The sequence below is a fragment of the Hirundo rustica genome, chromosome 9 (assembly GCF_015227805.2).
Source record: "Hirundo rustica isolate bHirRus1 chromosome 9, bHirRus1.pri.v3, whole genome shotgun sequence".
Taxonomy (NCBI): domain Eukaryota; kingdom Metazoa; phylum Chordata; class Aves; order Passeriformes; family Hirundinidae; genus Hirundo; species Hirundo rustica.
The window spans coordinates 26,166,494-26,454,851 of NC_053458.1; the positions used below are offsets into that span (position 1 = coordinate 26,166,494).

At 39.9% G+C, this 288,358-nt stretch overlaps 1 protein-coding gene and 1 long non-coding RNA gene across 4 annotated transcripts; one reads left to right on the forward strand and one right to left on the reverse strand.

Moving 5' to 3' along the window:
- Positions 1-31,104: 31,104 nt before the first annotated feature.
- Positions 31,105-234,030, reverse strand: BRINP3 (BMP/retinoic acid inducible neural specific 3). Of its 3 annotated transcripts, none has more exons than XM_040072906.2 (8): positions 233,538-234,030; positions 215,901-216,186; positions 120,312-120,502; positions 110,974-111,164; positions 93,226-93,331; positions 89,743-89,979; positions 66,342-66,564; positions 31,105-32,571 (listed from the first exon to the last, which is right to left on the reverse strand). In XM_040072906.2, the coding sequence occupies exons 2-8, from the start codon at positions 216,134-216,136 to the stop codon at positions 31,455-31,457; spliced, it is 2,301 nt and encodes a 766-aa protein (XP_039928840.1). In that variant the 5' UTR covers positions 216,137-216,186; positions 233,538-234,030; the 3' UTR covers positions 31,105-31,454. The 3 variants fall into 3 exon arrangements, with proteins under 3 accessions (XP_039928840.1, XP_058277719.1, XP_039928841.1); XM_058421736.1 differs by lacking the exon at positions 233,538-234,030 and adding an exon at positions 233,222-233,266; XM_040072907.2 differs by lacking the exon at positions 233,538-234,030 and adding an exon at positions 230,133-230,265.
- Positions 234,031-240,910: 6,880 nt separating this feature from the next.
- On the forward strand, positions 240,911-265,938 carry LOC131378601 (uncharacterized). Its single transcript, XR_009208128.1, has 3 exons — positions 240,911-242,951; positions 264,356-264,489; positions 264,882-265,938. It is a non-coding gene; the product is annotated as an uncharacterized LOC131378601 (long non-coding RNA).
- The last annotated feature ends 22,420 nt before the right edge of the window (positions 265,939-288,358 follow it).

Sequence of the window (288,358 nt, forward strand, 5' to 3'; positions counted from 1 at the left end):
AGTAAAAAGTATTAAACTTCATTTTAAGTGCCTAAAGATATAATCAGCTGAAAACTTTGTGTTCTGGATTTAGAATTCACAGGCCACAGAGAGATGTGCAAGCATGAAAGTTTCAATAATCTGAATGTGTTATTTTTTTTACATTTCCGTGTTCAAGCATCACACAGTATTTGTTTCCCTAGAAGAAAACCCATCCTTTCCAAATTTAGTGTGTTTGTTACTTTTTCGAATGTAGCATGTTGGCACAAACCCAAATGTCCCGTTACACATCACACGCAGGAGTGATGGACAGCAGCAGAGGCCCATTAAAATAAGCAACTTATATTGACATAAGTGGATTTAATTAGTAATATGCTTAAAAGTGGTGCCAAGTCACTCAAAAAATAATTCCCATTTTTATGAGATCTGTGCCTTCTGCTTCATCCTTTCTTTTCAAATAGAGGATTCCTAGGAATTCTAAGGATCTAACCTTCATCAGACAACTCATTTCCAGGAGAGATCTTGACAAAATACATTTGCAGAACAAGCACGGTTGAAAATGTTTTCTAATTACTGTAGTTTCTGTTCAATTTTTGTGTGACTTTCTTAGATAAGTTTTTCCTTAGTTGTACATTTTCTTTCAGTGCTTCTCTGGTGTGTTCTTTGCTTTCTGCTGCTGCTGCTGAGGACCAATATTTTCTTCAGCACAGTTACTGATCCTTCTTTTTGTTTTAATATTCTTTCTTGAGAATAAATAAGCTTAGCAGGATTTCAGGGCCCTCAGCAAATCCAGCTCTTCAGATACCAGGATGACTTTTCTGCCTACACATCTCTGAACAACAATATTTCTGCATTTTCCTTGCTCATACGAATCACCAAAGAGTTTTAAGCAGTGTATTTTTTTTTTCACTGCTTTTGAGAGAGGGATAGAATTGAATCTGCCAAGATTTTAAGAAGTTTTTAAAGGGCCCTACCAGTTTACAGTTGGAAATAAGTTGTTTTATTACTGTTGTCATTTTTTATAACATTTTTGATCTTATTCTTTTGGGCATTTTTCATGTGTAGAAGTAAAAATGCCATCTATGTGCACATTATTCTTTGTAGTGTCCACCATTTTTAAAAATTCCAGTATTTAAGGAGATGGGAAAAGCAGAACTAGTGCTTCTCTAGCCCCCTAGGAAAAATGCATTTGTTTTATTCCACAGTTTTATTCCAAGCTTGTCAATTTTGTTTACAGTAATAATGTCCTCATTAAGAAAAGGAAATAATTTTTCTATTCCTTTTCCAATTTCAGAACCTATGGAAGAGGGAATAGATCATCATCATTTGTCAAATGGCATATCAGACAATACAAGATGTTAAGGATGCACCTTTCACAGCAAAAGATTGACACATAAGATTAAAAAAGTATCCTCATCTGCCATGGTTAAGATTGCTGAACCTTTCTTAATATGAATCTGAACATTTTCCTTTATGTCATTAGTTCCATCCTGGATTATAGGTTCTGTGTGAATAACTACCACAGAAAAGAGCCCCATAAAATGCATTGTTTAAATGTGTTTCTTTAATTTGTTAAAATTACTCTTGAATATCATGTTGCTTATAATTTAAAAACACAAAAAAGACAGGGTCATGACCAGCTTTGTCTTGAATAAAAGCTGTTGAGTATCTTGCAAACTCTTATAGTCTTCCTTTTCCTCATGTGTGAAATTAGAGGAGGCAGATGGGATAAAGGAGTTCCCAGTGTCACTGTAAAGAAAAAGAAGTGGAGGGTTAGTGAAGACATCCAAAATCTATCCATCTTTCCTTCCTTCCTTCCTTCCTTCCTTCCTTCCTTCCTTCCTTCCTTCCTTCCTTCCTTCCTTCCTTCCTTCCTTCCATCCATCCATCCATCCATCCACCCACCCACCCACCCACAGTAGGGACAGAAGAAATTTTATTGTTTCTACTTCATCCACAGAGAAATTAAAAGCTTGATTTACATGAGTTATGAATATGATTATGGAAGAGATGAGAAATGAAACGTAGATGTATTCCTGGTTTTATTTGTGGGGTGGTATTTTCCCTTTTCCTGTCAAAGGAAAATCCTATCTTATTTTCAGATTCATATTCCCTTCCTGCTTCTTATTGTGTAATCCTAGAATATTGGTGATTTAAAACCTCCACACTGAGTTGAATGACATGGCTCTGGTTCAGCAGCCTCTTCTAGAAGCTTGTTTCTAGAGGTATAGAATAAATCATAAATAACTAAACCCCACTAAGTACATAACTGAGAGCCTAAAGAAAGTAGAAAATTGCTGTCCAAAGAGTTTCTGTAAAGCTCCAAATATTCCCACTGGGACAAATCTTCAGGATCTAAGAAACCCCAGGGGTTATTATTTACAGAGCTCTGGAATGCTTCTGCTGACGATGTGTTCAGCATTCATTTGAAAAGCAAGCCAAACTACATCATAAATTTTTCAAGAAAACAATGGAAACAATGGGATTTATGATCATTGACTCTTGCTGAAGGCTGGTCCTGTAGATCTGTGTTTGTCATTTCGATTGCACAAAGTCATTTTTCAGCTTTTCATGGCTAGCTGAAGGGTTAGAGTGCCAATGGAAACATCACGTTGAAATAACAGATGTCAGAAATATTGCACCAGGAACCAGGAGCTACTTTAACAGACCTTGTAAAATATTGCTCCCTCTTATACTGGACATAGCAGTAAGAGCATTTTTTATTTGCTTTTTAAGTCAACTGGCACATTGTCTCAACTAAAACCATAGGCTGAGGTTGTGAGAGAATTTCAGTTTCTGCCAGTGTATGTGAAGTTTTGTTTTCAAGGCAGTGAGCTACTCGCATGGGCTTTTGCTGAACAATAAATATATTGACTATTTAAAGGTCCTTGAATAGTATAAAAGCATTGTATCACTCCTTTCCAGCTATTTCACTGAAAAATATTTAATTCTTGTCCTCTCTTGCATTCTTCTAAAGAAGGGCTATTAATTTTCTTTCCAGTCTTGCTTTGCTCAGGGAATATTCCCCAGTGCTTTTCTGGCTTGAGCTATGCTTGAAGGTTTTCCCAGTATAAGTATGTCAAACAAGACTGTGAAAAATCATTTCCCTGTCAAGTGCATTGTAGCTAGAAAATAACAGTAGGAATAAAGAATGAAGCTGGAAAAGGGTGAATTGTTAATTGTTAACCAGTTCAATGCAGTATCTTAGCTTATAAGTGTTCTGCTCAATGAAAATTAATTTTATTTAGGGAAAGAGATCAATATTTGCCCGGTCCTGCATTAGTAAATGTAATTGTTCATATATATCCTGGAAAGTGCTATCACTGTTAAACAGTGATCCAGGGAAGATTTTTTTTAATTTTTTTTTTTTTTTTTTCTTCTATAAAGAAATTTGATTCCAAGCTTGTTTGGTATGGATTTCATAAAGATCCTGATTTTTAAAGGAAATATATATATATATATATATATATATATATATATATATATATATCAGACTGGTACTACAATGAGAGAAACTGAGAAACTAAAGTTAAAGTTCTGTAAAACAAAGAGCATCAAGTTCCTCTTAGCAGAAGGAGTATGAAATCAGAAATGGAACTCAGATACTTAATCTCAAAAACTTCCTGGCATTTTAAACATTTCTTTGTTGATAATTTTGAATAAGGCCTATACAATCTTGTTATATAAATATTAAATATTGTAACAAACCAAAGGCATTGCTCCTACAAAAAGAAGCAATATTTCAGGTGGTGGTTTAGCCTGCAGGCAGCTAAGCCCCACAGAGCTCTTTGTTCATTCATTTATCCGTTCCCCCCAGCTGGGGTCAGGGAGAGAATCAGAAAAAAGGTGAAACTCCTGGGCTGAGATAAAGAAAGGAAGGGGAAGGGGAAGGGAAAAAGGAAAAAGGAACCCTTATTAAGATCAGAAGTATCAGCCCTTCTACTCTGTCTGGGGAACTGCCCTCTGGAAGATGGAGCAGCCGTTTTCCCGGAAGAAGCACCTTTGTGACTGTTTTCCTTTGCAAATACCCATGACTCATCCTGCTTGTTCACATGCTCTCCATGGTCCCAGAGGTGAATCCAGAGCATGGTTCGTGGTATGGATCCACTGCAGCTCCTCGAGCAGAGGAAGACTTACTGCCGACAGTCCCAAATACTGCTCCATACAGGTGGGTAACGGGACATATCCTGTGGGAAATGCTGGAACTCCCGTGCCAGTGTCTCCACAGCCAAGAGAGGATGTAGGGAAGAAAAGAGCCTCTCTCCATATTGCTGGAGCGGGCCAGCTTGTTCGCCCTCTGTTTGGCCTTCTACATGTCATTACTCCAATGAGCTGGCACACTCAGTGACAGTGTTCTCCAGAAAGAATTTGCCACATGGATCACGTGCACATGACAGTATCTCTGTCTTTGGATATCTGCCCATTGTCCAGGTCATCCTTAATCACCTTCAGCATAGCCAGTTCTCTCTCTAATGCCTCTTTCCATGGTGGTCCCCTCACCTGGGTGACACACAGCATCTTCTTTAAAGAGGTGCCTTCCTTCACACCTGACAGGAGTCACCTCCAGAGGCTGTAGCATGTGCTCCTTTTCCAATCACTTTTACCCCATTCCCTGGAAAGTGATCCTAGCTGCTTGGTTCCCTAACTTGTAATTGCAGGCTGCTGGCCCTGTTGTCCCACATGGATTATAGGTGAAATATTTTTCCCTGTCTCACAGTTTACAGAAGGATGAGGATCAGGTGTACAGAATCAGGAAGCACATCAATAGGAATATGTTGCTTCAATACCCCAAGTATATCCAAAGTTCTCAAGAACCATCGTAATTAGCTTGGAGAAGGGAAAGGTGAAGGAGTAGAAGGAAGTGTCCTCCCTTGACTCCCCATGGATTGGCTCAGAGGAGAAAAGGTAAAGAGAGAAACTATTAATAGTTTCTGAGAGATATTTTCTGAACTGCAGAGCTGGTGGTAATGCTGAGTACAAACACCAGATTAGTGTCACAACCAGTAATTTTGTCATATCACGAGCCAGTGTTACACAGTACAGAAAAATAATAACCTTAATCCAGCCCCCAGAGATGCCAAACAGCACAACAGGGAACATTTGCAGGAGGTGAGGTGCTACATACTACAACTCTGGGAATGAGCACAGCAAGTCTGAGAGCAAATAAATAAAGATTGTGACCAGAAACTATTAAAATAATATAATGAATTATTATTAAAATGTGGGGGGTTTATGACATGCTGTGGTTAGATTTATCATTATCTCAAGGCTTCATTCCCCATATTGCGTGTTGTGGTTTACCTGGCAGGCAGCTAAGCATTACAGCCATTCACTCATTCCCCCTTCAGTGTGATCAGGGAGAGAAGCAGAAAAAAAAATCCAAACCCCTGGGCTGAGAAAATGATGGTTTGAAAGAAAATGAAGGGGCAGTAATGATAATGAAAAAAGAATACACAAAATGCTGCACAGTGCAGTCCCTCACTACGCACTGACCAATGCCCGGCTGAGTCGTGGCTGTAACTCCCTCCCTTTTACTGTTCATCATGATGTCATCCAGTATGGAATAACCATCCAGCAGCTTGGATCAGCTGTCCTGGCTCTGTCCTCTCCCTGTTTCTCATGCACCCACAGCTAACTTTCTGGTAGAGCAGCAGGAGAAGCTGAAAACTCCTTGAGTCAATGTAAGCCCTGCTCAGGAACAACCAAAACATCAGTGTGCGATGGACACTGTTCTTCTCATCCTAGAGCCAAAATGCAGCCCTGGACCAGAGCTCTGGCCTAAACCAGGTTTCTGTTAGATAGCAGTGCTGTGTTACATGGAAAACAGGCAGGAGAGTCTAAATCCAGCAAAGAGCTCAGTTCCCCAGCAGAAACACAGCTCTGGGCTGAACCTGTAAGATCTGGACTCTCAAGAGGGAATCCAGAACCGCTAAAGACTTTCTAGTGTTTGGACAGTGATAGGACAAGCCATTTCCACTGATTTTGAAGCTACCCAACATGGCTTAGGTGGTAGCACAGGAATAGCTCATTTCTGAGTCCTAATTTGTCTTGCCTGTTTCCTCCCTGCTGTAACAATATCACAGAGTGACCCAAGACAATTAATCCTACTGAGTGTCCTGGTGGGGCCACATTCCTGCAGCACAAACCTTTCCCAGGATGCATAGCTGATGAGGAAAACAGGAATTTACACTGTTATAATTATTTAACAGCTGCATCTATTGTTCCTCTCATTATTTAAGATCAATTAATGAATATGTAGATTTAAAAGGCAATATACATGTGCATTATGTTTTTAGTCTCTGAATGCCAAGAAGTCTGTGTCTTCATCCATAGTTTTGCAATGATCTTGTAGATTCCTAAGTGTCACTTGAATGCTTATGGTAGAAGCATTACAGTAGGAGGGTTTTGTTTTTTTTTTTTCTTTTTCATTGAGAATTTGAACACATTAATCGTGATCCTGTCACATAAGGCAGGAGAAAACAAAGCAAAATAATAAAATAAACCCCTTTTCTTCTACTTATTAGAGGGAAAGTTTTAGATTATGTTTTGGGACTTTTTAAATGAGAGGCAGCTTCCTGCAGTTTTCTTGTCTGTTTTTTTGGTTTGGTTTCTTTTCCTTATCATTTAAATCCTCATGTTTTTTACAGTGGGGATCATGAGGTGGAGAAACATTCTCAGATCTTTGGACATGTAACTATTTTACTGCCTTGTCCCTTTCTGTACAGGTGTTTATCACTTCCCTCGTCAATAAAATATTATAATCCGTTGGCCAAAGTTCAGAAATTTTTTAAACAAGATTAAATTCTTGCTAAGATATGTGGCAAGACACAAGGCAAGAAATGAAGTAATGCTTTGTTGAAGAAGACCACTACATTAGGCAACAAAGAATCCATATAAAATAATTATAACTGGAATTTTCACCCTAATCTAAGAGTGGAACTCAGGTGTTACACCTACTGCAGATACTTCATTAGAGAAATCTAAATATGTAAAACACATACCCAGGGAAACTATAACATTTGGTATTGTAATAACAAAAGAAATATTTTCTTAGTGATGAAATGATAAAATACGTCTTACTTTAAAAAAAGTTCTTTTAAATGAAATCTGAAATGAGGACACTCATCAAATCTGTCAAAAATACATCATGCTAAACAAATATATGCTAAAATAAATTAATACAAACCTAGCCAAAATACATAATTTTATTAATTTTAATTTTCCAGGCTATTTTATTTGTTTAGTTTGAATTATTTCAATTTTTATCAACAAATCTTAAGTGTTCTTTGGATTGATTCCTAAAAGAAATCCCATGCAGAGGAATAAACATGGCCAGAATAAAATTAATAAAAAATAGCTCTACAAAGATTAGTGTCAGTGATCCTAAAAATAGAGACTAGTACTCTTCTAGAGAGTCTTTCCATACTGCTTGGAATGAATCTTAAACATCTCAGAAACTACAGATTTTATCCTGAGTTTTGACCCTAAGTTGTGCTCCTGGAATTTAATACACACATTGAAATCCATAAATAATTGCTTTTCAGAGTATTTCTTTTGTTCTTCTCCTTCCTTCCTTCCTTCCTTCCTTCCTTCCTTCCTTCCTTCCTTCCTTCCTTCCTTCCTTCCTTCCTTCCTTCCTTCCTTCCTTCCTTCCTTCCTTCCTTCCTTCCTTCCTTCCTTCCTTCCTTCCTTCCTTCCTTCCTTCCTTCCTTCCTTCCTTCTCTGGTTTAACAGGACTTCATATACAAAACTAAAATGTGATGAAGTGATATATTAAAAAAAACTAAACCCGCAGAGGTATTCAAGAACTTAAGCTGCATCTACATTTAGAGTATCTCACCCTGTAAATTTGGTACTCAGGGAAAAATCCAAGGTTATGGTATGTGCCTGACCACTTTTGTCTTTAAATTCTGAGCCTTTACAGTGATTATTACCTTTACAGTGGTTCTTTCATGTGCATTTCATATTACTTTGGAAAAGTACCTCAGTACCCCAAGTAAGACCACTTACACCAGTGAATGGAATTTTAATTTCTTTGTATTTCTGAAAAGACTATTTTGGTTTCTTTAGAAAGAGAAAAATAGGACAAAAGATTTGAAGCAGAAAAGTTAAGTGGGAGACAGGACAAAGTCTCACATTGAAGCAGCATATTTTCATTTTTTTTTAAAAAAATCACTTGTTTCTGAGGAGAGATTTTTTTTAAGCCACAGCAGAGGAAAGCACCATCTTCTTTTCTTTACTCATGTAAAGAGTCTCCATTTCTAAATGTAATGAGATGCTCTGCATTTTCTCCTGGGAATTATTTTAGCCCTTGAGGTGAATTAAACACACACTTGCATTTAAATATAGAATTCTTTTTTTAAAGTCAGAAAACAAACAAACAAATTTAAGCATAATAATAATAATAATAATAATAATAATACATTAATACATTGAACAGAGATCTATTCCCACGAAAAGGAGACTGCAAAGAAGCACCATGAGCCAACACTAACACTGGGAGGGTGGGCCAGCCTTGGGTCCAGCTCCCAACCCATTCCAGTTCAATTCCCTGGTCACAAATTACCACTGCTGCTGAGTAGTTGCAATTGAATGTACCCTTCAATATAAAGGCCCAAAGAAAAGAAAAAGAATGTAAAAAGTTTAAAAATACTCATATTCCTTACTAGAATAATTTTCAATTTAATTCTGCAATTATATGTTTTGCCATTGGTTTCCTTTCGTAACAAGATAACTTTTCACTGAGTCAGTCAATAAATAATTGCATATTATAGACAGCCTAATTAATGGCATACCCTGTTTGGAAAGGACAACACTATCAGGCACAGGGTGGGACTGTTGAGGTGTCTGTGCAGGGACTGGAGCTAGACTTGATGATCCTGGTGGGTCTCATCAAACTCAGGAAGTTCTCTGTTCTTGTGATAATTATTTTAAACATCTGCACATTTTTCAGTTCACAGCAAGCCTCTGTTACATATTATACAGCCTCCATTATTCTTTCTTTACCCTTATCTGGCTTCTAAACCAGGAAAGCAAGAGTGTGAAGTTTTCTTTCCTTGAGTTACTCATAAATCATAGGATATTAATTATAAAGGGAAGGAAAAAAATACCACTCATGCATCAGCAAAAATCCCAATGAAACCTTGAGGAATGGAAGGCAAACAGAAGAGTCAGGATGCAATGATGTGACACAGAGAAATTAACAGAAAAATATGGTGAGTGAAATTTATCTAATGATACATAAAAAGAAACAATGAGCACATTCAATTCAAGGTCCATTACTTTTGGCTGGTGGGTGTTACAACCCCACTTACAGTCAATGAAATGACTCCTATTGACTTGGAAGTATTTTCAGTCAGGCCCAAACCGCAATGCCTGTAACACTTGGTAATCTAGGTGTGCATGATTTAATAACATTGAAAGGTTCTCTTTGAACCAAGAAACCTAAAAGTTCTGAGTGCATTTTCGTATATTTCAGCATGTTTCTAACCCAAAACATAGAGCAGCAGCTCTGCAAAACAATGTCCTGAGGCAGATTGAATTCTAGCACACAAAACTCACCAGCCCCTGCAGATCACTTGTGCATAGAAATTACAGACACTGCTCAGAATGTAATTTCCTTCAAATTCTCTCTGGAAAATAAATTACTTCAGATCAGATGAAAGATCTTGCTACAACAGTCTTTTGCAAAATTAAACTCCCATGGCTAGGCAGCTCAGAATATTTTCTGGTTGAAAATGAGGTATGTTTTTTAGTATTCTGTAATTTAACGAATTTATTTTTTTTTTTTATATTATGTGATAATATAGTATCTGTGAATGCAAAGTATGACATAATGAGCCTATATATATATTTCAAATAGCAAAAAATTGCTCCTGCACTGACAAGAGCATCTTTTTGTATCTATGTTCATCTGCAATACACAATATATTCCATATGTCACAGTCCGAACCACTCATTCTAGCACGGTTACTGTATTATTCTGATATATAATTTTTCTTATCTTGCTACTTGCTGAACAATCATGATGGAATATAAAATGTATATACTAGTTCACAATACTTTTCTAAACATTTTTCTAAAACCATTGCTTGAATCAGTTGAAAATGAAATGCCACTTGTTAAAATAATATTTTCCTCCAATGACAGTGTTTACCAATTTGATGGTGCACAAAAAAATTACATCTTTCAGTTCTGCAGGAATATCTTCTCATTGCACTCATATATTTTTTCATCAGACTCTTTTTAGAAGAGGAGAGATATTTCTATCAAATACACATTTGCTTTCAAAGGCATGGGGACTTCTAACACAAATTTCTTATTTCTGTTCACATGGAACTGTGGAAGCTCCTGATTAGAACAGAAAACCACAAACTCTTAGGGAAGTCATAACCTGTGACTAAAATTTGATGCTTAGTTTAGCAGGAAATAACCAGTAGTCAGAGGCTGCAAGGGAAACCTACAGCAGGAGCTTGCTGCAGCCGGGGTCAGTGAATGGTTGGAGTCAGGATGGCTGAGCTGTAAAGAGGAACAAACCAGGACCCTTTTCATGCTGTGATGAACAAAAGTCTGTGTCTCGGCTCGTTTGTACCCTCCAACAAGAGGCTGCTGCAGCAAGAAGGGACCCACCAGGATGGTGGAGACCAAGCCCTGTCCCTGCACAGCCACCCCAACAATCCCTGAGAGCATTGTCCAAATGCTCCTGGATCTCTGGCAGCTTTGGGACCACTTCAGCCTCCTCTTTCCCACTCTGCTTCCCCCTCTCTTCCTTGCTAAGGGAACACTGACCACTCAAAAAAAAAAAAATAAAAATAAAATAAAATAAAATAAAATAAAATAAAATAATATATATATATAAATAAAAATAAAAATCAAGAATCCCTAGAGAAATCCTGCTCAGAATACTGTGCAATGGGACTGAGACAAAAAAGGGGAAGTAGCTTGCACTGGATGCAAATCATTTCCAGATCTTGCAGTGTGAGAAAAAGGCACATTTTTAGTCACAAATTAAGGAAATTTGTCTCGACTAACTGCGATCAATAAATTTACTACACCTGCAGAGCACCTTTTTTTTGGCTTTTGTGGGACCTTTTAAATGCTCCTCTAATTATAGTTTGGTGATCAAACACTGAAGGTGCAGGCACAGTTTTTCTCCAGGCATGTCAAGGTTCCCTTTTGTTGTTGGGAGCCATTTCTCATGAAAAATTTTTAATTAGAGAAAATTCAATAATTAATTTAGTGAGAACTACCTGGATTATTTCAAAGTCCTTAGAGGGACTACGAGACCATTAATTCTCTGTAACTTTCTCCCGCATATTTACTCTGGAAGGAAAACAATGGTCTCTGTAAAAAACTTCAAAAGGAAAGGAAATTATCCACTTTCCTGTTCATTGTGAAGAAAGTAGAAACATGTGGCTTAAACCATAATCTTTTTCTGATGCAACTTGATACTAAAACCATGTTTGGTGTGTTAATGTAAGAGTTAAGAAGAATTGGAATAAATTAGGAATAAAATAAATAAATTCTGTGAGAACAAAGCAGACTGACCAACCTCTGCCAGCAACTACATTTGGATAGTTAGTGCAGCCATGCTGGAAGAAAATGGAATAAATGGTGTTCCAGCAGCCCCATTTTCTGTATTTTCTGTCGCTCTGGATGTGCTGGGCTTCATGACCTTATACGAGGCACAAAAATGGACAAGCATAGAGATAAATGTTTAGAGACAACATACAACAAGCCAAAAAAGTATTGTTTATCCCTCCATGCATTTCATTAGAGTAGTACCATGCCCTGTTGGCAATAGCAGACTCAGTAGGACAGTTAATGCATGTTTGTTGACAGATTTTGGATAAGCTTTATCTCTCCCAAGAGCTCTCAATAATTCAGTTTTTGGCAGTGGGGGCATATTGCAGTGGGTTTGGTTTAATGTAGTATGAGGTACTGTGTATATTTAGAGATTTTGAATCACCAAATTATTCTTAAGTTTTCAAATCACCAAACCTTTCCCTTTTACATGTGATTTAGTATCCTTGGTATTTAACTGTAAATATTTTTGTTCAATACTGCATTTAAATGTGTATGATGGGATCTGATTGGCTTCTATTCTCATAAAATAGAGACAACTTAGAAGCTTATTTCTTCTTGGAGGACTGAAGTAACTGAAATTTTTAAGTACTGCGCCATCCTGTTTTATCCATCTTAATGTTTTCTTGTTTTTCATCTAGCTCTGTAGAAACAGTCCATTTGCTTGTGTTTTAGGGCATCATTTTTGTTTTGGTTATTGTTAAAATTTATTAGCCTTCCCTCATGGAGCAGTGATAATGCTGTTATTTGTGAGAGTTAGAATTTATAAGGTGTCCTGGAAGAAATGTTTATTGCCGCGTAGGCTGCAAACTACAGTGCAGCTGACTCAGAACTGCGTTTTCTACAAGCGCTTTGTGGCCACATCCTGGTATCAATGACAGCATCAGAAAAGTGAAGAAACACTGCTGGCCTGATGTGGATTCTGAGCGTCAATCTGTTCTGGGGCCGAGCTGAATTCCAGCCCGGGCTGTACAAACACTGTCTTTGGATGAGGAATATGCAGATCATTCTTTCTCCCCTCGCTGGATTCTGAAAGTTAGCAACATGAATTGCAGATAATGATTGATTTCATCTCAAAACTTCCATGTCCTGCAGGTGCTTTCTCTTAATTATTCATGAAACACTTTTATCAGTTGGATACAAAAAGAGATAGAAAATCTGTGAAGACAGAGAGGGGTAGGTGCTGAGTAACCATTTAACACCCTGGGAAGTTCTAGGTGTATTTTTAAGACACTGTAATAAAACTGATGGCTCCCTTTAACTGTTTTGGTGTTTTCTACTGATCAGTACAGCAGGCTTAGGGTTGTGTCTCATCCTGATTGATGAGAGTAACAAAAGTAAAATATCTTCTAGACATAATGATGTTGCCAGCCCCAAAATATTTTCCTTAATGTTTTGCCAAATTTTGCTAAGGGTGAACTAGAAAAAACATATAAGACTAGCTTAGAAATGCACAAAATTCTCTGTCTGGGCCATAATCAATGATAGACCTTTTTCCATATTTCAAATACTATTCCTTATTACAAATTAAATATCTGAGCTTGCTCCTAACTCTATGCAGATTCCTGTTAGGATGAGTCTGAGGTCAAGTACTTCATGTACAGAATTCCTAAATTAATTCAGAATGTTTATAAATGTCAGTGCCTTGAACAGAAGTTGGCAGTAACTGCACAGAGCTTTAGAAAAGCATACATGATAGTTCAACGGATCTTTTAAGAAAAAGGCCAAATCACTCTCTCATCCCAAACCAGCTTTCATGAACTGTTGTTTGTATAAGTGTCTTGCTATTCACAAGCATGTCATAGCTTTAAAAATACAGTTGATTGCTTACTTCCTACTGACAGAGACTCTGAGATTGTCAGTTGAAAAATATGATGGTCCAGAACTGCTCTAGATGTCTGTGGTCTTGAAAGGAAACCTTGGTTTAGTTTCAGTCCTTAACAAATCTTCCTGTGCCCATGGAAATGCTTCATGAAAAATAATCCTCTTAACAGAGGTCTGTGTGCCTTCTGTGAGATTCCCCCCATCTAGCATGGCAGGCTTTGGCATCTACTCCAAACAGCCTTAAAAGGGAAATTAATCTCAAGCAAGACTATCCTGCCTATGTGCTATTCTTACAGCAGTGGATTCTGGTACCTTCTGAATGTTGGTTTGTGGGGTTTTTTTTGTTGTGTTGCCCCCCCCCCCCCCCCCCCCCCCCCCCCCCCCCAGATTCCATAAAATAATTTCCCTGGGGGCTTTTCTGGGTTGTTTTGTTGTTGTTGTTTGTTTGTTTGGGTTTTTTGTGTGTTTGTTTGTTTGTTTGTTTGGGGGGGGAGCAGGGGATCCTTTTTTTTCTTTTTCTTTTTTTTTTTTCTTTCTTTTTAAAATATAAATATCTGAGAAAACAGCCATTCTGTTTGTAATGGTTTTAGGCCCAGAGCAATGAGAGGTTGAGAGACTTTAAGGGTGTGCTGTAGCACTGAAATCACTTGTGACTTCTTCGGAAATACACAGGATCTCAAAAAATGAACTCTAAATACTTAAAGAAATGCACAGTGTTCTGATATTAATGAACAGCCCTCATTATGAATCAATATGAAATTGCAGAGAAGTTCTTCCGCTCCAGATCCATTTGCCTCCTTTGTGGTGACTTTACAATGGGTTGTATTGAATTTCGGGGCTCCAACGGCTGCCAGGACTGAATGGCACAGTGGCAGTGCCAGTGTGCTGCTTGCAGGAGGCACATGGAGTGTTTTGCTGTGGCAAGGGGCTGTGCTGGAACAATGAGGCCACTTGTGACACTCAGCCACTCATTTGGACTCCTACAGGGCTTTGTTACCAAACAATGAATGAAGTCATGAGGAGCCTTCCTGCTATTTGTCTTAACAGCAGAGCAGAGAGACCCAAATATGTTTAATAGTACAGAATAAAAATAGTTAATGAGATACTTTCTTAGTTGTTGTCAAGTGAGAGCTCTGTATTGACAAAACCACAATCAAGCATCAGCAAAAAATCGCTGCATTCTTGTGTTCACAATGGAAGAAATCACCAAGTAACAGCAGTGCTTTGAACTGTGCTAGAAGAAATCTCCCTCTCCAGCCTCTACAGTCATTTTATAATCTCCTGGCTCCTACAAAAGCAACTGCAGGATGGGGAGGCTGGAGATGGAAGGGGCTTGGAGCAGCCTGGTCTGGTGGAAGGTGTCTCTGCCCATGACAGGAGGTGGGACTGGATGGGCCTTAAGGTCCCTTCCAACCCAGCCCACTCCAGAATTCCATGATTTGATTATATCTTCAATTACAGACCTCACAGGACCCAGGCTTATGGAGACACCACCATGGACTTGGACATATCCAGAAATTTTCAAAAATTCTCCCTCTCTCCAATTCATTTGGACGCTAGATGCCACTCCAAATATTCCTGACCTTGAGAGCAGATCAGCTGGAGGGTTCCAACAAATCCACCAGTCACCAGGGGCAGTGATTACTTTTAGGCTGAATTTGCAGCAAATTTTTGTGCTGCTGATGGTACCACAGTGAAAGCACGATATTTTCCTTTGCTTTTCTGCCTGGTTGCAAAAGAGAATAGAGGGATTGCTCTCTTAACTGCTCTTTCCCATCATCAAACTGGCTTTGGGTGGTGTTTCTCCTACCCAAATCCACCTGCAGTTGTGTAACCCAAGTTAGAGAAGCAACATTTTTCTCATCCTATTTAAATAGCACCAAATGGGTCCATTACGTACCCCTCTGGAATTCCTGGAAATGAAGCACGCATTAATTATGAAAGATTAATTGGAACACTACCTCTGGCACCACTACAGGTACTTCAGCTTCTTATTGATTCGAGTTTGGCATTGACACCCAGCTTCCATTTCAGGTGATGATGTAGAGCCTGGTGAGAGAATAAGAAAAATCTTGTTACTACAAGAACAAGGAGTTACTAAGGTGAATATACATATAACAGATACACTCTCTTAAATCTTCTCACATAGGAGATCCATCACAGTTGTTATCATTCACCAAGGCTAGTCAGAAAAAGTGGTTTGCAGTAGAAAAATCCATTTCATTGAAAGCTAAATATCTCATGGAGTTCTGTCTGTTTTGACAGCCTTTCTCGCTGAAAGTTTTATGAGGTCCTTGTAATAGTACTGGTAAAAATAACTAGTCGTGGAGAAGATGAAATGAAAACCAAACCTCTCCCAGAAAAATCTAGGTTTCACAAAATTGTGTTGGGGGTTAAGACTTTTAGGGTTTAAAATCTTCTCCAGAGTAGAATGAAAAAGGGTTGAAGACACCCCTAAAATTAATTTCTGCTCTCCGTTAACCATCTGTTACTAACATAGCTGTCAAATGGCATCTTCCTTCAGTCCTCTGCTAATTGTTCAGAAGTGAAAATAAGAATTAGTACAGATGATTTAATCTCAGACATTTGAGAAATAATAATAAAAAAATTAAAAATAATAATAAAAAATTATAAGAGAGAAGAAAAAATAGGACATTTATCTAAAGGAAGAGAACAGCTGCATGAGACTGAAGTACATGCTGCACCTGAACTCAAGGCTAAGACAGTCTAATTCCAGGTTTAAGAATAGAATCAGGGAAATGGAAAAGCTCTAGAGATGTTTGGAAGTTAATGATGCAGCACTGTAGTAAACCCCAAATAAAATTCTCCATTTTCTCAATAGAAGCACATTAAAACAAAAGTACTTCAGAATAAAGGTGTCTTATGCTGCTTTGTTGTTGCTCCCTCTGAATGGATTTTCTTTTCTGGCTTTGTTGCTGAGCAATGACATGGGGGATTTCCTGCTCATAATTCTAAGTGAAATATTTTTAGGACAAAAACAAATGGTAGAGTAGCTGAAAATAGGAAACAAGTGCAGAAACGGATAGGAAATTAGATAAAGTAGGATGTGTCCAATTATGTACTCTGACTGCGGGACAGTACTGCCAGCAAAAGGAAAAAGAAGGGTAATTGGTCTCATATAAGTGTCCTTCCTTGTCCCAATTTCCCTTGACAGCAGGGTTGGTCTGTAACTCTGATCTCTGCACCATTATTTAGGAACTTAAATGTGGCCATCAAAGCAGTTTGAGTTGCTGGAAGTTCTTCTGGGTTATTCTTATTTGCACAGGATGTCTAGGCTTAAGTTTTCAAAATGTAAAAAAATGATCCTGTTGTTTTCACAAATCTGTGACTGTACCCATGCAGATGAGTAGAGGGAGAATTAATATGCCCCTGTTTTGCTTTAAATGAGCTTTCTCTGATTCCTTCCTTCCTTCCTTCCTTCCTTCCTTCCTTCCTTCCTTCCTTCCTTCCTTCCTTCCTTCCTTCCTTCCTTCCTTCCTTCCTTCCTTCCTTCCTTCCTTCCTTCCTTCCTTCCTTCCTTCCTTCCTTCCTTCCTTCCTTCCTTCCTTCCTTCCTTCCTTCCTTCCTTCCTTCCTTCCTCAGTTTTTATGGTGTAAGTGAAGCGACTTACACTAAATCATGTTTATGGTTATAAGTTCTTCTATTTAGACTCTGAAACTTTTTAATTCTCTAACAATCTTTCTTTCTTCTCTTTTGGAGAAGAGTACATCTTATTCAGGGATTGGGGTTTTTTCGTCAGGCAATAATTACTCTTCTTCAGCTATATTGATAGGGTTTGGGTGTTATTATTTGAAAATTGGGAGAGTTTCTTTTTTTTTTTTTTTTTTTATGACAAAGGGGTGGTAGAAGATGGATTGTTTCATAGCTTTCCAAGCTCTCTTTTTACAGACTTAGATTACTCAAGAAATAATAAAAAATTACTAAATAACATCTCCATCAGAAAAGATTTTCACTGGGTTGGTAGGAGAGAGTTCCAAACAAACCTTTGCAATAAGAATTATTTCTGTAGAGAGGGAAACCACAGCCCGTCACAGGAAATTAAGAACATTTTGACAGATGGATCACAGTATCTATAAAGAGGAAAACCAGAGAAGCAGTATAGACCTTCTCTCCTTTGAGCAGCCTAAACTTCGATATCTATAACCCCAGCCTGGCCTCTATTTATAAGTACAGAATTGCATTGGCAAAGGGAATAAGGATGACGTGTTCAGGATAAGGGAGGGGAGGCAGAGGAGGTTTGTTCTCAGCAGCTGGTCACAGAGAAAAGTTGTTTTCTTGGGAACAAGAAAAAAAACTCCATTTGACAACAGAGTTGAAAAGGTGGTCACAAAATAAACAGTGCTGCCAACAGGAGCTGTCACCATATTTAAGGTTGATGAGTAGTAATTAATGCAGATTCTTTCAAGCAAGACTTGCAGGCTCAAATGGTGCTCAGTGATTCACAGAGGAAGAGGAAAGTGAGAGACTCTTAGTTGGAATTTGAATTCAGTGCCTGTGAAAGATTGGAAGTGCTGGTGTGCCGGTCTCCCAGCCTCCAGCTGCAGCAGAGGAGTTCTGCATGTTTGTCTCAGTTGCAGCAGCTTTAAAAACAACAACATTCACAAGAAGAGGCATCTCTAATCCATTCTGACTCTCAAACGCTTTCAGATCTCAGCACAATTTGGAACCTGATGGAAACTTCCAGTTAATTCCTGGGTGTTCATAGTCCTAAGGTTAAGATCCCAACTGCTTTAGGAGTTAGAAATATTCATCTAAGTATGTCTGAGAAAAAGTCAAGAAGGATGAAAAAGTAATAATTTAATATACCTGCTGTTTAGCTCTAGTGTCAGCTACCTGGAAATGTCTTAATAATTGCAGGATGCAAGATGTAAGGTACAGGATAGGAGACACACATATTTTATGTATAAAAGCCATATATCTCCTACCTTATGTTACTTACAAATTATGTCATTCTTGAATTTTCAAGTGGAGGTGCACTGTGTAAACTGTTTTTTAGTGTTTTCAGACAATGTCATGCTGCAGAAATGTTTAGACACCCTGATGCACAATGCAGGAATCTGCATTAGTGATTGGCATTGATCAACTGTAGCTTGTAATGTCTAGAAACAAAAGAAAAATATGCTTTACATGGCAAATGGGTTTTTACCATCTTGATACACAAACACATGTGTCACATAAGAGGTTAAATTTAGTCCTCCTGATGTCAGGAGTGGAGATCAGAGCTGAGGTCTGCACAGATTCTTATTTAGCTTTTGTCAAGCCACCCCTACCCCAAGTACAACACCTTACCAGCTATGGCTAAAAGCCGTGCAAACAACTGCTTCACCACAGAGTTCAACAAAATGCCAAGTGCTGGTACAAATTTTGCCCTGAGGTTCTGTGAATGTTTCTTGTCTGGGCCACGAAGAGCAGGCCTTGTGAGGAGGTTCTGAGCAGGCCTTGGAGTTATTTCACCTGGTTCAGCCTTCCCTTCTCTGCCACTGGAAAAGCTGTCCCACTGAGCCGCGTCAGTGCTGTCCTCAGGCTTGTTTGACAATCAGGTTCCAGGGATGGGCATTTCCCAACCTAAATCATGGCATGGTTCTCAGATTCTATGACTAGAATTAAGCTTTCTGGCAAAGTGACCTACTGCTAAATTACGGTTTTCTCAGAATCACAGAGTATCCTGAGGTGGAAAGGACCCACAAGTATTGTCCTGTCCAACTCCAGGCCCTGCACAGACACCCCAACAATCCCACCCTGTGCTTCCCTGGGAGCATTGTCCAAATGCTCCTGGAGCTCTGGTCACCTTGGGGCTGTGCCCATTCCCTGGGGAGCCTGAGACACACAAAGCAATCACATGCAGACAAGAGATTTTCACAGAGGTTCTTCTGATCCAGCTCCCAGCTGAGAGAGCGGAGAGAAGAGAGCCCCTTTGTTTATTTCTTACTTTTTATACATTTGTGGGTCTAGCAGAAGATTGGCTTTTTGGGGTTTCCACCCCTCAGCCTCAGTGGCCAGACCAATTGTCAGTTACAATTGTTTTCAGGTTAGAAATATGCAAACAAAGGACAGAGAATGAAAAACAAAGGATTTGTTTATATTACTTCTGTGGGAAAGATAGAAAACTGCTCTAATATTCTACAGTAACTAAAAGATCTGACTCCATTTATGAAAATCAAAAGGCTAATAAAGAAACTCAGAAAAACCAGGGTAACACCCAGCACCCTCTGGGGAAGAACCTTTCCCTAATATCTAAACTTCCCTGATACTACTTGAAGCTTTGAGTACCTGCACTGTGGGTGGCTGCCCCACTGGGGTCTCCCCAAACTCTGCAAGGGAATCTGAAGCACTTTCTCCTCTTCTTCTCTCCCTTGGATATTTCAGGGCTGTTTTTTCAAAATCCTTCCTCACTCTCAGTTTATTTTCAAAGCAGGAATATGGTAGAATTTCATTAACAAATTAAATAGTTATCTTCTTTGGTGCAGATTCGGTGCTTGATTGATACAATAATTAATTCAACTCAAGGCTCTGCTCCAATTAGCACAAAGTATATATGAACTAAGACAAAATTAGCGGATATGTTGAGTGAAGAGCTTACTCTTCCAAAACAAGTATCTTTTCAAGGAGCCAAGATGTAGCAGATACAACTTCTTGAGTACAAAAATTAAAGTTCAGCCAAGGATAGCAGTAGTTCTTTGATTAGTTGTAAGCTTCCAAGTAAAAAATCCCACCAGTAACCAGGAATATATATTAGCATAAATTACACATAATAAAATTGAAAAGAAAAACAACAATCCTTTGGTCCTTTGAATCTGGCTTAAAAAGCACGAGACTGCATTGTAATTTAGTGGTTTTTTAAGTTAGTGTATTGGTTTTAATTTTTCCAGTCAGGGACTCTCACCCACAGATGTCAGTTTTACCCAGGGCAAGGACAATGAGAAGATTTTTGTCAGCCACAAAAACTGGAGGTTTTATTTATCAGAAACTTTTATACATCAGATGGCTTTGGCAGCTTAAAAATATTTGGATTTTTCTTTTAGCTCAAGCCTGGTATGGGACATGCCACCTGGAAGGCTATTCCCCACAATATTCCCATTATATCACCAATTATTTCTAGCCTTGAGGATATCAAGTTTTTTGTGTGCACATAATGAAGGCTCACTCCATGACAGCTTTCCAAGACCCGGACTTTAAAAGAAATCTGGTATCATCAGCCTTAAAGTAAAATCCCTGAGCTGCCAAAACATCCTCACTTCCTAAAGAAGCCAGTGCAGCCTGTCTCTAATGGGGAGAATTATATATTTGCTACAAGGAAATGAAAAAAAAAAAAAAAAAAAAAAAGCTAATCAAAACAATGGTTTATTTTTTACTTGTATGATTCATTCCCTTAAATAAACAGCAAGTAAAAATTAGCCTCCCCATAGCTACAAATTGGCCAAAGCATTCACAGATCAATCTTGATCACTCTTGATAATAGGCTTTTTCCACTGAGTCCATTTCACCCAGTGTGCAAAGTGCAGCTCCTTACTCTCAGCTTAATGCATTTAATAAAACTTAATTAAACATTTGTAAGCTTAATGAAGCACTCTGGAAATGAAAACAAAGGCAAGCCAACATCCTTCTAAATGGAAACTTGGCCATCAGAGTGCCACTGAAAATCCTGAAACTGTGCTGAGCTTTTAATATGTCCTATGGGGTTAACAGGGTAGATCAGGGTATCAGTGAAAGTCCTGTCACAGTTTATCATTTATTTCTTTTTATTAGCGTGTCAGTCAGATATAGTTGTTTTATGTTGTGCTGTGTATTCCAGCTGGAGCTGGACAAAATCAATTTAGAGGTAACAAAGAAAACAAATCCCAAATATGTCACTTACACAAAATGCACCATGTGCAGTGAATTCATTTATGGTAGGGACCTTCACACCAATGAAGGAAGATAGAAGTCGATGAAGTTGGAACACACATGAAAACACCAGGTCTGTCCCTGGAAGTTAGTGGGGAATGTGTGGGAAATCACATCCTGTTTTTCCAGCAAAGGAAATGAGATGCTGCTAGCTTGGTGTTCCTCCTACCACATACTATTGCCTAAAGCCATGGAACAGGTTTAAATATTATCATTAGCATTGATAATTATTATTATTATTATTATTATTATTATTGTTGTTGTTGTTGTTGTTGTTGTTGTTGTCATTAGTTTTTGTGTAATATTATTCTACTCCTTGTTTTATTATAATAATTTGATCTGAACCAATATTAATTCTCTGATTATTATGCTAAGATTTTCAATATGCTGACAATTAATTCTTTGCTTTAATGTGTGGTTTTTCTTTGTCTATGACAAGATTTTGAATGCTAACGGGCCATTTTTCCCTGACCCTTTCCTGAGGAGAGGTGTGGGCAATGAATTCCTTTGGAGGAGTTCCCCTGTGGGCACTGGGAGGGATTCTAGGGTCTCTCTGGAGCCTTCTCACAGCTTCAGCTCTCCCAGCCTGTCTCTCATCCATTAACTCTTGCTTTACATTGTGAATTAGTGACATTTTGTAAGGAGCAAGAAGGCCTTGTTCTTATTGCAGGAATAAATTTCCAAAGCTGGAAGGTCTTTATTCACAGAATCAGAGTCCTTAAGGTTGGGAGGGATCTCTGGAGATCCTCTGTCCCACCCCTTGCCAAGGCAGGGTAGCCTGGAGACACAGGGGCACGTCCAGGTGGGTTTGGGATGTTTCCAGAGAGGGAGACTCCAGGCCCTCCCTGGGCAGCTGTTCCAGTGCTCTGCCACCCTCCATGAAAAAAAGTTCCTCATGTCAAGGTAGAACTTGCTTGGCTAGTTTATGGCCATCACTTCTTGTCCTGTCACACTGGACATCTCTGAACAGAGTTTGGCACCATCCCCTTGGGATATTTTTACAGATTGATGAAATCCCCTCTAAACTTTCTCTTCTCCAAGCTAATCAGATCCATCTCCCACAATCACTCCTCATCAGAGAGATGCTCCAAACCCCTTCTCATCTTTGTGTTAATCACGCTGCATTCCTGTTTAGCTCCCTCCTGCCTGATAGCACAGATATTGGAGGAGATATCCAAGACCTAATTAATATTCATTTGAACATTTTCAGACTCAAATGTTGGAGTAACCTCCAAAATTCTTTGAGCAGAAAACTTTTCATTGCTGTGAATAAGATCCAACGGGGCTATAGCTGCACATGTGGAGACTTCACCCAGCATTTTACAAAAGCAAGTCTCATTTGTAGTTGTCTAGGAAAGGCATAAAATCTGCCTATTCACAGTTTTATCCTGGCCTAACAGGCTCATTTCATGTCATCAAATTTATTGTCATGCTTCCTGACTTGGACGTACATCACTTGAAGAATTCCTAGTTTAGACAGGTGATTTATGAGGCCAGCTGAGCTCCCTGCATTTAATTTGATTTAGGGAAATTTCCCAGAACTTACCAGGGGAAACTCAGTTATAAATCCAAACATCATATTTCATAAGGAGATTTTACATTCTCTCCTAATGCGTTAAAAATATTTCCTTGAGGTGTGACTGTGCTGCAGTCTCCACATGCAGCTGCATCACACCCTGCTGAGTTCCAGTGCATGAGTGAACCCCTCTGCACAAGTTCTGCTCCACAGGCACCCTCAGCACATTCCTTCTGTTCTGCTCTGCTGAGTGCACCTGGAGCTCGGTGTCTAGTCCTGGTGTCTCCAACACAAGGACATGGAAATGTTGGAGCAAGTCCAGAGGAGGCCATGAAGTTGCTGAGGTCACTGGAGAACCTCTCCTCTGGAGCCCGGCTGGGACAGCTGGGAATGCTCAGCCCAGAGAAGGGAAGGTTGTGTGGAGACCTCACAGCAACTTCCAGGCTCTGCAGGGGCTACAGGGAACAGGAGAGGGACAATTCATCAGGAACTGGAGTGACAGGAAAAGAGGAAATTACTTCAAACTGGCAGACAAAAGGTTTAGATAACATATTAAGAAAAAAATTCGTCCCTGTGAGGGTGGTGAGTCCCTGGCACAGGGTGCCCAGAGAAGTTGTGGCTGCCCCTGGATCCCTGGAAGTGTTCAAGGCCGGGCTGGATGGGGCTTGGAGCACCATGGGACAATGGAAGGTGTCCCTGCCTATGGCAGTGGTGGGACTGGATGATCTGTAAGGTCCTTCCAACTCAAACCATTGTGGATTCCAAACCATTGTGGGATTCCAAACCATTTTGGGATTCCACAGTTCCATGCAGTGGCTAAAAGTGGACCTTAATCACTTCATACATTTTAATTTATGTTTTTTAATAACTGTTTTTTAATAACTGTGTTTTTTAAATATATCTTCAACTGGTAGTATTTTTATTTCTTTTTTTTTTTTTCCCTTTCATTTTTTGTTTCTTTTTTTGCTCTATTACGTATATTGCAGATTTTTTCTATAGAAAATGGGCCTAGGCTCAATAGAATTGTCAATAACAGCCTTAGTAGTTCTGTGTTTATTATTCACATTGCCCAACATTACACATCTAGTCTAGGCTGGGAACCTTGGACCTTTGGGTTGCTGATGGACAGGTGCCGGCTAAAGAGATGTCTAAACTTCCCTTCAGAGCTTTATTGCAAAGAGAAGGGGTTCCTGTCTTAAAGCCTTCATCACAGATGCTGTAGGTTTTACCAGCTGGGTGCCTCCATGTGGGCAGGGATGGCTTCAGCCACCTGAAATGTGTGTTACTTTTAGCAGTGTGACAAAGGCATCGCTTACAGAGCAACCTCACCTGCTCAAGAATTGCCTGTTCCCTGAGTGCTTAGGTGGAAATGACATCTATTAATCTGAAAGTCAAATATCTGCACTTGCAGTGGGATTACTGCTCAGTGTATCCAAGTTCTTTAGAGAATAGCATCCAAGTTCTTTAGAGAATAGCTTTTCCCAACTCTATCTATGACATTAAAAGGCTTCTCTTAAAGAGAAAAGTAACCAGGCATTTCAAAGACTAAGTGTGTGTGTGCAGATTCCAACTACTTTAGTAAATATTCACACCAAAATATTCATATATATCTGGGTTGAAGTGAAGGAATGTAGTCACTCCAATTTATTTTAAGAGACTATGACAGAATATTGCCTTTCCAATGAGGGGAAAAGAAAAAAAAAAAAAAAAGCGGGGGGGGGGGGGGGGGGAAGAAAAAAAAAGAAAAAAGGCAATGTATTCCATTCTACTAAAGGTATATTAGAAATAGCACCAATGTTTTCAATCTCAGTCAGTTCACATGTCCATTTTGCTCTCAGTCTGTTAAAGCTGAGAAATAATGCATGAGAATAAATGTTTGGTACTTTTACGTGTTTATTACTAAATTCTGATTGACTAGAGGCTTTATTGTTTGGAGTCCAGATAAAATTTATAGCTAAGAATTTAAATTTTCTATTTCTTGTTGACAAGTCAGCATTTTTAAAATGCTTTGCAGCACAGCCCTCATCCTAACTTTATGCATCTAAACGTTAAAAAGGTAGCAGTGGTGCTCTCTGATGTCCTGCTGTTAAACGAGAACTTTTGCATCTCAAGCTGTCAAACTAGTCCCTTCAGAAGTACAGATTCTGGAAGGAAAATCTTAAGTACTGGACAGCAAGAAAGGAATTAAAATCATAGAAAGATAGTGGTACAAAAACAGTTTAGAGAAAATAAAATTAAAAATTCATAGAGCTGATACATGGAAGAATCTCTGCCTAATCTTGTAGAAATTGTCTATATTATTTTGTGGACGGGGGTTGGGTTGGTTTTGTTTGTTTGATACTGAGGAAGGACTTAGTTGGAAAATTTATAATGATACACAACACATATGGTTGTTTAAAATTATTTGAACATCTTACACAACCATAAAGTTCTCTCATGCTGTGATGCCTTAATTTTGTAGGCAAAGGAGTTACACCTTAATACACACCTGGTAAACTGAAAAACTGAGGGGGACATGAGGGGCCCTGATGAAAAGGGCACATGGAAGAAGATATACACAATTTTTACCATGAATTATCTTTTGTCATTCTCCTACTCCTGCCTAAATGCTTAAATTAATGCTTTAAGTTTCTTGTCTGCTGAGAGTGAGGGAAAGATGTAAGACAAAAATCTGGGTGTTCAAAACTAGTGATGGTCAATTTTCCTATGTCACACTCATGTTCAGTGATTGTACCTGATCTTTGCATTTTTGGTCTTCTGTCATCCCTGTGGTACCTAAATGCTCTTGGAGGGAGTTACACAGCTCTGATGGGATCCCAAAGCTCTTCAAAGACACTTTGTTCTCCCCTCTGTCCCCACTGAAGAATTGTGGTTTGATATACACACACCTCACTTTGTTTTACTCCTCCTCTTCTCTCTTCCTTAGCTGAGGAGTTGCAAAAAGCCATTTTCTAAGAAGAGAAAGCTCTTGGAATATGTTGAAAAGTGGTCACGCTCTGGATTAGTGCCTCTTAGGGGAGCATTGTTTTTAGAGCAAAGCCATCTCTGCCTCCCAGGTGGTTTTAAGCTCTTTTCTGTCTGCCCTGTGCTGATGATGCCTCGAGAGGCTACCTAGAACAGAGGTTAGACAGAGTTAAAGGAATAAAGTAGATATTTATTAAAAAGGCCTTCACAGGGTACGCTTTGGGGAGTACAAGAGCCTGGCCAAGGCTACTCCCAAGATGGAGGACGGGTCACATGTTTTCACACTTTTATATGTTTTTGTCCATTTGCATGTTAATTGTCCAATTACAGCTTCAGGTTATGAAGTCCCACCCTCCCAGATTGCTCTCCTCCATTCACTGTTGTTTATACTTTTTGGGCCTGAACCTGCAACGGTGTCCTTGGTTCTTGGGGTGGAAAAGGATTGTTTTGTCTGACTAAGCTGTGAAGAGATCTTGCTAACACTTTATATGAAGTTCAGAGTTATATACTAATGCAGTACCAAATCTGGAAATCGTGACAGCTAAAACTTAAGGCATCACTGAGGGCAGATCATTGGTAGACAAACAACACCTTGTGCAGGTGAGGCCAGAGGGTGGACAATCCTGCAGCATCAACTGTTACTAACACCGGCATTTCCTGTGTTTCCCTTTCATGTCTGCACGTTGCACAGAATGTTCCCTAAAACAGAGGAATATGTGAGTGTGTTGACAAGATACACTGATATTTTTAGATGCACATTGCCATCCAAGGAGTAATCAGCGGGGACAGAAAATTCCACCATTTCTGGGAGGTAAAACTCTTTCTTTGGTCATAATTCACACTTTATGGCAGGGAAAGAAAGAATATATGACCCTGCTCTCCCATATGCTCTTGCTCCCAAAGCAGTGTCACCTCTGATGTGTCCCCGCTGCCAAATTTGTGAAACTAGAATATCAGAAATCTATCCACTTCTCTGGATTTTATCCACACATTTTATCCACTGTGACCCAAGGGTGTGGGTTGCTCCATCAGTGGTCTGTGTTTGCACAAAGTGTTATGCAGGTGCTACTTCTGGGGTAGATTTTGTGCTTAGGGAATGAAACTGAGTGAATAGACCCCAAAATCAGTCCTGCAGTCCCACAAACTGCCCTGTTGGGTCCCCATGGATCCTGCACATCAGCATTGACACTGCACTTGCCCTGGTGTTGAGATCTCCCAGCACTGACTCTCATTAAAAAGTAACCATTACATTCCTTTTTTCCAAACCTCATTCACATCCAGGGACATCTTGGTCTCTGCTTTTAGCTGTAATGAGGCATAAAGGTTCTCTTGGTTGTTTAAAGCCTATTCAAATTAGGTCTTGGTTCCTTTCCTCTCTCTACTTTTCCCTGGCTCCCCCCTTGCACTCCAACCTCTTTGGCAGGAGCCCTGGCTGCACCAGCCAGAGGCAGATCCCATTGCCAAGGGTGACCGTGCTGGCACAGCAGCTCAGATTCTGTCTCCTACCTGTCACAGAAATGATTGCTGCTGCATTGTAAAAGACTGATCCTTCACCATATCCCATTTACCTACTGCCTGTCAGTACAATGGAGAGGAGGGTGTGGATCACTTTTCTTCCCCATGACATTTTGGTTTTGTCCCTGGAATACGCACTGCATTTTCAGAGAAAAGACCTTCAGGCTTTTCAGACTGGTGTAGCCCCCTCCTGCATTCTCCATCCTCTTTCCTGCACAAACTGCTTAGTCAGCCTGGGAAAACTGACTTTTTTTGGCTTTTGCCTTTTTGCTGACTTGAGGTGTCTGCCAAATAAGCACTTTTGCAAGAAATGCAGTCAGCATATACATACCTTTGGAAAAAAAGGCTCCTCTTCAAATTTTGGGAAGAAACACTCTGAAATGTGACTAAACCCCTTTCTATTTTCAGCCACTAGAATATGAACACATTTTCTTCCTGTCGATATTTTTTTCAGCAAGCAATGAGAGAAATTAGTGTTTATTCATGCTCAATATGTTTTTAATATGATCCCATTCAGCCTCTGTATTCTGTCTGATTTTTGTCACCCAGAGACTTAGATCAGTCTGGAAACCTAATGCTGGTTCCCAGGTAGTGATAAGGGGGCCCATCCTTTCTGCAGTCTCTTCCCACAATAGAATTTCTAGACATTAACCTGGCTCCCACACTTCAGACATGATCTGATTGGATTTGCTTGGAAAACAAAGTGTAAGAAGAGTTTTGTATCAGCTGGTGAATGTGTTCTAATTGATAACTCTCTGATTATTGTACCTGTAATCACTGGCATTTTCACTGAATATTTTCGTAGGTTGTGATTGTGCCATTCCACAGGTACAGTACACAGGCAGTGACAGGACAAGGGCGAGTGGCTTTAAAGAGAAGTGTACATTTAGATTGGATATTGGGAAGGAATTCCTCCCTGTAAGGGTGGGGAGGGCCCAGAACAGGGTGCTCAGAGCAGCTGTGGCTGCCCCTGGATCACTGGAAGTGTCCAAGGCCAGGTTGGATGGGGCTTGGGGCACCCTGGACTAGTGGAAGGTGTCCCTGCCCGTGGCAGGAGTTAAGGTCTCTCCCACCCCAAATAAATCTGGATTTCCATGATTTTGTGATTCTCTTTACCATTCTTTCCATGTTCTGTTTTTTTTTTTTCTTCACTTTATGATGGCAGGAAATAACAGCATTGGTGAATGCCAGCAGAAAGCTCAGGATCTGATCATTCCAAATATCTGCAATGCCCCAATGGAAATGAGTGCATGTGGATGTGGCCACAGTTCTTTTTTCTCCACCATTGGGTTCATATTATTACAAAACTTTATTATGGATCAAGTTGTTTGCTGATTTGAATTATCCAGGTTGATCTTTTATGTAAAAAACATCCTGAAGTTCTGTTTTGAGAAAATAGAAAATTTCCAAGTGGAAAATATGTCAAAAGGGAAATATTGTCTCCTGTTTCAGAGCCAGACAAACCTGTGCCTTTTTTTTTCTCACTATATACTTGCTGGTGGGGTTTCCTATCATATTTATCTTTACAGAATCCAATTCTGGTAAAATAGAAACTCTCCCTATTCCACGAACCTTTTGGTTCCAAAATCCAAATCTGGCACAAAGCTAGTGAGTAATGACAGGAAGTACTCCACTACCCCAGTCCAACACAATGAATGTGTTGTGTAATAAAAAATGATGTCCCACTTTTGGGGCTTCTTCTGATCTGTGTCTTCTATTATGGGCATATTTGTGCACGCTCTGGAACTCTAAATTTTGGTAGAGAAAGATAGGTTAAAAAAAAAAAAGAAAAAAACAGTCATAAAGGAAAATGTTAAGAAGGGGGATGAAAGGTAGGGAGAAAACCCCTCAGATATTTTACTGTTACAGTTCATATTTTTTCTTAGTGAAGGGAAGCAAATGCTTTTTCATTGCCCCACACTTCCATCGTAACTTTTACTTTCTATAAGCAGATGAGAACTATTACTTTTCCTTTTTGTTTATTTTAAAACATCAGTCTTTCACTTGTTTGAAAAGACTACACAAGTTCTGAGCAGTAAAATCCAACTATCTAATTTTGCAGGTTATTATAGTTGCCAAACACATAATAAAAGAGCAAAAGAATGACTTGAAGATGAAAACAGGAATACTGAGAATATTACTGGGAAGATCTTACTAATGCAAGAGCAAGCCAAATCTGGACACATAGAAGAGAGGCTGGGATACATTAATTATCAGCAGAAGAAAGCTGTAAGTTGAAAACAAACAGGAATTCATCCATAGATTAGTTCCTCCAGTGGGAAAAAAAAGGAAAAAAAAAAAAAAAAAAAAAAAAAAAAGTGTATATATATATATATATATATATATATATATATATATTAAAAAATATAAATCCCTAATTTTAGTTCTGAATGACTTCTTAGTATAGAAGGTCTGAAGAATTACCCAAATGCGTGGCAGAGAAACAGTAAAGCAGAGAAATATTTATTAAGTCAGAAGAGACAGGAATCACTAAGGAAGAGATTTCCCTTGGCAGCGGGCTTTCAAAAGAGTTTCTGCCCTTCTATTTTACCTTACCTACATTGACTTAAAAGGTGGTTTCTCCCCTGTGCTGCTGTAGTCTTGTTGGAAGTGAGGAATGTGCCTTAAACTCAGATTAGGCTAAATTCAAATTACACTGTAATGCGACAAATTGAAATGAATAAAGTGAATTTCATTGAATTAGGTCCAGCTGAATTATAATTGTGTATGAATAAAATGGGGGGGGGGGGGGGGGGGGAGGCGGGGGGGTGCTTGCTGTGCTTGCCCATAAAATATCATTCTTTATGTAATTTTTTTCCCATTTAAAAAATACAAATTGACTTTTAAATCTATGACACAGATTCAGACTGAATTTAAGGAGGTACTACTAAACCATTTTGTATCCATTTCTTTCACTTTACCCTGCATTTACTAGCGAGCACTTCTGACACTCCAGCCATTTGTTCTGTCCTCTTGCAAGAGGCAGAAAATCTTTATGCGAGTCCCAGGTTCTGCTGTCTCTGTTGTGCCTTTTTTTCTGCCTGGATGTGTCAAATAGCAAAGAATTTAATTCTGATCCACAAACATTTGCAATTAATTAATTCCAGTAATTGAAAATGTTTAAATAATGACTTGCACTGGATTTCTTGTACCTGTAAAAGGGGATATTTTTTAAAAACTGAAAATTCTTGCAATTAAAAGAATGAAAAAAACCCCCATCTACTAACAGTTGCATTGACAGGGGAATTTTTAACATTAATTCAAATCTAAGCAGCATGGCTGTACTTGGGTGAACACTTCAAAACAGAGAATTCTGAATATTATGGTGCATGTATTTGGGAGGAGGCAATGTGTACATATACTTGATTCTTTTGTTAAATATGCAAAGCAAAGGATCAGAGGGAGACTTTTGGAAAGCATTTTCGTCATTTGCAGACAGCCTCTCACTTGTAGAGCTAATGCAGCCCTCCACTGCCATATATCCCTCAGTTCCAATCTCCTGCCCATCCTAAAACACTCTGTGGGATCACTCTGATGTCTGGGTGTCACACTGAGCACCTTGGAAAGGACAAGCCTCAGGCGGAGCATGTGGAGCATGTAGAGCATCACTACAGTTGCCACCTCAGCCCAGCATGAACACTTAAATCCACATCCTAAAAGTAAAATATTCTATCTCTTTGACTTTTTGACAGCTTCTCTTAAAATCTGGAGTCAATCTCTTCTCTTTGCCTACCCGTCCTGAGTTCAATACACACAAAAGTGTATCGAACTTACTACTTTTGTGTAAGAAAAAAGAATCCCACAGCATTTCTTTGTAATAACTGTTCAGTTACAAAATTTTATTGGTCTCCTTCTATGTTCCCTCTAGAGGATGTAATGCACAAAAGCATTGCCACGGAACATATAAAATTACAAATGAAATTTATTGTAAAAAGTAGAATGTCTTCTAGACTGGTGTCAGTATTTATTTCATTCATAAACCAAAACTGCAGGTATAATATATTCATTGTCAGCAAGTTCATGTGTGTAAATTGCCATCCAACAGTATTGACTGATATAAGACAGATATTGAAAAGACAATTTAAATTTACTCTTCCAAACATAAACTGTTCCACAAAAGCACTGTAAAAACTCCTTCAAGGTTTTGTGTTGTGCTTCATATTTATGGTTAACTACATAATTTGGTTGTGTCATAATCCACTGTGTTTGGCAATTTGGCATTAAAGGCCTGCAAAGCAGATTGGATCCTCACCACTTCACTGGTAGACAGTTTGAGTCTATGACGGAGCAAGCAAGAGAAGAGGTCCAGACGACGTTGGCCGGGTGGAGAGAGTTTATTTACACGATCCCGAATCTCCAACAGCTGCAAAAGTGCTGAGTCCTGTGAGCCCTGAGTGTAGGGGTAGTCCAGCTGCAAAATCAAGTCTCGAATTGCTTCTGGGTCGAAGTGCATGCTGTAGCCAAACACTTGGATGTTGTTGATTTTCATGTAGCCCAGATTTCTTGAGGGATCAATAAATTCCAGGGGTTCATAGTAGATGCTCTCGTTGCCATTTGGACTGTTAGACTTTATTCGACTCCTCAAATAGATGTGCACAGTTTCAAAAAATGTCTTCCACTTGTTGCCCAGAGTCAGCGTCCAGTTATAACACTGAAGGGGTAAGTCCAGTTTAGTCCGCTCCCAGTCTGGGAAATTATTTTCATTCACAGGCATAAACCAGCTCTCAGAGTGGCTGCCCCCAAAAGGGTTGATATAAACAGCAAGGACGGGCTCTAAGGTGCTGTTCTTAGTCAGGCAAATTTGCAGAGAGAGGCCCAGTATCATATGGACCAGGCTGGACTTGTACTTGTTGCTCTTAAGAGTCAGGAGCATCCGTTTGCGCCACGAGGGATCGAACCAGCTGTTGAGGCGCATGTCGTTGCTGATGAAAATGGCGTGGACCTCGATCCGCCGGTCCGTCTTCTGCAGCAAATACTTCATCTCCAGGTCCTGCAGGTCCGTCTCGAAGCCGATGTAGTGCTCGGTGGAGTCGGCCACCTCAGGCTTGCAGAGTCCCTGGCTCAGCATGTAGCCAGCGTTGCAGCTGCCGCAGCGCGTGCGGTTGTCGAGGGCGCAGCTCAGGCAGGCGGGGCCGTCCCCGACCGTGCAGGGCAGGAACCCGTGGCAGGCCACCTGGTCGTTGGGGCAGGTGCACGTGTGGGTCTCCTCAGAAAAGCTTCCCAGGAGCCCGTTCTCGTTGCAGTAGAGAAATGACTGGATGCGGTTGAGCCAATAGTTGGAAGACCTGCAACGTTGAAAACAACTTACTTTAACAAAGAGAGGCCTGCGCGCAACAAATATGGCTTTGTTATATTTTATCACAACGAGAAAAATAAACCTGGTTTTAGTGTCAGATCAAGGCATGATAGCATCTGCTGTTAGATAGACACAGGTATAAATTGCCTCTTTACACTACAAAATCACAAAAGAATAGTTTCCTTATAAACCCACAGGCATGACAGGAACATTTAGTTCATGTATTTGCTTTCTCTGTGTCTGTCAAGGAAGCCTGACAAAGAGCCATTTTCTGTAACCGTCTTCAGATTAACATCTTGAAATCTTAGGCAGTTGAGATAATTTCTGTGTGTTCTATTTGACCAAAGAAGTGCTTTGTCTGTATCCAAGTATCTACAACTCTACTCTCCCTCTGTTCTATTATGAAGAACTTAGCAAGAGCTGCATTGATTTATAGACAGTGAGCCAAATTTCTTTCCTAGAATAGAAATAGGTCCCTACTCCCCACCTAAAGAGATTCTTTAGATGACTTCCAGCACTACAGAATCTCTACAGGAAGCCATGCATGAGCATGTTGTGTTTACTTTTCATCTTTGGGGACAAAATTAAAAGATCACTTTAATGTTCTTCTTGTCATCTCATTTCGGTTTCACTAGGAGGAACAGTTAATGTCCTACATCACACTGGGAAAACATACTGAAACCAACAGTTTACGCTGACGAGGCACAGCCACTAGAAGAAAGACAATGGTAAAAGCAGAGCTACATGGAAATAGCCAGAAAAATTATCTTCTTTGCATTTTTCAGCTCCTATTATCCCCAGCAATGCACAGTTTAAAGAGCTTGTTTTGCCTGCTGCAATCACATTTATTGTTGCCACATGAATGATGATGGTTGTACAGTGTCTTCCCCTTTCATTATTTAGAGAGAAAATGCAAGATCCTCATTTTCCCCTGACTGACTTTAAAGGCACATCTGAATGGTCTCAAGGAGAAATCCATGGCATCTCCAAGTCTGATTTTTTAGAAACATGAAAATAAAGTTCAGTAAAAAAATACCTCATTGTATACTCTGGTGACTTTTTAAATCCTTCTCTTTTCCCCCTCTTTTAGGGCAGGAATCTTGGTTGTTCAGGGTTGGGGGTTTATATGCCTATAGCTCTAGGTATTTTCTAGAAGCATAAGTAAATATAATGACATGCACAACATGAATATTCCATTATTCTTCTTTGTGCTTGTTTGAAAATCAGCATTAAGGAAAAATATTCTGGGTGAACTTTATTTCTGGATTAAAAATCCTTTATTTCCTGATTAAAAATCCTTTGTTTCCTGATTAAAAAATCACAATGCCCACTCTGCGAGCAAGGTCAATGTCCCAAAATAAAAGTTACTCCAAAACTGAGAAACCTTGAAGCTGTCCCAGGTAGAATGGGAAGTTCCCATGTGTTTTGTCTGGGTTGTTTTGACAGCAGCCTATGCATCTGGAGCTGTTCCATCCAGCCCAGGTGTGTGTGATCCTGGTCCCAATTTTGAGCTGAACTCTCCTGTTTACTCCTATAACCCAGTGGGCACCACAGCAATCAAAACAGAACAGATCCTTCCCAAAGGAGGGAAACCAACCTTTCAAAGCCTTCTCTTTGCAGCTTCTCCCTAATCCTTTGTGCTTCTCTGTGCTTATTTAAGATTTGATACTAGGTCCCAAAAACTGCTGGAGGTAAGACATAAAAGTCTGGTATGCTTACTTTACCTCTTTGGTTAATGCCATTTGATTCACAGTAGTCTTCATAAAATTGCTACCTTGTGATTTATCACACTAGACATAAATGGGAAGATTTAAAGGGTGTATTATTTGCATTTTAATCTCCAAGTTCTCTGCTGGTGTTGTTATTCCCAGGCACTACCACATAACGACTGACATTGACTGGGTTTGTGATGGTGACTTTCAGCATCCTCCTCGGCTTCTGTTGGGAACAGAAGTCCATGCCTTTGAAAAGTTTTGTTATATATTGGGCATACACTTCCAGAACACATTTCCGGAAAACCTCTTTCTACATGGACCAACTCTGAGCTTCCAGCTGTGATTTTGAGTTCATCTCAGTAGAGGATAAACAGCTGAAGAGATTTTCTGAGTGAGTTTTTGAATATGGTTTTATTGAGGTGTATTGGGTGTCCCTGGAAAGGTTTTGTTAGCAGAGGGGTGCACAGTGTTAGCACAGTGGTGTCCTCTGGAGGAAGGAGAAAGGGCTGGAACACAGCTGGGTCTACAGAGTTTTAGCTGGTTCTAGCCAGATGTTCTGATTTTGACTAAAGAGCTTTATCTTATCTCCTTCTCCCCTCTTATTGAATTCAGTGAATGGGAGAGTGGCTGTGATTAACCCACCACACAAGGAGATAATTTCCAGCTTAAAGTTGATCCTTGTTGTGTTTCACATACCCTCTCTTCTTCTTAGATCTAGTCAATAGCATTAAGATTTTTCATATTTATATATGACGTTACTACTTACAATTATTTGGCATTGAAACAAGTTAAAAAGTGTTCTGCATTTTAGGTTTTTTTTTCATGTAGAAGAGGTTTTGTGAGGGGACTGCATGGTTGGATGGGAAAAATATCTGGAATGCAGGGTGCACTAGGCAAAGAAAAAAGTGAAAACTGTGGCATTGCTGCAGAGTGGAGGAGAGAATGGAACTGGGGACACAGGGCAGATGACAGGAAGAGAGACGACTGGTGAGGAATTTGGCACTTTTGGAAGAGGAGAATTTTCTGCTGTTGAAATAAGCCTACTTAAACTAGAAACAATAATTTACCAGCTAGGGTTGATTTGGTTTGGGTTACTCATGTTTTCAACCACATGGTGTATAAAATATTGGGTTTCCCTTTATTAATGATGCAATCTACTGTTTGGATGAATGTGAGAAGCAAAATCTTTAAAATGATTTATTTTTTGTTCTTTTTATTTTTAATGAGCCTACCTTCCTCCTTTCATTTTGTTAGGGAATAGAAGCAGCAGTTTAAGAATCTGCATGAAATTACAAGCAGCAAAATTAAGTTTCTTTCTATAACTTAGTTATGTTCTTTAGTATTATCTAGCTTATTTAAACTCCCATGTCATTGATGGTTAGCAGTGGCAAAGAGGTTAACAACTTCAGAGGAAAGGAGGTTATCTCCTTATTCCAATGAAGTTCAAAACAGTAATATTCTAATATTATTGCCTTATTTTGATTTCTTTTTTTACCTGATTTTAACCAGAGAGATTTCAAGAAGAATCTGCTTATACTTGTCTTTGATTATTTAACAAGTAAGGTCTATTTAAAAAATAAAAAACTTACTTCCTTATTTAACTGCATGTTTTAAAATTAGTCATTAAGGAATACTCTTACTCTTTGTGAATTTATTGCTTTCAGTGCAGCAAATTATGTAAATTATGTGAAAGTACATAAAATGTCAGTGATACCTACTTTATTTAAGCCATTCATCCTTAACTGGATAAATTCACACTGGCATGTCATTAGAAAATCATTCCTTTTCTCCTAGAAATTCAAGATCAGATAAACTCTGGAACCCGTAGCCAAGGGAAAGGTTTGATTGGAAGCAGATGTGTCCTGCAGGTCAACACCTGGCTGATCAGCTGGTGCAGTTGAGGCTGCCACAGCCACTCCGAGGACAGTGGCAGCTGGGAACAGAGGGGGTTTCAGAGGAGAAGAGAGGAGACATCTTCAGTGCCAGACTTGCTAACCCTGTGGCAAGGGCTTCAAGCACTAAGGCTCAGCTTGGGGCTGGAGTTCTAATGGGGGTTGGGAAATAAAGCATCCAGGGAGAGAGGCTGTTTACTGTGGTTTGAAACTGCACAATCCAGTTGGAACAAGGTGATCTTTAAGGTTCTTTCTAACACAAAACATTCTGATGAGAATCTTAATGAGAGACATAAATCATAATTCTAAAGTGCATTTAAAATATTTTGCAATTCTTTTTCTTACTATGAAAAAAAACTTTACTTAACAACAGGATTATTTTTACTAGAGAAGTTGCAAGCTTGATCCAAACCATGTGTCTATTCCTGTTCAGCACACTGTAACATTAAATGTAAGAACAAAGCACTATGGTCACTCTATAGAATAGCTGGAGCAAGTATTTAATCATGATATGACACTTTTACCTCCTTCTCTGCCTCACTAAATGCTTAACATCTGTTGTACATCAGATGGATCAGTAGCAGATGATGAGTACTCAGTGAGGCAGATGCTAAGTAAAAAAATGAAGACAATTTAACAAGAAGAGAAGAGGCAGTAAAATACCCATTACCTACTTTCCCTTCCTTTGGAAGCCAAATCCAGTATAAATCTGTGAGACGGCAACATCAACATAAACATCAACATCAAATGCACTTACAGATATCTCTACAATGTCCTAATCTGGATCAGGTGGATTTACATCTTGGGAAGGACAAATCAGACTCTTAAGTACTTTGTTTCTGTGCTGTGATTCAAAACAACAGTAATTGTTTCTTGATCTGATAATGGTCTTTATAAGAATGTTGTTTTCTTCTAGAATTAGGGTAAAACTACCAACTGCACAGTAGCCAGAAGAGCAGCCAGTGATTGTAGAATCACAGAATCCCACAATGGTTTGGGTTGGGAGGGACCTTAAAGCCCATCCAGTGCCCCCTCCCCGCCATGGGCAGGGACACCTTCCACCATCCCAGGTTCCTCCAAGTTCCAACCTGGCCTTAGACACTTCCAGGGATCCAGGGGCAGCCACAGCTTCTCTGGGCACCTTGTGCCAGGGCCTACTCACCCTCACAGAGAGGAATTCCTTCCTAATATTTAATCTAGCCTGACCTCTGGCAGTGGGAAGCCATTCTCCCTTGTCCTCTCACTCTATCCCTTGTAAACAGTCTCCCTCTTTCTTTCCTGTGGGCTTCCTGCAGGCAGTGAGGTCACCCCAAAGCTTCTCTTCCTCAGGTGAGCAATCCCAGTTCTCCCAGCCTTTCCTCCCAGCAGAGCTGCTCCATCCCTCTGATCATCCTGGTGCCACCCCTGGACTCTCTCCAGCAGCTCCAGGTCCCCCCTGTGCTGGGCCCCAGGGCTGGGGCAGCTCTGCAGGTGGGGTCTCACCTGAGCACAGGGGCAGAGGGGCAGAATCCACAGTTCCCTGCTGCCCACACTGGGGCTCAGCCCAGGACACGAGGGGTTCTGGGATGGGGCAGGTCCAGCTCTCACCCACAGCAGCCCCAAGCCCTTCTCCCAGGGCTGCTCCCTCTGCTCATCCCCAGCCTGGACTGACCCTGGGGGTTGCCCTGACCGGATCTTGTTAAACCTCCTGGAATTCCCATGGGTGACTTCTGGAGCTTGTCCAGGTCCCTCTGGATGACCTCATCCTTCAGGTGTGTCACTGCACCCTCAGCTTGGTGTTACCTTTAAACCTGCTGAGGGTGACCTCGATCCCTCTGTTGTTAGAAGATTGAACTTTTTTTTTTTTTTCATTTATTCAGCCTCACAAAATTAACCACCACTCAAATGAATGTGCCTGAAATCATTTTACTGTGGCTTGTGTTAGAGGTATGGCAGTGAGACTCTCGGTGACACTGCAAACCCCACTCCCAAAGACAGGAAAGAGGAGCAGTGCAGCTGTTCTGAATCCACATCTCACAGTTTCACAGCTGCTGTACCTGAGCCAGGTACTTTAAGGGTGATCCAAAGGTCTGGGTTATGTGGACCATGGTGAACAGAAAGAGTAGTGTAAAGTAGGGAATGATGTTTCTCTAAATGTATGTAAAGAGAAACTTCTATCTAAGGGGTGCCTGTTAGCATACACAGAAAGGATATTAACTATCTATGCAATTTTAATGGAAATATTGTCTCTATATGCTAAAATTGCTTCCAGCTTTGAAGTGGATGCAGTAACTAAAGAAATCTGTCTCAGTGTCAGGATACTCTATGGTGACTGTATGAACATGGAGCATGATTCTGGATTATGTTGCTGGGGTGATTCACAATCTAAACTGAATCTACTTTGAATTATGGAGGCAAAATACCTTGTTTTCCCTGTTAATCACATTAAAGGAGAGTTTTCCAGACCCTCTAGCCCTCACTCCACCTTCTGCAGCTGTTTTCTGGGCCCCTCAGGGCTGGTACAGTACAGTTTAAAATCAATAATACATGTTCTTCCTTTTAAATTCCAGATAGTGTTTACATTATGAGAAATAGAGGAATTAAGCCCCTACATTAAGTGGTTGGAACCTTCTGCATCTCATAGAGAAAACTACCATAGGTTTCGTGATATTTCAAGCTCAACAATACTTTGGCACTAAAAATATTTCAGAGGCTATTTCTTGTTGGTCTGTTGTGAATCGATTTACAAAGTTCTGTAGTTTTAACTACATCGATGTTACACCCTTATAACTGTCATAGTAAAATTTTTCAAACATGAAATATTTCTGCCACACACAGACCCAAAAGAATAATTATTTTTTAAAAAATTAAGATAATATAACCACAATTCTTTTGACACAGCCCTAACAATGACCACTGTAGTATATTTAATTGGGAATCAAACTGCTTTGTAGTACCAAATATTTATGTAAAGGGAGCCAAATCAGAGACAAGCTTTGAAATCTTTTACTAAATAATGATCCAAAGTGCAGCAGGGGCAAAGGCAATTTATTAATTAAAATTAATTAATGGAGTCAGTTGTAGAACAAAAGGAATCAGAACTGTTAGGCAAACTAAGAGGTTCCATGTAAAGGAGGAAGGAACTTGCCACACACATGCACAAAACCCCACCAAAATACTCCAACCAAAACTCACCAAACCAGCCAACCCATGTGTGCTTCTTGGAGTCACTCACATCTTGGGTATCAGTGTTTGTGTGTGCTTGTGTTTGTGGTGCTAGATCTGTGAAAAACTGACCTTGGCTCACAGATTAGCCACTAATTTTGTGGAATTTTAGGTGGAATTTTCCAGATCCATCTTAAAGTATAAATATTTTTTTTAAATTATGATGGTATTACAAGGCTTAACTAAATGCTTCTGTGGCAGTCAGGTCAATAAACCCCTTTAAGACATTAGAAAAGTAACAGCCAAATTTACTGCAATGTAATCATCCTTTTTTTGTGTGAAGGAAAACTGTGGAAATACATAACATTGAGCAAATCAAAAGCAAATGCCTCCCTGACTTTCCTTTTACAGGGACAGGTAACAAAGAGGGTATGATAATGCTGTGTACATTTTTGTACACAATTCTGGAACAGTTTAGGCTGGAAATGACCTTTCAGATAATCCAATCCTCCCCCAGAGGCAGGGACACCTTCCACTAGCCCAGGTTGCTCCAAGCCCCATCCAAGCTGACCTTGGACACTTCCAAGCTGACCTTGGACACTTCCAGGGATCCAGGGGCAGCCACAGCTTCTCTGGGCACCCTGTGCCAGGGCCTCCCCACCATCATCCTAAAAGGAATTTTTCTCTATGCCCAGTCTAAATCTACCTTCTCTTATTTTAGAACCACTGCCCTTTGTCCCCTCCCTACAGGCCTCCTTTAAAAGTCTCTCTGCATACTTCATAGAATTCTGTTCATGTCTCAGTCTGTATTAATGTTGCCCAGTGTATTTTCCCTGCATTTCCTGCCAGGCTTTCCCTCCTGGCTGGATTTATTAGCCCCAAAAGATGAACATCCTGACTTGGGAAAATGAGAAAAATGAAATAGTATTTTGAAATGAAAGTTCCTTTCACTGAATAATCTAAGATGGAAGTGTAAATGTAGCTAATTCAGGGGTGTCTTTGAAATTTTTTTTTAATATATATATATGGCATAAACCTAATTTCAATATTTAATCTCTAGGAGGAAGGGAGCTAGCAGCAGCTACTAAGACCAACTGGATTCCCTTGTCAAGATCTTGAGGCCAAATGCACAACCATAGTCTAAGTTGTTTGTCTGAACTGTACTGGCAACAATAACAAGATGTACCAGCAGCTCTAGTAGGCAGCAGGAATTCTAAAATTAATCAAAGGGTAACCTTGACTGAAAGCTCTTTGTATATAATGTAGCAGATCACAAAATCAATTGAAGATGAGAACAGAATGCTGTGTGTTTTAATGCTGTATTTCAGATAGGAGGAAGCAGCATCCATGTTTTTGGAGGATTTTCTTCAAAACAGGAGTAAAATAGAAAGGTCAGAGATGAGATAATTTCTGAGCTAAAGCCTCCCAATATTTTGTAGGATAATTAAAAAGCAAAGGAAAGGGTAATTGGTAGGGTTACTAAACCATAACAGACCCACAAAATCCCACTGCTGACAAAAGGCATCTAAAGTTTTAATCATAGTAGGGTTAAATCTGAATATGAAAAGAGATTTACCACCAGAAAAAGCAGCCATCACTTCCAGAGTTTCTGGAATTAACCCTCATTATTCCAGGTAAAATCAGAGCCTCATCAATAGCCAGCAGCGGAGAGGTGAGCCCATGATTACACCTGTGAAGCTGATACAAGACCTTTACATCTTCCCATTTTCCTACTGATTTTGACACAGGACCTTTAGTCTTATTTTAGGCATCCTTATTTGCAGATACAAATAACTGAAATAAAACAAAACAAAGAAAGAAAGAAATTAAAATCTGCAAACTTCGTGGTAGCTATAATGGCAGCTATAAATGTGGAGCTGGAGAAAATCTGTTTTTATTCCTGGCTTATTTCTGTGTGACGATGACTATGGACTTCCTCTTTCCTTTGATAATGATCCTTATTTTTTTCCTGCTGTTTCCTGTTTGGATTATAAATGTAGTTATCCCTAAAAGTTACCGTAGCGTAAACAGCAACAATCTGTCATTTTCTTCCATTGTGTAGAACCAGAAGGATTACAGCAAAGCAAGAATCTCCCAGAAAAGAGTAATGGTCTTAATTAAAATATACAAAACTCCGTTCTGTATTCATACCTCACTTATCATCTATTAAACAAAATAAACCAAAATAAGATTGTGAGATCAGTGTGGGGGGTTTTTTTCTCTAATTTTATAATAACTGAAAATAGCTATAATTTTGAGCAAAGCCTTAAAATTTTAATACAAATAGGCACAAAACACATTGCAGAAGAGAGGTTTGGTTTTATGCCATGGTATGTTTGGATAAATTGCAAGGACACCCTTTAATTTCTGAAGGAAAATTAAAGGCTGTCTAGAAAAGTTGGATCCTGCTGTTTTAAAAACAACACATATTTCACTTCACTTAATAATGTATATATTTGTACAAAGATGTCACTTGTGTAACAGTCATAGAGAAAGTATCAAAATAAATGGCCATATGTTGCATGTCTATAATACAAATTAGGAGACAGACTTGCAATAATGCTTATAAGAAATATCAAGTGATTGTATCTCCTGAGTCATTTTTGTCTTCCTTAAGCAATCAAACCCACAGCCTGAAATGCAATATAGAAGATGATAGGAAGGGTGAGGAAAAAAAAGCAGTTTTCTACATGTTAATCTGCATAATAGAAAAATTAGTACAGATAACAGAGGGAGGGGCCAAAGTCCCACCTTGGAAGATATGGAACTGTAGTTTGTACCTCTACAGGAACTCTGAATCACATCCTGAAGAAGTGACAACTCTTATTGCAAAGAAAGTCTATGTTATTCCTGATATGTTATTTTCCTACACAGGTACTCTCCTGATGAGTTCATCCCCTGTTGGTATTTTATGCCTTTATATGCCATACTATTCAAGGGTGGAAAGAAAATTTCCTCATGCAGAACAGCTTCCTTGATACCTTGAAATTTATATTTAAGGGAATAAAATTAAAAACACAGACACAAGCCCATCCAAAAAAACAACAAAAAGCTAACAAAATACCCAACATGTTGGTCCACTTTAAATTGCCCCTTAGTAAAACTAGCAGGCTGCTACAGAGGGAATTAATTTAAGGACCTTGTCTTTCACAAAGAATTCCTAAGTGTTCACATCAATAACAAAAAGTAGATTGGAGCAGACAAGATTTCTTTGCAGGAGGAGAAAAAAGATCTGCTAGAGAATCTGTTTTTCTGACAAGCGGTATTTAACACTTCAGAGCCTACAAATCATGTGTTTTAAGGCATATTTGGCATTCTTAATAGAGTCATTCTAAGAATCTGGGATTATAATCACAGTGGGACACTAAAGGCTCTGGAGGAATTCTATCATTAACAAGGTCTTTAGTATACTATATATATATACATATACTCATACAAAACACGCATTCCTTCTTAATACCCTAGGCACACTCAGAGAGCTTTATCTGTCCCTTCATGAAAGACCAGATGCTTCCACCTGGGGAAAAGAAAAAAGCAAAGCTACCAAAATCTCCCCTCCCACCCCCCCACAAAAAAAAAAAAAAAAAAAAAAAAAAAAAGTCTTCCCACACACACCCTCAGGGACTCTAAAAGAACAAAGGGAACAAGGGTCATGATGACATTAGGGGAATAGTGATGATACTAATTAATGGAAATGAATGATGAAGAGATAAAATTGAATATTTACTGAGGGCAGAGAAATGGCAAAGACCCCATTTTCTTTACCGCTTTGTACAGAATTCTACACCCTCTATAGTTCAGTATCTTTGCACTTTAAACTCTTGAAGCTCACGAAGGTTGGTTAAATTTTAAGATTGTGAACGAGGTCATGAAACATGAAGAATGTCATAGTGTTAGCTTTTAAGTGTTTAATTACTGGGGTAAAAACACTACCAAAACGTCCCCAAAAGGATTCCATCCGTTCTTGATATTGCAAATGATTTTGCACTTTCCATTGTATTTATAGTAGAAATGACAACAAAAGCCTGAAGACATGATCCATATTGAAAAAAAAAAACAATCTGCCTCCAGAGCCTTTGCCTTGAAGAGATCCTAACCTAAGTGTAAACCAGACAAAATAAATAGAAATGGGCTGTAGGGTGTGCTCACAGGGATTTTAGAGATGCAGTGAGGGATAGTGAGGACTGGAGGGGGATCACTGCAGAGCCACAGCCTGAAATAGAAGTCTGGATCTTTAACAGTCTCTCTGTCATGCAGAAAACTTCCCGCTGTGCACAGTGAATACCACTGAATAATAAAGAATAGCCACAAGAACAGCACTGATGTCCCCAGGCAAACATACCATCCATTTTTCTCCTGTCTGTCCAACACCTGGGGTTTGGAAGTGTCTTTTGCATGGATTCTAGTAGGTAAGGTGGCTTGGCATTTATATTAAAGGGGAGTTTGCAGGGACAGGCAGGTTTTGGTGGGAACTCTTTCAGCCTGCTGACCACGGCACTTTCATCCCATCACTGATGACTTTTCCCCTCCTCCCAAGCTGCTGCCGGTTGTGGTGCTTCTGATGGACAGCAAAGGTAAGAGGGTTTGTCAGGAGCAGGTAAACGGGGCTGCAGCACAAACACTCTTACCCTGATGAGTGATTACACTGCCCCAGCCACACCATCCATCTCCAATAGCAAAAAGACTGAGGAGCCCAAATCCACACATAACCCAGTGCTTTTCACAAGGCTGTTTACAGCCAGGATTGACATCCCCAGAAAGTTGGAGAAAAATTGGCTCTGCTCGAATATTTTCCTGGATTTTGAAGTTTACTCTTAAGAGCCAAACACTCTTTCACTAAACCCCGAACTGGCTGTGATGCAAGGAGAGCAAATTAGCATTGGCTTTACATCACACAGCAGTTTTACAATCAGTGCTGCTTGTTGCAATATAGATCTGTCAAGCATTACTGTTATCTGAATGCCTATTACTCCCTTAATCTATGTAATTCACCTCACTATGGGCTTGCTCCAGAAAGAATTATGGCACTGGTAAAAAGGACCTCTTTAACTTGAGAGCATTCCTGATCAATCACTTACATAGTCCTAATATTTTTAATACCAGCCTGTAGCTCTGTGAGAAACCACAGAAGTTCCTGCTGAGTGATGTAATTTTAAAAGTAATTTTAAGAGTACCACCTGTCCTTGTAACCAGCAGTATATTGCCAGTGATCCTTATTTACTCAAATAAAACTTGACTGAATTATTTTAATACTCTACAGCAGTTTCCACGGGCTGTCTTTAGTTTCTATGGAAACACATTTAATCATTATTTTGTCACACAGGACTGAATTGCTGCATAGACTCCCCATCCACAAATGGGCACTTGAACTCTTGAATGAAATATCTCTACCCTCAGCTCTAGAAATAAAGGTTTGTTGGGTACTCAAAGATCATTTAGTTTCCCAGCATGAAATGATTGTGATGGGAGAGAAAATTTGAATTGTCATGGCATAATCTTTAATGCATCCTACTAAATCCTGCAGCTCGAGGATCTCAACGATTTCCCATCTTTGAGTGGAGGATGATATTAGGGTAAAAATAACCATTATAAGGAGGATGATAGGGTTGCTGTAGGAGAAAGTCTCATTGTCTTGCCAAGGGAGTCATTGTTTTCCTACTGATCTGCAATTTGGTTGATTTTTCTACGTAAAATATTCTGCTGAAGTTGAGCAGGGTTGTTGCGGTTGTTTCACAGACCTTTTAAATTTTGACCTCTTTAATATCATTCATATTTTCATCTTTCATGGTTTGCACAATGAAAAACCTGAGCGTGTTTTCAGGTAATGCTATTTAGCATGTAAAACATAAACCCGTAAACATAAACCCCTTAGATGGAGTGCAAAACAACATCTGCAGTGCCAAGGCATAATCCCCAGCCCCAAATCTCCGTGTTTATCCCCCAGGTAGTCCTGAAGTCAAGTCCGGTCCTCATGTACAGGGACAGAAGGTGGGGAGCTGTGAGATTGGCTGAATTCTGCCAGAAGAACCCGGGGAGCTAATTCCTGTCGCCTCTCCTAAGGCATGAATCATGACTTGGAGTCAGAGCACTTCAGTTCAGAGACTGAAACGCTGGACTTCAGACAAAACAGACACAAAGTGAAGAGGGGATGACCAAAAATGCAAAAACCTGGCTCTAGCACTGTGACAGCCAAAAGAAAAATAACCTTTCTCAACTTTCATACTATTATGCAGTAAAATTATGTTTAATGTTGGAAACCTTTTTTTTAATTTTTTTTTTTTCTTCTTGACTAATTTTAATTTCTGTTGGGGGGGTTGTTTGTTTTGTTTTTAAAAAATATTCATTTATTTATTTTTCTTTATGTACGATCTCTTTGGGGCATAGAGGGCCAATATCTTCTACAAACAAACTGCTAATTATGAACACCTTGTACATAACACTGACTAGGTTTTCCTCTAAATATCACAGGGAGATTTATTACTAATACATGAAAAATGGTCAACAAACTTTTTCCTAGGCAAACTCAGCAAATACATAATTTGCATTGTGCTGGGAATTGCCTTATTCCAGTTCCAGACCCAGAGCAGTTATGGAGCAAATCTCTTATTTGGGAGGAGGTGGAAGCAACACGTTGTCCCCCCATCAGATAGATAGGAATGGATAAAAGATGACTTTTCTTTCTTTTGCCGGTGACTGATTCGTAGTGGACATAGCTGCAATCCTTTTCCTCCTTGAGCAGAGATTTTTTCCTCAGAAGTGATTGATGGATGAGACTTTCTGCCCACAAAGGACACCGTGCCAAGGACAAAGAGACACAAAGTTCTTTCTAGGGGTCACATGAGGTGACATCACAGCGATTGCAGAGCTAGCACTCCATTACATCTTCCCTTCCCTTCCCTTCCCTTCCCTTCCCTTCCCTTCCCTTCCCTTCCCTTCCCTTCCCTTCCCTGTCCTTTCCCTCATCAAATACCAACCTTAAAACAGCAACAAAACCAAAGAGAAGAGAAACCCTGCAAAGTTTAGAAGTGCAGATATTTGGGCTGACCTCTAGATCCAGGCTATCCCAGTATTCCATGCAGATACCGGGAGTCTCTCATTCATTTGTCTTTTCATTCTCTTACACTGGAAACAGCTTATGAATTTCCCACATCTCAGTTCAGTTGAGAGAGACCTCCAGCCCATCCCAGTGTGAGCTGAGCCACGTTGAAGGTACCAGTCACCTGTGTAGTACATTTTCAGAACCTCTGAGCAGCAGTGATTGAGCTGAGCTGCAGAAGTAATCAGCTTCTCTCCTCAGGCTCCACTACAAGGTAAGTGATTGGTGGAGATGCTGTTTCAGACACCACTCATGATTCTCCTGGTTTGCTGCTACAGGAGTGGAGTCACTGAGCAGTGAATCTAATTTAGTGCATGAGCAGCACTCATGTTCTGCATGACAATAACTTGCAAATGCTTTCTTAGGCACTACATTTTCAGGCTCAGGGAGCCCTCTCCAATTAAAAACAGATTGTCCTTAATAGAATCTATAAATGTGAAGTAGAGTATCTGTTCTATTTTCTTTTGCTAGATTTTTTTTTTCCTTTGTAACAAGTTTAACCCAAATGTTTTCAGCTATATTGTCCTGATAAGACAGCAATTTCCATTTCCTGCCATCTGTTGCTAAATTTGCAATTTTCCACAAGATCACTGGGTATAGAGTGGGGGGAATTTCTGTTTTTTACTTCAGAGAACTTACTATAGATAGACAAAATGATTCTCACATTTTTGACTTGCCAAACCCTATTCTGAAGGGTATTTAATACAAGTATTAAAGAAAAGATTATTAAGATTCTCCTACATTCTCTTCTTTGTGAGGCACTTTGTCAGTTTCATCTGTTTCTTCAAACTTAAAGTTTATTTTCTGGGATGTGATGGCTTCTCAACTTTTTTTTTTTTTTTTTTAATTCAAGTGGTCTTTTGCGTTCCCTATTAACTGCTTATGTGACTGATTTTGATGGATCCTTCCTTTCGATATCCAAGAATTTGTAGAGATGAGTAGCTTTACTGTAGCACTGTTCCAGTTACTCTGTACTCATGTGGAGACACATTTGCTCTTTCAGCTTACCCTTAAATCTACATATAACTGCTTGTCAAACTCACACCTCCTTGATGCTCTTCAAAAGCTGGAAAAGATCATATGAAAATCCATGCACGAGAATGGTGCTGACAATTAACAGATATCTTAAAGCAAAAGGAAGAAGCAGCAAACAGATATTCATAAATTATTTGAAACTGAGGGAATTTTAGGGGGAAAATGTTCTCATGAATGAACACAGAGAAGTTCTCGAATGGCACAAAGGAGACACTCACTGAGGATAAATCCTCATAACTTGATTTCTGGTTCCCTTACTTATAGTAATTTCACTGCCATTTAGATGTTCTCACTTGGGGCCCCAAAGGAACCGCTCACATTTCTTTTGGTTTAATGTTTTGCTTTAATGTGTTCCCACTTGGATTCTGAGGGGAAAAAGGTTTATATAGCTGTAATGTCTATCAGTGCTGTCTGCCATTCTTACGCTGTTTCTGCCAACAAGATCCAGAAGTGTTCAGATAATATCTAAAAAACTTGGAAAGGGTCAGAATTATCAAGAACATTGAGTTTCTCCATGTTTTATGAAAACAGTAAGATAGTCCACAGAACGGAGAAAATATTAATTTGCAATGTGAGCCCAAATAGTCTATAGATTCACATGAGAATTCAACAATGAGAGGTTAATTTATAGGGAAACAGGACTTGCTAGTTTCAGCATTTACAGAATTATCTTCCCTTTGAATCACTTTTTTTTTTTTTTTTTTAAAGAAACAAAGATTCCTGAAAAAAACCTTCATTATTTCAACTTATTTTTAAAAGCATAAAAAATCACAATTTATTTTAACCACAAACCACAAACCACAATATGCTAATATGCATTTACATTATTTATCATTTGAAGGATTTTGCTGAGGTTGGTGTATTTGCATTATTCCTGCTTGTTTTGAGGTAAAGGAATGTCACCTGTTTTTATTCATGTCTTGCTGACCTGCTAAGTATTCCTTATTAAATTTGTGCTTCTCCTAGTGATATCCATCCTTTTAAGAACTTTAGGGGCACAGAAATGGCACTGCAGTAATGTATGGAAAATAGTTCAGTGTTTAGCTTTAGTTAAGTACACTATCTTTGCCTTGTAAATGTGTGCAATATCCTATGCTTCCAAATAAATAGCTGAAAAAAAAAGGAGATTTTCCACAGAAAATTAGGGTGGGGGGTGTGAAATACAGTTTATATTTTCCCTTATTCACTCACTGAAATTGTAATATATTGGTGACAAATTAAAAATTATTATGGGAAAGTTGGTACTGAGGCCATGTCAGCAGCTAGTCTGGTCCTTAGCACACATTCTGAAGAACACAGAGTACAGGAAATTGGACTTAATGAGTATTATTCTTCTATTAAAAGGTGGAGGGGTTTGTTTTTTGGTTTTTTTCAAATAGCCGAAATCCTACCCAGTAGATTTTATTTTTGTAAAGAAACTTTAGAAATTTTTAAATTATTTATGGTTAATATTCTTTGTACTGTATCTCTGATATCTGCGAGGCTGAGAGCAAGATTTTCTGCAGATCAATACAACTCCTGCTGCAGAATCAACCTGAATCCTTTTAGATAGGGACACAGTTAAAATTAATGAAATTAAAGTATTAATATTTTATTACTGGTAAACTTACATTGTCCCACAAATAACAGCAAAATGAATGGGTAAAAACTTAAGTGATAAGTTATTTCTCTTCTTGTGACCCAACTGGTCACAAATAATAGAAACAAGGACTATGAATCAAGGAAAATTTGATTTTTTATATAAAAGCATTTTAATTTAGAGAGTCACCATTAAGAGGAACACTGATTCTCATGCCATGAGATCAGTGGGCATCTTCCAGCTGATGCCAACAGCCCATTAAAAAGACTTCCTTTGTGATAAAATTTTCACATGACACATGGCATCATTTCTAGTTCCATCTGGGTTTCAGCAGAGTTTGGATGGCTGCAAGTTTTCGTCTTGTAATTAGTGGGCAAAGAGAACCGTGAGTCAAATACCCTTTTATGCAGAGCTGTTCATAGCTCTATTAATATATTTCTCCTCTGCATGACTTCTGCACCTCTAACCTCTCTCTCGCCGCTCAGGTCACCCTGGTGCTTGTGTACATCTCCCAACGTGGATGCACTACCAGGACACTCTGGGACACATCTTCAGGCTCAGATGTTCTCCTTAAAACCTTCTTCCCACTCCCATCATGGCTTTGGGGCCAGTGACAGCTGTAACTGGTGCTCAGCTCACCAGAGCCCAGCCCCAGCTGCCCCCAGCCCCAGCTGCCCCCAGCCCCAGCTGTGCCCACCACCCCTGCACCCACCTGGGCCACAGGAGTTCAGCAAATATCTCTTCATGCACTCCCATGCTCAGCCAAGTATTTACACCTCTTCCAATATTTTTTATGATGACCCCAATGTCCCCCAAGCAGCCTTCCAGCTTTTTATGTTCCTCCTTGAAGGGTGAATTCCACAGAGCAGGACTGATTCTCTAGGCAGTACATTTCCTTTTGTAAGAAGAGCATGGGAGCTGTTAAGACTCCGGTCATCATGTAACTATTCACAAGTGCTATGCTACAATAATCCACTTTTATGGGAGTTTGGAAGATGAATATAAAATAACATAATCCCCAGCTGTGCTGTTTTGTGCAAAGCCAGCCCATTAATCACACTCAGTTTTACTTTACAGCTTAAAGGTATGCAAAGCGTTGCTGCCATTCAGGTGCCTTAGTACTGGCAGTTGCACACCCTAACTGCATTTTAAAAGCTATCTTCTCAAGAAATTAAGCACTCAATCTTTTACTTTCCTCCAGTGGAAGTGGTAATTCAGCATCTTCTGATATCAACAATATATGCAGAGCAGCCAAAAACTCTAGGTGAGCAAATGAAACCTCAGTACTGTGACAGCCTCCAGACCTGAATATAACATGTTAAACACGTAAGAAAAAGCCGAAAGTAGTTCAATAATTCTGTTTCTTTATGGATTATCTGAACTGATTTAAGATCTCTACTCTTCCATGAAGCTACTGAGCACAAATAAAAATGTGTGATAAGCCCACATCATCACAGGCACAAGAGATTGGGTTATTTGGGGTTCACAAGCATGAATTCATGCTAGACTGATATTGCCAATAAAGACATGAAATTCTTTTTAAGTCCTGCGGGACCTTGCAGACCTAAGAGTGAAAATAAGTGATACTTAGAACTGCTCACTTCTTTCCTGGAGCTGAAAGCATTGGTGGGATGGTTGGATTTGAATTGTGAGCAAGTAAATTAGTTTAGATCTAATATATATATATATATATTAATTAGATTAGGCATTAAGAAAAATCACTTCCCCGTGAGGGTGGGGAGGCCCTGGCACAGGGTGCCCAGAGAAGCTGTGACTGCCCATGGATTCCTGGAAGTGTCCAAGGCTGGGGCTTGGAGTTGGAGCAACCTGGGATAGTGGAAGTTGTCCCTGGCCACGGCAGGTGTGGCACTGGATGGGCTTTAAGGTTCCTTCCAACACAAACCATTCCATAATTCCATTTTTCTATATGACAAGGCCAGGAAGAGAGGAAAAACTACTGTTACTGGTTACTACTTTTTTACCTGATAGTTGACAATTCATTTTTTCTAGATAGTTGGAAATCTAATTTTCTATCATCATGGCAATATCTCAGATCAGACCCTTGGAAAATATGTGAAACAGCCTTTTCTTCCAAAGTGGGGAAAGTTCTGTGACTCAGAGGGATCAATCTGTGATGTACTCCCTAATATTAAGTTTCTCAGAAAATAGAAGCAGAAACCGCAAGTCAGAGCAATTTTATAAAATTCCTGAGGATGGATTTGAGAAACCATGTGTATATATACATATTTGTTTGTTTGTTTGTTTGTTTGTTTTTGAGAGGCAAACTTCTGTGCGTCTTAACTTATATGCTCAAATTGTTTTTACTTGACAATTTTGAAGAAAAATTGTATAGTTTTCTCAAAGAAGGTTCTGCTAAAGTTCCTTTATCATTGGTAAACATGAATATGATTTTGTGTGTGCAGTGTTGTATATTTTATATCAGTTATTAGGGATTGTGATCTGCAAAGGAATTTCTGGTTGTGTTTACTATTAGGGTTAGATACTTAAACCAGGAATTGCATACAAATTTTGTGAATTTTATGGACATGGGACGTCAATTCCATTTCACTCTCACTATCATACATGTGGTAACAAGAACATAGTGAATGCTCTTGCAAGCTTCAAGATTAAATAAGTTTTTTGTAAAATAAATCTGAAAGTTCAGATGAGATGTGTGATCCCATAGATTGTGAGCCTTGCAATGTCATGAATTTCACAAATGCATGGCACCATTCATCTGAATTTCTCTATAGAGCTCTATAACCAGATGACTCTCTGCTATTCAGATAAAAAAGAAGAAACAGGCTCTGGAGTCATTATCAGCCAAGTTTCACAGGTGCCTCGTGTAGAAACCCTCTTTATAAAGCTTCACTGCCCTGTGTCAGAACACTAATCTCTATTCAGTGCAGAGAAATTCTGCCTTTCACAGAGAGAGGGTCTATTTTTGTCTTTGAAGTTAATCCAACCCTAAGTTGCAGCAACACTTGGACACCCAGATGCAGAAATTCTGTATAGACTTCCTTTTAAATATTCATGGCTGGAAACCTGTTTCCCTGCTTCCATCATTCGAAGCTGAGGATTTTGGCTTTTATGGACTTTTGCTCATCTCTTAATCCACAAGTAAAATGTTTTCTCTCCCACACAGTTGATGTTATATCCAAATGTGGATATACATAGAGGAGTAGTCGGAATATGCAGCAGATGGTCAGCACAAGAAAGAAAAAATGACTTAATGTCCAACAATCTCATACCAGTGGCAAGACTCATTAAACCATGGGCCGGACTCAGCAAAACAGAAACTGCTGCTCAAGGGTTTTGCGAGGTATCAAGGGCTAGATTGATGAAACAGAAAAGTCTGCAGCTGGCCTGGGATTTGCTACATTGGTCTCTGCTCAGAGCTTATTTAACTGAAGTTTTGTCAAGGAAGGCTGGGCCAGCCCCGTCAGCAGCTCAGCCTTCCATTTCCCAGTGCCTTGCTCCCATCTTGGACACATTTGCCAACTGTCTGGTTTATATTTATACTCTGTCTTAGCCATCACTCCAGGAATGATCCAGCCCAGTAGTGTTTGCTGCAGATAATGCACTGATGAAGCAATCTACACAGATGGCAAGCTATCAACTTACATTAAAAAAATCATCAGTTATTGTTCCTAATTTTTTCCAAAATTAAGGCAGCTTTGTTCAAAAATCTGTGGAAAAATATATGCATAGTTTCAAGGACACAATGCCTTTGGGCTCTTCTCAGGCCAATTAACGAATTGTTTAGGATTTCATCTTAACCATTAACAAGCGGTGTCTTAAATTCGGAAAATTTAAAAAATCCTACAACAAATTTATAAAAGTCTGAGGTAAGGATCCTGATTTCAGATCCTGTTGGAAATACCACTGTTTAAAATAAGGAATAGAAATATAATGAACAAAGTCTAACCCATGTTGATAGAGATTTCTACTTGCTTTTTAAAAGGAAATGCCTTTCAAAACTTTAAATTAATTCGAAATTCCTTTTTCAACAAAAAGACATATTTGCATAATTTCAATTAATGCAACAAATGCTGATGTTTGCTGTGCTTTTATGTAACAGGAGAGGTTTGAAGGCATATTGGAGTTTTTCTTGTCATAGAGGTAGGGCAGGAACTAATTATCTAAGAATCTGAATGACTAAAAAGCCATGTAGGGAAATAATAATAAAAAAAAATAATATAAAACTTTGGGGTGTTTTTTTAAATAACAAAAACCTGGAGAAAATAAGTTGTGTGGTAAATATGGTGGCAGCTTCCGAATGGGAAAAAATAAAAGCTTGCCTTTCTGTAGAGGTTGTAGTTACATTTATAGTTTCTTGAGTTTTAAGCAAAGAGAGTCATAGTAAAGTAAGCAAAGAGAAGGTGATTCTGGGTAGAAATCAGAGGTTTTAGTTTGGTTTGAGTCTTTATTTATTATTCTTACTTTAATATCTCAACAACTGAGATAAGTCTGTTATTAAAGATAATAAAACACAGCTATGTTATAAAAGTAGTAAGTGTCACCTTTTTTCTTGAGTGCCATTAGTTCCACTCCTTGCAACAGGGAAATCCTTTATTTTATACTCACCATCACCTATAGTTTCAAAGATCCATTTCTAGAAACCTGATAATATTCTGACCAGGAAAAACTCCTTACAAATTAACTGGGATTAATGTCTTCTGCAGCTGTGCTGTGTCACCTGCTACTTGAGGAGAATTTTGTCGTGGTCCGTGCTTCTCCATTTTAAACTAGTGCACTGATTGTATCTCGTTAATGTGTCCCAGAGTCCAAAATAAGGGGCAGACAGACTCTATGTCCTGAATCATCATTGCCTTCCTGGGATGGATAACATGGGATCCCAGGGTGTGATTCCCTCATATGAATTCTGATGCCATTCTGTGAGAAAAAGACCCTTCCTGCCATTTCCTACAGAGGTGTGGGCTGAAGCCATGGGACAGAGATGCTTTGGATATTTGATTTTCTCTTTGTCATTGGTCATTATGCAGTTGCAGGATAAGGAGACAACTGCCTAATTCCAAAACACAGGTCAGGGTGCAATGTGGACGAAGGAAACTTGATAGCAAGGCAATCTCATTTTCATTTCAAAGATTGCTTTAAGGCCCTGATCTCCTTCAATTGTTGGTGCAATAAAATTCATTTGCATCCTCTCAGTGTGAAGATCTTCTGATTCCTGCCTAAAAATTACTCTAAAATTAAGGGTATTTTTAAAAGAATATTACGGAAAACACAGTGCTTTATGTTCATTTCTTGAAGTACATTTGCAGCACTTCTCCAAAAGAAAAGAAACATGGGAGATTTGCATCAGTGTAGGTCTGTGCCTTTTGCACAATAGCACAGAATAGGGAGAATGGAACTGGAAGGTGCTCGGAACAACCTGGTCTGGTGGAAGGTACCCTCTGCCCATGGAACTGGATGAGCTTTAAGGTCCCTTCCCACCCAAATATCCCAGGACTGAAGGATTCCAGTTTGTTTCTGTCAGAGTGTTCTGTCAGCAGCCCTGTGGCTACATTAGGTTTGTAAGAAACCTGTCAGGGTCATAGAAGTTCTGGCAACACAGCATATGAGGTGAATCCCTTCACAGCAAAGCTTTTTCCTGGGTGACACCTGCGCACACAGCACGTGTCCGCCACAGCCAGCAGAGAATCAATCAGCACTGGGTTTATTGTTTATCATGGACTTGCTTTCACCCCTGCAGCTGCCATCCCTTCCACGGAAAGGTGACATTTGTTGGCAAGACAGTGCAAGCCTGGACCTGCTACTGATTGCTGTCCCTCTAGGAGCACAGAGGGCTGGATGCTCCCGGGCTTTCTGCCTGGCAGCTCTCCGGAGGGATAAATTTGTTCCAAAACAGGGGAAGGCAGGAAGGGAGAAGGACAAGGGGAAGGGGCAAAGGCACTCATGTCATATCCTTGCTGACAGCAGGGATGTTGATATTGCTCCTTGGGGTAAATCAATGTACGTTGTCTTTACCAATTTGGATATAGCTACACATATGAGATACCAGTAATGAATTCTTAATAGGAAAATTTTGATTTTTCAGATGCTTCTTTGTGTTCCTAAGAAAAAAATAACTACTCTTCTATACAATTTTTTCTAATGTTTTTGTTCAAAATAACAGTTGAAAATCTCCACAGTAATTACGCACAAACTGAATTCTTATCTAACATCTCAATCTCAGAAAAATCTAATGTTTCCCTACACTTTACCTTTCAACTTCTTTCTATCCATTTATTTTGCTGTTTTCAAGACCACATGAGAGAATAAAGAAAATATATTACACCAAAAATTAACCAAATTTCAGATAATAGAAGACATAATAGATTGTAAATAAGAAAGAGTCATTAAGTTTTGATAATTGTGAAGCTGACATATATGAGTTATTTCTTTCTTTGGGCTGCAAATGGAAAAACAGCCTAGCAGGAATCAGTCATATGAAATATTGTGTACATCTTTTCATAACCTTATGGAATGATTTGGATTGGAAGGAACTTTAAACTTTATCCAGTCCCACCCTGCTATGGCCAGGGACACCTTCCACTAGCCCAGGCTGCTCCAAGTCCTGTCCAACCTGGCCTTGGACACTTCCAGGGATCCAGGGGCAGCCACAGCTGCTCTGGGCACCCTGTGCCAGGGCCTCCCCACCCTCCCAGGGAAGAATTTATTTCTTGTATTAAACCTTCTTACATACTGGCCAGATAGAGAGCCTGTTCCCAGAAATATGTCTTTTGGAAGTCCATAACAATGGTATTTGTGCATTCTGCAGGTTGGAAGCCAAGGATTGATTTATATATTTATAAGGAATGAAGGAGTAGACATCGCACATTATGAACAAGTCAGATACAGGCTTACAGTACTTTCCAAAGCATTTTTAAAAGTCAAAGGTTTGAAATTCCCATCATCTGCAGGACTGAAACTATGCAATCATCAAATTTATCTATTCAAAGCAACTATATGTCCTTCTGTAAGATGACTTGGGGCACAACCCTGAAGGTTGAAGAATGATGTTTGATGTCCCCTTGAGGAGCTGGTATCTCACCTTCTGAGCAATCTCACAAAGTAAATTCCTCATGACTTAACCCAGGTGAGGAATATCAGACACTCACTAGTCTCTTGGACTACTACTCTCACTAGTCCATTTATATGTCAATGCATGTCTCACAGTCCTTCTGCATGTTTAACTAAGATTTTTTTTCTTATTTTGACCATGAAAAGCTAATTTTCAGTGTTGACAGACCTGACCTGATAAGCAGAGACCTCATTGTCAAAGCGAGGCATGAAAGGCTTTGCCTGAAATATGGATATGCCTGGCAGTATCCCCACCCCACAAGTCCAGCCTTCATCTCCCTTTTCCTCTGCACTTGTGTCAAAGCTTTCTAGTGTTTGCATTAGTACCATTTCCCACAGAGGAGATTTTTCCTTCAAACAGCACAGAGCAGAGAAGTGTTTCTTTTACAATGGTTCATGGCAGCCTCGGCTGGGACCCCTCTGTGACAAACACCCTGGCTGTCACCATGGAGAGACACATTGGAAGAAGAGAATTAGGGAGATGGGATCTAGGCCAGGCTGTGGGATGGTGCAGGCTATAGACTGATGGCCTTTGGTGCCTCCACAGAGGATTCCTGACCACAGAATCACAGAAGAAGTTGATTTGGAAGGGATACAAAGGCATCATCCAGTCCAACCCCTGACCCTGCACAGACACCTCAACAACCCCACCCTGTGCATCCCTGAGAGGGTTGTCCAAATGCTCCTGCAGCTCTGGCAGCCTTGGGGCCATGCCCATTCTCTGGGGAGCTTGGACAGTGCCCAGCACCCTGTGGTGGAAGAATCTTTCCCTGATCTCCAGCCTAAATTTCCCTGACACAGCTCCAGCTGTTCCCTGGAGTTCTGTCCCTGTCACAGGGAGCAGAGATCAGTGTCTGTCCCTCCTCTCCTGTTCACAAGGACAGCTTTAGATCTTTCTTGCATTCTGGTGATGCTGAAGACAAAGCTCATTTTTACTTGGTTTGTACATGTCTCACTTAATAACTCATAGATGACAAAAGATATGCCCTTATGGTAGATTTTATAACCTCCCTGTTCAAATATGCTGTTATTATACAGGAAATTTCTGGACTTGCGATAGTCTGAAGCCCAGGGTGCTCCAAGATCCAATATCTCCCTCTGGTGTCCTTGCCTGACCTCCAGCTGCATTTGTGGAGTACATTATTGTGCTGAAGGTGGCGGGGTGCTGTCCAGAGAGGCTCATGGCCACCATGTCACATGTCACAACTGCAAAGACAAGTGGTCACCAGGCAAGAGGAAAACAGGAGCTGCCAAGCCCAGAAATGTGTGCCAGGATCTATCCACATGTCAAGTAATTTATTTTTTTTTTTTTTAAGTGTAAACTTCCAGGCCTTGTGAGTCACTGCAGTGCTGGCTCTGATGTCTCTGCAAGTGATTCATGTGGATAGGTGATTAAGATGTCTTTAAATCTGGCCTGAGGAAAAGTCCTTCACAGCAATTTAGTCACAGTAAAAGCCAAAAGGCCAAAAGCAAGATCTTTAGTACTGTGCATCTACACTGGGGATTAAACGTGATGCGTATTTTATAGCTGAAATTCTTTAGCAGCTTTTTGTTAACCCATGTTTTTATTTCTTTTTTTTCTTTTAACACCACATGTCTATAAAATAGTGTTATTTTCAGCACCTCGTGCTTAATTATTTTCAAATTTTCAGGTTGGTTGGATCAATTGAATTAAAAAAATTTGTCTGCAGAAAAAAAAAGAAAGTTTGGACATTAGGGTTAGAAACAAAGAGATGTTTTGTTAGATGGAAGGGACAGAGGCCATTTGTAGTGGTAGCAAATTAGTGCCAGCAGATCTGAAATAAATGAGTACTCTAGAAATAGTTTCATGAGGGAAAAGAGGAAACTGAGCCCAACTTTCCACTTACTCAGAACAGGACTATATAGAGGAAATTCATGTTCCAACAAAGTATGTGATTTCTGTTCTTATCGCCCTGTCACTCACTTAAGTGAGCCCACAAGAAAGTCACTCTCCTTGAACAGATGATTTCCTTGAGTCATGGTCTGCTGTTGCACATTTGAATAGTGACTGCTTTAAAATGCTATCTGAATATCCAGCAGTCACAGATAATTTGTGGGCAATACAAGTCACATCTGTTATGTCCTTTTAAAGCATAGGCTGTCAGCCATGTGGTCAGTGATTCAGTAATCATGTTTTAGTATTGCAAGTCTCAGAACAAGGTGTAACTCAACACCCTGCAGTATTAAATCAGTATCATATCATAAATCATTAAATCATATCTCATACTGTATTGGTATAACACCTTCCATGTCAGGTGAATCTTACTGAGATTCATCCATGAACTATGATTGCCAAAACACTGCTTTTAGGGCATGGGAGCATTGGTAAGCTGTTTGTAGTTGAAAAGGACAAAACATTGGTGTGGAAATGTGATTTCATTGCACATATTCCACATATGGTGTTTCCAAAGCAGGAATACTCCTGCCCTGTGACATTATTATAAACTCATTTCACTATCTGACATGCTGAAATTACTTCATTCTGATGTTGATATTCATCAAAAATAGCAAAAAGTGGAGTTGAGGAGCAGCTGGAAATATTTTCATGGGTAGAAGGTGGTCAAAAACAGCCTCTATGAATGTGCAATAAAGTGCTGCACCATTAGAACCCCAAATCTCCTTGAGAGGAAAGGTATTCCAAGGCCAGGTGCCAAGAGCAAGCTGCCTTGTGTATATACAGCTCCTAAACCACGTGTGAAAACACGCCTGTACACAAGAGTTTACCTCTGCTTCTCCTTGTTATCAGACCTATTATTTGCAGGACTCCAGATCATATTTTTATGTATGTCACGTCAGTTTTAAATAACTCTAATCCCCAATCCAATTAAAGGTATCACCTCGAAGCAGATAATCTTATTTCCTTTGAGAACAGATGCAGACTTAATATTCAGGTTAGTAAAGCAACCACTACCAAACTGACCTTCGTTTTATCTCACACACTTTCATCTTATCACCTTCCTTGTCTGTGGCATATGACTTTCAGACATGCACCTGGAGTGTCAGATCCAATCTAAATTTCCACTGGACAGGCATTCCTTTACATTAAAATTTGTAGATCCATATTTGACTCCCAAATGCAATATCTTGATTGTAGCAGATAAAAATCTTTTTTTTTTTTATTTTCCTTTTTTTAAAATATACTAATAATGACAACACATTTTTCTTGGAGCCACTCTTGATTAGAAACATCTCTATGAAACTTGTCTTCTGTTAAGAAGACTTTCTGAAATCAGACAAAATACTGTTTGTTTAGCACCTCATGTTCAGGAGAATCATTTACATTAAACCCAGCCCATCCAGAGGAGCTTTTGCTCTCTTACTCTGCCTTTCTAAAACATAATTTTCCTCTAGACTCACTGCTCACCTTCATTCCAGCAGCCTATTAAGTAATGGATAATTAGATTTTTTTTCACCTTACATCCAGTGCCACAAATGTTGTTTAAGAAGAAAGGTCTCTGTGTGATGCATGGAGAAACTTTCATATCTTGAACTCTGTGGCTTCCTTGGTGGAAGATTTTATTCCTTAGTGATGTTGTGTCCATGAATCAATTACACTTATAGCAAAGCAATCTAAAGTAGCTGATAAAAACTTTGGGATGTAAGGAATTAATCCTGCGTTATATCCACAGGAAATGGGATTAACCTGCACTATCCCCTTTATTCCTTATGTATTTCATTCTGGAGAGTTCTGATGGAAACAGGTTTCCAGGCCTCAGCATTCTGATGGACTGTGTTTACAGACGCTGTAAAAAAAAAAAAAAAAATCATCTATTTTAAATCTGGTTTTCTGCCTATGAACTGAAGACTAAGACACAAATCCCCTTCTCTGAAGTGTTTTTAGAGTATTCAGACCTTGTTGTGCTTCTAGAGCATGTGAATATTTTGTTACATGAAATTCAAAAATAAGAGAGAAACAAGGAAATGCAAATGTATGGCTCTTCCTTTTTTTCATATATGCCTGCGGTGCATTCTGTGGGAAATTCCAGGGGAAAAAAAAAAAAAAAAAAATCAGGTTTTAAAAAGCAGAATTCTTTCTGAAACTCTTCTGTTTGATGTAGCTATTCACTGCCTCTAGTGATGAACTCCTTCTGAATCTACATTAGCTTCAGAGTATGCTTCTTAAAAAAATAGTCTTCATGGAGATAAGGACTTGTTTCAAACATAAGGCTGTCAAGAATGACTTTCCTTCCAGAAATAGGGAGATATATATGCTATTTTTTTTTTAAGTTGTTAAGAAGTTTTGTCTGTATTTGTCTTCAGTTTCTGTTACCAGAATAATATCCTTCTTAAAACTGTCTGAACTACTGGTATAATTATTACCTTCACTGTAAATTATATGGTAATAATAAACATCCAGTCTTCAAAAAATCAGATACTAACACTCTATTCAAAATTCCATGCTTTTGTGTGCACATGCCGTACCTTGCTGTTCTAAGATTGAAATTCTTATTTACTTGAGATGCTGATAATCTTCATTTGCAGCTTGTTGCACCAGGTTTCCATTTAGTTATTATTCAAGGAAGATGCAATTTTTTCCCATTGACTTATTACTGCATTTACATTACATTTTTCCTTTTAAAATTTTCGTTTATGTCTTTATTAATCACAGATGGTGCTGATTATATTGGACCTTAAGTGATACCTTTTCATTATGAATAATTTAAAGTGCATACAGATAAGGTTAATACTTACAATAATGTCCTGTACTGAGTGTGCTCACTCAAAGGGATGATTACTGAAGGAAGCCATTTGAATGAAACAAAAAGAATGACAACAAGATATAAACTGGTACTTCTGAAGGAAGAAATGAAAGCTTCCCCTCTCTTCCCTGTCTTTCACGAGTGGTTGGATATTAAAGCGAATCAGAGGATATCATTGCTGTCTTTCTAGAAAAATATTTGGGAAAGGGAAGATTCTCCTTCTCCACCAAGACAGCTGATATTTCTTTTATGCTCTCAGGCACAGAGATTCCAGTGCTCACACTTTGGTTCCATAATTTGGGTGGATGTGAGTGCCAGCACACCCCTGGCTCTGGTTCACATCAGGAGTTTCACTGACAGCAATTCAAGGGTAGCATAAGGTCTTCTGTTCCTGGGATTCTCAATTTTTCAGCACAGTCATTGCATTTGGAATTAAACACCACTGCTGTGTTCACCAAAATGTAAAGAAAACCCACTTTCCCTCCCCATAACACAGTGACAACTGCATAACCAGAACTTTGCTTGCTGCTTCACCCCTTCCCCTTGCCACATGTGAGCTGCAATACAATTATTTACTAATTCTCTCCACTATTTTTTCTTTTTTCTTTTACAAATGAAAAGGTTCAAATAAAAAGGTTCAACCTGAAGGTGATATTAGAGTGAGAGATGGCTCACAGACGTCATCCTTCAGCGCGGGTGTGTCGGCAGGCCCAGCTGAAGCCTGTGAGGAAACTTGCCCTCACCAAGTAAGTAGGACATCACTTCCTGACCTCATTTGAGGAAGACATTTCTGGAATCCAGAGTTTGGGCTGAACAACTAGTTCAGTCATTCTCAGGGTGGATACACACCACAACAAATCCCCTGCAAAGATTAGCCATTGTTCCTCACAGCTCATGGTCGTAACCCAGAAATGCACATGATGAGTCTAGGGCACACACGTGTTTTACGCCTCATCTTGATTCCTGCAAACCCAATGTGCTGTGCTCCTTGCGCTGTTCAGCAATCCCCCCATCTGTATTTTACACCACCTGCTGATTCCTGCGAAACAAAATGTATTGTGCCCTCTCTCACTCACATTCCTGCACAAAAGCTGCAGCAGGAGCCAGCCTGCTATCGAGCCTATCGAGTAGGATAACAATTGCTGCATGCAGCGGACTCTGCTCAAGAAAACACAAGAATACTCCATGTCTGTTGAGGTTAATGCGTCAATGCATTGAGAACAACTGGAAATTATCACTTCAGCCTCCTGAAGCAGCAGAGCCTTAAATTCATGGAGGCAGAAGCTCACCTAGTAGTACTGCTCTGCGGAACATATTTCTTTTTCAGAGTGCATTGCTTTTCAGTCTTGTTTTTCTCTTTATCGCGTGAAATGGAATCTTTTATTGGTCCATCCTTATACACAACATGGGAGCAGATTACCTACACAGAAATTTCTCTGCAACTTGTTGGCTTTGAATTTTAGTCGGTATTTTTTGTTGAACTCATATGACCGGTAAATACTCCACTGATTACAGACTGATTAATTCAGGTGAATTTTAGAAGTTATATTCAGAAGTGCCACAATGGAAATCTAAGGGTGTTTGATGTATCTTGGCATGATCTGACTTTCAGGAAAAGGACCAATTGTCTGTTTCATGTTAATGAAACATGTTAATGAAAGCAAGTGTAAAAGCTGGGCAGAACTTCTGGAACTATAAAAGATTTGTAGTGAACAGAATAAAATAAAAATTGTAATCCTGGGCTCAAGCCACTGTACACAAAAGTGTTGCAGTAAATTGTTTTGACCGCGAGTGTAAACTGAAAGAAAACTATTTGTACTTTATTCTAGCTGAAGAATATAAAGTGTGTTCAAAAGGGAAACATGCAAAATTAGTTTCTTTACCCTGCAAGTTAATTGAGTCTTTTTTTTTTGCTGTGAACAATGGTGTTAGGAGAGGATTCAATGGTATTTTGGTTTCAGGATTATAAATTAAAATATTAATGTAATTTAGTATTATGATTACTAAGTGGCTTGGTCTTCAGGAAATATGAGAGAAGTTGCAATCAATTCCGTGTAACTCATTAATTAAGTCTCATTTAAAACAATCAGGCAACAATTTGTTTCATGTTCAGGAAAGAAATTTTGTGACCAGAGAAAAGAGGTTATTATTTTCAGTAATTAATGATAACCTTGACCGTATGCAGGAACTCCTTCAGGCGTGACCAGATGGTTTCTGGCAGACTGCATAGATAAAGCCCTATAAAACACCAGTCTCAGAGAAAGTTTTCATGGATTACATTAAACTTTGAGGACACAGCTCCCAGTTTCATGAAAGAGAAAAAACAACCTTCACTCTTGAGATATTCCTTTAAAAATCCTTTATACATATATTCTATTGATTAGTGAAGTCTGATGTAAAATTAAACATTAGCCGAGTTGGTTTTACTCATTGCCAACACCATGACCCTTATTAAAAGTTGAAGCATTGCCTCTTTTATCTGTATCTGAAAAGATATGTGCCAAAAAAAAATTATTGTAAATAGTATTTATGTCTTCATTAACTCCATCTAATTTCTCTTTCCATAATAATATTCACCCAGTAGCAGCACCCAAACATTAACCTGAAGGATTGTTTTAGAAAACCCTGGAAAAGAATGACATTTTGTTCCAATTCCCCCTTCTTGTTTGTTTGAAGCCTAGACTATCCATGGCACACAGAATCATAGACTGGCTTAGGCTGGAAGGGACCTTAAAGATCACAAATATGTTTTTTCTGCTTTTATTTCTATCTTCCCTTGAACACAAAAAAATTTACTGGGGTTTGGTTTTCTTATTCCACTCACTGTCTGTTGAAATGTTTGATGTTACAGCCTGGGCAATGGTTCCTGTTTCTCCATGGCATTACTCAGGCATCGTTCTACATTGACATTCGCTTACCTGTGGGGAGGTATTAAAAATTCAGTATTTTTCTTGGATGCAGTGTATTCTCTCATGAGGAATATCTGAAAACTATTCTGTCAATGTTCTGTTTTCTTTCTCACTGTTGGTCTTCCCACCACTGATATTCCTTTATCCAATACTTTATCTTGATCTATCAGGTTTTTTGGTGTTTTTTTTTTTTTTTTTTTTTTTTTTTGTTTTTTTTTTTTTTTGTTTTTTTTTTTTTGTAATGGGCTTGGACATTAAACCAGTTTCTGCTGACCTTTTCCCCTCACTTCTCTTTTTAAAGCTCTTCTTATCAGCCATAAAAGCCTGGATGTCAGAAGGCAGTTTTCCCAGACAGTCAGATGGAGTCCAATCTTTGAAAACTTTCTCTTTTAGCAAATGCATCCCACTGGCAAAGTATTCCCAAGCCTGGTTTAACACTGATATTTGAGTCATCTGTTGCTCATCATTACATCATACGCCCTACTCCCTCTGTACTGACAAGAAAAAAAATTAGAGTAGTCACTAAAATGAGACATAATTAACTCAAAAGTAAATGAGGGTATTTCCAAGTTTGAGATACACTGCAAAATCAAACTGCCATGAAAGTTTGGTGCAACTCCCTGTAAAACAGGCAAGACACATTGCTAGTAACATTTACTGTCTTAGAATCCTGGAATACCTTCGAGTTGGAGGGTTCTCAAGGATCATTTGGTCCAACATTTTTGGGAAAAGTGTGGCCTTGAAAAGATGGCCCAGCATCCTGTCCTGCATCCTGTCCTTCTGCATCTTAAAATTGCCCAGCATCAGGGAGTTCACTGCTTCCCTGGAGAGGTTATTCCAGCGACTGACTGATCTCATTGTGGAACATTTTCCTCTTGTGTCCACTCAGAATCTCCCCAGCAGTACCTTGTACCTGTTTCCTCTCATCTTTTCCATGTGACTCCTTATAAAGAGGGTGTCTCCATCTTCTTTTTGTCCCCCTTTAAATACTGGAAAATGGAAATAAGGTCTCTCCTCAGCCTGCTTTTTTCACAGCCACACAAACACAAGTCTCTCAGCCTTTCCTAATGGGGCAGCTTCCTGTTCTGGGATTATCTTCGTCTGGACCTTTCCCAGCCTGTCCACGTCTTTTTGGCACAGTGGCACATCTTTATATTAAAAAAAAAAAAAAAAACAATATGTGAAGTTGCAAGTTCTGCATCAAAATAAATAATCCTTTTTATAACAAGGAAACTGTGTTTTGATCAGTCCTTACAACTTCCCACATCTCACTTCATCTTCATCACTACCATTGTCTATGGCAATCAAATACTGCTCCAAAGCCCCATGGAGGTTATTTTAGAAGACCTGATTATTTTCAATTATTTGAAATCTATTATATTCAGTTTTGGTGGGGGAAAAAACTGAGTATGGACTGTTCCTTATGTTTTCAGAAGTTCTGGGCTCCTGCAGAAGTCATTCTTGGTGAATCATCTCATTGCAGGATGCTCATTCAGGTTGTGGCCACGCCACACCTGAGAGGATACAAGGCTCTGCAGTGATTGTACAATCTCTCTCAGCAGAATGTTTTCTAATCATGAAATAACCCCACAAATGATTTTTTTGTTTGGTTGGTTGGTTTCAACTACCAGAACACAGTGCAAAGCACCATATGTAGAAGAAAGGGGGCATGAAAGCTACAAGCACAGCCTCCTGAAAGAAGGAGGAAGGCCACAGAAAGGCAAAGAAGAATTGATGGTGCTTGAGCTTGCAACAGCAGAGTCGAAAGCAGGGGAGTGTAAAGTATCCCTGGCAGTTCTGGAACACTGAACCTAAACTAGATTTCTTTAAAATCAATGGAGAAAGGTACTAAATGCAGGAGTCACTGGACTATCCCACTATGCTTGTGCTCAGAAGAATAATGTCCTTAAAAGCTCAATCATTTGAGATTTACTGTAGTGTCATTGCACTAATTTCAACAAAGCAATTTTCAACCAGCAATCAAATATACCCACTTTATGCTAATGTGGATTTGATTAGCTGGCTTTCAGAATCTCTCTCTGCTTCTAGGAAGGACTGAAACTCTTCTATTCTCTTTCCTCAGGCATCCTTTTTAATTCATATTTGACAAACAAGACGAGAAATCAATTGTGTGCAGTATATACTGAATAATGACCAGCAAAGTTCCTAAAACAGTTGTGCTAGCTCCAGAGCAGTTATTCAGGATTCTATACACAATTCTCTGTCACTTTACACCTGAACAAGTGCCATGGAAAGCATGGCTCTGTAAAACAGAGGCAAACCAAATGGGATGATGAATCTGTGCTTGTGTCACTTCTTAGTTGTCTCCTATCCTACACAGTCCCAAACAAATCAGGATTTATTCTGACCTTTCCCATCCTGTTTAGGAAAACAGGAATGGAGCAATATTGAAAGCTGGGACTGTTCAACTCCTACAAACACGGGGACTGTACCCTGTGCCTGTACCATTCCCACATCCATGGCCTTGAGGAGATTTTAGTGCCAAGTTCGGATTTCTCAGGGTTTCATAGACTTCCTTAGAGTGGCTTAGATTTGTCAGGACTTCACGGAGCGCTCCTTACCTCTGCCTTGGCATGCGGATGAGTGGCTGTTTGTGGCACCTCTTGCTGAGGCTGAAGAGCTTGTGCACCGTTCTCTGGGCCTTGAGGAAGAGTTGCTTCATGCTGCTCTCCAGCTGCTCGTAGCGGCGTTGGAAATTAGAATCCATCGTCCACAAATGCATCACAGCAGATGTGTTCAGGAAATAATTCATAGGCAGCCTCTTCATAAATAATTTGAATTCATCTGGAAAAAAAAAAAAAAAAAAAAAAAAAGTCTTTAATTATACAGCTATTGTTATTCTTGCAGCAGAAATTAACTTCTTATTTGATTTTTTTTTTCTTGAACCAATTTTCATAAACTCAGTCTTTTGAAATTTTAAAATTGAGCATTTTAACTCTTTCAAACTAGAAAGGTGACTACATTTTTATTGGTTATATTAGAATAAAGCCAGGCAAATCCAGTATTCATATAATTTTTAAATTATTATTAAAGCAAATACAAACATTGCCCTTATTTCTCAGCCTGGATAGTATGAAGATTAAATAAGAATCAGTTTCTTACATTCAAATCTGGGATCTGAAAGCAAATGTCCATTTAATGATCAATGTTTATTGACTCATTTGAAGAACATCAGAAACTGTCCTAAAAGAAGTAGATTCCAATACTTAGGACATGCTAGTAAATGTGATTTTACAGGCCATTTCTCTTATATATATGTTGTTTCACCTGACACAAGCTGTTAAATTAGATTTTCATAAGCATTTACAATTAAAATGGAGCCTTTCAAAACATTTTACAGTACTTCAAAATTTTATGACACTTCAAAAATGTTCCCATAACTTCTTTTTGACTCTAAAGTGGTGAAAAGGAGTTCTTCAATCACAAGGTCATTGTTGCTGGAAGCATGCCATGCTTTGTGACTTCCTCTGGTAGCTCCAGGGTCCATACAAGATATGTAGACAGAATCTTATTGACAGTTTTATTAATCAAGGAGTCTGTTTCCATAAGTAGAATTATTTATAACTTCTGAACCTAAATAAACTTCCATTAAAAGTGCTCCAAATACTGGGGAAATACATTAGAATGAGTGGCACTGTTGAATGCACACATTTATCCTTTTCCTTTCTTGTCATGTTTTCGTACATCAGTATGTTTCCCTGCCTGTCCTTCTGCCTGCTGCAATCCTCCCACCCTTCACAATCCATTTTTTTCTTTCAACCTGTTCCTGCAACGAAGTCGCTCATCCCACAGTCTGGCTTTCACCCTTCCAGATGTTCCTTTTGGATAGTCTACATTTCGGCAGGCTATGTGAAAGCAAAGATCCTGCTGCCTGAAGTAGCCTACCTCTTCAAATGAAAATAATCGTAATATTTAACATCGGTGTAATTTTAGGTTGCTTATGGAAGAGGGTTGGTTGGGGAAAATGTCCACTCACATCATTAAATACTCCATTAACATCCTTGTTCATAAGTCTTTTAGTTTAGCTTTAGTTTAGCATTTTTAACAACATTTTTACACAAAGCAGGCAAAAATATTTTCCTTTTTTATGGATGGAGAAAAAAAGATCTTTTGCAAATAAGCTGTAGTGGCCCTTGACCACATCCTGAAGGACACAGGGCAGTGATGGAATACAGAGTCCCGCCTCAGCAGAGTATTTTCTGTGATGCGTGAAGACTCATAACAAAACAAACGGCATTGAAAGGTCTTCTGAAAGATAAAAAATGAAAGTCAAAGGTCAAAGATGATGATTTTTTGTTTAACAAAGTGTTTTTAATAATTTCTCTGGGAATGTGATGTTCATTTTGCCCTCATGCCTTCCTCTTTGCACAGCTCCTGTGCTGTCCTTAGGGCATGAGTAAAATGAGCTGCTTCTTTATCTTATCAACTATTTGGAGCCTTTTATCTTTTGCTTCTTCCCTTCCTTAATTTTGCCTGAGTTGTTTTTTATCCTCTGTCCAGCAAGAATGTCCATTCCTGGGTGTACAGCTAACAGTTTGAATTAGTGGGAATACTTAATAAATTCTACGTTACCAGATGAGCGCCTCTGTGAACCTTAGTGTAGTTTTGGGATAGAGAGATCTGTTTTCTCCTTCTCAAGAGATAATTATTCCTTCCTTAGAATTATTGAATAGTTTGGTTCAGAAGGGACATTCTAGTCCAACTCCCACTGCGAGGAGCAGAGACACCCTCCACTAGATTAGGTTGCTCAGAGCCCCATCCAACTCTACCAGCCTCTGATTCCTTGTTGGAAGTGGCGTAACTTTCTTTTTAGTTTTAATTAACTTTAGTCATGGGTTTGTCCACCTTTGCAAAGAGGGAGGGGAGCTGGGCTCTCTTGTTGTTTTAATCTTTAAACCACCAAGGCTTTTGGATCAGGCTGGGCAGGCCCTGATAAGCTTCAACAAACAAAAAAAAAAAAGAGAGTTTTGGAGGTCTGGGATTTAAAATTTACATGTTGGGAATCTAGAAGATGTGGAAGAGGTAAGCAGACATTACTGCCTGGCGAAACTGAAGACACCCTCTGTGAGAAAAGAACGCTAAGGGAACCACAGAACTGCACCAAATGAGCATGAAAGGCAAAGGGATCAATATCCAACAGAATATCCCATACTAATTAATGAAAAGAGTTGTGTAATGCAGAACTAAAGAATTCTTTGTTTTCTACAAATGTATAAATTTGCGAAGAGTCTTGCAATGGATGTTTGTAGTTGGAATGATTTCCAGTGCACATCCTGGCCAGAGTAAAGGAATGCCTCACTCACTGGCAGCTCAAAGACAGTGCCAGAGTTTCCTTCCTTCCCCAGTTCAGTGGCATCTTCACATTGCCCTTCCCAGCCCGCAGTCTGTCCCAGAAGGCATGACAGAGGGTAATGTCTGGCTTGTCTAAAGGAACAACAGTCCTCTTGGCTTGGTAAAGCCTTCAAAGCCTGAAGACCTAAAAATGCTAAAAATGGTAGTTTAAAAAAATAATAATAATTAGTAAGAAATAAGGTTAACTGAGCTGATACAAAGGATATCCTTTACAAAGAACAGATCTGCAGCTTGTAAAAATCAGATGAGTTTTACCAGATTTAGAGTACTGAGGGTATAAATGTATATAAATATATATTCTGACACCTTGGGGGGATTAGATCCCAAAGCCACATTCCTAACTACCTGCTTAATTCCTAAGGTCTCTTTTCCCTTCTGTTCCTCTGAGGCACTGGTTCATCTCCTTAAAATGAGTGTCATGAAGACAAAACAAAGGCAGCTCCCTCAGGAGACAACAGGCTCAGACGATGCCTTTTCAGACCTCATATTGCTCTAACCATGTATTTCAGGAACATTGTCACTTTGCTGTCCTCTGCTCATGGCACTAATCTCTACAGCTAACAACTGCTCCATGCAGTGTTCAGAAGCAATAAGGAGGGTTTATGCTCCTTAACTTGTAATGCAACAGTATTTCCAATAAGAAAATGTGGTTTCTTTCCCCTGTAATAGACATCATATTTGACTACCCTTGTGCCCTGTCTGATCCTGCTAATGAGCTCCATAATGCAGGTGAAGAAGGAGAGACAGAGATAAAATGAGCATGGTTACATGGTGCCTGCTGCATTTATTTTTAGTGAAAAAAAAAAAAGGATAATATGCCCATATCTTAAACAGACTCATTTCATGATTGTGAAACTACAACATGAACTCCTCACACTGAGAGATGATTAAACTATTACACTCTAATCAACACACGGTCCCAGCCACTCCTGAGGATTAACAGCCAGTATTACAGTCCCGGGGGCCGTAGAAATTGATACTTTAATTCATAAAATCAGAGAATATCCTGAGCTGGGAAGGACCCACAAGGATCATCGAGTCCAACCCCTGGCCCTGCACAGGACAACCCTAAAAACCAGACCATGATTCTTGATACCACATAAAATATTATTACAGCACTTTCTCTTTTATTTTCACATGGGTAGTGCATGCAATACGATTTTATATATTCTGAACTAATTGCAAATAAGGTAAAAAAAGTAAAACATTATATGCAGTAGTGGGTCAAGCAAGCTCATTTTCTGGCTGGATGTGTCTCTTTTCACTTCCCTTTTCTGCCAGGTATATCTTTCTTGTATCAACAGTGCCCAGAGATGGAAATGGCATCCCATATTTCAGTGGGAAAGAATAAATGAGAAATATCATAATGAGAGCAAACATTACTGCTGAAATCAGATGAATATCAGACATATTTAGGCAGTGAGAAATAAGTAGAGTTGCAGATATGTACTTTGGATCCTCACTGTTATTTAGTGTCATAGCAGGGCTCAGACTACCACACTGCACACAGAGCTGGCAAAGGCCAGAAAAATCCAGGAAGCCTCACCCAAGGATTTGGCAGTGCTCTACCACAAGGGAAAAAGGTGCCTGCTCTCTGTTGGAAGAGAAGAGGAGCACTGATCTCTCTGCTGTGAATATTTTGGTTTTCCCTGATATTCTGCTACGAGGCCCGTACAAGACTGTCCCACCTACATAGCACAAGTTTTGTTTCCAATGAGGGGTTTGTGGAACTTCTCCAGGCTGCCAAAACATCCTGGGTTAATCTGTTTCCTAAGATGCCTTGTGGCAGATCTTTGGAAGCACCTTGGAGGTCAATGGATTTATCCCTGCTTGGGGACTCAAAACCAGGTTCTTAAAGGTGCTGCAGGCTGACATCTGACGGCAATGTCATGCTGGAAATACAAAACCACCAAATTTTATCACTGCATTTTTGTCTCCTATTTCCTTTAGAGTAAGCAGAGCAAGGCCACAACTGAGCTTTGAAACTGTCATTCCTGAAATCTTCTTTTACATCACATAGGCACCCTTTCCCCAGTCAGTGTAACAGAGATTATCTCAGAAGTAAGGACGTTGGAGCAGTTTCCTCCTCACAGCCCAGACACGCTCTGCACAGAGGCAGGGAAGAGCCTGTACCTCTGCAGTCAGGGTACCCTGGGCAGGGGGATGAAACAACAGCTCCTTTAAGCCATGGCTTGTGTCTAGGGAGGTCTCAGGATGTTCTTATGGAGCACCAGAACTCCCAAGTAAATAGGAAAAGTCAAATTTGACGTGGATTTCTGTCAAAGGGAAGAGAATACTGGTTCTTATCATGGCTGAAATTGATGACAACATACATGTGACAATAGTTAAGCGAGGGCGAAATCTACATACAATTTAGGAGAACATAAAGAACAGTTTGAAAAGAACTTACATTTGGTGATATGCTAAGAAAAAAAAATGTTTCATAGCGAAGTAACCTACAAAAAATTTCAGCCACCTTCTGTCAGTCTCCAGAAACGGCAGTTTCTGGGAAGATGACATTCCATCAAGCATTATTCTCTTTAATTTAATGTCATATTTTCTGATGACCCATTTTACTTAAAATGAAATAATATAATCTTATGGAAACAAAACCTTTAGCATTGGAAATTACAGCATCGTGGTTGAGTAAATAAATAATCTTGTCTAATTGTGGATTACATCGTCTACCCAAAATCAATTTTAATTTTTTTTAAACTATATTCAAACCTTGAAAAAGCAATTATGTTTTCTGGGCAAAGGCAGCCTGACAATAACTGAAAAAAAAAAAGTAAAAATCTTTTGTTGACTGAAACATACTATTCACAATTTTATATAGTTTATGTATTTTCTAATATTAATAAGGATTTTTATTTTAGAGTTTTTTTTTCATTTAACAAAGTTCAGTAAAAATATGTATGTAGAAGAAAACCCCTTTTTACATTAAATTATCATGTCAAATCTACCATCAGAGAGCAATTGTAATGGGCTGGTTTACAATTTCTATATAGGAGAACCTAAGGAAATATTTTTCTCCCTTAAAAGTCTGTACATCTGTCATCTGTACACAAATCTTCTTTTTTACTTGAGTTCTTTAACTTTCTCTAGAGGTATTAAAATTCTGCCACCACAGTCTAGAAGTGAGTAATACCTCATGCAAAAACTGTTCTGCTTTGGCTCTAACAAAATGTTACAGTGGGATAAATGCAAACTGACAAAAATCAACTGGTCTTTAACATGTGAGGGTGTGATGCCTTCTCAGCAAGAAATAATATCCTCTGATGTGCTGGTCCAGGTTGGAGTGCTTCAGACAACTTCAAAATTAGTTCAAGTGAATTCTTGTTCTCCACTGCATTTCCTCTTTTCTCACCCTTGTAATGAGAATTGCAAATGATCACTCCTCTGTACAAGCACTGCTACTTTAGGAAACCAGCTCACTTCTTAAACCGGAGTTCTGGGATCAGATGTTAAGTCAGCCTTAGTATTTCCTTGGGCAGTCTGTAGTCTGAGGAGAGATGCTTGTGCTTCAAGAAGGTCAACTCTGACATCAGATTAACTTTCTCAGAGCCTGGTCCAGTCAGGATTTGGAAACTGTTCCAATCATGGCTCAAGTTGCTTCATGGAGAATAAATTTCTTCATATCCCCAGTGTGAACATCTCTCATTTCACTTTATGCCAAGATGATTGCTCTGAGCTTGCTGAAGTCTCCAAGCCCAAGACTAACCTCCTGGAGCCTCTCCTCTCAGGGCAGCTTCTCCAGCCCCCACCTCTCTGAGGACATCCCTGACCACATTCCAGGTTACCAATGTCTTTCTTGTATGGTGGAGCCCCAAAGTGGATGCAGCATCTGAATGTGGTCTGAAAAGTACTAAGGCTAATCTCCTCCTTGATCTCCTGGTGCCTGACCTCCTTTGTGGCACCCAAAGTGTGCCCTTGGTACTGTCAGGCCACTTGGTCCTCTGCCTCAGGAACCTTCCTGCAGAGCTGCTCCTGGCAGCTGATGCTCTGCCTGTCCAGAGCAGGACTTTTCTTTTTGCCTTGTTGAACTTCAGCAGGTTCCTGTTGTCCTGATCCACCAGCTTGTCCAGGTGCCCCTGTATGCCAGCCCTGACTTGAAGATTTCTGTCTCACTCCTTCAAACTGGCAACATCTGCAAATTTGATGAAAGTGCACTTTCTCCAAGTCATTGTTCAAGAAAGTAAAGAGAACAAGTCCTGAGACTGTATCTGGGACAGACCCTGGCTGTACTGCTCTTGCCATCTGTTTTCAGACAGGATGTGTGACCCTCTAGCCTTGCACTCTGTCTCCCACAAAATTCTGGTACCCAGGGAGAGACAGTGCTGTGGATGGAAGGACCAATAGATGGGTAAAAATCCAGTTGTGTGACCAGATTCCATTTGTAGAGCCTTGCCAAAACTGAAGTGAATGACATCCATTGCTCTCCTCTCATCCATAAATCAGCGTTTTTTCATGGAGAGAATGAGATGGGTCTGAGATGATTTCTCATCTTCTCCCTCATGTTCCTTACTCTTTCTTCACCTCTTCCAGTTGACCCCCCTGCTTCTCTCTCACTCCCTAGTGTGACAACATAAGATGAAAATGTTCCCAGATAAGGATGGGGCAATCCCAGTATTAGAAGTTCATACAAATTACAGACATGGGCAAAAGTGACTCAGCGTGGGGACGATTAATATATTGCTCGTTAAAAACAGAGTAGGATAGTAAGGAGAAAAAAAGACAAAATAAAACCACCTTCACCCCAGACCTTCCTTCTTCCAGTGCTCAATTTCACTCCTACATTCCCAGATCTTCCACTTCCTTTGCCCCATGACCATTGCAGGGCGATGGAGGAGGGAGGCTGCAGTCAGTCCATAAGACTTTGTCTCTCACAATCCTTCTTCCTCATACTGTTCCACTGCTCCAGAGGTGGAGTCCTTCACTGGGTCTTTGCCACCAGCTACAGTCCTTTGAGAACACACTGCTTGAGCCTGGTCCACCACAGGCCACCAGAAAACCTGCTCCTGCTTGGGCTCCTCCTTTCCTCAGGGCATCTCCACCTACAGAGGAGTGGGGTCCCCCATGGGATGCATTGTTTGCTCCACCACGGACCTCCATGGGCTGCCAGGGGACAGCCTGCCTCACCATGGACATCTGCACAGGCTGCAGGTGAAGGTCTGCTCCAGCACCTGGAGCACCCAGATCCTGCCCTGCCCCTTCACCAGCCTGGGTTCCTCTCACCTCTCCTCCCTCCTCTCTCTCACAGCTGCTATGCCTTTCTCACACAGGGTCTCACAGAGGTGCCACCAGGGTCACTGAGAGGGCCAGCTTTGGGCAGGGGGTGGCCAGTTTTGGGGCTGGCATTGGCTGTGGCTGACATGGAGTAGCACCTGGTCTCTTCTCTACACAGGCCAGTTCCTCACTGCCAAAACCTTGCCAGATAAAGCTCATACATCTCCAAAAATCTTGCCCAAGGGGACTCGCCCCATGATTTCCCCAATGACCAAAGTGAATCCCATCAATCAGTAATTCCCTGGACAGTTCTTTCAAGCTTTTTTTTATGATCAGTGTAATATTTGCCTTTCTCCGGTCACCAGGGATATTCCCCAGTCTTCATGATCTTTCAAAACAAAGAGACCTTAACAGGATATCATCTGTCTCTCAAAACCCCAGACGCAGTCCATTAACTCCCATGGACTGCCAGGGGTCAGGTTCTCTCCAATAACCCCTGATTGCTCCATTTCCCACTCCTGGTGCCTCCTTTCCCCTGTGCCTCCTCCTCCTGAGCTCAAGGACCTGCAGTATTTGCTGGTGAAGGCTGAGAGCAAAGAATGCATTGAGTACTTCTGAAACAAATTCTGAAATCACTTAACCCATCCAGCTGTAGGCCCACAATTCCTTGTTTAAACTTTTACCTCCGGCTATAAAAACTTTTCCTGTTTTTCTTGGTCTCCCTAGCAAGCACTGGATATAGCTTTTCCCATCACTGTCTCTGAATGCCTGGGCAGTGTTCCTGAGTTTTTCCCTGGTAGCCTGTCCCTATTTGCACCTCCTGTATTGATGCCTTTTTGCTTTGTAACTCTGCCTTGAGTTGCTCATTTTAGCAAATCCCTAAAATTTCAGTATATGACCTGAGTGTGAGAATGGACAGTTCTGCTTGAGGATGTTGTCCTGGCCAGCTTTCCTGAGCTCCTTTGCTTTCAGAGCTTTCCCAGAGGGGACACCTTCTCCCAGTTCCCAGAACTGGGTGAAGATGCTTTCATGAAGCCCAAATCTAAGTTCTGCTGCTCTCCTACCTTGTGCTTTCCAAATCCTGGCCACCACTAGCACATATCCTCTACAGACAGGGCTGCCATTGATTATTCCATCTGCAAGCAGCAGTTCTTTGTTAGGGAATAGTCAGCCCAGCTCTGTGTCACTCCTTTTGACTGATCCGCTGCCTGTACCAGATGCTGTTGCTGACAACCTTCAAAAGCCTCCTCAACTGCTTGTGTCCCACTGTTGATTTTTCAGCATGTGTCAGTGAGATTAAAGTCCCCCACAAGAAGCAGGATCAGTGATCCCGACACATCCTGAAATTGCTATGGGAAGGTTTCATCCATTTATTCACGTTGACTGAGTGGTCTGTAATAGGTTCCCACCCCAATGTCACCTTTGTTGACCTCTCCTCTGACCCTGACCAACAAATTCTCATCCCTGTTGTCCATCTCAGAGCAGAGCTCCAAATATCCAGCTACACCCTAACAGAGAAGGCAACTCCCACATCCTACTGATCTCACACATGGAATACATTTGAGCAGTGCATCCAAGGTGGATTTCCATTTCCCATCTTTTACCTTTGCTCTTGTTGCTGTCCCCCTCCACTGTGTATTCCTAGGAAAGATTCCCACTTTTCCTCACAGGCCTGAACCCTGTGTGACTCCTGATGACTTCTGGCTGTGCCATTCCCTCTCTGAGTCTCATCCCATCCATGAAATTATATTCCAGAGGCATGTGCCTGTATTAGTGCCTTTCCAGATTACTGCTCGACTTAAGGAACTTGAAACTTTACATTAAATTAAAAAAAAAAAAAATCAGTGTTGTTTCAGTTCATTCCTGTTGTATTTTTCCTTCAAAGTAACCTGTCTCCTTGTCTCTGCTAATCATTTGACTACACCTTGTTTTTAATGCAACTCTAGTCTTCCTTTGGCACAATTCTTTCTAACAGCAAGCCAAAGAAAACAGATAATATTGCATAAGGGAAAGCAGAGACAAACAGAACCAACAAGAATATTCAGACCCAAAAGCCTCCTTGAAAAACACTTTGGAAATAACTCTAGTAGCTCCAGAAGTTTATCTCCCTGCAGAAACGGTGACATGGAGCAGCAAAATCAGCCAGCCCTGTAGTGTGGCCATTTCAGTTCTGGTTGTCTTCTGGTGCTGTTAACAAGACTATTATTTAATTCAAATACTGGCTGGTTTTTCTTACAGGTTAGGAGTTGGAAAGAAGACTGATGTTCATCACACACAGCAACCAAGGAAAGCTGCTAAAGCTATTCATGTCACCACCAAGGCGGCTCTTTAAGCAGAACTGTACAGAGAAAAGCCCCTTTGTGAAAAGATTTTTAGCATTCCAAAGTTATCTTAAATCTTAAAAACTTTCTAAAATTTTCCAAATGCCTGTAAATCCTCCAAAATCCTCTAAAAGGAACATTAGAGTTTTCATCTTTTACTTTTCTTTGCATCAAAGTACTTCACCTTGATAGAACAGAATTTTTTTTATTATGTCAACTTTTAGTTTCATCTTATAACATCAAAATTATGAAGTTAAAAAAATTAAAAATTAATAAATATTTCAAAATGAAGATTAAATGCTTTATTGCATTCCTAAAAAAACCAAAACCAAACCAAAACAAAAATTAAAACAAACAAACAAACAAACAAACAAAAACCCAACAAACCATAGTTTTGCTGTTAGTGAAAGATTATTCCTGGCTGGTTTATTCAAAATAGCTGTCTCTATATTTTGTAATATCCTGTATATAAATGTTAATCCCTGATACATTTCAATAGACTTTTCTGTTTAGTCTGCAAGCTCTTCAGAGGAGAGGCCTGGGTCTTATTACATTTTAATAGGGCAGTTAGCACAACAGATCCCAAATATAATTGTCAGCTGTAAATCAAGATCTAAAAGCACAAAGCTGGAAGTCTGAGAGGATATCAACTGTAGAACCCACATTTCAAATGGCTGGATGTGATTGCTGTTCATTAAAGTTCTGCCTCAATATTGTGTAGATGTTATTAAAGAGATTTATAAAAGATGGATGCTTTTTAAAAATATCCCACCATGGTTCAGAAGCCTGGAGAAAACAAAGTCCTAAAATGAACATATATTTTTTTTTATGTTGCCATGAATTTTAGTTCTTTGTGATGCATTACTCAGTTTGTCAGAGAAGTAACAGCTGTGTTCCAAGAAATATGTTTCAAAATAATCCAATTCAAAGAAGCAGAAGACTTCAGCTGAAAACAACCTTATTTCTTCAGAGAAGAGATAGTAAATCTGAATTTTCCTTCCCCTTCTCCCTCCAATTTAGGTTAAATCAGCCAGCTCTCCTGATAATTAAAATATTTCCTTCTCCAAAGCGAAGGATTTCTCCTTTAAACTTTCTGAAGGACAAAGGGAAGGAAGGAAGGAAGGAAGGAAGGAAGGAAGGAAGGAAGGAAGGAAGGAAGGAAGGAAAGGAGGAAGGCATCGGGAAGAAGTGATTAAGGAAGCGAACGGATCCAGGTACCTAGGACAGGAAGGCCGGAAGGAAGGACCGAGGAAGGAAGGAAGGAAGGAATGGAAGGAAGAAGGAAGAAGGAAGGACGGAAGGAACTTAAGGAAGGAAGGACAGGAAGGAATGCGGAAAGGGGGGTGGAAAGGAAGGTACGGAAGTGAAGGACAGGACTAGAAGGAAGGCAAGGAAGGAAGGAAGGAAGGAAGGAAGGAAGGGAAGGAAGGAAGGAAGGAAGGAAGGAAGGAAGGAAGGAAGGAAGGAAGGAAGGAAGGAAGGAAGGAAGGAAGGAAGGAAGGAAGGAAGGAAGGAAGGAAGGAAGGAAGGAAGGAAGGAAGGAAGGAAGGAGGAAGGAAGGAAGGAAGGAAGGAAGGAAGGAAGGAAGGAAGGAAGGAAGGAAGGAAGGAAGGAAGGAAGGAAGGAAGGAAGGAAGGAAGGAAGGAAGGAAGGAAGGAAGAAGGAAGGAAGGAAGGAAGGAAGGAAGGAAGGAAGGAAGGAAGGAAGGAAGGAAGGAAGGAAGGAAGGAAGGAAGGAAGGAAGGAAGGAAGGAAGGAAGGAAGGAAGGAAGGAAGGAAGGAAGGAAGGAAGGAAGGAAGGAAGGAAGGAAGGAAGGAAGGAAGGAAGGAAGGAAGGAAGGAAGGAAGGAAGGAAGGAAATGTGTGTTTTCTCCAATGTATGGTTTCTGTTTTTTAAGGAGGAAAGGAGGTCCACACTTCCTTTTGGACAGACGATTTGAAGTGGAACAATCCAGCTGCTACAGAAGCCTCAGGGATGCAAATTTGGATGATTCTGGCAGTGGGGTAGATTTGGGGGTGGGGACTGGGTTTGGTTGATTCTTTCTGAAGTGAGGAATGCTGAAAGGATAGCTCCTCTCAGCCCTGTGCACTGCAAGAAAGAAGGAACAGGGATAAGTGTCAGAGTGGAGGTGGAATTGGTGGGGACTAGAGATCCTCTGGTCAGTCATTTATTTATATACATAGCTCTGAGGAACTTCATTTAAATGTTAAAACTGATGAGAGGAAATGGCCTCAGGCTGCACCAGGGAAGCTTTAGATTAGATATTCAGGAAAATTTCTTCATGGAAAGGGTTGTCAAGTATGGAACCGGCTGCCCAAGGCAGTGGTGGACTCACCAACCCTGAAAGTGTTTCAAAAATGTTTGGACATGGTCTAGTGGTGAACAAGGTGGTGGTGCTGGACTTGATCATCTTAAAGGTCTTTTCCAACTGCATTGACTCTGTGATTCTATGATAGATAGGTGTATAAATATTCTATGTTAGATATATGTATAAATATACAAACACGTGGATATTTGTGTGTTATAGAGTTAATGTTAGTAATGTCAGCCGGTTCTAGGAACAAAACTAAAAATCCTCCTCTCACAAGCCTTGAAAATCTCCTGGTGCCACATAAAGGTGAAACAATAGCAATCAAAATTGGTAGTGAATATCATCCTATAAATTGTGGATTAATTCAGAAGTTCTGCTGGGCAGGAGATAACAGTCTTGTCTGGGCTCTTCTACAAGCTGGGAGGACTCACATTTCCTACAATGAAGCAACTTGTTTCTTATCGTCAATCTGAATATGACCTTGGCAGCAAGTTCCCTTTCCAGAAACCAAAAAGCCAGAATCCACAGCTGCCTCTGTAAGTCTCAGTGTTTGAAGGACTTTCCCTTCATCCAGTCAAGTTTGCTTTCAGGTATGTTTTTGGTTCACTACTCCTTTAAAAATGTTCCTATCACTGCCCTTCAAAGATATGTTCCTTGGAAATCACAGAAAGCTTTCAGGAAAAATGTCTTAAAAATTTATCTACAGGTTATTTGGGTTTTTTTTTAATAAACATTTTTATTACTCCAATGTGGTTTAGAAGTAGTCCTGCAACATGGATGTCCCAAAGTCCTTTATTATCTTTCTACAGAACTATAAATTCACTTAATCCATAAGACATATTCCTTATGGGCAGATATAGATATAACCTCTGTCAGTCCAAAATTTACCTGAGCTGAACATGCTGGGAACTCCTACAGATTGAAAACTGGGTAGGGTAAGCAAACATGTAATGATTCACAGGAAGATAAAGGAGGGAAGAGAATGAGTGAAACCAAAAAATGTTCTTGGAAAACACACTGAAGTAAGTAACCAGTGCTAAGCTGTTCCAGGAGAAGATTTAAGAAGCTATGAATCCAAACAGACAACACTGCCCTAGAAGAAATGAGAGGCCACACAGTGACATCACTCTTAATAAAGACAGCCCAAAGCTGCCAAGACAGATTGGAATTCCACTAAGAATGCGGGGATTTTGTCACTAGCTTCGAAGGGAATTACATTATGTCCTGTACAAGGTGGACATAAGTAGAATTATATTAGATCAAGCCTTCTGCTCCTCCTCTTATTACAATGTCATCACAATATTTGAAGTATCTCAGAGTGCAATGCCATGTGAAACTTTAATAAGTTGATTTGCCAGGTGCAGCTTTAGCAGGAGTTGTATAATGCTTTTAGTTTTGGAACAGAGGCAATTATATCAACTGTACCGTCATTTTTGAAGTAGGACAGGAACGATTTAGACACTGACCCTCCAAAGGAATTATGCACATCCCACCTGTTCATTTTATTAAAACAGTGACACCTCCACAGGAGTGGACGAGGCGGGAGGGGAGCATCAGTCACAGAAGGAGCAGCAGCTTGGTGTATCTGTTCACGTTATTGATTAAACTCCCTGACAACCACAGAGGGAAGTTAATTACTGGGAGGCAAATTAACACCCCTGCAAGATAATAGAGAAAACAATAATTATATTAAGAACTCAGGGGGCTAAGTTTTCTTGGCCCTGAGCCTGAGGCTGTAAGTGGCATTTGAGAGCAAACCACCGCTCTACTGCTCAGGGGCAAATAGTTTGAACCATATTGATCCAAGTCTTTATTCTCAGCGATTAAAAAACACCTTCAACTGCCAGTGAGTCAGTTCAGATTGTTCACAGGAAGTCTTTCAATTAGGATTTTGAATGGGACTCACTTTGCTTGGCAATGGGTCTCCCCTGGTCAGCAGAGAGAGACAGACTGTGCTGAGTGACCCAGGCACAACTGGCATGGGCTCTGTGCAGGGACCCGTGGAGGGGCATCCTCCCAAACCCACAAAAACAAAACTTTTCAGACAGCAAGGTTAGATTTGTGGTATCTATAGGTTGAAGAAATCCTCCAGCATTCAGTTTGAATTCCAGATTTCCTTTTTAGTCTTATTTTATATGTGTTTTAATTGAATTGCAGCAGCTGGAAAAGCAGGAATATGTCACAGGACTAAGACAGGACTTCTACTGCCAACTGCCTTCACTGCAAATGATGGAGTGGGCCTGTGATTTTATAGTCTGTCTGTGATGCCAAGTCAAATCCTGTCATCTTGTGACGTTATTTAAGATTTGGAATCTCAACACTGGGTCTGAAAATCAGTGTGGGCATTTTTTTCCATTATAAATTCAGAAAGTTTCTTCTGATCAGAGGGTACAACACAACATCTCTGTTTAAACTGATATTTCCAAATTATGCCTGCAGATCCCTTATGCCCTTTTACTTCTTTTTAAGTAATTTGAAACAGGTATAAATGAGACATTTGGTGCCTGTTTTGAAATGTCTGTCTTGGAATGTAGTTTCTCTTTGAGGCACTTCTGTTGCCCTTTTGAGCTTTCCTGGGGTTTTTTGGGGGGGCAGGGGGTGGTTATTTTCTCTTCTCCTATAACAGAAGAACCATAGCAAACACTATAAATGCCAAGATAATTTTTAGCTAGAGATTAAATGACAGTCTGAATTTTTTTTAGGACAACATCACTGTATTTTACACAAGGGTTATTGAGGGCATTTTTTAGCTCTTAGGGTTGTCGTTATTACTGCTGGTAAGAAGGAAGAAGGCTGGGACCCAGGTCAGTGTCTCCATTATGTAAATCTACAAGCTTGGCTGCTGGGAAGAATTCCCTTTTTTACTTGTCAGCCAGGTGACTTTGATCTGGATGAAGGGAGAGGCAATAAAAAGGAATCCCATGGTGTCCTCTTCTGCTAAAGCAGTTTTAAAGAAAGGATTTGTGCCGCAGGAATAGCAAAAATCTGTGCCTTATTGGGGTGGCAAACAAAATTATGCTTGATTTTTTCTGACTAGATGGAGGGATTTGTAAGATTAAACTTCACTGACTGAATGCAGAATTTCTGCAGCCCTTCTGGAGCTGTCCATCAGAAAGAGCATGACAGCAGTGGTTTAAAATCCTTGTCTGGTGAAGAGGAGGAGAAAGACTGTCCCACTGGATGCATTCCTTAATGCAATGTCAGGAGGTATTAATATAATCCACAATTAAGGTGATTCCAGAACAATAGTGTATGAAATGTTGAAAAAGCTAGCACTCATCTGATGGTGCAGACTTCTTGCCCCCTGTGTCTTTATGTTGTGATTCACATTTGATCTTGAAGATCTGAATTTGTCTTTGGCCTTCCTCATAATTCTGTGCATCACATCTCTAAGGTTTTTGTCTTCAGAACTGGACAGTCTATTTAAATTCATTTACATTACTTTTTTCTAACTTGAAATTTAGTCTATTTAAATCTAAGTTAAAGACATAACTTTGTATTTTGTTTAACTGCCTGGCTTTGCACCCATTTTCTCAAAGCATCAGTATATTTTTAGCAAATTAAGTAAGTCCCAGCTGTATTAGGTTATTTTTTTTGATTGCTACAAAAAATGATTGAAAAAGAAACTCAACAAATGTACCACTCTGTATTGCTATGTGCTCAGCATCTAGGAGTATCTACATGCAAGAATTCTGACTATAATTCTCTTTTCTAAAAAGTGCTAAGAGATTTGTGTAGATTTTGAGATCAAATATGATCACTGCCTGTGGGTGAGTGTATTGATTGACTGTCGGACTGTCTCTGATGTTGGAACAATCCTAGAATTCCTATTTTGCAGCTTCTTTACAGCGTCAGCAATCACTAAGGCAGTACTGTCCATCTGTAACAAATAGATGAGGCTGGCAGAGAGTGTAAGGAATTCTCCCCTGAGCACCTGCACTTGCAGGTGCGAGCCAACGTTTAATTTACAGATTTTGTTGTATTTTACAACAGTTTGCAGCCTGGTTGTTGGAAGCAACTTCCACTGTGAAAACAGGGATCAGAGTACTCCTCAAGAAACAGTGCAAAAGTTTTGAAGCCAGGAGTGAGGGCAGGGTTCCTGTTTTATAAAGATACAGGGTGTGACTACAAAGGGTTGGTCAATCTTCAGTTGTGCTTCGCTTTCCTAAACCAGTTTCACAGATCTGGGAAGCAGATGTGCTTAGTGGAAAGAGCCTTTCATGTTCCAAAGTTGGTATTTTACAGCACGTGTTTACTTCATCTGCGAAAATATGAGCTGAAGGGGAAGTGATATTTAGGAAAGTGTATCAGCAAAATATAGTGGGTTTCCACATTTTTCAGTTTTGAAGATGGAAATGTAAATTCTTTACACTATTAAATAGATAGTTTTCTAAATCTCACTGCAGATTATGTAGTGCAGAAGATGATCTTTCCTATTATTTTCTGTAGATTTTGCATAAAAGTAATCATATAGGATGCAAATTCTACCCCCCAAAAATAATGAAATGGTTGGTCTTCCTCATCTTCAGTATTACTGATATTTAATTCAGTAATAAGATTATAATCTCCTTTATTAGAATCCACTTTCTCCAACCCTTTCAATCCTTTTTTTTTTTTTTTTTTTTTTTTTTTTTTTTTTTTTTTTTTTTAATACAAGGGATTTTGGGAACATTGTTAATTCGATCACTGTGAAGAAAGGGAAAAATATAATTGAACTGAGGAACTGGACTCCAAAGTCTCCAAAGCATTCTGTGCTGAGCAAACAAAAAAACTTTGTTAGCATCTATGCAGTGCTGTGTATTAGCTGAGGTTCAGACCTCTTTTTCAGGTGAACCTTTCAAAACTGTGCCTTTTTTTCAGATGATTTTAAGTCTCTATATGCAAGGGGTAACCAATGCTCAATAGCAAGACATCCCAGAGTTATTAGGGAATTATGGAATGCATTAGACATGAAATCCAAATCCAATGAAACCAGGGATTTAAGAACAGCTTGCACCAGCAATTCATTTCTGTTAGTACTTTGCAATCTAAGCAGCGATGGCAAAAGGATGGACAATGAAAAATAGTTTCAGCAAATATTAATGTGAAAGTTAAGATCAATTTACTTTAGCTGTACTTTCATCACTTGCACTTTCTGTGATATGGAAATTTACCTTTCGAATTATCCCTGTAAAGCAGATACAGAAGTGACTGAAAAAATCAAACCTGACATTTTGAGAAGTTGTTTGTCATTTAAACTTGTAGACAGATGCATCTCAAAATATCTGCAAGGTGACTTTTGATTAATTCTCTCTGTGAAGCCACGCGTGTCTTTTGGAGTGAGAAGTGTTTGTGCTCAGTGGTCAAACCCTTCAAGGGCCTCAATGGCTCTGGCTCTGCTCCACTAAAGCTTCTGCTGGACATCCAAGTCAAAACCCCTGAAGTTAATGGACTACAAATGAGTCACACACATTTCAGTGCTTCACTAAATCACCTTTGAGCCCAGCTGTGACAGGCAAATTTCTATCCAGTTTGTGCTGGGTGTTTTCTTTCCTTCCTTCTTGGCTGGTATTTAAACTAAATGCTTGAGAGAATGAATTTGTAGTTTCAAAGCTACTTTGAAATTATTTATCCTAATATTTATTGTTCATCTCCCAATACCATGCTTTCCAAGGAAATAATCCAAAAGGGACTTTGTTGCCTTCAAGGGGGGTAAAAAATCCATTGCTGAGAATATTGTGAAATATGTAGAGATAAGGCAACAAGATGTCATTGCATGTCAGATATGTGAAAATAAATGCTTGATGGAAGATTTTATTTTTATGCTTCCAGGAAGTCTCATAAATGATAGTGATTAAAAAAAAAAAAAAAAAATTGCCATTTTCTATTGTTTGAGAAACATTATCATTTGTGTCCTTATTTATTTTGATAGCCTTTTTAATTCCAAAAAATGAAATCACACTACAGGGACTACTACAATTTTTTTTTTTTTTAATGTCAACAACCAGATCACCTTAAAAGAAAATTGCTTTCATTTAAATTGTTTTAATAAAGTGTTCAGACTTCCAGAGATACTCAGCAGCCAACCACACCAAGAATATGGCACAGGCAATGTGTAATGTTCTTATCCTTGTCAGAAACCAGAGCCTGTGGATGGATTTGGAGGTCTTCTTGACTTTCCTGTGTTTTAGAGCAGTGGGTCATGATCTCTGGAAAATGCTAAATTCCCAGTCAGTGTTGTATGTCAGAACTGGTTTGTTCGTATATTAACTCTTTAACCCTCTTAAAATCTTCCCAAACCAGTGATGTGTAACACAACAAATTTTTTGTCTGCACCATCTTCAACACTGCTCCAACCATAAGCCGTGGAAATCCCACCTACTTCCAAAATGTCAGAAGTTTTTCAAGGAATATTTTGACACTCTTCACTGTGAGAAATGAATTACATCCAAGTGCTTGGGTCAAACCTTTTTCCTGAAATAGAAAGAAAGGTGGAGTTCACTGAGAAGATGAGGTAGGAGAGGCACCCAGACAAGTAGGTGCTGCTCTGTTGGGGCACGAGGGGAACAAGGAAATTTGAAATGCTAAAGAACAGTTTTGAAGACTGAAAAGGTGAAGAGGACTTCAGGGACACTCATGCAGATTGCACAGCTTTAATCTAATGTGGCTGGACTCCTAGCCTGGAATCTCAGGGAAACTCAGTGATAGCAGCAGGTCAAAGTGGATCATACAGCTGTCCTTTCAGGCTACAAAATCCAGTGAAAGGCTGCTTTCATGCACATCAGCAAAGATAAATGGAACACTGCTTGATTATTTTTAGGCTGCATGTTAGTGGTAAGAACACTGCTTTTTGGAATGATGGTCTCAGGGAGAAGTTCACTTACACAGTAAGTCAGCCAAACACCTCAAGAAACTAATGAAATTTGTTAATAAAGGTGGAACAGCTTTCATATGGATTTTTGATAAGGAAACAGCTGCTCATTTTCTTGGATAGTGGTAGTCTGGAGGCCACAAGATCTGATCAAGGATAAGCAGATGGTTCAGAGTAAACAATTTGAAGTAGCTCTTGTAATTTCTTTAAGACCTTGGTACGTAACCTGACACCAAGAGGTTGTACAGAGCTCATGGTGATCAAGTATTTATTGCTGGAGGGCAGCTAGAGAGATGAAAAAGGCAGCCAAATTTACTAAGAGATAAATAACATATTGCTGCACATCCTCCAAAATGGGATTTGAGTAGTTAAAAAGTGCCAGAAGAGCCTGAGTGAGGGACACAAGGACAAACAGCACAATATGAACTGGCATGTGTTTGGTCATGTAATCTGTGACAGTCAGAGTGGCTCCAAAGAGAATTGTCACTACCAGCAGGCCCAGATTGCAGACCAGAGGCTTCCTGCCTGGAAACCAGAACAATTCTTTGATCATAGAGCAACAGAATGGCTGAGATGGTGAAGAACCCCTGCTCCAAACCCCTGCTGAAGCAAGGTCACCTAGACCCAGCTGCCCAGGACCACGGCCAGTCAACCTTAGGATAAGTCCAAGAATGGAGGCTCCAAAACCTCCCTGGGCAAACTATGCCAGTACTAGGTCACTCTTGGTGAAAAACTCTTTCCTGGTGATCAGAGGGAACCTCCTGTTTTCCAGTTTCTGCCCATTTCCCCTTGTCCTGTTGCTGGGCACTACTGAAAAGAGCTTCGCTCTGTCCTCTTCAAATTCTCCCTTCAGGTATTTATAGACATTGTCCCTGAGCCTTCTCTTCTCCAGGCTGAACAGTCCCAGCCTTCTCATTCTTTCTTAAAAAAAAAAAAAAAAAAAAAAAAAAAATCCCCATTTGTTTTATCTTGAACAGACAGAAGGAGAAATAATGCAGAGAGTAAATAAACCATCTTAAACAGAAGATTTACTTCTTCCTCTCCCAGCTAAATCCTGCCCACAGACACCGTGAACAGCCCCAAGTGAACCCAGTCAGTCTTACAAGTCTGTACCGGGGGACAGGATTCGTTTCTGGAGTCAAAAGACTATTTTGTAGCATGTAAGCTAAGAAAGGGTTTAGAAGCAGAAAAGGTAAAAAAATAATTCTCTTGTAATTACGTGTAGTTGACTCTGGAGTTCACAGTGTCATAGAAGGGAATTCATTCGTTTATTAATTCCTCTGCCATTAATAGTAGACTCTATGGGCCAGCAGTGAGTGCTCTGGATTATTTTGCCCCTTCCTGCTCAAACTGAAATTACTACATAATCTGGCCTCCTTTCTGGTGAACTTATTTTTTAGAGATTATAATAAAGCAACATACTGTTTTCTCAGAAGCTGATTTCCACTGATTTAGACAAAGACTTAGCAGATTTTTCGTTTTCCTTAATAAAGGTCACTCTTGTCCCCAGAACGTGCTATTAACATGGATCAGATCACACTGATATTTGCTAATAATTTTTCATCATGCAACTATTGCTGATGCTTTGGAATATGTCTCAATGTTTATGAATTATATATATATATAAATAAATTATAGTATGTTAATATAAATCATTATAAATTATTATATTTTATATATTATATTATATTATATTATATTATATTATATTATATTATATTATATATATTATATATATTATATATATTATATATATTATATATTATATTATTTTTATTATATTATATTATATTATATTATATTATTTATATTATATTATATTATAATAAAAATCAGTGTGGCTGGAAATGCTCACAGACCATGTGTAATAGCACTGGAAGGGTTGCTCAGTGGTAATATATGATTTATATGAGGGTGGCTGCTCAATGACTAAGTTATCAATCAAAAATTCACATGCCAGCTTTTTTCCAGGTGCAGAACCATACGAGGTTACCTATCTCATCTTCCCATGAACATCTTAATGCTAAACACTTTATGAGATAAAAGCAGAAATATTCTAAGCTACCTCTGAGTTGTGGAAGTCAAGTATATTTATTAGATTAAAAATTATTAAAATATTTCAAGGGATAAAGAGGGGAGTCTAGAATATGTCTTAATGATGCTAATAACCTAAATTTCACACTTCTAGTAACCACACCGACTAGCAATTACCAAATTGACAGATATATGTGAAGCTGGCATTTTAGTGATTCACCCAACAGAGCTAAAGAGTCTTTTAAAAGCCCAGAATTTAACTCTTACCAATTTTCCCCTGACATTCATGTCACAGACCTGAGCATAGGACTAGAAATGTAGCTGACAATGATTCAAGCTCACAATTAACTTGATGTCCAATACAGAGCTTGCTGTTAAGAATCCTCCACAGATCCAGATGTGTGTGTTCTTCCAGCTTGACTAAAATTGCTGTGGAGTAGGTGCCTACAAAGGATGCTCTGCAGGCACTGAACAGTGTCACAGCCCAATCAGAGAGGGCAAAATATGGCAAAATACGAAGAGAAGATAGAGTCAGTATCTAAAGCGTCAATATGTTTGCCCTAGTTTGCAAAGTAGTAAATGATAACATGACTCCACAAATAATTAAGTGTCAAAATAGTCCTTGGGGAAGTGCACCCAAATGTACACAAAAACAACATATGAATTCATGCTTTTATAGTCAGAGATGCCTGTGATTCTCCAAGAAGAAATACTGTAAGTTCTGATGTCCTCCTGCTAAAAGGGAGAGTGAGGATGTGAAAAGGGCCTCAGAGCTTCTAAACAGACTCAGATAAAAAACAGCATCAGGTTAAAAGTTGCAACAAATGAAGTTTTAACTGATACAAAGTCTCTTGAAATTATCAGTCCTCTTAAACCGAGGAATCAGTCTTTAACCATAAAACAAGAAATATAAAAATGAATGTATATTAAGTACTGTCCATTCATACTCTTTTGCTGATATTTATTCTACTCATTCCTTGATCACTGTATGGTCTTCCTCCTCTTCTACAGATTTGTTCTCTTTCTCCAATAAAACTCGTTAGAACCTGTGATTTTTGTAATTCTTTTCCTTATCTCCCTCAATTCTCTTTTTTCTCAACAATTTTTCCCAGGTCTGCTGAGCTGTCCTTACTTTTCCCACCATCTGGCCAGGCAGCTGTTTCTGAGAGCACAAGTGAACAAGTGAGTTGTGAAAACAGTTGTTCAGAAGCTGATTTTACCTGTAGTTCCCATTCTCTGTGGGATGGGAAGTTCTGATGATCAGGACAGCTGAAATGATGTATGAAAGAAACCTTGATGCATTAAGGAAAAACTAATGTTGATGCCTTAAGTTTCAGCTCTTATGTATTTCAGATTCTGTGCTACCTAGGGGTGTAGTTCTGATATTGAGTGTTAGTAAACTCTTCACAGAGTAGGTAGACAGAACAAATCTTTTTCCTGATGAAGACCAAGGACAACTTTTAGGCACAAAAGCACAAACAATGGTGTACTGAAGGGAGGAACAAGAAGGATGGGACCTCAAAACTTGAAGCTGTGATTGGACAATTAAACCCCATTATGCAAATTAACCAAAACTTATAAAAGTGTGAGACCTTGTGACCAGCCATCCATTTTGTGATCATTTTGGGTCCACCTTGGGTGTAGCCCTCGGCAGGCTCTTGACCTATCCTAAAGGCTTTTCAATAAATACCTAATTTATTATCTAGCTCTGTCCAGTCTCTGTTCCAGGTCAGCCTTCCCAAGGCATCAACGTGGTACGAGCGAGCTGTAAAGACAACATGGATCGGGCCAGTTGAAAGCCAAACAATTCTACGAAATACAGCCAAAGAGGAGAAAAATAAAATTAAAAATAAATAAATAAATCTCACCAGAGTCTTCAAATTCACTGTTGTACGCATTCCAAGTCTCACTTATGCGGAGCAGGTTCTCTTCCATGGCTTGAATGTCCATGTAGGGACAGTTACACTCCGGGAATTTGGGGCCACACTGACACCAGCAGTCATTGTCCTTGCAGATGAACTCCCCCTCTGAATTGCAGGCAATGTAGCTCAGAGCTGCCTGCACAAAATGCTCTTGCAGGTACTCAGGAAGGATGACCTGAAGACCTTAAGGAAATGGAGGAAATATTATGGTATTAAACTCAAAGGAGTGTCTGGAGATGAGCAGCTTCCCCAGCTTACATAGCTAACAAACAAAGAATTATGAAAAACAAGAATATATGGAGTTTTTAGGACCATTTGCACATCTGTCCAGCATTTGCATTATGTCGTGTATTTCCTTTCTTAATAATTATTTTCAGACATATTCTTCACATTTCCCTCTCAGCATGAAACATCCATCCACTAATGAGTAACCTGTATTCCTCAGACAGAGCGTTGATTGTTTTAATCTTTCTAGGGGGATTGGGTAACACCAACTTCTCCTTGGGAAGAGCTGCTGAGTGAACAGCAGCCAGAGCCTTGCAGCAGGAAATCACACAGCTGAATTTTAATCTTGGTGTCAGCAATAATGCAGATTCTGAAAATGCCAATGAAGGGAAAGCAGCCCTGAGACAGAGTAAAGAGACAGCAAAATCAGGAAAAGAGATGTAAACATTTCCACCCAAAAAGTGGCTTGTTTTCCATGTTTCCTTCGGCACAGGAAGATGCAGCTTGTCTAAATAACTCATTATCTCTTGTGATTCTGTAGGGCAAAACTAAGAAGGAAGGGGGAAATTGGGTTGGGAGAATTTAGTTGATTGTTTATTCTTTTAGCATTGGCAGCAAATTGCTCTGGGACAGTCAATTGGACTTGAAGGGTAGGGCTACAGAACATCGAGAAAGAAAACTCATTCTTAAATCTACTAAAGTTTTAGCATAAAAAGTGTGTGAAGTCCTACTCCTGTGGGGCTTTGAAAAACTTCTGCTACATTTGTCCCAAGTAATTTCTCATCATATGACTTTGATATTTGGTGATATAAGTTTCTTCTCCATAGGCATTTGGATGATTTCACAGATATTTATCCCTTATTTTTAGGTGTATACAAAACTATAGGTGTAACAGTAATTTCAGAACCCTTCCAAGTCAAAACTCATATCACAACTGCTGAAACCTGGTCTGACTGTGCTTTCTTCTGTCCTGTGTCAAAATCTGTAAAACTCTGCTGCTCCCTGAGTAAATATTGTAATGTAGTTGTGTGCTTGTGAAAAACCATGAGGCTGTGAAAGGAAAAAAAAAGTCGAGCTCAATTCTTCCATCAAAGAGTGTACACAGTTCTGATAATACATTTCTCCACATCACAAAAAGCCACAGCCTGAGAGATGCAAAGATTATTTTCCAAATTTTAACTGAAAAACATAATTAATATGCTGGAAAATATATTATTTCTGTTATTATATAATATTTTATATATATTATATTATAGGTTGGGGAAGGTGTGGCTGGACAGTGCCCAGGAGGAAAGGGACCGGGGGTACAGGTGACAGCAGCTGAGCATGAGCCAGCAGTGTGCCCAGGTGGCCAAGAGGGCCAATGGCATCCTGGCCTGGATCAGGAATGGTGTGGCCAGCAGGAGCAGGGAGGTCATTCTTCCCCTGTACTCAGCACTGGTGAGGCCACACCTCGAGTGCTGTGTCCAGTTCTGTCCCCTCAGTTTCGGAAGGACGTTGAGATGCTTCAGCGCATCCAGAGGAGGGCAACAAGGCTGGTGAGGGGCTTGGGACACAACTCCTGTGAGGAATTACTGAGGGGGCTGGGGTTGTTTAGCCTGGATAAAGGAGACTCAGAGGTGACCTTATCCCTCTCTACAGCTTCCTGAAGGGTGGCTGTAGACAGCTGGGGGTCGGTCTCTTTCCCCAGGCAGCGACTGACAGAACGAGAGGACACAGTCTCAGTCTGTGTCAAGGGAAATATAGGTTGGACATTAGGAAAAAGGTTTTCATGGAAACAGTGATAAGGTACTGGAATAGTTTGCCCAGGGAGGTGGTGGAGTCACCATCCCTGGACATGTTTAAAAAAAGTTTGGATGTGGCACTCAATGCCATGATCTAGTTGAGGTGTTAGGGCATGGGTTGTACTCGATGATGCTGAAGGTCTCTTCCAACATAGACATTCTGCGATTTTGTGATTCTGTGATTCTGTGATTCTGTGAAACCATCAAAAGTTATATTTTCTGGAAATATTCATGGCATCCGAGTGGAAATGACAAGTTTTTTGTTAAAAAAAAAAAAAAAAGAAAAAAGAAAAAAGAAAAAAAAAAACCAACTCTCTGGGAAATAATTTTATGCTTTTGTGCTTTTGTGGATTTAATCAATTCTGGGGAGAAGGAAAGGGAGAAAACACACATGGATATTTTATAGGAGAGTCATAGAATCATGGACTATCCTGAGACTGAAGGGACCACAGGGATCATCATCCCTGTAAAGCTGTTCTTAATATCTCCAGCCACCTCACACTGTTTGTCTGAGTAATTTACAAACTCATACAGAAAATTTTATATCTTGGAAAAAACTGTATGTCTAACTTCAACTGCAAATTAAGAATTGTATTGTCATCTCCTGGCATAGCGTCAGAGGTATGAACAAATACACACATTAAAGGGAACTTAGGGTTTTTCATAGTCATAATTTGCTCATGCTTTATTTTTGTAACTGAAAATAGAAATCATTAACAGCCTAATACCATAAAAGGGGGGACTTTTCAAAATTTTTTATATCCTAATATGCAGATTGGGAAATGCTTCTGCTGGAATTTTGAAAAAAAATATTATTTAGAAAGGGAGACTCTCTTCCTTTTGCTTCCCCATCCTGCTTCTTTCTATTTTTCATTTTTATTTATACACATTCACTACTATTTTCCTAATGGGTGAGATTTTAACCTTCCGAGTTTGGTGTTTTGTGTTTTTTTTAACTTCCCAGAGGCAGAGCCCTTTGACTCCTCCTTGTTTAGGGTGTTTGAAAATGTATATGCTGCTCCTCTGGTGACTCCTTTAATTTTGGTGCAACAAGGGGTGTAAGCTACTACTCAGCATGTGCAACGCAGGCTGAGCACACTAAATGTCACTCCCAGCTTGGTGGAATCTCTGGGAATTCAGGCTGTTTAGAAGGTGTGCCAGCGGGTGCTAAATAGGGACCCGATATGTTAGCAGGGCTATTCAAATTATTTTCTGGCAGATGCAGATATTGTTTCTGTTTGAAAGGCAACACGAGGTGCTGACATTTTCTTCACTTTGGCTGGAATGCACTTACTACACAGACATGCAAAAATTAGGGAAATGACCTTTTATGAGGTGGAACAAAAGAAAAAAACAAAAAAAAAGGCGTAATAAATGTCACCCCACTCCAAAACAAATTAATGAAATTGCACCTACGTACCTTGCAACTGAATCTTATTTTCAGGACTCTGAACCAGGACAGAGCTTACGGAATCTAGGTTGTCATAGTTACTGCAGCCGAGAGGACCTGTCCGCGTCTCTGTCACCTGATGGAAGGGAAGGGAGAAGCACTTGCTGGATTATCCAGAGCAGGCTGAGGACGTCAGAAGATTGTTTCATCAAGTTTCCCTCTATTTCAGCTGGAAATATATTTCAGAGCTAATTATGGTGAAATAATAATTCAATTGCCAAAAAGATGAGTGCAAATGTTTTGGCAACAGGAAGTGCTATTCCTATCACAGAGAGTCCTTACAAACAGTGCACCATTACAACACTACACAAGTACTACCGTAGCATAATGCTAGAATGGTGTGATGTCAAACCCACAGTCTAAAGACAATTCATTTTTCATAGCTGTGGGAATTACAATGAGTTTGCGAAATACAGTTTATAGAATTGACGACTGTCATTCTCCCTCTTGAAAGCTGTGCGCATGACAAGTCCTGCTGGAAGTCATGGAAAAAGCTTTGACTTCTCCAGTGAAGAAGATCACGATTTGGAATTAAAGACCCTTTATTAGAGGCATTTATAATGGTGGTAGTAGTGGGAATTTATTTTTTTTTTTTCCCCCCCCCCCCATAAAGGAAGGGCCTAAGGTAAGTTTAGGCACAAAATTCTGGATATTTTGTCTGTTGTAATCACCAAATCCATGGCCACAGAACCAAAAATGCAGCTACATTTATCAAAACTGAACCTCCACAAGCAGGGCTCAGGCTTAACAGTTGAGGTTTGTATTTGGGAAGGAGCAGCTATTTATATCATAGAATCATTAAGGTTGGAAAAGCCCTTTCAGGTCTTCAAGTCCAAACATTAACCCAGCACTACCAGACACACCACTAAGCCATGTCCTAAGCAACACATCATGGATTTTCAACAATTCCAGGAATGGTGCTTCCTCTACTGTCCTGGGCAACCTGTACCAGTGTCCTGGTCATCCTTTCAGTGAACGAATTTTTTCCTAATATTCAATCCAAATGTTTATCCCTGGTGCAACTTGGTGAGTAAACACATTTAAATGAAAGAGAAAAAAAGCAGTAATTTATATGCTTCCTAGAATATCATATATAATTCTTAAGTGTCCACAAAGTAATTTAAATGGCCAATTTCTTTTTAAAATGAGTTGTACGACCAATCCCTCTGTCATGCACCTCCCAAACAGTTTTCAGCCACTCTGCTGGAGCCTCCTACTGCTCCTCCTTTGAGCGTTTCAGAAACTGAGGACAGACTTACCCTTACTTGGTATCTGCCTCAGTTTTGAATGCAACTGTTTCTACTTTCTGTTGCATCAGGTATCACATTCAGCTCCGGATCTCCTGGAGAATAAGCCTAAATTACAGTGTCAGGGAGCAGATTTCCTAAATACAGGCACGCACTGAGCAAGTGACAGCCAGACAACCAATGTGAATTGCAAAGAACAGAAGGGAGAGGGCTATTTGAGCAGTGTGATTTGATGGGAATATGAAGGTTTGCTGATATAAACCCCTGACTGTTCATGTTGCTGAGGGCTGCCTGGCTCTCCCACAGCCTGTGGGTGGCTGCAGCCAGGTCATGATGTTCTTGAAACCACTGAGGTTTCACGTTCTTCTTGCCCTTCTGCAAAGAATATATGAGATTATATGTCATTCCAAGCTCCTGGCACCTTTCCATTACCTTGAGGTGGAGTTCCTGAGGGTGGACAGCCCATGGAGAGGACTGGCCTACACCAAACCTGAGAACAGAGCCTGAGATGCATGAGGAAATGGGACCAAGCCAGGCTGTGTCCTCTCTGCACATGTTTGGCAATCTTTAATATTTATGACAGCAGTAGATTTGCCATGGTTTTTGCTTAATCATCCTGAATCAGCGCAAAGACTCTTGCACAGGAATAAAATTTGGATTGGACATGGCTGGAGTAACAGTTTTGATTTACCTGTGATCCTTCAGTCCTCTGCCATCAAAAAAAAATTGTTGTAGTCTAAAATTCCATTCTAAAACATGATATTTTTGAAGTACCTCCAGTCCATATATAGAACCTTAATCTCTTAATACAATAACAAAGAGTGTTACCTAGATTAAATAAGAGAAATAGCCAGAAAACAAAACGAAACAAAAAAGACGGGTAAATGTTGTAATGAATTTTATCCTTACTCTGACATATTATATTCAGCATTCATGTATGCAATTCTTTATTAAAAATCCAGTTATTTTAGTGTTGTTTTCCTTTGAATATTATTATTATGATTTTCAAACATTTCTCTATATGGCACTGCAACTTCATGAAGTTATATAGAATGTATAAACTATAAAGAAGTAATTACAATTCCTATCCATTCCTATTACTCTTTTATGCCCCCTGAAATCACAAGATAAGGAAGGGTGGTAAAGTAGCTTTGTAGTTATTGTGTCCCTTTTTGTTCATATTTCTTCACTCTTAACTGAACTGTGCCAGACATAGGTAAAAACTACCAATGTTTTGAATTATAGCCTTTATAAATGCTTTGATTCAGAAGAAAATTATATAAGGCAGTATTGATATGATTTACAGACAATCATTGCAGTGAAGTAATTAAAAGTTTTTACAACAGTAATTAATAATAATAACAATAAATAATGATAATAATAACAGACAATGCTCTATAAATATCTCAGCAAATAAGGAACATTTTCTAAATGGTAATTTTTCATTCCAATCTATCTATTTATATTATTCATTCTTTTACTTTTCCAGGTACCTTCACACCCTCTGTCAGCTGCCTTGCTCTGGTACTCTTATCTTCTGCACAGAAAATACATTGTAAGAAGAAATTCAAAATGAATAGTCTCGATATGTGAAAAATAAATGCTAAAGAATATAAAAATTGTCCAACCTGCAGCTTTTGACTGATGACAATTCTAGATTACAAGTCAAAGCTAGGCAGTTACGTATGCTTTTGTGTACTCTACACAAATACTACTCCACCAAGATGGTAAATCAAACAAAATTGGGAGTGATTGATAAGCCTCAAAATTTTAATCAAATTTTCAGATCAGATGCAGGGATTTGACTCTCCTAAATTACACGATTTCCTAAATTATGTGGTTACAGACTGGTTTGGGTTGGAAGGGACATTAAAGAATATCTAGTTCCAACCCCTGCCACAGGGACACTTCCACTAGATCAAGTTGGTCCAAGCTCCATCCAGCCTGGTCTTGGACTTTTTGGGGTAAATTTGGTGTTGAAGAGACAGACTAGAGAAGAACAAAAAAATTTTTGAAAGAATAAAAATACATTAATTCTGGTTTGAGCCAAGTGTTACTGATGATTTTTCATTTTTTGTTTCATCAACAATAGGAATGAAATTGGAAAAGCAATGGCACGTCTTTAATTATCCTCCAAGGAGAGAAGTGTGACTATGCTCAGTCCCAAGATCACAGCTGAAAACTGTTTTGTCAGAAAGTGTATGAAAAAAAGATGAGCCAAAAAGAGGAGAGGGACAGGTAATAAAATAGAAATGCAGATTATGCTGAGATGTAGCATGGCCCAGAAGTGAATGACACTGTGCAAAGAACACCAGAACCACGTGCTTGTTTTGCATGACCTGCAACCCACAAAGAACATTAACTCGCAAAGCACCACAGAACAAAGTTATTAAATAACCAAAACCCCCCTAAGAACCAGTAAAAAACACCTGTGAAATCATCTGACACAAAGCAGGCAGGATGTTCTCCAGTGCCTTGTTTTCAGAGATGATCACAGAACAGGTGTCCCTCGGCAACAGTTTTCTGTTCCCAGAAATAAACTCTAACATTTGGTATTAATGAGACAAATGCCTACAGTTTTCAGTCAGTTAAATCTCATAACCATGGTGATAATGACCCAATTATAAGTGCGCTGAGAACATACCTCCTAGCATTTAAGCAGGGCTGAATTCTTGTGATATCAGTGGGTAGTATTTCCCTGGGAAACAGCCTGCTTTTTTTGTTCATGATAATTAAGCCTATAGAAGACTTTCCTAATAAAAGGGAAACGCATTTCTGCAGAGATTTTACTCCTGGTGCGTCCTTTCAAGCGCACGTAGTTAATATTCCTAACAAAGTGCCCATGCAGAGGTGGTGTGTGCCTTGCATAAAGGACTGTCCTCTTCAGCAGGACTCTTTAAAAATGGATTTGGCTTCTAAGGATGAGAACTGAGCCAGCACAAAGGAGGATGAGGCAGTGCTGGTCACTGCAGAACAGGCAGCTGCGCTCACATTCACATAAACCTCTTTAAATACTTTATACATTCAAATAAGGATTTGGAGCAAACTCCTCATATCTGCATAAGGGAGCAAGGTCTGTCTGAGTGGCTGTGCCGACAGAAGATGGGGCAAAAGTGTGGAACAGGGAGAAACCTGAAGGCTTTGGGATTCTCCTAATAACATGATGGAGCTGATGGCTGTTATCTGGTGATCTTCAAGGTCTTTTCCAACTGTGATGGTTCTGATTCCATGACTCTCCTACCAACCTCACCTCAGGCCTGTTCTGCAGCCCAATGCTCCCACACCCCCTGGTCCCTGCCCATTCTGCAGTCAATCTTCATTTCACCTTAAAAAAGAGGTGATCAAATAAATAGGCATTAAATGTACTTTTTATTCAGATGTGGATCTCCTGCCAATTCTCTTCTTTCCTTCCCTCCAGGCCTGACAGTTTTTCAGGAAAGCACCTTTATTCCGGCACTTCCCTTTGCCACACAGTAGCTGCTGCTCCACTGCACTGTTTTTGTCATTGAACATATTAAAAAACTCCTGCTAATGAGTGTGTAATTAAAACAAACCAAATTTTCTGAATGCTCCAAGCACTGATACTTCTCACACTACGGGCTAGATGAACATTTCTGAAGGAGGTACAGACAAACGGCTGGCATTCACAATGTCAGGGGCTGGATTCATGTTTTCAGCTGGGTATTTTTTAATTGCCAGGAATCTAAAACAATACCTCAAAGACATGACATATTTTCAACAGATTTTCTAGTAGCATAAGGCTGACACTTTAATTTAAAGAGCCCCCTAACTCAGGAGACCTAGAAATACTCCCATCATATTTTCTGTCATCAGTAAAATGGAAGAGGAACAGTAAACTCGATGTTTCTGCAAAAGAGATAATTGCAAAATTTTGATTAACTTCATTAGAAGGGAAATAGGGACTTCTTTCAAGTTTCTGGGCAAAGAGACAACTTTGAATTTTACTGAATGCAGCAGTAAAGCTTCCCAAGAGATCAGTCTAATCCTTCCATTCGCATTTCTTTGTTTCTACACTCTCAGGAATTTACTGTGAACCAGATTATTACCTTAAAATAAGAAGGAAATTGAAATGTATTCTCCTTACATAAAGCATTAAATACCTCAGAAATCAGAATATTTCAGGAACTGGAGATGAACTCGCGTTATTTGAATTCTGCCCTGTTACATCTGTTGAAAATGTTATGATTTTTTAAGGCTGATCAGGTCTTCCTGATAAGGAACAATCCCCTCTCTACTCAAGTCCATTTCTCACTATCTCAGGGAGCCATGTCTTGTCTGTAAATTCCGGGAGAATCCACAAGAATATTGAAACAAGTCTGGCAGCACTGACAGCTGTGGGATCGCAGCCACAATTTTCCCTTTTCAAGGACATTTTAAATCCACTGCCTGTCAGATGCCACATTCCCATGCAACCTTCTCGATTGCAACAGGGAAGTTTGCAGGAAATGAGGCTGCTGGAAAACCAGTCAGGGCAGCGGTGCCAGAGCCTTTATTTCCTGCACTTTTAGAAATCAAAGGTGCGTCAGCCCCATACAGAGAATAAGGACAGGCATTATCTCCAAAAGAACAGGTTATCTCTTTTATTTAATCTTGAAGAGATGACAGTGAGGTTCTCTTACAGAGAAATAATAGTTAGCAAAAATGTAATAAAAACAGGATTTTGTTTCAGTCTCCATTTAGCTACTTCTGCTTGCCCATATCTTACTTAAGTTAACACTAATATTATTTTTCTCAACCTTTATTGCCTAAAGAGACGGCTGAGCAACAAACAGTAAATGAAATCTATATATTTGGTTTAAAAGATAAAATTAGAAACAGAGAGAGCAGTGCAGATACAAATTAAAATAATATTTCACGTTCATAAAAATCTCAAGGTATCTGCAGAAGGCAAAAGCAAAAATGTCTACTTAAGAAAAACCCAGTTCTCAACTTTCCATCCTTTTCCAAATGTTATTCCATTACTATATAAAGGACAAAAAAAAGCTCCAAAGAAATTTGGAGGCTCATAATGTACAGGTTAAATGTCTTCTTACATTTAACCCAACTAAAAAATCCCATGCATGGACTTCCCAAGAGTATTGGGTACAGGATTTGTATCTTCATGGACCAGTTCCAATAGCTAATGCTGAGGCCACAGGGATTTTTCACTGTGTCCCCATTAGTTTCAAGAAAAAAGAATGGTTTGCCTATTTATAAGACTCACAGATATTATTAGTCATTATAATACTGCGGTTTAATGGATCTATTTTTTTTCTTTTTTTATATTGGGAAAGTATGACTAAAAAATTAATCCTTCCTAAATCAGGATGAAAAGTTAAAATGTTCCTTTTCTTTTTGATGTGTCAGGAAAACGGTCCTCTTGGTAAATATAAAAATTATCTTTGGATCATTTGGGAGTATTATACTTTTAATGTAAACAGTATATACTATTTTTAAGAGAAAAAAAAATTTAAAAAGCCCAAACTTGTGCCAAAAAAAAAAAAAGTGACAAGTTAGCATTAGGTCCTAAAAAGATAATGAAAGGCATTTAAAGTCTTGAAGCTTAAAAATCAAAATTATAAGGGCAGATTAATCAAGAACTCAAATTTCCATAGAGATTTTGCCTTTGATTATACATTTCTATGATTCTAAAACTTAGTTGCAATATTCTTTCCAGCAACATCTCTAACAGTTCACTAATTTAAGCTGATTTCGGGTCTTACATTTCCTGCCCAGAAACTCCTGAGTTATTTGTGTTGTCCATGGCACTCCAGCACCTCGCTGGCAGTCACATCTGCAGCAGGACATTTCTAATGTCCGTTTTATTTTGCCATCAAACTCCCCTTCCTGGGGTTGTCATCCCAAGCTCTCACAAGGAATCACATTAGTGTCCATAACATGAGTGTCTGCCTGGCTCACAGAGATGTGTGCAGGGATTTATTTTTAGGTTATATCCTCATTACTTCCCACCCATTTATTCCCTCTGGTAAAAGACTGTTACACATTTGCCCTTTCTGTCTCATTGGTATGGCCAACTCTAAATTTACAGGTTTTGCTAAACTCTTCTTTTTTATGCAACTGGTTTTTGGTGTGTTTTCCTGCATCTTTGCATACCTACCTACAGATCAGGCAGCTACAACTGATCTATAGTTTAATCATTAAATCCCTATCAGTTGTTCATGCTAAAGAGAATTGAGCTTATATTAGAGAAGAAAAGCAACTTAATACTGAACCTTTAAACTTCATTTCATATGGCTGCTTTATTCATATGGAAAGTTCTGTCTGAAAACCCAGTGAGCCTCAATATCGTTATTTCATGAACTAAACTGGAAGAGATATTTTAATGTACAGAAGATTGCTCTTAGAATTAGGCTCTGAGGGCAACGTTACCCGGACTGACTGCTGAGCTCAGCTGGAAAATCCTTCACATCATCCTGATTCACAGGAACAGAAAGACCTATCAAACACCAAGACCTGATCATTAAAACATACACGAATGTGTATTTCCTACTGTGGGTAGGAAAAAATATTTAGAATATAGAATAGAGGATCTTGTCCAATGGGTTTTATTCATTCCTTTATGGTCCTCGCATAGATGAGCCAATGTCAAGGGCAAAGAATGATGTATCATAAGGACAACTGCATTTCTTCCACCAAAAAAAGACAGAAAAAGAGAAAGCCAGTGTTCCTATAAGCATAAGGATCTAGGGAAGGAGGGAAGTTCAGAAGGAACAAGAGGAAACTTGTGAAAAGAAAGCAGCACTTACTGTCAGGACTGTGGAGCCCAGTGGAACTGAAAGGACTTTGTTCTGCTCAGAATTGAAAGAAACTCAATCACCTGCAGGTTTTGCTTTGTTTTTATGCAGATGACCATGTTAGGTAGAGCATTCATAGATACCTCTTACAGTATGGTAAGTTAAAAACCTTTTGTCAAGAGTTGTTTTCTCAATTGAAGGTCCCCCACACATAAATATCTGGATTAAATTCATATATGCCAATATATATTTTGTTTATGTCCTTTTGCTTATCAGAATGTTTATCTTGTATGTATGCACAATTATTTCTGAGCCATTACACAGAGGAATCAGGGCAGAACTCTCAGGTCACGCACTACAGATTTGTTGGTTTGGGATATTTGCATCAAAGCAAGACAGATCATCTCCAGTGTAAACCAATACCAAAGTAAGCAAAGCCGACCAACATATTTTATTCTTCATGCCTGAAGGAACATGGGCTATTTATTTCTGACATTGGCCCAGTATTCTTGTGAATGTTGTGTTTCAAACAAAGAATTGGAGTAAGAACAAACTCTACTTAAGTAGACTAAAACATGATAGGAAAAATATTTTAATGGTCCCCCTCGAACCATTTTCTTTATTATCATCAAGGTTTTATCATCACCTAATTTCACACATTAAGAATTACATGAAAAGCTGAAGAAAAAACATGGAATTATTTTTCATTTGCCAGATTCCAGACACCCTTGGAGAAGATAAAATTGAATTTCTTTGTAAATTTGCATATTATTTGGGAGATTCTCATATCCTCTATTTGGAATTATTATAACTGCTGGAAAATTATGAACTATTATTACCATGACTCAAAGGGGCCTTCTTACTATTTCTTTTCATATTAGTTTTAATAAAATTCAAAGCCCATGAAATGTATTAGCTATTCCCTGGGAACTAAATGGTTAAATTGGGCTATCCAGGGAGAGAGAGCGAATAGCAGCTGGATAAATTGGGGAGATGGTAGTTGAGGCTGACTTGTGGAAACCCTGATCTCAGTGATACCAACATGAATGAGAAGAAACTTCCTTGGCTTCAGTGGCGTTTACTCCTTTCACAAAGCCAGAACTTCACCATTGATAATTAGAACCAATTTTTATTTTGCCCACTGGATTCTGCTACAAAGCCTGTAGAACAGCGATGAAACTTCCAACCTTTCAGGCACTAAAGATCTGGAAATAATGATCCCTCCATAGTGTAGAAGGCCTCCTGGGTGAATAATGAAACCTTTCTTAAAGTCAGCTCTGCTTCAGCATGTAGAAGCATTATATGCATGATCTTGTAAGAGATTAGATTATAGTTTTGCTGTCAGACATTCAAATTCTGCTGAAGCTCCATGAGAAGGTCTACAAGGTAAAAATGACAGTGAAGTGCAGAAGACAGCAGTGATATAACTCTCAGCAGCAGTTAGCTGTGAAGGATTCCCACACAAGGGGTAATTTTTCACACTAAATTAATAGAGCAAAGGGAATAACTGCAGATTGAATCATAAACCATAATAACAAAACATGCAAAAATGTATTATAGCCAAAAATTCCCTAGGAAAAATAATATGAAAACAGAAAAGTTTCCACAGCCTTTTATTATTCTCTAAGCTGATTTCTTCTGATGTAGAGTCTCTATTCATCTGAGACATTCCTTCTATCTGACCTCTGTGTTCATACAAGCTGTTGATACATGCTATCTCCTATTTCTGAGAGCTCAGAGGCAGGGGAATGTTCTCTGAATTTTATAGTCCTTGCCTGACATTCTCTGACCTGCTGGCAAGCAGTAGCTGCCAATTAGAGGGTGGAGGACAGGCAGAGTGCTGAAGATTCCCAACCCATACACAAGCCAGCCAGAATAAAGATCAAACTGAAATCTGTACAAATCTGAGTGCCTCCAAATTCCTGCTGGAATGCTCTGTCCAACTGCGCTGTTCAATATGTTCACTGCGGAGCTCTTAATACTAAAACCCTTCTCCATCTTCTGGGTTTATTTACTTTAGCTTCACTTTTTTTAGGGAGAAGGAAAAAAAAAATATTATGGAATATTTAAGGAATCATAGTGTGAATTGTTTATAGGTTTTTGACAACTGTGATGGTAAGTGTTGTGTGAGTGCTGTCAAGGTTTCTCGTCTACATATGTATATTTATAGCCTGTTCAGGGTTTGACAGTCTTCATCTCCTTGTTTGTTTTTCAGTCTTCTCTCTTGACTAAACTCATAACTAAGAGCGGAACACTTCAATTTCTTTTTCTCCATCATGTAACATATTCTACCCTATTCTGCCGTTGTTTTGTGGGGGTTTGGGTTTTTTTTTTTTTTTTATCAAGTGGAGAATAGTTATCCAAAATATTTCTAAATGCTTATCCAAGAATCTCTATTATGTGCTGTTATGTGCTATTTTATTGTTCTGAAAGCATCCTCACACTGTGTTGCCAATGAGCTGGCGACTCGACTGTTGCCATGATGTTCTCACTCCTTGCACCCATTAACTCCTCTGAACACATTGCTGCAAAGATAACAAGTGTAGCTGCCATTGGAGGCTGCTGAGACACATCTTTAGTGAGTGTCTCATGTTGCAGGTGCTGTGATGGACCGTGGCAAATGACACTGCTGAGTGAGTAATGAGAGTGATCAGTGAAATGTTACTTCCTTGACTTACCGGTCTGGGTTTGAAACCACAGCATCCCAGACTGGTTTGGGTGGGAAGCCCATTCATTCCCACCTCTGCCACGAGCAGACACACTTTCCACCGGCCCAGGTTGCTCCAAGCCCCATCCAGCCGGGCCTTGGACACTTCCAGGGGCAGTCACAACTTCTCTGGGCACCCTGTACCAGGGCCTCCCCACCCTACAGGGAGGAATTTCTTCCCAGCTAACCCTGCCCTCCTTCAACTTAAAGCCATTTTCCCTTCTCCCATCACTGTTTGTCCTTGTTAAAAGTTCCCCTCCAGCCCTCTTGAAAGCTCCCTTTAGATATTTTAGGTTGTCCCTCGCTCCCTTTTCTCTCACTCTCTCAAATATTGATGGCCAGAGTCTCGCGGGAATTGCACTGTCTTGCACCTGCTCAAGATCTGACCTCTGTGTTACCTTTCAGAGAAAGCAGCTCTGGAGATTCAGTTTAATTAAAACTCAGCTGTCCGAATAAATCAAAGGGATTTTTAATATCATCACTTTAAATTACTCAATAAGATAGGGAAATAAATCCCTAACATTTCACTTAGTGTATTCTTAGAATTAGTGAACAGTCCATGCGTGGTAGTCACAAGATACCTTGCTATACCTATGGTGAATTTATTCCAAAGATCTCCAACAGTTCCCACATAAAAAAATATAAAACCTCAGGTATTTCATTTTTATAGTGTCACAGACACAAATTCCATCCTGTGCAGTAGAAGACGGTACAGAGACTACATCTGAGTGATGCCAAAAATCTAATTGCAGGTCCCAGTCCTCCTGGCAAGATAAAATAATGATCAAAATTTAAAATTCATAGCTAGCCATATTAACAGCAAGCTGGGTTTGTGTAACTTAATATTGAGTGAGATTTCCAAAGACACCTGCAAAAGTATTCAATTCTCACAGAAATTCCAGGGAAGAAAAACATTTGAGATCTCAATTCCTATACATTTCCTAAATGTTAATGCCCCCTTGAAAACTGTCAAGCTTTGGTCCTGTATGAAGGCAGTCTGATCTCCCAGAGTAGCGGAGAACTCGGCATCTCATAATGGTCCTGAACAATTGTCCTTGGAAATCTTGTCCTGTGGCTTTTCCTTGACATTGCTAAGTCGTGTCACCAAACCTACAAAACGCCAAAACCCCAAATTTTTTATATAAATCAGTAATTTCTGCCTCTTGATTTTTTTGGATTGTTAAAATTAAATTGACATTTGTGTTTCATTTCTTCAATGAAATCAATAAAAAGCTGCTATCACAGGACTTTCCAAAATAGTATTTTTAACTGCAATTTTATACTTTAAAATTATTTTGTGGCATTTTTTTTTTTTTCCCAGTCTTTGGTCCTTTACAAGGTTTTACAGCTGTACAGTCTTAAATTCTACCGACAAACTGAATGGATAAAGTGAGGGCAAGAAGGGTTCAAGAACTGGATTTCAAAAGCTCCCCAAAAACTGGCTGTTTATACAAAACTGTGCAAACTCTTGAGATTTAGAATTTGCCAAAAATCTAACAAAAGCTCAAGGCTTTATAGTATTTCAGCATTTCTACTTTTGATTACAGCAATTACTTGAATTCAAGGAAAAACACATGCAAGTAGGAGGTATAAAGGAAAAAAAATTGAGCCAAGCAAGCTTTTTCAGACAAAACAAAGAAAACAGAAAAAAATAAGGTCTGTATTTCAGTTTGAGTTTTGAGTGAGAAAATAATTTCATTACACTTAAGTTTCCTCTCTAACAGCCCACCATGAGTCATTCATGGGTTAATTATAGATAATCAGATTTAGTTATCACCACAATAGAGCCCTGTATTTGTAATCTAAATGTAAGCCCTTCTTTGCAATCTAAACCTCTTAGATAAAACAAAATGTTTAAATCTCTCATAGCAAAGGAAAAAAAAAAAAAAAAAAAAAAAAGTGGTTTGGGGAAAGTAAAAAGCAAATTGCACAATAAAATTTAATTGAAATTACAGGGCACATTCTCAGGGATGTTTATTCTCTCTCACTCAGATGGAATAAATGGGCTGTAAATAGCTGTAAATAGCTGGTGGAAAATTCAATTTATGCATCTGTTCTTCTGTTGCCTCCTGTTCCTCAGTTGCACTGTGGCTGTCCCAGAACGCTTTGGACACTACAATAGCACCTCTGCTGTACCCACCTGGCCCAGCTCCCGGTAAAGGAAGTGTATTCTGGGATGGAAGAAGATATCCTCCAAGGGACAGCTAGGGAACAGCCTCACTTCATTAATGGCAGTGCTGTAACATAACTGTGTTTATAATCTTGCAGAACGCAGTGAGACTATCCAGTAATATTTAATTCACCATGCAACCAGGGCATTTTTCATGTGTTCTGCACAATTGTTTGGACTCATCACAGAAGTTTGCTAGGGACAGTGCTGGAATTACAGCTTGTAGCAAACTGGAGTCCTGGTCATCTGAGAGGAGCACGCTGCTTGAATTCCGGAATTGGGGCCCAGGAAGCAGGATGAAATCCAGATGTGCTGTTGTGCACAGTTGGTGGGAGCGTGGCCACGCCACCTGGGTGAGCTCAGCAGGGTCATTCTGCCAGTAGGTAGTGACAGGACACAGGAATAAATGCTGTCCTTGTATTCAGTATACAGATTCTTTGTCTGTATTCTGCTCCCACAGCCAGGCAGGGGTTTATTAGACAAAAGCAGAGCACACCCCATCATCCTAATAGGTTGCAAATAAGGAGAACCAGCAGCCATCCGTGCAGCTGAAGAGAGGTTTTCCTAGGAAAACGCCTCCCAAATGAGTGTGCCAAGGAAGCGATGTCGGACATGTCATATTTCAAACACAACAGGCTGTATGTTCATGTAAATACTATGCAAATGAGACACAGCCCTCAGGCACCTGGTGAGATTCCAGAGAGACCCCGGAGGCTCCAAACTGTTGATTTCGCACGGGAGCCTCAGCACTTGCACTAAAATGCATGCACTAAAATCACATTGAAGGAATGTGCGTGTCAGGGACTTTGAGATATATTAAATATTGATACAGGCTATGGGCTCCTCCTATGGACATTCTGATTTCCAGTCAGAAGAGGCTGCCACGGGAGGATGTTGCCTCCTTTATTGTGGAATAAACAGTGGATTGTCTTCATGATTAATGCAAAGCCTCCATCAGCTGCAGCCTCAATGCTACTTTTAAGGATAATTATGTCACGCATAGTAGGAGAAACAAAAAAATGACAAGAAAGGACACAGAATTAATGTAGTCATTTGTTTACAAAATACATCATGTGTGGATAAAAATCAGCCCTTCTTCTTTAGGAGAAAATCTACAATTTTTTTTCATAGAAACAGAGGAAAAAAAGAGGTGTGGGAGTGATGTAGTCTAACCCGAAAAGGGATGCCGGTAGTGATTTGGGGGGAAAAAAGAAGGAATACATATTGGCTTTGTTTGTGGGGGGGTTGTGTGGCTTTGGAGGAAAGAAATTGTGCTCGTAATCTCCTCAAATCATATTTTAGAGGTGCTCCAGCCATCAAGATAGCTGTCTCTGAGCACTACAATCAGAAACTATGTTAGTGTGCAAGCAGTTGTGCTGTTTTTTCCTAGCTCCTGCTGCAGTTTCAGATTGCTCATCATCACAGGAAATGTGACAAACAATAAGTCAAATAGCAAAACAAATTATTCCTGTTCATTCTGAAGCCCAAATCTCCAGGAACTTGAGTGGCAGATTTCATCTGTGCACCAGGGTGTTCTGATTTAACTGCAAATGTCAGGGCTTTTGATTTGTGTTTTAAGTCCTTTTTGTTCCATATCAAATTTTTGTTTAGTTGGTTTATTCAGATATGCACTCCCAGCAGGGTAGTTATATTCTTCCTAGTAAGAGCATGAGTTATATGAAACATTTTTTATACCCTCAGCTCTCTCTTCCTAATGTATAAACTACTCTTGTTATTATGGTAGAGTCTAGAATACTGCATATGAGAAAGCTATCCAAAATTAATAAAAAATGAAAAATACTGACTAGGTCCTGAACATTATTTGTTGTTGTTGTTGTTGCTAACTAGTCAGCAATCAAAAATGATTGCTGGGAAAACTTCTAATATTACTTTAGAATTTTAAGGATTTGTCAACCTGTTTCAATACCTTTATCTTGGTTTTCTTTCATGCTGGTCAGAAGGGAGTTATGCCAAGCTGTGAGACCTTTTCTTGGGCTCCTTTGGCAGATCCCTCATGCAGAGGAAGGCTTTGAGCAGAGCTGCGGTGAGCGTGCCAGACACGGGAGGTGCTGGTGTTGGAAAGGATACAACTTGTAAAATTCTTAACTAACTTCGGCCCAGGGGGTTTTCTTCTTTGCCCAGGGGAAAGGAATTAAAGTTTCTTTTCAAAAGACTCTGTTGCCTGGGCGAGGCCTGCTGATGTTAACATCTACAGCCTGGGAGTAGCACATGAGGATCTAATTTGCATTGAAGGGATCAATACCCATAGGAAACCAAACAGTGAGAATTGTGTAATTTGGGACCAATGAACATTGAACCAATTAATTTATCTGGGTTTTATCTGTGTTAGTATGTGAAAAGTCTTGTAAAGAACCACGTGTGATGTGATGGAATGATTTACTCTGCACAACCCATGCAACATGTGGATGAAATTATTTCTGTTGCACACCCTGGCCAGAACAACATCCAGAATAAAGAAATGACTTAATTCTCTAACACTAAAAATTATGTTAGAGAGTTTTAATTTTTCCCACAGTTTTGGTGGACTTAAAAAGCTGCTCAGGAGTCTATGGCACAACAAGCACTGGGGTCACTCCTCCCTGCAGCAGCACAAGAGGGGATGATGGTCACCCTGGTCCCCAGGTTCTTCAGGGTATCACTGCTCCCAAGCCAGCCCTCAAGCTGGGACAGAGATCTGCTTCTGCAGCTGTATGGGAAGTACTATAACTCAGATGTCAGTATACACGTTTTAATGAATAATCTTCAGGTTTGCTACTTACACCCTGGATCTAAAACTTGGCTTGATGGTTTTCCAATTTAAAAACAGCAGTTTTTAAAACCTGTGCATATAGAACAAAAAGAAAAGCCTCTCTGGGCTGTTTTTGTGCTCCTGCATTTCAACAGGAACAGGTTTTTCTGTTCAATTAAGTATTCTGACAGTAGAAATTTGTCATGCAAATGTCCCCAACCTCTCAATGAAACTGGTGGAAGAAGCCAGGGTTTCATTTATCAGCACTGGTGCATCTGATGTGAGAACCATTTCCTGGAGGCTCCTGCCATCAATTAACCAAATCAGATTTGCTGGTGGACTCACACTTGGTTTGCATTCACCTCAGCAAGAGCCCGGAGAGAATTTTTTCATTTGTGGTGTTTGTAGAAATCTTTGGACACACAGAAGGTTCACTCTGTAAATTGTCGGTGGGCAGATTTTCCAAAACAATTTCAGTGGCTAGAAAGGGCAGATCTCTCACAGGCAGCATTTTGTCTCTACATTTCTATGTTCTGTCACTTGAGTTACCACTGGTAGCAGTCATCAATTATCTTCACACAGAAGAAATTTTTGCATGTGGAGGGGGTCTGGTTTTAAAAGTTGCTGTACACCTACATGATAAACAGTCAGGTTATGAAGGTAAGTCACATCTGAGGGATGGGTGATACCGTGGTCTGCAGCAAGACTCATAGAATTCAACTATTAGGGTTGAAAAGACCTCCAAGAACATCAATCTTCAAACCACTCCTTCCACTAACCCACGCCTCATCCACTCACTTCCATGGAATTAAATTTATCTTTACTTGAATAACAGCTAAGGCAGTTGGGAATTGCACCTGGTGTGAGGTGTCTTTAGTGAAGATCTTGGTTATCAGTGGAAAGATTCAATGAGCAGAAAGGACCTTAAATCACATCTCACATCCAGAGCTTCAATTAACTGCACATTCAACTGCAAGTTACAATTTTTGTTGCCCTTCAAAGCTGGAAATGAACTGGGAGAGGACGTTTCAAATGAGTAACACAAGACAAGAGGACTCCTCAGGAGGAAAGTTGTTGCTTTATGTCCTGCCTGGGGCACTGATCTTGGCCAAACACACTCCAGTGCTGCGAGTGACCTGCAGCACTCAGCACAGGGGGGGCTTGACTGACAAACTGTGGTAAAACTAGTTCCTAAGGGAAAATAAATACTACATTTCCATAAAACTGTGGAACCGAGAGCTCCAAACTGCTCCAAAGGTCATTAAAAAATTTAATAAATTAAATAAAAATTCAGGCACAGGAATACAACAACTATACTTAAGGGAAAAAAAAAAAAAAAAAAAAAAAAAAAAAAAATAGAGAAATGCAAGTCTGTCTGTAAATGGAGTTACTGATCACACAAGTTCATGAGGTTGACCCAACAACCAAATACCTCTATAAATACTTCTGTATCAATCAAGTTATGTATCATTCATCACTAATATCTCTAGTACAACTTTAAACCCTCTCCCATGCTAGCATCTTCCTTATAAACTAAACACTTTATTTGGGTATAAAAGAGAATAAAGCTGATTATTTTGCTAACAATTACTAATCAAATCACACCTGATGCCTTAAGTTTTAGCTCTCATGTTTTCAGATTCTGTGCTGCCTAGGGCTGTAGTTCTGAGCCTCATATTAAGTGCTGGTAAGCTCTCTTCACAGAGTAGGTAGACAAAACGAATCCTTTTCCTGATGAAGACCAAGGACAACTTTTTAGGCAGAAAACCATAAACAAGCGTGAACTGAAAGGAGGAACAAGAAGGATGGGACCTCACAACCTGGAGCTGTAATTGGACAATTAAACCCCAATACGCAAATGGACAAAAACTTATAAAAGTGTGAGACCTCGTGACTGGTCAGCCATTTTGTGACCATTCTTAGTCCACCTTGGGTATAGGCCTGGTCAGGCTCTTGTCCTGCCCAAGGTGTATCTCTCTTTCAGAGAGACTGGACAGAGCTAGAGAATAAAGTAGTAGCCTCCCCATGGCATCACACCTCCCCTGAGGAGCAGCTGGTGCAGCTGGGACCTGCCTTGGGGCTGTCCCTACCTTGATGGCAGTGGAGGCAATCTGGATGTGGTGCAGCCGGCGCAGGGTGCTGTCCCTGTCGATGAAGTAGGAGGCTGCCAGCTGGTGTAGGGTCTCCAGTGTCACCACGGAGCTGTTAGCACTGGGGTTGCTCCCTTCTGACCTCTTGCTCAGCTTCCGTTTGTCCACAAAAATCGTGAGTGACTCCTCTCCTGGGCAAGGAAACAGAAGACCCCTGCAGGCATCAGCAATGTGCAACAGTACAGACAGATTCTGAAGACATTCAACTTGAAGTACATACAAAATACATTTATTTCCAAAGTCCTTCCCTTCCCTTCCCTTCCCTTCCCTTCCCTTCCCTTCCCTTCCCTTCCCTTCCCTTCCCTCCCCTTCCCTTCCCTTCCCTTCTCCGTTCTGTAGTGTTCTATGTAAGCACAAAAGAAAATGAAAGTAGTGTATATACTTGAGATGCTTGTTTTGTTTCCTTCTCTTATAACACCTATCATAGCTGATTTTGGAAGAGAGGTGCCTTGTTGCACCTTGTTATGAGCAACCATGTGCTTTCCAATCAATTCAGCGGTGCCCGGAATCTGATAGAAGAGTTGCCTTGAACCATATTTCTGTAACTGAAAAATGTGGGGGTTTCGGAGAGTTGGTGTTTTTCCTAAAGCAAATAGAAGCGCTAGCATCTTGTGTTGTGGATATCTCACTTCCTGCCTCTTTATAGAGATGTGGATAAATACTGTTGAATTCTGAAATTTTAATTTCTGTAAGATTATTGAAAACAAAAAATCTGACGTTCTTAGCTGAGCAAGTTCTTAAAAATGTTTTCACAACAGACCTACTGATACTGTCAAATTTTCCATGTTTGTTGTCTAATTCATGGATATATTTTCCTGTGTTTCATGCTAAGCAAGAGCTCATTAATTTAGTGAAGTGCTTTTGGAAAAACTCTTTACATCATAAAACAAATTGGAAAAGTAATTTCTGGACCCAGTATTTTCTTCTGTGCAATTTATGTCCAAAATAAATAGAACAGAAGAAAATTTCCGTGGTCTCCTAGTGTGGGTTTGGTAACCCACATTCTTCAGCATTTAGCTCAGCAATTGATTAATAATGTCGTTATATCTGGATTTTAGGTGCTGAACAATTCCAATGAGTGCCTTTTCCTAGTCCCTGGAAAGGAAGTTACCCTGCTAAGGTCTGACTTGCCTCTTGTGCTACTTTCACTGCTCACCCATCTGCTGCAGTGGCACTGTGCCCGTGCAGAGGATGGGATGCCAACTTCAGATGGGTTTATGTGCCAAAAAGTAAAAGCTGTAGGTTAAAAATCTAGGATGAAAACATGACATCATCTTTAAAAGGAGATAATCATGGTGCACACACGAGCACACTCCTTGTTCCCCAATGTGCATGATGTGTTTCCCAGTCTCTCAGAAATTCAAAGAACAGTCAAGTCCTTAAGAACTTACACAGGCAAAACTAGCATTATACAGGGGCTTTTTATCTAATTAGACCTGCAGGGTTTGACTAGAATATTCCTTTTGTCCTGGAAGGGGCAGGTGGCTGTTCCAGCTGGAGCTTACCTCACTTTCCACTTCTACATTTATGCTTCCCCTCCTAGTTTCCTAATGGGTCATTATTTTGTGCATGATGTCATCAATGCAGGGATTAATTGCCTGAAGCTCCAAAGAACCAAGAATTAACACAGCCTTCTTAAGCATCAGGATTTCCCCACCCAATTATTTAATCTTTCTGCTACTGACAAACGGGCACAACTGCCATGAGGAGGGAACTGGGAAAGCACAGCAAGCTCTAATGACCCATCCCCCGTGAGAAATCTGCCATCAGAACCTGCTCTAGGTTCCAGCTTTGCTGGCATTCAGCCGTGCCCATGCAATAAAACCTGACTTGTGACTCACAAGCTGTCATGTGACCAGCCAGGATGAAAGATGTTTCTGGGATGAAAAGCAATGGAGTGGGCTGAGACTTGAGCCAGGAAACGTAGGCTTTGTGCAGGTGTTTGTGGAGCTGCAAAGACATGGTTTAGAACAGATATTAGGAAGAAATTATTCCCTTGTGTGGATGGGGAGGCCCTGGCACGAAGTGCCCAGAGAAGCTGTGGCTGCCCCTGGATCCCTGGAAGTGTCCAAGGCCAGGTTGGATGGGGCTTGGAGCAACCCAGCCCAAAGATGCTTTCCAGCCCAGATCATTCCATGGTTTTATGGTATTAGAGAAGACAACATCAGAGCTCTGAGGGTGAATGTTGTGCCAACAACCAGTTCAGACTGCACAGATTAGGTGCAAAATTTTACTAGTAGCTTTGTCTCCATGTTTTCCCCTTTTCCAGAGGTCTGACCTAATTTATTTCAATTAAAGTGGCTTTTGCAAGGTCAACCACCTTTCCACTGAAAATATAATGAATTGTAAGGGCAAAGAAAACAAGGACTTTAAGCTGCAGAAAATCTCTGGAAAAGATTAAAAGAAAATTTTTTTTGAGGTTCTTTGTGTTCCATTATCACAGAATCATAGATTTATAGACTGGTTTGGGTAGGAAGGGACTTTTAAAGACCATCCAGTTCTATCCATGCCATGGGCAGGGACTCTTCCCACTCTCGCAGGTTGCTCCAAGCCCCATCCAGCCTGGCCTTGGACACTTCCAGGGATCCAGGAGCAGCCACAGCTTCTCTGGGCACCCTGTGCCAGGGCCTCACCACCCTCACCGGGAGTTGAGGGTGATGTTGAGATATTCCTAACATCTAATCTAAGTTTCTTCTCTTTTCATTCAAAACCCTTCTCCCTTATCTTATCACTATCTTCCCATGCAAGAAGTCACTCTTTTTCTTTTTTATAAGCCCTCTTAAGTCCTGGAATATCACAATAATGTCTTCCTGGAGCCTTCTCTTCTCCAGGCGGAGCAACCCCAGCTTTCCCAGCCTGTCTCCATAGAAAACCTTCTCCAGCCCATGGAGCACTCACCACACCTTGCTCTCATGTAAACACGTTTGATTGATCTCTATTAGTCATTAGTAGAGATGGTGGGGCTCCCTATACTTCAATAAAATTCTGCTAAGTTTTATTATTAAAACAGAGTTTGTTGAGTTTCATTCACATAAAATAAAAAAATCTCAGGCAGTTCATTTGCAGAAAATTAAACCCATGCCAAAAGTGACTCTTTTGTCACATCAAAAACATGGACAAATCTTGTTTTTCACTGGTTACTGTCTGCCACCATAAAACAGGCTAAGAAGACATCCAAGAATCAGCTGAAAACGACTGTGATTTAGAAAACTGTTCGAGGTTATGAATTTTAAGAACTGAAAAGGAGTAATGGTGGTGAACACTTATAAAACATGATATTCAGCATCAAATCCTCCCAGCTCTGCTATTCACAAGCTTTGAAAGCAGCACTCACTCTCCTTCCTAAAATTCAAGGGACAGTAAAATTCACTTTCTCAGGTTTAAAGAAAGTAGCATGGAAACACTCACAAAACCATAGGCCAATGGGTGGCTCAGGAAGCTCTCAGTCACTACAGGGATGTTTTATTGCCACATATGGGCAGTCACTGGCAGAGAGTCAGTACAGAGACAGGGGGCTGAGGTTCATGCTCTTCACTGACCTCGCACAGCGTCCAGTACCGTCCCCACCAGCCCTGGAATATGCAGGCTTATAACCTAACTTCAACTTTTAATTCTTGCTAGGTTCATAGGAACATATTGTCCATGATATACATTTACAAATTCAGTTAGCTCCCAACAACACATGCTGTTTAAAAAAAAAAAAAAAACCAAACAAAGAAATAGGTGAGTAGAAATTTACCCAGATATGCAATCCGTCTGTGGCCATTTAGATGTAAGACACCTAAATAACAGTTGGCAAGCAGCATTTAGAAATTAGAAATTAATTCTGTGTTTGCCTTAAGAATATATTCAGGAATAATTTAAATTAAAAATGCAAATCTCAATCAACATGGTGGAATTGGAATAATGCTATAACAACTGTAATTTGTTATACACAACAATACATATTCATATGATTTATATACTTAGTGCTATTTTCTGCCTCAGTTGTTGAGAGATTGTTTGCCTGTACCAACATCTATGGAATAATAAAAGCCTTGATGTTTCATATTTTCATCTGTAGACTGGGAAGTAGTAGGAAAAGGCAGTGATCCAAGCAATTCCCATCACTTCTTGACAGAAAGAGAGGAAACAGGGATAAAAGGACAACACTCCAAGGTAGCTATAGCTGAGCATAACTCACAGATGCCTGCTTAGATCTCACTCTTCATACACATAAGTGTATCTTCTGCAGGACTAAAGGTCTTCGGCCTATGAGCTCCTCAAAGGTTTCTGATTAAATAGAATACCTCAGGTACTACCTAAATAACTACACCTAAATAAATACACCAGCTACTACTAGCTAGTGGAAAATCTATTCCTGTCTGGATCACCAAAGGTACCATTAGGGTTTTATCAGGTCATTTTCCCAAACTTAAGCAGATGCTGATGGAAATGCACAGCCTCAAAAACAATATAAATTAATGTCAGGCCAGATGTGGTATCATTTCCGTGGTTCAAATGAATAACAGTGCACGTTAATTCTATACAGACCATCTGTTTAAGGATTTAAATTTTTTCTTCATTAAGGAGACGGGAGAGGAAAGAAAGTTAATGTATTTTGTGCTTTTTTTTTTTCCTCCCCTTAGCTTCCATAATCTTAAATGCTGGAGAATTGTATACCAGAACGGGGCGGGGGGTGGCTGGTGTTTGCAAGTCTGACGCAAATTTTTCAAGTTTCTTTCTCACATCAATCATTTGAGACTGTCCTCTCCGTCCCTTATTTGCCAATAGTTTGCATCTTACCTTGAGAGAGCGTTATGGAAAGCAAAGGTCGTATCAGCAGTTAGTGTAAGTGCTAATAAATCTTTCAGAATTCATTGAGGTTCACTGTTTTACACTACCTGACAATTTCCCCATCTCTGCAGGCAGAACAATACGCAGCTCCAGGGGAATACTAATGAGGGGCAGAAAAGCTGGCACTTGTGGAAAAGTCAGGGCCTAACCATCACACTTGCAGGGCTGTAATCAGTGGAAGGAGGTTGGGGTTGAGCTGATCTGCCCACACCTCTAAAGACTGTCTGTTTAAAAGACAAAACTACCTCTTTTCCTTCTAATTCACAAAGCCTTCAACAACATCAAGGGCTACTTCCTGACCCAGAGAGCTGAATGGATGGATGGTGTGGTAATGAACACCTTGAGCAAAGATGACTGACAAAAGCAGTGAAAATAAATCGACCTGCGGCATTTCAGGTGACCCCTTAGTTGCCTAACGAGCTCCTCGGTTCATAGGAACCTTTGGCTTTGTCTCCCGCAAATTGGTTTACTCAGAACATTCACTGTATTTCCAGGTGGAAGGAGGACTTCCTTGGGAAGCCTGAGCACCCAAACCAGCCCTTCTTCACCCAAAAGCCTGGAACAAGAGCCTATAATCTCATTGTGGTGTGCTAATTATCCTCATCACTGGCTCTGTTGTTTTGCTAAATGGCCTTTTCTGTAGGAACATCATTAAAGCAAATGTCTTTAAGGGATTTGGTTTTGTCCTCTTATACACATCCCACAGTGGTACCCCAGCACCCTCCAACTCCCAAGCTTGCATCTGGTATTTTTGCAAGCCATTAAAGCGTAGTTCCAGCAAACTGGACCATCATTGCATGACATGGTGGGCAGGAAAGAGGGAAAAGTATGAGTGCAAAAGAAAAGGAGGGAAAATAACACTGAGTGCTCGATCCGATAGGTCACACAGGGTCCTACAATCAAGCAGCTTGGAGGTGCTCATTATGGACTTTGGGCTTGTGTCACAAGGAGATAAAATTTCCATAAGAAATAAAAACAGTGAGAAATGTCACTTTCCACGTTATTCTGTGGCAGCAAGAAATATAGAATTTTTTCCCTTAGTTCTCATTTCTGAATGCCCTTGAGGACTGTATTTCTGTGTTTGTGAATAAAGACTGGGGAATGTTTCACAAACAACTATGCGCAAGTGTTCCCTTTATGCTCAAAAAGGGATCTTTATGGAAACCAAATGGTCACAGAGGCACACAAATCTTATCACAGCATCATTCATTTGCCAAGTTTTCCTTTCTGTCCATGAATACAGATGATTGGGGATTCATTAAATAAAAGTACCGTGCACACTCCATTTGGCTTTCCACTTTTAACAAGCTGCATAAGTGACAAGCTTTCACAATAAAAAAACTTGTAATTAAAGGGAAAGTACTAATACATTATTAAAATAATAATATAAAAAAATCTAATTACATGTTAATCAGATGTGGACAAGTATCTGTGGGAATCCCTATTCAATCCAGCCCAAAAATGAGAAATAACTTATCCAGGAAAGTATGGGTTTATTAGCTACCTCATGAAAGCTTTCTTAGAAATTACTAATTCCATGTAATTATTGTAATTGAACCAATTTTTCAAAGTATTCATCAGCCATCCAGTGATAATGGAAGGCAGCAGGTGTGCCTCAAATCATACCTAAAAAATGAGACAAGGGACCTAAATCAAACCCCAAGTTAATATGAAAACTCCCTTTGACTTCATGAAGCAGTGACAGAGCCCAGAAGTCAACACTGTCTCCCTCTGAGTGAAAATTTGGGCAAGGCTGTGGCAGCTACTGCATCTCAGAGTCTTTCTGAGGTGAGAAAATGGTACCCTACCTCAGCTTCCCTGCAGCAAATCCTGAGGCTTTGGGGAGAACATTGACTGTCTGAGCTAGAATTTTCAAATGTGTTCAAAGGACAAACCATTAAGTTTTAGTTTTACTTAGGTCCAGCCCTCCTGAAAGTTGTCAGCTCCATGGCTCTTTGGTAATCAGTGTGATATTGCTCCCTCGAAAGTAAAGATCAGCTATGGTCATGTGAGACAGTTTTCCTAGAGCTGCTAGAGCTGTTAGATCCAATTTTGCCTCAACAATGAATTTCATCACATGGCTGAGCAGCTAATGCTATTTGCATTAGTTAATAGTTAGCAGATAGGTAGCAATACTGAAAAATAATTTTTACCAGTGGATAATCCCTGAAGTAGGATACATGCTGCAGCCAAGCTTTAATTCTTATGCTTTTTATTTTTAGAAACATTTTCTTTCTCTTCAGCATTTAGTTTCCCTATTCAAATGTGCCATGCACAAGAAAGCACTCATTTATAAAACGTGTATATTTGCATGCAAAAATATTCAAAATAATTAAAAGAAATTCAGGTATTTTTGTTACAAATTGCTGGCCAACACACATAAATTGTTCTTCAAATTCTAATGGTAATGCCGCAGAGGTGCTAGTTCCCAAGATAATGACAGAAATTAGCTATTTATTTTTTAAATTAACTGCAGCAAGACAGAAATTCCTCATGTTTCTAGGATGGTCTCCTAAAAAAAGAAGCCTCTGTGAGCCATTTGGGTTGTTACAGAACTCAGCTATCAGCCAAGAGAGACTAGGAGTGCTCTCATTTCCTTTAAAAATGGCTAAGATTCAGTTATGAAATGTATTTAAAAGAACCATTCCTCAGGTGAATAAAGGATTTCAACAAGCCTGTCCTGCTGGAAGGACACTCAATAACCAGAATTATCTTTAATGGTATTACCCACAATGGGATAGAGCTGCATTTCTAAAATGTCAGTTCATTGTGTAATGCCTAGATGAGTAATCACAGGTACTAATTATCTTTCATTTGGAACAATTTATGCTCTCCTTTGAACATTAGGCCTCTTCACTGGATTTCTTCAATCCATCTGGTGACTGGATCCCAATTATCCATGGAGCTACCCTTTCCAGACTAGTCTGTGGGGACTGAAAGATGCAGATTCCATTAAGTTAATGGGAATGACATGGCAAAGCCTCATCATCCCATTTTGAAAATGCAGTCCCACTGGTTAAGTGAAGACTAATTCTAAAAAGGGCAGAGTGACAATATAGGGATTTTCCAACGAACAAAGTAGTTTTAAAGTCTAATAAACTAAAAGATTTGTTGGAAATGCTTGTTACTGGTATTCTGGCTCCATTTTTGCAGGACCCAGATACTTCTGTAAGCTGTTATGTAAATTGTTACAAGGACCACTTACAGAAAAAAAAGTCACTCTCCTTAGCGACTGCATTGGATTATGTAACCTAGAAGTGTGTATTCTATTTCATCTGTTGAAAGCTGTTTTTAGGGTGATGTGTTAACCTTCTTATTCCAGGGGGGAGGGAGGAGGATGCCTTCTGATAATGGCCCAGACATTCAAACCAGGCGTGGCAGTGTTTCTTATCTCTTTCACCACCCCTCCATCCTCCAGGGGGACATTCTTCTGATAATGGGCCATTAGGGCCCACCAATGCCATGACACATTCCATCATCCCATTGGGAGACGCTCCACACAGTGGGGGAGGAGCCAGCTGTTCCCAGCTAGATAAAAACTGGGACTGAAGGACACAAGGGATCCTGTTTTATCACTGGATTCCCGGAGGAAGACAGGACCCGTCTCACCACCACTGGACTTTCTACAGGACCATCTCTACTCCACAGAACCACATCTGTTGCTCCAGGACTTATTTGGACTGCTTCCAACACCCTGACCACCAGGGCGCCAGGTTGTATCCCTGACCCCATCAGGGTTTTTCCAGGATCTTTGTTTGCTTCCTTGCTTGTTTTTTTTTACTACTACATTTGTATTTTCCTTTTTTTTTAATATTCCTAGTAAAGAACTGTTTCACCTATTTCCCATATCTTTGCCCGAGAGCCCCTAATTGCAAAATTATAATAATTTGGGAGGAAGTTTACATTCTCCATTCCAAGGGAGGCTCTAGTTTTTCCTGGCAGACAACTGTCTTTCAAAACCAAGACAATTACCTCAGTGCAGAGAAAAACCCCCCAAAAGACTAGGGGCAGCATACCAGGAGCTCAGGCAAAGGACAGAGAAGATGGCCTTAATCCCCTCAAGCTGCCCCCTTTTTGGTGCAGTGGGAGGAATCTCACCAAATGCCTGTTGCTGTCACACCTTTGGGACTCAGAATAAACTGTCCCTCAGAAAAACATCTCACCTTGACTTAAATTATGAGGATTTCTCAGAAATCTTCAGAAATCTGTTGTGGTATTTAACTACAGGGAGTTATAGCAACTAGATTTCTTCTATTTTTGTGCAGAAAATTCTATACACAGCACCAATAAGGAGAGGAAGGAGTCACAAGACCTGTAGACAAAACCCGCACCCGCAGAGAGCATTGCCCGTCCCAGCAGCTTGGAGGAGGAACAGCTGTGATCAGTTCTTTTAGTCTACTCACACCAAGCTCATCCCCAATACTCCCAAGAATTAACCCTACCTCCCAGGGTAGCTGAGAGCAGGAAATGTGTCCCATATTTCTTGATCAGATTTTCTGTGATCTGTTGAAGGGTGGGGCGCCGTCCCAGCAGCCTGATGTTACGGAAGAACTCGGGGGCAAGTGGCAGTGGGGAGCCAAGGAAATTTCTTCTTTCCACAGCAAGATTGTTTACTTTCCAGCGGCCAAACTCTCTGCAAAACAAAGCAGTTCCCATTCAGAAATGTGTCATTCAGACAAATGTCCTTCATTTGCAAACGACTCTGCTCTGCTGAGTAGCTGGGGGCCACTCATTGGGAATTACAATGGGCCTTGACAGTAATACTCTCTCATGTGTTATAGACAGGACAAGCAACGAGGATTATTTATTAGAGGTGGAGACAGTACTCCATAGTAAAATAATTGTTGGGAAAGAAATAAATAAAAACTAAGCCACTTAGGTTGCTGATGCTCCCATTGGTTTTGTGTAGCCAATGGTGTGTATACAGCTCTAAAACAACCCGATTTGGTAGAAACTGAAATGAAAGCAATGATTTCCCCAAATGTGGACCAGATGCAAAAAGAATTTTTGTTAGAACAAGGTAAATTTTAAAATTGTAACAAGAAAGCATCCATGTCCTTTGCCTTTTGAGGCTAAGTCACTTAGGTACAAAACTGGATAAATTGGATAACTTGAATAAACACTGACACACCACATTTGACCTTACTGGGGTAATTCCAGTTTTTATACTTTTGGCATCCATTTTGAGAAAATGCACAGACAGAAAGACTGATTCCTAAGAAGTGATGATATTTCGATTGTAAGAGAGAAATAAGTGAATTCAAAGATTTGCCCCCTTCCCCTCTCCAACATAAAACAATGACAGCAGGGAAAACAAACAAGCTCATAGCACAGCAAATAACCACATCTTTTATTAGTTTACTTGCCAATTAAGATACCAGATAGAGCTATTAGTAAGAAAGACTCATTGTCCTCAAATCTAGATAAGACAGGCAGTCTTGGCAGTAACTTGGCCTTTCCCACATACAGCAATAGCTGTTTTGGTTACAGACTGGGAATTAAGTGCAAGCAATATGAGGATGCTGCTTTAGCTACCACTTTGTTGAGTTTTTTGTACAGCCACATCAATTAGGATTCCTCTTAGACAAGGCTGAAGAAAAGCAAAGAACTTAGGGGCTTGCAAGACCCTACTGAAGGTCCCAGGTAAATAGAGACAGACGCTCATGCACAGGCTGAACACAGAAGCAGAAATCAAAGATGCAGCAAAACAAGAGTATTTGAGGAGTGCCAGGAGCAAAGGGTTGCCAGCGTCTGAATGACCAGGGCTGTGTAACACATACTCAGCGCTATGATTTTTTTAATACTGTTAAGTCCACAGTTATGGGTAGAACCCAGATAAATACATTTTTGTGTAGACATTCTGCTTTCCAGCATCCTTCTCTTTCTCTGCCAGATCCTGCCTTTCCTCTCAGATGCATTCTTTCTGGCAGATGCCATTTTTAAATCAAGAACAAATGGGAAGAATGACAGTAGGGAGATATTTCTGTAACTTAACTGAAATTTAATGTGATATACCAGTCAAGGGCATGAGGTTAAACAGATCCTCATAGTTCTTAAAGACTCTACACATCACCAGTGTGCCCAAATTAGTATTTGGGAATTGCTTTCTAATAGGAGATTTTCCAATTTAATTGTCAGAATTCGGAGTTTTCTCTCAAAACTTTCCTTTCCTTTTAGGGAAATAGAAGACCTGTTACTTATACTTCATTGAAGCAGAGAGAAATGAAAAAAAAATTACACACAAGTATTTTTGCCTGTAAAGGGAAAAAAATCCTCACTGTGTATATTGATCACAATAATGCAGACACAAATGCAGACCTGGCACTTTCAATGTAATTTTCAAGTGAAAAACAAACCACCAAAAAATAAAACAATTACCAAAAAATCTTTTTTTTTTTTAAATTCTCTGCTTTCTGGTCATATTTTTCATTTGAATACATCAGATAAACTCTAGTTCCTGAACAGACCAGCAAGACAGACTTGCTTTGACACCAAGAATATATTGCAAGTTTTATGTTGCAAAATATTTATTTAATATTTGCCTTGAAGAAACCTTTTGTTCTAAGCTCATTATCTGAGCTGAGGTTCAAACACAATATTAACAGAAAAGATACAATTCTTAACAAAAATTTTGCTGCCACTCTTGATCTGATTTTCATTGTCAGTATTTAATGGCAGAGAAGACCACCCTAATCCCCTCAACCTGCCCCCATTTTAGTGCAGTCAGAGGAATCTCACCAAATACCTGTTGCTGTCACATCTTTGGGACTCAGAAGAAACTGTCTCCCAGAAAAGCATCTCACCTTGACTTAAATTCTGAGGATTTCTCAGAAACCATCAGCAATCTGTCGTGGTATTTAACTACAGGGAGTGCATTCTATTTTCAGCTTGAATATTGCCAATTCCAGTTTCCAATTTTTAGAGCTCTTAATGCACTCTGGGCAACTGAAAATTTTTCTAAATATTAGATACACTCTGTACAAGTAATTGCAGCTCTTGTTTGAATCCTCTCTTAACCTTGGGCTGAGCCTATTGCCTTCTCTCTGTCAACAGTGGGCTCAGACATTATGTCTTACAGCCCCTCTCCACAAGCAGAAAATCCTTTCTTGGAAGAGTGAAACTGGAAACAACAGCCACATCCACAATAAATTCAGAGGGATTTTAGAGTTGAGGTTGCCCTGACCTACTGCAAATCCTTTATTTACTGAATCCAGCGGCTGGGTCATTCTGGCACTAAGAGAAACTTGCCTGGCTTAAGCAAATTTGAGTTCCTTCCACAGTTTTTGCTACAGAGGATTTTTTTTTCCCCCCCATATATTTAGAGAGGAAGTAGGCAAACGCTTTTGTAAAAGTTTCGTCATTCTTTTTTGGTACAGAACATATCAATGGAAATCCTTATTAGCACAGCAAGTGATCATCCTTGGAAATTCACTGCTGAGGAATCTGGGGGGCTAGAATATGGAAGAAGGAACCCTTTTAAAAAGATAACAGTTTTATAATTGTCCACAGACAGAGCTGAAGCTTTTAGAGATTTTAGAAAACAGCTTTTTAATTTTGTTGAGGTATTTCTTAAAAGAAGTATTTTGGAATATGGAGAGATGAAGACCTAAACTCTCTGTGAGAGACAAGAATAAGGTTCATCTCTGAAGAGAAAATAGGGATGCAGGACACTAAAACTGTCTACCTGTCTGCAGGAGCAGGACCTGGATTTGGACAAGCGAGAAGTGATGAGCAGCTTCCAGATCTGAGGAAATATTTCAGACTTCAGAAGGAACTGGGTTTATGAAAGTAAAGTGTAGGAAGAGGGTAAAAGCTGGGATGAAGTTCAGGGTGAGGGGTCACGGTGCATTGTTTCTAGCATGTTGAGTGATGAGGTTTTCACAAATGCTTTCTGGGTCATTAGTAGCTCCTAAAATTAGAGCTGATTTCCCTTTTTAGCAATGGGACTCTATGTAGAATCCTATCCTTATATTCATTTTTATATGACACATAAATATGTCTATCTATATACCTATCTATATAATTTCTGGTTTTAATCTTAAACTTCGCAAGCAAAGCAAAATCAAGATTAAAAACAAACAAGCTTGCAAGCTTTTCCCCACTCTTGTCACCCCTTTCTCTACCTGTCTGTCTTGTAGTCTCTCCAACACAAACTCTCCAGCCCCAAACATTTTGTTTTGTGCCCAATGTGCATTATTCCCCTTCAGAAATTAAGTTCCTCCCTGTCCTAGGGTAACTTTATGATGCCTGTATCCCCAATCGTCTGTTCTGTTTGTGCTGTATATTGAGTCCTGTGCCTTTAAGACTGGTTCTAAGAGCAAGGAGAAGCGCGGAGTTTGTTTTGAGAAAACTGCCTGACTCCTCCACATTCTGCTGCGGACAGCGTGTTCGGCAGAGGCCTGGAGAGACTGCAGGACAGAGATCTTTTTTTTTCTTTGCTTTTAGTTAGTTTCAGCTAGCTAGGGCAGAGAAGTTCCCTGGACTGTTTTTTTCCTTTTTCTTGGAACTGTTTAAACCTGCCCTGGACTAAAAACCCAGGGGAGCACTGGGGGCTGCACCTGCGGCCCACCAGGGCCTGGACCTCGGCATTTTCCAGCAGCACCGGAGGGACTGGGACTGAGGAGAGACTGAGAGAGAGCTGAGATACACCCACGGCAAGGACTTTCTCAATTTGCCATCTCACTTCAGAAGGAGAGGTTTTATTGTTTCATACTATTCATTCTTTATACTTGTATGCACTTCATTTGTTTAGTAAAATAGTTTTTTCCACTTTTCTCCAAAGGGGGTTTTGGTTTTTTTTCCGGACCGGTTGGAGGGAGGGGCCACGTGGGTTTGCTTCCTTAGAGGGATCCTATACAGGGGTTTTCTCCCAAATTTGTCCCAAACCAGGACACTCCCCATTGCCAAAGGCAGACCAGCAGGTCTGATGGAGTTAACAATCTTCCTCTGTGCAGAGAAAATGCTGTTTTCCAGAGTCACTGAGTTCCATTCATCAGGAGAACACCTCCCATGGAATAGCTTGGCATCCGTGCTGGCTGCTGCTCAAGAAAACTGATTTTCCACTGAGAACAACTGGAGCCATGAGAAGCTTGTCCTTTCCTACTCTTCCTCTTCTTCTGCTCTGTAAGAGCCAAGAGTAGCAGCTTCCGTGGTGCTCTCAAGAAGTGGGTGGCAGGTGGTGCCCCCTGTGCTGCTCATCTATTTCCAGCCCACCCAATATGTGATTCCCTGCATGGAGCTCTTTAGAGCTCTTTAGAGCTCCAGGCAAAGCCTGTTGTGGAGAAGGGTAATGGCTCAGAGTTCCCAGGCTTACTCAAGAGAGAGGAAATCAGTCAGGCTGGCTCCTAGGATGAAGTCTGTAATAGAATAATATTATTATCATAAGTAGAACCCAAGGCTATGGGCAACATTCTCTTCACCTTCCCAGATATCAGAGCCATGGATTTGCATGTGCTGCTACAAAGCTGATCCCTGGCTGTTGGCTGCCATGGCCATGGGAGCCCTGGAGCTCAGCAGGGCTGATTCTGACTGCGTGGACCACAGCCTGTCTCCTGCCAGAAGTTCTGCTGGGGATGTTAGGTTGAAGAACAACCTGCCAGAGAGTCAGTGTGGGATGAAAAGGAGAACAGTTTAAAATGCCGTTCTCATTTCAACACTATTTCTTTTATTAATGACATTGAGAGAGATGTTTAATCTCAGGAAACCATTAGTGTTCTGACAGGAAAGACCTGTTAGTAAAGTATCATACAAGTTTTGGATGAATTTTTGTCTTCAAAAAAGCTTAAATTGCCATGGGATCGGAAAGGAATCCTAGGGCACAGGCCAATAAGGACTGTCAATGTCCCTTTTGAGTTTCAAGTTGTAGGGGTTTTTTTTTCCAAATGTCTACATTGATTATACATTTGCTTCTATCACTGTATTAATTTCAGTATATTTTAAATCTTATGGTATGTGGAGCTATAAGGAAAGCTCTCTATAAAATGTCTAGGTAAAGGAAATTTTAAAAATGCCATTGTACTCTAAAATGGTAGTGTGAGGAGATTTGGAATAACACAAAAGAACTCTTCGGTGTTTCTTTCTCTTAATGCCTTCTAAATGAGACACTTTCACTCTTGGATGGTGAGAACATGACTGCTTTGTATGGACTGGAATGACAGTGGGAGCCTGAATCCAAAGTTTTCTCATGTGACTGCAAGTTCTGCTGCTAGCAGGAAAGTTCATTGAGAGAATATATGGTGTTCTTCTCCTCCTACCTTCTTTAAAAGCCTGAGGATTTCTCATGCCTGAGGCCATGGCTTGAATAAGGTCAAGATGAGGTGAAAGTAGTTTCATTTTATACTTTTATGCTTTTAAGCTTTTACCTCCTAGCAGTTCCAAAACAGGAAATACAGAAAATATTTGCTAGGGGGAAAAAAAAAAACAAAAACCCCACACCTTTTAAAGAGAGGATTCACCCAGATGTGGACAGACCTAGAATCAGATAATATCCAAGACTCTGTTATTCACAGATTGTTAAGTGAAAAAAATCCTTCTTACCAGCACAGGTCGTACAAATTTCAATCCTTATTTCAACCAGTTAAACAATGGACAATCTGCCACAACCTTTACTAAACACTTGTTATGGTTGATTTTTCTATCCAAGGTGAAAAAGAAGGAAATTAGTTACATTGTGGCTGAGCAGCCTCCTGAAAATCTCTGCTTTTGTTTAGAAACATGACAATAGAGAAAAATATTGCAATATGAGCAAAGTAAACAGAACAACTTCCCCTGAGGAAAAGAAGCAGGATCTGATAGTACACAACACAACTCATCTATGTCCCTTAACATTTTCAATTATCTACATGTGCTGATCAGAAAGAAAAACATTCGGGATATAATAAGCTCCTTTTAAACATATTTGCACTCGATGAAATGGAAAGTATTTCTTCATAAACTTTATGCTTGTATTTGTTTGACATTTTGCCAAGGTCAAAACAAAAAGTTTTACTGAACATATGCATTTTTTTCCATATTATTGCTTTTTACCTTACAGTGAATAAGTACTATCAGTAGGATTTCTTTTTATCCTAATATCTTTTTATCCTAGTTTTTTTTTTTTTTTTTTTTTTTTTTTTTTTTTTTTTTTTTTTTTTTTTCCTTTCTATGCTTTTTTCACCTTATCAGCTTCCTAGGACTTGAAATTCTACTTCCAGAACTAGAATCCATCAGTATCAGCTTCCCTGTCTTCATGCATTATGCATATGAAATAGGTGGAAACGTATTAATGAATTTTAATTAAAAAGTACATACATTATACCTAGAATGTACTCAAATACATTTCTTTTTTATGACTACTGATAGCCGGATTACTGCATCAGCTCCTATGACACCAATGATTTCAAACCTCTCATCTGTCATGAACATCAAAGGAACACAAGAGGAAGAAAAGTGTCTGTCCTTTTGTGCATGTCTGATTGATATCTAGCCTCTATAACATAAGTACTGAAGAACTTCCTTCTCTGATGAAATCCAAGAGGGAATTAATTCTGTATCTTGTCCTGTGGCATTCCTGTTTGCCTTTCACCCAGAGTGTGTGATTAACTTCCCAACACCTTTGTGTACATTCATTCAGGAAATCACCATCCAGACATTTAACAGGACCTATCTTCGTACAAAGGTATTTGCACAAAATCAGTAGATCCTAATGGCTAAATCCTATTTACCTCCTGCCTCAGAGGCAGCTCGATCACCAGGCAGCACAGAATAAAGCAGAAACACACCTACCAGGAGCACATTGCAAATGACATTGCAAAAGGGATAAACAGCAAGTACGGTACTTCAGAACTGAAATGTGATTGTATGAAAGACCTAAGAGTGAGGAACTGCTGAATTGTCTTGTAAGGTCTCACCAGTTTGCATAGGCTTGTAAAAGAAGGATTAAATTCCAAGCAAATGATTCATTAATTCTGCATGTGATAGTAGTGTCAGGGAGCAGAGAGGAAAGGGAGAATTCCCAGTAAATCACACCCTTGCCTCTACTGCATCTGAAATAGAAAATGAGTGGGATGCTTGGGAGGTGTTTTGTATAGGCTGAGTAAGTAGGAAATAGATTTTGCACCTCTATTATATTTCTGGGGCTCATTTTTCAGATGTGCTCTAGCCTGTAGGTACTTGGCATGCAAATGTTTTAGAGGTGAATGCCAAGAGGATGGGGCCAGACCCCTCAGTCGTGCCCAGAGACAGGACAAGGGGCAAAGGGTACAAACTGAAACACAGCAAGTTCCACGCAAATACGAAGAAAGAGTTATTTTCTTTGAGGGTGGCAGAGTATTGGACAGGCTGCCCAGAGGGGCTGTGGATTCTCCTCCCATGGAGACATTCCAAACCTGCCTGGGTGTGATCCTGTGCTACTGCTCTGGTGACCCTGCCTTAGGCAGGTCTTGGACTGGGTGATCTCCAGAGGCCACTTCCAACCCCAGCCAGTCTGGGAACCTGTGAAAATGATAATAACAACTTTGGTTTACTGCCTGCAGGTAAGATGGTTACACATTTGGAGTCAAAGGTAGTTGTTCATCCAAATAATTACAATAATCCATCCACAATGGTTTATATATTTATTCTTCCCTGCAATAAGTAGTAATTTCATGGTTTGTCATAGAGGGATTGGAAAACTGTTCCTTCTCCCATGACAGTATCAAGAGAGTTTCCAGCACCTTGTACATGGAAATTCAAAGCATCCTTTTTTCCCAGTTCACATCTGCTCATAGGAATAATTTATTATCTAAACAGGTAACAGGTAAAATGGTGCACTGGTTTAGACTGGCAGAAGACAAATGAAATCCAAAAAATTCTTCTGACTGGGAGATTCTTGCCCTTTTTTTTTCTTCTTCATTTTATTTGTGACGGTTATGAAAGCCAATGTTGCCTGAAATCCAGCATGAGGAAAGGGTATGGATTTATACTTTGTAAATGGGACAAACTGTTTCACTTTCCAAGACGAAGGTATCTTATCTATAGCCAAAACAGTAACTAACCTTTAGAATGGAGAAGACTGCCCTGGAAAAGAGCTTTTTGACACAATAAGAAGAGTTATGAGAAAGAGAAGCAAAAAGATCTGTTTACAGTCTTTTTGCCTAACCTTAAGAGCCAATTGATATTATGATATCTATATATATAGTTGATATAACTGTCCCTGTAGTTAATTGTACAGGAGGGGAAAAAAAAAAAAATCTGGATCCTAAAAAAAAAAATGAAACTCAAAAGTCTCTGGAGATCTCATTGGGGCTGGACTTTAGGGATTTGGCTACACCTCATACTGCTTCAAATTCAGCAGGAAAATCATGTTCTTCTTCCATCTCCTTTTGTCCTGACTAAAAAGAAAAAGAATTGAACCATGTTTCTTGTAGAGATAAGGAAGAAATTTAAATCTGTGGAAGTGTTTTAGTGCATAAATCAACACATGAAAATACAGTTTATGAAGACTGAATTATCATAAAGGTCTGTTGGAGAAAATAAAAAAGAGCAGAAGATTCATAGATTCAGTATTGATGGATACTTCCAGATGAATCGCAGGGGAAACACAAACTGCTAAAATTCTTCGTCATTGTGTGATAGAACTCATTGTTGTAATGCATTAATTTGGTTTATATTGTGTTTCATCGGATTTGTAGTGTTTTCCCTGTTCCCCTTGGAAACTATCACGTGGTTTGTCCCTGCTCAGCAGTGCCCACCCCCACACTGGAATGTAACCCAACTCTGTTCCACTCCCACTTTATCCCTGACTGGGCAGTGGCTTGTCCCTGCCTTTGGGCCCTGTCCCCGGGGAAAAGCCCTGGGACCAGGGGGCTCGCTCTCTCTCTGGCACGGCGTGGACGGGAAAACAACTCCAGCTGGCAGGACTCCAGAATACAGCCGTGATATTCCCCCGGTGAGAGAGCGGACTCCTTCCTTTTGCCATCGGCGGTCATCTGGTCTCATAAAGAAACACCACAACTCATAGTCTCAAAGTCTTTGAAATGCCTTCTACTACCATTTTTACAACTTCAGTTTCAGAACTACAAATTGTTCTGTAGTACTGGGCAATGGAGAGGCGTACAGACAAACCCACACCATGATAAATGATCCCAAATTTAAAAGGAATGTTCTTACTCACCTTAGTTCTCATTTGAAAAATGAGGCACAGTCAGGCTAAGAATTCTGGCAGTGCTGTGAGCCATGACCTCCTTCTACCCCATACCCAGAGCCAAAAAAAACCTCTTTATGACCTGGATAGTGTGGCAGGGAATACGAGTTCTTAAAGCCTTTGGAAGCTGTTTGCTTGCTTGTTTCTGGGATGTTACTGGTGTTGAGGATTGGCTTGTGCTTGGTGCCACAGAGACCAAATTGCCTTCCATTCAAAACAAAAGATGATGTTACTCCTGACTGCCTAAAAGAGGGGGAAAGTACCTAAATTGTTGGCTTCAAACAAAATATATAGTCTTAAATATATTCTCAAAGAAATACTGATCCAAAGCCTTATTTATGAAGCTGTATATAAAAATCTAGAATTGTTCCTTTTCCAGGAAGAATGTTGTATAAACTTAATCTTCTACATTGTAGATTATTTGACTATTGGAATATTTTCCATTCAATTCATAAGTTTATCCTCCCAAAGTGGAAGCTTTTTATCTCCCGTTTGATGCCAGCAGTGCTATTTACAGCACTGATGGATGACAGTTACTTAACCTGCACTTGAATTTATAACGGCAGTTGTTTCTACCAACCCTCTGGGATGAGTCTGGCTTCACACAAGTGTAAATCTCACAAACACGTGCATAAATGCTGTCTTGATATTGTGAAATATAATAACTGCATGATTGTTGTCTGTAGCTATTCAAATTTTTGAAAAGAGTAGAAGGTAAAACAAAATATTTCCTGAAAATGCTTTGGTGTTTTATTTGTTTGTTTATGGCTCAGCTCTAGGGGGAATGTGCAGCTGATCTTTGCATCTAAATGTTCTCTTCCTATGCAATTGTTGTTTCATTGGTAGCAGGAAATGCTCAGGTCTCTACGTGCACACAAAAAAATTAAGTCAAGAATTCTTATTCAGCATATGAAAATGTTTCTACCACAGCAATGAATGCTTTTCTCTTTTGGGAAAATTGTTTGTATTAATTCTGTATGTATTAATATGTATGTATGTATGTATGTAATGTATTAATAAAATTTGGAATTTTATTTTATTCAAAATGGTCCTGATCTTCTTTTTTCCAGTGGACTAAATTGCAACTATCTCTAAAGAAGCAGTGGAATTGCACTGGTGAGCTACATGGAGAATCAGGGCAAGAAAGTTGTCAATATAATTCCAGATTACAAACACAGGGCTTCCTAATGCGCTTAACTGAATCAAAGCATTGGATGGGAGTTCAGTTATTAATTTCTGCCACAGAAACACCGAAGTGTTAAATGTGTTCTGTGAAATTATAAAGCCTATATTTATCTTCATTTATCTTCCCAGAATCCCAGAATGGTTTGTGTTGCAGAGACCTTAAAGCCCATCCAGTCCCACCCCCTGCCATCTGCAGGGACATCTTCCACTATCTCAGGTTGCTCCAAGATTTGTTCAACCTAGACACCAATTGGTCTTGGGCACTTCCAGAGATCCAGGGGCAGCCACAGCTTCTCTGGGCACCCTGTGCCAGGGCTGCCCCACCCTCACAGGGAAGGATTTCTTCATAATATCTAATCTAAACTTACTCTCTTCCAATGGGAAGCCATTTCCCCTTGTCCTGACAGCCCAGTTCCTGATGAATTGTCCCTCTCCTGTTCCCTGTAGCCCCTGCAGACCCTGGAGGTTGCTGTGAGGTCTCCACACAACCTTCCCTTCTCTGGGCTGAGCATTCCCAGCTCTCCCAGCCGGGCTCCAGAGGAGAGGTTCTCCAGTGACCTCAGCAACTTCATGGCCTCCTCTGGACTTACTCCAACATTTCCATGTCTTTATTATGTTGAGAACTTCAGGACACAGAGATCCAGGTGGGGGCTCACAAGTGTGGAGTAGAGAGGAGGATGCCCTTCCTCAACCTGGTGGTCACAGTGCTTTGGGTGAGCCCTGGACTCTGTTGGTTTCTGGGATGGGAGCACTCAGGGCCAGCTCACAGGGTGTTTTTTCTCACCCAGCATCTCCAAGTCCTTCTCCCAGGGCTGCCTTCAGTCCTTTCTCTGCCCAATCTGTTGGTACATTTGTGATTGCCCTAACCCTGGTGCAGGACTTTGCACTTCACTTTGTGGAAGCCATGAGGTTCACACAACGCCAGCTCACCGACCTGCCCAGGGCCTCCGGTCCATCTCTCAGTCCTTCCTGAATGGCAGGGATGTGGAAATTACATGAGGTGGGGAAACAAAACCTTCAGGTCTCTGGGAATTGTGCAAAACTGGGTAGGTCAGCTGGTGGTGTACCTTGTAATACATCCATCGGAGAATTACATGTTTTGTATGCAACAAGACCTATTCTGAAGCTCAAGCTTACATTAAAAATTGTGAGAAAGATACTTAACCCCTCTACAGAGTCCAAATAGGAGCTTTTTAAAGAAGCTGAAATGAAGCTCTACATAATTACTATTGTAAAATGTATGTATTCAAAATGCATTACTATAAAATTTCTGTGCCTCTGAATTAATTTCATTATCACTCCCAGCACCTACATAGAAGAGGTCTTAGAGAGAAAAATAAAGAAGGTTTTGGAAAATTTCAGACGGGATATAAACACCAGAGGGAGATAAAATAGTATTAATAATGTCATGTAATTATCATCTACACTGAATTTTAGTTATAATACCTCAAGTCCTTACACAGAGTGGGAGCGACTGAGACTTTATGCATCCAGCAGAGGCTGGAGCAAGAACTGCAGACCAGGGTCATATTTTACAGCCAATACATTTCATATTCTCCCAAACATTTAGCTATAGGCAGGATTATTCTGCCTTTCTCTTCCTTTTCTTTTTCATGGAACATAAGTGTTAACATATTTGGGAGCAGCAATAAGATAAACAAACCAGTTGAAATGAAGAAGGGGCACAATAATTTAACTAAAACTAGAATAAATATTATAATTTATCTTCCAGGTATATCTGAGGTTGATTAGCCAATAATTTCAGATTATTAGCCACAGTATAGCAACCATGCTTTGGGCGACATTGTCCTTGCCGCTGTTCTGCCTCAGGCTTATGGTGATGAGGGCCTACATGAACACTGCAGGTTTTTCCTAGGAAGCTTGCTTAGGAAGAAGCAGAATGAAACATGGCTCTACAGATCTAGAAATAAATCCAAGATGAACTGACTTCCCAGTCCATATGCCCAACAGATGTGACAGTGTTTATTCTCCAACTTCTTTGTGTAAGGAACAATGCTGAGCAATTACCAGGGATTCAGTTTTGTCCAAAATGAAGTTAACATTTGCTCTTAATGTCTCGGCCAAGATGGTTTTTGTTTGGTTGCTTGTAGCACTTGCCAGCTCTGCAATGCTGCCAGGAAAAAACACCAGTGTACCTCTGCAGATTGTGGTGCTTTCCCTGAATCGAGATTAAGTGTTAAATATAATCCAGTGTTTTATGGATAATAAGAATATGTTCCATTAAATGAAAGGTGTGAGAACAAATGAGGTCATTCATATCATGCTTGTGGGCAATGGCAGTGCACAAGGCAAACCTGCTGACACAGGGTCCTGTGAGCAGTTACGAAATCTTGCCCTTTGAGCTGCCAGCTTGAATACAGTTCAAGGTGCAACAAGACAGGCATTTTCGCCATCTGATACTTAGCAGTGACCAGTGTGAAGGGGCTCCCAGCTTCAGTTCCTGGGGGATATGGATATATAGATATATGGATATATATATCCCAACATACTGCAGGAGCAAGCAAATCAGCATATCCATAAACAGTCTCATTGAAAACAAGGCAGAAACACCAGGGTTTGCTCTTCCTGTCTCACAGCATATAAGCAGTGGGAAAAAGAGACAGGATGGTTGAGATTTTCCTTTCACCAAGATAAATGCTCACTTTGGGCTGCTGGTGCCTTGAGTTTTACAAGGTTACCCTGCCTGAGTGAGAAACTCACAGCCACCAATATGTGCAGAGACACGTTCTCTGAGCTGGACCAAGGGTGGTACAGCCTGTGCTGGTTCTTGATGGGCTTCACACCACATATGTTGAACAACTTCCCTCCCCCCTGAACCTAGGACCAGGTGAAATCAGGTCAAAGAGCAGATTAGCAGCTATCCAAACAGCACAGAAGCAGAAATCTCCCTGACATGAGACTCCTTGCTTATAAGAAGTAGTTCACACACAAACAAAGCCACGAACCCACAACCTCCCTATCCCCCGCTGTGCCATCCCTGTCAGGTAGGAAGGGGCAGAGGTAAATATTCCTATGATTTGAGGAATATCTTGATTTTGATATCTCAAATATCCCAAATTTGAGGAACATCTCTCCTTTTGATTTCCTGGCAGGTACTCCAACACTGCGTCACAGGCCTCAAACAACTGCTCAGACACTCAGGACAGAACCACCCTCTTCATTACTCTGCATTCTGCTCATCCTAAACCTGACACTTGTGTGTGGTTGGGCTTTGACTCCTTGGCACAGGTCCGCCTCAGAGTGGTGATAATCCTTCCTCTCTCACAAGACCCACATGCATCCACACCCATGGGTGGTCTGTAGCAACAGTGGTCTCACCACAATGAAACCACAGCAGAAAAGGCAGAAAAGTAGGCTTCAAGAAGAAATTCATAACTCCCACAAGAGCTCTGTGCTTCATCTGATCTCCTCTTGGAAGTGAGGCATGTCACCTGGAGCCCACATCGTGTAACCTTCTCCAGGGACCATCCTGAGCATTTTTGTGTTTTGGGTGGTTTTGGGTTTATTGGGGGGTTTTGTTTAGTTTTGGTTTTTAGTGGTCTTTTCTTGGTTTTTGTGGGGGTTTGGGGTTTTTTTTAGGGGTTTTGGTTGGTTGGTTGGTTGGTTTTGGTTTTTTTGTTTGTTTTGGTTTTCTGTTTGTTTGTTTTGTGGGGTTTTTTTGTTGTGGGTTTTTTTGGGGGGGTGGGGGGGTGTTTGGTATGGGTGTTTTTTTTGTTTTTTGGTTTTTTGGGTTTTTTTTTAATTTTTTGTTGTTGTTGGGTTGGTTTGTTTGTTTGTTTTCCCAAGGAGGTTAAAGCACAAGGAAAATACGTGGATATCCTGCTCTGAACCTGGATAAGACCAAAAATGCCCTTGATATAAAGAATTAGGAAGCGGTCTTGGATCCAACAATTCCGGCATAGTCATGAGTCCCTGCACCCTTTCAAGAGAAACTTGACCCAGCAGCAGCTGCACAGATAGGAACAAACGCTTTCTTCACCTCTTTAACCCAAATAAGCACACGAAATTCGCTGCCAAATAGGGGCTATTTAAATGCTAATTGGGGCAGCAGGTGATTTCATTTCCTCTCTGATTTTTCCTTGAAACAGAAATAAAAACTGTTGCAGCAATCCAAGCCTTTTTCGTTATGAAAATGGTTGATTTTGTTGTAATTTGTTCTGTGTGGTATTTCTGCATCTTGTGATAACTAATGAAATTTCTGAAATTGAAGGAAATCACAGGAAAAAAAAAGATCTCCACATCTTACATCCGTGTCACATAAAAATTAATTTACTGAACCAAAGGAAACTTAAAAGTTGTAATAAATCAAATACTTTTCACTTGCACTGTAATTTTTAATCTATTTTATGATTAATAATTTAGTACACCTTGGCTTATGGGAAAACATAATAAAAATATAAAATATTAATGATACAAATTTCAATTTTCTAGTGGCATTTTCGTAACGTTCTGCATACACAAGTTAACACTTCTACAACTCACAAAATGAGAGAAAATTTTTGCCTCAAATAATTGAAGACCTCATTGTAGTCTGCTACAGTCTTCCACAGAAACTCTGTACCCTCAGAAATCATCAGGAACTGGAAAATCTCTGTGCTGTGGATCAGTTTGGAGTCCCCATGGCAGAATCTGATCTGTAAGTATCCATCTACAGCCGCAATAAATGATGCAGGTTTGTGTATCTCAGCACAACAAGAGTGATCACAGTCATTTGGCTGACTGTAGTAGACCCAGATTTTCAAAGGGTTTGCTGTTCCTGGTGCTTTATCAAATTAGAAAGGATCCTACAGAGATTATCCTCAACCTGCTCTTTATAAAAATTCTTATTATTGAGTAGAATGATAGAAAGTATATTCATGAAATACCCAGACAATCCTAAGCTGAGAACCCTGGAAAGTACTTTGGAAGTTTTAGAGAAACCAGAGAAGAGGATGAAAATTGAGAATATTACATGATAAAAGGTAAGGCACTATGCTGAAAAAAGAGAAAATACCACAAAACGTGGGGGTCAGCATTTTTTCCCAGGCAATTAGTAATAGGACAAGGGAAAACGGCCTCAGGTTGTATCAGAGGAGGTCCAGGTTATTAGGAAACGTACTTTTGCTAAAAGGAAGGCATCAAAACAGGTTGCCCAGGCGCTGGTGGAGTCACCATCCCTGGAAGTGTTGAAAAAGTGACTGGATATGGTGCTAAGAGATGTGGTTTACTGGGTCTGATGGGGTTCAGTCAAAGGTTGGGTTCAGTGCTCTTGGAGGTCTTTCCCATTATATAATTTTATGAAAATAAATAATCAAGCAAGTAAAAAATATGGTGAAATACAACACATTTCCAAAAAGTTCACCTAATTATTTTTGAAATCCATTGCAACCTCCAAAAATTCTAACTTAAAATAAGAAGGTTTTACATGTGACAACAAAATAGCCACATCACTTTCAAAGGGCTGCTAAGGTTCCAATCCCCAAAGAAATAAAATAAAAAATAAATAAAATAAATAGCCACTTAAATCCTTTTCAAAATAACAAGCAGATAAAAAAAAGGTTGCACAGTTGGTTCTTATTGGAGAACACAAGACTTCCAGTGAAATAGGAAATGTTATTGAGAAACAGGAGTTGAACAATTGCTCACTTAGGAATGAATAACTGTATTTGGGGCAAAGGAGGCAGAACAAGAGCTGTGTCTCAGTGCCTGTACATGCTTTAGCATAGGAAAGTCTTGGTCTGTTGGTGAGTCTCAATGCACAAATTAATAATATTCACAGTTATTGTGCTATCCTAACTCAGTAGTTTCTGAAAAGTAGAGGAACGTTATCACCAAGGAAAATAAGGGACTATCAGCAAAAGAATGGGGTTTAATTATACTTTATGCAAAGCAGGTTTGTTACGAGCTGATACAAGAATATAAAATAAAAGAAATTATTAAGTGCTGATTATAATTGCTATGTTTTGTAAAGGATCAGTCATGTAGTGGGTGCCACATTATGCAAGGGGAATTATTCCAAAATGCCAGAGTGGAGCCGTAGTCTAGAGCTGAGAATGTTATTTTCACTGAAAATGTTAAATATGCAGTAGAAGCTGCCTGTTTCAGCATTTCAGTAGATTTACTGTGCTTAGATAAAATGTTTTGTTTTAGTGATATTGAAATTATTTCAAGATTACTTTTTAATCAACTATAATTTTATTTAGGCTGGTATTTTTTCTAAAGCTGACACATTTTGACTCAGAGACACCAAGGAGATGTCATTTTAATTACAGAGAAGTTGGGCAATTGAAAGCTTTATCATGTAAATTTTTATCCTCATGGGATTAAAAATAAGAAAAAGTGCATATATATATAACTTTTTATTACTATTAAGCTCTAGGCTTATTTGAATCGTTTCAGTTATTAAGATTCTGAGTTATCATTTCATCTCACACCCAAGAAGAGGAGGGGAAGAAATTATGTATATTCATACAAATAGCAGCGCTCATAGAGAAATTGCTGGAACCCTGGAACCATGGGGTTCTTTGTGTTTGGGGTTGCAGAAGAGGAGTAGCCAGTCCTGCCTGTGACAGCAGGAACACGTGGCTTCCTGCAAAGCAAACAAGGGGGTTTTACTGTGGGGATTTGAGAGAAGCCTCACAGAACAAAACTTAATTTGTGTGAAGCGTTTTTCTCCTTCAGCTCTTGCATTATGTCATTGCATCTTCTACTACATTGTTCAGTAACTGCTTGCAGCACAACCATGCAAAAGTGTTAATTTTGTTTACACCACTGCTGCAGACTAAAGTGCTTTCTGGCAGCTTATAGCAATCATACAGCTCCTGAAAATAAAGCCTCCTTATAAACACTGTAAGGATTAACCCTTATAAAGGATTATTTCAGGTGAACGCGCTAACAGGTGACCCTTTAGAAGATTATGTCCTCTGTGAGAAGGAAAAGAGAAGGAAAAATGCCTCTTTCAAACTGGAGGGTTGTTTATCAGGAAACAGCATTTCCAGGCTTTCCGTGGGTCTTTCATAAACTGCATTTGCAGGAATTCAGCTGTGCCTGTAACCCAGGGATGGTCACTGCCCTGGAAGCTGGGCATGGAGGCACAAGCAGCTCTTCCCGGGCAGGCATTGACACAGGTGGAATGTGCTGCCAGGAGAGAGCAAAAGTCGAGGATGGGCAAGCAGCAGCAATCCCCAGGTGAGGCGTAGAGCCTTCCCAGAACCCTGCCGTCAGCAGCAGAGATCTTTGGGAGTGCTGAAGTGGCTCAGATCCCTGACAGGATTCCTGTCACCCTGGGGGCAGAGGGGATTCATCCTGCATTAAACATTTACAAGGCTCACGAATGAGCCGTACAGGAGGAAATATGAAAGCACCAAAGATGTGCTGAAGATTCCAGGAATGCCCTGCCTTAAGATCTTTGACGATAACATCTTGGGAATGTGGAACTGAAATGTTGTTTTAAGGTTCTATTTACCTTAAATAATCTTTAGGCTTTTTAAGTCAAAATATTTTTCTACTTCATTTGTTCAGCCAACAACTGGAATGCAAATGGTTTTGTGCAGTGGACAAGACCTGGCATCTCCGTTTGAGCTCTGATCTCATCTTTATGGGGAGCTAAGCCTACTCTCTGTAGGTATTTCCTGTCCTTACACATTTACACTGTATCAGAAAAAATATTTTCTTTTTCCTAGCAAGTGTTCTGGGATACAAGCTACATAGTAATCAGTATGTACCTGACCTTATGCTGTTTGGGAAGCAGCTTTAGGTATTTTAAGAAGAAAATGTGTTTTAAGAGTCTCATATAGCAGTTGCCAATTGCACTTGTTTAAACAGAGAAACCCTTCTAGCCTCAGTTTTCCCAGCTGGAAAAATATTGAGACATCTATGGAAGTCATAATACCTGTATGAATAAAGTGTTATTGAAAGTACAATAGGATGGGATTTTAAATGGGTTTTCCAGCATTATGTTCTTTCTGCAAAAATAATGCTAAATGCCCTTTGATCTGTGTAGCGTAGAGGTTCCTTTTCCCTTGTGATTTTAGAGGGTTTTATTTCACATCCACGCAGCAATGGAGTCCCTAGCTCCAAGCAGCCACTGCTGCCCCTAGAAGGCATTGTTTCTGTTCTCCCTGAGATGCTCCTGTGGTAATTATCTGTATCTCTGTGCAGATGTAGTTCAGCCTCTGAGCTGAACTCTGATAACGAGACAGGATATTTGGCTCTGCCAGCATAATTTCTTAGCAAAGTGATAACCATGGCATAATAAGATGGTCTGAGCCATGTATTAATAACTACTCAATAATCAAAGTTGACAAGATTCAAGTATATTTAGTTCCACAGGCAGGCAGGCCCTATCACTTACACAAGCATTTAACATTTTTGGGAAGGTGCAGAAGGGGATGGATGGATGGATGGACGGATGGGTGAATGGATGGATGAGTTAGTTTAAACATCTCACATCATGCTGTCAGACAGACTGCAGACAGCAGCAAAGGCATGTTATCCCCAGCATCAGATTTGAGGTCAGGGGGCACGCCTGACATTGTTATATTTTTATAATTGTGTGCACTCTCATTTTGACCTGCAGCCATAGCTGTTGTAGCTGAATTGTCCAGAACAAAAGTGAATCCTTCAAATAGAAGGTGCAAGGCAGGAAGAACAAGAAGACAGCAGTAAATCCCTTTGCCTGCTGGAGTCCTTTTGGTTCCTACCTGCCCTTTACTGCAGCAGGTCTTTGACCTCAGGCCGTGTCAAAGCAAACATAACTGGCTGGCACTTCGTTTGTTGGCCAAACACACACACACGGGACAAGTTCTGTGACAAGTTTATTGATACCATAAAAAAAATATAAAAAAAAGTTGGATATATTGGGGCTTTTAACTTCTCTTTCTATATAACACAAGGTCCTCTAATGGCAAAAATCAGCAGGACAACAGACCTGTGTAAAGGATCATAAAGCAATAAACTTGCTATTACCTGAGGGGGATTAGTTTGCCCATATCTTGCCTTAATCAAGATAAATCAAAGAGCAGAGGCATTCTATGGAAATTCACCTCTCTGGAAATCCTAAGCATTTAAAATGTGCCAAAGAGAATTATTAAAATTAAAGATAGGATAGTTTTAATTTAAGGTAGAATCTGGTCTTCTAAATTCAGCATCCACTTCAGTAAGGAGTAAATACGCAAAGTGTCAGTAATTCTCTTTTACCTTTCCATCTCCCAGCTGGCTTCTGATTTAATTGATTAAAGACAATCAAAAATAGGTATAAAAAATTGTAAATGCTCATCCTTTGTTTTAATCTGCACCCAGACATCTGAATATCTAATTTCTTCCCAAGGCATCTTTACAAGGATGAGCCATGAAAATCCTCTCAAGAACTCCAATAAAGCAGTATTCTTCTAAATACAGGCTTGGAAGCAGGACTAATGAAGGAAACAATGATTAGTTCAGAAATGGCAGGGGAACAAGGAGTGAAGAACATTTGTTCTGCACCTGCTGGAGTTATGCAAATTTGCCATGAGCCACTGGAGGCCTTGCCCTGGGAGGTGTCCTCAATGATGAGGCAGAAGTTGGTGTTTATACCAACATCAAAGAAAGGCAACTTTCTGGGCTTATCAAGTGTCTAACAAACATACATCAGGACTTTGATGTTGCGATGTTGTGCAAGAAAATTTTAAGCCTTAGGATTCCAGTCCCTCTGATACTGTTGGCAAGCAGCTGGGACACTGAAACATGATATGCAAAAGCAAAGTTACCCAACAGTGGTGAAAGAAACAGCAGCTGAAATGTTCTCACCCTGAATGGACAAAGTCACTAAAAAAAGAAGAAATTAATTTAAAAGGGCTTATTTAATAATTTGAAGTAGGTCTAAATAAGTGTATATCTTTATTTGGGGTTTATGTAGCATGTCTAAGAGATGTAATTTAATGACACACTAAATACCTACACTGAGGACAAATAATGCCATTAGTGAGCTCTGCTGGCAGTCCTACTGCTCTATAAGTAAATTAAAACCAAGGCCTGTCAGAAAAGCTAACAGTCCCTAGGGGTTAGAGCGTGATGTTTACTATATATAGAGATTTTAACAGAGAAAAGAAGTTAGTAGATGGAAATTATTTTTCATATCAAATTTTAGCATTATAATTACCATTATCAAAAAACTGTAAAGTGGACGCTAATTTTGTCACATCTAAGGTAAGTCTGCTCTGTGAGAGCTACCACCTCAAAGCACACAGAAGCAAATGAAGAGACAGAAAATAAATCCACAAGCCACAAAATTTTAACTGGTAATTTTAGCCCTCTGGTCTTAAAAGTGATTTAAAACTGTGTATTTGAGTAAATTATTCACAATCAATGCCTGATCAATTTGAATTCTATTAGTTCCCAGCATGTCCAGTGGCAGACTATTTTTGTAGGTTATTCAATGTTTGAATGCAGTGAGAATATTTCCCTTGTATTTAGTACTGGGGATAATTCATTGTATCTATTTCACACCCAGAGTGCCAGTTAACTGGGATGACTGCGTGAATCTCCTTTGACTGGATTAACATAAGTGGGATAAGCAAGCAGATGTATAGATGAGCTGAACCACACGGGAAACACGCTCATCTGTCCAGCTCAAACTGTTTCTGTTGCTTCAAAGAGAAAATAATTTAAATTTATATACTCCTTTCCTGGACCTGTTCAAAGAAATGAATACTAATGTTTACCTGCTATACACACAAAAAATAACATTGTTCAATCAAAAAAAAAAAAAAAAAAAAAAAAAAAAAAAAAAAAAAAAAAAAGTCACAGATTCTGAAACCCTCAAAGGAGATGATACCAAAACCTTCTCATTGCACGCTACGAACCTGGAAAGCTTCCTTATGCATTTGTCATCAAGTCATTCTGGAAGAATTGGATCAATAGAAAGTCACCAAGGCCAGAAATCCAGATGGTGTTGGTTTCAGCCAGCTAAAATTAGCTTCATTGGGTTTGGCTCACTTGTCTGTTCCTGTTGATCTATGAGAATGTCTGGATAACTGGACACGAGCCAAAGCCATACCCCATTCATTACTGGATGTGACTCCAGTTTTTCCTGTTAGAGGAGAGTATAGTTGATGATCGTTTTTTTTAGTCTTAAGTACATAAGAAATTCAACTTTAACCAACACCTTGATTTTCTGTGATAAAAATTGTGTATCTGTTTGTTCATCAATTTTCAGAACACAAATATTAAATTTTTACTTTATCAACCAAAACCTCAGATGGCTTTAAAAAACTAACTAATGACTTTTTAATTACTCTCTGGATATGTCAGCCTTGTTGGTTTCAGATATGATTTGCTCCTTTTTGTTATTTATATTTTAGCAGTGTCCCTGTACCTTAACCTCTATTATTAGCAAGGTTTATTACATAAAATTAGACACCACAGCGAGTTGCAACTGAAATTTATTCTATTAATAAGTAAAATAAGTACCGATAAGTGAAAGTAAAAATATTTTTCTGTTTAATTTTACAAACATTCTACCACTACCATAAAGTGATAAAATATGCATCTACAAGATATGTGAATGATAGGAAATTATCTCTCAAAAAGAAGGGTGTTAGATAAAACACATTCACAAATCAAAGTGTCCTTATCATAAATTTATCTGAGCAGAGGCAATTATTGCCCACTGACTACTGGTGTATGACACAGTTTTTAAGGCCTCTAGCAAGCAAGTTGAAAGACACATTTGAAGTACAGTGATCATGGGTTTCACCTTACACATCTATATTTAGTTCCAGCTGTACCAGGTCAGAATCAAAGGCAAAATGGCAGAATTAGAAATGCCGGAATTTCAAAGCGCAGGAATGTTTACTCAGAAAGGTCATTGCCAGTTAATCTGGATGTTTCTTCATTGCAATGTGAACTGTGGGTTGTTGGAAGGATTTCTCAGTACTACTCACACCTCTTCTTAAACAGTACCGTAAGTAGATAAAAGTGAGAAGAGTTTGGTCAAAATGTCCCCTGGATCTCCCTGACAATGAGAAAACCTATCAGCCAGAAAAAGTTGGTTTTATCTATTTCCATTTTCTATGAAGCAGCCAATTTTTATATACACAGAGCATCACAAGAGTTTTGTTTTGAGGGAAGGACCTGCAAAGTTCTTGACTCATAATTTCTGAGTTCAAGATGTCCAACAACTTCAGAATGGTAAATGAGACTCACATCCAGTTTTATTTAAAATGGATAAAATTATACTGGACATATTTTGACACTGAGAAGGAGAAAAAGAAACCCCCTCCAAGTGCCATTAATCTAAATGCATCAGTCACATTAACCTCAAGTTGCAAAGCTGAAGTAACTTGTAGGCCATAGTGAAGTTCACTCAGTTGTGTCCACCTCACATCACAATTTCTTTACCTGCATATTCTGTGTGTATACATCTATTTCATTATTCCGTAAATTCAGCTTAGGGAGTGAATAAAAAATTCAGGATGACTTTATTGTAGCAAAAATCTCTTGGTGTAGGCAATTCTTTCAGCAGGTATTTGATATAACCAATTACATCAATGTCTGTTATTAAAGTCAGAAATTCAAACCCTGTCCTTGTCAGTAGATCTGTCCACAAAAATATTTTTAATTTACTCAGTGTTCCAGATGTTGTGCAGAGACTACAGAGAGGAGTGAAGAAGAAGACACACGACTGAGGTTGTTCAAAGCTGAAATGAGAGAGACATAATTCTCTGCCTTCAATGGTTTTTTTTATTTATTATTATTTTGCTCTGCAGTAGAAAGTGGCTGCAGATAAATTTCTAAAACTGGTGCCTCTTGCAGTTCGTGTCTCTGCATTCTCCGAGTGCAGTGGTGACACACGGTGGCAAACATTACCCTCTGCTACACTTCAGTGGAACTTCTGTCCTTTCTCCCCAGTGCTCAAATTACAGCAGAAAGCAGCGAAGAGCATTCACCTTCCCCCAAGTGCCCCGAGTGTTATTCCCCTGTTTCTATGCTTGACGACTTCCCTGCGAGGAGGCATGAGATATTTCCATCTTCTTTCATGTATATTTGCCTGCTATTTCATTATTATCTGCTAAATAGCATTGCAGCAAACACTTAAATGCATTGTCTGGGTGAACAACAGCGACACAGTCAAGAATGTGCTGAGATTGCTGCATATGCAGCAACTCTGTCATTGCTCCAATGTGAGCTCATCCTCCTCCAGGTTGGTTTTGCTCTCTTTGTCTATCTTGTCACTGTACTTCTAGCTTGGCAGGGAACTTGTGTTTTGTTTATTTCATTTCTGAAATACCTGTGCATTCATGGATACATGGAAGAGTTTCTTGCTCTCTCTTGCCATTAGGACTTGTGTGTTATTGCCTCAGTTCCCACTTTTCTCAGCGTTGAGGCAATTACACGCATACTTCTGACAAAAGTTAACTGTTCTCCTCAGGTTAAAGGCTTGGATTTATCAAGCAAGGAAACTTGCTTTAAATCCTCGTGCCTTTTATCACCCCGCAAGCACTGGCACAAAGATTACTCACAACAGCCAGTTCTCAGCCCTTCCCAGGAGCTGATCTCAGGAGGCAAAGAGGAAGGTCTCATCTCCAAAGCAATTCCACCCTTTTCATGTAGAGTGATAATCCTACTCAGGTTTTCTTTGCTTGACTGTCTTACTCTTCTCTGTTTGGTCTCAGTCAGCTTTCATGGCAAGGAATTACTTTTCTCATTATAATCACGAGCTTTTCTTCATAAGATACTGCAGAGCTCAGAGATGACTTTGAGTGTGTCCTTCCCCCATTTCCCCATCAGTTGGCATGGAGACACAACAGCTGCTACAAATCACAGGAAAGATGCTTAACGGGTACATTTTAGAGAAAATTCCTGCTAAAGAAGCCACTAAATTTGCAATCATAGCCCTTGTTCTTGGGTGGCTGTAGCTAAGGGAAAATATATTTCCGAAGTGCATACCTAAGGTATGAGCAAGCTTGTGTTGAAAAACAAGCTGGGATGGGCCTGAAGCATTTACATTCTGTGCACGAGGTGATTCTTGGCTTCATTGTCAAAGATGGAGCCCACGCAGGCAGGGATCACACATATCCAGGGACACTAAAGCGCAGCTGGAGGTGCTGCCGCAGGTCCCAACTCCTCTGGCCTTCCATGCCATCGTGACTCTCCAGCACTCAAATACGTGAGAGTTTAGAGCTAAGCCCACCACCTCCAACTGTAATATTCACACGTTCTAGGGAAGCCATAGGCTGGAAGTCATGAGGTGCAATGAATTAATCTGTAATGTCTGTACAGTCCTGCTTGCCAGAATCAGAACCAAACCCTTCTCCTCCTCCTATCCTGCTCAGGAGCACATGGAGATGAGCCAAATTCTGCCCGAGAGTGCCTTTCTGGATTGTTTTGGATTTAAGGATGGTATTTTTCCAGATAATTGCCTTATCAGATCGTGTAACTTCCTTATCAGACCTTACATAATTTGTAACAACCCTGTGTGCACTTCCTTTGAAGATCAGTGTTCCAACATCCCCTGGGGTCCATTTGGAAATTCCCAGTGGCATCTTAGGATCAGAACCAATTATCTTCACTTTTTTTATTAGGTTGTGTGTTGGGGAATTTTTTTTTTTTTTTTTTTAAATCCTGCATTTTCAGATTGTCACTATTTCCTCATTCGTGTTAACAACATTGAACAGGTCTAATAAATCTTTTCCCCAAGCACATTCCTTCCCCTGGTAGCAGATATTTCTCAAAAAAGAGGTTTATGGACCATCTGGAAATCCAGTCAAGATTTAACAAATCTTCAAAAATTAAACAGAAATTCCTGATGGCTATATTTTCAAAAAGAGGCAAGTGGCTCTCTTTTAAAACCATTAATACTCCTGTAAGTGGTGGTGTGATCGTATTTGATCCTGGATGTTCCTGTTTTCTGCTTAGAACACACTTTTTGCAGATGAACAGTATTCCCATTAAAATGTGGAAATGCTGACATACTGAGGCAGAAAAGCTGATGCTTTTGAAATTATGCAGGATATATCAGGTGGGATATATTCTTTCATAAAAACTGTGTTCTTATAATTACGTCGCTCTCTTTCTGCAGAGTTGAGATGCTGACAAGTTTAACGTATGGTATTTGGAAATGTTATACCAGATACCAGGAACAGTTTCCAAGTTCAGTTACTAAGAAATCAGTGAGTATTGAATGAGACTACCTCTCAGCACAAATGTGAGCATTGATCCTGACCTTTTTTCCACATCCTTAACCACTTCTATTTTTATTTGGCAAATCAATTAGGTATTTGTCACACCAGTACCTCACACTTTATGAAAGGGGAGATACTGATAAGGGAGGTGACCATGACCATTCAGGGGACCACTGGCAGACAGAGATGTGGACCCAAATGTCCTGTATCTGTCTGAAATTCCCTCCTGGCAGGGGCTTATTTTTTCCTTTAGGTCTGAAAAGTTAGGACAGTGAAAGTGCCACTATCAAGAGGCTTCAATTTGACTTTCACTGCTGGTATTATGCACATGGACTGTCTGTACACATATTCCTGGCACATTATAGTCATAGATAGGGGTGGAGGACCGAGTCAACCAAATAACTTTCCAAATAGGTTTCTTTTTTCTCTCATTCTCCTTTCATTCCTTCCTCTTAACACCACTATGCCTGAGAAGAGCATCTGATAATTCCACCATTGCTAATGCCAATTTGAAAATTAAAAACGAAAAGGGGAAAAGTGTGTTCCAAGGTTAGAGAACACAAATATGCCTTGCATGTTTGGCAAGTGGTTGGGGAGGGTAACTCTGGTTTATAACTCAATTTTGCTTGGTAACTTTTAGGTTTCCACAATGTATGTGGGAAAAAAAACCACAACTGGCGTTTTCATGACATTGAACCCAAGCAGCATGACTTCAGTGTGGAAACCCTGATCAAACCAGACAGCTGAATCCATCAGACCCTGATCCCCCATATAGCCAAGATAAGGGAGGTGGTTTCTAGCCTCATTAAACTCAACAACAATGCTAAAAAGTTTTGCAGTAAGCTAAAAAAGGGTCAAGGTAGCAAAAAGTGCTCAGAAAAGCACTTTAAAGTAGTTGTATTGAGAGATGAAGGCTACTGCACAGTGGGCTGGGGGTTCTGTGACACAGATGCCTGTGTGTGCACACGTATGCTCAGCTCATGTTCAGTCAGGGCTGTGGCACAGTCTGAACAAAGGGAAAAATCATCCCAGCGTCATTTCTGTGCAACTTTTCATTTTATGGAAGAGTGGCTGCTTTCACAGTCCTTCAAATGTTTGAAACATTTGGAATAAGAGCTCAAGCATCTGTAACTCTTCAGAGAAACAGAAATCTTTTAGATGATCCCAAAAAAATTCATTTTTAGTAGCATTGTTGTGCTTATGTGAAGTATATTGTTCAGAGATACTGAAGGTTCTGACCTGTTTTTATGTTTGTTGCTGATAAATCAGAGCTTGAATAAGTTCTGCTACTCTGAAAAAGCTTAATCTGAATTTATGGGAGTTAATGAAGACTAAGAAATGACTCAGTGTTTGGATGGAAATGTATTTTCCCCATCTAATTTGTCTTTTCCTTTTCCATTTTTTCAGTTTGTATTTCCAGATAAGTTTATGAGAAAAAGAGAAATAATCCTATTAAATAAAAAATACTGAGTGATATTTATACAAACAATTTCCTAGAAGGTTTATTAATATAATTATAATAATTAATAAGCAGATATTTTGCTCTTCTTCTTTATGCACATAGCATACTAATCCTCAAAGTGTTTCAATGACTTGCTTTAGAAAGCAACATACAATTGGTACTTCTCAGAAGTTATATACATTTCCTCACCGCCCTTGCTTACTGTTTCACATATGGAAGGAGTGAAAAATTCATCAAAAATGGAGCTTACAAGGTAACACCTCTCACAGAGTTTGTTTGCTGGGTGAAGCATTAACAGGGCCTGTTTGCTCCCACCTTGCTCTCCTAAGGACCAGTTAGGTAAGACAAATCATAATGGATGCTTATTTTGTGCTCAGAAGCCTGTTTTGATTCTGATTTCCTCGAAGCAAAGGAAAATTTCCTTGAAGCTTCACGCACAGGTGTAAAACCAACACTACTAGCAAGGGCACCCATGGCTGTGAAATGATGAAACACCTCTTCCACGAGAAAAGGCTGGGAGAGTTGTGATTGAGCACCTTGGAGGAGAGAGGATCCTGGGGTAAGGCTGCTGAGGTTCCAGTGCCTAACATGGCTCCAGGAGAGCTGGAGAGCTTTGGGCAAGGGCTTGGAGCGACAGGCCAAGGGGGAGCGGCTTTGAGCTGGAAGAGGCAACTTTAAATGGGATATTAGGGAAAAAATTATTCTCTGTGAGGGTGGGCAGGCCCTGGCACAGGTGTCCAGAGCAGCTGTGGCTGCCCCTGGATGCCTGGAAGTGTCCAAGCCAGGTTGGACAGGGCTTGGAGCAGCCTGGGCTGGTGGAAGGTGTCCCTGCCCATGGCAGGGGGTGGCACTGGATGGGCTGTAAGGTTTCTTCCGACCCAAACCATCCCATGATTCCATGAGATTGCAGAGTACATACTTAGAGTTGTGAGATCAGTATTGCAGGAATGGCCACAAATAGCCACAAGATTTAGTTCAAATGCCCAAACCTACCACCCTTCCGTCTGTATTCCTTTAGCTTCAGCACAGACTTTGCTGCCATTTTCAGACTTCCAGGCCTCAGAGGACACACAGTCAGCAATATCTCAGTATCTCCTTACGGACTCTCCACATCCAGCTCCTGGGCTCAATGTGCAGAGGAAAATATCTGCTTATTAATATTATAATTATATTAATATATCTTCTAGGAAGCTATGTGTATAAATACCAATCCTCCGTGAGAGCTGAGTGGTTTGTGCTGTGACTTCCTGGCAAGCCCCAAGGGGGTGGAAGTGGGTAATTTCTGCTGGGTGGCAGCATTAAACCACTCCCATTGTGATCACCACAATCAGTCATTTTGTTCAGCTTCCTCAGCACTCTCTTCCCCAGATGTGCTGTGGCTGAATGGCCCTGTGATGCTTTGGAGAATTATGAATTCAGTTTTGTGAACGCTACTTGTAATTGCAAAAACTGCTGTGGATTAAATCACTTTTTTGTTGGGTGGGGTTTTTTTTGGGGGGGGGGTTGGGTTTTTGGTTTTTTTGGGGGGGTTGTTTGTTTGTTTGTTTTTGGTCTTTTGTGTTTTGCTTTTGGGGGGGGGGGGTTGTTTTGTTTTGGTTTTGGTTTTTTTGGGGTTTTGTTTGTTTGTTTTCTGTGCAAAATTGCTACACATTGTGAGGATAGAGTCCGAAAGACTGTGACAACAAAATCCAATTTTATCAGCGTGGAATGACTCTTCTCAGATTGAATAATGGTGCTACTGTCAGCAAGGCTTTTAATTGAAATGGATTTTTTACAGAAAATTAAACCAAGCCTGGACTGGCCTGAGAGATCCAAAGTCATCCAAGTGCCAGCTCACCCAGTGACTCAGAGAACTGATTTATACCTCTTGGCCAAGAAATCTGGGGAGCTTTGCCTGTTAGCCTTCAGTATACATGGTAATACTTTGAACCAGGATATGCTGCACACAAGCATTTAAAAATAAAATCATTTTTGTTATTTTAAATATATATATCTATATCTATAGGAGAGGTTGCAGCACTTCTGCTATAAAGGCAGGTTGATTTGGGGCTGCTTGGAGAAGAGAAGGCTCCAAGGAAGACATTTTTCCCTGTGAGGGTCCTGGGATGGTGGAAGGTGTCCCTGCCTGTGGTGGGAGGTGGCACTGCACGGGCTTTGAGGTCCCTTCCCACACAAACCAGTCTGTGCTCCTATGTTTCTGTGGTTCTATATTTCAACTTGATAATACAAAAAATGCTGTAAATTACTGTGAGCAGCCTTTATTGCTTCCTGGGGCTGTGAAAACAGAGATTTTTCAGTACTGGGCACCTTTTAAAAGCACTGTCCTTGTTACGAGCAGCAGTATAGCTGCACTGCATGAATCACTCCATGTCAAGGAAGCCAGGATGCTGCTTGTCAACTGAGGCCCTGGAGTACAAAAAGATTAGAAATGTGGTTGTTCCCCATTTACAAAGGTGTTTATTTACTCAGTATACTGATGTTAAACTGCCTGCTGTGATGAGATGTCTGAACCAGGCTATCCTACCAGAATCCCTTCTACCTCGCTTTCAATCATGTTTAGTCCCAATAAGCCAAGACAATAAATAGAGAAGAATCACACACATGGCAATGAAGTTCTGTCCATGTCTTGCCTTTCAACACTCTCTTACATTTATTAAAGAGTGTGATGCCAGCTGTAGAAAAGTTTCAGTCGCTACCTACTAGTTCCAAGATGTAGTCAGGCTGCAATTTTTTTTTTTTTTTTCTGCTCAGTTCAGTGCGTTTTGGATTCTATCCCGCATCAGCAATTTGGGTCTCTTAGTATGAAAATTAAATGCATTCCAAAACCAGTGTTAAAACTAAGAGAACTCAATAGCTGTCAAAGCTGTATACACAGATACAAATTGGCTAAAGCACAGGTAGAGGGATGGTCACCATCTGGACAGCACATAAGTGGTAACAAGATGTTTCTCACATTAAGGATTTGGCATTTCATTCCTTATGAGTTTGCTGCCAGGCTGAAGGTACCTGAGCAGAACCCAGATCTCGAGCTTTTCAAAAGTCCAGACCTCTTTTCTATGGTGTCGAGTTCAACAGTTTTATTTGCTGAAATATTGTTAAAACCAGCTATTGTGGGACTTGGCTTGCTGTTCCTGCATCAAGGTGCAGAGCCCCACAGGGACACCAGCCAAAGCTCAGGGTATGTCAGGGCAGTTCATGCCTGCTGATCTGACAGCCTAAGAAAACAGGAAACCAATATTCCAGCTTCCCTAGCTTCCTGGGGAAGATTCAAGGCAGAATCTTCTCTGGTGTTTGAATATTTCCAATGTTCACCCACATACCAGGCAATTGTGAAGTTCCTGGTTAATAAGCTCATCACAAAACCTCCCGTGATGGGTATGTAGGGCATGTCAGGGACATTTTAACACCAAGGAAGACTAATGTGTATCCCTGTCAGTGTGCACTAAGATGAAGGGATGCCTCTCTGTGCAGGATGGAGGCGACTGCATTAAACTCCTGGCTCAGCACCTGTTCTTGATGGGATGATCAGTATATACAGGTTTCTGTGAGGTCAAAGGAACAGCATCTGCAGATTGCTGGGATGCCAGGGAATGTTCTGCTAGCTAATGGCTCAGCCACTGCTGCTGAGAGGTGACAAGCCACAAGGCATAGTGTGCTCATTAATCCAGCACTGTCCTTGTGGGAATTCAAGAAGCTCAAAGACATTGCCTTTCCAGGTTTGTCTTGAAGGTTAAATATGTGGTTTTCAAATTATTGATTGTGCAGTGCCTGTGAAGTTGCAGCTTGTACATTTGAGCCTTTTTGATCAGGTGTTTGGTCACGTTGAGATCATCGACACTTTGGCATTGATGTGACAGAACAAAGTTTTGGGAGGCACGTGTCCAAGTTTTTTCTGCTGTGCCAAAGTGTGTGGCTTTTGCAGAACCACTGGAGTATCACGTTTAGCTGCAAGGTCTAATAATGTACTTTGGTATTATTGCCTTGTCAGCCATGATACAGAACACACACGGAGGGCTTTGACCATTTTTAAATCAGTTTGTCATGTGTGGATTGTATATGATGGCAATTACGTATAATATGATCACTATTTTACTGGATTAATGAATTTTTTGGTAACTTTTGGGTTATATCCTTAGAAGACACGTCTATCCCAGGCTCCTGGTGTAACACTTTGTTCTGAGGTTTCATGCAGTATGAGGAAGTAACAAAGACGGAAATCAAACTGGACTTACCAAAACAATTCCTGGTAATTTTATTATCAAATTAGACTTCTTAAATATTTTTGGTAAGTATAATACTATGCAATAAAGAAAAAATATACTGAAATTTAATAATTATTTTAATTTTCAATTTTTTGTTCTAATTTTATGGTTTTTTATCTTGAGGTTCTCAGAGAGTCTAGAGAACTGGGCACACAGGTAAAGGACTAAGCCCTGACCTGAGAAGTGAACAGACTCTGGGAAATCACCAGGAATGGCATGAGGAATTCCTGGGTGTAACAAAGAGCGCAGTGATAAGAAAAATAATTACAGACAGTGCAGTTAGGAATGGCCAAATTTTCAGTTTAATGGGATTTATGGGAAGAGAAAGGCACTTTTTAGAAGTATTTGGAAGGGAGCACTGGGGACTTTTCAGACAGTCTGAAAGGCCAGCAGCACCCTGGGAACTGTGTCCGCAGTGCCAGGATTACCCTGAAAATGCTGTCAAACTTTCTAAATTTGTGTGCTGATATAGGAAAAATGGCTTCTGTGGGGAAAAAGAAACCAGGGACAAGTGAAATAATAGATAGTGAAATAATAAATTGATCTATCTGGGGGGAGACAGGGAGGGGAGGAGAGGCAGAACAGAGACGGAGAGAATATGTAACTGGGGATAAAACCAGCATGGGGAACTGGTGGGAAGGGGCTCTAAAAGGGGTCTGGGAGATTTTGGGCCCAATTGTGCCAGAAGATCTGCACCCCTGGAATAGGTGCTGAGCCGGCAGGGTGGCCACCAAGGAGGAAGGGAATCTTCCCTGCATCCTGAAGGCCAGTATTCCTACAGAAGTTCAACAGATGGAGATTTTGTTTAAAAAGTCTCAGCGTTTTCCTTAAGAAACCACTTCTATCATTTACAGTGTTAATGTAGGAAAATAGTGCCTCCTGATATTTTTCAGGGGATTTTTCAGAAAGAGACAAAAAATGTGTGCTTTATCATATTAGAAAAGATCATTTATCTCTGCTTTTTAGAGTAAAACACTGAAATCTCTTTATAACCCATGTAGACTGCATATAAAATCACTTCTCTCTGATTACCACTCCATTTCCCTAGGTGCATCAATAATTATTTTTCAGTCCTTTTACAAGCTTCATAGGAGCTTAGACATACTCAGTCACCTGTGTGCAAAGTGCAACAGGCTTTATAAACTGAAAAAAAATCTAGGGAGTCTCAAAGCAAGGATCAAACAGATATAGGTGAAAAAGAGCTTTTTATTTCAGGGTTTTTTTTGCAGTTTGAGTAGTAAGGACTTTTTTTCTATATGTCTAACAAATAGGGCATGTAAGCTTTGATTGATCTCTGTTTACCATAATAACAATACCAAATTTTTCTATAAATGCATTATTTTACCCTTGTTTTTAAAGAGGAACAGCGCCCCATATCCTTCTAAGTCTGGTATTAAAAGACAATTTAAATAATGTTATTTTTCTGCCTCTTCATACATATAACCCTGCAGGGTTCCCCTTCCATTTGCTCAATTTTTCGTTGAAGTTTTAGGTATTTTCTATCTTAAGATTATTTTCATTTCATATAAAAATTCAGAATAAACTCCTAAAATCTGGTTTTTTTGATTTGCTCTCTTGAATATGTCTTTTATTGCAGGGGCGTATTTTTTATTCTGCAGATACAGCAATCACAATGTTACTATTTATTACTTTGGCTGCACTTTCCTCCCAAGTACTCATTCCTTTCTGTAGATGTTATTTCACTTTTTGCTGAGGGACAGGAGCATATTTCTGTCTGTTTGTGCCAAATTAAAACTCCCTCAACCAGTTGTACCAGGAAATTATGAGTGTACATTTATTACTTGTTTATTTATTGCTGTTGTTTATCCATTGCATTAACAATATTGACCCTGAATGTATCCTGACAGTCAAAACTATTTAGCATTAACAGACTTTTTCATTTCCAGTTTGATTTAAATCTCATGAAACCACCTTTGGTTTACAAGAGGTATCTGTGTCACTGGTGCACCAGGTGCTCTGAAGCTCGTGCTGTTGGTTACATGGGGTAAAAAAAAAATCAGTATGACTAGTGGAGAATCTTTCTCCCAGGATCTTTTCTTCCTTTCCTATTACTAGTAATTTTTTCATTCTTAATGTTGTCGATTTTTTTAAGACTAGTACTTCTTATGGTGGGACTGGGCATGGATTTTTGTCAAAGGTTTTCTTTTAGGTTTACTACAGGAGAGTTGAAGCAAGTCCTCCTCAACCTTTCCCTTTTCTTAATGTCCTTTAATCCTGTTTTGGATGTGCCTCACTCTTCTCCTAACACTGGAGGGAGTGCATTATGCTATCAAATTTGGCTCAGAAGACAGAACCAATCCTACTTCAGGAATTTATTTATGAGGCTGATGTTATTCAAAGTTTTTCTGGCCTCGGGAGCCTTTTCTTTGCTTTACTTTGTAACCTCACAACGTAGAAAAGGCGTTCATTAACCCCTGTTCAAGCAGTACATAAACCAGCAGCCACAACTCCACTCACCACACTCATTTTTACTACTGTCATTTGAAAATGTCAGGAGCCAGAGAGCTAAACAGTCTGAGGACTAAATGAACAAATTGTCTGAGGCACAAAAAAAATGCTTCCAGACTACTGGACTACTCTCAGCACCTGTATTTTGTACTTCCCAGTGCATGACCTTGACAGATCAGATCGGCTTATTCTCAAAAGAAAAAAACAAAACCAAAGGCGGGAAGAAAGGGGTGGAGGGTGAAATTGCATCTTTATTTAACTGAAAGCATTATTTCCATTCTTTTTATCCAACTGAATGGAGGATGGCACAGTGAAGTGTCCACTACAGCAGGAAAATTAAAAACAACCTGTAGGTCACACTGGATGCATTTTAAGACAACTTTATAGGAATGCTTATGCATAATTAAAGGCAGTGGAAATAATTTGCTCAGTTTGTTGGCTGGGTTTTTTAGGTGGCAGTTGGAAAAGCTGCACTTCCACAAAGCTCAACGTGCAGCATGAAAGGTGGTTTGTGTCCATCAGATGCAGAGCTACAGCCACTCCCTGCCCCAAGCAGCCCCAGGAGACAGGAGCATGCCCAGCCCCAGGGCACCTTTTGCCTTTGGATCTCTGATTGCAGGGAGTGCAAACTGTGCTTGTGTTAACCCTGGTGATTTAAGAGACTCCAGTGTCACAACTCCTGTACAGGATTACACTAGGAAGGAGAATAAGCACGGCAAGAAAGACAGGAGTGTTAAGCAGCTGCATAATTCCACAGCCATGAAAACTGCTATGGCTACAATTTTTGAGCACATGAAAAGGAGGAAAGAATCTCATAGGAGGATCAAATGAAAGTCTGCATGAATAAGAATGCACAGGGAGAAAAATTTATCCCACAAGCAAGAAATAAGATCAGAAATTATAACTCCAGATACAAATAAATATGAGGAAGAATCTTGGAGGAGTAGAATGTGTTGTGAGGTACAAGAGTGTGACTGAGCCAGGCACCTGCACTAAAAGCTGCTCACAACATCTTTATAGGAGCTTGAATATTTTATCTCCTCACCTAAATTGCCTGTCTTGTGCATCTCAGATACTAACTGGAGGCACAAGTTGACTATTTGGGGCATCCATCTTAGGGAAGCCGAGCCTGATTCCAAGTACAGCTGCCAAGGGCAGTTCAACATTTTTCTAGGCTTCCAGATTGTCCTGCTTTAAGCTGAAGGGTGACAACTCTTATGTTTCCCCAAAGGGAAAGGCCAACAACTGTGGCGGTTCAAGAATTTTCAAGAGCTGGAAAGAAGGAAACTGTTGGAGGGTGGTTTTTTGGTTTGGTTTTTTCTTTTTTTTTTTGATGGTGGAGTTGTTTGACAGAGAGAAAAGAAAAAAGGAATGGAATTATTCAGTTTTGTTTTGTTTTGTTTTGTTTTGTTTTGTTTTGTTTTGTTTTGTTTTGTTTTTAATAAAAAGTAAAATATTCTCAGAAAACTGTCTGAGTTCTTGTCTCTGGTTTTCACTTTCCTACTCTATTTTAATTGGCAATAAACTAAATTAATTTTCCTTATTTAGCACGGTAGAGGGTGTGTGGTCTCCCTGTCTGCATCTCAACCCGTAAGATTTTTCATCTCATTCTTACATCCTGTTGAGAAGGGGGACCGTGAGAGTGGCCAGCAAAGGTCCAACAAGCACAGCACTAAAAATTTAGAATGAGAATTTAGCATGGAGTGTTTAAGAGAGCCACAAATTTCCTAGCTTTCCTAATCTTTCCTGGTTTTGGGTTTTTTTTTGTTTTTTTTTTTTTTAATATACCATTTTTGGGGTTTTTTTTAATATACCAAGTTCTTTCCAAACAAAAGTTTTACTTCCCCTTATTCCTGTTTTCATGTATTGTATTTTAACAACCTTTATCAAGCTGCCTGGTTCTCAGACAATGTAACCACGGAACTTCCCTGCCGTGCTCAAATTTTTATTGCTATTGTCATTTATTCTTTGTGTCATTTTCCTTGTACAGTCTGCTACAGTTTTAAATTCACATTTTACTTATCTTTGGTAGTTGCTGTGACATCATGGATTAAAATACACAATAATAGCAAGGCATAATAATAACAATTTGATTTTGTATAGAAAATTATTTTAAAATTCAGATTCTATAAAGCATGTATTACTTAAGTGCATTAAAAACTCTAAAAGTTTGATTTTCTAATTGTGAAATACACAGAGTACAGCAGGCATTATAAAATATTACTACAGCACACACCACTCACAGAAAAAAAACCAAAAAATAAACCACAAAAAAAGTATGTAAGCTTCTAAAAAAACCTTACTATTTAAAAGAATAAGTAGTTTGCATTCTACTACATGACTTCTCCTGCTCAGTACAAGGACTGCTCTGTTCTGTGAACTGCTACTTGAAATAGTAATATTTTACAGGCTGTTTTTGTAAGGAGGTTTGTAAAACCAACAATACCTACTGGTGATTTAGTAAAGGCTAGGAGCTTTTAGGAAATAAGGGCAGTATTTTCAACTGGAAGTTATTAAAAAATGTGCATTAGAGGACAAAAAGGAAAAGCATTATACCCATGGAAGTGTTGCTAAATAACCACTTTTTACTGTGTTCTGTGAGCTATTAGCCTTCAGAAAGTTCAGCACAATAACATCTAGAGACAATACAGTAAAGAAAATACAGCAGTAAAGAAATCCTTCTGTGTATACATCACCTCTGCAAATACCAGCGAGGAAGCCACAAGGTCTAAAGGCAAGCTTTGTAATTTCTCACTGCTTAAGCTGTAAATAATTGCTTTCTGTGTGCTGAAATGTTTACTACAGGCATTAAATGTCAGCATCTCCACTGACCTTGTATCCTTGCTGCCAGGGCTGTGCAGAGCTGTGCTGCAGGGGAAAAGAGGCTACAAACAGAAAATCTGATCTAGAACACTTTTTTAAAGCTATTTGTTTTCTGCGAGGTGCAACTTATCAATTTTTTAGTCAATCACATATGTGGGCATGCAATTAAAGTATAAAGATACAGCTTAGTGACCCTGATGCTGTACTTGATCATGGCGCACACACACAAAAAAAATTGAGCAAAGCACTTTAGCAAGTGCAACTGCTCATTAAATTGACAGTTCTTATCATTTTCAAGGCACAAGCTGCACAATATTTATCTCAATCACTGAAACAGCCTAGAAAACATCAAACTCCACTGCCCCAGGAAAAGGCAAATTCACGCTTGGCCTTAATTTTCAGTTTCAAGTTCAGAATTCTCCAGCTGGTACATGGGTTATAGGGAATCTTGGGAAAAGGTAACTCTGGGAATAGGCAGTTCTTAGCAAACAGAAGGTCCTGAAAATTATTAAACTTGCAGCTAAGAATGCCTATCTCTCCATCACTGTGGACAAAAGCTAGAAAACCTAAAAGCTAGCAACTAGGTATAAATAAATAATTCTCAGTGGTCATAACCTTTGTACTTCAAGGTCAGAACAAATCAAGTACCTAAGCCTGTCCTTGCTTCTTTCTGCTCTACAACAATGAACCATCTAACACTTCCATGGCATTTGTATTTCACCCAAGCACTTATCAATGCCCATCAGAACGGCCTCTGTTGGCCTTTCTTTCTCTAAAGGATATTGAAGGAACAAAGTCTTATAAAAAATTGTGGGTGGTGTTTGCTGTTCACTTGTGGCACCACAGCAGATTTAATTTAGTTGGGCTTTGAGTAAGTGTAGCCAGCTGTTGGCAGAGTATTGTTAATGGTTTATAAAATATTCTTTTAATTGATGAAATGCACCCAGAGGCCTCTTAGGGAAAATAAGCCAAAGAGTATTTATATCCAAGTAAACCTAAAATGGATACCATTGCAAAGCAGGATGTCAGCCAAAATATCCCGCTCACTTATAGCAAAGCACTTTTCAAACACTTTACTGACTCTAAATTTCCTCCCTTGAGTAGGATAAGGGACTACATAAATGACATTATTTTTATTTTTACTCTGTGGGCTGAGGTTGATAAGATTGCTCCCTAGGTCAGCTACATCCTCATAGACAATCACGTTTAAGCATTTTTAAGTATTAATTCCTCTAAAGGATCATAGTCAAGCCAAGATAGATTATTTTCATGAATAATTCTTGTGAACTATGATATCAAATGCTTTACTAAGTTCAGATATTAATCTAATGCATTCTACTGTTCTCCCCAGAATATGGAAATTAGAGTCAGTGGTTCAGAAAATTCCTCAGCAAGGCTGGAGGTCCTTGTGGCTGAAGTTATGAAATATATCTTTTGCTTCGAGAATGGATAGATCAATGAATAAAAATGGGATAAGTATCCCTCATCTTTTCAAAGCTCCTGGAGGGATATGGAGCTTTATTACAGTGCATGTGAATGAATTTGCCTGCACACACTCTGCTTAGACAGATCTGCATCAAGGCATAATGTGAATGAGATACATGTTGGATTTGAACATCCCATAAATCATTTGGGATGATTGCTGAGGCTATTTCCTTTGGCAGTACCTTCTAAAATGTAACCGTAGGGATCAACTCAGCGGAAAGTCCCTGGGTTTAGAAGAAACGCAACTGTGAAACCGCACCATTCTTATACCAAGCAAGGCCAGGTTATGGCTGAGATTTACATCTAAGTGAGCAGAAGTGGAAGGGGTTTTTTTCTTAAGTTCTGTGTTGTCTGAGGAGTAAAGTTGGGCTCTCTCTCTGCAAACCTGCAAACGTTAGTTTCCCAAAAATACAGAGATTGGGCACAGATGCAGGAGAGGTTTCTGCTCCCTGATGTGTGGATCAAGATTTGCTATCTGCACAGTGCTACTCAAGTCACCATTACCATCATCAGAACAATGTTTGCAAAGTTCACCAGCAGAACCAGACTCCACTCTGCTAAATGTTCTCTAAAAAGAGACTGAAAACCACCTTGTAGTCCTCAGGGATCATCCAGGAAACAATACTAGCTCCAAAACAAACGTTATCAGGATTAATTAGGAAACCTGACTGCAGGGTCTCTAAACCTCTTGCCCCTCCCTCTCCCATTCAAGAGCTTCCACTAGGATTCCACAATGAAATATCTTGTTCAGAATTTTACAGTTCTGGGGAAACAAACAAGGGTTGTTTGGTTGTTGTGTGTTTTGTTCTGTTTTGTTTTGTTTTGTTTTTGTGGGGTTTTTGTTTTGTTTTGTTTTAAATATGGTAGAATTTATTTTAAATCGCATCACTGTTGTAATGCATTAATTGGGTTTATATTTCATTGGATTTGTAATGTTTTTTCTATGTATCTGTCCTATGATCTTCCCCTCTCCCATGCTGAAATGTAACCCAGCCCTGTTCCCTCCCACTTCTCCCTTATTGGGTGGAATCTTGTCCCTGCCTCTGGGCCCTGCCCCCTGCGGAAAAAGGCCCCAAAGGGAGGGGGCCCAACGCTCTCTGGCCCGGGAAGCGATTGGGGAAGACCACCAGCAAAGCAGGGCAGGACTTGAGAATAAAAGCTGTAAAATTCCATCCAAGCCAGAGAGTAGACTCTTTTACCTTTGCCATCAGCGGCCGTCTAGTCTCGTGGGAAAATACTACACATCACTGAAAGTTGTTTTACACACAAAACTCCTGCTTTGGTTACAAGAATTTTTTTCTCCCTATTGAGCTTCATTTTAGATATAATTCTATAAAATCAAGAGGGGCTCATTTCCCTCTTTTCCAACACAGATTACATAGAACTGTGTCAAACAGGTATCTCTCCACGAATTGAAAAAACAGATTCCAGTTTCTTTTCTCAGTGAAGATCAGCTTGTGCCCCCTGCTGCCAGGAACATTTTCATGACCTCAATATGACCCCAAATCTTCCGTTATGAGAAACAAAGGCAGAAGCAAAGTTCAAAGAAAGCCACAATCTAAGACAAGCCACTGGAGAGGAAGGCTCTGATGATAAGACCCAAAGCAGATGAAAATTAAAAAGAAGGACAAGAGAAGAAGAGGTAGCAAATTTTTGTTACTGAGAAATAAAATAAGCTGAGGTTTGGGCAGCGAAGAAGGAAGGCAATGGAAGTAGAAATTATTCAGACTGGTGACATAGAATCACAGAAGGGTTTGGGTTAGGAAGGACCTTAAAACCCATCCAGTGCCACTCCCTGCCATGGGCAGGGACACCTTCTACTAGCCCAGGTGGCTCCAAGCCCCATCCAGCCTGGTCTTGGACACTTCCAGGGATCCAGAGGCAGCCACGGCTTCTCTTGGCACCCTGTACCAGGACCTTCCCACCCTCACTGGGAAGGCTTTCTTCCTGATATCTAAACTAAACCTTCTCTCTCTCAGTTACTAGAGGAAAAAAAAAGAAAAAGGACAAAATCCATAGCAGAAATTTGGCATTATAAAAGTCTCCCTTTTCACTCCTCTCTTATCACATTAAATTAAAAGGACTGTTGGGGAATTTTTAGGGTACCCCTTGAGGCAAATAAAGCACACATTTGTGCTTAAAGATTAACAAAAAGAAATCCAAAGCCAAACACTTGACTTAGAAACAACGTATTGGGCAGAGTCCTTTTGCCTTAAGCAGTTCTACAAAGTCCACAAAGCTGTGTCACTAGCCAATTCCCCATGGATTATGCTGAACAGTTAAAATTTTAATTTTCCTTCACTGTAAAATAGTGACAACTTATGTATTATGCAGTGTAGTTTAACCCTGTCTCATTTGTACGCACCTGGGAATTTGCTAGGAAGCAAGTAGAACTTCCCCTTGCTCAAAAAACCTGAAAAGCTCATGTGGGATGCTTCAACAGCTGAAAATTAGAGTGCTAATACTCTCATGCATGCATATTTCTGGTGGTATTTCCACTGTGTTTGCATTCCATAAGCACTTTTAGCGCTGATGTAACACCTTCTATTTCACAGATGAACAGAACCAGCTCTGGCCAGTTATTCAAGATCAAGCTGAAAGTAAATTATCTCAGACAACAAGGGAATACTGTGAAATTTCTGTGCAAGTGTGGCTTGAATAAAACATGGTGCACAGCAATGAGGAGAAGAGAGCTGTTCTTGGTTCAGCCAGCTGAACAAAGCTTTGAAATTATGGAATTCTCCCTTTGGAGAAACACTGTCTACTTGTATCATAAACCATAGATTCGCATCTATGTACACTTGGGCATGTGGCAATCGCTTTTAAGTGGGGTGAAACACTTTTATCCTGGCAAAAGCATCAGCTCAGTCCGTGTTCATGACTTTCACATTTTGAAAATGCATGTTCAGTCATGCTGCACCTTGCAGGAGGGAAGAAATATTTTATGGTGACAGTAAAAATATTGCCACCATATTTTAGATTTTGACTCCAAGAAATAACTGCTTCATTACCATACTTCATAGAATCATTAAGGCAGGAAAATACCTCCAAGATGTTCAAGTCCTATGTTTATCTGAACCCCACCATGCCCATTAAACCATATCATGAAGATATGATTAATGGCCTGTTAATGTGGTTCTAGTCCTGTATCAAAATTTATCAAAATTTATCAAAAATTAACCACACGGATGTACAACAACTACATGGAGGGCCTGTTTTAACTTTTGGAAGCCTACAGTATTTCTTATAGAAAAATGTTTTCAGTGAGAACATTTCTGTACACCAGATTTTTCCGTAAACATTCCAGGGTGGTGCTGCTTGTCTGTGCAAGCGAAAACAGCTTTTCAACTCAACTAGGTCAAGTCTCTAACAAACAAACGGATAATTATGATGTGCATTCCATCCGTTGTAAATAATAAAAAAGTGGTTTGGGCTGGGGGTGTGGGGCGGGTGTGTGCACTGCAGGCAGGATGAAACCAAACCGAAGATTTCTGTCTCTTTCAATGAACCACAATAATAAAATAAACCACAATATTCGGGATCAGCTTCTTTTCTATTCTGTTTCAATTCCCTTCTACCACTTCTGGCAGGAGAAGAAAGTCACCTGTAAAAGAACTTTGTTAAGCAGAATAAGATGGCAAGAAGCCACTGCTTGAAGCCCCTCAGCTGGGCGCAGCCCTGGGTTTATGAGTGTTGGAAAAGGAACTGTGGAAGACACTGTGGCCTGACCCTGCTCTGAACCCTGCACCTTCCACCCTCTTGCCAAATTTCTGTGCTATGCCCCCAGGTGTAGGAATGCCCAGCATCACAAATTTTTCTTTGGACTGCAAAGGAATGCTCAGTAATATAATTTCTCAGGAATATGGATCATGCTTTAGCCAGCTTTAATACTCAGTTGAATTTTTCTTATTCTCATGACCAACCTTTATTATGGACATAAGATCTCAGCACATAAATTGATTTTTTGCAAAAGTAACCTTCAGCTGCAAGAAGTGAGTTGTGTGTTTTTGGAGACAGACCAAATACTGGAATAGTAGTGCCCCGGTCAAGAAAGAGATGTGATAAATGCTGATGACTCACTGTAGGAATTAAAGGATGAAAAAATACAGAGAAAAAGTGGTTGTTGCTGCCTGTGTCATCTCCTGTGGATATCACAGGGCATGAAAACCCATAATCCTTCCTTTCTGATTCAAAGTTCTGCAAATATTTGGCTTAGCTGGAGCAGTCAATATTGGGATCACTTTGTTAGACATCTGCTCGGAAAAGGGCCAAAAGTAAGACATCCCTTCCCCAGGAGACATGATAGCACTTCTGGCACAAGTGAATGGCAACATTTAGCCTCACAGTTGAAAACCCAAAGCTTTGGAATAACATTTTTTCAGCCCAGTTTTTGGGACTCAGTGGCCCAAAACAACAATCAGATTAGTGGCACTTGGTGCTGAAGTTCCTGTTTCACAGTGGAAGGGAAATTGGAATGAAAAAGTGATAGAAATCAAAGTGATGAAATTCCAAAGCTGTCAATTCTGTCGAAGATTTCCTGCCAATGCAAGCTTCAAATATTAATTTAAAAGCAAAAAAACTGACTTATCTGTGCTTCCTCAACTGTGCCTAGAACCACACCTTCTACATTCCTTGTTGCCTTATGAGAAGGACTTGTTTTCTCTTTTTTATTTTTTGTGGTTTTAGCTTATTTTAGCAATAAACAGTTTCAATGTATATCAAGCACAATAGCACCAGTCAATTACCTATTCCTTTGTAAATCCTTCCTAATAGCACCCTATTTGCCAAATTAATACAAAGCTGTCTGCATTAAAGACTGAGAGATGTTGCAGTAAGGTGCACAGTTTTTATTTCTATCATAAACAGAACACTCAGATTTAAACTATTCAGAGGTTTAGTTTATTAATTCCTTAAGACTCCTAAAGTTGGGATAGTACCAGCAGCTGCAGAGGGAATGCTAGAGGGCACAAAGAGAGCTTTGGGGACTAATTCTTCATTTTTGTATCCCTTCAAAAGGCAAAAATATGAAAAAAAGGCTAGAAGTTGTTAAGGTAACGCCAAGTGTCAGTGAACATAGACGCAGCCCGAAACAGGAGGCTTCTGCTAAGGTGAGAACAACCTATTTTCCAGGACAGCTGATCAGTTGGTTTCTGCATGGAACAATGACAGGATTCTCAACTATGAAGTTCAGGATTTTAACAATGTACTTTTCTCTTTCTTCAAAAGAAAAAAAGGAAGACAGCTTCATTCAGACAAGTAATTCTCTGAAGACATATGACATCTTTAGAGTTTTGCCTTCAAGGTCTTAACAACTTTTTGATTCTGAGATCATACTGTGTATAGAAGGTTAATTCAGTGACACTAGAACAAGAATGGAAAGTGGCAAACTCAGAAATACACTTGAGATAAGACTTGACATGCTTTAATGGAGAAAGATATGCTATTCTTGAAAACCCTGTTGCTTTTACAGGATTTTCCTTTCAAAAAAAATTTGTTGTTAAAGTCTCACCTTCAAAACTTGAACAAGAATATAAAATAGCCCCATCTATACACACACCTGAACTGATATTTCTCCCTCTTAATAAGCTACTTGAACTTGAGACGCTGAATAACAAAACTAAATACACATATATTTGTTAAATATCACTCTTTAAAGTCATCAAACCTGTAAAGAAATAAGAAAAAAAAAAAAAAAAAACAAAAATGAAAGAGACTATAAAATTAATGAGGTGTTAAGTTGGAAAATCATGGTGGGTACTTTTTAGAAGCAGATCAAGATGCATATTTTTGTATTTCAAGGAAAATCTACTTCCAAAGTGGTGAGCTCACAAAGCATAGACTTTGTATCATGGATGGTCAGTTGTTGATACAGGCACACGAGGTAAAGATGTGGAAATTCCTAAACAAAACCTCCCATAAATCTCACAAACAAAGCCATCAGTTTAAACTGATGGATACCAATGCTGAAGCACTCAAACCATACTGAATAGCCTGTAAAAATGCATGCAATCATATTGCTGTCTTTGGAAATAACTCTGACTCAGTGGACCATCCTCACCAGTAATTGAGCAAAAAATAATTATAATAATTGTGTTCTGAGCTTGCAGCAGCGTACGTCTTTACTGGATTGTCATCAGATGACTCTGTGTCTCAGCAGAGTCACAAAACCTACTAAAAAGTAATTCAGTAATAAGCACAATCAAAACCTGGGGAGAGCCTTTCACTTTTAGTTAAACAGTTTCTCAAGCTTTCAGGCAAGTTTTCTCTAGCAAAGAAGCCAAGAAAAGATTATTCATTTAAAATAATCCTTGTCCATCCCATCAGCTGCATATTTTTTTCTTCTTGAAATGAATGAAATCTGCTGCCTCCAATTCATTACTATTTGGACTATTTTCAATCTGGAAACATCCTTCTGGACCGAACAATATAAATCCTGATGGTACCAACATATGGATGTACCCAATCTTGTGACATCAGCAGCAGCTTTCCAATATATGCCCAATTTTACATGTGTCCTAAGTTACAGCTGGGTCAGTCATTATAAATTAGGAGCTCATTGCCAGTGATTTTCCAAAGCATGATTAGGTACTTCAGGCATACCAGCAGCATCCGTCAGCCCCCAGGGCAAGAGAACAGACTTGGTTGTAAGAAAAAGTGTAACATAATCAAGCATTCATGATCCCAGTCTCAGTTTGAAGCCTGGTTTTGCTGGAATCAGGTGCATGGCAAAAAGAAAATTTGGATAATGGGACAAAACTGACTATGAGGCCGTTTACCAGCATCATCTCACTGAGCTTCTCAGCTGCTTTTCTCCCACAAGTAAAATCTGTGAAGAGATTATAAAAACCCCGGTGTGGGAACAAGCACACTCCAGGTAATTCAGCAGAGTATTCCAGCACTGTTTCTTTCCCTGTCGAGGGGATGACAATGGCAATCAAAACTAAACATACTTCATTAGTCGACCCCAGCATTTTAAGCAGTGTAAGACCACAACTCCAGCTGAGCAGCCCCAAGGACCCAGACCTCCACCACAGCCACACCATCAGGGGCTGAGTTAAGCCCTGGTCTACTACTCTTAAAGCCAATCCCAAAATGCTGAGGAGTGCACCTAAAAGCAAATGTTTGCTTTCCAGAGAGAAGACAACTCCAAATGGATGTAATTTGAGCCAGTCTGGAATCCATATAGATTCCAGTAAGCTTACTCTTGGAAAACAAATGGTGTCCAGTATATACTGTACTTACTTTGCATATGTTGTCAATACCTTCAGCTTGCTTTTAATCCAAACCAGGATAGTTTTCCCACACAAATCCATGTATTGATCTTCCTCACTTCTCCTTAAGCTTTATGAAACCTTGAGCCCCCTCAATATATGTCTTTTTAATGCAGAAATGGATGCTGCTCTATACTATATTTTTATATATATAAGATGGTCTTCATAAGGCTTCCAACTGGATATTTCAAAGAGAAAGGACAAGTTTTCCATAGCTCTTTCCCAGCTGTTTAGCTGGGATGGAGTTAATTGTCTTCATTATAGCTGGTATGGGGTTCTATTTGGATATGTGATAAAAATTGTGTTGATATCACAGGCTTAAGTTTTTGTAGAAAGCTGGTAGACACTTCCTGATGGTTTTTTTTTTCACTGCCATCAAGTATATAACACTTACACTATTTGTCTCAGTAGATTTTTGATTTAAATAGCATATGTATTTGTAGGTGAGAGAGATACCTATGAAATATATAATTATTCATTATGAACTTGGGTGTCAGAATCTAGCTCCTAGCAGAAATTTCTGGAGTGGTGCACAGAAAAAAGAAGAATTATGGGTGTGTGTTGCTGATGGGAAGTAGAGAATAAGATCTTGTTTCATCGCTTGCATGCACAGCCTTTGGCTTTTCCTTGAATAAACTGACTTGCCTTGACATCTGAGGGTTTTCCTTAACTTCCCCAGGGCACAAAGTAAGATGGATGGATGTGTAATTTCCTCAATCCTCCTTTAAGCCCTTCTTGTAGGTAGGAGGGACATTAACTTTCTTTGAATCTTCTGGGACATTCCCTGACCACCACAACTCCTCAAAGATTATAGAGTGCAGCCTCACAATTACATCAGTCAACTCTTTTAACAGCCTCAGGATTTATGAGGGTCAAGCTCTTCTAGAAGCTCACATACAACTCTTCCTTCACTGGTGGTGGGTCTGTTTGCACGAGCCTGGATTGGTGTTCCCAAGTTCTGGGGTCCAACAGTACTGGTGAAGACAGGCGAAGGATGTGTTGAGAACCTCCATCTTTCCAGCTTTTTTGGTGACACTTCTACTGCTAAACTGGGCTGGTATTTTTCTTCTGTTTCTGCTTGTTGTTTCAACCTGATGGACCTTTTCTTGTAGTTTTTTGACATCTCTGGCCAACGTCAGTTTGAGCTGAGATTTTTGCTTTTCTAACTGTACATCCTGACAATGTCTTTGGAGTTTTCAGTGACTGCTTTTCCATCTCTGTTACACTTCCTTTTAGATTTGAGCAGACTCAAAAGTTCACAGCAAGTCAAAGGCGTTCTCTTCTGACTGCTTCCCTTCCCTTTAAAAGGCATGAATGTTTTTGTGCTTCCAGCAGAACATTCCAGAATAACCCCAGCACACACTAGTTCCTTTATCCTCCAGGGAATCTTCCCACAGAACCACTTCCAAATGAGCTCTGAGCAAGTTCGGCTTTTTTCTTCTAAAATCCAAATCCTCAGTCTTTGTGCAAACCTCCAGGATCCCAAAGTGCACAGTGCTGTGGTCACTGCAGTCCAGGCCGTCACTGATTGAGGAACTACAAAGCAGGCTTTCCTGGCTTGGGAGGAGCAATTCCAGCAGCAATTCCAGTTCATTCTGGCTGGCACATATTAAAAAAAATGTAGGAAGAAGCAGTGCTCCAAGCATTCCCAGAGCCTCACGTCACCTGAACTTACATGTGGGCTGCTGTATTGTACTTCCAATACACCCTCAGCTTAAAGTCCACCTCACCAAGTTGGCCAATCCGCTGCCACATGTTCACAAACATTTTTATTTGCAGGTTTATGCTATAGCACAGCACACTTCTAAGCCTCTGCAAGCGCATTATTTAATTCTGAATTACCACATCCCTGATCACAATCTCTAGCAGAAAGCTAAACTAACGGTGGCTTCTCTAAAACTGGTTTATTTTGCTTTATTTTTTTTTTTTTTTTAATAGGCAATACTAAAATACAGCAACGATGAAATGAAAATAATTATCCATTTTTGGAAGATTTCTGTGGAAACAACAGCTTTTTCATGTTGTTCTTGAGGGTATCATTAGTGGTTTGGAAATTTGGATCCATCAATTATTTTGTTTTTAAGGTGTATCCCAAAGGGTTGTGTATGAACATTTTATCCCAGATTATTTTATGACTGTGTGAATTCACCATTTAATCTCCGGTTATCTGACAAAGCATCGTGACTCATTTTCTTCTTGCCTTTTCAGGGGTTTAATTCAGAACTATTAGGAGAGCATGTCCGTCCCTCATGATCCTTGGAAAATGGCAAATCTGATGAAACAGTAATGACACCAAAAAGAATGATTATCTCTTTCATCCTTAATTGCAGATTTGTGTGAACTCATGCAACTCTAACTTACCTAAGGGCTTGGATTGCTGATTTTGTTGTTATTTTAGCTCAGATTTTTTAAATTCTTATTGTGGAAAAAAAAAAAAAAAAAAAAAACCAAAAAAAAATCACCAAAACAAAACAACAACAAAAAAACCACCCAGTTCTTAATCTCTGTATAGGTAATGGACCATTTGTGCACAACTTGCACTATCTGAATTTAATTTAGGTATTCTTACTCAGTAAAAGCTTGGTCAGCATTCCAACATATACAAGTTTATTTGTATTTCTGTTATCCTACTGCTCTAAACTAACCGTGTTTCTCAAGCATATAATGATGTAGAAATGTAGAATGTAGAAATATTCAGGTAAGAATTATTCCTAGCAAACAATGATGCAAAACGGTCCTTAAATAAAATTGCTTTTATGGCCTGCAAAACTATAAAGCATTTTGTAAATTTAAATAGGCTATTTGCATACTCTTCAAATAAACATATTTAAATCAGGTGATTATCTGCAAGGCACAGTGCACCATTTAAAGCAGGGACATGCATCATACTTGGAGAGGTTCATGGGATTCACAGTCCAGTGTGTGTTCCTACCACTGGCTTAAAGGCTCTAAATACCCTTATTGAATTGAAGAAAAGTTATCGTGATAGTAAAGCATTAAGTTCAACACATGGCCTATGGCAGCTCAGTATTTTAATCCCCAGACAACTTTTATATGACCTTTGCGCTTCATTGCAGCCATCTAAGAAACAGGGATGATGTGTCTTTTTCCAACTCCCTTTTAACTTCCTGTTATATAACTTAAATATACATATTTTTATGTATACAAGCAAGCACCCATACATTTTGTCCACATGGGTCAATGTTCCTTCTTAACATATGTGAAAATGTGAACTTTTTTAGCAGCTCTCACAGCTATGCCATCTGTACAAAATCCTCACTCACATCATCAGATGAGAAATTCTGTGGGTCAATCAAGATATTTTCCCTATATTTTTCTATTATTGTCAAGCCACACAATTTTCTCCCCCTTTTCTTCTCAGCTGCCTATGTGAGCTGTTTCTCCTTACCCCACTCTGAAGAAATATTCTTCCCTGAACACAAGGAGAGCCTTTGGTGTAGAGCAAAAGACTTTTTAGAAGGTTAAACTATAGGAAACATCTAAAAGGAAATAAGAAAGGGGGGAAAAAAAATAGTATATTGATTCAAGGAAATTATCAGATGGATTCAAATGCTCCTCTTCTGCTCTGTTAAAATGACATCTTTAAGGAAACCATCCTGATCTCTAATAAGCTGTAAAGGAGCAGATACCACAGGAATACACATTCCTGGGAAATATAGGAAACAGTTCAAGTGCCTTCCTTTTGGTATGCGCTAACACAGCCTTTTGATCACTCGTTAGGATCTTGTTTCATCTGTTCAGCTCACTGGGCTTGCCTGGATTTGTCAAGCTTTTCATGATTTTCCTCTTCTGCAGGCTGTCCATCTGTTGCATTTCCTCACAGAATTCTGCCAATGCAGTCTGGCTAACTATCTGCTGGTACTAAAAGTTAATAAATCTTTCCAGGAGTACAGGCAGCCCTAAGAATGCTCTGAATTTAAACTCTGTTTCATGTCCTTGGCTCAGCAGAAAAATTCCCTTTCTGAGAACAAAAGCTCCAGCTCTTAAGTAGAGCTGAAAATTCTTGAAGTAGTGAAATATTCCCAAAGTCTGGGCTGAAGTTTAACTCTGGATAACCAATCAAAGCTGGGCACTGTCTGAGAAGATGAACCTTAGCTGGCCTGGCTTTTACTTTAAACTTGAAAACTGATCTAATTGCCTATTATATTTCCCTTTCCTGAGTAAAACACATTGCTGTTTCAAGTGAGATTCCATGTCAGTTCATTACAAAATGCAGTCAAATTACTTTAAGGTTAGAAACCAATAAAATAAAGTGTCAGTGAATAAAAACCCATCAAGGAAGGAGAAACCCATTTTTATACTAATTTTTCCCCCCATGATCTCTTTGAACAGTCTAATAGAAAAGCTCCTGTGGTAGATTTGGAAAGATTTCTTGTGTCTTTCCTCCTCTAGATCTGGATCATGTTGGAGCATCAAATAAAGGATATATTGTTCCCTCCCAGTAAGCACTGCTGATTTTTCTTGATTTTTGGGAGAATTTAGAATGCAGTAGAGAAGGAAGTTCTGAAATTTATCATCAGGAGACTTCTTCAATGTACTGAAGAGTCATGGCTCAAACAGGAAATAAAATCATTCCAGTATTATATGTATTATTTTAACACTCAAATGGATTTAATGTGTTTTGTCTGTATAAGGATTTCAGATAGTTATGAAAGATGATTTCTTTCCATGCTAGGCTTTCGAAAGTTCAGAGTTCTCCACACTCTGACATATATTATCCTTTCTGTTGATGAAATATGAGATTTACAATAAGCTCTATGTCTAACATTGTTCTTTACACTTTGATGAATGTTACATTTATTCCTAAATTCATGAGCAAATGAAAAACTTTTACAGCTATGAAATAGAAAACAGAAAATAGTTTTATCATTTTAGTAACTTTAATTAAATTTTTCTATGTACTGTAGTTTTTAACACTCATGAACAGGAATAGATACACCAGCAAGTAATAAATCAGCCTTGCCATTCCTCTGCTATTTCCCACCATGAGTGAATGTTACAGATTTATGTTCTGGTAATTCATCACTCGCCATCCATTATCCTGTGAATAATTTGTTGTGTTTATAATAGCAGATTCTGAAACTCATTACATTTAAATCCTCAGAAACTAGAAGGTGCATAAATTTGACTGTTTAAAAAAAAGTCCTGAATATAAAATCAGCTGTTTTGCTAAAAGACAGATCCAAAGTTATTTTTTTATTATTTCAGTGTAATAAAACAGCATTTACCTGCTGCAGCTGAGCAAGGGATGGTGGGTAAAGCCTGTCAGGACAATTAGAAGTATATTAAGAAGCAAAGATCAGCTCAAAATTACGAGCCCAGCCTCCTAATGGTCGTAGCCTCATTTTCATTAAATTGAATACATTACTTCATATAGTGAATTTTTGTTATGTGAAAACCTAATCAGCTTTGCTATCCAAGATCTTTACAATCTTTTATCTGTCTCATATTGACTTTTATTTAATCTATCTCATAGCATGACTCTGATGATCAGCCAAAGGTTGGAGTAGATGATTTAGAGCTCTTTTCCAACCTAGATGATGCTGTGACTCATGTTTCATATTGCATTGAATGTTTGGATTTTGTTCTGATCCAATTTTTATCGCATCAGAACTCTGAAATCATTGAAATAGGAAACATGTGCCGGAACAAATACCTGAATGGAAAACTTTAAAACTGCACAAGGGCTTGGATCTGTGTCAGGGCAGGTTTAGGTGGATATCAGGAAAAAAGTCCTTCCCCCAGAGGGTGTTCAGGCACTGGAACAGTGTCTTCTTCCAAGTTCATACCTTTCATACCTTAAATCTGAGTTCCACTTTCCTTTGAGCTAGGTGTAAATAAATTGCAGCCTTTCTCCTTATTCTAGTTGTGAAAAGTATCAATCAAACACAAAACCGGAGCAGCCTAATTAAACTACATATTGGGAAGCAAATCATCACCTGGTGGAACTTGCTTGTGACTCAAAATTCTACACTGGGCTTGCTTTGTGCATTGAAGATGGTGGAGACACTTGAGAAACAGCAATTTTCCCGAGATGTGTTTCCTTTTTGTTGCATCATGTGGCAAGAGTGCATCATGTCCAGGGAGGTTACAACCACCAGCAGGGAAACAGACGAAACGAGTCTTTGTTATAAGCACGAGAATCCATTTATTTCCCCTACCCTGGGCTGGGGAGGGGGTGAGAGCAAAGAGGGGTGAAGACGAAGAGAGCGAGCAGGGGCAGGCTCACGGGTTTTATCAGGTATTCTAGGGAAGGAGTCTCAGGTTTAGGTCAAAGGGGGGTGATCAGATTTCAGCCTCCGCAAAACAGGACTCCACACCTTTTGATGAAAACCTTGAAATAGCAGCATCAAAGTTGCAAATGTGTTTTACAAACGATAGATTCCTTCACATTTCATGCAGATAAATATCATGTAATGACACCATTCCAAACCAGGTATTCTAAGAGTAGGGCACCACATAGCTGCAATATGCTCAGACCGTTCACACCCACTCCTGATGATGCCTCAAATTTTAGCTTTCATGTTTTCAGATTCTGTGCTGCCTAGGGGTGTAGTTCTGAGCCTCATATTAAGTGCTGGTGAGCTCTCTTCACAGAGTAGGGAGACAAAACAAATCTTTTTCCTGATGAAGACCAAGGACAACTTTCAGGCCCAACAGCATAAACAATGGTGCATTGAAGGGAGGAACAAGAAGGATGGGACCTCACAACCTGAAGCTGTAATTGGACAATTAAACCCCATTATGCAAATGGACCAAAACTTATAAAAATGTAAGGCTTCATGACTAACCAGCCATTCTGTGACCATTTTGGATCCACCTTGGGTGCAGCCCTGGTCAGGCTCTTGTCCTGCCCAAGGCGGCTCGAGCCCCAAAGGCCTTTCAATAAATACCTGCTTTATTTTCTAGCTCTGTCCAGTCTCTATTCCAGGTTAGCTTTCCTAAGGCATCACTGAGATGGGGATTGAGAGAGCCTGAAAAAACACTCAGAATCTCAGATGAAAAGGGATATGGATAAAATAATAAGCATAACATAGAAGACACAAATGTGAAAAATAAAATCTATTAAAAGGGGAAAACAATTGATTTCCACAGTATAAAACTCATGAATCTTGTAAAGCGGAAACTATTTTATGCATTAATTCTGAATCCTACTTCCAACTGACCAGTGGTGGACAAGTCAGAAGAAGAGATGCTGAAGTTTACCCAGGCTACCTGAGAATTCCCTGTCTGAAGCACCTGCTGATGACACAACCTCTAAACAAATGCAGGTCCAGCAAATGGCAACACAGGGTTTACAGTGATTTTTGCAATCAGTTTTTCATTCTTGTGATAAGGTCAATATACATTTCTCTGCATAACATGAAACTTTTCAAAGAGGAGGATCTTGCAAGACTTGGGAACGATTTTTGAGTATGAAAACCTAAGGGGAGGTCATCAAGACATTACACACTTGCCACCACATTTGTAATGAAAGCTTAATGCTAAATTCATTGCACATTCTCATACAGGTGTGACTTACACTGTGGATACTCCATGAATGAAAGACTGAAGGAAAGTCCTGAGGAAAATTAAGCCCCTGATATGCAGTCTACAAAAACTGGAGGGGGAAAAAAAAAAAGTTATGGAGATAGATGTGAAAATAATTAAATAATTCAAGTGTTAAACTCTTGCAGAGCATTTGTGGTTTCATTTTTTTTTAGAAAAAAATTTTTTTAAAAAATCCACAACATTTTGTTTTGAAATATATGAACAGGCACTTACTGTGTCATTGTGTCTGTAGGATCACAGGAATCTCAGGACTTCTCTAGTCCAACTACTGCCCGTAGCAGGAGCAGCTCTGAGGTCAGTCCACATTGCTGAGAATTTTATTCAGCTGGGTGGTGAAAACCACCAAGGATGGGGATAACCGATTTATTTGTTTTGATTCTTGAATTGTTGTAGGGCTATGAAGGAAAGCAATTTTTCCAGACAGATTTCCAGTCACAGAATGTAAGAAAATAATTCAGTGGGCCATGCCTAAGCAACTCACTGTGTTTCAGGATATCAAATCTGGCTCTCAAGGAGACCCAGAGACATCATCACAATAATTTAAATTATATCAAGTGAAAAGTGTATATAAAACAAGAAATCCTTTCTAAATTAGTCCATAAAAAATAATTATTTGCAACAGAGTCAACAAAACCCTTGCAGTATTTGAAACTAGACACCTATTAGCTGAATTTATAAAAATAATGATGTTGTAAGAGCAGATCAGCTGCTTTAGGAAAAATATATTTAGGGGAAAAAGAGATTGAGAGAACTCCAGCTCTGCTAAGGATATTTACTGTTCATGTAGGCTGAAAGCAAAGCAATAGGAATGTCCTCTAAAAATTGTGTAACAGCAGTAAATGTCCAGAGAACATATATTGCTAGAAATAATTAAAACTGTTCATGATAAGTACTGTAAATAGTACAGAAAAGAGAGACATGGCAAACCTGCGATGCTTCCCTCAAACAGATGGAAGTTACCTACTGGGGAGTTTAGTGTTTATTCATTTATCAAAACAGAGATTATCTTTAAAAGTGATAAGGAGCTAACATAGGACCTGTTCTTGAAATAAAACCCTGCCATCAATGCTCCCTCCAAAAAAGTAATTTGTTTTCTGGAGCACAGGCAATGTGCAAAACCAGAAAATGAATATAAATTACATGAGACTAATGTCAGCTTGCTGAAAATCACCCTTTTTATCACTTTATGATACAAGTAGATTGGGTGACGCTTTAAACCTTGAAAGTAGTTAAATTCTTCTCTTTCTTATGTTTGCATTTCACAGAATCACAGAATTGTTAAGGTTGGAAAATCAACCCTGCACCTCCACCATGTTCACCACTAAAGCACATCCTCAAGTGTCACAGCCCCACAATTTCTGAACCCTGCAAGGCATGATGACTTCAGCCCATGACAATGCCTGACCACCCTCTCTGTGAGGAAATTTTACCTAATACCTGATCTAAACTTTCTTTGGCACAACTTAAGGCCATTTCCTCTTGTCCTGGCAGTTTGCTACAGGATGACTTTTCACTGTTTATTATTTCACCATTAAGAATACCTTGTCAGTCCAGCCTGTGCAAGCACACACTGTGCTGTTATTCAGATTTAGAAAGGGATGTTAGTTGCACTTGCCAAAAGCCAGAATCCCTGCATTTTCCAATTCATCCTGAAAATTAATGATATGTTTCAGCAGAAGCCTGAGCAGTTGCTTGAGCCCAAGCCTGCCTTCAGAGCAAGCCATCCCACAAAAGTGGGATTAGCCAAGTGTCATGAGACCCCGAGCTGCACAGAGCTCTGAGACTGAGCTGTGTTGATCTCCTCTTCCACTGAACGACCCCAAGGGACCAAACTCCTGCTCCTAATGACCAGCTCAAGATTTCAGAGATTAATAAATAACATCAGCCCCTCCAGCTTTTAAAATACACTCAAAGTACACTTTTGAGTTAAAAAACTCAAAGCAACAGGGAAAGGTAAGACAGAAATTAAAAATTTATTAATTTATGCACTGCTTTCTGTTGATTCCTGAGTCTAATTTCACCAGATCAACAGGTATATAATGATACACTGAGTCCTAGCCCTTCAGAAAAAGGTAGGAAACTTATTTCATAATAATCTTCCAAAAAATAACATTAGTTTCAATTTTTCTTGACTAGAATCATGATATGGTTTTAAGAACTTTGGACCTTCAAAATAAAACATGGCAGATTCTAGTAAAAGGAAACATTGGAATCTATCTCAAAAATAACGAGGAAAAATCTTTAGAATTAACTCATAATTAATATTTAGAATTTAGAATCTTTGGAATCTTCAAATAAAATATCCAAAATGTGCTTAATATATCTTTTGGAATCTAAAGGAGACCAAACAAATTTGTAACTAACCACTAAGCAGCGAATTTTTTAACAAAGTTCTCTGTTTCCAAATATCCAATATTCATCAAGAAATGTTTGAGTTTATTAGATCTAACCATAAAGAATAGAAATTGAAAAGAAAGCCTTGTCACTATATATGGGATGTTAAGTGCTATGTTTGTTTCATGGAAAATTTAAGGGCATTTAAGGATTTCTGTATTAATGAGCTCCCCTCTAAAATTTGTTTTGCCACCTCAGTGCACAGAAATGAGCTACACAGGCAAAAATCTCAATGCCAGCACTGATCACCATTCTGGAAGGTTCAAACAGCAATCCAAAAACAGGCAGGAAGGAAACCTTCCAAAATTAATCTGCTGGTTCTCCCTGACCAAGGCTCAGCATTTTAGAAGACAAGAATAAGCATTTTAGAAGGAAAGAATTTGTCACTACAGGTTTTACTCATAAGCAATTCTGACTTTATTCTGTTCCCTGCAAAACCCTGCATGATTCTCTCAAGCAAAATGCCCAGACTCTGAGGCATTCAGGCGCTGCTGCAATGCAGGTTGCAGAAGCTGAGCCCAGTCCTGATGAGTCCATCAAATATCACTTGAATGCAGAGGGCCACAGGACAACCTAACAGCTTGTGACAGCAGAGTTTCTGTTGCAGAGCACTGCATGCGTTTTTCACACCTCTTTACCATAGAACCAATACGGCTCTATGGGGTGGCAGCAGAGACAAAGCAGGATTCAGATTCCTGGCACCAGAGGACTTGACGTGTCACCATTTCCAGCCCTTCTTCCCCTGAAACTACAATGCATTTCCAAACATATTTCTATCCTTGATGTATTCTGCTGTACCTGAAGGCCCATGAACAGAAATACAGACTCACAAAAGGGTTTGTGTTGGAAGAGACCTTAAAGCCCATCCAGTGCCACCCCTGCCATGGACAGGGACACTTCCTCTGTCTCAGGGTGCTCCAAACCACATCCAACCTGTTGTAGACACTTCCAGGGATCCAGAGGCAGCCACAGCTTCTCTGGGCACCCTGTGCCAGGGCTTCATCCCCACCCTCACCAGGAAAGATTTCTAAGATATCTAATCTAAATCTAAATATATTACTGTAATTAGTTAAAAAAAAAAAAATGCCAGCACAGGCTCTTCACTTCCAAAGGTGTAACCCAGATAATTTTCAAAGCTTTTCAGCACCCAAAACAAGGAGGAGTCTTTCTTATGTATTATTTATTCAATTAATCTATACTGTAAAGTAAAATAATTTTCATTATTTCTTAAGATAAGCAGCATTTTTTTTTTTTTCTAATTTTCTAGTTACTAGAGGCAGAGAGAACCATCCTTTGCTGATTGCCTGGTCTTGGCTCAAGCTAATTTAATAACTAACAGACAGTGATGATATTATTATGGGATGGTACACTGAAATGTGAGGAAAAGAGCCGATGAGAAAAACAGAACATCTTGATAAAGACACAGTGGTTTTGGTTCAGGAAGGACACTATTTAAAGTTTTCACTGTTTGTGTTTCCTCAACTGAGACTAAAACAACTAAAGTAAGTAAATATTTTCACTTTGATTAATATGGAAAAACATTTTCCATTTGTGTAGTGGTTTTTAAAATACTAAATAGCATTAAGGCCTTAGAAAAACTTTTAGGTGTATATAGGCCCTGTGGCTGAATCACATCATCCACCACTGGAGTGAAACTACTGCTGACATGAAATATGAAAAGTGTTTCGGTTCATGGCAGGACAGTCAGGCACAGGAAAAGAACAAAAGAACAGCTTCTCAGTGTAGAGCTGAAGGGAAAACAAACTCCATGAGTGGAAAGGGAGTCAGGTTTTTGGGGCTGACATCCCTTTCCTTCAACATTTCTGTGCCTTTTCAGTTAAGCAGTGTTAAAGGAACCCTTTGGCCAAGACACTCAAACAGATTACCAGTCATATATCTTCCATTCATGTGTGATTACATCTATAAATAGATTTTTTCCAACTATATAAACACTTTTTTCTCTCTCTGTTATAAGAAATAACTGCAGTGTTGACAATTATTACAGCAATAGTTCAATGCTACTGATTTTTACCCCATCTTCTGCAATTTGGTGTATTGGTAGCTTTATTCATAAAGCCACATTGAGTGACTTGCTGAATTGTTTTCAGTTCCTGGTGGCTCAGATACCAGTTCTCTCCAGAGCCTCTAGCCCACTGGAGAACAGCATTTTCTCACCAAGAAGAATAGTAAGTCCTTCTTCTGGATTCCCAGATGTTCCTCCCTGCTGTCATGTGTTAGAACTGGGTTGTCCACACTGCTACCTCTTCCCAGCAGCTGGGACTGCCCAGGTGGTCAAATGTTTCCTTCATCTCTCATATCCCAGATTCTTCCATCCCAGCAGGTACGCTGGAGTCTTTTGCACTCATGTCCAGTGTGTCAGCTTATATGTTTTTTAGTCTGAACACAGAGGGAACCCATTAAAACACATTTTATGTAAAGCCTTAAACATGCTGGAGTGGTGGTAGTTTAAAGAAATGGCAGCTGCATGGCCCCAGGACGTTTTTCACATGTCCTGCCACTGTGATGCAAATGGCATAAGTGCCTAAAAAGACGTGGCCCAGCTGGGCATGTTAAGAGGCATGAGCACTCAGTGGTTTAATAAAGACCCAGTTCTATTACTGGCACCAAAGACGAGGTCAATTTAGGAAACGCTGTCGCTGGTTCACAACCTACTTCTTGCTCCCTGTTTTAATGAGAAAACACAGTATGGCTAAAACTGGAAGTGAGACCTTGCAGTGCAGCTCACATTGTGTTTTCTAACAGTATTTATACAGTTCCTGGCTATATTTGCTGAAAACAGGCTTTGACTTTTTATTATGTCCACAGTTCATTACCTATTTCCTAAACAAATACCTGTTTTGACACCTGAAAGCTAAAGAAATACTTCTAAAAGTCTAATGTGACATATTTATATCCTGTAATCTAATCCCACAAAGGCACAAAGATATGCATAAATACTTCTGAAAGACACAAAATCCAAGTGGCTTAGAGGATACTTCCAAAGTAGGGAGCATTTAATGAAGAATGCCCTGCTTTGAACTGTCAGGATGCCCTGAAGCATGCGAGATTTTTTTTATTGAAAAGCAGCTACTAAAGCTCTACCTGCCTAGAAAGTAAAATCATGATATAATTGTTGAGACTTTTTGGCAGTGTACATAGGGAAAAGCTGGTTAAATCTTCTGCCAGGGAGTGGGAGGCTGATTTAGAGGCAGCTGAGTTACAGTCAGCTGAACTCTACATCTCATACAGATTATTACTATGGTTACACATCCCTCTATTTATATAATTTCTGGATTTCATTTCCTTGCTTTACTTATTGGTGATGAACAAGCCTTCAAACCAGAGGTCACAGAACTCTTGGTAGGGAAGGTGTTAGGCCACTATCAGCTCTAAGGAGATGACTGAATAGGAGGATCACAAAAACAGCTTTTTCATAAGACACTTGAGGCAGTTGTAATTACCCCAGCTAAAGCAATTTGAGTAACAAAGAGCAAAAAAACGCAATTTATTTGCAGTATAATAACTTTCAGAGGAGGAGCAGGGTTATGGTTCAACAGGCAAAGTCCTTGGACGTTGCAGACTGACGTCATCTCCCAGGGAACTGCACAACAAGTGCCTTTACATGAATGTAAGGGGCTCTTAATGTTCGATGTGCCTGGCCAGCTTCAGCCCTCATGGGATTTTGGAAAAGGCAACATGGTGGAGAAGATTCAGAGAATCGGACATTCATGGAATCATAGAGTAAAGGAATCACTAAGGTTGGAAAAAACCTTTAAAATAGAGTCCAGCCACCAGCCAGCCCAGTACCACCACCTTGTTTGCCACTAACCATTCCTCAGGTGCCATATTCATATGGTTTTTGAACACTTCCAGCAATGGTGACTCCACCATCTCCCTGAGCAGCTCATTCCAATGCCTTACAACCTTTTCTGTGATTTTTTTTTTTTTTTTCTTTTTCCTAACAGCTAATCTAAACCTTTCCTGGTGCAGCCTGAGGTCATTCAAAGAACTGCTGCTGCTTGCAAGCAAATCAAAAGTCTCTGCCATGGTACCAAGCTTCATTATTCCTTGCACAAAAGAGGGGACTTGAAAACAGAATGAGAATAAAAACCAAGCTAATGAAAACTTACTGCAGCAAGAGTCACTAAATGCCTAAATAAATGCAGTTTCTAAGCTTATTACATTAGAACAAGTGTCATTTTTACTGACTTGAAAATGTGTGGAACTGCTGCAAACTGCTGCTGTATCCCCATAAAAGATAGAGAGAGGGATTTTATAGGCTCACAGTTGTGTTTACCAGGGGCTAGAGAAAGGAAAAAAACGCTGGTCAGATAATAAAATAAAATAAAATAAAATAAAATAAAATAAAATAAAATAAAATAAAATAAATAAAAATAAAATAAAATAAAATAAAATAAAATAAAATAAAATAAAATAAAATAAAATAAAATAAAATAAAATAAAATGTTTAGTGTAAAGAAACAGAATCATCTACTATGAAGGTAAGAAATTTAAAGCCCATTCAAATTCCTCTACTGCAGATGTCCTTACTCATCAGGTTGTTTATTTCCATTTTTCATGGAAAGATATTAATAATTACCCAAAGGCTCTCCAGCCTAGACATAGACAAAGATACATAGAACTTGTTTTCACTTATGAGACCAATTTTTTACGCATTAAGGTGATACACCACATTTCTTCCCTTCCCACTGTGAGGGGTCAGTTCTGCAAGATGAGATATCTTTCCTTTAGCCCAACATTGTTTGAAAGGAAACCAAAGGAATTAGATTGTTTAGTTATGGCTCTGCTCAGGGCAAAGGCTCCTCATTCTCTTTACTGTGTCCCACATGAACATTACAGGAATGTTTTCCTCCCACAGTCTTCCAAGCAGCCTGGCTCAGAGCCCTCAGCTAGAATGGGTAGAGAAGCAACTGTCCCTGATATCTGATAAGAATTCAACAAACTCCTAGAGGCACATATGTGGTGTGAAATTCTCAGAAGGGGCAATAAATGGAATGGAAAAATAATGGAAAAGCAATGAAGTTATTTACAGCGGTGATGAGCTGCAAGACTTACAGACATTAAAGTATATAACCTATTACACCATTTCTCAGTTTCTACTGGGAGAAAAAGAAAAACATCATATGAATTTCCTTGCTTGACTGGGGACAATTATTATTGAGCTGTGGCAGTACTCTGTAAAAGGCAATTTGAATATGCTTTTAATCATGACCTCATTGACAGGTGCAAAACTACTTTAAATGGAGGTGAGATGTCCAAGGCAAATGGTGTTTTATATCTTGAGTAAGCTTCATTGCTCTTTGCAGCACAGATTGGAAGCCAAGGGAAATCTAATGCCTGTAAACAGCTTTTCTTCTCATTTAAAACCTGTGTATTTTCATCGCAACACCCAGATAAAATCTTAAGTTTAGCTAGAGGAGGACAGATAATCAAATTTTAAAGCTTCAAAGAAAAAGAGAGAATGAAAGGAAAAATATCTTAAAAGCTGATTTGTGCAAAAAATATAAATATTACTAGCTAAACAGTGGAAGTCATATGCTTTAGTGATATATTAATTCCTCCCAGGTCAAGGACTCCTTTAACATACCTGATGACGTCATTAGGTAGTCTGAATGAAGTTCAATACTTGTGAAAGGTGGGAAGTTGATGATGATTCAAAATCAAAATATTTTACCTGTAAAATATTCTACTGAAAACTGGCAGCCAACAGACCCTTGGTTTGCTTTTCTCCGTCTGGAGCTAAAGTTGTAAGCTGAGACTCAGCCCACCCAGGCTGCAGCTGGAAACCCAACACGAGCTGCATAAGAAATAAAATACTTTTTGTTTCTTACTCTTTGGTTTCTGCTTTTTCAGTAAGAGCCCTGGATGACCTCTGGCTGGGATTCTTACCAGGACAGAAAGCCTTTTGGGACCTGAGGTTGTCTTCATACCCTTCCCTTGTACTGTCTTCTCCCACTCCCCACACCACTTCTCTCAGCAGTGTCCTTGAAACACAGCAACAGGATCCAGAGGAGGGAGTCTGCATGTGTTGCCAAGCTTGTTCTTTTGATGATTTAGAATGGTTTTTTAAGTAGTCTGTCACTTTCAAATGTTCTAAGTGAGCTAAATAAAATCAATAAATAGACAGAAAATTTATAATATTAATATTGGGAGAAAAAAAAAAAAATTAGGAAGGAATTACATGTTACTCTCTCCAATGTTTGTCCTTGATCTGTCCTGCCACACATTTCAGTGCAAGTGTAGGAAATGACCGTGGTTTAACAGGCTGTTTTCTCTGTGCTTTCTGAATCCCACCTCCAGCTGGGGTAGAGTGGATGATTCACAGATGGATGGATTAACATCTACAAAGCATCTGACAGAGAATGCAAGGCTGTGAGGTATTCAGCTTCCCTGGAAGCTGAAGGCATTCAGCACTCAGCCGAGAAGGCTTAATTGTGCAATGCTTTACCGTGGAAGCAAATTTCTTCATTGCCCAGTTGGTTACCAGTTTAAAAATCAAAATATGAACATCCACAGCCTTGTCAGGTTTATGTTAGACAACAGCTGCCATAGTTTCTCACAGAAACATTCACACAGATATTTCTCCTTCCACTATCTCATGACAGCATATTCTGCAGACCTATTTGAGTGTTAACTCTTGTACTTTTAGATATCCTGTCTTCTTTTTTAGCAAAGGACTTGGAATCCTGAAAGTGTTCAAGGATGGAGCTTAGAGCACATTGGTCTAGCAGAAGGTGTCCCTGGTCATGGCAGGGGGTTGGAATGGAATGGACTTAAGGTCCCTTCCAACCAAAACCCTTCTATGACTCTACGAGACAAATCTATGACTTACACTAGAAGCATGTGGAATGATCCCATGAATTTGGCAGTGCTTCCCCATTGAAGCAAGAACGGCAGAAGGCTGACAGACAGGTGCAGCTGCACCTTGATGTGCGTGGCAAGTTTATGCAGCACTTTCCATGCTCAGCAAACCAGTCAGGACCGTTCCCGTCTTCCTTATGGTTTTTGTCATTGGTTCTGTGCCCCAGAGCTATGCAAACATATTATTGTACAGCATCATAATGCAGAATCTTGGCACCAATGGTTTGCGGTGAAAGAGACCTTAAAGACCATCCAGTTCCAACCCCTGGCATGGGTAAGGACACCTTCCACCAGACTAGCTTGTTGGGGTCTGGTCCAACATGCCCTTGAACACTCCAAGAATAATTTAATTAGTTTTTGGCAAGCAAGCAAATAATAGACAATATCAAAAGGCCACTCCCAATGAACACATCACATTTTTCAACTTAGGAAAGCACTGCTGCTTTCAGATTAAATATCCATTTCCCAAGAAATTGCTGGGTCACATTTTCTTAACCTTTCTTTACTCTTGTCTTCTCTCCTGCCTCTACGATATCTTAAATGCACGACTTACTTAATGCCACAATTAGCACTTTGGATGCAGAAAAAGGCACTGGACAGCCAAACCACAGCTTTCATTTACAAATCCAGGAGATGGAATACATTTCTATCCAGCAAGATCATTTTGTACCATATAAATAATATTCTGACTGAGGATAACATGCAAAATAAAAACTAATTGACATTTTGATATAACACAAGAAAATGCTTTGCTTTGGAAAAAATGTGTGACCACCCAAGGATAAATTTTGCATCAAAATTGGGGTTTAGTTGACTCATTTTAAAAAGAGAGTTCTAAATCTATCGCATAAAAACGTAAGAATAACTCAGCCTTTATAAGAGGTCTGTATAAACTGTCTTAGTGCAATTTTTTCACAGTGTTGTGGAAAACCCATATACCAGCTTCGAACCAGGATCAAAGGGCACAGGAAAACATTTAGGTGTTTTCCACTGTACCTTCTTGTAGTTGTTCAGTGTAGTTTTTTTGTATTATCCAAGACTATTTGCAAGAAATTTCCTGGAGAAGAGACACCCCCCCTTCCATGTCAGCTGTTTTTGATTTCTTTGTTCACAGTTGGTACCACTGCTGGCATTCCGAGGGTCATGCAGATTTCTGTGCAGCATAAATGGCACTGGAAAGGTACTGAGGCCTGTTTCACTACACATCTGCTATCAAGCCTACAGGCAACCTGGCCTGCCTACTGAGTAACACCAGAAATTCAATTTTCACTTTTCATTTACAGGTTAAATCTTATACAGCTACAAATTGAATGAGACAGATGTGATCAGAGGGGGCTGTGAGGACACGTGCTCACCTAGCTCTGATTCCTTGGTTTGGTTCAGGATTTAAACCCGGGAATTCGGATTGTGTAGGGTCAGGTGATGGAGGTTTATTACTGCTTAGGCTGTGAGCTGCAACGAGAGGCACTGGGAAAGTAGGAACGGAGTCTGATCAACAGCAGCAAGGAGTGTTAGGCAAAATGTCTCAGGTGAGGCACAAATAATTGCTCTGCCTGTGGCAGGATTTATCCCAGGATACCACTTCAGTATGGAGAGAAAAATGGGCAGGCTTTGATGATTTTGCTGTAGTAATGACACTGGCTGTGCTTTGTCCCATTACAGCTCTTCTGGAGGGGATTACCAGAAGGAGGGTGTTCTTTCCTCTATCCAAACAGAAACAGCTTCACTTTCATCTTAGAGCACTCAGCTTTGCAAAGGCGTTAGAGAAGTTTCCTAGCCAAAATCTCCTAAAGACGCCGTGGTGCAATGGGACAAGAGAAGATCCTCTAGTGGATTGCTAAAAGAGAGGAAACAAATATAGGGGGAAAATGATGGGCTGTGCACAAGGGAGAATAGTATTTCATCCCACATGGATCTCTCTTGTTCAGTATATTCCTAAATCATCTGGAAAATGGTGTGAATAATGAGGTGAAAATGTCAAAATTCAGCATTTTAAAAATTTCATAAAGACCTTCAGCTGAACTGAATAATTCCTCAGTGGATTGTTCATTCACGAAGAGTTTTATATTTAAACTGTTCACTCCAGTATTTGAAGTCTATTTTTAACATGGGAAAATATTTCTTCCCAGCTCCATTTCTTCACATCTACTAGGTTTGCTGAAGAAATAGTCAAATCTTGATGGCAATTACAAAAGCCACTTGCCAATCTTCTCCACCTTCCTGAAGAAATAAATCTGTATCTTACCTCTTATTCACATTTTTTTCCCTTTCATTGACTGACTCCAAGATTGTTAAGAGCTTGTGCTACAAAATCTTGATCCTTGCTGTTCAACTACATCAATGAGAGAAACTTTCATGGAGTGACTTTATTACAGTTGTCATCACCTTGTGTGGGTCTAACAAGCAGATATTCAAAAGGTGAACACAGTGAAAGAACTGCATGTGAATTGCTAAAATTTGTCTTGACTGTAGTGCTTTATACATATTTGTTGACCCCCGTATTTTAACACACCAATATAAAAACATGTGATGACAGCCCCCTGTTGTCTTAAAGTGTCTCAAATGATTCATGGGGTAAAAATGAGAATCAGATAGCCCCTATGTGGTGCTTTCAGTGAGGAATGCAGTGTAAATAGTGGAGGGAAGGTAAGTGCAACATGCTCTAAGATGTGGAAAGTGCATCAACTGCTCCCATTGCACAGACTGTCCCCTCATTTCCACTGACAGGGTGATTTATGGGCAAGTAGCATCACTGTTTCAGAGATTCTTATATCCATATGTTTTAAGGTCAAGAGGGACTATGGAATTCTGATCTGCCCTAGTACAGTACAGCGCAATGAACGGTGCCTTGCATTTTGTCTACTAAAGATTCCTCCTTCTCCTGTGAGTGAATGATGTTGTCCCAGGAACCAAGGCTGAAAAGCAGATTCCCTCTTAAAGTACATGCAATCATAAATTAAGCACTCTGAATTTAATTCCTACTTGCAGCTAAAAGGCATGAATATAGTGATGGAGTCCAATAAATGCCTACAAATCCTTCTGTGGCCAGGTTACACTGGAAACAAATATTTATTGGATAATCCATAGTAATCCTTTGTTCCTTTAAGCTTCCAATTTTGGGGATAAACCCTCCTTCTCCCTTTTAGTCCAGGGAAACTTTAATCAGGCTTTTTTTTTTTTGCCTTCTGACTCTGTCATCTGCATCGCCTGCTGTAAGAGCTTGATCAAGGGATCCATGTAGAGCTGTTTTAGAAATACATCTGCAGCTCACATCTCACAAAGCCATCATGTGGAAACCAGATCCTGCTTCTTGGTGGGTGAAAGGTTGGGACAATTTTTCCTTAAATCTTTCATCCACAACTTTGCTTTTCCTTCTACAAAGAACATCTTGAGTAGAAATCACACCTGCAATGCATATAAGACACTACAGTACACTGAAAATCCCAACAGTGCTATAAAACCAAGGTCTAAACCATGCAAGGTTATGGTTTTGAAAAAGAGGGATTCATCCCTCTGTGCTAACAGAAATAAAACTTGTTCATCATAAACTCAATTTATAATCACTATTTCTACCTCCTACCATGTTTTTCATTTCTAGAGGATTCAGATGAGAAGACACGGGAAACAATCCCCTTAAACCTATACAAAAGGTAAATTTTAAATGAGAAAGGTCAAACGAGTTCAGATTGAGCCAAAGTGGTGCTCAATTAATTTCCACGCCCCCTACCCTTGCCACAGTACCTGGGCACATTTACATGTATTCCTTCTGACAGATTCCTGTGAGGCAGGAAATTTGTTTTATCTGTGGCAAAGCAGGCTAGAGGATTTTGTGCATGGTCACACAATGAATCTATAAGGAAAAAGGGATTTGGGCAGAAGTTTTCTCAGTTGCAAAAAGCACTCTAAGCCCTGGACTCTGAATCTATTTCAAACAAAGGTATATAAGCTTAGTCACCCACATTTTCTCAGTCAACAGTTAGTTCTGAGTCCCCTAATGAGCTGTATAAATCAGCATTTTCCTAGGACTTAATGCAGAAAGGCCTGAGCCTACTCTTTTAAACCCACAGAGCTAAATCTCCCAGAATACATACATATACCACTGCCTATTTTTTCATCCCATAAAGCAGATATGTTTGAGCCATACATAAGGAAAACACAATGGAATATCCTGAAGATAATACGGTAGAGCATTCTTTCTCTGCAAGAAATTAACAATGAAGCTGGACAAGGGTTTTTCTGCTTTTAAACTCTGTTCAATAGGAAAACGCTTTCATCAGGTAGAAGTATAGACAGAATGTGTGTCTTCCTCATGGAGTTTCATTTTTCCTTCTTTCATGAAAAGTTGTGTTTTTTTAAAGACAGAAGTGGTGTTCACTGTGGTTTGGGAGGGGTGAGGGGAGAAGTTACCCAAATCTGAAAGTGCTTTCTGTTGAAAACAGTGTCACAGATCTTCCTGAAGGATTCAGTGGGCTCACCTCACCCTCAGTGTCCTCCCTGAATGCAGCTGCCATCATAGCACTGTACTGACCTAATCACCAAACACTGTAATAAAGTTCTTAAGCTGTTAGAGTGCCAAATGGAGGGACATGGAGATGGTGAAGGGTCTGGAGAGAAACACATACAAGGAACAGCTGAGGTTTTCAGTCTTACTGAAAAACTGCTATTTGAGAGAAAAACATTCTCTGAACACTTGTAAAGGCAGTCAGTGCCATTTCACTAGCCCAGCAATGTTATAATGGTCATAGAATCACAAGCTTTAGGGCTGCAAGGGACCTCATAAGGTCCAACCTCCTGCTGGAATCAGACAAAGATGGAGACTGCACCAACTCTTTGGGTATTCTCTTCAGTTATTAACAGTTATTACACTTGTGGAGGATAAGTGATCTGAACCACTTGTTTCAATTTATAGGACCCCATTAACCAGCAGACTGTAACAAGATGAGGCCCCTCATCCTAGACCTTCTGAAAGCAGTAAAGCTGTGTTTGTTGTCCACGTGATTGTCCTCCCATCTGGGCTGCAATATCAAGAGTCGAACTCAAGCACATTGTGAGACTGTCCAAAGCGTCACTACAGCAGAGGTAAAGGGCAGCCAGTGCCTTCATTCAGTCATCCAGTCTCTTCCCTAGAGGGTAATCAGGTGGGTCAGACATGATTTAACCTTGGTTGTTCTTAGCCACTTTATGCGGCCAGCCTGTCTCCAGAAATGTGCTCCTAGAGGTCTCACTCCATGATTTTCGCATTGATCACAACTAAGATGATCAGTTTCTCAGAGCATTCTTTCGGCCATTTTATAAGATGAGTTCTAATTTTACTTCTCCATTCACCATAGAACTTCCTCAGTCTCTATGATCTTTCAAGAGCAGCAGAAAGGGGCCTTACAAGGACACCATCCAGCCCTTTCGGCATCCTTGGATGCATGCTAGGTCCCAAGGGATTGCATGACCCTGTTTTTCTCATGTAATTCCTGACTCAACCATCATTCTTTCTCAGTAGCTCTTCTCCCCCTTGTACCTCTTCACTCAGTTTAGCAGCACAGAAGAGCTTGTTTATAATAACAGATCCAAACTGGATGTCTCTGCCTTATTATGCCTCTGTTTTTAAATCATTTGTCCCATACAGCAGTGAGTCCAAATTTGCTTTGTGCAGTTGCTTACATAACTGTATGAGCTCTCCCTTGCAAGTCTCTATTCCACCTAATCCTTCATTTTCCTAACACTATTGTTGCATGTTCAGGAAAGTTTTTAAGTTTCTCACTGGCAGCTTGTCCCTGGTTCCCACCTCCTGTGCAGGGCCAATTTGCTTTAAAGCTCTGTCATGGCTCTGCTTACCCAAGCTGGTCCCCTGCTACATCCACTCGTTTTCGTGACTGTGACTGGAGGATGCTAAGAGGATTCTCTTTTCCCAGCCTTAACAACTTTCCAGAGCTCCTCTGTCTTCCAGTAAACTATCCAGTTCCCTGAATAACCCAGAGTCTCTTCTAAAACACAAGGTCTGTACTCAGCTATTCTCTTTTCTCATTCCCCTTCAGGGGCAGGGAAGGAGGGAGGGAAGGAGGGAGGGAAAGGAGGAGGGAAGGAGGGAAGGAGGGAAGGAGGGAAGGAGGGAAGGAGGGAAGGAGGGAAGGAGGGAAGGAGGGAAGGAGGGAAGGAGGGAAGGAGGGAAGGAGGGAAGGAGGGAAGGAGGGAAGGAGGGAAGGAAGGAAGGAAGGAAGGAAGGAAGGAAGGAAGGAAGGAAGGAAGGAAGGAAGGAAGGAAGGAAGGAAGGAAGGAAGGAAGGAAGGAAGGAAGGAAGGAAGGAAGGAAGGAAGGAAGGAAGGAAGGAAGGAAGGAAGGAAGGAAGGAAGGAAGGAAGGAAGGAAGGAAGGAAGGAAGGAAGGAAGGAAGGAAGGAAGGAAGGAAGGAAGGAAGGAAGGAAGGAAGGAAGGAAGGAAGGAAGGAAGGAAGGAAGGAAGGAAGGAAGGAAGGAAGGAAGGAAGGAAGGAAGGAAGGAAGGAAGGAAGGAAGGAAGGAAGGAAGGAAGGAAGGCAGGCTAGCAAATTTATTAGACCAGATTGAAGCAGAGCAGTTCAGTCAGAAGTGACCTATAATAGTCACCTTTTTTTATTCCCAAGTATCACCATAATTACCTCATTCCCAGGAAGAACAGGGATGAATATAGCACTGAGTAATGTTGATTACTGACTCATGCAATAATGATCAGAAGTGTGTTAATAGTTCAGCAACACAAAGAATCTGTTTGGTTGATTTGATCTTTTTAATTCTTAAATAAACTATAGGAGTTCTAAAAATTAAAATCTAAACTAACATAAACAGAAGGAACATTAGTCTCTCAGGAGGGTGTCTGAAATTAGGATTTTAATTACTTTTTGATGAGAATTGTGACTACTTCTCACAACCTAAACCTCCACAGAATCTCAAAACATCCTTCATATACGTGTTTGCTTTTGGTAGTCATTACGCCATATTAAGTTCACACTTTTTGATGTTTTTATAGTGAATTAGATAATTCTCAAAACTACCAGGAAGAGTAATGGAAAAATACATTTAGGAGAGAGTTGTGCGTAATTCATACAGAAATATTTAGCTCTCAACAAGTCAGTGTTTCAAATGACTTGCCTAAATGAAATAATCTTGACAAAATTTTCATGTGGTTTCAGAATTGAATCTTGTAAAGAGAATGGTTTGGATTGGAAGGCATCTCAAAGCTCATCTAGTTCCACCCCCTGCCCCTTCCACTGCACCAGGTTTCTCCAGGACACATCCAACCTGGCCTTGGACACTTCCAGGGATGGCGGGTGTGTGGCGGCTGGCCACAGAATTTCTGGGCAACCTCTTCCATCCAGTCTACACAAGAGAAAAGTTGTTGGGATGCTGTAATGGTTTAGTAAAGCCTGGCAATTCTCTTTCCTTTTACAAGAGCAACATCCCCTTCTGTTGGATTTACTCTCCGCAAAAGCCAGCTTTTTTAAGTAAATCAAGGTGATAGGAAGCAGAAGGAAAAAGGTTGCCTTAGAAGGGAAGAGATAGATGAAAAACAAAAAGCTGGTTTGGGTCAAACCTGGCCTTTCACCTGTTGTTCCTAAGAGGTTTGTGAAATCTGGAGGCCAGATGGGCAAGCACACCTATAAGCCTTGCTCAGAGGGATCCCTCTGCTCAAAACACTCTCTCTTCATCCAAGTTTACAGTTTAGAAAAGCCACTCACTAATTGCAGTAGTAGTCTCGACTGCTTTTTAATTACATATGCCAGCACACCAGAATTTCTGAGTAATTTTTTCTTTCCCCTCCAAGGACACCTTGTGACCACTCCAAAAGTGTCAAATACAGATATAAATATCAGAAAGGGGCCCCGAAGCATTGCAGAAACTCTGCAGTTTATCTTGGAGACATGCAGCAGCTTCCTGACAGCTTGGCTTCGACTTCAATTTTCTTTCTCCCTGCGCCAGGCACCATATGCTGACTGTTACACTGAAATGACACTTAACCTGCAAGCTTGCAACAGAGAGGCTATATTTAAATTCAACTGTTAGGTGAAAGTGTGTTTTAGAAAAACCTCCAGGAAGCTGTATCCAGATGGTTACAGTGAAGAATCTATATCTAGGGATTTGGGGGAGGATAACAGGTTACAGTAGCATCGTTTTTGAAGTTGTGGCTATATAGTGATATTCCCTTTCCTTTCAGGTAGAACTAAAACCATTGCATAATGCAGTGTTTGGCGTTCATCAGCTTGATTATTTTGAAGAAGGAAAATTTTAATAAGCTTGGTTTCTCTGGGATTTTCTGGGATTTAACTATTTCTCTCTGTGTGTTATCAGTCTCAGCTTCTTACTTGAAGTTAACCTAACAAAATAAATAGAAATACATTTATAATAATACATTTATTTCAGCATTTTGTCTGTATAACTTTACTTTTAAATGGCAGAAAGACAGAGGAGGAAAGTTCTACAGCTGTTGGAATTACCAGCATTGAATACTTGACATTCTGAATTAGATTTTTCCCAGCATTTTAGCCTATTCCATAAAGGGAGAGATGGCAGTCAGAGAGCTGATTATGTTTTCCAGATTTCCAAAGGAAATGTCAGTCCTGACAGTACCTAAAGCAGTTCAACAAAGCTGTGACATTGGCACAATTTTTGACTTCAGTTTTTTGGAGGAAATGCTTTAGAGTACCTGAGGCTATTTATGAGTTAGCGTTGAAGAGTTCATTACTCTGGCTAATGACCCACTACGATTTTCAAATCAGTTTTGGAGACTGAGAATGGATGAACATGCAAAAATCCTCGGGTTGATCATACACTCTTTAGATAAGGGGAATATCTGAGCTCCAGCCTCTGATATGACACCATATATTTCCATTCTACATGTCTTGTTTGAAGTAAACAGATGAAACAGATGTGAATCAATACTGTTTTCTGAGATGCTTCCAGTGCAGTGACTTCCCAAAGTAAACTCGCATTTCATCTGATTGTGTTTAGCACACTGTTGATGTTATCATAGTGATTGAATGAAGCCATTAGTCAAATTTTGTGTAAAATATCCCCCAAAACTGCTTCCCTTCATGCCCCTCTGCACACACAAACATGATGTTAATACATTCATACATACTTACTAGAAAGGGTATTCGGGAATATTTCAGGTATTCAGCCAAATTCAGAGAAGTCCAGAACTTTCTTACACCTACCCAAGGATGCTGTAACAGTAAATATGAAGGCAGGATGCTCTCAAAGCCCCCCTAAAGCATACTGCAAAGGGACAATGATGGAAAATTGTATGTATGTGTATGCAGATACATACACATATATACATTCAAACTAGCAAATGAATTTCAGAACAAATACATTGTAAAATATTTGTCATTAGGAAGCTGGCAGTGTGCTTCTCACAGAGAAAACCATGAAAGCCCGTCAATAAATAGTGAAAAAAACACAGTCTTTAAAAATAAAGTTATACCTCTTAAGTTTGAATTGACCAACATTTCTGTTTGACCTGGTTAGTCCCCAGCACAGCACCAGTCCCACACAAATCAAACAAACCTACTGTTTGTCCTCACATTTTCTTAGCAGAAGTCTGGGACACCTCAGTGCTGCTCTTGCCCGAAGATCTGACTGGCAAAATTCAGCTTAAGAAAGCTCAAAACAAATCTTTAAAGATTAGTCTCAGCTAATGAGGCATGGCATGTTGGCAGAGCACTTTCTTTATGGCCCACATTGGCTTACAAGGCACATCCTGTGCAGAGGAGGACAGGTTTACTTGCCATTGGTGCACCCACTTCTTTGTGCTACAGATTCATCTCTAATCTAATTTACAAATGAGTATCCATGTAAGAAATAGCCCAGTTCATTTTCATTCAGTATGAGAAAAGAGATCAACATGTTAGTGACAATTACAGCCATTCAGAAGAAGAAAAATATACCATATGAGGAAATTTTACTGTGAGATCTCCAGTCAGGCTATGCACAGTCCCCTCTACAGCTAACACTGCTGAATCCAGCTCTTTGGCAAAACTCATTTGGCAAAACTCAAAGCCTGAACAATCCCCATCTGAACACATATTCACTAACATATATAGAAAAGATTGTTACACTGCATTTTAGCTGTCATTATTCCTGGGGGGTTTTAGTCCCTCTTTCCCACATGGTGATTTCTCCTAAAGAGTAGAACAAGAGGGGCATGACTTTCTCCTGTCTTTGTTCTCCTGCACTGTTAATGCAGAATGCTCCCTACCCCCTTGGTATGGGATGCATTACAGAGCACAGCCTCTAAAATATAGAATTGTAGAATCATGGAACAATTAAGGTTGGAAAAGCCTTCTAAAATCATTGAGTCAACTATTAAAATAATACTGACAGGGCCAGCACTAAACCATATCTCTAAGTGCTACATGTAATTTTTTTAAACACTTTCACTCCACCACTTCCCTGGGCAGCCTGTTCCACTGCTTTACAACTCTTTCAGTGAAGAAAGTTTTCCTGAGATCCATCTATAGCATGGAAATAAAGGAAGTGCAGGTTAGGTAAATAGCTAACAGGAAAATTTCAGCCAAAAGGTTTTCTCCTCTCCAAAATATTTCTTGACTGGTCCAGAATGTTTGAGAAAAAAAATGTCCCCAAAGTAAGCAAACAAGGACATCACCACACAATTGAAGTGTTTTTGTTGTTGGATTGAGATTTTTAAAATAAAATAAGTACAAACTGTAATACTTATAATAGGTAGTATGTAATATAATAAAACCTAAAGTAACTATAAGTTCATATATTTGAAGAACAGTTAATTTGCAATTCCAACTGCTCAAAGGTAGGGTATGCCATTAGAAACCAGAATGAATAGGAATTCTTCTTTCTTCCATATCTGAGATTGGGTCAAGAAATCTCTTTGCAAGTAAGCCAAGGGCATTGCTGTCAGTGCCACTGTTGGAAGTCAACATCAAGGGTTCAGTGGCCTGGGAAGGGTGGAGGGGAATGTTATCTCTCAAGCTATACGGTAGTAAAATGTTATATCCATTGCTTACTTGATAGCAAAATTTGGTTAATGCCAACACAGAAAGTAAAATTTTAGCAAATTATAAAAGAAAATCATTTGGGTTTAGGTGAGAGATACAGTGTCATCCAGTGGCACAACTAGGTAGCAAAATTTACTTAAGGTAGGATGACATAAACTATATAAAATTAAGTTGAACCAATGCACTTCATATTATGCAAAAAATACAGCAAGAAACCTTTTGAATTCAATATTAGATCTATTATCTGGACTTACCACCCATAAATCTTCCCTCACTTATGCTTAAGAACCACGGAATTTCACTGCCCTGTATCAATGCTGTTGCTCTGCAAACTCCTTTCCTGCTCCCCAGTTATCAAATCCACTGTACTTTGCCACCTCCTGTAAGTAATTCAGTCCCATGTGTTAAACTCCTCTAATTCACAAAATCCTCAAGGTTTCCTCCTGTCACACTGAGCTTTTTGCTTTTATTTTTATAGCCTCACATCATTATTTATTTTGTTCCTGTTTCACTCTCTCTCCCGAAGTTTTTTGTAATCAGGATATAAACCTACTAAACCAAACCTGAAGGCATAATCTTGTTAAACACGTCCACTATTCACACAATTTTCCACTAATGACAGTGGAACCATCCTACTAAATATGAAACTGGTAAGCCATCTTATTCAGTACAGCAATTACTGTCCTTAGGTACCTAAATAACCAAATGTCACACCGAGGGCTGTAGTATTTTTAAAATGTGAGATTCTTTCTATAATCTGTTTCTGAATGATAATGCTAAGGTTTATAGAAAATGTCAGTGAATGACTAGTGAAAAAAAAAATACTACTTAAACAGCATATTTAATTGATATGGCATTAGCTTCAATGACATTTAGAGAACATCAAAAACTGAACATATCTGTGTCATGAGGAATATGAAGCAAAAATGGAACTTCAGCAGAATGATCAAATTTATTTCAAAGAGCAACAATAGTTAGGATAACAAAATACACTATGCAGTAAGTTTACTCATCCTCTTAATTTTATTTGTGTAGTCTGAAATTGGATTCCATAGAAATGCAAAGTTTTACAGATTGCTGAGATCTGAACCTTTATCTTTCCTTGCAGGCTATTTGTATTAATCCACTTTTCTTTGAAGCACAGAGCTATTAAACTGTTAAAGCTCATTTAAAATGTGGTCATATTTCTATCAATAGACCCAGATAGCTGATTTATAGATTTTAATTATGCTTTTTATGCTTTGGACATGCTTACTTAGAAATATTTGCAACAAAAATATGCAATTAAAGAGCTTTTATTGCTACTGGTTGGTGAATTGTGTTTATACTGACAGCAAGAGGTAGCTTAACATATAGGAGAAATTACATAAGCCACTTTCTATTAGTAGCTAATACAAAAACCACAGCCAGCTTTGTTCTCCTACCTTTATTAGTACTTTATCATAAAATCAAAGCATGTGAATATGTAAAAGGCCATGTGCTTTAGCAGTGAGATACAAGAATATTTCACACTTGAGTAGCACCTATCCTACAAAAGCAGTTAAATACATAACTGGAAAATCAGAATTTATGCTATTCATCTGATACATCTGAATAACTTCTCTAGTTTAGTAAAAGCAGAACTGAATAATTTCCATCCTGTAATATTCAATCACTTTTCCCATTGCAAACTGCAACTGTGAGATGGCCATAGTATGGAGGAAAACTAAAATATAACAATTTAAAAAGAAAAGTAGGAATGAGCACTGCAGTAAAACAGCAAAGGTTTGTTTTTCAGGGTAACAAGGAAAGTGTTGTTCTGTCCTTTGCCAGATTTGAAATTTTAAAAAAATCATCTTGTACCATCAAATACACCTGGCACTAGAGTGGAAAGAGGTACAGAACAAACCTAATCCTCTCACAAATACCACCACCCTGACCAAATTTACACAGCATGACATAAGCACATTAGGAAAAAAAAAAAAAAAAAAACAAAAAAGACAAAAAAGATGCATTTATAATGGACAATTGTTTTCTTCCAGAAACTGCTCATTTAATCTTATCAGTATTTTAAAAAAGGCTGAGAACAGAAATGACTACAAACTTCTTCAGAGAGAACATAGTGTGTGTGTGTCTAACATCCTCTCTGCCTCAAGACTGGTTCGAAAATCTGCATGCGTGTATTCACACATATTCTCAAAGTTTTATTTCTTTTTAGTAAACAGTTAATTATATAACTGACTTCAGTGAAAATTATGCTTTAAAATTTTATTAGGTATGAAAAAAGTGTTCAACTAACCTGGAAATACCTTAGAGAAATCATTTAATCATAAACTTGCTAACAGTGGAAAATACTTCTGAGGCCATAAAGTCCAATCATCAACTCAGCACCATGTTCACCTCTAAACCATGTCCTCAAGTGCCACATCTGCACACCTTGTTGTAGCAGTTTCAAGTTCTCTAAATTTGAGTTGCTAAATTTAGTGTAGTGGTTTCAGTGTTTTGTCTTGTTGGGTTTTTTTGTTTGTTTTTTTGGGGGGGGGTTGGGTTTTTGTTTGTTTGTTTGTTTGTTTTTGTTTTGTGGGGGTTTTTTTGTTGTTTTTTGGGGGGGGGAGAGAGAGTTGGAAGAAAAGCAAATCAGGCCTAAGCTTAAAAATTAACAAATAGTTTTATTAATACACACTAGAAAAAAATGAAAAAAAAGTTGGGAAAAAAACTAAAACAAAACAAAATGAAACTCTAAAAGCACTTTTCCTTTCTTATACAAACTGTTGACTTTCCTACAAAACAACATAAAGAGATAAAACTTGTAATTTTTAGTCAGTTTCACTATTTGAAAATAGTTTTTTATTAACTCTTTAGGAGAGGAGACTTTTTTAGAGTCATGGATCTTACTGATAACTTAGAACAGTCCTTTTGTGGGTTTTTTGCCTGTTACAAAAACAACCGCCCGGGGAAACTTGCTTTCGTGACTTCTCCTATTAGCAGTTTCCCAAGCTGCTTATGGGTCATGGGTCTTAGACTTTTGTATATTGGGGTGTCAGTTTTTAAAGAGGAATAACTCTAAAGGCAAGGTATTTTTCATCTTGAGGTGCAGAGATATCTTCTTATTTCTTCACTGGCGTAGACAACTTCTCATCTTTATCTTTGTTCAAGTATCTTATAGAATTAATATCACTTAGTTTATCACAAACACTTTTGCTCAAATCCACACGCAAATCTAAACAATCATCTCCTCAAATGCATATCTTTCTTATAATTTAAAGGGATAATCTAAACATAAAGTTCATTGCTATGGCTCAATAAGAATGGAACAACAAACTCTTCAATCCCCTGCTCTAATAGTCTTCACTTTTGCTCTACTGACTTCATCCTGTTTTTTCTTTATGTTCACTTTGTCTCTTCTCTCTTTTAGGGAAGGTTAGGCTTTGGAAGCTTTATGTTCCCAGGAAAGGCTTAAATCTGTCTAGAGTAGTTTTTTCTTTCTCTGCAGCCCATGGTGATAGATTTTCAAGGCTATGCTGGGGGAGGGGGGAAGAACTAACGCTGAACAGCGATCAGATCACCCGGACAGGCCGGAATCAAAAGAAAATAGGCAGGATCATAAATGCTTTTTTTGCCTACCCCTCAGTTTAAATCGGGGCAGGCCCGGGCCCAGCCAGGCCCGTAGCTGGTATCAGGGCCCGGCCGGCAGAGCCTGCCCAGACCCCCGAGCTGGCAGCAGATGGGGCGCGGAGGCACGGCCCGGCCAGGGCCGCTCCTCTGGGCCCGGGACAGCCCGGCCACAGCCCGGCCAAGGCAGAGGGGCCCGGCTGACCCCTGGCTGCCGCATTTATACTCTTTCTCTCTGGCCAAAGGGAAAAAAGACTGAGCTGCAGGAAAACAAGGGGTTTTATATGGTGCTTCCCAAAGTCGTAACTGACATTTTTTAGTGGTCAAAATAGATGCAAATATTCTAACTCTCTGATAGGTCTTGGTCCTTTCTAAAGCAATTCCTAGGTCCTGACCTGGAAAATCATTCTACATTCCTCTATGACTAAAAAACTAAACTGTACTAACCCATGATACTTGTGCACACCGCCAGTGATGGGCACTCCACTACTGCCTCAAGCAGCCCGTGCCAGAGCCTGACTACCATTTCAGTAAAGAAGGTTTCCCTAATAGCCAACCTGAGCCTCCCCTGGCACAGCTTGAGGCCATTCCCTCTCCTCCTGTCCCTGTTCCCTGGAGCAGAGGCCGACCCCTCCAGCTGTCCCCTCCTGTCAGGGAGTTGTGCAGAGCCAGAAGGTCCCCCCTGAGCCTCCTTTTCTCCAGGCTGAGCCCCTTTCCCAGCTCCCTCAGCCTCTCCTGGTGCTCCAGACCCTTCCCCAGCTCTGTTCCCTTGTTCCCTTCCCTGGACACGCTCCAGCCCCTCAAGGCCTCTCTGACCATGATGGCCCAGAACTGGACACAGCACTCCGGGTCCCTCAGCAGTGCCAGCACAGGGCACAGCCACTGCCCTGGGCCTGTGGCCACACCAGGGCTGGGACAGACCAGGGGCCATTGACCTCTGGTCCACCTGGGCACACCTGGGCTCCCATCCAGCCATTGGCACCAGGACCCCCAGGGCCCTTCCCGATGGGCCCTTTGCAGTCGCTCTGGCCCAGCCTGGAGCTGCAGGGGGTTATTGTGGACAAAGTGTAGGGATTTGTCACTTGGCCTTGTTGGCCACCCTCACACCATTGGTGTTGGCCCATCAATCCAGCCTGTTTGGGTCCCTCTGCAGGGCCTTCCTACTCTCCAGCACCTCAGCATTTTTCTACTGCACTCAGCAGTAGTTGATCTCATAAAGAGTGAATGTATAGTCCTTGAACACCCTGGTTGTGAAGGCTTCTGCCTTCATCTTCTGCTTCTGCCTGTAAGGAGCATGACTGTTCCTCATTTCACAGCATGGGAATTAAATCTCCATAGAACTGTTCCAAATTCCACCATTTCCTATCAGTGAGAAAAACATCATCACTCTTTATATTAGAAAGGAATTAAATAAATCCCAAATCCTAATCCTTTTGCTGGATTAGTCTCAGCATCAAGTCCACAGTGGACACATTTATACTTTTATATATTTCCCTCTGTGTATGCCTGTCAATTTACAATGAAGATCAGCATACCATTTCATGCTAGTGTAGACCCAGAAATTTCCGTGGTTTGTCAGTTCAGCCCCCCTGCTTTAACTAGAAGTGGATTACTTCATCTGAGACAGAGAGTTTAATACCCCACAAGACTGATTCATAGTTCATGTCATTTTTGCATAATGTTGCTGCAAAGATAGAATGATTCCTGATTTCCAAGACATGTTAAACAGCCAAAGGGTAAATAACACAAGTGTGTTTGCCTGAGGCATTTGTGATGTGAAGTTATTCATTTCGCTCCTTTCTTACTTTGCAGCATTGACTGAAAGGTATTACCAAACCTTGTGGCAGGATACTTTAATTCAGCACGCAGAAAACATAGGGACTGGTTTGATTCTTAGTTATATGTTGTAGACCACCTTCCAGAATATTTTGCTAAGACCAAACAGGTGAGATATTCAGTGATATATTTCATGAAATGATAAACTGTGGAGAACTATATTGATTAGTAGTAAATGTGCAGAGGAAAACTGGTGATATTGTCTGATTGCCTGTATAATGACAGCCACCCAGCTTCTTTCATTCTTTCTGAGAATCATAAAAATCACTGAATATTTTGGGTTGGAAAACCTTATAAAGCTCATCCAATCCCAACCCCCTGCCATGGGCAGGGACACCTTCCACTATCCCAGGTTGCTCCAAGCCTTGTTCAACCTGGCCTTAGACACTTCCAGGGGTGGGGCAGCCGCAGCTTCTCTGGGGCAACCTGTGCCAAGGCCTTACAGGGAACAATTTCTTCCCTATATCCCATCTAAACCTGCCCTCTGGCAGTGGGAAGAAATTCCCTGTGTCCTGTCACTCCTGGCCTGTGTCCCAAATCCCTCTCCAGCTCTACTGGAGCCTCTTTGTGCTCTGGAAGGTGATCCAAGGTCTCCCCAGAACTCTCTCTCTTCTCAAGGGTTAACAGCCCAGCTCTCCCAGCCTGGCTCCAGAGCAGAGGGGCTCCAGCCCCTGGAGCATCTCTGTGGCCTCCTCTGGACCAGCACTAGCAGGTCCATGCCTTTCTCATGCTGAGGACCCCAGAGTGTAGTGCCAGGTGGGGTCTCATGAGAAAAGACTAGAGGGAGAAACCTCTGTCACAGGGTGCCCAGATAAGCTGTGGCTGGCCCATCCCTGTAAGTGTCCAAGGCCAGGCTGGACAGGCCTTGGACCACCATGGGATAGTGGAAGGTGTCCCTGTCCATGGCAGGGGGTGAAATGGGATTGCATTTAAGATTCTGCCAACCAAAACCATTCCATGAGTTTTATGATTCTGTGGTGCTTTTTCAAGTCAGTGGCATTAGTGGTCCTTACCAGTCAAGAATAGCATCTTTCCCATTTAGTCTGATTCTAGATTTGATTTAACCTGGTTTCTTGAAAAGCGGCAGTCATGGGTCAGTCATTGTGGTAGTAGGTGTTACAGATATAGAGAGGTGTTACAGGCAGATGACTAAATCTACTTCTAATCTTACTGTATATACTCAAATGAATTTCTCCCATTTCTAGAAATAATAAGCCAAAAATAACTTTAAAACAATTTTCACATTTGATTGCCATAAGTCATAATGGGCAAAATAATGTTATCACAATGGCACACCCAAAAAATGTCCCTGCAGAGTTTAATGCGAGTGCCAAAACATGACCCTCTTATAAAATGCCTTGACTGCAAGATAAGATGCAGTCAAATCATCAGCCATCAACCAGGGGGCAGGAAGTTGTGGAAGAGCCATCTGTGGAAAAGCCATATTTGAGGGCCATTTTGGCCGTCAAAGAACAGCTGTCTCCCTGGATTTGCCCTATGGGTATTAAGCTGGAGCCACTTTCCTCTCCCTGCACTCAGCAGGTAGTGTTAGCAGGAGATCACTCCAGTGGCCTTTCCATTCATGGGATTGTTACCATCATCCTCCTTTGTTTACTGGCTTTAAGGGTTGTTTCTTGTCAGACCAGCTCCTTCTGAAATTACTGATTTGTTAGCACGTTTCAGGATGATCTCACATGACAACAGAGAAGCAAAGCACAAGCCTTTTTTCACAACTGGAAAATGCACGTTTCACAAGGATAAAACCCCTTCATCTCAGGTACCCACTGTTCAGGCAGAGCTGTCAGCCACAAATTCATTTGGTAATGTGTTGGTGGGCCTTTCTCTCTTCCACTCTATCATCTCTCAAAAATTCTCTTCCCTGACTAAATTCTGAAATATTACCAAGTTTACTTAACTAAAACTGACCTTTGCCTACTGTTTTAGTCCAGTTACTGTGACAGAACTAATTTTTCTGAGGGAGAGAAGAATGGTAACTCATGCATATCAGCCTTTTATAGGAATTTCCAGAGATTTAATCTCAGTTACCTCAGTTTTTGTGGTGTAGAAACTAGCCACGTCCCACTTTGTTTTAGTATAAATACTACATAAGGACTTCTATTGCTGTCAACAATCATATAACATCTTGCAAACCCACTCATGGTTTGGAATTCTCATGGTTTAACTGTGAAGACAAGATAAATAGACTGAAATAAGTGTGACATACATTTTATATCTAATTTTGTCTCCCCATAAATATAGAATAGGTACATGAAGACATTTTTAAAAGTAGAAGTAAAAATATTTTTCTTTTATTTTAATGTTCTACTTTGCAATCTTTTAGGTTTAAATGTTCTTGTTAATTACCTCTATATTCCAATTAATTACTATGGTTAAAATTCCTTTTTAAGTAATTCATATTTTACCATTCTCATACAATGGGGAAATTACCATCACTTTAAAAAAAAAAAAAAAAATTGTACAGTTTGATTGTTTATTTTGGGGTTTTTTTGCTTGTCTTTGTCGCTCTGAAAGAACAAGTGTCAGGAAGTTTGACATATTATATTGATTTCTAAGACTCCTTCATAGTTTGAGTGCCAAGGAAACACATACCCAAGTCACACAGAACTGCTACTTCAGAACATGTAAACAAGCACACATTTGTGCTCATCCAGGCCAAGGAGTCAGCAGTAAAAAATAGACATAACCGTTACCTCATCAGGCAAAATCCTAAATAAACAGATATGCCTTTGAAGTCAACCACACAAGAAATAGTTCTACTAAAAGGAAAATCAAATTTCAAAGGCAACTACAATAAAAATATCTTCCAGACACTACAAAAGATCTGAAACAAAACCAAACAAAACAAAAACCAACAAACAAAAAAAGTGGAAAAGGCAAAGGTATCTAAGGAACAAAGCAATCCTGGGCACTGAACTCAACACTAATTCCTTTCAGATCCTTTGAGGTTTGGAGTTGTGCACAATTTGTAGTATTTATCAAATATATATTGACAGCTCTTAGAACCATCAACACATGAGCACATGGTGGATCTAGAAATGAAGGTACAGGTGGAAAATCTATAGCATATGAATTTCCCATGACATTATCACACAAGGAATCTACGGGAAACCGAGATTTAAATGAAGAGCTTCTGTAGTCACATACATACCTATTTTTTTCTGTACCTTGTCAAGGCTAATTTCATTAACTATATCCAGAATCATATGTAAAGACAGAGAAAAAAATGGAGCACAGTCATACTAACCCCTGTATGGAAAATAAGTTTCATGGTAATGTGTTTCAGTTACAGATTCTAAGAAGCCTTCTATTGTACCCACAGCTAAAATTTAATGGATAAATTTAAGGTATAATCTAGAGTTGTCCAAAAGCATGAGAAAATGCAGAAAGATCTGTCAGAATGTTTCTGCCATAGGCATTTTAATACAAGGATCTAATCAGGAAAGATCTTTTCACATTGCCAGGGTTACAAAGATTTTCTGGATGTCTAATTTGTGAGCAAATGTCCATAGCAAAGTCTTGGCCAAAAGGCTCCTCTTCAGACACCAGACTGCAGAGGATATAAGCTTTCTTTTCCAAAGAATGGTATTCTCTCTGCAAAAGGTGAATCAATAAACTAATTTATTTAACTCATCCATATCTGTCTTTATATTTATGCATGTATTTATCCACATACCTCTACATACACACACATGCACATGCATACATATATGTGTACAGAAATATATTCTCACAAATATATATAAACACATGTATTTGTATTCACAACAATTCATTCTCACAGTAATCACCAATATTTGGGCTCTAGTAAATTAACAAGCACTGCAGTCTACATATTTTCCACTTATTCTAATTTATCAAGTCTGTTGATTTGCTACCAAAAGCATCATTACAGAAACACAGAATCTGCCAGTTTGGAAGGGACCCACAAAGATCTTTGAGTCCATCCCCTGGCCCTGCACAGGACACCCCAACAATCCCATCCTACCCCTGAGAGCATTGTTCAAATGCTCCTGGAGCTCTGGCATCCCTGGGGCTACACCCATTCCCCTGGGAGCCTGGCCAGTGCCCACCACCCTCTGAGGGAAGAACTGTTTCCTAATATCCAACCTAAACCTCCCCTGCCACAACTTCAGGCCACTTCCATGAATCCTGTCCCCAGTCACAAGAGACAAGAGATCAGTGTCTGTCTCTCCTCTTCCCCTCGCAAGGAAGTTGTAACTGCAGTAAGGTCTCCCCTCAGTCTCCTCCAGGTGCACAGACCAACTGCCCTCACCTGCTCCTCAGAAGGCTTCCTCTCAAGGAAAGCCCTCGTTTGGATGCTCTCTAATAATTCAGAGTCTTTCTTATATTATGGCACCCAAAGCTGCTCCCAGCAATGGAAGTGAGGCCTCCCCAGAGCAGAGCAGAGCAGGACAATTCCTGCCAGGCCTGAACAGCAATGCTGGGGCTGGTACCCCCAGGACGGGGATGTCCTTCCTGGCTGCCAGGGCACTGCTGACTCAGATCTAGCTGGCCATGGACCAGCACCCCCAGGGCTCTTCCCACAGCTGCTCTCCAGCCTCTTGCTCCCCAGTCCAAACACACAACCAAGGTTGCCCTGTCCCAGGGGCAGCACCTTCCTTGTTGAAGTCCATATGGTTGGTGATTGCCCATCTCTCTAATTTATTGAGGACTTTCTGCCTTCGAGGGAGTCAAGCAGCTCCTCAGTTTTGTATCGTCTGTGAATCAGCTGAGTATGACTTCCAGTCCTGTGTCCAGGTCTTTAATGGACATGTTGAAGTGCACAGGACTGAGGATGAAGCACTGTGGAACCCCACTAGTGACAGGTTGCCAGTCTGATGTGATCCCAGTCACTACAATCTTTTGTGCCTGACCTGTGAGCCAGATGCTCACCCATTTCATGATATGTTTATCCAGCTGTGGGATGGACATTTTGTCCAGAAGGATCCTGCAAGAGACTGTCTGGAAAGCTTTACTGAAATCCAAAAAGATTACATCTACAGGTTTCCCTTAATCAACCAGGTGGGTCACTTGTCATAAAAGGAAATCGAGTTTGATAAGCAGGACTTTCACCTCATGGAGCTGCGCTGGCTGTGACCAGTGACTGTGTTGTCCACCGGGTGTTTTTCAATACCTCCCAGAATAGCCTTCTCCATCATTTTACCAGGCCCTGAAGTAAGGCTGACAGGCCTGTAGTTTCCAGGGTCCTCCTTCTTGCCTTTCTTGAGTATCAGCAGAACACTTGCCAGATTTCTGTCAGCTGGGACCTCTCTGGATTCCCAAGACTGCTCAAAAATCATCATGAGAGGGTTTGCAATGACATCAGCAGTTCTTTGATGATTCTTGGATGAATTCTACCCGGCTCTGTAGATTTGTAGGGATCCAGCTGGAGCAGCAGACCCCTCACAAGTCCAGGGTAGACTGGGAGTTGACCATTCTCACAGACAGAGTCCTCCAGCTCACAGCACTGAAATCCCCTGGGTCCATCATCCGTATTGAAGACAGGGGGAAAGAAGGCATTAAACCCCTACGCCTTGTCCCTGTCCCAGTGTGTGAGGTGACTATCCTCATCCTGGCATGTGCTTTTTTTATGTTATTTTTACTCTGCCTCTTGCCATTCATGTATTTGAGAAAACTTTAATTTTCCCCAACACTTACGGCAGTCTCAACCTCACCTGAGCTTTGGCTGCACAAATTTTCTCCCCACAATGGGGAGCAGCACCTCTATATTCTCCCCACATCATCTGACCCTGATTCCACACCTTCCTTTTTAGCCTTATTTCCAAGAGAAGATCCCTGTTTGTTGTAATGCATTAATTGGGTTTATATTGTGTTTCATCGGATTTGTAATCACGAGGTTTGTCCTTGCTCAGCTGTAACCCAACCCTGTTCCCCTCCCACTTTATCCCTTATTGGGTGGTGTCTTGTCCCTGCCTCTGGGCTCTGCCCCCTGGGGAAACAGCCCCGACACGGGAGGGGCTTCGCTCTCTCTGGCGCCGGTGAGCCACTGGGAAGAGCTCCAGCCAAGCAGGGCAGGACTCAAGGATAAAAGCTGTTACATCCCACCCCGCGAAAGAGAGCAGACTCTTTTCCTTTTGCCATCGGCGGTCATCTAGTCTCATAAAGAAATACCACTCATGTTCAGACAAGCTGATCTTCCACCTTGTCTGTTTGATTTCCAGCATTTGGGAATTGCTGACCAGCAAAACTGACCAGCACTGCTGGGCCCCAGCACCTTTAGAACTTTTTCCTGAGGGACCTTGCTCACAAGTGTCCTGATCAGCCTGAAGTTGCTCTCCTCATGGACAGAGTTGGGGTTTTGCTGGCATTTTTCCTCCTGCCACCAGAGAATTTAAACTCAACAACTCCATGATTGCTGCGGCCAAGACGGCCCCAACCTCCACTTTGCTCACAATTTCCCAGCTGTTGTCAAGCAGCAGATCCAGGAGGGCATCTTTCCAAGTCGGCTCCCACAGGACCAGTTCCATAAAGTCATCCAGGTGTTTCAGGGGACAGATGGTGGTGTTTTAAGAGGCCCCACAATGACAGGAGGACTTCCACCCACCTCATCAGTTGTCTGGCCTTCTAGTTCCAGAGCCGCTTGCCTCTTGTAGGAGGTGCCAGCCATACTTGGAAAATTCTGAGGGGGTGAGGAGGAGGAACTTTTTTCCTGTTATGTGCAGTTACTTGCCTCCAACCTTCATCTTCAACACATCCTTGGCTAACAGGCCTTTGACTAATTACCCTGCAGGGCTGTGAGTCCACCTGCTTCTCCACTACAAAGGAGGCCTGAGATTCCTGAGAGTCCTGAAACTGAAGCATCTCTGAAAATAATTGCTCTCTTACTTGTTTGCTCAAATCCTATGTATTCTTTTTAAATAACTTGAACTTACTATTTTTAAAATTTATTTTGTGTGGTTAAATACATGAAATGTAGACATTATGTTTGTTAATGCAGGTTATCAGATTGCTTATGCTGTGTAAGGTTTAGCCGTTATTATTATTATAATCTGTAGACAGTATTTTTTGTTAATGGCTAAAGATGTAGTTTAAATAAAATACAATTAGATGTGACTTGATAATAATCTGATGTCTTTGCTTATTTTCTATTGTTAGAGCATATTTATCAGGAAGCAAAGATGGTATTATATTTGAGTTTCTAGTAAAGCATCCAATCCTACTGCTAGCAGCCAGGATATAAGTAAGAAATCCATATTAGTTATAGTTCAAGGACTGTAAAGGTATAGTTCAGAACTAGCTGAAACACAAATATTTATTTTAGATTAATCAATTACATTTCCTCAGGTCTTGGATTCTCCTTTCTTTCTGAATATTTGGTAGAGCGTCTGTTCTGTTTTGATTTTAAATTATGTTACCCATATAAGTCAAAACCTCTATGTGTGCTTTTCCCTCAAGACATTATCATTCACTACTCAAACCCAGATTCTGTCTCTTGGATTCATGTGAGACCTGCATACACAACTTTTAAATTGCTGGTGGGCTCTGCATGTGCATTTTTCAGAGCTCTGTATATATCAAATTGTCTGGTCAGTAAGAGTATCTTCTCAAGCTGCATAAATAAAGTAGAAATTGAGAGTATTGAGTATTGAGAAGATGAATTGAGATACAGAGTCATTAATGACCTTAAGAACACTGTTATCCATAACAATCATATTGGGATTCTAGGCAGAATCGAGCAACAAGACATTAGTTTGAAGTATTGCTTTTCTTCACAAGGGTCTCTGCTGGAATGAACCTGTAGCTACAAAAAACGAAATTCACAACAAGCATAATGACTGTGAAAACCTGTAGAGTCAATCAATCTGAGCTAGAGGACAACTAAGATTTGGATTCAGGGATATTCACAACGACCTTAACTTAAAGATAGTAGAAGAATATGACAAAAATCCTTCAGTGGCCGCATTCAGTGTCAGTTGCTCTTTTTCTGTGTAGAAGAGGTACAAATGCCCTTCGATACAAAGAATCACACGCTCCAATCAATACCACTGACTTTTTATACAGAGAAGGCTTCTGTGCTACTCAGTCATTTTTTCTGTATAACATGCCACCCACATAGGCAACATATGGTCATAGAGAAGAACTTGAAAGCCATTCTGTTTGGAGACAGCTACTGCCCTAGCAGCAGTAAGAAAACAACAACATGGGGGTTAAAACAAATGGAGAATTTGATTCAAGTAATTTAAAAAAAATCTTTTTTCTTTAGTAACTAAAAGAAACCTCAGTAATTGTTTCCTTCTTTATGGAAGTCATCAGCGTTTGATATCCTCTACATCTTGAACATCACTGATAGCACCAGCAGGGATACTGAAATGAAAATGAAAAGGAAGGGCAAATGAAAGAACAAAGAACAAACTAACGAAAAGTCTTCAAAGAATGAATGAAAATGACCTGATTTAATGTGCAAAATCCTGTCAGACTACCCTGCTGACTGAAGAATGTATCTGTTATTAGTGTTAAACAGCTTTTACATTACTTCAGTGATTGCATGAAACCATTAAGTTACAGCCTCTATTATACTAATTTTTTTAGGGCAACTGAAATGATTCATGAACTCACTAGCTGAAATGATGACACACCATATTCTCTAAATAAATGTTCTTTGTTCTTCAGAAGCATATCAGTAGGAGGTTTGATCTAATAATTATCCTTAAAACATTAGATTTTGAAAGAGGGTATATTCTAGAAATAGATTATAATAATATTTACAAAAAATAAGATTTGCTCTTCTCCTTGCCATTTGAGTTTCTTTAGGATCTTTTATTAAATACACAGAACAAATAAGGAGAAATGCAAAGAGAGATTGTCAAAACACAGACTCCTGCAGTGTATTATAAAAAAAAGATACGCAGAAGGCAAACTCGGCATCAATAGTCTCCTTTGTTGCCAAGACGAAACATGCTCATGTTCTTGTCAAGCTGACTCCTGAGAACACTCCTAGTCCTGCTGGCACAGCCAGCACTGTTCCTCAGCACCCTTCCCAGTAGTACACTATTTCACCAAGAGAACCTCCAGCCTTCCTGTGAAACCCAGTAGGCTAATACTGAGCCAGACAAGTGGAGCGAGGGGATTTGGGGTAGGTCTGAGTCTGCTCCCTGGCAAAACACCCTAGAGGCCTTTCAGTTCTCTAGAATTGGGCTCTCTGATAAATAACTTGTGGTACACTGAATGTTCTGCAAGATTCTGTAGGAAGCCAGAATCACTTAAAAATACACTGTTTCTTCAGGGGCTGTCATGGTCTTCAGACACCCAAAAAATGGTTTGGGTTGGAGGGGACCTTAAAGGCCATCTTGTTCCACCCCTTGCCATGAGCAGGGACACCTTCCACTAGCCCAGGTTGTGTCAAACCCCATCCAACCTGGCCTTGGACACTTCCAGGGATGGGGCCTTTTTTCCAAGGTCTTCAAATGTGGGCTGGTATTGTGTATCAGTCTCAAAAATGAACTTGATTGTTCCTTTGCTCTTGAGTAAAAAGTGTTTTTCTTAACCCAGAGCACATGACTTCCCTGCTGCACTGGCTCATAGATGTCAGAGAGCTGAAAAGACAGGGTCACTTTGGGAATCAGAACCACCTGCCTATATTCCTGTCCATCTGAGCCCTCATTTCTGCTCTTTTCCTGGGCCACAAGATCTCAGACTCTTTCGTTACTGCCCATGGAGATATCATTTATCCATGCATGGCAGACCCCTTAGACAACTGGGACTGTGAGCAGAGACCTGAACTGTCCAGTCTTTATCTTCTGCACCTTTCATGTCTCTGATATCCATCTTAGGAGCTCCCGGATTCTCCCAGTGCTATTGGAGATAGCCAAACCCTCCTTCACCTTTGTGAACCTCCCGTCTAGGGACTTGCCAATAAAGGATTGGCAAGTATTCTGGCTAAACTATAATTAATCTGAAAACATGTGTTTAACTTTTCTGTTATGTATGCATGGCTTCTTGGTTTAAATTTTCTCTTCCTTTATTTCCACCTTTTCACAAGCATGTGCCCTCCAGAGCATCACCTGGATAAAGATCAAGAAACTAATATAATATTGATAACAGGAATTGATAATTTTAAAGCATCGTGACCTTATCAGTTTTTAGGCTCTAAAATTAAAACAAAAATGCTTTCCTATGAAAGGGGTTTGCATTTGGAACAAAGGGATGAAAATTCAATGATTTTGGAGGATGTTATCCAGGTGTTTCTAGACCTGGAAATACGGTCATCTAAAGCTTTAGTTTTGCTCATGCATGTCCTTATTCAAGTAATTTCACCAAACCTAGGTATTTAACTGGTGTCATTGTTTTTTTTTTATGCCCAGCTAACTGGAATAAGAGAGGCTGAAGTATCACAATCCAAAATTAAACTCATTGATGTTTTTCATATACAGACATTCTTAAAAATGTACTGGGCTACAAATATTATTTTTTCTAGTGGAAATTTATCCACTCACAATCCCAAAAACTCTCTCTGAGCTGTTCTTCCCTGTTACCAGCCTGTGAGCCCCTGAATTTAAAAAGAGGACTTAGTGCATTCCCCAGTCTAGCCTTTTACAAACATTCTGGGAATGATGATTCATCTGATTTCTGCACATTTTATTCACCAAGCTGAATGAAATATTCTCTAAAGGAAGCTGACCAGTTACACACAGACCAGAAGCAATTTACTGATAGAGTGAATTTCTGGAAAAGACAGAGATTCCTTTTATTCCTGTTAAAACACTTGTACTGAAAACCATTGTTGGAAAACCTTTGTACATTCTTCTCCATACATTGAAATTCCAGATTAATCAGTTCAAATCAACCTCAGGAAGAGCACAAGGAAATGTTATTCCAGACCATTCACTGGAGAGAATATTATGATTCAGGTCATATTGTCTACCTGCACAACTGAACCCCCCAGGATTTTATTAACACTGTCTGTCACAGGCATCAAGAAGTCTAGTGAGAACTGTGGGATAAAATATTTTGATAGGGAGCAAAAAAATGACAAAACCAACTGATGTCAGCCCTACTTAGGTTCACACACAGGAGCTGAAACAGATTATTGGGTGTTCTGTTACAGTCTTGAGTCTTGCTCACTTTGCCTTATGGGTTCAGTTACCAGAGGATAGAGAACAAAGGAGAGGAAACCAATGTGTTCTTATCTTTAACTTGGTGGCATTATTTTCAAATGGCTCTATTTTTGTGGCTGTTCACGAACACAATCCCTTTTTAAAAAACCTATAAGGGAATCTTCTTAAGCCACATGAATACCATGCTGCCAAGAGCTACCCACTGCTTCAAGAGATTCCTTTATTTTTCCCTTGTTGCAGAGTAGTATTGGGCGCTTGTTAGGTGCAGTTGCCCCAAAGGATGTCAATGATTACTAAAACTTCATCCACTTTTATCTGCATCATACCTTATAACCCTTTTCTCCTATTCACAGGATTAGGAAGGTTCTGTAACTTTGTATGTCCCAGAATTTCTTTAATGATTAGGAATATTTTCTAATGATTAGGAACCTTTCCTAAAGAACCAACCTGAATTTATTCATAGCCAGTTTATTCGTAGCCAATTTAGTTTTGAGACAGCAATGGCTTTTGGTTTAGATAGCTCATCTCACTTTATAATATGTATTCGGTTGACATGAATTGTATTCTCTTCCAGCTCTCTTTCCTCCCCCCAAAGTACTGTCAAGTATTTCCACCTTAAAAGAAAGAGTGAGGCTCTTTCTTCCCCTGATTCTTCAAACCTGTTTCAGGTTTTAAATCATTTTGCTTCAACAAAACTCCACAGTATCTCCGAGGAGATTTCCTCAAGACCTTATTTGATAGCATGAATACTTCCCTATCTCTGTAGAAATTACCTCTTCTGATACAATGTAGGTTTTTTACATAATTTCACAATCACTCTTTCCATCCTGGTAACCTCTCGGCTCATTCTGTTTGGATTTAAATCCCTTTGTCTAGGTAGCTGATTTACATAAGAGGCACAGCACTCCCTTGGTGTATTAAATAACAAATTACAAACTTGGTTTTCCTTGCCAAAATACTTATTGATGCTAACTGCAGGAGCCACCTTCCATGAAATATTGACATAGCATTACCATGAATCTAGAGGTTTTCAGCAACCATCCAGGTGCTTTTTTGGTGGTTTTCTTCATAGATCAGTGACAATGAATACCACCTAAAACTATGGCAATTATTAAATTTACTACAAGGGGGTGTTCCCTTTGAAGCATTACAGGGAATAGAACACTGCCACATTATCAGCACAATCAGCCCACAATTTCCAACTTACAACAGTGTCGATAACACCAGTTGTATATTATTTCATGTTCTATAATACCAGATTAAAACTTTTTTCATATTTATATGTCTCTTCCAGCTCTGTCCTGTAACACTGAATACTCCTGTCCTTGGAGAGAGTCAGCCTGTTTGCCCATGAACATAACTGAACTTTAATGTTTAGAATAAAATATGGGTAGCAGATGATTTTTCTGCCGGTATGTTCCCACAACTGATGTGCTAGTTAGTTTTATCACATGATCGTTTTATGCTGTGAAAGCCAGATATGGAGGTAAGAGAAAGTGTAATTTTTATGTTTAAATAAATATGCTGAAGTTAAGACCTCCTATTAGAAACTGGGCCCAGTTAAACACTGTGTTCCTTGGTGCAAATCTTTGGCTCCATCCCTATAAATTATAACAGATTCATGGTCAGATGAACACTCGTTTACAGTGACTAGAGGGTGTGGATACAAAGTAGCTGCTTTTTGCCTCACGGGAATGCAAATTTCCAGCTTGGCTTAAAGCTGGAAAAAGGTAGATTTAGATTGGATATTCTTCCCTGTGAGGGTGGGGATGCCCTGGCACAGGGTGCCCAGAGAAGCTGTGGCTGCCCCTGGATCCCTGGAAGTGTCCAAGGCTTGGGTGGATGGGGCTTGGAGTAACCTGGGATAGTGGAAGTTGTCCCTGCCCATGGGAACTGGGTGACCTTTAAGGTCCCTTTCAACACAAAACTGTCTGTGATTCCATGAAAACAGAAGTGCTAGCACACAGTCCATAGAGTGATCAATTTTCTTGTTTTAGGCTGAAAGTTTGACTACATTAATTTTAAATGGAAATGGGTTATGTAAAATAAGAACTGAAAGGAGTAAGCCTACTGAGTATTATTAAAAACAATTGCCATATGTGAAATTAAACTTTAAAATCCGTCTGTCTCCTGCCATGCAAGTGACAGAAATAGAAGAATTAGCACAACACTGTTTTACTCAATAGCTGAAAAACAATGACAATGTTTCCTTCAAGTAAATTCCATTTTAATATTCTTTGTTGTTCTCTCTACTGGGTGCTTTTCTGGTTCTCTGTTCTATTATCTGATTTTAATCACTCTGTGTCTTTCATGGGCCTGCAGTGTATGACCTTGATCCCATTCAAACCAGTGTCAAACAATGGTATAAGACAAAAGCCTTTGTACCTGCAACTTTGGTATTTACAGAAAAATACACTACATGATATAACCCAAAACAGAATAACATCTATTCTCTGCTTTTTAATATGATTTTGATTAAAATAGAGAATGTTATTAATGAGGGAATGAAATAAAATCTTTGTGGTATTACAGATTCCATTGAGTTGTTTGGTTTTTTTCCTCATCATTACTGCCTCTCCTGAGACTGCAAATAGAGGGGAAATGAAAATATCATTCTCGTCACTGAGTAATTGTTCCATTGCTGGAAAGCAAAAATCAGACAGCAGTCTCACTTTGTAATCTCCTGCTACACACCTTGAACTATGACATGGAATACGTGTAACTCATTGCCAAGTTTATGCTATTTTTATTAAGGCCATTTCCTTTCTATTAGTTGTAGACAAACAGTCCCAGCGTGAGGTGGGTCATCCTAAGCTGGTTCCCATGGGCAGCAGGACTTGATGGGTTTTGGCAGAGAGATAAATTGGTCATCTCTTGCATAAGGCTGGGATGCTGTCGGTCTGGAGACACAGGAGGAGAGCTGCTACTGCTCAAAGCCCCATTGGTTCTTCTGGACACAGCCCCTTCCCCAGAAGAGAGGCATTCCTTTAGGTAGCCTGCAGCTACTTGCCACATTTGTGCCATTAAAAAAAAGAAAGGGCTCTTCAGTCATTTTCTGCCTGAGCCCACTGTGCCATCAACATCCAGCCAGGAAGGGTTCAATTGGGATATGGTTCCCTGGAGTCTTTCACCCTACACATCTCACTCACGCTAAGCCCCATGGATTTTCACCTGGCATGGATTTAAAATGAAGGAAGACTTCCCTTCACCCTTAATCTATAAATATCACGTCTCAGGTGTGTACTTCAAGGGCTGAAGTGAAGAGCTGAGGGACTGGCTCTGTTAGCACCTTTCTCCCTTGTTAATACAGCTGAGTCCATGCAGGCAGGTGCCTTCCTCTTCTTTACCTCTCCTTTCAAATAAGGACCTGTCCTTGAGGGATCGATTCCATTAGGTAAAAGACAGGTGAGGGAATGAACAGACAATTAGGCTCCAAGTCCTATAGCCTGGGAAAGCTCATAGAAAAGCAATGGGGATTAAATTTACAGTATTCTAACAAGGTCACGGTGTTCTGCACTACTCATTAATGAGACCATATTTTACAAGGAAATTTTACAATAAGATTTGTTTTTGGAGGGCTGAATCAAATAAGTACAGCTTGTGGCCCTTTTGACCTCCCCACTCCTTTCTTGAAGGGAATAGGCAGAGAATGGAACTAGAGCTGGTAAACATTTTCTGTGGGGATGTGTAAATTAAAGTCAGTTGAAACCTATGCACAAACCCAAATAAATATTAGCAGTGTAATTACAGATCTGTGAAACTTAACAATGCTGCTGTAATGATGGCTGAGAGGAGCAAAATTCTCAAGAATCTGATTTTAAGAGCCCAAATGAAATACAATTCCATCTTTCATGTTTTAGCAAGATCATTTGGGTTCAGTTTTGACTAATACAGAATAATGGGAATAAAATATGCTGCCTCAGACTCTGCATTATTAGCTTTACATTATTGGTCCTGACAGCTGGCTTTTAAAATGCAGTAAATATTGGGCAATGCTGTTCTGTTAAGACAAGCCACTTCATCAAGCAAATTTCCAAATCACACTTTATTTTCAAAATGTGTTTAATTTCTCTGTATATCGCAAAGGAGCCCACTGCAAAATTGACCTGCAACAGAGTGCCCTCTACTGCACGTATTTGGGAAAGGAAAATAAAGCAAATTCCTTAAAAATAAAATCTTTATATGCTGAGGCAAACACTTTTGTTACAGGCCACTGGACACTGAACTAAATATAATATACATATAGGCATATATCACTCTTCCCTTCTTCTAAAGGACTGGATATCACTAGGGAATAATAGCCTAAAATAAGTACAACATTTGCACAATCTCTTCCGTGGCTTTCAGTGAAATCAGTGTGTCTTCCCACACCAATATGGTCTGTGTTTGTAGCATGGACAATTATTAGGGGAGCTGAAAATCTGCCTTCTATTGCCCTGCTGCCCTACTTTCTTTTGGCTGTTGGGAGGAATCCATCACAATTTGAGGTGAAAAGTCTCTCTGCTTATAGATTTATTTTCTCAGTCTTTAATCTACCCTGGTCTCTCTCTATTTGCCATTAGGTCACTCATATTAGACTAAACTCCCCTTTTCCTTCCCATGTCCTTGATGGAATTGAATACTGCTGAGTTTCACCAGTCTCAGAAGAGTAGAGACTCACAGGTTACAAATATATCATTGAAGCAATTCCTCAGCAAGGCCCAAATTCTCAAGCAGACCTATACTTTTGAAGTCTTCCTCTGGTGGTTTTTTTTTTTTTTTTCTTTTCTTGATCTGAATTTGGCCAGCCTAATGCTGAGATTTGTGATGGACGAAACACCTGCAACCTCTGTTAAAATTCACAGTGGCTCTTATCACTTGATTCCTCAGGGAAGAGAACCCCTTTTCAAAGCATTGGCATAAACTAACATTAAATACTTTTGAGTCACTTTTGAAATGCCCTACTTTGTACCGTAAGTCTGTTCTGTCAGCAGTATATGCAGAGCCACAATTTCATTCTTAAAACCTCAGCTCAAGTCTTGATGAGCCGCATGGAAAGCAATCTAATTTTATGCGTGATCAAAGATGATCCTTCTGAAACCAAAGGTGGTATTTGAACCCCTAGCACATTTTTGACCATATCACCAGGAGAGAGTAGAGGTAGATAGTAAACAACAAAGTTTTTCGAAGCAACATAATCAATCATAGAAAGTTCTTCAAGCAAAACAGAAACAACACAAGCAGCATTTCCATAATACACAGTGGCCTTGCACATATTTCAGAAATGAATTTGGTGTCTATGGATTTGTTCCCACAACTGAACCTTTCCCTTAAGGAAACCCTTATTAATAATTTACAACTTCTAAGGATGATATCTCTGTAATTGCTTTCCCTTTGCTTCATACCTGTAAATCTTGTATCTTGTGCTAAATCCCTGTCGACTTCTGTCCACAAAATCTGTGTATTCCTGTGAGCGATGGAAGGGTCCCTTATCAGAGAGGAGCCAGTCGAAGGGGCTTGTGGCATGCTGATCCGAGACAGCAGCAACCGCTAAAACCCAGCAATGAAGACTCAGTGCTATCCACTCCCATAGAGCCATCAGAGAGAACAATTCAGCACCAGCACTGCATCGCCATATCATGCTTCCACTGGGGATTTAGAGCCTTCATTCTCTTAGCTTTCCCTCAACACCTAGACAAAATACACAGTCAATTAGATAAGCACACACTAGGCATCCCTTGGAAGTAGAAACAAGTTTCCTTTCTTTCAGCTTAAAGAGATAGCGGCCTCTATTATATTTTACATTAGCATAAACCCCACTAGGCTAGTTAACAGTGGAGTGTTTCAGTACTTCAAATGCTGTGAAACTAATGTCTTCATTAACATCATCAGTGATAATATTTACTGTCAAAGGGAAACATCCACAAATCATCAGGGGAGAGATTGTTGGGGTTTTTTGTGGGTTTTTTTTTTTTTTCTCCCATCCATGCTAGTCATTAATGGAAAATATGCAACATCAGATTCTTGTCTGTTAGCAGCAGTACAAAATCATTCAGCAATGTCTGTACATAAGCTCGCAGTTCACACATTGGACAGAAAACAGGTGAGATTCAGAAGAACCAGGCTGCTTTCTCTTTTAATGTCCTTAGAAAAATTACACTGTAGTTTGTCTTCACTGCAAAGTGTAGTTAACAGACCCACATTACTCTGTCCAAACCAGCATCTCTGGACAGAGTGACTGCCCTGATCAAGAGCTCTGGAGCTGCCCAGAGTGATGAGTTCAAGTGACTCACACCAACTCCAGGTGTTGAAATTTTGGGTATTTCTAACAGCAGCATTTTACTTTCAGTCCAAATCACTCCGACTCAGTGGATCAGCCTAGAAACACTTTTTAAATAGTGCCTAAACAATTTTTTTGTGTTCCAAATCAAAAATCAAGTATGGATTGCATCATGTAGGAACTCAGTGAAGACAAGCCGCTGTTTCCCTCTGTACTTCAGGCCCATACCTGTGTAATGAGCTAATGTTTCTAATAGTCTGCAGAGATTTCATTAAAACATCTTTGCAAGATCATGAGGTTTTCAGAAATTATAAAGGTCATGTAAATTCCTAAATATATGGAAGCAACCAGTTCCAGTTTTCAGTCTAAGGTGAAACAGCACAGAATGAATTAAAATATATGAACGTGAGAGCTTTAATTTTGCTAGCTGATGAATTAACATGGAATAAAATGTTGGATTCACATTCACTCACATCACCACTCATCATGACATTATTACCATGCCTTTTGCTATGGTTTTTGGAACTTGGTGGGAATTTTTTCCTTCCCATCAGTAATGTGGTCTAAAGTGCACTCTAAAAGAAGGATATTTCCAACAGAACAGTCCTGCAAACTGAACACTCAGCACCCCTATCCATTATAATGAAATTTGTGTCACTGAATAAATATACTCTGTGCATATATGTGAGACATTAATATTCTCAAGAGTCTGCAGGAAGCTGACTGCCTCCAGGAGAGCACAGAGGTTCTTGTGAACCAACAGGAATTGACAGTCTCAGAATATAATAATCTGTCTATACAACCAGATAAATACTCAAGCTTTATATGGTGTAATTGTTTGTAACATGATTTGGACATGATCCTGCAAACAATAAATGTATAAAGAAAGACTCTGCTCATATTTCATGCAGACCATGTACAAAGACACTGAATTGTAACCATAAGCAGTTACAGCCACACAGTAGTTTCTGACCATAAAACACAGATTGCATTAATTTTATATATCCTTTTGAAATTAAATTCCAGAAGTCTAAAACAGAGACCTCTCAAACTTTTATTTATACTCCCAAGACACCACTTCCATGAAAAAAGAGCCTGCATATTGAAGTCTGAGTATCATCTTCCTAGACTGGTGGGGGTTTTTTTCCGTCACAGGTTGAAATTCATGTATTTGAGGTTACACCACTGCATAACCTTCCTCTCACTGTATGAGAAAGTCTGCACAGATCTGAAGCAAAACTGAAATGCAAGAGATTGCTCTACTGGCCCGTAAAAGCCACGATGATCATTTGGTTTCCATTTCCTTCTAAAAAATAGATCAGTATAAATGAAGAAAACATTCACTTCCAGGCAGGCCAGACCAGCTTTTGCATGACAACAGAGCAAAAAATCCACAAGTGCTTTTGTCTCTTCTTATCATAAACTGGGGCAAAATATATTGCACAGCATATTCATTTCCTTCCATCATCCTTAGCATAGGCAGGAAAGATCCTGGGCATAACTTCTTGCCATTATATGAAGCTACAGGAAGTGAGTGTCATGAGAATTTTAATTTTCATACCTACTGCTGTATTAAAATTTCTATTGAGAAATTCAGATACTTGGTTAAATCAGAAGAGATAGTTTACTTTTTCAGTTTACTTATTAACACTAAAGGGTTTCAGGCTGTTAAACTGTAATGATGACTAATTGAGTCCCTTTTGAATTCAAAATTATAATATTATGATTGGAAAATGAATTACTATGTATATGTAGCATCTTCCTAAAACCAGACTAAACAGGCACTTGGAAAGGAGTAGTGGAGGAGCCAGGAGTTTATTTTTGGCTTAATGCTGCACCTCATAGTGTGTCATAAATTAACCACTGGAAAAATGCCTGCAGAGAACCTGCACAAGTACAGAAGAAAATAATCTGGATTTAAAGCTCTCCTTGTTTTAAAGAACTATGGAGGTATATTCCAAAAGAGCATAAATATGCAGAAAAGAAATAAGGAGAGAAGAATCACATGTGCATTTGTAACTGGTACTTATCGACTTGTCTCTATTGTCCAGTCATCGTAAAATCATTCTGCATCGCATTAAATCTTATAACACCCTTGAGAAGGAAACTTTAACAAAGAAGACAACTGCTAAGGGAGGGGTTAAGCTCTTAGAGAGATCTAAATGTGTTTTTTCCTATTAAAAGATAATTTAGAAAATTCTAGACAATGGATTTTTGCAAAGGTTACAGTATCAGAAGTATTTAAAATTTTGAATATTCAAATTCTCTAATTAATGCAAATGCCCTGAAAACATTTTCTAAAGACTGTCACAGGCATATGGAACATACAAAGTTTGCAGTTACAAAGCCATCATAGAACTCCAGGGAAGAACAATCTGAATTAAATTTGTGGTAGATAAAGTGTGGGGCATGGCAACTAAAACACCTGTTAAGTAACAGAGATGGTAGATTTTCAAGTAGGGAAGAATATACCGAGAGCAAATAATGCAATATTTATTCTGTGATAAAAACTGTCATGTCAACAATGGTCTCTTTGAAGTGCTGGCTTAAAGGACAACATCAGGTATAGATGCTCTGCACAATTATTTCTGTTATCCCCATGGTTTCACCCAGCTACGACTTGTAAACACTGTTAATCTTTTGGTCCTTCTAAATTCTGAGGTTAAGGTGAGTTCAAGAAGCAAAAACAGGATAAATTCTTCTTTGTTAGCAATCTATTTTCTCCTCACTGGCATTAGTGCAGCAGGAATTTCACTCAGTCATACCATGACTAAGTCCTACTTCTCATGAACATGTAAAAGTTCTGGACACTGGAAAAATCTGTGTATTTGCATCATCTGAGGATATAAAGCTGTCAAGTCCAGTGCAAACATTGTGGCCACTGGGACAAATTCCATCAAGCTTCGGCTGCGAACAAGAGAACACAATATCTGTGGTCTTTTTGATGTCGTATTGTAGGGCAAGCCCCACTAAATTCAGTCTTTATTTTTTAGGTATTTTTTTAAAAAAAATATTAAAATAGTGTATAATTGCACATGGTAGTTTATGAAATCACTAGGACACTAAGCTAAAATAGTGCAGATTGAAGTGTCTGATTGATTTGTGGGTTGAATTCTCTTGCTTACAAAACATTAATTAATAACCCATATATACTAAGATACACAGAATAATATAGAGCCAGCCCAGATGTGTACACAACAATGCTCGAGAACAAAAAAAAAAAAAAAAAAACCCAGTAAGTTTAAATCCTTTCTAAAATGGAAATTGTGGAAAATTTTGTTAGGGAAATTTAAAAAAAAAAAAAAAAAAAAAAAGTTATCTATTCTTACCTCAGTGCATGTAACATTTTATTTCCCAAGAGGTGAGAGTCAAGTATAATACAGATGCTTTAATAAACAGTAGAGATGCAGCTACTAAATTGATCATCATTGGTTCACTAGTGGAGCAACCTTTTATATAAGAATCAATGAAGTTGATATTAGACATCACCAGTAACTTTTTTGGGACACATCTACCTGTAGTTCTCAAGGACCAAAATAAAATAACTGTACAAATGTATGGACATTTTTAATAAGATCAGGTTTGGGGATTGTTTTTTCAATATTTCTCTCTACCCTGGAATCCGAGAGATGTGTCTGAGGCCTTGGTCTGAGATCCCACAGAGATTCCCCCTCTGTCAGTGGAAATGCAGAAGACCATGGTCTCTCTGAAGTCCTTTGGTTTTATGTTCACTTGAATTCCAAGCTGATGCTGAGACATCCCAGTTGTCCGTGGAAAATTGAGAATCCTCTATGCTGAAGTGGGATTCTCCCGGCTGTAACTTCCCATTATGGTGAAATAAAAATTTAAGACAGTTGTTCTCAGATATGTCCTTTCAAAGGAAAATAATAAATAACTTTCTGTAACATTTAGAAAATTAACATATCTAAGATGGTGCTTTTTTGTGCAAAACGCAAAACTTGGCTTTCCTTTAACTAAGCAAAATATTAAATATTACTTATATGTCCTCTAAAAATAAACAAAGAAAAAATATGATAACAGATGGAGGGGAATACATCCAATTCTGTTTGTAGGCAGTTGGATTTCAGCTAGCTCATAATTTTACCATTTATGAGGGTTTTGGTACTCCATCCCTCCATTACTTACAAGCCTGAGGGATTTCAAAGTTACTACTTTTGATCAAGTGCAACACATGGCGTAACAGAGTACTCTCCATTTTTCTTTTAGACTGCACATCATGGAAAACAGGAATGGAGAAAATCTTTTCATTTCTAGGTATGACACAAAATTCTCAGGAATGCTAAACTTTGAATCGACGACAAGAAGTAACATTTTATTTACTGCAGCTGGATGGGAAACAGAGAAGCTCAGAGCAGGCAAGATAAGATCAGACCATTTTTTTTTAAGGGGTTTTGACACTGAAAAATGGAAAGACATTTTGCATAAAGAATAAAGCCATAGTCTGTGTCTCAGAGATGGCTCTTATCTGCTGTAAGTCCTTGGGCTTATCACTTCAGGTGTCTCTGCTTTCACTTCCACATCTGAAGTGTGATGATCACATTGCCCACCTTTGCAAAGCACCACAGGACCTACTGCACTATCATCAGTGATTTATTATTTTTGCAAGAAGCCATTTTTGTCATGCTAACAGTTTTAAGTGAATGAGACCTGAGGAGGCACCTGCCCATGGAATTCTCACACAGCCCGGTGCAAATGAAACAGCTGTGAAGCTGATGATGTGCTGTGGAAGAAAAGAGCAGCAAGTGCTGCAATCAGTTACAGCTAGAGAGGAGAAAGGTAGAGCAGAGAGCAAAAAGGGTCTCAGCTGTGCTCTGCCCTGGGCTTAGCCACCGCATAGGTTCTGTTCTTCAAAGGAAGATACTCAAATCCACAGAAAAAACATCTCCCAAGGGGAACTTTCGGAAGGATAGTAAAAGGACTTGTGAACTGAGGTGGGCTTCTCTGTCCCTTGGTCATAGGCAGCTGTTGGACAGAGCTCCAGTCTGAAATCTCCCCAGATGCCTGGCGCGGGAGCAAGAGACCCAACATGTACCTTTGGTAGAACAAAGAAACAGAACAGGTATTTGGGGCATTGGAATCACTGAATCACAGAGTTGCTGTTGTTTGGGTTGGAAGGGATCTTAAAGCTCAGCTCCAGCACCAAGTGGCCCAGATTGCTCAGAAGGACCAGGGCAAAGGATGGCAAGGCCTCCCTGCCATCAGATCTGACCACGTAAGCTGCAGGGGACAGCAAGGTGACACTACAGGAAAATTAGAAGGCACCTGGATAGACAAGCCATATTTGTAAACATGATTTTCCGGAGGGGGATTGAACCAGCTTGTTCTCTGGTGTTCATTCTGAGCTACAGTAATCTGAAAAAAAAATCTGAAAGGAGAAATTAATTCTATGTCTAACAAGCTTAGGGGAGTTTTACATTCCAGGCTTAAGAATAAGTTTTCATATCAGTTCCTGGTAGCAGCTTTGACTAAATGCAAATCAGCATCTTTCCTTTACTCAAAAAGAGCTTTATCCACTGACAGATTTTAGCTTTCTTCTCTCCTGTCAAAGACAAGAACCCTGTAACTGTGTCCTCAACAGCTGAAATAAAGGTAAAAAAAAGTCTGATTTTTAATTCTTTGTAAAACAATCCTGCTATTTTTTCCTCATCCCAGCCTTCAGAGAAGAGGAGAAAACATAAAATGCATCCATGGAAAGCAAGAATATATGCCAGCCCAACTTCTGCAGCCGCCCTAGGGTCTGTCTGGAATGTGAGGGCTGGTTGCTGAGTGTTACAGCTCTTGCCCACAGAGCCTTGGTATTTGCTCTGTCCCTGCACATTTCCACTCCTGCAAGCGCCTGTGAACCTTCATTTGATGTCCCCATGTGCTTTCTGTGGCTTCCCAGTGCAGCAAGTGCCAGCCTCCTCAGCCCATGAAGTATCTGCTGGCTGTCAGGCATACCGAGGTAATTGTTTCAATGCCTGATATTTGTAAAAGACCTAATTTTTCCCTTTGCTGCCCAAATCATGATGTATAAATTCCCTCAGGCACTTTTTGAATCTGTTAATCTAACTTCATCCTCCTGTGCAAACGGATCCTTAAGTGTTTCAGCTGGTGATGTAAAGCAGCATCCACGAAATGCCATTGCAGTCTTTCTGCCTTAATGAGTGAATCTGTTTCTTCAAGGAGCCCACTGAGGGGAAGATATTACCTGTCAAGGCTCTGAGAGCACAAAAAGGCCTCAATAGCCCTAACAAGTCTTATCTGGGCCCTCCACCCACCTTGGGCTGACCAGGGGCTCCAGGACCCAGATTTCTCCAGGGAGAAATCATTGAGCCATGTAACGATTTGGATTGGAAGGGGCCTTAATGATCTCCCAGTCTCATCTCTGCCATGGACAGGGACATCTTCCACTAGCCCAGGGTGTGCCAAGCCCCATCCAGCCTGGCCTTGGACACTGCCAGGGATCCAGGGGCAGCCACAGCTTCTCTGGGCACCCTGTGCGTGGGCCTCAGCACCCTCACATGGAGGAATTTCTTCTCAATGTGTAATCTAAGTCTCTAATTCTACTCTCAGTTCAAAGGATTTCCCCATTTTCTTTTCACTGCGTGATCTTGTAAAATCCACTGAAGTCCTCATTGTGTCAAGTTCCTCATCTTTACATGGGGGCTAGCATCAAAATTCTTGACAGATGACAGGTATCAGTCACACGAGGAACTAAAATGAAGCTGATTTCTGGAATGGATGAGCAGGACCCTGGCTGAGCCCTGGGTTTCTGACCAACACCCAAGGTGCCACGAAGACACAGAAAACCTGCTGCTTCAAGAGCTTAAAGTCTGCTCCAGGCTGGATGACTGCACTTTTGCAACCATAAAAGTCCATAGGGGTTGAAGTCCATAGGGGATGAAACCTTAATCTTTGCAAGTCCACAAGTGCACACAGACTATCCTATGTGCAAAAACTCTTTGCGTGAAAACTCTGCATGACATTTCAGTCTTTAGTCACCCTTCCATTACCCAAGTTATGCTAAATAGTCTCCCAAACTGTCCAAAAATTTTTGGCTAAAGCTTCTGATGGTATGAAAAGTGCTAGAAGGGAAGCAGAACAAGCTCTCTTGGAATAAGTTTGGGAGTGGCTCTACAGAAAAATAACAGCTTTGGCAGAGGTTCTGGTCCAGCATTTCCTCAGGCACAGACTGACATGTATTGCTGTGGCATACAATTTTGCGTACTGAAGCTTTAAAGTTTGGAGGAAACCCCAACAGAAGACACATATTTAGAGATCTTCATTTCAGTTTACTAGATTTTTTTTCTTTTTTTAAGTGAATGCTTAGCTTCTGATCATCCAGCAATCTCCACTCTGATAATCTCATTGGGTGTGTTTTAATGGCAATTGAGTTGGTTCTCAGGATTTGTAAAAACTACACCCTGAAATTAGGTAATAAATGATCTTTGAAAAGTCATGACATACTAGTTCCAGCAGCATATCTCCTTTTCACTGATAACTCTTAGTCCTCGGACAAGTTTTCTGACCCAATTTGACAGCTAAGTGTCAGTAGGATACAAAGAGACTAAGACACATATAAATTAGCTGTATCCAGCAAACCATTCTGGGGTAACAAACAGCCCTTTCCTCTTTTAATTCATTCTTGTACTAGTTTTTAAACCCAGGGCTCTTACAGCTGCTACCATCTAGAACAGGAGGAAGCAGCTATTTACACATTGTACACTAAAGCTTTGCTTCCAGAGGCTTTCGAGCCCAAGGACAAATCCAAATATAACTGATTAGTGCAGAAGGGCTAAAATGGAATGGAATGGAATGGAATGGGAGGAAACTTTGTTTGCCAACAGATTGTTGAACTGAAGAAGATCCAAGTTACTGAGAGGAAGGAGAGTACTTGGAGCTGAGTTACCTTAAAGTCCAACTTTGATTTTGCTGTATAAGCCCTGCCAAGTCCCTTTACCTTCTTTAATGACAGTTTCTATTATGAAGTCTGAATAATCAATGCTTATAGAATGCTTTCAAATTATTGGATGGCAAAAATGTTATAAAATAAAAAGGAAGTTGAATATTCCACGAACAGAGTGACTGACTATTTTTGTTGCTGCTTAAAATTTCTGTTCCTGGAGATTTTGCAGCAAATGCTCAGAAAAACGATGGTGAGGAAAGGAATTTTCAGTCTCAGGCAAAAATAGAAGTTTCTTTAAGCTGTTGGAGTGCTAATATTTTTTGTACAATAATGAAGGGAAAAAAATAATGGTGTATAGCTGTTCTCAGGAATTGAGAGCCAAAATAGCAATGAACTGTACTGTTTGCAATGGGGACATATTTACAAAATCCATCCTAGTTTCATGTATTTCCATCCCCTCAGATGTTACCTGACCTAATCCACAAATAATGTGGTTGGGGGTTCTTTTGTTTCTAGGAATGATTTTCTCAGTTTAGAGGTTCTGACTCAGCCGTGAGACATAGCCCTCTAATTTTAGCTAAAGGCTGTATCTGGTCAAGGATTTACACTCTCCTTGATTTTATTCTCCAGGCAAAAATCAGTGATTACAACTTAGACCAGTAGTTAAGAATAACATCCTTAAAGATTTAACGGCATGAATTTTTTCTTTCAATGCACTTTTCTGGATGTCTTACAAGAAGAATGGATTATTTCATTTATTTTATTTCTTAACAATGACATCTAATAGAATGGTAATGTTTTTATTTTGCCCTTTTATTGCGTCTTTCAGACAAAAGTGCTCCACATCTCACAGCATATTTTACAGCTGATTTCACAGATGGTGTACATAGTTTTCACCTGATATAAATGATGGTTAAAACTCCTTTCAGGTTCCTCTGAATCTTCAACCTATTTATTCTAGCAGGAAAAAACAAACTTACACCGCCTGTTGTGCCAGCTCCCAAGGCAGGACTCACAGAACCTTCAAGAGACCATTGTTCTACAGCTGCTCCTACTCAAAACTGTTGCATGATTTTTCCCCTTTGCTGCAGCGTTCCAAGCCTGTAGCTACTGCATGGGCAGTGGCCAGAGCGTCTTAAATGTTCATGTTATAGCTATTAATTTTTTATAGCAAGAGTAGGGACTTTATGGCTGACTGAGCGAAGATTCAAGCTCCAACAAACCAGTCAGGGGCTAATTGCAGCTCAGGATGGATAAAGCTTGATTGTACAATAATTATGTTATATGTACTGGGCAGCCTGCTATCTCACATAAATCTAGCACCAAAGCTGCCTTGCAAGACTGGGTTTTTTGACAGGATTAGAAGAAAATGCAAAATCTGAGAGAAAGAAATAAGTCTGTCTGCTAAAAGATGTCTTTCTTATGAACATCATGCTATAAGGAGTGAAAGTCTGAGTTTGCATCAGGAATTGCAATCTCTCTACTGTTTTAATTTAGCTATGATCCAGTCTAAAACTGCCTAAGTACAAAATTGTCGCTGTTTCTTGTTGTAGCTGATAGAAAAAAAACACACTCTTATTTAGTAGAAGTTTGTTCAGCTAATGTTGAGGAGCTTTAAACTTTCAATAGTACCCATACATTGCTGAATGAGAGACACACGTCTGTTTATGAGGAATTACAGAGCACTGCCGTCTCTCTGAGTATGAAAATCATCAGTTTTCTTTATTATAGCTTTTTTTTTTTTTCCCCCCGAAAGACAGAGAAAATGTTCTAGACTTTGCCTGGCCAAGACAAGCTAGCATGGAGAAGTTAAGCTGGTTTATTTGAGTACTTTTCAAAAAAAAAAAAAAAAAGGCCTCTACAATCTCTTCAACTAATGTGAATCAATCTAATAAACTCGAGCTAACAGAGAGCTTAAAGGGTGCTTAGGTAGTTACTAAAGCTTTTATTTTTTAAGCCAATGAGTCAGATTCACATCCCATAGGAGCAGTGACTTAAAAAGAGAACATCACCAACTAATGTCTCTCTGTGAAATAAATCCACAATCTCCAGAGACTGGCAGCAGGATGATTCTTGACCTGCATAAACAGTGCTGCTTTACCTAAACAAATATCTTCCTTAGAAATGTTGGTGCAGACCTAAAGGAACAAAGGGATTAATCCAAGAAATGCTGAGCAGCTACACGTTCTGGAGAAAAATAGGTGGGCATCATCTCTGCCCTAAACTACAGCAGTGTTAACCTTTAGGGCAGCACACTGAGTACAAACCATACAGAATTATTCAATATTAAAACTGTTATAATGTATGTGTGCTCTCTTTGTCCAGCAAATTTTTAGTGAATAGGGATGAATAATGTTTTAGGTGAAAAACAGTGAAATAAAAATATACATTTGGGCTGCCACCTCCATTCTTAATGCCCTTTTTCAGCATTTAGCATTGTTTTCCACCAGCAATGGTAAGCCTTCTTAGAAATAGATTTCAAATAAAGGAAAAAAAAATATTAAGAAGTAACATTTATAATGGATTTTAATAATCCCATTTGACTTCAGTGTGGTCATCCATGCTCAGTTAACCAGGCTTTTTGTTATTTCCAGTAGATTTATAAGTACTGAAAGGGCTAAATTAGCCCCTCAGAATTCTCAGTAGTCATGAATTATATGGGATTAAGGGTGTAGGGCAGTGCTCTGATTCCCCAGATTTACATCCTTTACTTGCCAATGTATAATAAGTGCCTTACAAACCACTTTTCTCATTAATCAAGGGCTGGTAGATGTGGCAGTGAAGGTGTTACCGCAAACAAGCAGAATTTTTCCCCATTAATGTAACTGTTACAATAAAGGTATCTGCCACACCAGCCTTACGATCTCATCTCATTAAACAGAAACCACTACAGCTTAATGGTGTTAATTTAGTTAATAATATATATTGCTTGGTCAATCTTCTTCTGAAGGTGGAACAAAATGTGTGGCCTCTGTGAGAGGCTCATTAGTTAAAGCTGAAAAGCTCTGATGTGGCAGAGTGTCCTTCTTCCCCCTCCTCAGCACATTAATTTTGTGGCACACGGAGCAGGTGAAGACATTCAGCGGGAGATGGGAAAGACACTGGGCTAAATAATCATTCCCATGGCATGAGCCAGGGCAAAAAAGTGATTGCACACACCATGGGTGTGCAGGGATGTGTAGTGCACATCATGCATGTTTATATATTTGTGAGTATGTATATATAAACTATATTTGTGTGTGCACACAAACTGTAGTACGTATAAATTAGTAACTTCAAAGCTAGAAGACTAAATTTATTCACACATTTTTCAGCAGGGTGATGACTTGAGTCACAAGGTGCTGATTATCGTTAGCTCAGTGGGGCTCTCTCAATGTTACTCAGCTTCATACAGAAAAATGTTGATTTATAGATGACAAAAAATTGCTGAGACCTAGACCAATGTAAGATCAGGTCACAAATTCTTCTTCTGTTCTTTCGTATTTAAATACTATTTGACTCAAGATGTGCAAATCCTCCCACTGCTCAATACGCAGCATGTAACTTCATGATGCTCACTTTTTTTCTTTCTGAATCTGAAGTTCATGTTGGTTCCAAAATATTGGATATAGGATCAGATCAAGAAAAAGTTAGATAACTTCCCCATGAAATACCTGGCTACTACCTGTAGCTCTAGCAGGACAGTGGTTTCAGTGCAACCTTTCTCAAAGAGTGCTTGGGCTCTGTTTGTTGAAGTGTATTTCTGGTTATGAGATTACTAGTGTTTCGGGAGAGTAAAAAAGTCTACTTCTGGTTTTGAAGAGAGGTGAAGCTTTGGGAGGATTAAGAAAGAGCTGCACTACGTACGCCTGAAAGCTAGAAAATAATGTTCCCAGAAACTATCACCTAATACCTTCCACCACTCTTTTTCTCCTAAGGAAAACTTAGGTAAGTAGTTTGATCATCCAGTTTTCCATTTAGATTTGGGACTTCTTCAGACTGCTGAAGAAGCAAGCTTGCTGGTCAAAAGATCTTCCTTTTGTTTTCAATGGGTATTGTACCCCAAGCAAGAAATTACTGATCACAATTAGATATGATTTTGAATTAATACAAATTAAGTAAAAATATTTTAGTTCCATAAATCATTGTCTGGGGCTGAGAGGAACGAAAAGTCACTGCAATCTATGTGATGAAAAAGTAAATTTTTTGACACGCTGCTGTAAACAATGAATTGACTTCTGTAATTAATTCTTCACAAGGGCATTCAGGGAGTAGTAGAAAAAATAGCAAAGAGTAAGACGGGATGATTACATCACTTGAAGATTCTCAAGTTGTTTTGTTGGCTTGTTGTGCAAATGCTGCCTTCTGCACTGAGCTCTGTAAAAACATTCAGCTGCTTGTTTTCATGTTTCTTAGTTAACGTTTTCACTCACAGGGTTTCAGCATTTCATGAACAAGCACTCCAAACACGACTCCGGTGAACTCAGCATCTGTTGGGGAGGTTTGGTCTCAGTGGAGGTGGATCAGCTAACAGAAAATATCACAGATTTTTTTTTTTTTTTTTTTTTTAATTCCTCCTCTGCTTAAATTGTACACATCTTAGAGAGAAAAATAGTTGGAGGCAAGGATTTGTAGGTAGTTTCTGAACGGAGCTCTGCTGATTAGCACTGCAACAGCATCTGAGACCAAAGGTCTGTTGCTATGCTTAGATACAGAGAGGAAGAGAGCCAGTCAAATGTTTCTATTCCCAAAGCTCGTCTTGTGGTAAAGCTGATAGAGCACCTATTTAAAATGTGTAACTCCTCATAGGGTTGGAGTTGAGCAGTGACAGCAGTCTGTGAAGTCTGATACCTAAACGGATTGCTCCTCTGAAGTTATTTCTGATATCCTGTAAATGTAAGCAGGGTCACTCTAGCTTTATCTCTGTATACTTAATGTGTCAGAGTCACTCATCTCTGAACATAGAGACTCTGTAAAATTCTGACATCACTTCTTTTTATAGCATTCTTTTGTGATGTTGTATTTAATAAACATGGGGTTTTTCTAGGGAAAAAAAGTTATTTTTATTTATTCTGACAGTCTTGCTTGTCAGGTACATGCCTCTGAATTACTCTCTGCATTTCCTCAAAATCAGGTCTATCTAGCATTAGCCTTCACTTCATATGGATCCATAACTGATTTTGCTGCTACAACAGAACAGCCTTCTCTTATCGCATGGATTACATTTTTCTGCCAGTCATGAATTCACTTTACTTCACATGCATTCACTTGCTTAATCTCTACATGAAATCATTACAACTCCAAGCTGACGTAGCCTTTCAAAACGACTCCTGAACAGTAAATCAAGCCACATTCCACTTTCTTCTCACTCTGCACTACCAAATTTATCACTAAATGAAAGCCACACGGAAAATGCACTTGAATCCGGCAATGAATAACAACATAGACTATTGGTAACAAAGCCCTTACCTTTTTAAATGCATGATGGTCTCTAAATCTCTAAGAAATCGTAGCCCAGAAAGCAGGTCTGCCTCGCGATGTAGGGTGACAGTTTACACCCTATTTTCTTCACCTCCCTCCTTGCAGCATGCTACATCTAGCTCACGCTGCTGTCTCTAGGATTGGCTGGTGCATCTTAGAGGCGCACACAGGACTCCTGCCTGGAGCACCCTGCAGCCCTGCGTTAACTCTTTGCGGTGCAGCCTCCGCTCCCTCTGCGGGCTGCCCCACGGAGCCCACACGGACCGGCGGCGGCGGGGCACGCACCGCTCCCTGGAGTGGGGGTGCTTTCTCTTTCCCTCACAAAACGAGCTGCCCTCGGCTGCCGAGGGTGGGGAGAGGACGAAGAGGGGTGGCGGGGGTGAGCCGCGGGTCCCGGGACAGGCGCTGCCGCCCGGCTGCCGGTGCGCGCTCCGGAGCGGCCGCTGCTGCTGCTGCTGCTGCTGCTGGGGAGAGCGGAGTGTCCCCCCCGACCTCCGCCTCGTCACCCCGCCCCTTCCCCCGGACCTGCCCCGGGGACAAGCGGAGGAGCGGGGCAGATTAAGCCCAGCAGGCTGAGAAGGTGGGCTGGACGCTGAGTCGCATCCTTAAAGGTGTTCTCTCTGCCAGAGCCACCTCCCTCGATGTCCGTCTGCCACTGCCAGTATGGGAAATTGGGAAATGAGCTCCCGGCCAAAAGGGAGTCCCAAATCCACGCAGCTTCAGTGGAGATGGAGGTAATCTTTGGCAGTGAAGCCAGACACGGGCAAGCAGGGAGCCTGGACATCTAAATACAGGGAAGAGAGAGGTTTGGCGGCATTCTCTCGGGAGTGGGCCGCGGGGCTCAGGAGGTATTTCCACACCGCCAATGTATTGCAAAAGAACCAACTCCGGCAAAGCAAAAACCTCCCGGCTGCTGCCCATTATTCCTCTTTTTTTCTGAGTCATCCAGCCCCATGTGAGAAGAAGGCATTCCTGGGCTGGGCGTGCGGAATGCTGGAAATCAAGGATAGTGAGAGTCTTCTCTAGTTACCACACCTGACTCTCGCTTGTTGCAATCGCCCGGTAAACCCACGTTACTTGCATTGATTTATTTGGTGGTGTATGCAAAGGGCTTGATGTGCATCTCCTCGCCTTCCGCTGAGTATAGAAATGCCACCCGGTCCAACCTGTGTCACTTTTGCCGCCCAGACACGGTTTTACTGCCATCCGTCACAGTGCCTGTGAGCTAAACAGCCCTGCTGCCCTCATCCTGTGTCTTACCATCTCCCATCCCCGTCAGCAGAGGGAATATCGAGTTCTCTCAAACCCGGGAAATACTCTGCTGATGGGCACATAAATCTCTTCTGCAGAGTGGTAACATTTAAGCAGCACGGTAAGGAGATGCTCACTGGCTGAGCTATTCCCACTATAATGTAAATCCCTTAGGACTTGCTGGTTTATTTTATTTGTTTGCTTGTTTGTTTGTGGGTTGGGGGGGGGTGGTTGTTTTTTGTGGGGTTTTGTTTGGTGTTTTTGTTTGTTTTTTGTGTTTTTTTTCTAAAGGTTTATGAGGGGGAAAAAAAAAAGTTTAAAATCAGGTAGAGGGTCTGAAATGCATTCCCTGTCTAGGGAGGGAAGGGGGTATGTCGGAAACTTTTCTGAGCAGCCTGGTGCGGGAGGATCCCGGCAGCGGCAGCGCCAGAGGCGAGTAATTCAGGAGAAATGTCTGGGATTTGGTTAATCACCTCCATCTCATGGAAAGGGCCGGGGCAGGAGGAGGTGGGGGCAGAAGGGCAAGTCAGTGGGGATGGGAAAACCTGCTGGAGTCTCCGGGAGAAGGACGCTGAGCTGGAAGGAGATAAGAACGCGAGGGGTTTCGAGCTGGTGGGAGAAGAGAAGAGCTGGAGGAAGAGTGGATTTTGAATGCCACGCTTGAAGGGCTTTTTCACTACTCTCTTCCAGACATCAGCCAGCAATCTGGCGGCCGAGGGGGGAGGCAGCAGTGCGAGGAGGGAGAGGGTGGAGGGAAGAGCAAGGGAGAGCACACTCTGGCATTGAATTGGTCTTTCCCGTCTTCTGCTAGCCACCAGGCAATAAATTCGGATCTTGTTATTTCTCCCTGGCATCTCTACCTGCTTGCAAGCCTTCAGCACCTTCCTTGCGATCTCTGCAGGTACTGCTTTGGAGGCATGACCGCGCACACACAGACACACACGCACACTTATCCTGCACCCAAATGACAGTTACACGGAGCCCAGTCAATACCTCCCCACGGAAGAGAACATTTCCTCTCTACCTGCTGCTGTTGACCGTGGGTGGATCTTTGCCGCTAGTTAGAGACACTGAAATCCTGGAAGTATCAACCACAAATAGCACTCTGAAGGCACTTGTCCTTTTGAAAAACGTAACGGGCTTATTTCCCCTTGTTCTTCTCTCCTTTTCTTTCAAAGAAGTCCCTGCTTGACTCAAGAGCCCTATCTCTACCATCTACCTCTACACCAGGTACATGTATGGGTGGGCGTACATTTTGTGAGGAGGACACCTCGCCCTTATCCTGCGCTCTCCGGGAGCCGATTCTTGGCCAGCGAAAAATACAGGTATGCCCGAAAATAGTGATAAATAAAATCAGAGGCGATGGGATTGAGAAGTGAGGAAAGGGTGCAGAGCGAGCGGCTGCAGCGTCTAGAGAGAAGCCCCGGCAGCAGCAGGACAGACAGAGAGACAGACAGATAGACAGATAGACAGACAGCCCCGTCCGCCGGCCCCGCTGCTGCCCCGCACCCCCGGCCGCGCCGCCTGGCCACTGCCACCACCCAGCACATGAGGTCTGGGAATCCTTTCCTATCCCTTCTGGTGAATCCTTCCCCACCCCCAATCCTGTCCAAGTTCTTCAGGGGAAGATGCATGGGGAAGAGCAGTGAACTTTTCCGCCTGATCTCCCACCGCAGGTTCCCAGACATTCCTCAGGCACGCTCACGGCTCCCTCGGCTAGCAGCAATCCTGTCTTTTCCCCGGCACGGGGGGAAACACTGAGCCCTCCCGGCGTCCGCGAGAGCCGCTTCGTCCGCAAGGGTTAACCCGGGGAATGGAGCAGGTACCATGCCTGATGGAGACATGAATAAAATGTGAGCGGTGGAACGGTGAAGGCTCTGGAAGCGATGATGCGGTGCGCGCTGCAATCAGCGCCGAGCGCGGTGGCTGGGGATGAATGTGGGCAGAGACAGCTGGTGTTTCCTAATTCCTTCGAGTTTAGAAAGTGGAGCCAGCCCGTTCAGGAGCAAGGGGAAGCAAAACTTCTTTTTTTTTTTTTTTTTTTTTTTTTTAATTTATCTTTTATTTTTATTTTTCCCCGCTTTTTTTAGTGTTCTTCCAGCTGGAAACATGCCACCTGAATGCGAAATCAAGCCTACTCACCGAGTGAAATTGCAGGAGGCGAAGCGGCTGTGAATAAAACGCATCCCGGCTCCAAACATATAGTCCATGACCTGCGGCTTCAAGCTAGAGGAAGGCTGAGCAGGGAGGGGGGACTTTGTGAACCAGCAGCGGTTCTGTGTGTGTGACAACCCATTTACACCGTGCGTGCCTGTCTGTGCGTGTGTGTAGGGCAGAGAGAGGCTCCAAACCCAAAAGGGGGGAAAGAGGGAGGAGAGAAGGAGGAGGAGAGAGGGAAGCAAACCCGAATAGCAAGAGGACTTGAGAAGAGGGATGGGATTTTCTGGGATAGATGTGGGATGGGTTTTTTTTGGTGGTGATGGAAGCGATTCTCGAGGAAAGAATAACAAATTGCGGGATCTCAGCCGCAGGCAGAAGGAGAGGGGCTTTGCCCACGCGTGTGGAACACAGACAAGACCGCGCCGAGGAGCGGGAGGGCCAGAGAGCGCCGGGGGCTCATCCCGGCACCCGCGGCCGGGGGCCGGGGAGTGACGTTCCCCTCGGGGCGGAGGCGGGCGGCGGAGAGGCGCGGGGAGCCGACACCGAGGTGAGGGCAGCGACAGGGCCGGGGGCAGCTCCCGGGGCCGGGGCACGGCGGGGACAGTGCTCGGCGCTCCCGAGGGCTGTGGGCGGCGCGGCCCCAGCCTCTCCTCCTCCGCCTCCTCCTTCTCTTCCTCCTCCACCCGCAATCCAGCGAGCCACGGGGGCGATACCGAGCGGGTAAGAACATACCTGGCCCCCACCCTCGCCCAGCCCTTTGTTTCTCATCTTTTTATTTCCTATTTTTCTGCAGCCCTGCTCCCCGCCGGTGCCCCGCATCTTCCCCGGCCGGCGCAGCTCCCGCTCCGACCCCGGCACGGCGGGGCTGCGGAGATCCTTGAGCGACACCACGGACAGGAGCGTTTGCAAGGGAGAGGGGGTGGGTGGAAATGTCCCTGTTCATCACCCGTGTCCCTCTCCTGCCCCGGGTAAGCGGAGCATCGCCCCTGCGCTTCTCCGCTTCTCGATGCTTCCAGGCTCTTAGCATGGAAATAGTGACCCGGCTCGGTGGAAAAAAATCACCCTTTTCCTCGCATCGTGGCTCCAGAATGTGTGCGGAATTTGAAGGTGTGTGGGGTAGAGGGAGGCAGCGGCAGCATTTATGGAGCTTGATGTACGTCCCCCCCCCTCTCCTGGTCCCTCTTCTACACCCGTGCCCTGAGCAGACATGCGTTCGCGGCTAATAAAAATGCTTTTCCCCGGGTAGAGTTGGGCTGAGGGCTTAGCGCGAGTAAACTGAAAGCCACTCCGTGTCAGGGAACAGCGTGCAGACCAACACGGAGCTTTGGCACCCCTGCAGTGTAGCATGGCTGTGTGCACCTCATGCTTAGCAGAATCGATGAGCAGAGTAACCGCATAGATTATGTGATGTGTGTGCTGGGCAATATGGGGTGATCGCCAGCGCTACACCAGCATTTGTCGGCTGTGCTGTATGTGGTCTTTAAAAGACAAGGCAATTTCAGGGGCTTTATTAAGAAGCTTTTGTCTTTTTTCTATTGTCTCTGTAAGCACCAGTGTGAAGCATTCCTGTCTGTTTGCCAGACTGGCAGTTTTATGTTTCCAGAATCTGCTGGGAAAAAGAAACTGCAGAAACCCAAGATTCCTCTGGCATCACATTGGTTTGTTCCTGTCAGCATTTTTAATCGTTTTTATGCTAAAGAATTGTGGAGTGAGCTGATCTTAGCAACGATTTACCCTGCTTGGGGCTTTATTGATTTTTTTTTTTCTTTTTTTTTCTTTAGCGAGGACATAAGAAAAGGAGTGAAAGAAGGATGATACGGTTTGTAAAGGAAAAAAATCAGTGTACGTTTCAAGTGCAGTCGCTGTTAAATATGTAGATATACTTATGATTCTTTATGTAGATACAAAAACAAAAGTGTTGGTTTTGGTTTGGGGTGTTGTTTTTTTTTTTTTCTTTTTGCCTCAGGATATGATTTCTCTTCCAGCAACAGGTAGCAAAGGCTCCTCTGCCCCTTCTCTCCCCTTATCTCCTCCCCTTCAGCTCCTCCTGACAAAATGCCGGTTTAAAAGGTCAGCCTGCTTTTGTAAATATTGTGCGCTCCTTAACAAAGACTGCTGCTCATCAAGCCTGCAATGACTGTCAGACAGACTTGGGATTCAAGACATTCAATAAGGGTGCTACCCATTTTCTAAGACTGATAAAATCTCAGAGAAAACAAAGGACAGACAGACGTAGTGTGTGACTGGTTGGATCAACAGCGCCGGGGCGCACACGGGCAGCAGCACCGTCACGGCAGCGTTCGGTACTGCAGGGTCCATCCAATTCTATTACATGTGTGCGACAGAGAGACACACAAAATGTATACAAAGAGATTTTCTGGTTTGTTAATGTCTTTCTGCTCTTTTCTTCAGGTTTCTTCTTCTCTCTAAGTGATGTCATAGGCCGAACTTGCTTTGCAGCTCCTTCACACCAAAGGTACCTTAAATTGGCCAAGGAGGTTTTTGAGTCTGACCAGCTTCACCTTCACAATAAAAGAGATTGACTTCATTAATCTTTGGCTCAGACACTTCACAATAAGTTGGAGTTTCTATTTCATAGCATCCAGACATGCAGTGGACGTAGTCTGGTCTTTATTTCACTGTGCTCTCCTTCCCTCCCTGCCACCTCCTTTCACCTACAGAGCAGGACAACTTGGTTTCCTCAGGTAGTATCAGCTCTTTTGGTTCTTTTCCACTTTAAATTTAATAAGAATATTCTGATATTAATCACTTCATAGAATAATAGAATAATGGAATAGTTCATTTGGGAAGGGACATTAAAGATGATCTAATTCCAGCCCCTTGCCACATTCCAGCAGAACAGGCTGCTCAGAAAAGATTATGTCCCTTACCGAAAGGCTAAAAAAGTTACTTTTGAATTACAACACAGATCTATCCCTGTGATCAGCTCCAAGACCTACTTGCCAGTTTCATTTGAACCCCTTAAAATCATTTGGAAGCAGAGTTAAAGGGTCGTAGAGGTTTGTGATGCCTTTTGCTCAGTGGTGTTAATAATCTATGGCCTTTAAATATGATATTACAAAAACTCATCTTAGGGCAGAGTACTAAAGTCACAAACAATGAATAAATAGTACTTGAATGAGGCAGAAACTCACATCACCACCAAAATACTAAATTGGGACCCTGTCTGCAGCAGAATCATGTGAGGGGGGAGTAGAACATCGACTTCTCCCTTCCCAAAAGCCTTGTGGCCCTGAATTAGAGTCCTTTGTCCTGCAAATCTGCATTTAACAGCAGTGTATATCTGTGTTGGTAAACACATTTTAACGGCTTATCCCATAACTTTTTTTTTCCTACTTCATATGATCAGCCTTTTGGTCCTCTTTCTTCCAGAACCTGCAAAGTGCTTCTCTTTAACTACTGAAAAATGTATGTAGTTTATTAAGGCAGTTCAGTAGTTGCTCAGTTTGCAACAGGCAAACCTATTATGCAAACAATACTGTCACCTTCTTGCAGTGACTTCCTTCCCCCAGCTATAATGAATTCCCTGCATGCTACTCTGCTGTAAATTCTCCATCTAAAAATTCCATCCACTTTGTGATGTGTCAGGGGAAACTGTACTTGACTTTTGAAACAGTTGGGAGGAGCAGAATGATAACCTACTAAAGTGCCTTGCCCTTAACTGAAATTATGGCAAGTAATTAAAGTTAGAGTAAAAAGGCTTAAGCTTTGGACTCCTTATGTTCTTAGTGCTTTAACTTGGGTGAATTTTTTTTAGAAGTCTCATTTGAATGCCAAATTTGCATATTTATCCAGAAAACACAGGGAGTGCTTAATTGCCTGTGTCCAGGGTTTATAGTCTGCTTGGGAAACAACCCTTCACATATTCATGAGTTTCATTTCTAGCTACTGTTTGTACCCATAAATTGACCCGTGTATCTAAACAAGCCCTGTATTTGCTCCGTATAGAAACAAACGTGCCATATTTCGAATTTTGCTTTAAAATCCTGTCAGAGATGCCTTGTCACAGAGGAGATGCTTCTACCCCACTAGTGCAGTGGCTCTGGCTGAGGTGGGTTCATGCTCCCAGAGCAGCTCTCAGTGCTGTGCTTTGCACAGGGAGCTGGGGAGGTGCAGATAACACCCCAGTTTTGGCTGCTGCTGGGCAGCGCTGGCACAGCCTCGGCGCTGTCTCTCATCATTCCCTGCCATCGAGGGCAGAGATGGGCCGGCTGCCCCAAACTGACCAAAGCAATGGATATTCCACACCATGTGACATCAGCTCAGAGGTAAAATCTAAGTGAGGGTGGAGGACTGGGTGGGAGGATGTTATTTACAACATTTACCTTCCAAAGCTGTTGGATCTAATCACTAATAACAGGACAGGATGACTGAGAGGTGTTCCACAAGCTTTTTATTTCATTATCCGTCTCAGTGACGGAGGAGACATTAAAGAGGTAAAACTCACTCCATAACAACAGAAGCCAAAGTTCTTTTTGTTACAAGGCCTTTTAAATTTTTTTTTAGCCAGTAGGCTAATGCTAAGAGCTTACAAGCATCTACTTAAGCCAATCACTAAACACTACACGTACACCTTACAGCATACAATAGTGGCTTGTTTTATGGTTTTTGTAGCTCAGAAACTTTTTATGCTCTAAATATCTTAAAGCCTAAAATTCAACTGTGTTTCAAAATTCTGTCTATCTAAGCTTGTTGCAACAGTGTGAAAGCCCTCTGCTTTTTCAGTTCCCACACAGAGCCACAGCTCCATGTGCTGGAGTCCTGCTTCCCAGGAAGAGGCCGGACCTTGCTAGCTGATGGGAAGCACAGAATAAAAGCTTCAGGCTTCCTCTTTGCTTGAGAGCAAACAGGCTTTCACTTTTGTTTTAGTGAACTGCCTTATCTCAGCCTATGGGTTGTTTTCCATTTTATTTTCTCTCCGCTGTCCAGCTGGAAGGGAGAGTAGGCAGAGCAGCTTAGTAGGCACTTTGCATTAACAGAGATATGATTCACTTGAATAAAATTATGCTCACTGAGGTTTTCCTCACTTGCAGAGGAGATTATTATTCCCAACATTTCATGTACAGGAAATGAACCACTACTGTAGATTTTTTTTTTTTTTTTCCCCCAAAAAATCAAAGAAATAAAATGTTTGCTTATTCACTTGCCCTGTCCTTTGGCAGCAGGGGACAAACTTAAAGGCTGAGAGGTTTTTTTCAGGTTCTTTCTGTCATTGAAACACCAATCTTCCTTGGCAGAATAACCTTTTTGAAGAAGTGCTATTTCTCTACTGCTTTCAGAAGGTATTAATTGCAAGACCTGTAAGCTGAACTCAGTAGACACAGCCAGACACGTCTAGGAGAGATACAATAGCGCCTGAGATGTGGAGGCATGAACTTCTCCAGGGCCTGCCAACTAACTGACCCCTGCTCTTGAAAGATTTAAGGTTATTCTGTTGAATCTTCACAGCTGCTGCCATCTGTGCCAGGTAGGGTGCTGGGAGGTTCTCTGCTTGCACTGCAAATACACACAGCAGCCTGAAGGAGTATCTCTGTCTGAGAAAGAGCGGAGGGATTTCATGGCTGTCCTGTGACAGGCTTTGTTTATAGCTGTTAATTCTAAAGGCACAAGATGACGACTGCCATCGCACAGGGGGACAGGTAAAATCAAGTGACTTTAATGTGTACCCAGCCTTGACATTAAAAACTGAAAAGGTCAACAAAAAATGAATTGTCTTCAAATCCATGGGACAATGACAACAGCAACATGCTGCAATACATTACTGACCCTATTGCTATTTTTTTCAGTTCTGGCATATCTTGGCCATATTTTGATGACCAATAGCCAAGTAGGCAAAAAAATACAGGTTTGCCATTTTTAAAATATCCTCTGATGCATTCAGGTATTTCTTCTTGCTAAGTGGACTTTAGGAAATCACAACAGCCTCTGTTAATTTCAAGATAAATTTGTAGAGAGAAAGGTGAAGGAGGAGATGCATTTTAAATCTTGTAGAAGTGTTGTGGTGGAGATTCCTGTGCATCGAATACCTGTTTTCCTTGAGAAAAATTCATTCAGCTACTGTAGTATCCCAGTAGGAGAAGGGCTGTCCTATGAAAGTAGTATAATCCATATTTCCAGGTGTTGATACGATGGACATAGAATGGAGAGCCTCCCTGCCACAAGCACTGACTTCACAAGCAGTGTGAGAATCACTGATCTCCGCAGATTTGTAGAGGAATTGAGGTGTAATCATAGAGTGCTTGTGTTTAAATAAAGTAGTCATGCATCTTCTGCTGGGTTTTAGCCCCACCTGACCTTAGTGTTGGCACACAGAAAAAAATCCTACCTGTTGGTGCTGTGTTATTTCTGTGTAGTCAGAAAGGAGTCCCTTCCAGACTAGGTACTAACACAAAAAAGTCTCTTCCTGTAGAGTTTGGATCTGAAATGCATTTGAATTAATGGTGCAAGGCACCATTAATTTCAGGAAAAATAATTAAATTAATAGAAGACCCCTCAATGCATTTCCTGTGGCACATATAAAAGAACAAGACCCACATTCAGAAAAAAAGTGTTTAGAAGGGTGATGGAGCCAGGTGAGGTTCAGCTAATGCTTTGCAGTGTCAAGGAATTGCACAATAGAAAAGTAGAGTTCTACAAATTGCTGTGCTGTGAAGAAAAACTTGTAGAGAATGTGATTTGCATTTAGAAAACAGATTATTTTACAGATATTTGTTCCATGTGATAGTCATTCCCTGAATAACATCTGCTGCATTATCTCAATAAATCTGGTTATTTCCCACAGAAATGAGCTGAGCAAAAGATCTGTAGTAAGTTTTGAAGATAACCTTTGTTATTATGTGTCATTAACTCATAAGAATCAAACTACATGGCCACTAATGACATTGAACAAGAACAATACAGCTTCTTGCACATTCTGTTCCTTGCATTTGCAGTCTCTAGCCTGCACTTAAATTGCAGAAGTTCCACAAGCATTTCTCATTTGCCCAGGATATGGAGAGAATGAGATAGAGAAAGCATGAAGAATTTGTAGGGATGAACTCCATTTACTTAATTTCCAACTCAAAACATAACAATATGAAAGATAAGTGACATATGAATAAAACTGTGTCTCCTTTTTTGCTTCTCACAGTTCTTGTCCTGCAGCAGCCGGGGTTGAGTCCTTATGGCACACAACAGGTATGTGTCATGTCAGCAGCGGCCATCAGAGTTTGACACTCCTACTGCCTCCCACCTGCGGGGAGGGGGGGCAGGGGTGAGAGCAGGAAGAAAGATAAAAGCTTCTCTCCCCAGTCACAAAGGAAAGGAGGCAGTAAAAAAAAAAAAAAAACAAACCTCTTCCATAATTTCTTTTATTACTTTCTCCATTTGTCAGAGCAGCAGAGCACAAGGCCCACATGGATTTTGTGAAGCAGTCTGGCTTGTAAGCATACATTTAAAACTTCAGCAGACAAGGATGGCTTCGTGCATTTAGCACGTGTTTTCCTGAATCACATGCCAGAAGGAGTTTATACTTTTGAAGCGTTGCAAAACGCCTTTACCAGAAAGCCATACTTCAGCTGCATTTCTTCAAATGAAATTGGAGAGAAAGTAAATGCAATCTCAGAACCTGGTTCAAAAAAGACTTATGCTCAATTTCGAGTTAGCTGTCTTGATTTTGCTCAACCCTAGAAATAACAATTACTTTTTGGCATAACTCTGACACAGCAGAACACTGTCTTGTTTCTATCTGGATGTTAAGGAACCAGACATCCATTCTCTTGCTTGGTTTGTTTTTCAGATAAAGACATGAAAAGTAACACTCCCAAAATGTATTAACCTGGGATAATCTCAATATCCCCATTAGTGCACTTTAAATGACAGAGTGAAAAAACAAAACAAAACAAAACCCTACAGAATAACAACAAAACCCCGAGGAAACACTGAACACTGTTTGGAGTCTCTAGAGGAAATGGAAGGTCATCTCAACCTGGAAGGTTTTGGGCAATTAATTGCCAGTATATAATTGGCATTATGTATATATTATATTGTGAGCATATATATGTTGGCAATTGCTCTTTTTAGACAATTGGGCACTATTAGAGTCTGAGTTTGGAGCTAGGAAATGGAATGTGTAATAATTCAAACATAGTTGGTATGGTTTCACCAGTCTACATCCTATAACTGAACCTTAGAGTTAGTGCTCCAATCATTTTCTCCTCTTAAGAGATAACCACAGTGTGATTCTTTTTCCAAATTCAATAGTCAGCACTATCATGTTTTTAATGCAAAGACTTGCATAAATAGAAAAAAAACATAAAAAATTGCTGTTGCAAGTAAATGAAGAAAACATTTGCAGATTCTTTGGTTGGTGAATTAGTAAAAAACCACTATTTTTTCTGTATAATTAAAATAAGAAAACCAAAGGCAAGGATATTCATTTTGTTCTACAACAAGGAAAAAAAGTAGTCTCAGAACATAATTCTCCTTTCACCACAGGAGGAAAAAAGATCAGTGAAGTATATAAATCCCCTCTACTGCCATACCTTCAAAACAATTCACTAACAAAAGTAGACATCACCAGCTTTTCAAAGTAGCCATTGCTCATAGACTGACATGAGACTGATAGTGGGAGGTGGTCAGGGATTTCCTTGGTGTCAGCTGAGGGTTTTGGTTTAGTTTTGTTGTTATTGTTTTGGGGCGGTTTCTTACAGTCATTAAACTCTTTTTGTCTCAATCCATGAGTTTTTCTCACTTTTGCCTTTCCTGTTCTCCTCTCCCATCCTTCTTTGGGGTGGAGAGGAGGAGTGAAGAAGCAGCTGGCTGAGCTGTAAACCGAGTTAGTTAAATCTCCAGAGGCTCCAGGACCAGGTTTGGAGATGGGGAGTTGTTTTGCCTTAGCATTTGTGTAGATTTTGGCACAGAATTTTCTTGTCTGCAAAACGCTGCACCTCCATGCAGCTTTCCTTGTTCACTTATCTCAATGCCTGTTAAATAAATAGTTTTCCATGTTCCTTATATATGTAGTAAAACATAGAAAATAGGAACAAACCCTTTAGAAGGTGGGAGCACATTCTCACACAAGAAGTACTAATATTATTAATCTGAGATTTGCTGCAGTGTTTCATTCTCTGAGCAGCTGTCAATCACCACCATATTTCTCTACTTGGTGAGATCTGGTTTTTCGTGTTCGTCTTTTCCTTTGGTCATTTATTTCCTTGACAACTGAGCACAGTTTGTCTATCTCCTGCTACTCCGCCTGTGGCTGAACACACACAAAAATCAGCCTTTCACAGAACCAGGGAGGCTCAGCTGTGCTCATGTGCTGCAGTTTTGCCGAGAAGTCTGTGTGGAGCCAGTGAACTGGGGAGGCGTCGGCAGAGCAGCTGCAGGAGAAGGGTAAGAGCATTTATCAATATTTAACGATTCCAGTGAAGCTTAATTGTAAAGTTATGCAGGTGGAGGTTTATTTGGGAAGCTAAAAAGCCTTCATCACTTTAGCAAGGGGCTGTGGAGCCCCAAGCCTGAGCTGTGCAGTGTGGATGTTGCAGTGCAGCACACAGCTTGCTCTGGATGACCACAGGTTCACTGCCCACTTGGGCACACAATTTATAAGGATCACTGGAGGGTCCTAACACTGCCTTAATCCTCCACCACACTGCCTGCTGTTGTATCTTACACTTGCCTGTTATGCTCTGGCCCTACTGAGGCAAGAATTTTTTTGGTTAAGAAGCTCTGGCTCATTATAAGCTTGCTCCCATGGCTCCTGCAGAGCCCCAGTGCTGCCTTGTAGCATCATGAGGGCACAGCAGGAGAGGAGATCCTGTTAGTCCATGGAATGCCATCACACAGTGATCACTTCTACCCACACAGTCACCTGCCTGCAACTAAGACATCATTTTATGTTCTCTATTAAAAAGAAATCTTTAAAAAGCATGAAAATCCAAGATGACATGGAAATAAGCATTTTTCACAATGTTGGCAAAAAAGATTGTAAAATTGTTCCTGATTTGATTGCAAGTTAGAAGTAATTTGAAATACATGTTTTTGTTTGAAACATTAGCTAATAGTCTCAGTTGCCAATGAATATTTGAGTTTCTGAATATTTCTTTTATAGAACCACATTGGGTAGACAGACACAAGTTGCTGAATCAGATCCTCTGAACTGAGCCTTGCAGATTGCTGAATTAAGCCTGATAACCAAAAATTTAACTCTAGGTTGGAAAAAAAAAAAAATCCTTCTTTTCATGCTCATGGTCTATTGACCAATTTCTGTCAGATTTTACCAGGTATTTCACTGCCATCTTAAAATCAACTTCAATTGTAAATACATTCAAGGATTTCATTTTAATTGTACTTAAGATAAACCTCCTATTAAACTGGAAAAGAGAAAAAAATAAAAATAAAAACACAACCAAGACTCAAATCTTCCACTTCTTCCAAGCTGAAGAATTCTTAAAATAAATAAATCCCCTTCATTTCTAGAAACTATGAAAAAATGATCTTAGCAATATGGACTGACATAACTATTTCTATAGAAATACAAGATATATGTCTTCAAGACTTTTTTTTTGTATTTCATTCATATTTGCATGTAGATGGTCTTGTTCTTCCAAGTACCACATGCAACAGTTAATAAAAAAGTGTTAAATTGTCCTGGTTTCAGCTGGGATGGAGTTAATTTTCTTCTTAGTAACTGGTACAGTGCTTTCTTTTGATTTTAGAATGAGAACAATGTGAATCCCACACTGAGGGTTTGGTTGCTGCTCAGCAACCCTTACCCTAAATTAAGGGTTTTCCTTATATTATTATTTAGTTTAGTTCAGTTATTAAAATGTTCTTATCTCAACCCATGGGTTTTACCTCTCTCCAACTCTTCTCCCTGTGCCACCGGAGGGGTTGGGGAGTGAGTGAGCAGCTGAGTGATTCTTAGTTGCTGGCTGAGGCTAAACCACAACACTGATAAATAAAGCAATGTTTTATGCTTGTCACAGGTAATTGTGGTGCACTTTACAGTGGATTAGTCAACTTCTCTTCCTGTAGGGCTGCAAAGCTGGCAAGTGGCAAAAAACTCTTCTGCATAGCCTGCCAGTAAGCCTTACTGTTTATAACAGTACTGGGAGTGTTTCCATTTGCAAATCAGCAATTGGATCAATGAAGTAATTTTAAGTTATGTTGTTTCTGAACATGCTTATTGCACAGTGATTACTGCATCATCACCTGCAACATCTTGCAGTGCTGGAAAATGAAAATCATTACCCTAACAAGTTTTCTACAGGTTTTTTCATTCAGGTTAGCTGAAGGACATGCAGATTGATTCTGCTAGCTTCTCCATGAAAATCCACTTCTACATTCATAATTCTTCTCATCCTACTCAAATATGGTCCACTTCAAAGATTCGTCTCCCAAAACACTTCACCATAATGACTGATGTCTCTGAGCAGCATTAAACACAGTCCTATTTGATGACAGAAAACTTTTCCTGGAGACAAGCATTCCCTTTTCTCAACAAATATTAAACTTAATCTGTAAGTAGCTTGAGAAAAAATTCTCTAAAATATCTTTTGGCAATCCATCATCATAAAGGTAAGATCTCTACCTACATTCACAATGACCTAACCCCTCAGCACTGCAGCTTGTAGTGATTATACACAAACCACACAGAAATTGCTCCATGTGCCTCCTGTCACAGAAATAATTTATACCAGTGGTGAGCTGACTTTGGCCAACTGCCAGATGTTCACCCTGCCACTTCCACTCTCAGAATTACAGAATAGCCTGACTAGGAAGGGAGCCTCCATGATCATCCAGTCCAACTTTTGGCCCTGCACAGACACCCCAACAATCCCACCCTGTGCATCCCTGGGAGCGTTGCCCAAATGCTCCTGGAGCTCTGGAAGCCCTGAGGCCGTGCCCATTCCCTGGGGAGCCTGGGCAGTGCCAGCACCCTCTGGGAGAAGAACCTTTCCATGATCTCCAGCCTGACCCTGCCCTGGCACAGCTCCAGCCATTCCCAGGGTGCTGTCAGTGTCACAGAGAGCAGAGATTGGAGCTGCATTGGTACTGCCCCTCAAAAGGGACATCCCCTCAACAGGACAGGTAACAGATTTGTTACAGCAGCCTTCTTGTTTATGTTTATTGTGTTCTTTACTAAATGTTTTCTCAATGCACCGTGTATGTAAGTATCTTATACTGACAGAAAGGGTTTCTCCATGTTTATCTGCTTTGTTCTTTCAAGTGTTGGACTGATATAATATAATATCCAAGCTATATGAAAAGTTTTAGGGAAAAAAATTAGTGAGGCAAATAGTCAAAAATTTTGCTCTTTACACTTCTTTTGTTTGGGCTTGGGGTTTTTTGTTGGTTTGAGTGTTCTTTTTTACACTGATAAGCTCAAACATGAGTTAGAAAGCAGCCTCTCTGGAACATACTTTGGTCTTTTAGAATCTCCATTTAAATGATATTCCAGATAATGATATGACTGGCGATTATTAGCATGTCTTCTTTATATGTCGTTTTGGATCCATCAGGTGTCTCATTTGCATGCCCAGGTCTTTGATCTTTCATGACTGCATGACCCACAACTTTTACCTAAAGTTTCCTTGGACTCCCAGCTTTGGCTAGACAGTGCTATTATATTGAGCTCTTCTAATTCAGAATACCTGATACTGTCAGAGGCCAATGTTACAGACTGTGACAATGACATAAAATAATAGCATGATATTCAGCAGGTATGCAAGCTAATGGGCTATGCCAGGAAAACATGTATGAAGAGATCCCCAGAAGTGTTTGTGGTGGCTTCCTGGACTGTAGGAAATAAGGCTGATAGGATTTGCACTCACCTGGCTCAGACCTGGGTCAATAATATCCATATTCCTTCTGACAGGGTTTAGCAAAATTGTTCCCTCTGCATGGGGAGCGGGTGAAGGAGAGCAGGCAGGGAGCAGCAGGCGGGGAACATTGGCTGTCAGGAGCCTGAGACTCCAGAAAACAAGCAAGGAACAGACCACAATGACAGGAGTTATCATGATGCTCATCATTTAAGTTTCACTCCCTGTATTTTTGTTGGGTTGTTTTGTTTGTTGGGGTTTTTTTGTTTGGTTGGTTTTGTTTTTTTAATAAATGTCTTTTCCAAATTATTTTCCTTCTTTTTAATCAGCAATGTTGTCTTTCTAAATGCAGAGATATTTTCTGGAAGCTACAGAAATATTTTAAGCACTTCATTTCTCATCTTCATCCAAGAAAGGATTTTACCCTTGGGGAGTCACATATACGCCTTCTGTACCCATATCCTTCAATCTTTTGGTTTTGTTGGACAGTTTCCCAGCCCAGGGTTTAGAACACCTAATGGAGCCTACACCTTACTTTGCATTGGACTTCAAAAGGGTGTTGTTTGTAACATAATTTTCAAGCCAGTTGGTTGGATAATTTTCAATTCTAAAGGCTTTTTCCCCCCCTCTTCTCTTCATAGGCATAACTTGACAAATACAACCTATAAGTAATCCTGTAGTTTTTCCTGTGTTACACTGTAAGGACCATCTGCCAACTTTGAATTAGCTTAAGATAATTTTCTCCATGGTTCTTGACCAAGTGTTTTTGCCATGAGATCCATCCTGATTAGATGCTTTAGGAGGAAATGGGGCATCAAAGTAGAAGCTGAGGTTTGTTGTGGTGAGCGAGTTTCACAGGAAATATGTATAAAATAAGAGAAGTAAATGAGCCACAAACAATAATAGTTTCATTGCAATGGGTGTCTTGTCTCATCTTCAGCAAAGGTGTAACTACTCAGAAACCTTCTGATCTGATATATTTATGCTGTTTTTCCAAACCAGTTATATGCCCGTTAACATCCATTTCAACAGAGTAAGAACACAACAAATTCTTTTATCTTATAGTTCTTCAAAGGAAAATTTAGAAACATAAGAGGTACAGATTCTCCTTGGCACTACAGTTATATTTATGACACACACCACTATGTATGACGCCCCCCACTCTCCTTTCATGGTGGCTGCTTTAGCATTAATAGGGTCTCTTCATGGTAAAAAGCTCCAATATATTTGTGTCATGACCTTACAGTGGAGAAAAAGAACACAGCTACTACCAGGGAGACCTTTTAAATCAGTACAAAGTCACATAAACTCACATCTCTGCCACCAACTGTTCCATAGGAAAGACAGCTCTTTATTTGTTTTAAAACACCAACTTATTAAAAAATTATAGAGCGTCCAAATTGTCATGAAATCCAAATTTTAATGAAGGGTTTGGTAAGGAACACAGGAAAAGAGATTCTCTATCAGATGTTAACTTTAAGGTCATGCAGTAATTGTTAAAGGGTTTGAAAATTAATGTATAGCACATACATACTGAAGGAATTGCAGAAAAAGAAAAGAAAAAGGAATTGGAAAAACATAGCAATCAAACTCACTATATCTGTAATCTGTGTACTTACATGCACTATTTTATGCATTCAGCTACCTCAAAAAATTAAGAGATTGTTGCAGAAATTTGTCATTTCAGCTGACAGATCCAGCAGCTTGTAAAATTCATCCATGATGAAGAAAGAAAACAAGAGAGCCACAGTTAAAAATAGAAAGCCTTTGAAATAAATGTCTTATCTCCATCGTCAGCAAAAATACTTGAAGGGTGGTTTTTCTGTTGTGGTTGTTTTTTGGTTTGGTTTTTTGTTTTTTTTTTTTTTGTGTTTTTTTTTTTTTTTTTTTTTTTTTTTTTGCTGACCACAGGTTGATAAAATTGTAGTGGATAAAATCCTGCATTGGTATTGTATCAGAATAATTGATTTTGTCAGAAGTAGATGGATTAAAGCAACTAAGCACCTGGCCCACTTTAGGCACTGAAATTAAAATCTTGAAAAACACACTAAATTTAAATTCACCAAAATGTTTAGATTAGCACATGATCACTGTGCTGAGCACCGTAGGAAGGAGGAATCACTTCTGGTAGGAAAGTTATACACTGAAACTAAACAAACCTAATTACCTGCTGGTCGCCCAAGGTATACTATTTTTAGAATTACTAGCAAAAAAAAACCCAAAAAAAGCCAAAAACTATTATTAGTGAAAGTCTCAGGCGGACTCAAAGACTGGGACCAAATCTTTCACTGCAGTCATCAGAATATTCCCAGGAAATGTGTGAGGTGGCAATTGCACATTGTTCATCCCCCCTTCCCAAAACCTTGAAGAAGACCAAAGCTGCCAGCCTTGGGATACAGAGGAACTTTGGGAGGGTAGGCCTAGGGCTAAAGAAAACGGGAGGTACGAGAATGTCCTTATTTGTATAACAATTTTCACTGTATTACTAATGAGGCTTTTTTGTAGCAAGCACAAAACTTGAGCTATTGCACAGTTCAAAGATTAATGTGACTAAACCCAGAAGTCAGTGCCGGGTCTTTACGTGTGCAACAGTTTTTTGACAAGATTTCATGAGAGTTTGGCAAATTGTGGGGTTGTACCTTTTACTGTTACCATGCCAAATAAGCAACGCTATGCTTAACACCACAGGATTAACCTCTTGCTTTCAGGTGAAGTGCCTTCTAATTACAACTGTGGCCATCTTCCCACATTTACGACAGTGCTTCACATTCTGAAATGCAGCAGCCTTTCAGAATGGCCCATGAGAGCACTGTGGTTGTACGGCAGAATAAATAAGAGCTACCTGCCCACCGTTTTTATTAAAACAGCATTTTTACAGCAGTGGCTGAGAGCACTACATCTTGCAGTAGTGCTGCTGTAATGCTCGAGGTCACTTCTGCAGAACAGTCGCATTTTTATAAGTTGATGGAAAGATTAGGTGTCAAATTTAATAAACCCTTTGGCTCTTTTTCTATTATTCTATGCCATGGATCCTATCTCTGCTTGGAAGTAGCATATGTTTTTCATTTGGTGGTGGCAATAATTCAAATATATAAACCACCACCTATCATTTAATATAATTTCCATTGGCTGGTAGGTTTAAAGCTAACCTGTATTGATGAATTTTTTGCATATGTAATACAGAGAGATTAGGGCAAAAAACCTATTAGTAAAGTATAGTGAAAGCTGCATTTGGATGAACAAAAGTTTCATTTCTTCTGCTCGGGAAGATTCTAAAAATTGGGTATGACTGCACATTTAAATAAAACAATTCAATTATTCTTACTAATAATGAAAAGTAGTTCTTAAGCTGACTAGCCAGAGCCTGTACAGGGTCTCTGAGAGCAATTTCTTTCCTTGGCTTGTGCAAGCCAAGATTTGGTTACATTCAAGTTGAGCTCCACAGGAGCTCTGTGTCATTGATGGTGATGCTGGCTCCTATATAATGTTTATTTATTCAAGACTAAAATACCTTACTGGGCATATACTGTCTCTGACTACACTACCAGGGAGAATTATCTGGGAGATGTTTCTGTGTGACTTTATGATCAGAGATTAATTAATTATTTGGCAGCTGGAGAGTCACCAGGACTGTATGAAATTATATAAAAACATTTCTTTAATATTTGGAAGAAAACATGATAACACACTGAAAAACTCTCCAGAAGAAGTCACACTTCAGCCTAGCAGGGTGCAGGTACTGCTCTGAACCTTTCAGCAGAGCCATATTTCAGGACTAAAACACTGCAGCAGGCCTAGAGACAGGACAAATATCCCAAGGATAGGAAACCAGTGGAAAATTGAAAGATAATATTCTCCAGGTCAAACATTAAAACAGTGGTGAGGGTCTGAACAGCTGATTGGAAGAAAATATGGCAGGAAAACGTCTAGTGGGAGGACAAAGCACAAGTGAAAATGCTTCAGTCTCTTAAGCATCTCTAAAATTGTTTGGAAAATAAGGTAGAATAAGAGGAAAGTTTACAGTTCTTGCTAAATAATTGTTTGTTAGAATTGAAAATATCAACTTTCTACATTTCAAAATTTCCAGGATAAATATGACCTGCTCAGAGATGTGATTATGCTCACCCTTTGGGGTTCCTGTCTTTATCTTCAGTGACCCCTTTCACTCTCCTCAGATTCTTTTAAGGAATCAAAGGAAGTTAATCAGTTTCTCATTAAATGAAAGAGACAAAGTTGTTGTTTTTTTGTTTTTTTTTTTTTTCCTGGCAAAACATTGAATAATACATTGAGCTTATAAAAATCTCTGCAGCATAAGAGCTGAGCAAGGTCAGAAGACACTTGACAGCAAAAATGCTTCCGCCCTTATTACTTATAATGATGTAGTATTTCACATACAGCCTTTTTACTCCCGTTACATGTTCCATCCACTGAGCTAAAACTTAATTTAAACTGGCCCATCCAACACCATTGCCTACAGTTTCACAGACTTGATCCTAGATATGGTGAAATTCTCCTACACTTTATAAAACAAAAGAATAAAACTGTTATAATGGAGTGCTAGTGGAGCTCATGTGGGGTAATGAGGTTCTACATGGATGTTTTGCAAACAAGACTTTCACTGTGACCTGACAGCTCACCAATTCACTTGCTGTTCCTAAATGGTTTGTTTTGTTCCGTTGGAACTCAAGTGGAAATGAAGATTTCTGCTGGTGCTGGAGGTACTTTGGCAAGGGACATACAAATCAGTCAGCTGCAATTCAAGCAGCAAGATTCACTTGTTTCCCCTTTTTTTTGGCTTGATCTGCTTCCTGCCTACCCCTTTAGTCAGAGGAACAAGCACATGGGTTTGGGTCCCGGAAGTTTGGAAATGTTTTAGGAACAAAGATAACAATTCTGCCATGGCCATGGCGGCTGGTCACAGGTCTTAAACACAGGATTCAAGGAGTTAAAGATCAGAGTTTACCTTGCATTGATTGTTATCTAAATGCATGGTTTATTTCTAGGTAAGAAATACGTTTTGAGGAGGGGGACACAGATATTGTGACAGCTTCTGGGTATAGAAATTTAACATTAAACCATCCAGGACACTGGGTGCTCACACAGACAATCCAGAGGGGCTGCTTTTTCCAGAAAATCCTGCCCACTCCTTTTTGGGTAAATATATTTGGTAAATATATAATGGACTTCTGGTCTCTGGCACTACTTGGTCTAATGAGCTTCTTTGAGCTATATTATTCTGTGTTTTATATCACTGGATATGGAATTAATTCCCAACCATCTCTAGACGTTTGAATTCCAAGGCATCAGCTGGAGTGACCCGTATTTCCCTGAATGAAAAAAAGAGAGGGGGAGGAAGAATGGGAAGATGACTGAAATGCAGAAACAGCTCCAAGGAAACAACTATCCTGCAGAGCATCCCTATGCCATGATCCTAAATTCCAGTGTGATTCAATGGGGTGTGGTTATTGCCCCTGAAAGAAAAAATGGAGATGGAGACCAGAACGACATTATGCAAATTTTACAGCCCAAATAAAAATGTTAACCTACAAAACTAAGCAATAACAAGACCTGGGATTGATTGAGGATGATACATCAGCTATGTGCACAATGTCTGGTAGCAGCAAGGAAGTAAATAACATTTTGGCATCTATTATGTCTCTGGAAGTGAGATATATCAATGCAAAGGTAGATACTCACATACAGAGCAAAAGTCCCATTTGCCTTTTTTTTTTTTTTTTTTTTTTTGGTACGTTACATGAAGATTATGAGAAGCTGGAAAAGATTAAAAAAGGGTTCTTAGACTAGAAGTGGAAACAGGGAAATACCTCATAAGGAATGAGAAACCAGGCTCTGCAAGTATCCACAAAGGAAACTGAGACCTTGGATAAAAAAATAAGATCAAAAACACCCTAAAAAAGAAAGACAGAAGCCAGGGTAAGGTAAGGTATTTAACACAATCGCAGCTACTTGAAAAACAAAGATATAATAGTTTAAATTATGATATAAGTCAGCAACTTGAAGTAATTTGGATGGAATTAGTACATAGATGAGTAGCTGTTGCATGCTGCAGAGTAAAAAATGTTGTGCATCAACTCAAAGGAGCACTTAGCTACTGAACATAGGCAGGTTGTGCCATAAAAGAACTTTAGGGAGTAAATAATTTTATCATCCCATCTTGCAGATAACCTATCCATGCTAACCAGTTCAAGAAGTGTTCTCTGCAATGGATTTGATTTAGCTTTGGTGATGCAGAAAATATACTTGATAAAATCTGCAGTTCAGCATCTGTCCCCTGCTGGGCACCAGGGCTGGAGCGGTTCTGCAGGTGGGGTCTCATCTGAGCGGGGAAGAATCTCCCTTTTCCTTCTCACCACACTGAGGGGTCAGCCCCAGATACAATTTTGGCTTTCTGGATTGTGAGTTTGCAATGCTGACTCATGTCCAGCCTTTCATCCACTGTGGAAAATCAAGGCACAGAAAATTCCCAAAACTTTGTGCCTACAGGCCCAGACATAGAAACCAATACAGGGTTTGATCTAAGGCTTTGGAAGAGGCTTACAGATTTAGAGACCAGAATCAAGAATGTGGATTTGTAGTTTAAGCAGAAACACATCAAGCTAGATAGCAGAAAGTTTTAAAGTTTAAAAGTTTAGCTATAGAAGTAGTTATAAAGGTAGTGAGGATTTATTAGGTGTAGTAATGTAGGTTTCTGTGGTGTTATGCAATTGGTTAAGAAAATCTGCACCGTGGAAAAACATGTGAAACCAAACAATTAATGATTGGTGTAAAGACACTAACTACATTTGTGGCTGTAGTTTTGATGCCTTGGGAAGGCTGATCTGAAACAGAGACTGGACAGAGCTAGAGAATAAAGCAGATACTTATTGAAAGGACTTTAGGATCCACCTTGGGTAGGACAAGAGCCTGGCCAGAGCTACACCCAAGGTGGACTTTAAATGGTCACAAAATGGATGCCCAGTCATAAGGTCTCACACTTTTATAAGTTTTGGTCCATTTGCATATTGGGGTTTAATTGTCCAATTACAGCCCCAGGTTGTAAGGTCTCATCCTTCTTGTTCCTCCCTTCAGTCCACCATTGTCTGTGGTTTGGGGCCTGAAAGCTGCCCTTGGTGTTCAGCAGGAAAAGGGTTTGTTTTGTCTCCCAACTCTGTGAAGAGAGATCACCAGCACTTAATGTGAGGTTCAGAAGTACACCTCTAGGGAACACAGAATCTGAAAATATGAAAGATAAAATTTAAGACATTAGTCTATTGGCTAATAAATCTATATAAGGCATTGTAGCTAGAGAAACCACGGCCTCTGACTTCTGATGTGAAGACGTTTTCACCCTCTCATGAGACGGATGAAGAGCAATAAATTGTCTCTCAGTGGTCCCATCTCTCCCTTATCCCCATAATCCACAGCATCCCAAAGTCTCTTTCCCTAGGGCTGATCCACCTGCTCATCCCCCTCACAGGGTGGGACCCCCCTGCAAAACACAACCTCAGCAGTGGAGGAAGCTGCAAATGTTTAATCTACAACAGCCGATCCTGGCACCAGGGGGTCTTGTCACCTGACTTCACTTTTCATTGGTAAATTGGTATTCTCTGGACTTGTCCTGACATCTTGAACGTAAATTGTTATCTTCTGTTTTTTGTGAAGTTTTGGGTTATCCCTTCTTCTAGTATGTGAGTTTGAAATACCTAAATGCAGGCACAGTTCACAGATGACAGCTTAAGTGGCGGGGGCACTGGGAAGCCCCTGGACTCAAGATGCTGCCCATGCAAGTGGAAAAAGAAAAGTTGGATCTCTTACTAGATTTATAGAATAACTGCACCATTTATGTGGGTGGGGGGAAGAATTGAAGGAAAATGTGGAATACCCAAAGTGGTTCTGTCTGACAGCTTGCCTTTACAAAGGCATTGTGGGGGAATGACAAGTTGAGATTTTAAAATGAAAGCTGTGATTAAACATTTTAGGCAATATAACTATATTAAAAAAAAATAAATTTGAGTTCGTACCTTGTCAGACCAGGTCTCCTGGGATTTTAACATCCCTGCACAGAATGCAAGAATTGATTTTATTTTCACATATTAAATTTGGTCTCATGTCGATAGTGTTATATTTCCTAACAGAAAACAAATGTGATTAGAATCAGCAACAAAAAATCAACATCTGCAACAAAAATGAAATGTGTACCATAAGACCATAAAGCAGTCTTTTAATAAGTGAGATCCATTTATGTATCAATAGATGTTAATATATGCTAATAGGGTGAGGGAGAGACACAGACTATGAATTCTCATGATTTGCATTACTCTTCGATCAAAATAGGACTCTCAGACTATGCGTGTAAATTTTCTCTTCACTTTAAAAGCAGAATTATGTTTCTACCTAAATCAATAGAAAATAATGTTTCCCTGCCAAAGCTGTAGTGACCATCTCCAGATAAATATCCAAGCTTGGAAAATCTTCCATCTGTATTCCCATTCAGCATTCAGTCTGATTAGTGTCAGGCTGAAAGACTGAATTAAATAAAAGAGGATCCCCTGCCATTCAGTAGGCTTGGTTTTAAATAGGCAGTTCCACTTTAAGCATTTCATTTATCAAGCAATGACAACTGGAGGGTAAGAAGAGGTGAAGTTGAGAACAGTTGCCCACTTTTGTAACCTTACTATCAATTAACTTACTGCAAAAAAATTAATGGATCAAATTTTTGGGCTTAGCCCTTTCTGAGGGGGAGGAAGAGGTTGGTGAAGGAAAAAAATGTTCACCAACTCCTTCAAGAACAAAAAGGAAACAAGTTCAGGAAAGTTTTCGGGATGGCTCAGAAGAAAATGTAATTAAGTCCTTGCAGGCAAAACTTCAGTGAAACCACAAAATTTGGGACTAAATTCGATTATATGAATCTTAGGTTAACTTTCATCAGTACTAATAAATCTGAGGTAAGGCACTCTGATACCCAAGAAGTGCTGTTTGTTGCAGTGTTTTACAATATATATATAGCACTTTTCTGGAATTTTAATAAAAATCAAACAAAAAATTTATTTAGAAAATATGTTTTAACATCCTGTGTCTTTTCCTGTTTACTTTCCTGAGTTGAAAAGCATAGTTAAACAGAATTAAAATGGAAAAAAAAAGAATACAGTTATTCTTTAATCTTTACTGAAAATAATTTAGAGGGGGTTGGGTTTGTCCTTGTAGGACCTATACGTTTGAAACTAGAAAGAAAAACACAATCATTCCATCAGTGACAGAAAATAAATATAGAACATTACAGGAAAAATAATTAGATTTCATGATGACCAAACAATATTTAACATTCTTCCTGAATTAAAAAAAAAAAAAAGCTAAAGAATATATGAAAATTCTGTGTAGTAGAAAATAATGACTTATTTTTACTTGTTATCTGCAAGTTTTGCAGAAAAATACAGTTGCAGCTAGAGATCTATTTCTATGTCCATTTAAATTAATTCACGGACACTCAGACAATGCTATGACTGTTCAACTCATACTGATTTCATCAGGATTAAAGCTCCTTCATTTATTACATAAACAAGACGCAGAAAATGTGATCATTTCTGGACTTGGATCAGCTCTTAAAGCCAAAATCATTGGCAGTCTTTATAATAGCTTCCACGGGCTTTGCATCAAAAAACCCAAAACAGACCCTAAGGGCCTGTTAATCTTGGACAGCATTACCTTTTGTGACCCTACAAACCTCCCAGACACTGCCATCAGTGAAGGAGGTTTCTCCTGTTCACATACTTGGTGTGGAACATGAAGCTTCTGGACAGCAAAGGTGAAGAGTTCAACCGAGAAACTAAGTATTTTGGCTTCTTTGACAACCTTGGCCATCAGAATTAAAAAAACACAGAATTGCTAAAGCACTTGTTCTCAGATGTGAGACAATGGTGCAAAACAAATAACATGCACATCGCAAAATTCATCAATTCAGACATGTTGTATAATTTAAGGTGTAGTTGGGCATAAGCCTGAGTCACTTTTCAGATGGTAATAGCATTTACCCCTGGTTATGCACAGATGCAATTTGCATCTTGTTGCTAGAAGTTTGCAGGAGAGTGAAAGGTCTCCCAGTCTATTCTGTTCATCTAGGGGAACTTCTGGACTGCTTTGGGAAAGAAACAGGATGAGCTGGAAGCCACCCTGCAGTTGGAAAACTATAGTCTGATCACTCTGATCACTATCACTGAGACCTTGGATGGGGTCCTGCTTCCAATGGCCATAAACTGCTCTGGAGGGAGGGAAGGAAGGAATCGTGAAGGGAGTTGCCCTCTGAGTAAAAAAATAAATTGGATTGATTGCACAAAGCCATCCTGGAGAAGCAGCAATGCAGAGGTTGAGAGTTCATGGGTAAAGAGCAGAGACCAAGCCAACACAAAAGTTGTGGCTGATGCTTCCTTCAGGTCATCCAAACACAGGGCGATGAAGAGTTCCCACTGCAACTGCAGGAGGCATCACACTCACAGTCCCTGATCCTAGCAGGATATTTCACCCACCCCAACATCTGCCAGAACTGGGAGGCACCAAGGTGAAAGCAGTCATGAAGACTCCTGGAGTGCATCAAGGGTAATCCAGAGGATTCAGAAACCCAAGTGAAGGAGGTGCCTTACTGGATCTGTCTTGCATTTACTCAGAGGAACTTATTGAAGTGGAAGCTGACTATATCCTCAGCTGCAGGGATATGTCCTGGTGCAATTTATGGTGTTGAGGGCTATAGCCTGGGAGATCAAGACCCCAAACCCCAGATAAGTGAATTTTCGGTTAAAAAAAACTGATGGATGGCATTTCCTGGGAAGTTCTCCTGTAGGATGGAGCTGGACAGAGCTGACAGCCCTTTGAAACATTTTTCTCACAGCACAAACCTCTTGATTGCCATGTGCAAGTGACCAAGAAAGAAAGGCAGAAAACCAGCATGACTGTGTAAGGACCACCTGGTTGCACTGAGTCACAAGAGGGGAATGTGTAGGTAGTAGAAGCAGGGACAAAAATCCTGGAAAGTATACACAAATATGGTCCAAGAGTGTAAGGAAGGGATCAGGAAAAGTAGAGCATGTTTGCATCTAAGTTTGACAAAGAATGTGAATAATAATTAAAAATAATAATGTCTTCTACTAGGGAGTTGGGCAGAAAAGGAAGATTTACAAAGATGTACCCCTGCCTTGCACCCGCAATAACCAACACAGGAGGTCTGGTGACAATTGGCACGGAGAAGGTTGAGGTACTCAACCACAATTCTAGCCTCAGTTTTAAATGGTGATTCCTCTCCTCACACTTCTCAAATCCCTTAAAGTCAAGTCAGAAACTAGGGGGAAGAAATCTCTCCCATCATAAGTGAAGATAAGTTTGAGCTCATCTGAGGAACATGAGCACAGACAAATCTGTGGGGCTCAATTATGTGCATCACTGGGTCCTGGGAGAAGTGGAAGATGTAATTTCTACGCAGTTCTCTCTATCATATTTGAAAAGTCCTGGGCTGGTTCTGGTCTGGACAGGGTCAATTTTTTGCCAGGAGGGGAACAGCAAAGACCCTGAAGTTACAGGAATTCACATTGTTGCCACGTGTGGGGGAAAGGGACTCTCTCCCCGGGTGTACGGATTCCTCCTGGTGGAGAAAGCAGGGCTGAGGGAGCCATCTGGTATTGTCTGTTTTCAGGGAGTTCTTCTGTATGAATCATTTCTTTTACCATTTGTCATCATTATTGTTGCTCTTAGCATTCCTTTTCTTATCTCATCCCTGTTTTCAGCACCTTGTTCTCATCTCAGCCCACAATCTTCACTTTTTTTCCCTCCAGTTGTTCTCTCCAGCTGGCAGGTAACTTGTTCGGAGAATCCTGGAGAAGGCACTGAATTGGGGACCACCATTCTTACTCATGGACATCTCAACTCTTGTATGAGGTCTGCAGTTACAGGAAAAAGGGAAACAGCAGCGTTTGTCTCTTTTGCTGCCTTATATTGAGAGATTTTTAATTTTATTTTGATATGAAGCTTCGGTTTTCTGGTGTGTTTCTTTGTAGAAGTGGACTGTGGTAAAATAATTACCTACACTTTCTAAATTCCTGCATAAAGAAATTCCAAGTGCAGTCTCTTCAGGGTGCAGGTTTTAGACAACACAAAATAAATGTGTAGATTTAGAAATGAGAAAATGTTTTTTGAAGTTGTTTGAAGTCTACTGTCTTAGCAAAGTTATGGAGGAAGAAAAACATGACTCTATGAATGTACATGCAGTAGTTTTGACAGACAAAACGTAATTTTTATACAACTTTCAGGATTGAATCCTTCTCTGGATACTGATACTATGAGATAGTCAGAGAAGGAACAGAAAAATAATCTGTGTACAAGACAGCACAAAATTTCAGTAGAAGATCTAGCATCTCTAGAGGTCCAGGTCTTAGCTGAGATTAATTCAGAAATCTTTACATTTTCAGTTGCTCTCAGTATGTCAGACAGCATATACTACATCTGAATAAAGCTGCAGCTACTGCTTTCTTTGTTCTTTTAAGCATGTTATATTTTTATAGAGCAGCAGCACAAGGCAGAGTACTGAAGGAGAGGATGATACAGATACCAGAGGTTATCATTTGCACGCACTGTAGTAAAAGATCTAGTCCTAAAGGGCAATATTAAGCCCTGCCAGTGGTACTGGTGACCTAATTACCCATGAATGCCATTCAAATGCAGCAATATCAAATTACGTTTTCTCTTATGTACTGATAGGCCTGGGAATGCTGGAAACAAATATCTTTAAGGCTTGATTCCAATGTCTTATATTTGCTCTGCAAGCTGTTAAACTCTATTAGTTTTCTTTGAGTGAAGAGGCATATAAAAAGACACATGTAGCAGATTTGTTGTTTGTTGACACATTGTAAAAGAATATTATACTGTTTTTTACTTCCCCCAAGAAGATTTAGAGAGTCACTGACATTAGTAAACAAATAAAGGAGAGCCATAGAGATTCTTCATAGTTTTCTTCTCTAGAACTTGTACAGAAGAAAAATAATTATCATTGAAATTTCTTTGCAAAATTTTATAGGTTGTGATTTGTTTCTCTTACAGATAAAAGTGGCTGTGAGGAAATGAATATGTTGACTTTATAAGTTCTTTTTTAGGCTATTATCTTTTCCATTTGTGAGAACTTTGGTTCTCTCTTTTCATTTATTGCATTATGAGGTCCTCATTTCTCGCACCTTCTCTGTTAAGGTTTATAAGAATTCTCAGATTTCTGTGTGGGCTAAAGGCCTTTTTCTTCGTGTGAATGTTTTGAATTAATAGTTTTTGCTTTTCTGTGGCACCTAATTTCCTGAGTTTCTTTTTATGAAGATTTAAGGTAACTACAAGGATGGGGGAAGGGTCTGGAGGGGAAGACCTCTAGGGAGGGGCTGAGGGCACTTGGTCTGTTCAGCGTGGAGAAGAGATTGATGTCAGACCTGACTGAGCTTTTCAATATCCTCATGAGGGGACGAGGAGGGGGAGACAATGATCTCTTCTCTGTCATGACCACATGGCAGGACCAAAAGGAACATCTGGAGCTATGTCAGTGGAGGGTCTAGGCTGGAGATCAGGAGAAGGTTCTTCCCCCAGAGGGTGATGGGCACTGCCCAGGCTCCCCAGGAAATGGACATGGCCCCAGGGCTGCCAGAGCTCTGGAAGGGTTTGGACAATGCTCTCAGGTATACACAGGGTGGGATTGTTGGGGTGTCTGTGCAGGGCCAGGAGTTCAACTGAATGATCCTTTTGGGTCTCTTCCCACTCAGGCTATTTTGTGATTCTGTGATGTTATGATTCTGTGATTCTAGGGTTTTATGATACAAATTCATACTGCTACAGAGATAACTACTTTTCTAACCACTGTTAAAAAGAAGACCTGCCTCCCTTGAAGGGATGAAAACATGGACACATCAGGCTCAGCTCAAAGATGAGGTGGTCAGCAATACATCAGTATATGTTCTCTGGGTTTCCCAGCTGCCATCCCATGCATGTACTCTGCTGCTGAGGGCTGCTGGGGTGGGGCAGCCCATGGAACAGCAGCCCATGAGAGGGACCTTCAAGCACAAGGCTGGAAGGTCTCGCTGTCTGTTGTGTCTTTCACACAACAAAGGCTGGAAAGGCCTGCAGTGTCTCATCTGAGCCCACCTCCCTGCTCCAGCAGAGCCATCCCAGAGCACAGGGCACAGGAGAGTGTCTGGATGGTTCTGTAATATCCCCAGTGAAGAAGACATCACCCCATACCTGGTCCCTTTCAGTGCTCAGTCATTGCGCTGGAAAGTTCTTCCTCTTGTCCAGGCAAAACTTCCTGGGAATTAGTTCCTTCCTGTTCCTCTTGTTGTACCATTGCTGGGCCCCGTGGAGCAGAGCCTGGTCCATCCTCTTGACAATGACACCAAAGACCCTCAGCTCTCCCTCCTGCTTTTAGTGTGTGCACCTTTGATCTCTCTTGTGCTTCAGCAGACTTGTCAATTAATGGATTCTGTGGGGAAGGTGACGCTGAGTGAAGCATCTCAGAGCTGAGTGGTTTGAGGGATGTGTGAATGCTTGCAAATTTATTTCTCAGGTTGCTCAGTATAATGGGCTGTAACTTAGTGCAGGTATGGTATCAAAGTCTGTTTCTCTTGAACAAAGTGAGAATGAAATCTGGGAGACTAATGGAACATAAAATGCTTGTTTATATCCCTGACAGAGCTGTCTGTGTTGTTTTCTATGTCTGATGCACATGCAGATATACATTACCCATCTGACTTGCTCCATCTGGGGCAGGCATTTGCTGTTCCATGCAAGCAAGCCATAAGGAAATAAAGAGCTTTTAGTCCTGTATTAGTATGCTTTCCATTCTTTGCTTTCTACTTCAGCAAGAAGGAAACAGGAACAACCTCCTCTTAGAGCCTCAGCACATTCCCTGGACTGGTCTTTGCACATTTGTACTTGGACTAAGTACAGGGCAGGTGGCTGATGAAAACAATTAAAACAAAACAAAACAAAAAAACTGTTCTGAGCTGAAATTTGGGTTAAAAACTCTTTATTTCATTTGAAATTAAAATTTCATCTGTTTTTTTCTTGGAGGGGAAAAACATGATATTTCAGAACAGTTTATATTTTCAAACTTTTACAGGCCTCTTCACAGTTAAGAGCCTTGAAACATTTTTCATGAACTTCGCAATGTAACTTTATGTAATTCCATAAAGAAGTCCAGAATTGCTTGTTTTTCTTTTGTAGCATTTTTTTTTTATAGCATGATAATTGAGCAAAGGAGACACCTTATTTTGGAAACAACCACGAATCATGGTTTTTTTTTTTTTTTTTCTCACAATATGACTGAATCTACTGATAATGCTCTACAAATTTACACATTACCCAAAAAATAATGAAGTCTGTGCCATTTTTCTCAGTGGCATCTCTTAATGAGACTGCTTTAAAATAGGCAGAAATGCCATCTGCTGCTACTCACAAGCATCCCCCTCTCTCTCACCCCTGGGTAAAAGGGACTCATGATGAAACACCAGCATCTGTGTTTGTAGCAAAACAGTAAATGTGGGTTTTATTTACTAAACCAGTTAAGTGTAGCCCACTGGTTGGATTTGCCTTTGTTAGGAATTTATCCACACACATGTGGATCCTCCTCTGCTTCTATTAGCATCCAATTTGCTGACAAGAGTTTACAATGTACATAATAACATAAATGGAAAGACTCTCCCATGTTACTACCAGGCTCTCCTGCAGAGAAATTGTTTTTATATGACATGTGTAGATGAAAAAAAAAAAAAAATTAACCCAACAGAGGTCCTTTATAGTCTTCTGTGAAGGCATCTAAGAACCAAAGGGAATGGTTGGTACAGAAAAAAAAGAAAAATTAACAGTACACACAGCAGACTTGATTCTACCACAGTACTTCCATCAGCTCCAAAGGAAGAGGAATATAACTTTATATTTTCTCTTCAGCAAGTTACTCAAGTCTTGTAAAGACTTTACTTAGCCATTTTCCTAAGTGCACCATGGTAAACTCAAAACACATCTCTAATAAGGAAAACCAGTTATCACACAAATCTAGGGGAAAATCCAACTAGCCAGCTAAACTGATTTCAATGAGATATTCATGGAATCAATCTTGCAATGAGAGAATGACAACATCCAGTAGCTAAACGCAGCTGCTCAGCTCCTCTCTTGCTGCTGGTTCTGTTTTATTCATGGGAACTCCTACACCTGCTGCCATCTCATCTGTTATCTCTCTGGAGTCTCTTCTCAGAGCACAGGCACAAAATCCCAGCCTTACTGGCAGATGAAGTGTTTGCCTACATCTTGTACAGTAATCACCCAGTTAGGTAAGTTCGTGTCTTCTGCTGCCTTTTCATCGCCAAAAGAGATCATCACAGACTGTTCAGAGTTGCTGGATGAACTCACAGATAAAAGTTGTATTCCCTTTTCCTTAGTTAAAATTTCTCTTCTGAAAAATGAGCTTTCCAGTACCATAAACAGTGAAAAATTATATCAGTTTTACTTTGGTTTGGTCAGACAATAGTGTTAAGAGTTTGGTAAAAGGACAAGTGGTTCACCTGTGAGGACTTGTTTTTCACTAGCAAATTAATTGATTTTGTAACTGAAAAGCAGAATGTATGTTTTGTTGCATGCATGAAAATTTCATAGATCAACCAGATACCACAAGAAATAGCAAAATTGCTGATAAAGAACTAGATTGAGTTAAACAATTTAGACAATTGAGTTTAGACAATTTAGACAGTTTAAAGACACAGCAGTATTTATCTAGGCCTAAGTTCAGAAGAAATTTTGAGAAGGCACCTTGATGAAGATGAAGATGCCACCTGCACCTGTTTACTCTTCCATCTCTCTGTTAAGGGAACACGGTGGTCCTTGATCACTCACTTACATACAGACAAAAGTAAGGACAAGGAAACAGAAGGGGACGTAGCAATACTGAGAGCCAGGAAAGAGTAACACAATGAAACTGATCTTGGAAAATGTTAAGTTATTACAGCTCAAGAAGAATTATTTCAAAAGTTCAGAGATTCACTGTTGATATGAGAGAAAAGTATAACTCATAAAAGGCAACAAATAAAACCTGCATCAGTAAGGCAGAATGCCAGATGAAAGAAAAATGGTGAATAGGGTTTCTGAGCTGCATTTGTTAAAGTCATGTCATGATATATATGCAGAAATAATGCCAGGTTGTACCAGGGTTGCACAACCCACCCGCAACATCATATTTGACTTTATGGCTGTAAGAGGGTGCCAGAAATAACAAGATACACCACACAAATAAAGTGAAGTTGATTGAGCTCTACCAGTCTAAGAACTCTAAACTCTCTTCATTCAGGTGAATAACATTTTGAAAAGTTGTTGTCATCCACTTTTGTGAAGTTAAAAAAGTCATTGATAAAATCTCTACTGTTGTAGTGCATTAATTGGGATAATATTGTATTTCATTTTTGTATTGGGTTTTGTAATGGTTTCTTCTGTACCACCCTGTTCCCCTGGAAAATGTATCACGACGTTTGTCCCTGCTGGGCTCTGCCCGTCCTCCCACACTGGAATGTAACCCAACTCTGTTCCACTCCCACCTTGTCCCTCATTGTGTAGTGGCTTGTCCCTGCCTCTAGCCCCTTCCCCCTGGGTAAAAGCCCTGGGACGGCCTGGGGATCTCTCTTTTGCACTGGAACGGGCATGGGGACCGGACTGAGCTCCGGACTCGGTGGGGGCAGGACCCCAGAATAAAGCCAGGTTTCCCTCCCCAGACAAAGAGCAGACTCTTTCCTTTTGCCATCGATGGACACCTGCTCTCTCTAAAGAAAAAAGGTTTGCCTCCCTGGGATCTTTGAGACTCTGAAGGAAGATTCCTTCTGAAGGGGTTTCTCTCTCAAGCTAGCCAAGGCTAAAATGGAGCACGGGCTCCGAGGGGGAGAGAGAGCCACTTCACTCTACCTTTTCCTTATGTCTCTTTTTCAGTTTTTAGTAATCTGCATGGCCTTTTGAGTTGGACTGACCTTGGCTGGATATCTGGTGCCCACCAAGACACTTTATCATTCCCCTTTCTCAATGTCACAGTGGAGAAAAACTATGATTAAAGACTGGTGGGGAAGGTAAGAACAAAAATATCCCTCACACATCCCCAGCATGGACAAGATAGACAGCTCTGGGGAATTCATTTATTATCAAATTACAATGGAGTAGGATAATGAAAAATAACAGCAAACTTAAACCAAAGTTTTTCCTACTCTTCCTTCTTCCTGAGCTCAGCTTTGCTTCCGACTTATATAGCTCCTAAACCTGAGCAGCACAGGGGACAGGAGCAGGGGCTGTGGTCTGTGCATCCCATGTTCTTTCTGCTGCTCCGTCGTCAGCACGTACTTCCCCTGCTCCAGCCTGGGGTCGCACCCATGGGAGAAAATCCTTCATGAATTCCTCCAGACTGAGTTCTTCCCAGGGGCTGCAGCTCTTCACAAATTGCTCTAGCAATGGGTCCCTTCCACAGGGTCGATCCTTCAGGAGAAGGCTGCTCCAGCCTTGGTCACTAGGCCTGCCAGAAGACTTGTTCCACTTCAGCCTGCTCTCCAGATGACAGCTGTGAAGGTTCTAAGGATAGGTGGGAATCAACAACATCTTCCACTCAGGTGTGCCCAGCAGTAGGTTCATCTCAGAGCTGCCTGGAACTGACTGTGTTGAACACGAGGGAGCTTCTTGCATTTTCTCACACAAGCCACCCCTAAGAGCCCCTCTGTATCAAAGCCTTGCCACAAAAACCCAGTACACCTCCAGGGAATGGGACTTGGATAACTCATGGAGTGTGAATACAGCAGTGTGTGGCCAGAACACCCAAAATTTTCTCCTCTGAGAGGTTTCTTGCCCAAACACTGATAGTTATGATCAAAAGCAAATTAAAAATAACAAGGTTTCCTTACAGCGATGATTAGCCACATTAAGATCTATCCAGAGCATGATCAAGAGACTTTGGATGAAGGAAGGAGTCAGCTTGAAAAGGCACAAAATTAAGGATGGGAAGTATATGATGCAGGGATTGAGAGGAAAGTAGCACACAGCCGTAAGTCTGGGCTTGATACCCCAGGAGTCACCTTTCCAACAGCCCTCCCAGGCCAGTGTTCATGCCTCACAAACCATCCCTGCCAGACTGGGAAGGATGCAGGGCCCCAACCAGCCTGTGCAGCTGTGGCTTGGTGGGGTGTGAGGAGCAGCAGGAGGACACCCAAAGCTGTTTGACCAGCAGCTCCCACAGAGGGTGTGCAAAGAGGGGAACCCTCAGAGCCAGGAGAGGGGATGTGTGATGGCAGCACGCACGGAGTGGGGGTGGATCAGCTGGAGTGTGTGAACAGTGCCACGTGGGGGTGCGTACTTAGAAAATTTTGCAAAAAAGGTTAAAGGGTTCTTGAAATTTATGAAGTTTTATTAACAGCTGTTGAGTGTGTAGTGATGCCATTCAGGTGCCATATTGCCGTTACTGATTATAAATGTACAGCTCCGGGATTGCCATTTTATTACCTGTTGTTCGAATAAAAATCCATAAACAATTTTGATCCTGACTTGAGTTAAAATACATAGCCAGAGCAGTCTTTTCTTGTGTCATTCCATAAGTCTCATGTCATGTCTGCCTGTGTTGCTGGTCACCAATTCCATGCTGGTAGCATTCCAGAAAGCTCAGTGAGGGATCATTCTCCTTATTTCTTGCCACTTCTGATTTTATACATACATTACTCCTGTCTCTGATTTAATTTCTTCATTGTGAAGGAGTGGTGACAATACACCTAAATTCCCCAGAATTGGTTTGAAGAATTTACCACTGAACTACTGCCTGTTGGAAAGAAGTATTTCAAAAATCCACACTTTCTTTTTCTCCCAGTGCAGAAAGTGAGCTTGATCAGACTCTTCTGCAGGTCAGAAGTGGCCCTGTTCTTTCTGTCAGGATATATAATTCAACTCACGTATCTAATAACTGTGACTTGTGATGTTTTTTATTACTTCGCACTTGAGTGTGAACACAGGCAAAACACATCAAGTTATGCCACACTGGTAACTATGACACAAACCTGAATTTCACCATTGGACTTACAAAATTAATTCCTTAGGACTTGGCATTCAATTCCTCCGCAGATGTTGGGTACCTCCGTGTCTCTCTCTGGTTCCTTCACAGGCCTGACTGAGCTTGTGGCCATGACAGATCATGGAATCGTAGAATTCCAGATTATTTGGCTTGGAAGGGACCTTAATGATCACCCAGTCCCATCCCTTATCATGGGCAGGGACATTTTCCACTGGCCCAGGGTGCTCCAAGCCACATCCAACCTGGCCTTGGACACTTCCAGGGATACAGAGGCTGCCACAGCTTCTCTGGGCACCCTGTGCCGGGGCCTTCTCACCCTCATAGGGAAGAATTTCTTCCTGTTATCCCATCTAAACATACCCTTTCTCAGTTTAATATCCTGTGGTTCAAAGACAGGAGGAAAAAGTATGTCAGAAAAATTTAATTATCTGGACCAGGGGATTCTGCTGGACCATCATGGCCCTGGAAACAGAAACTACAATGCCCCCAGATACTTTTACCTCTTGGAGCTTGCAGAAATTTTTTGCATAAGCAATGGGCTGCATGGATACTCCCTGGATTTTGTTCTATGTATCTAGATCTAGAGAAGAATAAACCAACTAAATTTAAATCCAGGAGCTCTTTAATTCAAATCAGCTCTGTCTAAATCATTTGTTGGTTTTTTGGTTGGTTGGTTGTTGGGTTGTTTTTTTTTTTATAATTAAGAAATATATTGCCATTAAAATACCCCACCAAACACACATCCAGAACTCCCATTAAAAACATACCTTGTAGGATGACTTTCTCTTGCCTAGATTGCAGCTCCATGTGTTCCACAATCATTCATGTCCGTTTTCCATCATCTGAGTCCCTTGGAGACTTGGGTAAAAGCAGGACTTAGAGTTTACTGCCAACTGCCAGCTTTTTCAAAACTGGGAGCATGGGAGGATGAGTTCAAGAGCAAGAAGGGAGATTTTAGGGCCATTAAGAAGGAGCCCACTTGAGTGGTCCTCTGGGAACATGTCTGCCTCTTCTAAACTTCTTCAGGGTGGGGATTGCAGTGATTTACCTGTGGAATGAAGGGGAAAGGGAAGGAACACAAAACTAAACCAAGCTCACTTTAATACAGTGAGCAATAAGCAGATTTGCCTTTTGATTCCTTATTTTCCCATGATTTCTTTGATTACCAGGAGCAGGTCTTCTATGTTAATTTAAAATGGATAAATAAAAGAAGTTTTATATCCTGCACTGTGTGTATATATATATATTTTTTATTTTTTTTTTCTTCAGAAGTGGGTAAATAGAGATCAGTTAATTGCTTCAGTTTTTTATGAAAATAGACCATTTTTCAAATGAGTCACATTATTCAAGCATAAGAAATGTTATAAGATTGTTGAGGTTTATTTCTAAGTAGGGCCACTGACAATAATATTGTATTTATCACTGCATTGAAATAATATTTCGTATGTAGCTGCAGGTGTCCATTTCAGTGACTTATTCTGGTTTAATCAATGAAAAAATATAAAAAGGAAATCCCTACTTCTCACAGACACAACACAGCATTTTTTTCAAAAAAATCTTTTTCCTGCCGAATAAGTAATTATATGCACGGATTTTCATAAATACTTAGGATGAAAAAAATTCCAAAGATATCTAAAAATAGTCTATATTTTAAACATTTTTTTGTTCAAAATCATTGAGAGATGCAGAGGTTCTCTCCAACTTGGGAATCCAAAGATGAAAAGAATAAATTAGGCAGGCAATTTTAAAAGATAATTTAAAATTCAGTGAATTCATGAAAGTCAATTTCAAGAGATTTCATGCTGTAAATAATATATTTTTTGGTTGTGTTTTGCCTTAAATTGAGTGCCTTGGGCTGGAGAAATGCTTATCTCCGAGGTGTTTCTCAGAGATCCTGTATCCTTGCATGACACAAGTAGGATTTATGCAGCCACTCTTTTCCTATGCACTTGGTTTTGTTCTCGCTTTCCCACTCTTGCTCTTGCTCATAGCTCTCACTTTTTCTTTGCTCCTCCTTCCTTCCTCTTCATGATTCCCAGATCAGGCACCAGCAGGTTGCACACCTAGGAAAATATTTCTTATTTGAACCAATGAAAAATATACACAAACTAGTCCCAAGTGGCATTTTTACACTTATGAATCATGGAATCATGGAGTCCCAGGCTCTTCTGGGTGGGAGGGGACCTCAAAACCCATACAATGCCACCCCCTGCCATGGGCAGGGACACCTTCCACAATCCAAGGGTGCTCCGAGCCGCGTCCAACCTGGCCTTGGACACTTCCAGGGATCCAGGGGATCCCTGGAATGAGAGTCCTCAGCACCCTCACAGGGTTCCACACAATTCCTTCCCAATATCCCATTTAACCTGGCCATTCCTCAGCCCAAAGCCATTCCCCTTTGTCCTATCACTCTGCCTTCTTAAAAAGACCCTTAAAATTTTTCCCTTGAGTTGTCAGAATACCTCCTTCATCGTCCACTGGGAATTGTTTGGTATTCAACATTATATTTTTTTGTGTGGCTCAGGAGGATTAATTCTTCCCATAAGCACAGTCTGAAGAAGTACTTTGGTGGTGTGGTTTGCTGTGTTTTAAAGAATAATAAGCAACTGTTATGTGAACTCTTTCCAGATAGCAAAGTATTTATTTTAGGGTGAATTTTTACAAAATTTTCAAATCCAAGACTGTTAAGATGAAAGCTAACTTAAATTTTCTCTTAAAATTTTCAGACTTGGTAATAAAAGCATTGGTAATATTCAAATCTAATAAATATACCATCCTTACTTTAAGATAATTGTAATGTTTTTCACTTTGGTCCATAGTGCAAAAATGAGCTTACAGCAACACAGGACTATGCAGAAACTGACTGAGATGGATGGATGGATGGATGGATGGATGGATGGATGGATGGATGGATGGATGGATGGATGATGGATGGATGGATGGATGGATGGATGGATGGATGGATGGATGGATGGATGTCTCCAAGACCTAGAATAATTTTCTGAAAAGGTACAGAACAGAATCTCTTTATCCATCCATGAAACTGATATTAATATTGGCTGTGGGTAAGCTTTTATCTTTATTTAATGAAGTTCACATTGCTGATATTTAAATGCTGTGTTACTACCTAATACTTCACCATTTGCCTTGCTCCTTTCCTGTTCCAGATATCAAAATACTTCAGTAAAATCTAAAATCTGGCTTTAAACATGCAAGAATAATTTGCTTTCCATCTTTGTTATCCTGAAGCAGGCTGACCAGAAATTGAAGACTCAGAAAAGCTCCATGCACATGTACCCATTTGAACTGAGTTTGATGTAGTTTTCCCCTTGCGCTCTATGTTTTTGTACAGACTCACATAGGCAATAACATTCTCATTTAAGCTGGTACAAGACCTAGTGAAATGCATTTTGAGATGAAAGAATATATAGATATCCTCCTCTAATGACTTTTTAAGAAAAAGAAATCTGAGCCCCAGATTCTGGTCTGAGAAAATATTGTGAAAATTTCCTTTTTCGCTGAAAAAAAAACCTTAACCAAAAAATTGTCACATTTCACTGTCACATTACAGCAGTAATGTGCTATTTTCATAAAATTGTGTTTTCTCGTTTATTTTACAGTAATGTATAAGTTTTTTTGGTGTGTGTATCCTGGTTCTGACCAGGACAGGATTAATTTCTGCAGTAACTCTGAGGGGCATGGCCAGGGCCCAGACATTCTATATCCACTCACAGCACTGCTGGAGGTGCAGAGAGGGAGAAGGGGTTCCTTCTGGGCTAGAAAACATGGCTTCAAGAATGGAAATTATGCTTTTGCAACTGCTGTGTAAGTCTGGATACATGGATTGATAAATCTGCATATTTCCAACCAATCAATTATTCTATGAATCACAATTCAGATCCTCAGCAGGCAAAAACCAAAACAGTTTCTGATTAGATCATCTTGAATTTCCTGTCTCATAAAAACATGAGATGTAGATTTTTTTCTTATAAGGAGTCAGTGTTCTGTATTCTCCTTGATGACTTTTAGGGACTGTTAAAAACCCTCAGCAAATGCATTCATTTCAAGAGTGAAATCAAGGTAAATGTTCAGCGTTAAAATCGAATATTTCTGATGAAATTCAGATTACTGTCTCTTAAAGATTGGAAGTCTTCTATCATATGATAGGAATCTTAAGTCAGGAGGAACATGCAAGAGTCTTCACTCATCTATAAATGCACGCTATTTAAAACCTGTAAAATGTTCTGTCCGTGTTGTTCACAATTCTTTTCCTCTAGGTGCTTTGCACCATAAATAAACTTGTTGGTATAGAAGATCTTTACCAGACTGGTACAAAAGAATTCTGCGCATGCCTGCACAGTTTCCCTCAGTTAAGATTTGTAGTACAAATACTAAGATTGGTATGAGGACAAGTTGAATGAGAGTTTATGTGTGTGAAAACACCAGTTCCTTCTAGCAAGGACAAGATATACATGGACACCAGATGTTGGTGGCACCTAATTACCAGATTATCAAGATTAGAGCACGTTATTAGACATTCTCAAGGAATTTAGACAGTGAAGGCTTTAGACATCTTAAAAACCAGATTAGACTTGACTAAAACTCTATTTTTTTAGAAATATTCTTGCCAGTACAGCAGCACTTTTAGGTAAAAAAATTTTAAGCTTTATTAAGCAGGGTATTTTCAAAATATAACACAGCATTGTATTATTTATTTAATTTGAGATTAAATGAGGTCAGATGAGGGCAGGACATGAGTAGATTCTTGTATACCAGTGTGCAATTCCTACCTTTTTTGTGTAATCTCTGTCTGATCCCTTTATGCACGACAATATTCTTGCACTTTGCATCTTGCATTTTTACTAAGAAATAAACTCAGCTGATAGAAACTAGCATGATTTCCCTGCACTATGGCAGCTCTGTGACATCTGATGGTCTGGTTTGTGTTGGATATAAGATGGATTAGGGTTTGGGGCATGTGATCTCAGGCGGTTTCAGCAGGGACTCAGCCTGGCATGCATGTGTAGGTGGGTATGTGGGGGCTTCTAAATGGATGTTTCCCCAGACTGATCCCCAAATTTAACTCCCCTGCTTCAATTGCTGCTCTCAATAGAATTTAACTGATTATAACTTAGTTACTTTTTCGAATAACAGGAGAATAACTGCAAGGTTTTCCACTGGTACTCTGGAGGTTGTGGATGCACCACCGCAGGAAGTGTCCAAGGCCAGGCTGGACAGGACTTGGAGTAACCTGGGCTAGTGGAAGGTGTCCCTGCCCATGGCAGGGGGTGGAACTGGATGGGCTTTAAGGTCCCTTCCAACCCAAACCATCCCATGACTCTTTGATTCCTCGTAAAACAATATATCTCTTCATAGAACAAATGTAATCTCAGCTGTTCCGTGTGTGACTGTCACAGGCAAACCCTGAGTGAACAAAAGCACTCCAGTCACAAAGACCAAGTATACTATGAAATAATAAAGACAGTCTCTTCAGAGTATATTTCCTTTTGTTCAGACATCTCCAAGTAATTTCCTAGCATGACAAAAACCATCAAAAACTAAGATAATTTTATTAAAATAAAAAACCAAGGCAGTGGGAAGGTAGAGGAAGCAACAAGGTTAAAAGACAGTCAATTTCTGATTTTTAAAATGAAATGGGGCACCATTCTGTTAGATCTAATCACTAATAAGAGAATGGGGTGAATGAGAGGCATTCCATGAGTTTTTTATTTCATTATCAGTCTCAGTGAAGGTAGAGACATAAAAGATAGTAAAACTCATGTCATAACAACAGAAGCCAGAGTTCTCTTTGCTACAAGGCCTTTTAAAAGTTTTTTAGCCAATAGGCTAATGCTAAAAGTTTACAAGCATCTACTTAAGCCAATTCCTAAACACTACACATACACCTTACATCATACAATAGTTGCTTGTTCTATATTTTTTGCAGCTCAAAAACTTTCTATGCTCCAAATAGTTCAAGGCCTAAGATTCAACTGTTTCAAACCCCTATCTATGTATGCTTACTTCAATGCTGTGAAAGTCCTCTATTTCTTCAGTTCCCACACTCTTCTTTTTTTTTTTAAAACATTTCCCTTAATTGCCTAGGTCAGCTTAAATTTGCCTCAGAAATCAACCACAGCTCTCCTTGTCTTCCTCAGGACCTACCAAAGTCTGCTGTCTGTTGTCCCCTTGTGACATGACTTTCATCAACCACAGTCAGAGGTGGGTCACATCCCTCCTACATGTGGGCCCCTCCAGAAAATCAAGATGCTCTTAAACTCTCCGTGCCTTCCCTAGGCCTTGAGGACTACAATAAGCAAATCAAGTAAGATGATGTTGTCTGTCACTAAATGACACTCTTTAAATGCAGAATCATAAATTCACAGGCCAATTTATTCTGGTAGCTCTACTGATCAAACCCCCTGCTAGAAGCAAGTCTGATTGTGGCATTAGCTCATGTTGCTCAGATCCTTGTTCTGTTGAATGATCAATATCTAAAACCACGGGAATTCCACAGTGATTTCTAATGATTCTTGACATTTTACATTTCAAAAAAAAAAAAAGCGCTTCAGAAGAAATGTTTGCAGGTTATCTTCTTAGGTTTCTGCAGGGGGATTGATGTTTTATCTGCATATAGTATATTACAGAAACTTGTCAAAAAATGAAGAGTAAAGGAGAAAGGATCTCCATACATCTTTTCTTTGAATATTTTGCTCAATCAGTCTTATGTTTCTGGGAAGGGACAGCTCCCTCACTCTAAAGAAAGGAAGTTCCTTTCCCAGTCTGTTCTAAGTAGGATCTCACTTGATGCTAAAATCTGTCAGTGACTTAGAGAACCGAGCGACAGGAGTAATTAGTGCCAGCAGGATGAGGCTTCCTAAGTGGGAAAAATCAAGCAAAAAGAGACCTGCATGAGAGCTCGTTTCTTTCTTCAGAAGTGAAAATTGGTGAGGAAGGAAGACTGGGCTGCGCTGCACGTTTGGCATTGAACTGCTCAACCTACAAAGACCTCAAAATAATAAGGGAAGGACTAGTTTGGCCTGGAATATTTAATAGCATTGACTGTATTATTTTGTTCAAAATTATTTCACCACCAAATGGATTTATCTTTCCTTTTTTGCTGAACCTATGAGACAGAATTGTAGTCATTCCAGAAGAAAAAAAGTCAGTGTACTTATAATTTTTCCACATCATGAAGCATTACTGCACCCGTGTTTCCTTCTTGCCTCATAATCTTTGTAACTAGAAAGGGAAAATAATTTTTAAGCACTTGTCTTGTGTTGTCGGAATGGTCCCATAGAAGTATGTATGTGGAGTGTGGAACTGAAGAATCCCACAGGTCTCCTGTCAGGCACTATTTATTTGATTTGAAGGAGTTAATATCTAATTTCTTTAAATTGCTCTGAAAATCTAGTTTCCTAACTCCCTTTTCTCTTAAGGAGAAATCTTAAAAGAGTGGACAATTACACCATAATTAATGTACTCATAAAATTGCATAACTATATAAGCATGTAATTATATGAGCATCTAATTTTAACATATTAGAGACCTGGTAAAATTGAAGAAGTCATTTCACAGTGGCTTTGCAGTGCCCACCTGCTATGTAAGAGTCCTTTACAGGACATCATTTGAGGCAGATTTTTGGGGAAGGGAGACAGAAGGAGCGAAAAGGGAGGAGTGTCAGTGCACTGAGAGTCTGTATAGCCCACCCTGTTTTGGTAGGGTGATGGGGATGGGCTTTTGCATCCTCATTTGCCCCTCCTTTGAATTAAAAACTTGAACTTTGGGATAAAGAATTTTCCGATAACTTAAGGCAAGCCTTTCCAAGGTTACCTTTTACCAGTATTAGAATATTGGAGGTTACAGGTTAAAAGAGGACTATCTCATCCTCGTGCACCTAATTATTTTTATAATTACTTTTTTCTAATTTCTTCTTCCTTGCTCACTAAAACAACATGATTTTTTTTTTACTTTTGAACTTAAAGGTGATGTAGTTTTCTGAATTCCATCTTCCACTTACTCATGGCAAGCATGTAAGTGTTTAACTACACAGTGGAATGAAATTTTTCAACAACACATCTAATACAGACAGATCTTTAAACATTGCTCAATTTGGCATTTTGCAAGAAAATTTTCCCTGCGTCTTATTTCCTTGCAACTACCTGTTAACAAGCTGTATCATGCAATGTTTTGCACAGATAAAGGCTTTATATATTAATATCAGACAGTAGTTACTCTTTTTTCCACCACTTAGTAGATATAAGTGCTCTTTCCCAGGCAAAACTAAATTTAAAAATGAAAGAGCCTGATTCTGTTCTTTTGAAGTCATTGGGAGATTTTCAATTGCCTCTAGTGGGATTTGGATCAAAACTGAAAGAATAATTACATCATTGGTTTATTTTATGAACAAACCCAACTTTATTTAAATAATTTAAAAAATGTTAATGGATAAGGTAATATATTTATTATATTTGAACATTAGCAATGCTTTTATTACCAAGTCTCACAACCTTAACTGAAAAGTTAATTTAAATTAGCTGTCATCTGAATGACTGGCTAGAGATTTGAAAATGTGCTAAGTAACAATCTTCATTTCTAAATTCTGCTTTTTTTCAGAAAGCTCCATCAGTGTTTGGAGAGCACTAGAAACCCACATGAAGTGCATGGTACTGAGCTGCGCCATGAAAGTATCGTGTTGCCAGGGATTTTCCACTTAATTGCACATAACTGTGCAGCAAATTCATTTTCACTTATCTGGAAGCATGTGAACATGTGTCACTTTTCCATAAACTTCATCAGTTTTCATTACATAGAGGTCTGATAAAACCTGATGGTCATTCTTACCTCTGTATTGATCAGTAATGCTACATCATTTTGAAACACTAACGATTAAGTGAGAGCTCATGAGCTTATTGAGTTAGAATGTTTTCCATTAATTTTTTTCCAGTAATAGCCTTGGTCCATTTGAGACATTGTTTAATAGTCCATAGCTCCTACTTTAATAGGAAACAATAATTGATTTCTACTTGTACTTGAATACTGTAGGCTATAAACTTTAACACATTTATTACCCTGTAAATGGTACACGTTTGGAAATAGTAATGGAAGGAAAGTCAGGGCCTTCATTGTTTACATATTAACTGGCCAATAACATCAAACCCGTTGTTTTTGCAGAGCAAGACAGGAAGACGAGCTGTTATCACTCCTTTAAGCATGTAACTGCTAAGCAAGAGCTAGCCCTTGGCTATGTGTATTGACATTAATCATCCATCAATTAAAATCCTTACTTTTGAAGTTGATTTATCAATATTTCAGCATTTCTGTCCCACTGATTCCCTAAGTGATGTACAGGTATACATACATTCATGAACCACAAGAAGTTTGAGGTGACAAGGGACCTTTTTGGGTGATGCAGCCCACCCTCTCTACTCAAGGAGCCCATTCACAGCAGCTTGCTTAGGACAGGTTGTTGTTCCAATTGCGTTCTTTCGCAATAAATTTACATGTAAAAAAAAGATGGGGAATTATATAGAAATTTCACTATTTGTTTGCGTGGAACCTCTTCATTTTTTCTTGCATACTTCACTGCTCTACAGTAGGAATTCATTGGGATATGTAAGAAGCTGATACTCCAGATGATTTAAGTGAGCGGAGAACTGATCTCCTAACACATTAAATCTTTCTGCTGATTGACTAATGACACATAAGCTTAAAAGTTCTCTTCTTAGGGATCCAAGTGATAGATTTGAATACTACAGAGTAACTCAAGCTCCACTCTTTCTTAACTGCAAGAAAGTTTACTGAAACAAAATCTTGTAATTCTGCTTGCTCTGTGGCAGGCAGAAAGAAGACATTAAAAATATTGCATGTGTAGTGTTAATTTGCAAAGTCATCATTTCCCTCGGAAACAGCCACTTGTATGAGTTTTCTGGTGTAAATACCTGACAGAAGATACTGTTTCTAACACCATTATTTTATGAAAATTATTTGCATTTATATTTTATTAGTATCACTCTCAGAAGCAAGGGGGGAAGGAGGGCAAAGAAGTCAATGAGGGAGGAAGAAAATAATGAACATCCCTAACAGTTTGCAAGGTAGTAATTATATATAATTGAACGCCCATGGTCATAGAAATTACTGATCCCATGTGAATCTGCGGGCCAGTGTTTGTTTATAAACATTTGTGGAAGCACCAGGGCAGCCGGCAGAAGGAAAATGATTCACCTTCTCTGCCAGTACTCCAAATCAATAGGCTGAGATCAAGATACAACAGTCAATCCAGTGCTCTGGTGAGGGGTGAGTGATGGAACACACAGAAGACATTGTTTATGTTATATTTTCCTTAGCTTTATATATGTTTCAGATTTGGAGAGCAAGCACTTTTAATATGCATTGACAGTCTGGTCACAACGTAAATAGAATGAATGGCATGGTGTCCTGCCACTAAACATTTTAGAATAGAACAGGCTGCAGTGGGGGAGGCAGAGAGAGCTGATAGATTTGTAATAAAACCAGCAACAAGTGCCTGTAGAATTCTCAAGAGTTCAACTTTTCACCCTAACATTTCACATATATCTGAAGCAGATAATTTGTTAAACTGTAAGTAAACTCATGGCATTAGATACATATATATAAATCTTTACAGAAATAATAACCACTGTTATGCAAGATTTTTGGAACTGGCATTCTGTTCAGCTTTTGATAAGATAAGCTCAAACTGCCAGAAACTCCTGGGAAATTTAATATTTTAGTGGGTTTGTCATTATATTCATTTTAGCATTTGGGTTTCTACTTTGTTTTGGATATATTATAGCACTGAATTATTAAACAGATGAAAAATTATGTGTTACGCTAGGATAGCAGACTTTATTGATTAGGCCTCTTTCTACTTGAAAAATTTTTGATAGCATCTTTGATCTTTCTTTTGTATTAAATAGGGAAAAAATTATTAACTGCATTTCATATACAAGTCCTACTTTGGGACAAGGATGCAGCACAATGGGTTTTTTTTAGATCGCTCCCTAAGTAATTTCATACCTCTTTTTCTTTCAGCCCAGTTTAGTTACATCAGTCCTTCTGCATGTCTGCATGTCATGTCTTTTGATTTTTCAGTCGTGTTTTTCTCCATCTTCTAAAAATGTTGAATTCAAAATTTCCTCTTTAACATTCCTTGACATATTGGTGCTGACAATGGCAGTTTAAAGAACTTGTAGTACATCTCCAATCACAAGGTGCTTTTCCTGACATCACCTTGGAACACGTTATAATTGCCAGAATTTTTTAAGACTCACACATTTATGTAACTGAGGAAATAAATACCTGCAATCCTGAGTATCTGCTGTTTGTTTCACGGTTGCATTTTAATTTTCTTCAGAAGTTTACAAGGAAGAAGTACATTATCTTTACACAAGGAATTATTGGCTAATTAATAGGTTTTGTGTCACACAGGATGATTGCAATCCCTGAACTCTAGAGAGCTTTTTTCCTTGTGACAAAAAAACCAAAAATAACAAACATTTGTGGAGGTTCACTCTCAAAACACATAATTTCCTCACCTTTTGAGTGTGATTTACCTTTATTTTTTTAACAGAATTGGAAAGCTAAAGCCATCCAAGAAATAAGATGAGAGCTTTATTTCATTTATTTCATTTATTTCATTTTATTTCATTTATTTTATTTCAAGATTTTGGCTTTATTTCATTTCAAATTTGATGCCATTCAATTAATACCATTGTTTATTTCAACTCTAAAGTGTAAAAAATGTCATCATGGTATCTCGGATAATTGAAGTTAAAATGAAGCAGCAACAGCCAAAAATAATTGGAGAAAAAAAGGATTATGAAACATAATGAACAGACTGTGAGTTATTTGATGCAAAATCAACTTTATCAGACTTAAGCAAAGATTTGTTTTTTAAGATGTCCTGAGATAAGACACAAATTAAGGCAATTAAAAGGGAGGGGAAATAAGAACTATAGGAATTGAAAAAAATCATTCTATTTTCATGCTGTTCCTCTGAAATAACATATAAATACTACCTAGACTAAAACTGGTCTCTGCCAAGAACACTTTATTTGATAACGAAGGCATTACCCTTTCTCAGTCACCAAGAAAAATCTGAAACACTTGATTCCCTGGGCTCAAGGGCCTCTCCTCTATGGACAACATTGATCTGCTTCTGAATTATTGTATCAAATGTCTTTCCGTCAGTCAAGAACAAACAAACTTTGCTCTAATGCAGAGTGGGTGGAATAATTTGATTTAATGGTGCATTTTTTATTTTTTGGCTGGCCTGAAAACTGCAGTGGAAAACCTGCAACATGGTAGTTGCAGACAGACAGGTTTGAAAGAGCCCTTTGTACACATTTCAGTCTTACTAAGAGACAGGACAAAGTTCAGGTATGTTAGCAGTTCAGCTTTATAAAGCTTAGTTTGTTTTTTCACTCTCAAAAAAAATTACAAAAAAGCAAAGGAAATTGAATTTTGTAGAGATTTTTTTTGACAACTGCAGTTAGGAGGTCTTTTCTCTGCTGTTAGAATGAAATACGAAAATCTTGAAATAACATGTGCTGAAGTATGGGTAGACCTCACAGTTTTTACCATCTCTTTTTTTTCAGCATCCTACCCCAAAAGAGAAGAGGGTAGAGGGAGAGAATATAGAATAATTCCTGTAGGTTCATTTTGTAGGTAAAATTTCCTTTAATTTTTTTTCAGGCCAAGGCCCTGAGCAACCTGCTTAATCAAAGATGTTGAACTGGATGATCTCCAAAAGAAGGTTTCTTCCATTCTCAATCATTCTATGATTTTGCTACTAAGATAAGAATGGACAAAAATGCAAACTGGGTGAGAGGGAGAAAGAAAATAGTTACACCTGGAACCAAAATGTGATGTTAACAAAAGGCAGCTATACACCATTCCATCCTTTGAAAGTACCATGCAATTAAAACAGAAGGGAACTCAAATCAGTTTGCTTTTATGCAGATTTAGCACTTAAGCCTCTGGACATTTTTCAGTTTGTTAGAACATATTTGCTAATAGTTAATAGTGTTCCAATCAAAAGTAATGTTTTTATAATACTTGCCTCTTAAGTTTTCTTATTTACTTGGCACTCATTATTCTTCCTGTGAATAAACAGATTTACTACCCTAATTGTGTATTACATGTGGGAGCTGTAAATAATGTCCTCTATATGGAAATAGGAAATAGCTTTTCTGGAAGTTGTCCATGTTTGATTTGGTCTCTAGTTAGAGCCAACATTGATCCTTAAAGCACAGACTGAGAGCAGATTTGTCCAAGGGATACGCTGTGGGTGGTTAGGCTGAGATCATAATACCAATGGCTGTGTCACTGTTGAAATTCTGCATGAGGCCAGCGTGTTTTTAGCCCTACAAAGGTTCAACACACTCTGAGGGTGTCCAGCAACCTCCCAGAAATGGCTTAAAAAAAATTAGTGAGACAGCTTGATCAGGTGTGTTTTGTAAAAGCAAAAAGGTTTTAATTACAGAGAAAATAGCAAATGATACAAAACAAAAGCTGTACACAGTTCATGGAAGCCCCTTGCACCAGCTAAGACATACCGAAAATGCCCCTGGAATCTCCATGCTGTCTCTTAAGTACTCAACGATTTAGGAGGGATTTTTGGCAAGCTGCCCCATAGAAAATAGCTACATTTCTCGAGGAACAGACAGAGACACCAAGAGGTGGTTTTGGTCCTGGCACCGAGCCAATTATGGTGAGGAGTGCATGGAAGTTTCTGGTTCATCTTCCTTAAAAGTTCAGAGGTGCGGCTCAAACTCTTTTCCTGGTATGGAAACATCTGCTCGGGTGTGGGGGTGCCCTGCAACATGTCACAGAAACACCAAAAGCCTAAGGAAAGGTAACTGCAGCTGCTTTGCACTACCTTAATAACCTGATCAACCTGCAAGGGTAGAGCTTCCACCATCTTCTACACCACTTCAGTACCTGGGAAATGCATCACATAATGACAAAAAGGCTCTGATTCTTATTGTGAGTTAGTTCTTCAGTAAATTAACCAATTAAGCCATTGCTGTAAGGCCAAGTACTCACAGGTACTGGAGGACAAAAACTGGCCACGAGCTGGCAATGTGCGCTCTCACAGCCCCAAAGCCCCCACGCCCTGGGCTGGTCCCCCAACATGAGCATTCCCCAGCAGCGGAGAGGGATTCTGCTTCTCTGTCCCCTCAGGTGAGACCCCCACCTGCAGAGCTGCCTCCAGCTCAGGAGTATCTGGTACAAGGAAGATATGGACCTGTTGGAATGGGAATTAGAGGAGGGCTGTGAGTGTGACCTAAGGGCTGGAACTTGTGAGGAAAGGATGAAAAAGATGAGGTTGTTATCCTAAAGAACAGGAAGCACCAGGAAGCTTTGTTGTGGCCTGTTTGATATATAAAGGAAGATTGTAAGAAAGATTGTAGGGACAATCCCTAACCATCCAAGGTCTGTAAGGACAGGACAAGTTTTCAACTGAAAGATGATGACTTTAGGTTGGATAAAAGGAAGACACTCTTTATTATGAGAGGTCTTGGCACAGAGTGCCCAGATAATCCGTGGCTGACCCTGGATCCCTGGAAGTGTCCAAGGCCAGGCTGGATGGAGCTTGCAGCAACTTGGGCTCGTGGAAGGTGCTTCTGCCCAGGGCAGAGAGATTAGAACCAGATAACCTTTAAACACCCTTTCCAACCAGAAGTACTCTGTGATTCTGTGATTCCAGTTACAAATGAACTGTGATAGAGTAAGGAAAAATAACTACCATAAGAGTTTGTTTTCATACTTATAGCGGCCAAAAATATGGCTTTAATTTTGTTCTGTTTCCAGATTATGGCCATTACTGCAGTATACAAGAAAAGGGACTGAAAGAGAGAAAAGACATCAAAAACCATACTATCTGTTGTGCAGGAGATATTGATTATCAATAGGTGAATAGCCCAAATGACTCTTCAGTTATAAATAGTTCTCATTCTCACACAATATGCTGAGTTGGATGGGATCCACAGGGATCACCCAATTCAACTCCCAGCTCTCCAGACAGGACACCCCAACAATCCCATTGAGTCGTTGAAAACCAATATAATCATGGACAAAACCCCCTAACCAATTAAAGTTAGAAAGTGGTATGTTTATTCACCTGCAAGCAGCACGGGAGTCATCTCCAAAAGGCACAACTGCCCCGAACAAGGCTCTTCGCTCTCTACTTATTTTCCAAGATCTTACATACAATACATATGCATAACCCTAGCACCTCCCATCCCCACTCTCTATTAAAATGAGGCTATTAGTCCTTCATGCATGCACAATTCTTCTCTTGAATTGGGTCAGTGGTCTCGAATTGGGTCAGTGGTCTCAAAAGATGAAGTCAGGAGAGTCTTCATCAGGTCTCTGTGACCCTCTGGCACAATCCAAGGTCCCCTGCTTCATGATTATTTGATACCAAGTCCAGGTGCTGGCCATTGTTCTTAGTGGTTTCAATCTGTTCTTATAACAGTCACTTACTCCAGTTGTTCTATAAACAAGCTCATAATATAACAGTTAGCTCTAGCTTGGGCATCTAATAATCATTAACCTACCATTTACTAATCTAACTTATGTCTTGATCAATATAAATTTGCTCTAACCCTTAGCTAAAATCTTAACTCTTTAAAATCATGTTTCACCGTCCTGCATCTGAGAGTGTTGTCCAAATGCTCCTGGAGCTCTGGCAGCCTTGAGGCCACACCCATTACCCGGGGAGCCTGGGCAGTGCCCAGCACCCTCTGGGAGAAGAACTTTTCCCTGATCTCCAGACTAAGCCTGCCCTGACACAGCTCCAGGCATTCCCTTGAGTCCTGTCCATGGTCACAGAGAGCAGAGATCAGAGTTGCTCCTGTGCAGCCCCTTGGGAGGATGTTGAAGGTCTCAGTGAGGTCTCAGTGTCCTCTATCCAGCTGAGCAGAAAAAGTGCCCTTAGCTGCTCCTCATATGGCTCCTCGAGACACTTCCCGCTAAACTAAACCATCCCTAGTTTAGTATTTTTTATATTGTGCCCCCAAAGCTGCCTCAGCACTGGAGGTGAGGCCAGTCCAGAGCAGAGCAGAGCAGAGCAGGGCAATCCCTGTCAGGCCTGACTGGCAATGCTGGGGCTAGTGCCCCCAGCCAGGGATGTCCTTCCTGGCTGCCAGGGCACTGCTGACTCAGATCCAGCTGGCCATGGACCAGCACCCCCAGGGCTCTCCCCACTGGAGCTGCTCTCCAGCCTCCCCAGTCCATACACACAGCCAAGGTTGCCCTGTCCCAGGGGCAGCACCTTCCTCGTTGAAGTCCATATGGTCGGTGATTGCCCGTCTCCCTAATTTGCCGAGATCTCTGCAGGGCCTCTCTACCCTCGAGGATATTCTCTCACAATATAAGTGTAGGAACTTCCATTGCTTAATTAATTCAAGAAAGAACAAGTAAAATGAAAGTGAAACAAGCATCTAGTGTAGGTACCTCTTACTTCACTTATGTGCCTGCATACACAGGTGTCCTGACTTCCCTTACATGAGACACCCAAATATTGCAGGCACTTTGGAAGACTTCATCTGCTTCTTGGATCATGAAGAATTCTTCGAAATGTTATGGCCAGAACTTTCTCAGTCTGAGATGTACTTCAAGCATATTTATGTTTTTAAAATCGCATCCAGACATGCTACAAAGGTCTACATTTTCTATCTAAATTGAATTTAAGAAATAGCTATCAATAGATATAATTCCCACAATATAATGGTGCATAAATACTTCTAAGCCAGTTCAATATCTTTGTTGGCATTTCCTTCGAGAAAAGTCCTGAGACAAAAACATGCAGTGACCATGAGACTGATGCAACCCCAAAAATACATCAGGAAGCTGCAGCAGAGATGTTAATTTTGTTCTAAACAGAAATAATTTACTGCATCCCCAAAAGTGGCTCAGCAACATGTTTATAAAATAATAGATAGAAATATCAAAAAAACCCAAACCTGTAATAAGATTAGACCAGAAGGATTATGAAATTGTGAGACAAATCAGATTAATTTTCTTAGGATGATCACTGTGTCTGCTAGTTATGAGATCAGTGTCATAGGCAAATTTGTGATAATTTATAATATGGACATACAGTTTTGAATATATTTAGCTTCTGTTTATTGTTGTGTTTTGGGTAGAAAACCCTAAAAATGGCACCTGGATGTTGTTGGATTAAATTTTGAACTCTGTTAAGAAAGAAAAGGCTCAAACCAAAATTCTCTAATGTTTTCCAAAGCTGAGATATGATATAATCTCAAGATAGACTAATAAATAGTTAATTTTTAATTACCATTCAGTTTGCTGGTGGCCCCATTAAAGTTACAAGAATGTTCAAGATTGTCAGTTTAGATGTGCCTGTACAATTTCTATTACTGTGGCCTTTGTCGCTGACTTTGATTTCAGAAATAAAACTAAAATCAGCAAAGGTTTTAACGCCTGCAAGAGGGTCCCAATGTAGATGTTGATTTTAATAGCTGGGGCCCTCATGCACTTGAAAGATATATTGTATTATCTATTCTACTTCTAAATTTTTAGATAAATTATTATTTCTTTTGGCTATATAAGAGATTATGGAAATTGACAGATATTTGAATAGTGATTTATTTTTAAATGCCATTTTTATTGTAGTTTTAAAGAACTCCAAATCACAAGGCATTCAGTAATTCTATTAAAAACTTTATGATGTCTCTCTATTCCACTGCTTGAAACATAAATTTTCCTTTGAGCAATCCGTAGCTGCTTTTTAATAAGAATATATCAACCTTTGGTGCAATATGTCAGTACTTTCAGACCTGTTTGGGTCACTTTACTTTATATAGTTTAGCCTGAGGGGTTTTATGAGGAAATTTTAAAATTTGAACTTGTTCATCTAATCATATATCTGAGACAGAAAGTTTAGATCCAACTTTGGCTTTTTAAAAATTCATCTGGTGTTCTGTGCTGGGATTATAAACAGAAATATTCATGTTAAAAATGTTGAATAAGGAAAACCTCTAATTCTATGTGTGTGTCCATGCAAGAAGGAATGAATGATAAAATGGTCAAAACTTCTCCATTACTGTTAATTTTGTCCTCCCCCTCCCAGTGCAAGAGCTGCATCAGCCCTTCACTCACCCACTAGGTGCAAAATTTAAGTATTTTTGGCTGAAAACATCTAAAATGCAATTATAGCCCCCTAACATGTGCCTTGATGCTCCTTTCTCTGACAGAGGGGTTTTTCCTTTTGGAGTGTGATCACAAAATGACTCAGAGATAAAATATTAACACTATCATTCTAATGCTTTTTATTTATTTATTTTTAATATTGTGCAGAAAAGTGATTTTCTGAAAACATGACCCAGCTAAAGGCATATGAGTGTTGTACATTGAGTAGTTGGCTTAATTTCTGCTTTTCATAGGCTGAATTTATAAATTGTTGCTTTTTCCGCGCAGAACTAAGGCCTAAATATTTTTTCTAGACCAGTATATGGCAGTGTTGCTCGTCATTGGCATCTTTTATTGATAGTGTATAGATGGGATTTTAACAAACCTTGTATTTATATGAACTGTAGAATTTTTACTCTACGCTCATCTCCAGCTTTCATGTCCCGTGTTGGCACCTTATAGAAAACAGTATCTAACCACATGAAAATACATCTGCAAGAGCTAAAATTGCTAATTCTTTTCTATGGCAACTGATGTACTGAAGGCTTAATGGTACATTTATAATGTTATAAATTTAGAATTGCTTTCTCTGTCCACCTTCCATTTAAGATGCCTTTTTTTTTTTTTTTTTTTAAATCCAAAACAGTGAAAAAAGCAAATCAGGCAGTATATTAAATGGCTGGAGACTGAATATCATCTACGATGCAGTACTGAAGAATTATAGCCAGAATCTGGCATAAGGCTTACCTCTAATTCCCGTATACAATATTTCGTTAACATATATATATACTACTCTCATAATTCATTTTGAATTAGAAAATTGAAGGGGACTTATTCAAACCTAAATGGGAAGAGTAGCAAGTCAGAAGGGAATCATTTGGATTGCTGACAAACTAGGACAAATAATGACTGTGGCATGGTCACTAATTCAGGCTGAAATAAGGTGCTTGTCCTCTCTTTATGGGAGAGGGACAATTAATGATAAGATCTGGAGCCAGGACAGTCTGTGCATCTGTTCAGTGGCTCAATGCAGAAGAAACTGATTACAGAACTATATATTCTTAACAGGAGAAAAAGTCCCGAGGCAATTCAGTGAATCCTCAAAACAAGCCTGGCAACAGATGTCTCTGCATGTCCAATTTAAACCAGAGGGCCCACTTCTGGTGGATAATGGTTCTGGTGGGTTTCTAGTCCAGTTCAACATGCCATGTCCTCACTGAAATCACTTAGAAAAGCACCCAAGAGCTAAAACAGTTTCTGTCTAATTGTCATACCTACCTGCTTTTCAGTGGTCTTCTGCTCATCTGCGTCCAGGCTCTGATGTTGACCACAGGCTGCTTATTTTGCCATCCAAAGTTAAACCTGAGATAGTAACAACAGGAAGAGAAGAGAGAACACTAAGGATATTTGGATGATGTGACCTGAGCTATATCCAAGACCACAGGAAAGAGTGGAGATTTGGGGTTGCTATTCCCAAAGCAAATCTCCAGAGATTCAAGTGGAGCCAGATATCCACCTCAGGGTATAGACTACTTGTGCTGCCTGGAGTCAGAACTCACAAATCATCCTTTTGCATTAAAGCCTATATAAACTTACTACTAGACCAGGTTACTCCAAGCCCCCTCCAAACCTCGCCTTGAGCACTAATGGAGAAGAAGCAGCCACAGCTTCTCTGGGAAGATTTGGTTCTCAGACCAAATTTCTCAGTGGCCCTGGCTATTAAAAAAAAAAAAAAAAAAAAAAAAAGGCCACTATTTTCCTAATCACAAAACTTCATTTCATCTGCTTTTGGTTGCTATAATTATAAATTATTCAGAGCTTGAAAGCATCAATTAATAATGAAGAACTAGAAATTTTAAAATGCTTATTTTTAAACTTTGGATTTTTGCAAGCTCTCATCTTCTCATGAACTTTAGAGTTTGGCTTTTCAAAAAGGAATTTGAAAAATATCTGAAACACAAGGACTTTCCAAGTATTCTCAGTCATATTTAGACTGTAATGCTGTAAATTAAAATTCACCCATGGCTTGCTGGAATTAGACAATGTTGTAGCTAATTTAGGCATGTACTCTCATATTTCTTGTGATTTATAAAGGGATCAGACTAGTCTGTTTGCACTGCATATCTAATGCCTTGAGCTTTTTCTATTACTTTCTTTTGTTTCTGGTACTTGATTATCATTATACATCTGAAGGATTAAAGGCATCTAAGATGTATTCCTCCATTTTTGTGTTTTGCTTATACTTTGCCTTACCTACCTTTTCTGTGCTGCAGAGAACTTCTCTACAATTCAAAAACTGACATATTTAAACTACCTTCCCCTCTGAAAATATAACAACATTTGTACATTTAATGAAATGTTTTGAGAGATCCCTGACTTGCATTTCAGTGACATGGAGACATGAGCACAGAAAATGTGCAGAAGGTTGGGAGGAGGCAAAGCACTATTTCCAGCCAAAATGCTGAAGAATTGCTAGCTGCCAATCAGAAAGAGATTTTTTTAAGTGTATTTTAAAACTTATCTCTTACTTTTCACTGTCCCTGTGAGTGTAAGTTTGTGGTGGCACTCCCAGGCTCGCCTTGACAAACTCTGCCTTTATTCTTAATACATTTGCCAGCCTCCTCTTTATCACTTTTGTAGCATGCAACCCACATCTATAGGACTGTGTTGAACTGTTTCTCTTCTTTCTGTCCAGATCCTGGGCTTATTCTCTTTCTGCTCTTGGATCTGGCAAGAAAATGGAGGACAATATCCCTCTCTAGGTGGTGCACAATTCACATGTTAGTCATGCAAGGCAGGAACTGTTCATTTATTATGAATGGAACTGGTTTTCTGTGGACTATTGAAGATGTTGCTACTTCCATCTACAGCCACTAGTAACATATAAAATGGACAAGTAGGCCGCTGACTCTAGGCAGAGATTTCTGTTTCAAACAGCATGGGAATGTGCAAGATAAGTTTGTGTTAGCCAACACCGTGCCATTCACTGGCCAAGGAATTGGCAGGATGGGCAAAGCAATCAAAACAAGAAAACATCATTACTGATAGATCAGCACTCCTAATGTCTTACTCAATAGCTCTACAACCTGTAGGGAGGCTTCTTCCTCCCCTTAATTCTTCTTCACTTTCCATCTCATGGCCACTGCAGCCAATAATACCTTTGACCTTCACAAGGTGGTCCTCATTGTTGATGTGTATGAGGTGCCACAAAGTATATCTCCTTGTTGTCTACTCTGCCATTTGGGTCAGGAAATCATCTTTGATGGTCTCCAGGAACCTTCTGGATTGCTTATGCCCTGCTGTGCTGTCTCTCCAGTGGATATCAGGGTGGTTGAAAAACCCCACGAGGACCATATCTGCTCCTATCTGTCTATAAAAGTACTCATCCATTTGTACTTTCCAGTCAGGCAGCCTGGAGCAGACCTTTACCTGCCTCCTCTAATCCTAACCCATAAACTCTCCCTTGTTTCCTCGTCCGTCCTCTGGCACAGCTTCATGGACCCTAGATGTTTTCTCACATGACGGGCAAAGCCCACTGACCCTCTTTGCATCCTCTCATTCCCACAGAGCCTGTATCTCTTCATTGCAGTGCTCGGATCATGGTAGCCATTCCACCTTGTCTCCATGATCCCAAAACTAGATCCCTACAATAGCACAGGTTGAGAGAATAGGGAGAGTATCTTACCTGGGTAAGCACACCTATATGGCCTCCAATC

Excerpts from the sequence above, each read along its gene's own strand:
- BRINP3 (XM_040072906.2), bottom strand. The coding sequence starts at position 216,136 with ATGATATGGCGATGCAGTGCTGGTGCTGAATTGTTCTCTCTGATGGCT. Across the intron at positions 120,503-215,900 it reads ACAAGATACAAGATTTACAG|AGAGTTTGGCCGCTGGAAAG; the intron begins GTATGAAGCAAA and ends TTTGTTTTGCAG. Across the intron at positions 89,980-93,225 it reads AAATAAGATTCAGTTGCAAG|GTCTTCAGGTCATCCTTCCT; the intron begins GTACGTAGGTGC and ends CATTTCCTTAAG.